Source organism: Malania oleifera, chromosome 7 (genome assembly GCF_029873635.1).
Source record: "Malania oleifera isolate guangnan ecotype guangnan chromosome 7, ASM2987363v1, whole genome shotgun sequence".
NCBI lineage: Eukaryota > Viridiplantae > Streptophyta > Magnoliopsida > Santalales > Ximeniaceae > Malania > Malania oleifera.
The window spans coordinates 22,270,337-22,558,694 of NC_080423.1; the positions used below are offsets into that span (position 1 = coordinate 22,270,337).

A 288,358-nucleotide genomic window follows, 5' to 3' on the forward strand; every position below is an offset into this window, starting at 1 on the left:
CACTTCGAACTCTAACTCACGACGACAAACATCTGCATAACACTTCTGCTAACTCTGAGCTGGTCTAATCCTTTCTCGGATCAAACACACCTTCTCAGACGCCTGCTGCACGAGTTCAGGTCCTAACACCTGACATTCACCAACCTTATCCCAACACAAAGGAGATCGACACCTCCGACCATACAAAGCCTCGAATGGTGCCATCCCGATACTAGACTAGAAGCTATTGTTATAAGAGAACTCTACAAGTGTCATCAATTGTATCTAGCTACCACCGAAGTCTAACACACAAGCTCGCAACATATCTTCCAAAATCTGTATCGTCCTCTCCAACTGTCCATCAGTCTGGGGGTAGAACGCTATACTGAAAGTAAGCTTCGTCCCCAGTGCCTCTTGTAAACTCGTCCAGAATCGAGAAGTAAACCTCGTATCTCGATCTAACACAATGGATACCGATACCCTATGCATCCTCACAATCTCAAGTATATACAACGCCGCCAGCCTACTTAAAGGATAACCAACTTTCATCAGTATGAAATGAGCAGATTTCACCAATCTATCCACAATCACCCAGATAACATTCTGCCCGTGAAGCGCTGGCGGCAATCCGGTTACAAAGTCCATGGAATATACTCCCATTTCCACAATGGAATAGGCAAAGGCTGCAATGGCCCTGCCGACCTCTGATGATCAGCTTTCACATGCTGACACATCAGACACTGGTTCATGAACTGAGCAATCTTCCTCTTTATACCAGACCACCAGAAGGTCTCGCGCAGGTCCCGATACATCTTTGTACTACCAGGATGTACCGTATACAAAGAACGATGTGCCTCCTCTAGAATCGTCCTTTTGATCTCATCATCATTCGGAACACACAACCTGGTCCCAAACCTCAGCACACTTCCCTCAAAGATGTTAAACTCTGTAGCCAGTCCCTACTGTACCTTTTTCATAACCTCTGCCAACTCTACATCACTAGCTTGTGCGGCTTTTATACTCTCAAATAAGCTCGGTTGGACCACCAAACCAGCAAGATAAGCCTGATGATTACCAACCACCAACTTTATACCTGAGCTCTCCAAATACCATTCAATGTGACACTGGGTTACAACCGCAGATACAGCCGTAGGCCCTGACTTCCGACTTAACGTATCAGCCACCACATTAGCCTTCAACGGGTGATAACTGATCGTGCAATTATAGTCCTTAATCAACTTTAGCCACCGCCTCTACCTCATATTCAACTCCTTCTGCGTGAAGAAATACCTGAGGCTCTTATGGTCAGTGAAGATCTCACACTACACCCCGTACAGATAGTGTCACCAGATCTTCAGTGCATATATCACAGCAGCCAATTCCAGATCATGCGTAGGGTAGTTCTTCTCATATTCCTTCAGTTGCTGAGAGGCATAAGCTACTACCTTACCCTGCTGCATGAGCACACATCCCAGACCCTTCAAAGACGTGTCACTATAAATCACAAATCCACCATCCCCCGAAGGAGTGGTCAACACTGGAGTAGTAACCAGCCGGTGCTTTAACTCCTAAAGGCACTGCTCGCAATCACTGGTCCACTCAAACTGGACTTCCTTCTAGTTAATTGTGTCAGAGGTCCAAATATTTTAGAGAAACCCTCCACGAACTGACGATAGTAACCCGCCAGTCCTAGGAAACTCCGAACCTCTTACACATTCTTCGGCTTTACCAAGTCAACCATAACTTCAATCTTGCTAGGATCAATTGATATACCATACCCAGTAACCACATGGCCTAAGAACACAATCTAACTCAACCAGAATTCACACTTGGCACTAACCTCAAATGTTCCACGTGCTCTTCGTACTCCTCGAGTATACCAGAATGTCATCAATGAATACCACTACGAATCGATCTAGGTACTCATGGAAAATCCTGTTCATCAGTACCATGTACATCGCCGGAGCATTCGTCAACCCAAACGGCATGACCAAGAACTCGTAGTGGCCACTATATCCTCCGCTCTAACCCTCACCTGATGATATCTTGACCACAAGTTGATCTTTGAAAAGACCCGCGTTCCTTGCAACAGGTCAAAGAGATCATCTATACGAGGTAAAGGATAGCAATTTCTCATAGTCGCCTTGTTAATCTCACGGTAATCAATTCACATCCTCATCGACCCGTCCTTCTTCTTCATAAAAAATACTGGAGCTCCCCAGGGTGAAACACTAGGTTGAATGAATCCCCTGTCTAGTAATTCCTGTAACTACTTCTTCAACTCCCGAAGTTCTGCTGGAGCCATCCGGTACAGAGCTTTAGAGATCGGTGCCTTACCGAGCAGCAACTCTATCACAAACTCCACCTCACGATCTAAAGATAAACCAGGTAAATCATCTGGAAACACATCTAGGAACTTGCTGACTAGTCGAATGTCCTCGAGTCTCAACTCATCCCGCGGTAGTTCCTTCATACAAGTTAGGTGCCCCTGACATTCTTCCAAGAAGGCCTCCTCGCCTATAGTGCAGACAGAATCTGTAGTGCTGAATGCACACACGATCCCACGAATTCGTACTCCTGTTCCCTAGGAGGTCTGAAAACTACCACCTTCCTACGACGGTCGATCACAGCATAACTGGAGAACAACCAATCCATTCCCAGAATGACATCGAACCCCAACATGTCATATATAACAAGATTTATCGGTAGCAGCTTTCTTTGAATTTCCATTAGGCAGTCTACCAACATCTTCCTACAAAAAGATACACTCCCAGATGACGTAGTAAAAGATAACACCTCATTCATGTCTTGGGTCTCAACCCCACACCGTCCCACAAAATTCACACATACAAAGGAATGGGTTGCACCCGAATCAACCAAAACAAAAGCTTTATTTGAAAGCAATAATATGGTACCTGTCACCACATTCCCTGCCTGCTTAGCGTCCGCTGGAGTAAAAGAGTGTACTTTGGCCAGAGCTGTATTCGTCTGAGCGGTTCCCTAAGACATCTGGTTGCTCCCTTGGTTCCCACTAAATGCAGGCACATCTCGCTTATGTGCACGACAATCATGAAATATGTGGCCTGGCTAACCACAGTTGTAGCATTTACCCCCAAATAATCGGCACTCACCCTCGTGCCACTTGTGGCATCTTGTACAACGACCACTAGTCTGGCTCATCTGAGAATCCTGGCGCTCAGTATTTTGACGGTAACCCGAGCCCTTGCTCCTTTTCTTCCACGATCCCTGACGAGATCCTATCTGAGAACTAGAAGGTAATGTCCTCTTCTTCGATTCTTGATCCACCTTGTCCTCTCGAATACCAGTCTCAATCACCTTGGCTTTATCCACCAACACCGAGAACTCGCAGATCTGAAGCATACCCACCAGTCTGCGGATATCCTTCCTCAGGCCCTTCTCGAACCTCTGAGTCTTCTCACACTCACTCGAGATCAAACATGGTGCAAAGTGGGACAACTCTATGTATCGAGCCGCATACCCTTGCATCGTCAAACTCCCCTGAGTTAGAGCAGAAAACTCATCCGCCTTCGCATTATGTACTGAAGCCGAGAAGTATCTATCGAAGAACACCTCCTTGAAACGGCTCCATGTCATCTCCTCAGGACTGGCTCTTTGCTTTTCCAGCTGACTCACCGCAGTCCACCATCGACCCGCCTCCCCAGATAGCCGGAAGGTGGCATATAGGACTCACTGCCTATCCGTGCAGTTTAGGACCTCCAAGATCCTGTCAGTCTTCTCCACCCAATCCTATGTTATCGTTGGGTTAGGTCCTCCCGAGAACGTCGGAAGATGCATGTGTGTGAACCTCTCAATGGTGCACCCTGTAGCAATAGGAGAGTGCTAGCGTCTCCTCACACTCTGCCCGACCTCCTGTAATACCTGCCTTGTCAAACCTCGAGGCACAGAGGGAGACTCATCACTCGCAGTCTCCTCGGAGCCACTTCCCAGGTTATTATCCTTGGGCTCCATTCTGCAGCATAATAGGAATCTATCAGTATCCCTATGACACATGCGGTTAACACAATGATCTTCACTAATCATGTTAACTACTCCCGGCCAGGTCTAGGTCTGTCCTATCACACCGACACGAAAGTCATCAATGATCTGCTATGCTTTTACTGGAATCATCATGCTAGGAAAAACACGGAATACCATTGACAAATCCCAGTCAAGCAACGGAACAACCCTTAACCAACTCTACCCATATCCACATCCTATATGCTGGTATGTACTCACAACTAAGCCTAACCAAGTCTATAAGATCTAGTAACCTGGTTAGCTCTGATACCAAGCTGTCACGCCCTGAACTCAAAAATAGGACCTGGGGGTGAGAATGTAATCTAACCTATCTTTGTATCTGACAAAACAACCAAAGATACAGTACAAAGGATGAGGATCCGACCCCGTGGGGTTCTCAGGCACCCTAAACACATCCAAACACAAACATATACGCAATGGCAAAAAGGTTGTTCTATATATACATATGCAGTACCATACCAGAGTCTATACAAGAGCCGAAACAGACTCTAACAAAACGTACAAACGGGTGCCCAAATACATCTCAAAATGGCAACCCACCAAAATACAGTCCTAGCACTTACCCAAGTGGTAACCGCAGTACACCGGTCACTACGCTCCCTACGCCAGGACGCTAGTTCTGGTTACTCGAAGGACCTGTAAAAATGTATGTTCAGTAGGGGTGAGACACCTCTCAGTAAGGAAGAGCACATGTTATATCGGTGTGTGACATTTGAGTGTTATCATGATGCAACATACACGCAGTTAAATGTAGTCTAGTACTAGTTTACACAGTGCATACACACACACATACACATGATCAGCAATCCCGGTGTCGTCACACTTATAGGCCCGAAGCCCCCCTGTAACATATGGCGTTGGCCCGTAGCCAACCCGTGAACACAGCGCCACCGGCACATGGCTAGTCCCCGACTCCCATGGCATCGTATCAGCGCTAACTGTTTGATCCACACCCTTCGACCTGATCTGCCGGAATAGGCTCACGCCCTCGGATATAGCGCCAGACTTCTGCCATTCTATAGCCAGCGATTTCATACGCCCTCGGATATAGTGCCGGACACTCTCAGTGCCTAGAACAATTTTGGAACCACGTTCCTACTAGCATTTCAACATATCACACACACATGCATGCTCATATAACCAAACAAACGATGCCCATTTGGTAATCTAAATCATGGTTTTCCAAACAAATACAGTTTAAACAAATCAAGGCATGACCATCCCAATAATACAGTATAAATCAACATATACCCTCGGTTTTCAACAAAACTAGGGATGCAGCCCGTCGCCCCCTTTTTCCCAAAACTGTAGTTTTTTCCTGTTAGATCCCCCCAAATGAGTAGCCAAAACACACATAGGACCGTGAAGCACAATTCCACCGAGTCCGATTTCAAAAATAACCAATATAGACACAGTTCCCCTTACCTTTTCCCCGAATAGCCAATCCCAAACTCTAAGGTCCTTAAACAGCGAACCGAGTTCCAAAACCTATATATCACAGTACAAAATATGTTCACAAGATAGTTTCCTACAAAATTATCGGATCAGAAATGAAAACCGAGCCTTACCTCGATTTTATGCTAAAACCTAAAAATCTCCGAAACGGGATTTCGATCCGTAGAACTTGTAGAGAATCCGTCATGATTCTCTTGGTAACCTCAGATTCAAGATTCCAGCAACGATTGATGAAGAAATCTAGAGAGATAGAAAGTAGGGAGAGTTCTAGAGAGAGAGAGAGATAGAATTTGAGTTTCTTAATGAGGAAGTAATGAAAAATGATATTTATAGCCCTTTGACCCAAGAAAACTTGTCGATGAAATGGTGCCCTTGTCGACAAGGCCCTATAGTCTTCTTGTTGACGAGACGGGGGATTCGTCGACGAATCCTGATATCCTCGGTTTCTGAAACTCCTTGGCTTCTCCTCGTCGACGAGTCTCTGAATTTCGTCGATGAGAAGAATGAAGACTTCGTCGACGAAATATGGCTTCGTCGACGAGGCCTGCTCTTTTACCAAAATGCCCCTTTCTTTATTAAACCCACTTATCACAGTTTGGGTTTTTACAATTGTACTTGCTCGTGCCTGCTTATCTTGTGCACTTGAGATGTGTTTCCATCATATGAATACTAGTGTATTATTATTTTTCAAAGATAGTTTTTTCCAAGGATAAAAAGCAGAGTATGAATCCTCAGTCATATTGATGTTTTCTAGTGCTAGAGTGAGAATCACATAGAAAGATCTTTAGGGGAGGGTGGGTGTTCATCAACTTGAAAAATTCACTGGCTATTGTAAATGCATTTAGCCTACTTGCCTCCCTCGCTAGACACACATTGTTAACGGAGGTGTTTACAATGAATTACGTTGCTTCAATGTTTATTACTTAAGTGTCATTACTTTCATAAGTTGCTTATTGCTTTCCCTTATATTTGCTTGAATGACAACGAAAGTGCTTTGCTGGTGAATTGTAGTAAATGCTAGGCTACATAATGAATGCTGCATGCTTTGTTATGTTAACACTATGAGGAAAGGGTAATGGTTTACGTCAAGTGCCCAAGAGAGTATGCAGGGCGTCACGCCAAGTGCCCAAAATGGGTAGGCAAGGTGTCACGCCAAGCGCCAAAGGGTAGGGTGAACGTTGAACGCTCTAGTAAGTTAACACTGCAGAGAAAGGGCAATGGTTTACACAAAGTGCCCAAGAGAGTGTGCAAGGTGTGACACAAGTGCCCAGGCGGGGTAAGCATGGTGTCATGCCAAGTTCCAAAGGGTAGGCATGGTGAACGTTGCATGCTCTGGTAAGTTAATCTTGAAGAGAAATGGGAGGGTGAGTGTTCATCAACTTGTAAAACTCACTAGCTATTGTAAACATATTTAGCCTATTTGCCTCCCTTGTTAGACACAAGTTGTTAACAGAGGTGTTAATAATGAATTAAGTTGCTTTGATGTTTATTGATTAAGTGTCATTGCTTTCATAAGCTGCTAATTGCTTCTACTTATATTTGCTTGAATGACAATGAAAGTGTTTTGTTGGTGAATTGTGGTAAACACTATCCTAGCTAGTTAAACAAGAGTGCTTTAACTAGCGTCACATGAACCTTTCATAAATATGTGAAATATTCACCCTACATGGCACCTAACAACCTATGCTATTAGGCTCGATTGCACTACCTTGAAGTTGTGTTGTGTTTGCACATGGTATATGTGCACAAAGCGTATCAAGTCATCCTTTATATAAAAAAATCATGCCCTTAAAAAAAATTTTGAAACACCATCCCATCAAGTGCCCTCAAGGGAACTCTTAAATTGGTTTTTGATATCACCAGCTTTGACGTCGATAATGTATGTTAATGGTGCCACGTCGCATACCCATCTATCTCCCAAAATTTTCTCAGAAGACATGACGACTTCTTCATGCTCAACCTCATAATCATTTGGTCCACCCACCTCATTTACCTTGCCTTCTACCTCTTCAAAATCCTCCTCTAAATCATCTTCTTCTTTGAATTTAGGGTCACATTCTATAATGCCCTGGAAAATGATATGTTTGAGAATGTTATAAATAAATAAAATAAATAATAATAAAAAATAAATAAATAAAAAATGAAAAAAATATATATATAATAAAATAAAATTATTAGTAATTGATTTATTAATTAAATGTTATTAATTGGAATTAATTAAATTAGATCACATGATGGTTATATATATGAATAAGTATATAAGTATAAGTAATGTGTTTAAATATATATATGTATATAATAAAGTAAAAAAAAAAAGAAAAAAAAAAAGAAATGAATGGCATCACGAAGCTTCTGCTTCTTGATTTTAACCAAAATTTAGAGAGGCCTGCGCACGCCCCCTCTTCTTTCTCTCTTACGCTCTCTCTGCCTCACCTCTGTCTCTCTCGCACTTCCTTCAATTTCTCGACTGATTTTTACTCGATCAAAAATCAGAAAATACCGCTAGACTCTATTCTCCACCACTGACATTTCTACTGGAGTGGATTTTTCATAGGAGCGGCGTAGACATATCTCCTAGGATAAGCTCAATTCTCACTTTTACCTTAAGTTCTCGTAAATCTTAAGCCCAATTGACGATCGGACACCACCACGAGAATCTAAAGATGATTCTTTTCAGGTCTAGCGGAGCGGATTTCTCGTGGGGTCGTCGTAGGCAAAACCCCAAAATTAGGCTAAGGGGGTTATTAAGAGGCTAATTATTATTTAATTATTGTATATTTAGAAATGTTAAATATTGGGCATTCTGAGGTTGAATTAGGGTCATTGAATTCAGAACTCGGGTAAGCGTTGCGGGTGTAATTTCGGGACCCTGTGGGCATAGTTCAGGAAAACCGAGGTAATTTAATTATTTTGGAGTTTAACAATTTATTTAGGTTATTGGGAGCCTAGGAAATGTTTTATGGAATTATGTTGGAATTCTGTTGAATGTTTTGGGGAAATGGAAATTGTAGGTTTTATACTGGAAATGCCACAAGCTCAGGATTGAACTATGTGGGCATCTCAGTAAGTCAGGTAAGGAGATAAACTAATTCAGTATTTTTTTTCATAAAATTAATCATTATTTTATAGCATTTAATTTCAGGCAAATATGTATACTGTATAATTATGTTTGGAAAATAATGCAGTTGAACAAAGATATGATTTTAATGGGTTACTGGAAAATATGATTTTAGAATAGGTTTTATTTTTCGGATATTACCTATTTCTGTGTGGCATGAGTATTTTTTATCATGAAAATTATGTTAATGGAATATCACATTTTCCAAGAATTATTATGTATTTTCAGTTTTGAGGAAAATTATTGAACAATGTAGGATCTATGAATTTCTGAATACTACGTAAACTAGTGTAAGAAATTCCTATTCAGTATATTACGATATGCTTGCGCAGATGCTGAGATTACATGCTATGTTATACCAGCGTATATGTTGTGATTCATGTTGGCACATATGCCATATTCATGTATTATATTACAGAATTCATGAAATATTATCATGTCAGATATTATTATGAAACATGAAACAGTTATGTTCAGTATATGAAGCACATTATATGTTATCAAAACCCGAATGGTATGGTATAGTTTAGTTTTCAAGAGCATGGTATCGTAGCTATATGTTCAGAATTATGATAGTGCTACCACACGACCAGTAGTGTGGGAGATGGCAGTCGATGTGGCTTTAGTGTGGAGTTGTGATGTCCCCCTGGCAGTTTGGGACCAGGTGGGGCAAGTCCATCATACTTACAGACTCATATTTTGATCTAGCGTGGTTGGCCAGCCATTGCTAGGTCCTGCTTTCAGGCCGCACAACCCAGTCATGTGGGGGTAAGACATGACATCAGTTAGCTTTCCATCTTGAGTGTTATTTTAGTATAGTACAGTTATATAAGATGTTTTCCATGTACAATATGCAGTATGTTATATTATGAATTGACAAATCATGTTTTACTCAGTTTAGTATAGTCAAACTTTTCCAGTTATGTTTTATGTATTATTTATATGTACAATATGAAAATAGTCATGTTGCCACACACTGATACTAGTTTATTTCCCTTACTAAGAGGAGTGTCACCCCAACATTAAAACATTTTAGGAAATCCGGGTAGAGGAGTAGATAGAGCTCCACGATAGTAGAGTTGGACTGTGCTACCCTGCCAGAAGGGTGAGTTGTTGTGCTAGGGTTAGATTTATTTTGGGAATTGGCCCTAGGATACTTTCAGTCTTTTGGTGGATGATTGTATATATATAATTAGAGGATTTAATAAAACTCTGGTATTGTGATTGATTGGATGGTTGTATGTAAATCACGTTTCTTGCTGCTTAGGTGTCAAAGTTGTTTAATAGGTATGTCCCTAGTACCCACGGGTTTGGGTGGACCATGTTTATATTAGTATAATAGGGAAACAAGGTAATTATGAATGATGTTATGTTTTTATGTTAAAAAAAAATATATATGGTAAAATAAGTAGGTCCTTATACATTCAATGCCAGGTTGCATTAGCTCGATCATGTATGCCTCCATCTCATTCATTACAATTAATGGAACCATTTCAAAGTCTAGTATGGACAGAGTAGCACCTAAACTTTGGTCACACCTATATTCAGTTGATGGTCGTCGTTCGTTATGAAAATTGGGCCCTATATTGAATTTGTGTAAAATTTTCTCCTTACGTGCAAACTATGTTGACATAAATTCTAGCTAAAATGATGTACAGGGCACGTCATTCAAATCCAAAGTTGCCATCACTTGTTAAAGGTGATTACATAGCCTATCAATCCTAGTAGCATTGAATTTATTGTATGATTGATGATGAAAAAATGTCTCCCTCTACACAATTGAAGCTACACCTATACTTCTACTTCGAGGGATGTGTTAAATAAAAATTTCAGCTATATAAATATTAGAACAAAAGCTCTATGAGTCCAATGCAATTAGCACATCTGAATAATCTTTTATCGGCACATTGACACACACACTACACTTTGACCACCCTATCATTGCGGATATCTCGAACCCAATTCTGATATATAATTATTCTTATCGATACCTAAATAGCAAGTGTTAATAGCACATTGACACACACACTACACTTCAACCACCCTGTTGGTGGTGCCACATGCTTCGACTATTTCCAAGTGTTAAATAGCAAATGAGGGTGTTGATAGTTTGAAGAAATTCAAAGTCTAGAAATTCATAGAGGGAAGACAAAGAGAGAAGGAGAATTGAAAATTGTATATTTCTCGGTGTGAAGATTACACTATACAGAGGCTCCTATTTAACACATTCTCAATAGACAAATCACACCAATTTAGCCTAATCAATTACCTACAATCAAGCCAAATCAATCAATAATATCAATCTCAACAAATTAGCCCTTATTTGCTTCTTTGACCAATCTCAAGAGTGATTCTCTCTCATCAATCTTTAATGCCAAATCTTCCATATAATTAACACTCCTCCTCAAGTTGGAGCTTTGGTAAATAGATCTGCTAGCTGTTGACTTTTAGGTATGTGACACTACAAAAAGACTGGTTTTTTGTGATGAAAGTATTAGTGACGGTTCCAATTTTGTCACTAAAAGAGACATATTAGTGATGATTTTTAAAAACTATCACTACTAGTGTAAGTATTAGTGATGATTTTGATAACCGTCACTAATAAGTCACCTTTAGTGATGAAATTGGAATCATCACTAATACTTTCATCACTAAAAACCATTTTCCTGCTAAAACCATCCTGGAAAAATTATTGGTGATGTTTCTTACGGTATTAGTGACAATTTCAAGGTGTCACTAAAGGCCATTATTAGTGACAGTTTATTATTCGTCACTAATGGTATTATATTAGTCATGGTTCCCTAAACCGTTACTAATAATGCATGTTGACTAAGAAAAAGTCAACAATATTAGTGACAGTTCTTATAAACTATGACTAATAATACATTATTAGTCATGACTTTTTTAAACCGTCACTATTTGTGTTGTATTAGTAACGGTATATTAAACCATCACAAATAATAAATTTATTGACTAGAAAAAGTCAAATGTATTAGTGGCGATTTATGCCAACCATCAATATTAGTCTATTATTAGGGATGAATTTATTAAACCGTGACTAAAATAGTTATTTAATTAAAAAATATAAAAAAATTTATTTAAGTATATTAGTGACGATTTAAAAAAATCGTCACTAATAGTCTATTATTAGAGACGAATTTATTAAACCATCACTAATAGGCTTCCCTGTTCTATTTCCTCACCAATATCAGCAACTATTCTTATCTGTCATCTACTATGAAGATAGTCTCCTATTGGTCGATCTGAATTGTAATCATCTTCACGAGCAACATACCCACCCATGTATAGATATTTTAACCAAATTGTTTCTTTTGCATGCATCCCATTCCTTTTTAGTACCGTGATCGATAATGAACAACTTCAAAAGATAGCTTAAACTCTATATATATGACATTTAAATTAAGAGAATCTTGGAAAAATACTTCAAAATTGACCTAGCTAATAAGTCGTATGTAACGCCCCGAACCCTTAAATTTGGTTCGGTGCATTATACCTAATAAAATCCTGATAGTCTGTAATTAAATACGCAGTGGAAAACATAAATATAACATCCAATTATATAATACCAGATTTTACTATTCCTATCCATAATCCAAATTAACTATTCACCACTTGTACTCACATGTCTCCAAAACATTATCCACAAATACCAATTTTCACAGTTATTCATCTATTTGAAGACTTCAATACGTAAAACATAAAACATAAAATATACATATCAAAATTAACATAAAATTATACCTTTTTCTCTTTCTATTTCCCAAAAATGCTGTAAAACCTCGAGCTCGCTAAGCTCGATCTCGAAGAAATTCTAAAAAAGATAAATTCATATTTGGGTGAGACACATCTTAGTAAGGGAAGAAATAATATATTAAAACGTGTGGCTAACATGAATTTATATAACATAATATTTAACATTTGAAAATCATTAACATAATTTCTAAAATCATTCTCTGAACCTAATCAATCACATACAAAAGATTTAACCCACGAGATTACTCAAGGATAGGGGTGATTACTTGCCCACACAAGTAGCACTCCTCTGCTCTAATACATTTAGCAACCTGAAGGTCACTACTGAAGCATATCAGGGCACTCACCTTACTCAGTAAGCCCTTTAGTGTTAGATTGATCTCGTACTCATACAGTTCAAACAAAGGTTTACTTCCTTTAAGAGATTTCGTCATCGAAATTTTTACCAACTAATCAATCATTTCCTTATTTCAGGAATTCATAACTCAACACATTTCACATATCCCAATATCTATTTAATGAATTGCAACATTATCCACAATGAAATAAAATCGTCATATAAACTTCTCAATCATCCATAGCCAAATTAAATCATTATTACCTTAATCATAAACTTATACCTGCCCCCTTGGCAATATCTGCCTCAGTCGGGATCAACAAGTACACTCGTCTTGGTCCACCTCTACCTAGAGGTACTTGCTGGTTTCCCCCCGATACCATAACCTCTGAAATCAACTAACCTACCAAGTGTCACGGTTTGACTATTTTCACACCCTTGTGAAGGGCTGTGCGGTGCTAGCTAAAACACTCTTGCTTAACTAGCCAGCCTATCGTTTACCAACATTCATCCATGAAACACTTTCATTAGCATTCATTCAAATAGCAGCGGAAATAGTAATCAATTCATGAAAGTCGTGGCAAACAAGCAATAAACATTAAAGCAAACGTAACTCATTAACAACACCTCCATTGACATCGTGTGCTTAGCGACCATATACTCCAATTTAAATATCAAATACCCAAGTTTACAACAAACCGTTTAACCACAACACCTAAATTATTCTTCTTCAAAGATTTTTCTCCCTAAATTAACCAACCTAACCTTCGAGTTCAAATTCCAAGTTCTAATTTATCTGCTTGGAAATATCACCATCGATGGATTTACCATGATTTTTTTGAAGCTAGCTACTTTTTCAGAAAAACACAGAAGACCATCAAGGGATTTCTGCCCCCAACCTTACAAAACACAACTCAAAATTCCTAACGGTATCTTAATCTACCCATCCCTATCCTTATCGCAACTCAATCCTATACTCTGGTATAAATCATCCCTAACATAATACTCTAATATTTCCATATCCAGGTGATGTGAATTTTGTTCACACTTCCGGCTAGACATTGCTCTGATACCATATGTAATGCCCCGAATCCTTAAATTTGGTCTAGTGCGTTATACCTTGATAAAATCCTGATAGTCCATAATTAAATACGCAGTGGAAAACATAAATATAATCTCCAATTATATAATACTAGAGTTTACTATTCCTATCTATAATCCAAAATAACTATTCACCACCTGTACTCACATATCTCCAAAACATTATCCACAAATACCAATTTTCACAACTATTCATTTATCTGAAGACTTCAATACGTAAAACATAAAACATAAAATATACATCTCAAAATTAACATAAAAATATATCATTTTCTCTTTCTATTTCCCAAAAATGCTATAAAACCTCGAGATCTCTAAGCTTGATCTCGAAGAAATCCTGAAAAAGATAAATTCATATTCGGGTGAGACACATCTTAGTAAGGGAAGAAATAATATATTAAAACAGCGTGTGGCTAACTTGAGTTTATATAACAACATAATATTTAACATTTGAAAATCATTAACATAATTACTGAAATTATTCTCTGAACCTAATCAATCACATGCAAAAGATTTAACCCACGAGATTATCCAAGGATAGGGGTGATTACTCGCCTATACAAGTAGCACCCCTTTGGTCTGATACATTTGGCAACCCAATGGTCACTACTGAAGGATATCAGGGTACTCACTGACTTAGTAAGCCCTCTAGTGTTAGATTGATCTCGTATTCACACAGTTCAAACAATGGTTTACCAGGGAAGGCCCGGAGGATAGGGAAATCTACCCGCCCATACAAATAGGTTCCCTCTACCTTAGTTTGTGATGCAACTACTACTACATCTGAAGTTATTTGAGCACTCATCTTTCTCAACAAGCACTCAAGCGAAGAGTATACCCCACCCAATCGTAACATGATCTATGAGCATAAATACTTCTAATATAATAATACATTATTCTTTCTATCATTATTCAACCATTCACATCTGTTCATGTTCATAGCTTAAATATTGCATTACATTTCACTTTCAGTGACTCTTTTCCATTTACATCGTTCACATTTCACATTTCATTCCATTGTCATTTCATTCCATTTTCATTTCATTCATTTGTACTACAGTTGCTCTTTAGCCGTCATGAGTTAGTTCACATAAAAATGCGCTAGAATATGCTAACACAGCTCCTTTAGTTGTCATCAGTTAGTCCATATAGAAATGCGCTAGAATCTGTTAACACGACTTTCAGCTGTTATTCATTTACATGGTTGTATCAATATACACAAGTAGCATGGTTCATATCATATTTCATTCTTAATGCTTTACTTACTTAGCCTGCATCTCATACATTTAACATATATTTGCACAGAACTTACATTTACTCATGCCACACAATTTAGCAATAAAATTCATACATTACCTGTAAAATAAGCCAACAAACATTTAACGTTTATATACTGAAAAGACCTTTCATTTCTTACATAATTATCCTGAAAATATTTTCTACTTTCATTAGTTCATTTTCACATATATGTATATAATAAATAGCCCTAAACTCGAAAAAACATAATTTAAATGGTTGACATTTTAAACCCATACCGAAACATATACACGTATATATAACATAATTCATTTTCCATTAAATTCATAAAAATTCTAGTTTAATATATATTTTTTCCCTTGGTTTCTTGAATTACACTAATAGGGACCCCGAAAAATACCTGCGGCGCTCACCTGAGCCCTGAATCAAAAATCCTAATTCCATTAAATTAACCCTAAATAAAAATATTATAATATTTCCTAGGCCCATAAATTTTAAATAAATAATTATTCTCTCAAATATAACCAATTTACCTAATTTCCCAAATCTCACTCTCGCTTTGGAGTGGGGCTTAGAAAACCTCAATTGAAAATTTACTCACGCCAAAATGACGACGATCACGACTAGGACCCCATAGTGGTGCTTGATCGTCAATTTAACGACAGATTTAAGAAGAAATTAAGGATTTAGATGAAATATACCTTTCCCTAGGAGTGGTGCCTATACCGCTCCTACGACAAATCCGCTCCAGTAGAAATGTCGGTGATGAAATTAGGAACCCAACAGTACCTTCCGTTTCCCGATCAGTCGAATATTTGCTGAGAAATTGAGAAGAGAGAGAAAGAAGACGAAGGAGTGAGACAAAAGAGATTGGGAGACTGAAGAGAGACGCTAGAGAAATCTTTGAAAGAAAGCTTCTCAGCTTTCTTAACTTTTTTTTTTTACTTACTTTATCATATATGATAATAATATTATATATATATATATATATATATATATATATCACATTATTTATTCAACAAATCAAATTTAACGATACTTAATTAATTAATTGATTAATAATAAATAATTTTAATTTAATTTAATTAATTTTTTTATTATTCTTTTTATTTGTTTATTTAATACATTAATTTAATAATGTTTAATTAATTAATTAATTGATAATTTTATTTAATTAATAATGTTTGTTTATTTAATAACTCTTTTTTCCCTGGGTTATTACATCATACCTCTCAAACTCGAAAGCGGAATGATCTATATTTGGCCAATTTGGAACTAGGATTGTTTTTTAACATAGTGGACGAAAAAGAAGAAAGAGCTGTCATTTATATACTAGTGAATATTAGTTGAAAAGATTCTCCAAATTTAAACCTTTTAAAGTTTATACCTTTTGGAATGACCGTGTACAAACTAAGGAAGATCGATGTGGGGTGAGGTTCTGCAATGATTGGACTAGTTTTTGAAATGCAATAGAGTTTGAGAGATGAGATGCATGAAATTAAGAACAGTTGCTAATATTGTCCAGTAAGCAACTTGACACCACATGCAAATGAGAATCTGGATGAGTTGAAGATAAAATACAACAAGAAGAGGATGTCTTAGGTTTAATGGGACTAGAGCTGTTATACATCATATGATATAGCCTTTCCCCCAAGGAAGTTCCACTTTCATCATCTGCGAAAGATTTTTCCAACTTCTTTAAGATAGACTTTGTAGTATTAATTATTGTGCAAATGAAGGCTTCACGGAAGCATTACTCATTCTTAGCTTCTTGAATGAATCAGGTCCTGAATATCTTTTCTCACTTTTCCTAATAGAAGCAACCTCTTTCAAATATGAAGGAAAGATCTATATGTCTGGCCATGGGCTGAGATTATTGTTCTTAACATAATAGACGAAAAATAATGGAAGAGTTGTCATTGATAGTGAATATTAGTTGAAAAGATTCTCTAAGTTTAAACCTTTTCAAGTTCATACCTTTTGGAATGACTATGTACAGACCAAGGTTGAATTAAGGTGTGGTGAAGGTATGCAATGACTGGACTAATTTTTTAAATATGCAATAGAGCTAGTTTGAAAGATCTTTTAAAAATGTTCATCACGTACAATAACAAGGAATGAGATGCATGAAAGAGAAACAACACACTTTCTTCAAATGGCTATGCATGGGTGGGTTACTCGTGGAATTAAAATGATTACAATTTAGAGCTTGTTCTAGGTTTATGGGACCAGAGCTCTTGAACATCTTATTATATAGCTTTTCCCCCAAGGAAGTTCCACTTTCACCATTAATTGAGGAAGATTTTTCTAGCTTCTTTGAGACAAACTTTGTAGTGTATATTGTGCAAAGGTTTCACAGAAGCATTACTCATTTTGAGTTTTAGCTTCTTAAATGAATCAGGTCCTGAAGATCTTTTCTCACTTTTCCTAATAGAAGTAACCTTTTTCAAATATGAAGGAAAGAGCTATATGTTTGGCCAAGGACTGAGATTATTGTTCTTAATGTACTGGACAGAAAAAAATTAGGACAGATAGGAACTGTTGTTGATATATATTGTCTAGGAAGAAAGATCGTCAGTAATAGTCTTTATATTAGTCCAAAACTAGGATAAAGGTACATGTAGACATCTTCAACTAGTCTCCATGCAGGAAGGCATTGTTGACATCAAGTTGATGGAGATGCCAATTTTGTGTAGTAGTAAGGGTGAGAATAGTGCAAATAGTGTTCATTTTTGCAATAGGAGCAAAGGTTTCAGAGTAATCAATATCTTCCTTCTGATTATAGCCTTTAGCCTTATAACGTTCCAAAGAGCCATATGGATTGTGTTTGATTTTGTATACCCATTTGCAACCAATGGGTTTCTTGTGGGGTGTAAAAAGAGTTAAAGTCCAAGTATGTTTGGCTTCCAAGGCATCAATCTTAGCATGCATGACATCACGCCACTTAAGATTTTGCATAGCCTGCAAGAATGACTTAGGTTCTTGTGCAAAGGAGATGGCAGTGGTGAAGTCACGGTGTGTAAGAGAAAGAAAATAAGAGAGAGGATAAATAGTACCTAAGGAGAGGACCGATGCCGAATCAGATGGTGGGATAGGTCGAGACGGGAGTGCTTGTTCAACATAAAAATTCTGTAAGTAGGCATGTGGCTAAATCTGAAATTTGGATCACCAAACTTGGACAAGTGGGGTAGGAGAAAGGGGAACATCATTAGGTGGGGAAGAAAGTGGATGGGTAGAGGGGTCATAAAGAAGATCATGAGAGTCAATGGGATGAGGTAAAATAGTAAAGGGTGACTCTTAGGTAGTTTGGCTAAAAGGAAATTGATCCTTGTAAAAGACTACATCACGGGGGTACAAAGGTTTGGTGAGCTACAAGATCGTACAACTTATAACCTTTTTGGCCATATGGATAGCCAAGGAAGACACAACGAGTCGCACGGGGATCAAATTTGGAGGAATGACTGAAGTGAGTGGAGGCATAACATAGACATCCAAAGACTCGAAGATGGTCATATTTAGGTGGGGTACTGTATAGCTTCTTATAAGGAGATTTCCCATCCAAAAGAGGAGTGGGTGTTCTATTAATCAAATAAGCTGCAGTGAGAAGAGCATGACCCCAAAAATGTTTAGGCATATTGGCCTGAAAAAGAAGGGCTTGAGAAACATTTAAAAAATGATGATGTTTATGTTCCACAACTCGATTTTTTTGAGGAGTGGATACGCAACTCGTTTGGTGAATGATCAGTTTCTAGCCCATTATCACTATGGACAATTTTGATTATAATGGAATGTTGGTTTTCAATGAGCCAAATAAAAGAAAGAAGAAGGTGCCAGGTATCTAACTTATGACGCATTAAGTATACCCAAGTACATCTGGTGTAATCATCGACAATGGTCAGAAAATATTGAGCCCCAGTGAGCGATGAGACACGATAACCCCTCCAAATGTCTACATGTATTAAATGAAAAGGTGTAGGAGAAGAAATTGAATTAGAAGGAAATTCAAGACGAGTTTGTTTAGCCAAACATGGTTTGGATTTGAAACAAATTCCAAAAACATTATTGGAAAGTAAAGAAAAAACTTTATTGGATAAATGGCCAAGTCAACGATGCCAAAGTTGGGAATTTGATGTAGCCACCTGACAATGAGCATGATCCATTATGGTGAAGGAGTGCAAGCCATCCTGCTCAGTGTCCAGTCCAATCATCCTCATTAAGTGTAGGTCTTGAATTAGGCACATATAAGCATAAAAAATGATTAGACAATTAAGAGTGTGGCATAGCATATAAATGGAAATAAGGTTAAAATGAAAGGAAGGGACACAAAGGACATTCTTCAAAATGAGGGAGGAAGAGAAAACGATAGAACTAATATGAGTTATCACAACATGAAAGCCATTAGGGAGTCATACAATACGACCATGAACAAGAATAGAGTAGGTTAAATTAGAGGGAGAACACACCATATGATAGGTGGCTCCACTATCAAGGATCCAAAGTGTTTTAGGAGAGAGGAGGGGTGGTTTACCTGATCAGGATGATGCAATATTACCTATGTGACTGACCATAGATGATGACTGAGTAGCAGTGTTGAGCATGGATAGAAGCTGTTGGCATTGATTAAGGGTAAATGGGAAACTGCTAGTGGATGGGTTGTTGTAAGTGAAGGAGACTTGGTGTGCACTTGGTTTCAAACCCAAGCTAGGCTTGCGGGAGCTAGGTGGGAACCCATGGATGAAGTAACAATGCTTAATGGTATGGCCTTCCTTGTGGCAGTGTGTGCATTTCGGTCGAGGCTTGAAAAAATTATACTCATCTTTTGGAGTGAGGAGGATACCTTTGGCGGCTAAGGCAATGCCATCAATGGGCAAAGGAGTCTTAATGTTTCTTTGGCATTCCTCTTAAAGAAACAAGTCATAGATGTGACTGATTGTGGGGAGAGGTTCTATCAACAAAATCTGGGCACGGATGGCACCAAAATACTTATTATGGCCCATGAGGAACTTCATGGTGTCCTGGTACTGCTAGTATTGATCGATGTCTTCTTGGAACAAATGGGATTGAAGTGATGCAAGATCATCCCATAATAGCTTCATCTTGGTAAAATATGTAGCCACCGATGTATTGCCTTGAACAAGATTATGAATTTCTTGTTCAAGGTGATACATGTGAGGTCCACTGACTTGGGAAAAATGATCCTTCAAATTTACCCAAATATATTGAGCAAGATCATAGAAAATAATGCTAGCAGAAATTTCTTGAGAAAGAGAATTGATTAACCAAGCTTTTACCATGTTGTTGTAGCGAGACCACTGGCGGTATTCTGCAGGGGAAGATTTGGAAGGCTTGGGAACAATACCATCGATGAAGCCAATCTTGTTTTTGGTGTCAAGGGCAATGATCATAGATTGACTCCATGTGGTGTAATTGGTTTATGTCAATGGTTGAGAAACCAAAACAGCACTAGGATTTTCAGTGCTGCTAAGAAATAGGTGGTGACTAGGATCATCAAATTTTTGGGAAGGTTGGCTGCTTTCAACATTGGAAGCCATAATGTAGGAAGTGGTGCAAACAGTAATCTCGAAAAGACAATTAGGTAACCTACTAAGAAAGTGAGGGGAGTCACAATGGACTGCTTAAAACCTAAGACTTTCCTTAGCCAGAGCTTGCCTAGGCATTGTATTTGTTGAGAATACTATAAATCCCACTAACAAAAGTGGTAGCCTTTGTAGAAAGGAAAAAAAAAAAAAAAAATTAGAGAGTTTTTTTTTTTGCAAACTTGCAACAATTGAAATATACTGTAACTTACTAGCAATTTGTTGCAAAGAAATAGTAGAGAATATATGGCTGAACAACGTGCGATAATCACGTTGAGGAGCTTGGAAAAGAGAAATAGAGAGTGCTATGTTTTGTAACCAAGAAGAAGAAATTGAGAAGAGAAGATTATGCCCTTCGAAATCCTAAAGCTTTGATACCATGAAGAAATTCAGAGTCTAGAAATTCATAGAGGGAAGACAAAGAGAGAAGGAGAATTGAGAATTGTATATTTCTCGGTGTGAAGATTACACTATACAGAGACTCCTATTTATACACATTCTCTATAGACAAAATACACTAATTTAGCCTAATCAAGTGCCTACAATCAAGCCAAATCAATTAATAATATCAATCTCAACAAATATGCCCTTATTTGCTTCTTTGACCAATCTCAAGAGTGATTCTCTCTCATCAATCTTTAATGCCAAATCTCCTATATCCTTAACATAGTTAGTAGTTATTTTAATTTGAATTTAAATTTTCAAAAAATTAAAAATTCAAATTTGTTTCCTTCCATTTTGCTTGACCTATAAATAAACCATGTAGGATTCATTTTGCAGCAAACCTATAGAGGGTGGGGGGGGGGGGGGGGGGGGTGGGGGGGGGGGAAGAATTGTAAGACATAAAATTTTTCATGCTTGCTTGGAGGAGGTCTTTCATTCTTAAGTTTCTATCATTTTTCCATTTCTTTCATACTTCCATTCATTCCATATTTCCTCCTATGATCTACATTCAAAAATAATCTTCAAGTCAGTCCCACATCATTTGATTTGAATTCAATAGCATGCCATTTTTCCTTTATTTTATATTTGAAAATGTGAGTTAGTATAATTGAAGTTGCTTAATTTTTATGTATGGATGTTGATTTTAAGTGATAAAATGTCATTCAAGATCAATTTAGAGAATGACCAGATTTTGGATTTATTAAAAATTGTACAAAAAATTGAATAAGGTAGAGCATGCATGCAAGCGGTCGACCGCCCCATTGGGGATAATCAACCAAGCTGGTTAGAATTTGAAATATGCATTTTTTGCATTCCCCTCCAAAATTTCTTGAAATGTTGCAATATTTATATCTTATATCTAGTAATGATTAATGTAATTTTTATGACTTTTCTCTTCAAAAATTCAAAAATGATCATTTTTCAAATTTTATGATTTTTCCACTTCAAAATGTCAAAAATTATTCTTAGAAAATTTACCATTTTAATAAACTATCCATGATGTGGTTGTTAGCTAAATTCAAAAGTCTCTTTTCTAATAACAAAATCATGGATTTCAAGTTGAGTTTTATAGGTTTTCTTCCACAAAAACTAAAATATCTTTTATATATATAAAATTTACCATTTTAATGAACTATCCGTGTACCTGATGCCATAATCATTATATAATAGTAGTGAAAATAAAAAAAATAGTCTCCATGATTAATTACCAGAGTTCCATATTACTAATATACATCAGAGTCTCTCGATGCTCAAAATATAAACCGTAGTACAATACCAAAAACTAACTTAGTCCATACTCCCATATTACATACTTAGGGGCTTCAAACCCAACTTAAATACAATATAGTTCTTACTAACACTCAAAAAAACTAATGGTTATCACCTCGCCTCGGAGTTCGCTAAACTCGACTTCCAAATAGTCTTGAAAAGATAATTTGTATATTGGGGTGAGACACCTCTCAGTAAGGCAGATTAAGTTAACATCAGTGTCTGGTTAGCATACATTTAGTGTTTACAGAAAACATACATCCTCCATATAACCTAAAATAGCTATTTTACATTGTACTCACTTTACTCAGTTGAAAAATACTCATTTCATTTCCATAGTATAAACAATTCAGTAAATAAGTAACATCATATACATAAATTTACAGATATGCATAAAAGACACTCCTTGGGACTAAACACCATTTACTTCCCCCATGGTACGAGTTATGTGACGACCTTCTCAATTTCCACATTTTTTTTTTCAAAATATAATAAAATAAATATCACAAATCCCAGCTCAGCAAATCATAATCCACCTGGACCCGTGGGTACCAGGGATACATCAGAACACATAACGGAAGCCTAAGCAACAGGAAACATACAATCATATACATCTCACTATACCATACATCACAATACTAGAGTTACTACAATCACTGTATATATATATATATATATATATATATATATATATATATGTACACAATACATAGCCCAAAAGATATCCAGGGCCATCCCACAAAATAAATCTGACCCTATCAAAATACTTACCCTTCTGGAAGGGCAGATCTACCATACTAGATCAGCGGGGCTTTACCAGCTCTCCTATCATGGGCTCTTGAAATATTTATGAAATTCGGGGTGAGACACTTCTCAGTAAGGGAAATAAACTAGTACTAGTGTGTGGCAACATGAATATTCCGTGTTATATATATATATCATACAGAACATATTCAGTAACTGTTATGTCAAATCTGGGAAAACATATATATCATTAAAACATAGCAGAACATACTACATTTTCATAAACATATTTCATCTCATATAATAATAATAAAAAAAAATCCTGGTAGGTTAGCTGGCTATTGTCATGTATTACCCTCACATGACTGGGTTGTGTGGCCCGAAGGCGGGACCTGACAATGGTTGGCCGACCACTGCCAAGTCAAAAGTACAGTCTGTAAGTCTGATGGCTCTGCCAGACCTGATCCGTACACCAGGGGCGCTCACACACTTCTTATAAACCACATCGACCATCCAATCTCACACCACTCCGTACAGCGGCGTTAACACAGATATCATGATCATGATGACCATGGACACATAGCAACGGTGCTGTGCAAGTGCTAGCCTAGACCAAGCCAACCAGGTTCTGATACCATATAACATATATTGAAACTGTGATACATGGATATTTAATATCGTTAATTATCAAATTAATGATATCATTTTGCATATTTACATATATTGTGAAAAATCATCGGCCCATACGCCGATATTTCACATTTTATCATAGTTCGGTCCATACGCCGGCAAATCATAGCACAGCCCGTACGCTGGCAAATCACATCCATAGCTCGGCCCGTACGCCGGCAAATCATATCATAGCACAACCCGTACGCTAGCAAATCACATCCATAGTTCGGCCTGTTCGCCGGCAAATCATATCATAGCACAGCCCGTACGCTGGCAAATCACATCCATAACTTAGCTCGTATACTGGCAAATCATATACATAGCTCAGCTTGTACGCTGGCAAATCATACACATAGCACGGCTCATACGCCAGCAAAACATATAAAAATCTCGGCCCATACGCCGGTTTTCCATTATAAAATTTCGTATCATTAACACATTCCTAGAAACAGTATTTCATATTAATTTCTACTAATGCCACACTAAACAGGTTTTTCATATATTTAACATATCATCACTTTCAACAGCATTTTCCCAAATATAAATCATATATAAATATATTTATTTTCCTCAAATCAAATGCTATAACAATATACATATTTTTCATAAAATACTAGTTTAGTTTATCCCCTTACCTGATTCCTGAAAAGTCCCTACGAAAACCTATCCTGCACCCGAAGGGTTCCCCGTTCAACACCCTGAAAACGAAATTTTTCAAAACTAAAGTTCAGTATTCCAAGCGTATAACACTTTCTACAACTGCCAAAAATCCAAATATTGAGTAGAAAACCTTACTCTGAATTTGGGATGGTTTCCACTTCAACCCCACCAACGATCCGCTCCTGTAGACTTGCAGAGAACTTTCCCAGAAGTGTCGTGGTGACTTTAGATCATCGAACAGGTAGAAATTCGGTTCGAAATCGAAGAGAGAAGGAAGAGAAACCGTGTGAGGAGAGAGAGAGAGAGATTCGGCGCAGGAAAAATATCTAAAAATTCACTTTTAACCCTATTTATACTGCGGGATTCGTCGACGAGCCACGTCATCTTGTTGATGAGTCCTTTAATAATTTCGTCGATGAAACCCACTCCTCGTCGACGAAATTCAGGCTGCCCAGAACCCCTCTCGGCATTTCCTCATCGACGAGACGCGTCACCTCGTCGATGAGTCCTGTTGAAAGTCTATCAACGAATCCTATCCTTGTCGACGAGCTCCTGTTATACCCTTGTCGAATAGTCCCCTGTATTCGTCGACGAGGAGCTAAAAAATTCCTCGGGATTTATCCTTCCAAAATGCAACATCGTCAACTGCCTCCTTCTGTTTCCGGTTTCCATTTCCCTTTCTTTTTATTATTTAAATACCATTATTCTTCGGGTCGTTACAGGTTGTGTAACGCCCCAACCCCTTACGTGGGCCCGGAGTGCTACTAATCCATTCATTTACCTGATAATCTACATTCTAATATCATGTACACAATAGAAAATATTAATACAATCTCCACAAATATAATACTAGAGTTTACTATCTCTATCTACCAACCATAATAAATTATTCATCCACCTGTATTCAACATATATAAATATCCCCAAAAACATTCAGTATTCACAATCATTCTTATCTTAGAAAACTAAAAAAATAGAACAAAAAAACATAAATTTATACATCTAAAAATTAACGTAAAAATATATACCCTTCTCTCTTTCTATTTCCCTAAAATGCTACAAAACCTCGAGCTCTCTAAGCTCGATCTTGAGAAAATCCTGAAAAAGATACATTTATATTTGGGTGAGACACATCTCAGTAAGGAAAGAAACAAAATATTAAAATAGCGTGTGGCTATTATGAGGTATATAAATATCATTTTAATATCATTTGCAAACCATTAATATAATACTGAAATCATTCTTTGAACCAACCAATCACGTGCAAAGGTTTAACCCATGAGATTACCCAAGGATAGGGATGATTATCCACCCATACAAGTAGCACTCCTCTGCTTTGATACTAGGTAACCCTAAGGTCACAATTAAAGCATACCAGAGCACTCACCTTTCTCAGTAAGCCCTCAAGTGTTAGATTGATCTTGCACTCACACAATTTAGCAATAGCTTACCAGCAAAGGCTCTAAGGATAGGGAAATCTACCTGCCTATACAAGTATGTTCCCTTTACCCTAGTACGTTATGCAACTACTGCTACATCTAAAGTTACTAGTGCGCTCGCCTTTCTCAGTAAGCCCTCAAGCGAAAAGTACGCCTAGCCCAATCATAACGTGTTCTACGTACATAGGTACTTCTAATATCATTATACATTATTCTCTTTGTCATTAATCAATCATACTTTTTTGTTCATGTTCATAGGTTAAACATTGCATTGCATTTCTCTTTACGTGATCTTTTACATTACATCGTTCACATTTGTCATTTTCATTCCATTGTTATTTCATTGTCATTGCATAACATTTTCATTTCATTTCCTTCGTACTGCAGTTGGTCTTTAGCCATCATCAATTAGTCTACAGCTCCTTTCAGCTGTCATCAGTTAGTCTACACAGAAGTGTGCTAGAATCTGCTAACATGACTGTCTTTCAGCTATCTTACATTTACATGGTTGCATATAACATACACAGGCAACATTATCCATATCATATTTTATTCTTAATATTTTACTTACTTAGCCTGCATCTTATACATTTAACATATATTTGCATAAAATCTCATGCCACACAATTTAACAATAAAAATTCATACATATTCTTGTAAAATAAGTCAACCCACATTTAGCATTTAATTACTGAAAATACAATTTTCATTTCTTACATAATTATCTAGAAAATTCCTTCCACTTTCTTCTATTTATTTCCATAAATACATAACTAAATAAGTGGTCCTAGGTTCAGAATTCATAGTTTTACATGGTTGGCATTTTAATAATTCACACCAGAGCATACATATAATATAACATAAATTATTACCTTTAATTCATAAAATCTGATTTAATATATAATTTCCCCTTACTTGATTTCTTGAACTACGCCAATAGGGACCCCGAAAAATACATGCGGCACTTATCCAGACCCTAAATAAAAAAAATCCTAATTCCATTAAATTAATCCTAAATAAAATACTATTTTAATATTTCCTATGCCCTTAAATACCAAATAAACAGTTATACCCTCAAATATAACCAATTTGCCAAAATTTTCAAATCCCATTCTCGCTTTGGAGTGGGGCCTAAAAAACCTCAATTGGAAATTTACTCTGGCCAAAATGACGACGACCACGACTAGGACCCCATGGTGGTGCCTGGTCGTCAATTTAACAACAGATTTAACGAGAAATTGAGAAATTAGGGGAAAGTTACCTTACCCAAGAAATGGTGCCTCCACCGCTCCCACGACAAATCCGCTCCAATAAAAATGTCGATGGCGAAACTAGGAATCCAACGGCACCTTCTGTTTTTCGATCGGTGCTCGTTAGGCTGACGAAATTAAGGAAAGAGAAAGAGAGGCAGAGATGAAGACGGTGAGAGAGAGAAGGAGACTGGGAGCTTTATGGAGAGACGCAAGAAGACGTCTTCCCAGGTAAGCTTCTTTATCTTTTTTTTTTCCTTCACTTACTTTAAGAAGATATCATATACTTTTATATATATATACTTTAACCATTACATATACAAATATATTTATATATCATATTATTTCTTCAATAAATTAAACTTAACAATACTTAATTAATTAATTGATTAATAATAAATAATTTTAATTTAATTTAATTTTTTTATTCCTTTTATTTGTTTATTTAATACATTAATTTAATAATGTTTAACTAATAAATTGATTAATTATTTTAATTAATTAATTTTTATCATGTTATTACAGGTTGTGCGACCTGAAGGCTAGACTAAGCCTTGGGGGGATCAACTCAGGCAAAGTTAAAATCATACATCTGCTGCTAACTATGATTGCAGGCATCCACAACTCAGTTCTGGGTCTGATTGCCTTGCCACTTCCTAGCCCTTGAACGTCATATAAAACCCAGCTCATAGCTATTATATATCAAATCCTGGACCTTGGCCGTTATATAAAACTTGGCTCACAACCGCTATATCAAATCTCGGCCTTTGGCCTTCATATTAAACTCGACTTATAGCTGCTATATCAAATCTCGGCCCCCGACCGTCATATGAAACTCGGCTCGCAACCATTATATCAAATCCCTGTATTTTTCACAAATAGTTCCAGTATTTCACAAACATTCCCAAACTCGGTTATACAATAACCTCAAAATATTATTCATCTGCCACAATTTCAGTATACAATATATCCGATTTATATTGTCAAACCAAACTTTCAACCATTCATTTTTACTCAAAATACTACATCATATATCCTAGGTTTGAAAAGTCCATTTTGAACGGTTGGTTTTCGAAATAACAACTGAAAACATAAATATACATATATAACATTTTAATTGGTTTAATTTTCATAAAATCCCGACTTAACTTATTCCCCTTACCTGTTTACTGAGAGAGTTCCTACAACGCTCCTAAAGCCCACCCTACGACGATACGAAGCCCATTTCTACCCTTACCTCAACTTTGGGGTGATGTTTGGAAGACCCCATTCAAAAATCCACTCCGCTAGACTTGTAGAGAATTTCCCCTAGATTCTAGTGGTAACTTCCAATCATTAATTCGAGCAACGTACAACGAGAAATCATAGAGAGAGAGTGAGGGGCGTGGTTTTTAGAGGGAGAAAGAGAGGTTTTCGATTTCTTAATCAAGAAGTAAAGTTAGAATTCTATTTATAAGCCGTTGACCCAGTCACATTCGTTGAAAAAATGGTGCTTTCGTCTACGAATTGTAGAAGAACGTTTGTCGACGAAAGAAGGGGTTCGTTAACGAACCTTAAGCCTAAAATTCCTATCATTCAGGATTTCTTCGTCGATAATGCCTGAACTTTGTCAAAGAAACATAGAAGGGCATTCGTCGACGAAAACAGGGGATTCATCGATGAACCCTACTACTTTGCCCTTTTTAAATCCCCTTTCTTCTTTTCTTATTTATTTATTTTATTTTTTGGGTTCGGGTTTCTACAATCTCCCCTCCTTAAAAGAATTTTTTCCTCGAAATTGCTAACTAATATCGATCACATCCTTATCTCACAATCCATCTCTACCGAAGAGTTAGTAGCCACCCACATAGCGGCCCCGTCCCAAGTTTATTAAATACCCTCACTCATGGTAGAAGAATACCGTGGTTACACACAATGTCTTGGGAGATTACAATATCATACCAAACTCTCCCAAAGATCATTCATATACGGAAACCATAAAAGACTAACAAACTAAACAAACCTCCCTTACATGACCTGCAATTAAAACTAACACTTACCTGTGTTGCCTAATAATCTGTCTGGGGTTAAACCTCTCTGAAAAGCTGTGGGTATTTCTGGTGTATTTCTATCTCTAACTCGAAAGAAGCCTCCTCAACTGCATGATTATGCCATAGCACCTTCACTAACGGTATATCCTTAGTACGCAGTTCTTGTATTTTTCGATCCAGAATCTAAACTGACACCTCCTTGTATGCCAAAGCATCCCCAATCTCCAAAGGCTCATAACTTATCACATGCAAAGGATTTGGAATGTACTTCATCAGTACTGATACGTAAAAAACATTATGAACTCTAGACAACGCTAGGGGTAACACCATTCGATAGGCAACTGGACCAATCCTTTCCAGGATCTCGAATTGCCCAATGTACCTAGGACTTAAGTTGCTTTTCTTCCTAAACCTCATCACCCCTTTCATCAGAGCAATCCTTAAAAATATCATATCACCAATCTCAAACTCTAGCTCGTGTTGGCGAGTATTCGCATAACTCTTTTGTTGACTTTGTGCTGCTTTAATCCTTTCCCTAATAAGCCCGATCTTTGTAGAGGTCTGGTGAACTAATTTTGACCCCAAAATTTGCCGCTCGCCTACCTCATCCCAATACAACGGAGATCGACACTGGCGACTATACAAAGCCTCATATGGTGCCATCTCGATACTGGTCTAATAATTGTTATTATATGCAAACTCAATGAGTGGTAGACACTGGATTCAACTATCCCCGAAATCTGTACACATGTTCGCAACATATCCTCTAGAATCTAAATGGTCTTCTCTGACTGCCCAGCTATCTGCGGGTGAAATGCAGTACTGAAAGTGAGTTGAGATCCCAAAGCATTTTGCAAACTCTTCCAAAACTGAGAAGTGAACTGTGGATCTTGATCTGAAACAATAGAAACCGGGACGCCATGAACTGGTACAATCTCCTGCACATAAAGCTCTGCCATCCTATTCATAGAGTAATTGACTATAATTGGGACAAAGTGCGCAGTCTTCGTTAGTTGATCCACAATAACCTAGATAGCATTCTGCCCATGCACTGCCGAAGGCCACTCTGATACAAAGTCCATCCAGATATGCCCTCATCCACTTAGGGATATCAAGTGGCTGAAGTGGTCCCTCTAGCCTTTGGTGCTCTGCTTTTACCTGTTAACATGTCAGGTACTGTTACACAAATCTGGCGATCTCCCTCTTCATTTTACTCCACCAAAATGATTCTCGCAGATTTTTCTACATCTTCGTACTTCCCGGATGAACAGTATATAGAGAGAGATGAGCCTCCTCCAGAATCGTTCTCTTAATCCCCGTGTCGTTAGGCACACACAATCTGGCATGAAATCTGAGAACTTCATCCTTAGAAACATTGAAGTCTGGTTGTTGCTCACTCTGTACTTTCTCCACAATTTCAATTAACTCTGCGTTTTTCGTATGAGCGGCTTTAATTTTATCCTAAAAAGTTGGTTGAATTATCAAACTAGCCATGATTGCATGTGGATCCTCGTCTACTAACCTAAACCCAATCTCTCCAGGTCCATTCTGATATGATGCTATACCACAACCGCTGAAACTGACGAACCCATCGACTTCCAATTCAAAGCATCAACTACCACATTTGTCTTTCTTGGGTGGTAACTAATGGTACAGTCGTAGTCCTTAATCAACTCAAGCCATCTCTTCTACCTCATATTCAATTCCTTCTAGGTGAAAAAGTATTTAAGACTCTCATGATCCGTAAAGATCTCACACTTTTCACCATATAGGTAGTGCTTCCAGATATTTAACGCAAACACCACTGCTGCCAGCTCCAAGTCGTACGTCGGATAATTCTTCTCATACTCCTTGAGTTGGCAAGAAATGTACGCGATAACCTTTCCCTGTTTCATCAAGACACACCCGAGTCCTTTCTGAAATGCGTCACTATAAATCACAAAACCACCATTCCCTAATGGAATGGTTAACACTGGGGCTATGACTAATCACTGCTTCAATACTTGAAAACTCTGCTCGCACTCTCCAGTCCACTCAAACTTACTATTCTTCCTCATAAGCTGCGTTAGGGGACCCTACAATCTGGAGAAACCCTCGATGAACTGGTGATAGTATCCTGCCAAACCCAAGAAACTTCTAATCTCATGCACGTTCTTCAGTCTCACCCAATCAACTACTACCTCTACTTTGCTCGGGTCCACTGAAATCCTTTTCTTGGACACTACATGTCCTAGAAATGCAACTTGTTCTAGCTAGAACTCACATGTCTTAAATTTAGCAAATAACCTCTTCTCTCTGAGTACCTGAAGTACCAACCTCAAATGAGCTTCATGCTCTGCAAGACTCCTCGAATAAATCAGGATATTATCAATGAATACAACCACAAACTTATCTAAGTACTTGTGGAACACCCGATTCACCAGGTCCATAAATGCTACAGGCGCATTCGTCAAACCGAATGACATAACTATAAATTTGTAATGGCTATATCGGGTTCGGAAAGCTGTTTTCAATACATCCTCTAATTTCACCTTCAACTGATGATACCCAAATCGCAGATCGACCTTAGAGAAAACTTGAGTGCCATTTAGTTGGTCAAATAGATTGTCAATATGAGGTAATGGGTACTTATTCTTCACTGTCACCTTATTAATCACCCTGTAGACGATGTACATCCTCATTGACCCATCCTTTTTCTTCACGAACAACACCAGCACTCCCTAAGGTGATACGCTTGGTCTAATAAAACCCTTATCTAGAAGTTTCTGTAACTGCTCTTTTAGCTCCTTTAATTTAGTTGGAGCCATTTGGTATGGAGCCTTGGAAATTGGCACCGTCCCTGGAGTTAATTCAATGGTGACTTCCACCTCACGATCCAGAGGAAATCCCGGTAAGTCCCCAAGAAACACATCTGAGAACTCCCTTATCACTGGGATATTCTTTAGTTTCAGTCCTTCCTTTGGTGCTTCTTTCACACATGCTAGGTACCCTTGGCAACCCTCTAAAAGTAACCTTTTTGCCTACATAGCCGAAAGGATCTGTGGTGCAGAGCGCACACACGACCCAACAAATTTGAATTCCTGCTCCCTTGGGGGTCTGAACACTACTTCCTTCCTATGGTAGTTGATACTCGCATAGCCGGATGCTAGCTAATCCATCCCCAAAATAATGTCAAATCCGTGCATATCAAAGACAATTAAACTAGCATGCCGCCATCTCCCCTATATCTCCACCGGGTGATCCCTGATAATCTTGTTACATACCATCACTGACCCTATCCGTGTGATCATAGCTAACTCGGCATCTAACGGTTGTGTTTCTACCCCGCATAGTTTAATGAATCATCATGACACAAAAAGAGTGCATCGCATCTGAATCAAAGAGCACAACAACTTTATTTGAAAGCACATAAATGTTACCTATAACTACATCTCTTGCATGCTCGGTATCATCCAGAGTCATAGAATACACCCGCGCCTGGGCGGTGCCCCTTTAGTGACCACCTTAGGGTGCTTGGTTACCTCCCCCATACTACTGCCGTGGAGGTGCATAATTCAATGTCGTGTGACAGTCCCACGATAGATATCTTGCCCCACCGCATTGGTAACAACTAGCTGATCTAGCCTTACACTCGCCCCAATGCCTCTTATGGCATCTAGGATAGGTAGAATGCTGAGAATTCCCCTGAGGGGCTCGAGATCCCATCTCCTATTGCTGACTCGTAAAATTACCAGGCCGCCTCCATAAACCCTACTGGTGCTAGACTAAAAACCTCGAGACAAGGGCTTCTTTTTCTGATTTGTTGCTATCTCCCCCTCTTGAATACCGGCCTTGACTGCCATGGCCCTGTCCACCAGATCAGAGAAACTCTAAGTCAATAATGCCACTCTCTATGATCGTATACCTTGCCTCAGACCTCTCTCAAACATCCGAGCCTTCTTTGGCTCATCTAGGACCATGTGCAGAGCGAAACAAGATAGCTCCACAAACTTGGCAGCATATTGCTGCACAGTTCTGGGCCCCTAGGTCAGATGCAGGAACTCCATTGCCTTCGCCTCTCGGTTGCAACATGGAAGTATCTACCGAAGAAAACCTCCTTGAAATGACTCTAAGTAATAGATGCATGTACTGGGCACTGTTCCTCCACCAACTTTGCCGATCTCCACCACCTTTACACTCCCCCCCCCCCCCCAATTTAAAGGTGGCAAACTGCAACTTCTGTTCTTCCATGCACTCTAGCACACTTAGCAGCTCCTCAATCTCCTTAACCTAGTCTTTAACTGCAATCGGGTTCGCACCTCCTTAAAATGCCGATGGATTTGCCCGAGTAAACTACTGGAACATGCAGCCCCTATCAGCCGATAGCTGATCCTGCTCTCGGGAATCCCCCTGGGTTTCCTTCCTAACCTGTCGTGCTATACTGCACAACACTACTGAGGCATCGACGTTATCTTCACTAGAGGTATCCACATGATTATTCCCTCCAGCCATGATATCCTTTCCCTTGGGATCCATCTTGTAGATAAGATAGAAACCGAATTAGAAATTCCACATCTATCATGATTGATGTAAGTATGTAATGACTAGTAATAAAACATATAAGTTAAAAGAAGTCATTTACACCATTATGCTACAAAGCCGTCAAGGTACCGACCTCTATCCATAACACTGACATTACACACATACTCGATTGTCCTAACATCCTAACCTAAATTTCTGAACTCTAGTCTCTCAACCTAGAAATGAAACCATCGATGGATTTACCATGATTTTCCTGAAATCGTCATTCCAGGAAAAGCACAGAAGACTGTCAACGAATTTTCGCCTCTAAGCTTCCAGACTAAAACCCAACCTAGCCTACCCATTCCTATCCTTAACTTATTTCAACCTATACTTTGGTAATTTTCAACTATCAAAAGTTTGCAGAACCTAACAAGGCCAGGCTCTGATACCACTTGTAACGCCTCGACCAGCCACGTGGGCCCGGGATGCTACTTTAGTGACGTCTGTGTACTTGATACCATAATCATTATATAATAGTAGGGGAAATAAACAAAATAGTCTCCATGATCCATTAATAGAGTTCTATGTTACTAATATACATCAAAGTCTCTCGATACTCATAATACAAACCGTAGTACAATAATTAAAAACTAACTCAGTCCATACTTCCATATTACATACTTAGGCACTTCAAACCCAACTTAAATATAGTAGAGTTCTTACTGACACTCACAAAACTACTGGTTATCACCCCGCCTCACAGTTCGCTAAACTCGACCTCGAGATGGACCTGAAAAGATAATTTGTACATTGGGGTGAGACACTTCTCAGTAAGGTAAATTAAGTTAACATCAGTGTGTGGTCAGTATGCATTTAGTGTTTACTGAAAACGACCATCTTCCATATAACCAAAAATTGCTATTTTACATTGTACTCACTTTACTAAATTGAAAAATACTCGTTTCGTTTCCACAATATAAACAGTTTAGTAAATAAGTAATATCATATACATAAATCTACAGATATGCATAAAACATACTCCTTGGGACTAAACGCTAGTTACTTCCCTAATGGTACGCGTTGTGCGGCCCGAAGACTGGACTAAGCCCTGGGGGACAAATTCAAAATCATACATTTGCTGCTAACTACAACTGCAGGCATCCACAACTCAGTTGCGGGTCCGATTTCCTTACCACTTCTTGGTCCGGACTTTCAGGGAAGGTACACCCTCTATAGAGGCTAATCGGCTGAGACCACCATACACTTCTATCCAGAACAGTGTGGGTGCACATGGTCAATTACTAAATCTCTAGCAATGATATTGTGCTCATAACATAACTGGTCCTTAGGGTTCTTAAAGCATATCATGCAATTTAAGTAATAAAAAATGTATTTCAAACTCATTTCGTATAAAACCCGTCATATTATAAAATTCGGACCCTCTGACGTCATAAAAAACCCAGCTCACAGCCACTATATATCAAATCCTGGCCCTTGGCCGTCATATAAAACTTAGCTCATAGCCGCTATATCAAATTTTGGCCCCCAGTCATCATATAAAACTCGACTTGTAGCCATTATATCAAATCCCTGTATTTTTAACAAACTATTCTAGTATTTCACAAACATTCCCAAACTTAGTTATACAATAACCTCAAAATATTATTCGTTTGCCACACCATTTCAGTATACAATATATCTTGTTTATATCATCAAACCAAGCTTTCCATCGTTCATTTTTACTCAAAATACCATATCATATATCCTAGATTTGAAAAGTCCATTTTGAACATTTGGTTTTTGAAATAACAATTGAAAACATAATTATACATATATAGCATTTTAATCTATTTAATTTTTGTGAAATCCTGACTTAACTTAATCCCCTTACCTGTTTACTGAGAGAGTTCCTACGACACTCCAAAAGCCCACCCTATGGCGATATGGAGCCCATTTCTACCTTTACCTAAACTTTGGGGTGATGCCTGAAAATGCCCCATTTAAAAATCCGCTCCGCTAGACTTGTATAGAATTTCCCCCAGATCCTCGTGGTAACTTCCGATCATTGATTCGGGTAACGAATGGCTAGATATCGTAAAGAGTGTGTGAGGGGCATGGTTTTTAGCAAGGGAGAGAGAGGTTTTCTATTTCTTAATCATGAAGTAAAATTAGAATTCTATTTATGAGTTGTTGACCTTGTATAAACTGGTAGAATTATGGTAATTAAATAATAAAAAAAAGGAGGAAGTAAAGGAAAATTTTTAAGAAGGTCAGTAGGGTCTCGTCGATGAATAGGCTTCTTGGGATCATGTACATAGACACGTGTCTTGTCGATGAGAAAATACCGAGAGAACGATTTTTAGGAACTGGATTTCGTTGACGAGGAGTAAGGGTTCACCGACGAAACTCCTCTTGGACTCATCGACGAGGTGACGTGGCTCGTCGACAAGGCTACGTGTCAAGACATCTATAAATATATAGGAAACAGGTTTTCAGCGAAGGAAATTCTCTCTCTCTCTCTCTCTCTCTCTCTCTCTCTCTATCTCTCTCTCTTTTTCTCATTTTCTCTATCTAAAACGGGATTCTCTCACTTCTCTGTAAGTTTTTGGCTCCATCTCTCCCTGGTTTGATGATCAGAAGCTACCACGGTGATCTTGGAGAGATTCTCTACAACATACTAGGAGTGAAATGTCGATTTAAGAAGTTTGGGAACCATCTCAAAACCAGGGTGAGTGGATTGTTAGAGCATTTTCAGTATTACCTAGTTCATTTAAGGCCAGATTTAGTATTATATGCGAATATATTGGAGTTTTGTGAAGTAAAATTTGAGTTTTATATTTTCAGGAATAGGGTGTTTTGGGACCGTGCAGGTAAGGGTTGAGGACCGTAGTGGGTGGTATTATAAGAACCTAGGTAAAATGATGTACGGATTATAGTTTAGGATTTGTGCATATGTGGATTTGGGGAATATGTAAATGATAATTATCTAGGTGAATTCAATTGTTTGATAGGGAAATATACTTGTATTATTTCAGGATGTTTAAATTATGTATGGCGCACATGTGGGATTATAAATAGTAGTTAGTGCTTAGATAGTCAGGTAAGGGAAATATGTTATGCTACGATTTTTAGTATGATTATCAATAGAAATTATATGTTTTACTAGATTATTATTATTCAAATTATAAAATATATGTTTAGCAGAAAATACAGATTTTAAAGCATGTGAAATTATTTATTTAAAACATGTCACATGAGCTTATAGCATATAAGTTCAGTATCTTATGCAGCTACAAATACCATGTTTTACAGAATATTTAGAAACATGATTTACAGTGTATATATAGACAGATATATTTACCAGATAAATATATTATAGATTATTCAGTCAGATATGACAGCCAGTTAATTTAGTAAGATATTGTAGTATTTTCATGTCAAATTTATAGTGTTATGGTTGTTTTGGAATCATGATGAAAACAATAGGATATTTATAGAAATAGTATATACAATATCAGACCTTGATGAATCAAGTTTTATTCAGCTAGCAGAGCACGATACTGTTGCTATTTTCATATCAGAGTGCAACCATATATCTCAGATAGTATGTGGATTTCATCAAATCGTATCTGTGGAGAGATTGCAGTCTCCTAGTATTTTGGGTTGAGGAGGCCGGTTTGATGAGGTAGTTTCTAGTTCCGTGCCTATGAGAGGACGTAGTTTGGCTAGGCTAAGGATTGATAGAGTTACAGTTGACTTACCTGGTAGACCAAACAAGATTAAGTCCTGCCTACGGGCCACACAACCCTGTCATGAGGGGTTAAATCATAACGTACAGTTTTCCAGGGTAAACATCTCAGTTTTATATATTGATTTATAGAATATCAGCAATATAATATGATACTAGAAGTATAAAAAATAGAAAATTTAGATATTACAATTATACTTTAAATTACGTAAATGCAAGTTATACCATATATATATATATATATATATATATATATTGATACCAGTTACAAATATTATCAATTTAGGATTTATGAAACTTAGTCACCACACACTAGTAATAACATATTTTCTCTTACTGAGCGTTGTTTCATCCCAGTGGTTTAACATTTTTCAGGTGATCTAGCTAGGCGAGCAGATCAAGCTCACGGATAGAGAAATCTTTTGTACTGCCCTACCTTAAGGGTGAGTGTGTTCTAGGGATTATATTTTTAGAGTAGATAAAACTAGGGTGATGTGTAATTATGTATATATGGTTTGGAAACATTGAATTCTGGTATTATGAATATAGATGGATGACTTTATGTTTTTCGCTACATAGGTGTGTCGGTTTATGTATATGGATACCTCAGTGCCAACTAGGCCATGAGTTGGTATAGCCAGTAATACAGGGGTATCAGAGTAAATTATATTTTATAAAAAAAAAGGTATAATTTTTGGGTCTTTACAGTTTGGTATCAGAGCCTATGTTTCTATGTTCTGCAGACTCTAGAGTACAGCGAAAAACAATACCAGAATGTAGCAATGGAATCATAAGAAGAGTGGAATAGGATGACAATGAGTTAAGTTTGGGAATTAGGATGAGAATTTAGGGTTCTGTTCTACGGTTTGGAGGTAGTGTCTCAGGGTGGTTTCTATGATTTTCTAGGGGTGACGATTCCAAGAAAACCATAGTAAACTATCGACGATTTCTGTTTCCATATAGTAGGGCCAGACCTTAAATCAGTGATAATAAGTAAGAGGTATTTTAGTTAGTATAGTATTGTAAGGTTCGAATTCTCAAAATAATTTGGTAATATTGTAGGATGGACCCAAGAGGTAGTAGCGCTCACACTAGTGGCGATGACGGAGCAAGGTCTTTTGGTGCAGTAGGTACAGATTCAGATGCTGTGTTACGTAGTGTGGCTCAGCAGGTCATGGCTGAGATTTCCTGGAGCTCCAGGGAGTAGGGAGGTCCATCTACAGCACATGGATGCACGATAGAAAAATTTATGAAGATGAATCCACTAGCATTTTTAGGAGTGGCCAATCCTACAATTGCGGGTCCAACCGAGGCCATTGGAGAGGAGGTAGATCCGGTGGGGGTTAGAGGCAGACGACAGAGTACAATGAATTTCAGAGTGGGCAGTCTTATTCCACCTGCCTCATATGTGGACGGAGACATCTAGGTGAGTGCCGGCTATGGAATAATGTCTTCTACCGTTGTGGGAGACTCGGTCTTATGGCTTGATTATGTCGGGTGTCGCCGAATTATGCACCAGCTCCCAGACCAAACCGGAGTGGTCATCAGGCGCCCCGTGGAGGCTAGCAGAGGAATACAGCACCGGCGAAGGTCTATGCATTGATGCCGAGAGATGCCGAGACTGCTAGAGACGTTGTCTTAGGTACTCTTACTGTATTATCATATAAAGTTATTATTTTATTTGACACAGGTGCCACCCATTCCTTTATATCGGTGGGGTTTGTTAAAGTAACTAGGGCAGAGGTACAGTTATTAGATGTTAAGCTGTTTATAGTCACACCGACAGGGTCTATGGTGAGGTGTAAGAAGATACTTTAGAACTTTCTAGTAAGCATTCAGGAGAAAGTACTACCAGTTGATCTCGTGGTACTAGATATGTAGGGATTTGATGTAATACTGGGTACGGATTGGCTGGCGGCAAATCACGCCAGCATAGATTGCCATAAAAAAGAAGTGATTTTCAGACCCTCGGGTGAGCAAGAATATAGATTTATGGGTTCACGTGTGCATGCCTCGCCACAGCTAGTGTCAGCTATTCAGGTGAGGAGATTGCTACAGGGTGGTTTCCAGGGATATGTTGCCTACATAAACGAATTTCCAAAAGAAGAACTAAAACAAGATGATATTTCAATAGTTAGAGAATTTCTAGATGTTTTTCCAGAAGAATTGCCTGGCTTACCACTAGACCGAGTGTAACGACCTGCTTAATTAAATGGGGTTTTTTTTTTCCATACTATAATATTTTACATGCTCTGATACCATACTGGGGAAAAACCCAATCATAAACCTAAGCAGCGAAAAGCATAAACTGAATTAACATGTCCATATCATACAATATCAATACCAGAGTGCTACCATGTTTTTCCCAAAATATACACATATATCTGTTTTCCCAAAAATTCCCTCAACTATACTGGGATGTACAAAAACACTCCCAAAAACATACCCACTCTCTGGCAGGGCACTACTGAAGCCCCTATATTTGCGAGCCTAGTTTGCTCGCCTACCTTGATCACCTGAAAAAAAATATCAACACTGGGATGAGCCAATGCTCAGTAAGGAGAAATATGCTATTGCTAGTGTGTGGCAAATGAGCTACTATATATCATGAAATCTGTTTTCATATACACATGAACAATTGAGTACAAAAGTACAGTACAAATAATTGAATACACCACCCCTTTTCCCTATTGCTTAACATAACAGTATTATGGTTATAATTCAAATACTTCTAGTGTACATAAGTATAGTCCCTATACTGTAAATCCGTACGTATGTAATAGTAATTGAAACTATTCCCTATAGCTATCTGTGTGTCATGACTTGCCCCCCTCATGACAAGGTTGTGCGGCCCGTAGGCTGGATTTACCCTGGCTGGCCAACCAGGAATAAACCACTGAACTCCGTCAGTCGACCTGCCCACCTCAACCTATATCTAGATGGGGAGCCTAACCTCTTCAAGGGCCTAGGTGGTCGACCTTACCACGTATTATCTGAATAGATGGTTGCACTAAATAAGTAACATAGTATCTGTAGCAACGGTACCGTGCTCTGTAACTGCAAGTCCCACAGGGTCTGATATCATATAATATATTTCTATATATATATATATAACTATCTGATTTACCATGATTCTGAAGTACTGAATTAACTATGATGCTGCATAACTGCACTGTAATTCATATATTGTAATACTGAGAACTGAATAATCATAACACTAAAACAGTATAATCATAATACTGAAATTCATGTAATCATGGTACTGAGATTCGTCTAATCATGATACTAAAATCCATAAAATCATGGTACTGAAATTCGCATAATCATAATACTGAAATTCATAAAATCATGAAACTAAATTCGTAAAACATATCCCCGTACCATATACATATTCACAAGCCACACCATACTAAATACATAATTTTCGTAATTAAATAAATTGTATCATATTTTAAGAAATGCCTAGCATAGCATATTTCCCTTACCTGACTACTAGAAAGCCCCTAGGGAATACAAGCCTAACACCCGCAGTGCCTCCTATAAAACACCCTGCAAACAACATATGTCGGAGCAAAATATTAGTATTTTTCCATTTATATCATTTCCGATAACTGCTAGAAAGCCAAAAACTAGCTAAAAGGTCTTATCCTAAATTTGGGATGAAATCCAACTCTGTTTTCCCGACAATCCGCTCCGGCAAATGTGCAGAGAACTCCGCCAGGAGTGTCATGGTAGCTTCGGATCATCGATCCGGTGACTGGTGGGGCCGGAATCGAAGAGAGAAGGGAGAGGGAGACGTAGAGAGAGAGAGAGAGAGAGAGAGAGAGAGAGAGAGAGAGAGAGAGAGAGAGAGAGAGAGAGAGGCACGGTGAAAATGACAAAATATCCCGATTTCCCTCTTTTTATACTGCCAGATTCATCGACGAGACACGTCACTTCGTCAACAAGTCTTTGATAAAATTCGTCGACGAAGCCCTGTATTCGTCGATGAAATTCAGAGCAGCCGAAAACCTCTCTCGGTATTTTCTCGTTGACGAAGCCCTGTGTTCGTCAACGAAATTCTGAGGACCTTCATCGACGAGACCCTGTGTTCGTCAATGAAGTCTATAGCCTCCTTCTGTTTCTGTATCTATTTCTCTCTCACTTATTATTTAAATACTATTATTTTTCGGGTCACTACACCGAGAGATTGAATTTACCGTGGATCTACTACCAGGGTCGGCACCAGTATCTAAAGCACCATACCATATGACTCCAGTCGAATTGAAGGAGTTAAAAGATTAGTTGCATGAGTTGCTAGATAAACGATTTATAAGGCCCAGTGTGTCGCCGTTGGGGGCCCTAGTCATGTTCGTGAAAAATAAAGATGGGACCATGAAGATGTGCATAGATTATAGGGAGATAAACAAATTGACGATCAAGAATAAATATCCTCTTCCCAGGATTGACGACTTATTTGATCAGCTCCAAGGGACCCATGTCTACTTTAAGATTAACCTGCGGTCAGGTTATCATCAGGTGAAAGTTAGAGCAGAGGATATTTTGAAAACAACATTATGCACTAGATATGGGCATTACGAATTTTTGGTGATGCCGTTTGGGTTGACTAATGCACCAGTAGTATTTATGGATTTAATGAATTGGGTGTTCCATTAGTATTTGGACCAGTTTGTTATGGTTTTCATTGATAATATACTGGTCTACTCGAGAAATTTTGAGGAGCATGAGCATCATTTGAGAATGTTGTTATAGATATTGAAAGAAAGAAAATTGTATGCAAAATTCAAGAAATGTGAATTCTGGTTAAGGCAGGTTACTTTTCTCGAGCATGTGATCTCCGAAGACGGTATATCGGTTGACCTGAGTAACATAGAGATAGTGGTGAGTTGGGAAAGGTCAGGAAATGTCCAGGAGGTTAGGAGTTTTCTGGGTTTGGCAGGCTACTACTGACGCTTCGTTGATGGTTTCTCCAAATTATCTAGTCCACTAACACGATTCACGAGGAAAAAATGTGAAGTTTTATTGGATCGATGATTGTGAGCAGAGCTTTCAAGAGTTAAAGCAACGGTTAGTTTCAGCATCGGTATTGACTATTCCATCAAGGGAGGATGGATTTGTGATATATCGTGATGCATCTTTGAAGGGTCTTGGATGTGTGTTAATGCAGCATGGAAAAGTCATTGCCTACGCATCTAGACAACTTAAAGAATATGAGAACAACTATCCCATGCATGATTTAGAATTAGTTGCAGTGGTTTATGCTTTAAAAATCTAGAGGCATTATCTATATAGTGGGAAATGTGAAATCTTCACAGACCACAAAAGTTTAAAGTATTTTTTTACCCAGAAAGAATTGAATATGAGGCAAAGAAGGTGGCTAGAACTCATTAAAGATTATGATTGCACTATTTGTTACCACCCAAGGAAAGCGAATGTGGAAGCCGATGCTCTGAGGAGAAAATCAGTGGGGCCAGCACTGACAGCTATGAAGGTTTAGCATCCGATCCAGATGGATCTGGAGAGATTCGGTGTAGAGTTGGTAGAAAGTGATCCTCAGGTATTTATTGCTAGCCTGATAGTGCAACCTACTCTACAGGAAAGGATTAAGACAGCTCAGAGAGATGACATAGAATTAGTGGAGCTGATAACTAAGGTGCAAGATGGACAAGAGGAGGAGTTCAGTATTTTTTATGATGGGATTTTGAGGTTCCATTCCATGTTATGCGTGCCTACAAATAGAGACATCAAGAGGACAATCTTGGAGGAGGCTCATAGGTCCTTGTACATGATTCATCCAAGAAGTACTAAAATGTATAGGGATCTACAAGAGTTTTACTAGCAGAGCGGCATGAACAGGGAAATTGTAGAGTTCATATAGCAGTGTCTGATGTGCCAGCAGGTAAAGGCTGAGCACTAGAGGCCGGCAGGCTAATTGCAGCCACTTTACATCCCAGAGTGGAAGTGGGATCATGTATTTATGGATTTTGTGATGGGTTTGCCACGGGCACTGCATGGTCAGAATGCTATTTGGGTGGTCGTTGATAGATTGATGAAGACCGCTCACTTTATTCCTATTAAAGTCAACTACTCCATGAATAGACTGACAGAGATTTATGTTCAGGAGATAGTCTGTTCTCATGGTGTGCTAGTGTCTATAGTGTTAGACCGAGACCCACGTTTCACGTCATGGTTTTGGAGAAGCTTTCAGGAGGCTCTAGGGTCTCAGATATCTTTCAGCATGACATTTTACCCTCATACGGACGACCAAACTAAGATGGTGATTCAGATATTAGAAGATATCTTGTGGGCGTGTGTGTTGGATTTTAGGGGTAATTGGATCCAGTATATGCCACTGGTAGAGTTTGCATATAATAACAGCTATCAGGCCAGCATTGGTATGACACTTTATGAAGTGCTTTATGGTAGGAGTTTTCGTTCTCCTCTATAATGGGATGAACTAGGTGAGAGGCGAGTTTTGGGGCCAGAAATAGTGCAGTAGGCGTTCGATAAAATCCAACTTATTCAAGATAAAATCAGTGTAGCACAGAGTCGGCATAAAAGCTATGTAGATACTCGCCATCGGGAATTGGAATTTAAAGTAGGTGACCATGTGTTTTTGAAAATAACACCACTGAAGGGAGTTATGAGGTTTGGGAGGAAGGGTAAGTTGAGCCCTAGGTTTATTGGCCCGTTTGAAATACTTGAGAAGATTGGGTCAGTTGCCTATCGGCTAACTTTACCACCAGCTTTATACAGAATACATGATGTATTTCATATTTCTATGTTAAGGAAATACATCCCAGATCCTTCTTATGTCATCAATTATGCAGAATTAGAATTCAGTGATGCTCTAGCATATGAGGAAGCTCAAATACAAATCTTAAACAGAAAAGAACAGGAGCTGCGTAGTAAGAAAATACCATTAGTAAAGGTCTTGTGGAGGAATCACACGGTAGAGAAAGTTTCTTGGGAGCTTGAAGAAGAAATCAGGCAGAAATACCCACATCAGTTAGTGAGGTACAATAGTGAGTTGTAAATTAAATAATAAAAGTTTTATTTTGTTTAGTACAGTGTAATGAATGTGTAATTGTAATATAGAGGATAGGATAGGTAGAGTTTTTAGTTTTGGGAGAAATTTATTTTATGAGTATGTTTGTGATCTCTTAGAACTGCTTATGTAACTAAGGTATTCCTTCACCATAAGTAAGGGTTAGTAATAAAATAAGTAGCCCATTTATGTTAAGAGTGGTGTTCAATATAAATAGTAAATTTTGAGGACAAAATTTTATAAGAAGGGGAGAATGCAGAGACCTATAGAATAATGGTAATTAAATAATAAAAGGAAGGAGGAAGTAAAGGAAAAATTTTAAGGAAGGTCAGCAGGGTCTCGTCGACGAACAGGCTTCTTGGGATCATCGACGTGGACACGTGTCTCGTCTACGAGAAGATACCGAGAAGACGATTTTTAGGACTTGAATTTCATCGATGAGGAGTAAGAGTTCATCGACGAAACTCCTCTAGGACTCGTCGACGAGCTGACGTGGCTTGTCGACGCTCGTCGACGAGGCCACATGTCAAGACATCTATATGCAGGAAACGGGTTTTTAACGAAGGAAATTCTCTCTCTAAAATGGGATTCTCTCACTTCTCTCTAAGTTTTTGAATCCATTTCTCCCCAGTTTGACGATCAGAAGCTACCACGGTGATCCTGGGGAGATTCTCTACAACATAACCGAAGTGAAATGTCGATTTGAGAAGTTTGTGAACCATCCGAAAATCAGGGTGAGTGGATTGTTGGAGTATTTTTAGTATTACCCAGTTCATTTGAGGTCAGATTTAGTATTATATGCGAATATACTGGAGTTTTTTGAAGTAAAATTTAAGTATTATATTTTCAGGAATAGGGTATTTTGGGACCCTGCAGGTAAGGGTTGAGGACCGCAGTGGGTGGTATTGCAAGAAACTAGGCAAAATGATGTATAAATTATAGTTTAGGATTTGTGCATATGTGGATTTGGGGAATATGTAAATGATAATTATCTAGGTGAATTCAGTTGTTTGATTGCTAGGAATTTTAGTATGATTATTAGCAGAAATTATATGTTTTACCAGATTATTATTATTCAGATTATAAAATATATGTTTAGCAGAAAATACATATTTTAGAGCATGTGAAATTATTTATTTAAAACGTATGACATGAGCTTATAGCATATTGGTTCAGCATCTTATGCAGCTACAAATACCATGTTTTACAAAATATTTAGAAACGCGATTTACAGTGTATATATAGATAGATATATTGACCAGACAGATATATTACAAATTATTCAGTCAGATATGACAACCAGTTAATTTAGTTAGATATTGTAGTATTTTTAGATTAGATTTATAGTGTTATGGTTATTTTAGAATTATGATGAAAACAGTAGGATATTTATAGAAATAGTATATACAGTATCAGACCCTGATGAATCAAATTATGTTTAGTTAGCAGAGTACGATACCGTTGCTATTTTCAAATCAGAGTGCAACCACATATCTCAGATAGTATGTGGATTCCGTTAAACCATGTTTGTGGAGAGATTGCAGTCTCCCCAGTATTTTGGGTTAGGGACGCTGATTTGACAAGGTAGTTTCCAGTTCCGTGCTTAGGAGAGGACGCAGTTTGACTGAGCTGAGGATTGGTAGATTTACAGTTGACTTACTTGGTAGGACAACCAGGATTAAGTCTTGCCTATGGGCCACACAACCCTGTCATAAGGGGTTAAATCATGACGTACAGTTTTCTAGGGTAAACATCTCAGTTATACATATATATACAAATTTATAGAATATCAGCAATATAGTATGATATTAGAAGTATGAAAAGTAAAAAATTTAGATATTACAGTTATACTTTAAATTATGATAAATGCAAGTCATACCAAATATATATATTGATTACTAGCTTTTACAGTTACAAATATTATCATTTTAGTATTTATGAAACTCAGTCGCCACAAACTAGTAATAACATATTTCTTCTTACTGAACGTTGTCACATCCTAGTGGTTAAATATTTTTCAGGTGATCCAGTTAGGCGAGCAGAACAGGCTTGCAGATAGAGAGATCTTTTGTACTGCCCTACCTTAAAGGGTAAGTGTGTTCTGGGGATTATATTTTTGGAGTAGATGAAACTGGGGTGATGTGTAATTATGTATATATGGTTTGGAAACACTGAATTCTGGTATTGTTAATATGGATGGATGACTTTATGTTTTCCGCTACATAGGTGTGTCGGTTTATGTACAGGGATACCTTAGTGCCAATTAGACCCTGAGTTGGTATAGTAGGTAATACAAGGGTATCAGAGTAAATTATATTTTATAAAAAAATGGTGTAATTTTTGGGTTGTTACAGACTCGGTCACATTCGTCGACGAAATGGTGCCTCTGTCGACGGATTGCAGCAGAACGTTTGTTGACAAAAGGAGGGGTTCATCGACAAACCTTAAGCTTGAAATTCCTATCGTTTGGGATTTCTTTGTCAATGACTTTTGAATTTCATCAACGAAACACAAAAGGGCATTCATCGACGAAAACAGGGGATTCATCAACGAGCCCTATTGCTTTGCCCTTTTTAAATCCCCTTTTTACTTTTCTTATTTATTTCTTTTATTTCTGGGTTCGGGTTTCTACATGCATACTCATAACCAATGGGTCCTTGCTTATATTTGAAGTTTCCTGAAAAAAATAAGGTGTTAGAGTGGTAAAGCAAGAAATATAATAGAATCCTGAGGTCAATATTGTGCACCATAAGTCAATTCTGCATCCTTATAACACTAGATGGAAAGCCAAAATCATGGGAGAGCAGTTGGAAAGCCATATGAGGGGTCTAGAACAAAGCCATAAGGAGGTGAGCCAAGATGTTCGGGAAATTAAGGAACAAATGAATAAGCTAATGGATATGCTAACCACAATAAACAAGGGGAAACTAGTGCAAACTCCTGAGCCTATGGTTGAGGAAGAACCTTTATTTCCAGACCCTTTTTCTCTCTAAGGCCTTAGCTAATGGATTTGCAAGATTCTCATAAGACTTTATATAACTCACATTAATGATGCTACTATATATATGATTTTGTAGTACTGTATTTTCCTCTTATGGGTCTAGATTTACTGTTATAATAACATTTATTCACTCTACCAATTACAGCAGTACCATCGCAATTAATTAGGATATGTGGTAATGGTTTTTCCCAAAATGAAATTTCATACAACATATCTCTCAACCAACTTGCTGCCTCACTAGTTAATGCTAAAACAATAAGCACAACTTCAATAGTTAAGTTAGCAATTATTGTTTGTTTTTTAAATTTCCAGCAAATAGCACCACCACCTAAAGTAAAAATATAACTAGTAGTAGAGAGAGAATCACCTAATAAAGTATTCCAATCGACATCACAAAAACCTTCAAATACAACAAGATAATTAGTAAAAAATAAGCCATAATTGTTAGTACCAACTAAATATTTCATTACATGTTCAAGAGCATTCCAATGTTCTCTATCCGACTTGCTCAAAAATCTACTATGTTTTCCCATGGCATATGCAATGTTAGGTCTAATTAAATCAATTGAATATCTTAGGCTACCAATAATGCTATTATATTCGTTTTGATTAACCACTCCATTTTCATTCTCAACAGGAAATAAGTGATTACTTGAATCAAAAGGAGCAGTAACATGTTCGCACTTATCATGACCATAAAAGTTTGTTCAATGTAATGCGAATGATCAAGAAATATACCATCACATGTCTTGTAATTGTCATGCCTAAAATAACATTAATGAGATTTAAATCTTTCATCTCAAAATGTTTTTTGAGCATAGTTCTTTATTTATTTATGACATGCAAATTTGAACAAAAAAATGAGCAAGTTATCCACATAGAGACTAATAATAACATGTGAATCTCCAAGTATAATAGTTGTGAGTTCCTTAAAAGGAGTGTATACCTGAACCAAGATTTTTCGTAACAGACATGCCTATTAGCACCTGACTCTACCCACCACCCCTCAATATTATGGACTATATTTATTTCAATAAGCATCGCCACAAATGGTTCCTCAACTATATTAGATTGAAGAATAGGTCCACGTTTTTCGAAATTTGTAAATTTGAGCAATATGCCCACTTTTGCCACAAACATTATTGTTTTGCTTGTTTTTATTGTAAGGGAGTCCTTGGTTCAATTTTTTTTTATTTGGGTTGCCCCTATTTATTTTGTGAGGTCTACTATTATTTTTTATATTTCTCCTTTTAGGCTTTAATTGAGAGTTTTAAAACCTTTAGTAAAGTATTATGTTCAGAAATAATTAAATTTACCTTTGTGGTATTACTTGTTGTTGGTATTACCATTTTTTTTTTTGTAGGATTGCATCTTGCCCTCTTGCCTCCTTGAAACCTTACTTGTTCTGCAAAGCCTTCAAGATTTTCTTTGCAAAAGAGTAATTAGTGTCATAATAAATCATAAAAATGATCAACTAGAAAATTTAAAATGTAATACCGACATTTATACTCATCTTTTTCATATTGTTCCAATTTTTTGTGGTGATCGACCAACTCATCTTTATTTATTTTTTCAGTATCGATTTTTTTTGGATCCTTCCCTGTGAGAACATAAGCAACTTTAAGGAGATTAAGGTAGAAGAGTACCTTACCTTTCCGTCTCTTGAAGTGGGCTCTTTTAAACCGAAAAGGCTTGTTGAGATCTACAACATTTTCATTTGGTTTGTCAACTGTAGGTTCCATATTTTAATCCTCTTTAAAAATTGTTAGGAAATTTAATAAAATAAAAACAATAAAACTTAAACACAAATAAAAATACAAATATAAACACGAACCACAAATAGGCTGAAGTACGGATATCTCGCTCTTTTTAAGGAAATTCAAATCATTTGCAATTTTTTGGGCTTAACCCATGAATAGGTGTAGCAGAACTCCTCGAGACTTATCTTTCCCAACATACAACAACCCGATTTAGATTATATGACTCTCTCCAATTATGCACAAACGGAGGAGTCCAAAGTTTTACAAAAAAAAAAATCTTTTTTTGCTTGTCAAACTCTCTAATTTGAAAGAAAGATGACATGATGAATGATGTGAAAGGATTGGTGTGTAGTGCCAATCCCTTCGATTTATAGGCACAAAATAACTTTTCATTCTCCATGCACTTAATAAACATGATGTATATATATATATCAAATAGGTACACACCTAATTTTAAGATACACTCACATAATTAATCATATGAATTTATGAGATACATGAATGAATGACCTAATTAAATGTAGATTCATAACTCTTTCCAAGATACATGCTCTTTTTCCAAATAATAAATAAAATAACTAACACTTTCATTATTCTCTTAATTACCATGCCACAAACTACTACGTATGGGGGAGTAGGTCATTGTGCATGGCAAAGTTGTCCCTTTAATTTCCCTATTATTGAATTTTTATGTCAAAATTAGAAAGGTCAGATATTAAGTTGTTTTCTTCTTTTTTTTTTTCATTATGATTTTCTTAAAATAATAAAAAAATAAACAAACTCCATGGTTTCTTTGATTTGTTAAAATATATTTTATTTTAGGAAATATAACTTGGGACAATTATTAAACATGACACTTGTAATACTTCTTATTTGGTAAAATAATCTTCTTGCACCCTTGTCGAGTAAGAGCTCTTTTTTATGGATCTCTACATGGTTCAAAACTATAGTACCACTTATTATCAACTAGATAAAAGATAACGTACGTCCTCACACAATCCACATTGTTTAACATTACTATCTACTGTATAAGAATTCAACCAACATTACTATCCATTGCTTAAGAATTCAACCAACTCTTCACTTGCTGAAGTTCCACCAACAAAATTATGCGAACAAAATATTGTACAAAGTATCAGTTAGCTTACTCAATTTTGGAGATATAGAACTTCACATATTCTCTAAAATAAATATCTCGAGAATATCAACATGAGATCATTTTAAATCAGACACTAACTGTAATGACTAATAATTTTAAATATCTATTCTACATTTCAACAGTAAACTTATAACATTGCTTCACGTTATTTAGTTCAGTGTTACATACATCCTTATATGCCCATTTAAAAATAATGGCTGGGAGCCTGAGACCTACAAATTTTTTTTAAAAATAAAATGGAAATAGGTATCCATATGCCCATTTTTGAAATGTTGCCCTCTAGTCTCTTTGACAAGCCACAACAAAGCTAGTGCTGAAGCTAGAACAATCTTGTTTAATGTTCTTCTCCGGTTTTCGGTTCATCACACTCTCGGATTAATGCTGCAAATTTGTTACTCCACCCCTCAGATCTCATCCCATAAAATAATAGGATGCAAAAATTATCTTAAAAAAAAGATGGAAAATTTTTGTTGACGATACAGCTGAACGGATGGGACTGTCAGCTCGGTGGTGCCTCCTTGCTTGCCACATGAAAGTGTCGAGGGTTCAAATACACCCTGGCTGGATGAGGGTTATGAAGGGATTATGATTCGAGTACAGACCAACGTTGTCCTGGATATTTTTCTTTCGGAAAGAAGACAATTTTATTAAAATGGAGAAACGGAGAACAAGGTTTACAAGCTAGGAAAGTTGAAGAAAAATCATTAACAACGAGGAAAATACCAAAAATGGGAAAAAAAATAAAATAATGAAATTCAAAAGACCATTACAAGTGTCACCTTTCAATCTCTAACAAGGTCAGACAGTAAAAGATTGCTAAAGATCACAAAGGCGCTAGGAAGGTTGCTCCATCCCACAAAAGATGAGAGCAGCATGATCAACTTTGGAAAATCCAAGCGTCTCTCTCCATCCACAAGGTCTACAGGACGGAGAAAACAGCCGCACACCATAAGCCCTGACATTCCTGTTCTTACCAAAACAGTTGAAATTAACCAAAAACAAGTCCCAAAGCCCTGACTAGTAGTCGTCTTAAAATAAAAATAAAAATAAAAACAAAACTAGAACACAATAAACCAAAATGAAAAGGCATTCAGAACCATAAGCCGTGGTGGCGCCTCTTATCTGTTTGGAAATGTTGGCCCTGAGCCCCCCTGACCGGAGGGTGGGGAGGGAGTATACTGCATCTACAAATTTTCATAACTAAGCAAACACTACAAATGATCAATGCACCACAATCACAGATAACGTGAAAATTAAATAGGATGTGGAAGAGAATTCAAAAGGAATTTAAAATAGTTTAAGGAAAACTGGACATAGAGAGATCGCTGCAAACTCATCCCTACCAACAGTGTCAATTACAACGTGCACCATATGCATTAAAAAGACAACTTCAATTAATACTAAATCACATGCTCAAATTGAATGATACAAGCCAGCAATAATCACCGATCACATCATTGCCAAGGTCCCAATATCGCCGCTTGAGTGTGGGAAGACCATCCTGTCAAAGTCAGTCCATATAGAGTTTCCTGGATACAGCTAGGAGGGAAACATAGAAACATATGGATTAATAGTTGAGAAAAACCAAACCACGGGAGAGGTAAAGACATTACAAACTATCTCAATCTGAATCTGTCAACTACCCAACCAATATAGTAGTTGAAGTCGCACATTACGAAGGCAGGGACTGGGACTTGAGGCTAAACAATGGATCAAATTAAAAATATAAAAAAGGCAAAAGGACAAGTAGCTATTGATTTATTTTTCTCATCATCAAATGATTTACATGAAATTTTATAATTGTCTAAGCTTGTGAACACATTTTACTAGTAGACCAGCCAAGGTATTTTCAATTACAATATGCAAGTAGACCTGAACTCCATGGCCCTCCCTGCACAACTGCTATGTTTCTATTTCAAATATCAATTTAGAGAGAGAGAGCCGAGCCACAAGGCACCATCAAGAAGGCGCCATTTCAATGCTGTGCAGCACCAACAATTCCAGGTAAATGTACGGATGTTCTTTGCCGCTGTCCAATGATTTAATTTCTTGTTAGCCAACAAGGATTGGTTCATAGTGTGCCACTGTCCAATGATTTAATTATCGTACGGCGCCACATTGCAGCATCAAGATCAAACCTTAGCTCCCAAGTAGGCCAGTAATGCAAGTCCTGTTTTAATGTCAGTACCCGGGGCTTTCCATTCAAGTGGACTGTTCGCACACGGACAAACTCCCCATGTTCCAATTCCTGTCAATTTATTAGTAGGATTATTATAAATGAGGCAAAAACTAAAAAAAGAAATAATATAGTGCAAAAATTATGATTTAAGATTCAAAATGTGCAGCCCAAGCACTAAAAAGTAATAAATTGGCAATATTAGAACTCCTTAAGAGATTGACTTTAAAATGTAAATACATTGCAGCAATTCAGTGAAAGGTTAGTTACGCAAGAAAGAAGAGGTTAGTTAAAACTTTTCAACAAATTATTGAAAAATGACCAATGAGATAGTATCTAGCAGACTAGCAGTTGCAAATCAGCTAATCAGAACATTAGATATATTACATAATGAAAGTATGAAACTGCCGAGCAATGTCACAAATATCAATTCAGAAATGTAAACAGATGCAATTACGCACGACTTTGGAATATAAATATAGTTTAAAAAAAAAAAGAACATGGCGAACATGTATCACGTAGCCAGTACAAAGAGAGGTGCTAAATGCACATTGAATATACATCGGATATCATCCATAAATTAACTTAACATCCACAAGATCATAACTACTATCTAGCATAAGAATGAAATCAATCAACATCATCACTGGTACCATGCACTGAGCTCATTACAGCAATTTCAGTGTTTCCGAATACAATTTACTAAGAGACTGGAGTATAAACCTACCAATTATACAAAATAAAGTGTAAGGTACTTCATGAAATTTTTTCAGATAAGAAAGAAAAACGCATTGTTAGCTGAACAGAGAAGAAAGAGAACCTTGTGAAGTGAAAGGGGGCAAGATTGTTAAAGTATCAAGAACAAGGGCTTAGTCTGGGAAATGGTGTCTAGGTACTCTCCTGACATATTGTTTCCATAAGAGATGCGGCTACAATGGGTTGGTGAGGGGAATTATCAAGGATTTTTGGTCAGGTAGAGGCAAGGATTCAGCAACTTTTTCTTAAAAGGGGGTAGCAGGGGGTAGTTTGATGGTGTGGGACATTCGGATGGTAACTAGGGTTGATTGTCTTAGGATTATTTTCCCTTTATCTGTGTTGCTTGAAATTAGCGGGAGAGGGCAGTTGTGGTTTACCAGGGTCTACATTCTGAAATGGGGGTGTGAGATTTCTTCAAGTACAAATAATTTTGATAGATTTGTTAGGGATTGTGAGTTGCAAGATATTCCTTTGCAAAATGCTTTGATTACTCGGTCAGTAGGGAATGCTAACTGGTTAGATACATTCTTGTATGGTGAGGGGTGGGAGGATGAGTTTCCAGATCTTACCCAAGAAGTTCTAGCTGGAACAATTTTTTATTATTTTCCTGTTTTGTAAGAGTTTAGAAATCCTATTCCTTTTCAGTTTGAGAACACATGGATGGATCATCATTCTTTTTGCCTTTTACTTGAGGAGACTAGGGTGATTATCCTGTGGAGGGTGGGAAAATTTGGGTTTATGAAGAAGCTTAAGGGGACACTAGAGGTGTTAAAGAAGTGCAATTCACAAGCACTGGGGATATTAGATTGACATAGATGAGTTTTTTGAGTAATTTGAGTGTTTTGAATAGAAAAGGGGAAGATAAGGGGCTTCTGGTAGAGGAAGCCAAGTAAGTGTGTATGCAAAATGAGCTTAAGAGTATGATTTGAACGAGATTAGGAGTTGAAGGCAGAAAACTAAGTTTAAGCGGGCATCGGAAGGTGATTATAATTCAAAGCTTTTCCATATGGTGGTTAATGGTCAAATGAGATGTAATCATAGTAGAGAAATAGATTTAGAGGAATGAGTAGGTTGTGAGTGATGTCTGAATGATTGCAGTAGAGGTAGCTGATATTTTAGAAATCTTTACACGGAGGGGAAAACTTAGAAAGGTTGATGATTAAAAGGGTTGAATAAATTTCAAGGTCAAATTTGACTTGGTTGGAGAGGCCATCTCAGGTGGAGGTCAGCACCAGTGATGTTTAGTTTAGAGTGGGACAAGGCTCCAGGTCCAAATGGTTATAAAAATAGCTTTCTTTCAAGGGTTGAGATGTGGTGAGAGAGGATTCAGTGAGGGTCTTTCATGACTTCCATCAAAAAGGAAAATCAGGGGAGAGTGTTGATTCTACCTTTATCGCCTTTGAGCCAATGAAGAGTAGGTCGATTAAGCATCAGATTTTCAGCCTAGTAGCTAAGCAATTAACGTGTATAAGATCATTGCTAAATTTCCTGCTAATAAAAGCTTTTGTGTTCATGTTGGACTTCAGGAAGATGTGACAGGTTTAGAAGCTTTTGGACAAGATGTTAAGCATAAAAGGATTTGGAGATAGGTGGAGAAATTGGATGGGAGTTGTTGATCTAATGCAGATTTTCAGTGTTTATTTATTGGGAGCCAAGAGATTAATTTAGGTCTTCTGAGGGGGGTAGGGCAAGAAATCCTTTGTTCCTGTTCTTGTTTGTCCATGTGATGGATGTGCAGAGTAGGATGATACATAGGGCGCAGTAAGAGGTATTGAAGTCAGAAGGGAGTGGTGATTGTTTCTCATTCACAGTTATGACACGATTATTTCCTAGATCATGTTGAGTCTTTTCTAATATTCTCACTATCTTACAGACTTTTGAGAGGGTCTCTAGTCTTAGAATTAATCTGAGAAGGAATGGAATTGGGACTGTAACCTGTTAATATTAAAAACTAGAGCTAATGGGGTTTTGGAGTTGACATCCTTAGCTTGGTGTGCTTCCCAAGATTGGCCTTTTGACTTATTTGGAGTCCCTTTGGGAGGGAAACCTAGTTCCATAGCATTCTGGTATCCAGTGGTAGTTAAGGTAGCCAAGCAGTTGGATGAGAAAAAGCTTTATTTTCTTTTGATGGCCATATTAACTCCATACAGGCTAGTTTGTCCACCATTCCTTTGTATTTTTGTCTTTACTTAGGATTTCAAGAAGGGTGGTTCAAAAGCTTGAAAGGATAATGAAAAATTTTCTTTGGTTAGGGATAGAGGGGAGGAGGATCATGGGTTAAGTGGGTTAAGAAAGACTGAAAGAGGGAGGTTTTGATCTCAGTAATCAGTCTCTAAAAACTCTACTTTTGGATAAATGGTTGTTGCAGGTCCCTTGGAGGTTAAAGTCCGTTTTGCGTAGAGTTATAAGTTTGGCTTGTGGGAAAATGGGTGGGATGCTAATTTGGATCTTAGATGCTTGTCTGAGAGTCCTTGGACGGTTCATTTCTCAGGTTTCCCTGTTGTTTCATATCTTTCACAAAATTTCACATAGGGAAAGGTAACCATTTTCGAGTTAGGGAAGATGTTTGGGTGCGTGATTCTACATTCTAATGTTTGCTAGTTGTATCATCCTTCCTTCTCCCAATGATGTGATTTCAACCTACTAATTCCAAACAATGACACGCTTTCCTAAGGATTTTCAGTATAGAAGGAACATGGATGATGGGGAGTCAAACGAACTTTTTTTTCTTCATGTTGTTTTGGAGGGTTGTTATATCTCTAGCAGCAGTGATGGTAGGAAGTGGGTTTTTAGGATTCTTTAGGGCATTATTCGTGCCAGCCCTTTTTTCTCACCTTGTTAAGGCTGGCATCTTTTCCTTTTCACCAGTCTATAGGGGAGGCTAAAGTCCCCTCTATGATAAAGGCATTTGTTTGGCTAGTGGCCCTCAATGGAGTTAACAACAACCTCATGCAGAGTAGTATTTCTGAAGTTTTGTCCAGCTGTGTGCTCGGCAATTGTGGAGTAGATTACTTGCAGTTCTTGGTGAAGTGTCGGCGTGTGCAAAGTCAGGGGAGGAGTTTTTGGGGGTTTCTTTTGTTGGTTTTGGGAATGGTAAGGATGTTGAAAGGTTATGGAAGTGTGCTCTGTTTGCTGTTGGTTAGGTTAGTTTTATGCATAACTTCTTGCTTTACTCTAAGAAAGGTTGTAATATTTATAATCTCCTGGGGCCTTAATTGCAGGTTGTTTCAAAGGCTGTTGTTTCAAGAATGTCAACTGTGACTTGGTGGCATTGTTGAGCTGATTATTTAATAATTTTCTTCTCTATGCTTGAGGATTCCTTGTTTACTAAATTTGCTCTTGGTAACAAGCCTCGTAGTCATTTTTTGGGAAGATATTTGGGTGGGCAATTCTGCTCTGTTCATTTCTAGATCATTAATGGGGAAAACTTTTCTTGAGATTTCCATTTTCATAGGTCTCAATGACAGGGAGGTAGATAAACTCTCAGGTTTGTAGGGTTTGCTCAAGGGTTTCTGTCCTTCTAATACGAAGAATGCTCAGTTGTGCTCTATTCATTCTTCAGGGGAGTTCCTTACTAAGCCTTTTTTTTTTTTTGAAAATTTGGTTCAGATAAATCTGTGGCTTGCACTTTATAGTTGTATTTGGAAGCCAAAGTTCCCTCGAAAATTAAAGCTTTTATTTGGTTGGTTGTTCTTAATAGAGTTGACACGAACAACATGTTGCAGTGTAGAAGGCCTTCTAAGGTTTTATTTGTTGATGTATGCGCTCTTTATTTTGATAGTTCAGAAGCTTTTCTTAACTCTTTTTCACTTCTTGGAAGATCTGGAATACATTTTTTAGTATGTAGGGGGAGAGTTGGGTTTGTTGTTATTCGGTTGAGGATTTGGTAGGAGAGGAATGCTCAAATCTTTAAGGGGAAAAAGATGTCATCTTCTCTTTGGGGTAAGATTCAGTATTTGGCATTGACTTGGGCTTTTAGCAGATGGGTCTTTTAAGAAGGTGTGCTTTTCAGATTCACAGCATGGTTGGAAGGCTGTGTTATTTTAATTGTAGTTTTCTCTTTTTTGTTCTTTTTCTTTCTTAGGAAGATTTCTTATGCTCCTTTTCTTCTTTAATAACATTTCTAACCAATAATATTTTCTCCCAAAATGACCAAAAGAAAGAGCCAAAATATCTTCCACCAACTCTGGACAAACCCACGTTTCAACAAGCACCCCAAAAGGAGTATTCAACAAGTTCCAGCAAAAGAGCGATGAATAAAAAAATTTGACACATCCCTTGAACCATTTCCAAACATGAGACACATAACTAGTGACAAAGCATTAGAAGACCTCTTACCTCCAACAGACCGTTCATGTTAGCACTATTAAGGGCCACCAGCCAAACAAACGCCTTCATCTTAGAAGGAACTTTAGCCTCCCAAATACCCAGATGAAAAGCCTCAACCTTGTTAAGACAAGAAATAATTACACAAGTAATCCCCCAATGACTCAGACCAAACTCTACCCTCGCTCCTCCTGTAGATATGGTAACCCTCCAGTAAAATAAGTAGAGAGACAGCTCCTCCACCTCTATCATTCAAAACCCTCCCAAAATTAAAAATCCTAAGAAAAGAAATCCCTTGGGAATTTTTTTTTTAAAAGGAAATGACATCATTATGACACCACCCCCCCCTAACAAAAAAAAAAAAAAAATTCTAAAACCTAATAGGATTACCTCCCCAATTGAAGTTTTGCAAGAGGAAAAAAAAATGTGGATCAACCTTTGAAATGAACCTCCAAAGACTGTCTGAAGAGCTCCTTAGCGCTCAAACTAACCCCCCCCCCAAAAAAAAAAATTTGTAAGCCATATTTACTTTTTATTACGACATGCCAAAGAGAATTCATCCCCAAAGGGAGCCTTCGCAACCATTTAGCCAACAATAAATTGTTTCTAGAGACCAACTTACCAAGACCCAATCCACTTCTTCCTTCAACCTCCCATATTAGCAAATGATCTCTCCTCTTAAAGAAAATCCCTCACAATCCTCTATAATTCTTGAACTAGCTCTCAAGGAATTCTAAAGAGAGATAAAATACAGCAGAATAGTAGAAAGGCTGTTCTAAATGAGAGTAATTCCACCATATAGAGACAATAGAGCTACTTTCCAGCCATCAAACTGCTTAGTAACCTTAGGAACCACCAAATCTCAAGAGGAGAGCCTCGACAAATGAGACCTACCTTCCAAAGGAGCTCCCAAATAGATCAAACACCACCCTAAAACATTATCCAGCCCAAAACCACTCTTCTCTAAATTAATTCTAAGACCAGAGACCATCTCAAAGAACTGCAGAATAGTGAGAATGTCAACAAAAGAATCAACATGGTCATCTGAGAAAATAATGGTGTCACCTGCAACCTGCAAGACATTACAACTTCCACCTTACCCACTCGACACCCCTCACAACTTCTATCAACAGCCCTATCTAGTACTGTACTCAACACATACACAACAAGGACAAATAGAAAAAGGGATAACAGATCCTCTTGCCTAACTCCCCTAGAAGGAAACCTCTTAGGATGCCCATTAATAATTACTCAAAAATATGCATTAGACAGACACCTTGTAATCAAATTCTTCCACCTAACTCTGAAAGCTTTTCTCCTAACGAGGCAATCCAAGAATCCCAACCAACTCCATCACAAGCCTTCTCAAAGAATAATAACACAATGCTGTTCTTATTCATAACTCTTATTACTTCGTGCAAACATTATAAAAATATTTTATATTGTATGCACATATATATATATATATATATATATATATATATATATGAATCCTTGTACATGTATGGGCACACATACTCATGTACCTGTGGATGGATATGTTATGCATATGTATGTAAATGCATGTGTGTGTGTATATGCATATAGGGTAAGGCAAGTAAGATTGCAATTTAAAAATCTTCTATGATTCCAAATCCAGGCCAAGGGGGTGGAACTAAAAATTGGGTTAATGGGGAGATTTGATTCATGTATAGAATGGGAATTAGAATGAAAATCCAACAAACTGATTCTAAGAGATTCCCAATTACCAAACAGACTTTAAAATGAATATGGTTTTGCGGATAAGGTCCACAGATGCTAGGTTCAAGTCTAATCACAGTTAATCTCTGCTTTTTACATGACATAATTTTCTATTTATATATTTGAGCATCCACTCAAGTTAAATTTCTCCAACTGAAAGAGTCGCACCATTTTTATGTGCTTCTTTTTTACCCGTCCCAGAGGCGAGGATGGGGTCGGGTGGGGAGGTGGATGTGTTGGCTTCAAGTATATTGCTGGTGCCAGTTCCCAACAACTCCAAGGCTTTGAAATAATTGTTGTTCAAACATTTGCAATCTTTAATGAACTTCTGTGCAAAATTTTGAGTTTACAGATTTCGCTTATGCTAGTCAGTTGACTTGGTACTTGGTTACGTTTAGAATTTCACCAACTCGATAGGCATAACGAGACTTTGATAGTCTTGTGCAGCTAGTGTCCCAAGCTGATGCTCAAGCATAAATCCCACAATCCCATGCATCCCAAAGTGAGGCATCAGTAAAGCACATGCTTAACATGTTAAAGATTGTTTACAAAGTCTATCATCTATACATAGCTCACATGCAACATTTTTTTCTCATCATAAATTCAAGCCTGTATCATTCCTTTTCCCTCAATGTTACCATCAATGTTTTCAGTGACTACATGTCTCACATGCCTAGTACTTTACTTTGAGCAACTATTAACATAAGATATTTCAAAAGAAAATTATTTAATTTTCTACGAAATTAATGGTTGAGTGCCATACCTTCGTCACATCAACAAATGCATCTAAATTGGGAGTAGGCTTTCCATTAACTTCAACTATCCATTGAAGAGCATACAACCCATATCTGTGTACGGGACTCCCATGACACCACCTGGTAATTTTTAAGATAATTGTAAAACATCTCAATATAAATAACTTTAAAAATGTCTAATAAATAATTATAGCAAATTATTGAAGTTCAAACAGTGATCTTATTAGGATAATTATAAAACAAGCATTCTTCTTCAAAAATACATACAACTATTGATGATGTATTGCCTTGATTTTTAGGCAATCTCAAAATTTATCTGTTCTATAATTCTCCCTCAGAAAAATCAATATAAAACCTTTACTCCAAGTGCCGAAGGCAGAAGTCCGACATGATTAGGGGCCAGAGTGATATTAGAGGAAAAGAATAGCAGCTCAAATCAGAATGTATTGGTACTGCAAAACACTTACCTCTGAACAGCTCAAGTTTATCCAAGAATATTCTCTGTAATGGGGCCTCTAGGATAATGGATATCCACACTTGGGAACAGGGAAATCCCATGTTGTAGTTATGTTGAATTCCCTCGGAATTCAAGATTGCCCTAGGGATTTTTGAAACCTCAAGGGATGTCTTTTTGCCAAACCTTAGGGGAGGTCAGTGTCTTTCACCCTAAATTTTACTACATTTTATTCCATCAGATTCCACCACCTATGGTTCTCTTACATTGATTTATGTTACTTTTTCTCTTCCATCTTTAGTACATATATCCAATGCTGAAATTCTATGTTCCGTGGTCAAACTTTTCCAGGGATAACTTTACAATTACTACATGATAAATGATCTACCCTCATAGTTCTCTTACAATTCTTAACAAAGAAGATGCCAAATATTAATCTTATATCCTAAAAATCCTAATGGATGAACCAACGAAAAATATTCCATGAGATACTAATCTGATTTCTGAGCATAAGATAACCAAAAGCCCCTGAGAAACATAACCATCATGACCCGTAATATTTTAAGAACTGAAATGCAGGACCATTAGCAAGTTGCTTACACTTTGTCATGTTTGACATGAATGGGCCCACTAAAATGTTACATTTAACTTCTAAAATTATGGACAGTCCTAATGAGGTAAATGTAAATGATACTCCATCATGTTGCTTCCAACATTTAATGCCTTCAAATCATAAAAAACAGAGTCCAAATCATTGCTTTAGAAGCATAACCCTCACCTTACCACATACACACCATGTCCTTCTTCAGGAAGAAATCCGAGAGCTCGCACAGCTGGGTGAGGATCCTGAACAATACATCCACACCAGTTTATCATGCGCGTCGTGCCATTACCATCCCTAACATCTGTTCCCACAAAAAGTTCAATTTCACATCCCTGCCAGACCACAAATCAAATCAAGCATGAGCTATGAAAAATACTTCCATGTAAAAAAGGATCTCCAAATATACTAAAAACCTTGAAACATTATTTACCTTCAGCTTTTTCCCCACTACCCAAAAAAATAAAAAAGGAAAGAAAAATAGAAAAAGGATCTACTAGTTCACCTGCCGGAAAATAGTCAGGTTGAGCTTTCCATCTTTGCCGTCATTTTTGTCTAATGCTTGACAAGCACTTTCTATGTCATGGAAGCATGTAATAGGGTCTTTGTTTATTGCCAAGACCATGTCACCTTGTTCTAATAAATTCTCAGCTTTTGATCCAGCCAAACAACCTTTAACACGCAAAACTTGACGCCTAATTGGATCTTTCTTGACAAGGGCCTTGAAAAGGACAAATAAATGCAATTAGGACATATACTCCCATATATTTTAGAAAAGAAAGGCTAAACAAAGTCAATAGAACAATTATCCAATTCAAAAAGCAAATAGTAAGGATGATGTCATCATAGCATAATAGATATTGAATGCACAGAATAAAATACAAACTTCCCCCAGTGAATTAATGATAACAAATCAAAAAATTCAAAAAATTCAAAAAAAAAAAAAAAAAAACCCAATATATTGCGATTTATATTGCCCCTTTTCATTATCTAAGTCTCTCTGGAATGGATCCATCATCATTCATATCTATATATGCCCCCATAAGCATCTGCATCCTCCCACCATCATAATGCTCAGGTCTAGTATAAATTGATTTACAATTCGAAGAATGGATCTCATTTTGACAATTGGCAGCGGGGCCATATGTATTTTATTAGTTCAACAGTTCAACCAATACTTGCATCTGTGTCTTGACTAACCCAATGTCCAGGAAAAGCTCTCCACTGCACCCAAATGCCATTTTTTTTTTCCTGGTGCAGGGAGTGAGTGGCTGTATGAACGGTCATAAGATGACCACATCACCGCCACTGCCCCTCTATTTTCTACCTCACCCATCAAACAGTTTACACTGATACACGCATCTAACATTTGCATCAAGGGAATCTTTAAACTTTACACAAACTGTTTCAGATTCCCAACTACAGTGATCAGAATATTTTTAATGAATATGGGATCAGATGAAAAATGTAACAAAAATTTCTCTCCTTTCTTTTGTCCTTTCCTTTTTTCTCTTTTGCTTTCTGTTCCTGTTTTTGTTTAGAATTATTTTTTCCCAGTATTTTCTGGTTGCCGACTAAGATCCCGCAGCCCTATCAAACACAGCTATTCCGAGATGAAGTTAAAATTCTGAGAGTAAGAGGTTGCAAAACCATAAAGTGTAAGTGCAATGAATATCCTCAAATGTAAGTCAACAATTAACTAAATTCATTTTGCATTTAAATGGAATCCATCTAAAAGCAAGATGCCCAATGAAGACTGTTGTTAGCCAACAAAGTTAATATTGCAGAAATGTTCAAAAGGTTTACAACTATCATTTTTCAAAATTATAATTGATGCATCCCACAAGGTAATTCGTGGTGAATCCATTCACAAAAGGAGCACATATACACTTTAAATGAATTAAACAAATGCCAATTTATAAGTTTAAACTAACTGGTGTGTTTATAATTATGACAATTTTTTTTTTTAAAGAAATCAGCAATATACATTTTATTCGATAGAGTGACAGACCAATCATGGTTGTTTCATAAATACTTTAGATCTTGAAAATTATTAAAATACTAAAAAATGGGTTGAGAAATTATGAATTAAAATTAAAAATACAAGTGTACACGTATTCAAATGGGATGCAAAATTATAACCGGGCATGTGCAAATTTGTTTAAAAAATGAAAATTTTTTAAATAACACATAAAGAACATATTTTATCTTAAAAAAAAATTTTAGATGGTTTACAAAGTAGTCAAAAATTTACTAGATCTCTCAAAGATTTTGTGAAATTCCTTAAATTATACCTCAGTGAAGTTGGATACTATAAAATTTCCATGTACATTTTAGGAACAATATTATAAGTTCAGCTGTCATATTGGACAGGTCTGAAACCATAAAAATTATACTTTTAATGAAATTTTATTCTATGGAAATTTTCAACAAAATAATGATTTCCATTGATATTTTGAGATGTCTATAAATCTTGAACAAATTGCAGAAATTTGAAAAGGAAGTTCAAAAAGATAATTAAACCTTATTTTTATTTATAAGGTGTTAAAATCCCAAGTTTCTTTGTGAATAATGAGTAAATTAGGAAAGTGGGTAAATGTAGAAGATTATATATTATTCTGTAGGGGGATTATTTCCTTGTTTAGAATAGTTGATTGTCTTATATAATGTAAGATTGAGATGTACATAAAGAGAAGAAGAATTCAAGAAGTATTGAATTGAATTCCACTCACATGGTATCAGAGCTAGGGTTTCTCAACCTTAGCTAACGATGGCCAGCATCACCAGCAGAGGGTCGACCTCTTCTGGAAAACCCTACGGGGATTCAGAGGCTACATTTGCTGGGGGTTTGAATGGGCTGGACAATATAGCCTTTCCACTCTCAGTGGAAAAATTGAACGGAAAATACTTCCGCGAATGGGCTCAATCTATAAAATTGGTGATTGAAGGAAAAGAGAAACTGGGTTACCTTACTGGCGAACGGAGGAGACCAGACCCTACCAATGCTGTCGCCTTGCAAACATGGAGGTCTGAAAACTCCATGGTCACGGCTTGACTCGTCAACTCGATGAAGCTGGCGATTGGAAAAATATGCATGTTCTTGCCTACGGCGAAGGATGTTTGAACGCCGTTTGTGAAACCTACTCTGATGTCGAGAGTTATTCGCAAATCTTCGAAATCAAAACCCGGTTGTGAGAGATGAGGCAAGGTGATAGAGATGTCACGGAGTATTTTATAGAGATGACCCAGGAACTTGATTTGAGCACAAAGAGGAATGGGAGTGCTTCGGCGACAGCACACGATATAGGAGGAGGCTCGAAAACGAACGGGTCTTCGAGTTCTTGGCCGCCCTCAACCGAGATCTGGATGACGTGCGGGGGCGATTCTTCGGCCGGTGACCTCTACCTTCAACCCGAGAAGTATTCGTAGAGGTAAGGAGGGAGAAGAGTAGGAGACGAGTGATGCTAAGGCCCCAAGGAGATTGTATCGGGCTGGACCTATCCGTCCAAAATTTGAGTGCAAATCTTAATGGGCTGGATGTCTCGGCCCTTATATCAAAAGGTCTGGCAGGATCCAAGCAAAGATCATGAAAAGGTAAATTATGGTGCGAGCACTGTCGAAAGCCAGGTCATTCAAAAGATACCTGCTGGGAGATTCATGGAAAGCCTGCAGATTGGAAGCCGAGACAATATAAAAAAAATTGAGGGTATCAGGCTATCACTGACAGTTCAACTAAAAAATCACAAGGCAAAAAAACTAATAATACCACTCCAAGTAGTGCATTCAGCCCTGAGCAGTTGGATCAGCTATATAAAATGTTTTCCTCAATTCAAACATCGGGTTAGTCTTCCACTGGTTCTCTGGCTCACCAAGGTAATTATTTGTTAGCCTTAAATAATATATCTTGTTACAAATCACCATGAATAATTGACTCGGGTGCATCTAATCATATGACTGGTTCTTATGGAATGTTTTCATCCTATTCACCATATGCTAGAAATCTGAGAGTCAAAATTGCAGATGGCTCTCTCTCACCGGTTGCCACTAAAGGAAGTATTTGCATATCTGACTCTGTAACTTTAAAATCTGTCCTACATGTTCCCAAGTTATCTTGCAACTTGTTATCCATCAGCCAGTTAACAAAATACTCCAATTGCTCTGCTAAATTTGTTTCATCTTATTGTGTTTTTCAGGACCTATCATCGGGGAAGACGATTGGCACTGCTAAGGTGTATGAGGGACTCTACTACTTCGAGGAGGCAAGCTTGAGTGAACAATGTAATACTGCAATTTGTGATTCTGCATCTATTTCTAGAGATAGTTAACTTTTGTTATGGCTTTCTAGGATGGGTCACCCGAGTTTTCAATATTTTAAACATTCCGTCTATCTGTTCAAATAAAATGTCTTCTAAGTTTCAATGTGAAGTGTGTGAGCTTGCAAAACACCAGCGTGCTTCTTTCCCAACATCCATATACAAACCATCCCGCCCATTTACTATGATTCACAGTTTTTTGTGGGGACCCTCAAGATCCCTCAATCGCACCCATACAAAATGGTTTGTTACTTTTATTGATGGTCATGCTCGTCTTTGTTGGCTTTACTTGTTGAAAGATAAAATTGAAGTCCGTTCCATTTTTTTCAGTTTTCATTCCATGATTCAAACTCAATTCCAGACTCACATTCAAATTTTACGTACTGATAATGGTACAGAATATTTTAATGATATTCTAGGAACTTATCTTCAAGAAAATGGGATTGTTCATCAGAGTTCTTGTGTGGATACCCCTCAACAAAATGGGGTAGCTGAACGAAAAAACATACATATACTTGAAGTAGCTCGGGCATTAATGTTCACTACAAACATGAAAAACTATTTTTGGGGAGATGCCATCTTAACAGCTACACATCTCATTAATCGAATGCCAAGTCGAGTACTTTCCTTTGTCACTCCTCTCCAGAAATTCTAGGAATATTTTCCTACCTCTTGACTCCCCTCCAATCTTCCGCTGAAAATCTTTGGCTGTACTGCATTTGTTCATGTTCATGCTCACCATCGGAATAAATGCATCCTCGTGCCGTCAAATGTGTCTTCATTGGTTACTCCCCTACCCATAAAGGCTACAAATTCTATGACCCTGTCTCAAAAAGGATGTTTGTTAGCCTTGATGTCACATTCTTTGAAACCACTCCTTATTTCCCAAAGACCTCTCTTCAGGGGGAGAAATGTAGTGAAGATCAGTTCTTTGACTTCTTTACAACTGAATTGCCATCTATTGAGTCTCCCATTGCTTCATTCCCTGACCTATCTACTGAGCCTCTCGTTGCATCACTTCCTGACCTGTCAAACACAAAAGAACACTTAACTTCAGGAAGAGATGCATGAAAGCAAAACAACACAGACATACTTGTTTATTCAAGAAAGTCTAACACAAAGAACAAGGAGAATCTCATACTTGAGGCACCAAGAGCATTGGAACCGGTGATGGCTCCGAACAACCATGAGTCCACGCCCAATCCCGATTTGGTAATAGATAGTCATGAGCTTTCTTCTGATAATCCTATACCTGATGACATCAATTTACCTATTGCAGTCAGAAAACAAACTAGGTCATGTACTCAATATCCTTGGTCTAAATACATGTCGTATAAAAGCTTGTCTACAGGATATCGTGCTTTTGCCTCTAACCTTGACAGGATGAGAATTCCAAAGAATATTCAGGAAGCTCTGGAAATACCAAAATGGAGGGAGGCTATCATGGAGGAAATGTGGGCCTTGGAGAAAAGTGAAACTTGGGATGTAATGAATTTACCGAGAGGGTAGAAGCCAGTTGGTTGTAAATGGGTCTTCACAGCAAAATATAAATCTGATGGGACAATTGAACGATATAAAGCTAGACTCCTTACAAAAGGATTTACACAGACTTACGACATTGACTATATGGAGACATTTGCACCGGTGGCAAACTTGAATACAGATCGGGTCCTCTTGTCCTTGGCAGCCAACTTAGATTGGCCACTAAAAAAACTTGACATTAAGAATCCATTTCTAAATGGCAAGTTAGAAAAAGAAGTCTACATGACAATACCACCAAGCTTCAGTAAGAAAGGGGAAGAAAACAATGTGTAAGCTCAAGAAGTCCTTCTATGGACTCAAGCAATCTCCCAGAGCATGGTTAGACAGATTTGCAAAAGTGATAAAGAACCAAGGATATCGACAAAGGCAATTAGATCACACCCTGTTCTTCCAACAGTCTGAAAGGGGTAAAAGAACAATTCTAATAGTGTATGTTGATGATATAATCTTAACTAGGGATGATACAATAGAGATGGAAAGATTGAAGAAAATTCTAGCTACTAAATTTGAAGTTAAAGACTTGGGACAAATGCGGTACTTCTTGGGCATGGAAGTTGCTAGAACGAAAAAGGGTATTAGTGTCACTCAGCAAAAGTATATCACTAATCTCCTAATTGAAACTAGTATGCTTGGATGCAAACCTAGTGAAACCTCGATTGAAGCAGTAAAAAGGGTCGAAGGCTGTGGAATACCAGTTGAAAAGGAGAGGTATCAGAGATTGGTTGGTAAGCTAATCTACCTATCACATACCAGACCAGATATTGCATTTGCGGTTAGTGTGGTAAGCCAACACATGCATTCACCAAAAGAAGCTCATTTAGATGTTGTGTACAAGATCCTTCAATATCTCAAGGGCTCCTCGGGCAAAGGACTCTTCAAGAAATGTGAAAGCAAGGAAGTAGAGATCTTTAAAGATGTAAATTGGGCAAGATCAGTGGAAGATAGAAGGTCCACCACCGGTTATTGCACATTCGTCTGGGGAAATCTGGTAACTTGGAGAAGAAAAAAGCATAATGTAGCGTTTCGTAGTAGTGCTGAAGCCGAGTTCAGGGCAATTGCTCAAGGAATATGTGAAGGACCATGATTACGGAAACTCTTGGAAGAACTACAGGTCATGGTGAAATTTCCTATCAAACTCTATTATGACAACAAAGCAGCCATCAGTATCTCTCTCAATCCGGTTCAACATGGCAGAACTAAACATGTGGAAGTGGACCGACATTTTATCAAAGAGAAAGTCAAAGAAGGAACCATCTGTATGACTTATGTACCTACCAAGGAACAAACTGCAAATCTTTACTAAAGGGTTGGCATGACAGAACTTTGATAATCTCATTAGCAAGTTGGAGATGATTAATATCTATGATCCAACTTGAGGGGGAGTGTTAAAATCTCAAGTATCTTTGTGAATAATGAGTAAATTAGGAAAGTGGGTAAATGTAGAAGATTATATATTATTCTGTAAGAGGATTATTTCCTTGTTTAGAATAGTTGATTGTATTATATGATATAAGATTGAGATGTACATAAAGAGAAGAAGAATTCAAGAAGTATTGAATTGAATTCCGCTCACATAAGGCAGTGGGAAAATTTTGAGATGGAAATTGTAACAATTTTATGGAACTTTATGACTATAAATCTAAAAAGAAATTTTGACAATGATGAATTTTAACAAAAGATCAACGAACTTTGTGTGCCACTAATACGACTAATGCCTTTAGCCTAGTGAAGAAATGAGTTTCAAGTGTAAAAAAATCTAGGATATGGGACAACAGATTATAGCCAATAGTATGTTACTAAACCTACCTTAATCCTCATATCTAGTAACCGAAGGAAACTTAAGAACATAAAAAGGTAAGAAACCCTTACTAAAATCACCTCTAAAGTCTAAAGTGCTCTTCTACAAGCCTCACGTCATGTCTGATGAGAGACATGCCTTTGTAGCAAATTAATGTTGAATAAGAAAGATGGTCAAACTGAAATTTTCATTAAAGCAAACAAAAAAGTACAAAATTTTGAAAACCATTTCAGAAAATAAACAGTGCTTACAATACCGAGACAGCCCCAGAACTTATGAATAGAATGCCAAGGGCCCAAAGAATAAAAAATAGTAAATTATTATTGCAGTTCTAGGAAACTAGTGATGATAATCAAATAGAACGTGCTTAAATACAAAAGAACTCAATAATATCTTAAGGATAGCTTTCATCCAAATACAGACTAAAAAGTCTTTTAATGAAAATCGTAAAAATATTAAAAATCACAAATTTTGAAGTAATAACTAATAAATATAGATACATGCCCCCACATGCATCCACACCTTCATATATGTCAAAATAAATTTAGTAGCCTGAACCTCTAAAACTATAAACCTGAACTACTGTTTGCTTTATTTTCCCTGATTTAATCATTGAACTCTAGTATAGTGCATACTGTTAATGATGACTTGTGTTCAAAAAATTGTTAAAAATTTACAGATGCAAGACCTCCTTTTGATGCTGCGTCATAAGATACGATATTTGTTCTAGTTTGAACCTATGCAACACCTTAATTTTTTTATTTTATTTTATTGGTAACAAAAGAAATTCATGGATAGATTACAAAGAGGAGAATAAGACATCTCGTTTGCACACTCTGGGTTACTCCAGAAAAAGCAAAATGGAAAAACCAAAAAGCACAAAAATTACCCAGAGTAATCAGTACACTCTCAGCAAGGAATGCCAATCGTGCTGAAAATCCAAAAAACACACCCCATTGAAGTTCCCATTACTACACAACAAAGAGAAGCTAAATCGTGAATCTTGTCCCAAACCAACAGAAATGACAGCTTCTTCATTGAGAAATACGCGCATTTTGTTCATTCCACAGGCCCCAAAATACTGCAAAGAAAGCACATTTCCATAACTATTTTCCTTCCTTTTTCCTACCAAAACCGACAAAGTGAATTGCCAAAAACTCCTCCGCGGACAAACCCAACATTCTCCAAAATAATTAAATAACTAGTTCTGGTGAACTCTAATAGTAAGACCATTGTTGGCAAAAAAAAAGGGTAAATGTGGGGGTCAAATTTCGTAAGGTATTTGAGAAACGAAAAACATTAGAAAATTTAATCATTCCTTGAAAATTTTCAGAAATGTCATTAACAAGAAGATTCATATAATTTATCAAGTTCAGTGACTTGATCCGAAAATTAAGAATTCGTGTAAAAATAAAAAAAATTTTCCCCAGGTTTTGGCCCCTAGGAACGACAAACTCTTCAACATATGATAAAATAATACAATTACTATTCTAACAATATATATATATATATGTATATATATATATATATATATAGAGAGAGAGAGAGAGAGAGGGAGGGAGGGAGAGAGAGAGAGCTCAAATTGCATAACAAAGGTAAGTAGTCAACAAAAAATTTTTCAAGGCTCCACTGCCAGACTGAAAGTTTGCTCCAGATCCTATTCATTATCAAATTCTGGTCCCATCAGGGGTAACAAAAAAGTCAAAATATAGGATGCTTTTGGGAAATTTACGCCACTTCTAAAGGAATCTAAGGATCTTAACTGATTAGACTAGATGCACCCCTTAGGTGATGGAACTAAATTGGTTAAGGCATAAGGCATGATATGAACTTCCCATTCAACAATGGAGAGCTATTTCCTTAATCCCAGGAGAAGCATACAAAACACAGTGTAACCCTAGTCAAATTTTAGATCATGTAATTAGAACATACATAAATATATTACAAGCGAACCAATCCCTCCAATACGAACAAATATTTATAAGGTCCACAAAGGACCACAAAAAGAGATCACTATAATTGGATTAGAAGCTGAACTTGTATCCTACCAGTTCATCAAATTAGAACCCCCCATCCAATCATAATTGGACTTAGTCCAAAACAATCAACAATGTCTTTTCAAAAATTTAGGTAAAAAATAGTCAAACTGCGACCACTTTGATCAGTCTCACCTTTCCTCAAAACAGGTCCAAATTCTATCTGCGAGAAGGATATAAGTCCAAAGAGACTAACATCCTCTTAGGTTTGGCGAAAAGGCACGAGCCTCCTTGAGGTTTCAAAAATTTCAAAGACCTCCCCTGAGGTTTAGCAAAAAGACTTGGATCTCCCTTGATGTTCCAAAAATTCCCCTAACCTGCCCGAAGGTTTGGCAAAAAGACACAGACTTCTCCTCTTATATGGCAAAAAATAAAAAATAAAAAATAAAAAAAGCATGGGGCGTGGCATATGTGTCCTAAAAATCAAATATCAGGAAAGGTTTGTGGAATTTATGAAACCTCATGGGAGGTTTGTGTCTTTTTGTCAAACCTCAAGGGAGGTTCTGGGATTTTAAAAAGCTTACAAGAGGTCACTGTCTTCTGCCACAGAATATATAAGTTAAGAGGCCATTTCGTATCACTATAAAAAAATTATAGATACGAAAACCAAAAATGAAAACTGGAAAGAAAAAAGTAAAAATTGAAAACTAGCAACGTTAATACTTGCAAAACTAAAACAAATTAAAATTGCAAACTAGTCAGAGACCTATATTTTTTCCCAAAGCAGAGAGCATATAGCTTTATATTTCCTCTTCTTTTCTTTGCGACTAGCAAAAAGTTCTTCCTTCGACAAAAAACTTTTCTTTTTCCTCTTTTCTTTCTCTTCCTTCTTTTTCCCCCCTTCTCCTCCTCCTCCTCCTCCTCCTCCTTGTGGTATGATGACAAAACCACAGAAGCTGAGAAATTTAAATCAGTTCATTGAATTAAGATTAGCAATTTCTTCTTCCTTTTTCTCTTCATTCTTTTTGCTTTTCTTTTTTATTATAATTATTATATAAATAAGCTAGCAACAGTCTTCCCTTTGCAGAGCACTTTCCAGTTCAGACTATTCAGATTTTGTCTTAATTATTATATAAATAAGCTTGCAACAGTCTACCCTTTGCAGAGCACTTTGCTACATTCCTGAAATTTGTCTTAATTTCTTAAACTTACTACCAAGTTTTTAGGATCATTTTATTGAGAGTTGTCATAAAATGTCAAAACATAAAATTTTAATTTATTTTATATTGTAAGTAGAATCTTACAATCCACAATCTGATCCTCTTGTCTGATCTTGCACTCCCTCCCAAGGATCCTATCTAGGATCTCGATTCTAACCACCTTGGTAAAGACATGGGGTAGGGGTAAAAGCTTTCATTGTAATGGTTATGGAAACATCCAAGCATCCAGCACAAAAAAGAGCCTCATTTCATGCAATCAAATATTGAAGCATCCATCAAAATATTTGACCCAACTTTCTCCATTCCTTGGCGACATTGGATGTGCTATTGATTTTTGCCCTATAAAATTTAAAAGAATTAAGGATGATGCAACTTCCTCTAATTTTCTAGCATTTTCACAATGCTCTTTCCATGGTTCCAAACAATTGTCTGATTGTATAGGACGGCCAAGCAGGAGACAACCACTCTTAAGCACAAAGGTACATTAATACTAACTTAAGCAGGCTTATCCTTCCTCCTCCATTTTAATGGATTTTTTTTATTGGAATAAAGATGAACACATTCAGGTCAAGCCTTGAAATAGTTGAAGCCAAATTATTAGCTCCGACCATGGGAAGCCTGAGGGAAAAGTAAGCCCATTTGTGAACTATTAGCTCCAAAAAATTTCAGAGAAAAAACTTCTTTACATAAGGAATGCAATTGATTTTAACCAATAAAAACATAGAACACTCATCCAAAATCTTTTGCAATTTTTTGCCTGCAAGGTGAGGGTCGGGATAAGCACTGAAAGTTAAATAAACAACAAAAACTCACCTGACATATACATCATATTAAGCACTAAAACAAAAGGAAAATCAATCGGTATAGCAGGCATAAGGTTAAAAGAAATGGGAAGAAATGAAGAAGACAGCAGCAGCAGCAACAACAATAATAACAAGAGAACCGTATCAAGAAGAAAGTTTACTTGGATCCAATCATCTCTAAGTCCAAAACTCCGAGCTTTCGAAAGTAAAGTAGGATAGAGCTCAACCTCCATAATTCTAACAAGCGGCATTGGCCTTTTGACACCATTTATTAATAGAGGGGGTCCATTCGCACCAGATATGATTTTATCAAGCACTTGGCTGATGGTGTAAATTGGGATGCCCCTGACAAATTGATGTTCTGAAGTACTACAACCATATTTCAGCTGCAGTTGAGAATAAGTACATCAGAACATGCTGCCACAGTGAAGCACATGACAAGAAAGGAATCTTCAGTACAAACCTGAGTTGAGAAGCTTCCCCACACAGCTTGAACCCTTCCATGTTCATCAGTCAGCACCCCCGAAAATGTACTACCAAAATCTGAAGTGCAATATCAAATGACACAATGAAAAAGTAGCTTTAGAAAGGAAAGGAAAATAACATGCGCCAATTTGACTCCTGGACAATTATAAGCCACTTCAGGCAGTTGAAACTGAGACACAATATACCTGTATCCAGCTCAATAACTTCCATATTCGTTGCTCTGTAACGTGGACAATCAGCAGAGCCAATATTCAGAGCAGCACATGGGTTGGTGACAATGGATTTCCTTGATGTTGCCTGTAAGCTTTGACTCAACCCCACAAGATAGACAGAATCCCCACGACGCAATGCAGGCTCTGTATCAGTGTATTGAACAGATATAAGCAAGAATAATCAAGAAATAACATCATTTCAACAAAGTCGATCGATGAAGTAACATATCACTTTTAATGCTCAGGGTCCTGTGAAGTGTTGAGAAGGCCTGCACTCAAAGTGTGGAACAGGTGAATTCTGAGAAGCACAGAGAAAACAGCCGTAGACAGTAATAGCATCCAGTGACATTATGTGCACAAAGAGCACATAGCCACTTACACATAATTTCTTAAGGTGTATGCTATGAGCCATTTGCGCATACATGCTACCAACCACATTACAAAGGCACATGATGGGCTATCGCACATAAGAAAGTTTTCATGTCTACCACTGGCATATGTGTAATTAAAGATTCAGTTTTCTGGATTTTATTCTGTAATTTTTAGTTTAGGGATCTGAATTAGTCACCTTATTTGAATTTCAGTGAAAGGGTCCACCATAACATAATGTTTAAGATAGCTTGCACGATTGAGAATGTAAAGTTTTAATAGGGTTTTTGATTTTTTCCCTTCAATTTTATGTTTACTTCCCATTTGATTTTGCTTATTTTCCATCATTTTGCTACTGTTTCTCTCTTAGCCAATTGGTCTTGCATCAATTGGTACCAGAGCCTCACTTTAATAAAGTGGTTCTGCACTGCTTCCATAGTCTATAATCATTGCTTTCCATTTAAACCATCACCGATCCACTCTAATCTTCTCCTACAGCTGTAACAGTAACATCCTGTCATCCACAGATGCAATCATTATCCTCTGACCCTCGACTTGATTATCTACAGCAGCTGCAACCCAAACCCTTGCTAAAAAAAAAAGCATCCCTGGGAGACAAGGCTCCTTACTTTGAGGGTAGGGAGAGGATCGTCACAGATTATGCAGCATTACCCCTGTTTTTATGCAGAAATGCTGTTTCCTTGGACTCAACCTGTGGCCAACCTGTCACAAAGGAGCAACCTTACTGCTGATCCCCACAGCCACAGTATTCAAGCTTTCAACCACAGCTCAATCCAACCCAAAAAAAATGAAAAAGAATTCGTTAAAGCAGTAACAAGAGATAGAGGACACTGCAACAGCTGGGAACAGCAGAGAAGAAGATGAAGACATCACGGCCATTCACTGAAAACTTGAAGCAGAGAAAAAAATAATTGTTTCCAGAACAGAAAACTAGTAGGTGAGCAGAAGAGAAAAGAAAAGAGAGAGAGAGAGAGAGAGAGAGAGAGAGAGAGAGAGAGAGAGAGGCCATGTAGTCCATATAGAGTAGGAAGAAGAATCAGAAAAGATTCAAAGAAAGAAGTGCTGGAACATGTAGCACTTGCCTTCGGCAAAAGAACACCATCATAGACCAAACCATCAATGGAATTCAATCTCTCATCATCATCAACGATTGCCTAGCTGGAAGTACGAGAGCTGCTGGCAGAATTACAGGAAGCCCCTCACCTCCCCATTAACTAGCTGCAGCCTCTGTCCAATGAAATGAGATCCTTAAATCCTTTTCTCCCCATTTTCTCCTTCTGCCCTTTTCTCTTCCATCTTAAAGCCTAATTTTTAAACTTCCCATTATTCCTCTCTTAACCTATTCATCAAGTTCAGTTTTAGCAGGACAAAAAAGTAGGAAAAAAAGAAGCAAAAGAGAAGTAGCTACTTTAGCATAAATGTTTTCTCATTTAGCACATTTCTAATCCTTGGAATTATATCTTCTTTGCAACTTCACGGCATGCTGGTTCATGTTAGCTGCCTAATCAGTTCCTTTGTGACCTCAAAAATTAATTGTCAAATTTCTGCGCTTCGCCAGCTTGATCATTTTTGATATTATAGAAATTCACTCTATAAACTTTGGAACTTTGGGAAAAAGCACAAAATCAATTTGAGATTTTTTACGACTGCTCAATTTATTTTTTTAGACAGCCCATTCTCATTCAAATTTTCCCTACTTTGCAATTCCTTCTTACCAAAAAAAACTTGTGCATTGTTGAGCTCATCAGAACTACATCTAAACCAACAACAAAAACACTTAATCCAACATCATGGATTCAACATTGAGAGGTGGAATGCCATAAGGTCATTCAAATAGACTATATAACCCAAATTATGAAAGAGGGTAAGCCCATTACAAACACCTCAAGTAGGTGTAACATTTCGAAGAGCATGGTAAGAAATTCATAATACCATCCAAAGGAACTGTGAACAGAACCTTAGTGGTAAGTGAATCACAATCTAGTAGTGTCATTAAGAGTCGAAACCTGGGATAAGACATTGTTGGTAGGCTGTTTTAGACTGGGTCACTCAGTAGGAGCATTGCATGGCAACCCAAACAAGCCACAGCGAGTCTAACTACAGGGATAAAACATTGCACAATAGCCCAAACAATGTTTTTTGATCTTCATGACGTGATCCTCCCATACTAGGTGCCACCCACCTAGGTACCTTAATTTACTGTGAACCTTGGCAGATACCAGTTCAATCAGGATAGGATCTCACTTCCAACATTAAAAACCTCAAAATAAAAAATAGGTGAAAGATGCCCTGGCATTATTAGTTTCCATATTTATTTTTTGTCAGAAAGGGCTACTGAAGTGGGATGTGGCATTCTGGATTGGCCTATGACATGCTTAGGGGTCCCCTTGGGGGATAACCCTAGAGCAGCGGATTTTTGGAATCCGGTAGTGGAAGGGATGACTAAGAGTTAGACAAATGGAAAAGGCTACCATTCTCTTTAAGGGGTAGAGTAACCTTGATCCAGGCCTGTCTTTCTAGCATTCTGTTATATTTCCTATCTGTATTTAGGATTCGATGGGGATTGCTAGCAAGCTCGAGAGAATCATGAGAGACTTTCTGTGGTCTAGTAGGGGGGGGAGATCACAAGGACCACTTAGTCAGTTGGCGATGAGGTTGTAGGTCAAAAAAGGAGGGAGGGTTGGGTCTAGGAAAGTTGGGTCCTGTTCTTTGGATCAGTCGGGTGTGTTTTCTTGTAAATCATTTTTTGAATTCTTGACTCACTCCAATTCTTCTTTCCCACTCTATCGTTCCATCTGGAAGACTAAGGCGCCTCCAAAAAGGCTTTTACTTGGTTATGCTCAATAAAATTAATACTAATAACTTACTGCAAATTAGGAGACCTTTGAAGGCTCTCTCTTCTGACGTGTGTGTGTTCGCTCTGTTACAAAAATTCAGATATGGCTTCTCATTTTTTTTTTTTTGCACCATGAATATTCTTGGAGGATTTGGAATATGCTTTTTGGTATTTCTGGAGAGAACTGGGTTTGCCCTTCTTCAGTTTGTGAATTGTTAGTTATTTCTTTCAAAGGATTTGGTAGGAGAAAAGACAAGGCAGTCCTTTGAAGTGTAGAATATTCGCATTTTTATGGGGGTTATGGTTGGAGCATAATGCACGGATATTCAATGGGAAGAAATTAAACGGGGTTCTGATTTAGCTAATTCAGTATTTGGCCTCACAGTGGTGCACTAGTTTGGGTTTTTTCGGAGGAATTAGTTTCCACGAGTTACATAGAGATTGGACGAACATTTTGGAATGCTGGTTTATTATTTGTTTAGAATTTTTTTAGCTGGTTTGACTGGATAATTCCAGGCCTTTTTTGGGCCGATGTCTCATTCTCCTTTCTGTAAATTTTCTTCCTACGAATAACACTTTCTATCACTATCGGAAAAAGGAAAAAATATTTTTTGTCAAGTTTTGTAACTACATTTGATTTATACAAAAAAAAAAAAAGGTATTACATAATTCATTAGCAAAATTGGATTGTGAATTGAAGTGGGTTTGTGTATTTTCCCTACAGCTGTATCTTTCTCCCCTCTCTCATCTGCCTCTTTTACCTCTTCTTCTGGTCCTATGCCCAATAAAAGGGAATATAAACAAGATTCCTTGATCATATTTTCATAAAAGCAATCAACATTGTAATCAAATATGTTTTTCTTCCCTGCTGCACGTGACAAACCAAGTTTTCGAGATAACATATGACAATACCCATGCAAAAGCCAAACTTACCAGGAAGAAGTTCAGCAGCACGAACAACTGAGGCACCAACAGCTCCCAAAGCAGAAGGGTCATATGCAACAATCGCAAAATTATGAACAGGATGAAGAAAAACTACCTGCAATGAAAAAGTTGGGAACTTTATAAAACAAAAATACCTATGTATCAATAAAATAATTTATTTATAAAACTATAGTTGAAACTGACCTCTCCAGGTATCTCAACCGGAAAAGCAGCGAAGGATAGCATGACATCTGACACAGATACTGCAACTGTGTTTTTGTCAACAGCAACCAATCCCATGCTCAAAGAATGATATACAATGACACCAGTCCCAAAGAAATGCTGAGAATGGACGCCATCAAGCATAGATAGTGGAGGAACATGAACCTGCAAATTTGGACAATTAAAATTGCTAGGTAATTTTATCCAAATTTATTACTCTAAAACAAATTTTATTCTAAACATGCTTTTCCATTCAATGACAACCATTCATATAATTATGATTTGAGGTATTTAACTACGCAGTGGGGACACTTCGAACAAGAACACATGCTAGTCTTTGATGAAGGCACATTAACGCCACTCAAGACAGTTCCAAAATGCAACAAAATTTTCCAGTATCATTTTAAAAAATTCATATAATTCACCCATTTTGTGGACACTTCTACAATGTTCTTTTTGAAACACACATAAAATATTATAACTGAGAAAAAGAAGGAAAAAACACACAACAATGGTTTACCTAACAAAGAGAAGAAGATAAAAATAACCACAGCTAGTTTACAATAGAATAACAAGATTTATGTGGATTACATGTTTTGGCCATATCACCATCATACAAACCAATAAAAAGATAATGCAAGTATGAGTACACACACATATTACATATATTATTCTGCTATTAGGATCGAACCTAACCTAACCTAACTAATTTCAAAGGTGTTAGATTGGGTGACAGTCCATAAATGTTTCAGTATCCATGCTTCAAAACACCCAAAATAATTAGTAAAATTATTTAGAAGGATACACCATCAAACTTGAATACAGTGATATTATAACTGAGAATAATACAATATAAAGATAAAATGAAAAAACTTTCATACTATTAAACATCTCCCATCTCACTAAAGCTTATGCTTTTGGGACTACTGGTTTTGCAACGTGACACCAGAGCAGAATAAGATGGTCAAAACCTAGTCCTATCATCCTTCATTTTCTTGCCTTCTCTTTCTTCCTCTCTTTTTACTTATTCCTTTGCATCTAAATGATGATCAAAACTCAAAGAACACACATCTCAAGGAACATAGACAAAAAATATAACCATTACACCCGCTGGCTGTGGGATCAACAAAATATAGGCTTCTTTCACCATGTGATGGGGTCATCAAAAAGCCCAATGCAGAGCAACCGCATGGGGTGAATATGAATCTGTAGTTTGTTAGAGATTTTGCTTCTGATTAGCACGTCATATACTGATTTTGTTTCTGATTAGCATGTCACATACTCCATTTTTGGCAGTATTCCTTTTCCGTGTATTTTTAAGTATTGACAAATCTGAATCAGGCCAGAGGTTTTGGGACTAACGTCATTTAATTACAAGAGGAAATTTGTGTAGAATAGTTGCTTCTCACTTAATACTTAGCAGTATTATTGTCTGATTGATATGGTCAAGTTTTGTTGTGATTTGATCATATGAAGTAGAATATTTCCCAAGAAATTGAACAATTTGTACTTCATGGTAGCTATTGGTGGTGTTTTGGGTGTGGACTAGCTGCCCTGTGATGAAGAACAGTTAGCATTGTTGTTGGATTGAGATTTTTGAGGATGTAGGCAGCCTATTTATGGAACTGTCTGGTAGCAGTGTACTTTGGATTGCCTGCACTGTCATCTGGATGTTAGCAGCTGTCCTTGAAATGGTTATGGGACCATAAGTCCGCTGCTTTGGCAGTATGTTGCCGTTTTTTCTACAGTAAGTATCATTCTGTCATGCAGGTTTTTGTTTGACAGCTATAGAATCTAAACCTACTGTGTCTTCTTTGTTGCCTGCAAGACTTCACTACTCATAAGATGAAAGATAGAAGATGAAAGGTAGAAAGTAAGTGGAGGGGGCAAAAGAGTGCAAGCGTTTGTATTTTTATGGTAAAAAATATTACCTTATTGACAATCCTCGTGATGTTGATAAAGATCTGAATGGAGTGTTACCTATTTCTTCAAATGTTAAGGAAATGCAAAAATAACAAGAGCAACTTGATGTTCTTAAAATTCTAAAGCCTAAATTTGAACCCATCAAACCTCAGATTTTACGGGATGAAAAAAAAAATGACCCTGGCTGAAACATGATGTCGTGTTTATGTACCCTAGGACAATTCCTCTGGTGATAGTGTTACTGCTAATTGAACAACTAGGGTGCTGCACGGTCTGAGTTTGGTCATTGTCAATGGAAAATTCCCAACCACATGGACCGTGTGGGGTTGACATAAATCAGACCATATCATCTTTGGTTTGATTGATTGAGGTTATGAATAATTTGGATTGGTTTAGATGGATTCATTGGGTTTGGAACCTCTGAGGCTCAAATGAGGGTTAAGGCTGCAGGTGAGAGGCTTTAGACTTCATTCAAGGGTGCTGGAAGGCATCGTTGCAGCTAAGGTTGGTGATTGTCGCTTGCAATGCAAGAAGTAGTTTTAACTGAGTACAATTTGCAGGTTGATGGCTGAAGGAAGTGTGATGGTGACAAGGGTGAACTGATTCATCAGGAAACAAGTGACCGCAGCCTCATGGACAGTGACAATAGTTAACAAGGAGAGGATAGTTGCTGAGGTAATTGGAGGCTAATGACTGGAATTGTCGACAGGAGGGAGAGGGTGGATTGGAAGCCATTAGTCACAAAAGGGACTTTGAAATTGCAAACTATGGCAGCAGATTGCGTTGTGGCAGTTGTGCGAAGGTGGTGGTTGAGCAAATAAGAAGAATCCAATTCAACAAACATGGAGTTCGAATATATTAGTGTTAGGAAAAATGCAAAAGGGGCTCAAATTGGACTGTAAGCAATTAACCTATAATGCAACCAACTTGTTAGGGTATAGATATTCAACCTCACTCCCAACTGCCTTTCTTTAAAGATGAGATAGCAAATTTAAGGCCAACAATCCAGGGAAATTGCTAGTGCATAATTGTTCTGTGGGTTTCTCATCCCTCCACTCAACCTCTCCTTTTCATAGTGAGACACGTTGCAGAATCTTATTGTTCTGCAGGTTTCTCATCCCTCCACTCAACCTCTCTTTTGATAGAGAGACTCGTTGCTTCCTAAGATTCTGATATCAACAGCAGTTTTCCACCACAATAAAAATTTTAACAAAGACAAAAGACAACAATGGAAATAAAAACTAAAGTTTCTCAAATTATGTGCAGAAAGCAGCTAAAGCTTTGAGCCAACAAAGCAGTTGACCATAAGAGCTATTACCTCAAACATAACAAGAGTGGGCTCTATCACACGTTCAGCTATGGAAGCGTTAGCTGCTGCTGCTGCTGCTGCTGCACCCTGATAATCTCTTAAATATGCGTGGTCCATGGCTCTCATATCCTGCAACCTTTTTTCCCTTGGCTCATCTAAGGAACAAGTAGATATAACAATCCCATCTGCAGATGAATCCTCTTCCACTTGTCTTTTTTTTGTTCCAGCATCAAAATCATCCCGAGGATGTGGTTCCCCAGAAACATGTTCACAGTTTGATTCCATACTAGTAACACCTTCAGCCAACTCCTGGTTGTTATCTTGATGTGCATATTCCATTAGAATAGCCTCAGTAGTGCCTGATATAACTGTTTGGCTTGTTAAACATTCACCAGTATAATCAGCAACAGGTGCTGGTAGTAGGGAGTCATGTGGAAAAGCTGGCTTTGCTGTCCATAAACCAGTACTGTCATCACGAGTGTATATTTGAGGAGGTGCATACCACTCATGGCGATCAATCGTGACTAGAACAGACTACAGTAAAACTGGTGTCAGTCGCAATTTTTTCTCGATTTCATAAAAAATAAGATAAAAAGGCAGGAAAATCGTCATATGTGTATGCATATTTTGTGTGTGAGTGTGTGCGCGCGCGTGTGAAGAGAGAGAGAGAGAACTAAGAATGGACATCAATATAACAACTCTACTCATACAGAGCCTTGATCCCATCTTCAATGAGGTAAAAAAAAAAATAATGATAATGAAGGGAATTTATATTTTTTTTTTAAAATAAACCCAGCTTGCAACATTAACACCAACAAATGACAATTGATTAAATATAATTTCATAGATCAAAACCCTTTGGGACCAAATTTTCAGAAGAGAAGCAACGCTCATCCACTAAGAAAGAAGAACACACAAAAGGTATAATCCATCAGACTAAACAATCTTTATTGCTAGATTCACTGTCACTTTCCTATCAAATGTTTTCAGGAAATGCAGGTAAATGGGTATATAGGTTTAATATGCCCCGCTGAATGCTCTAGAGAGTATTTCACAGGTATCTTTCTTTATTACCAATCCCAAATTTGCTCTGGGCAATGACTTTTGCACTTGTTTCTAGGAAGACATTTTGGTGGGTGATTCTGAACTTTTTATTTCTCTTCCTCATCCATGCCAACCTTCCTCTTGGCATAATGGAGTTATTTCTTCTTTTTTTATTTCAAGTGTGACTGAACTACAATGGGATTTCCATTTTCCTAGGTCTCTTAATGATAGGTAGGTGTTCATGCTCTCTTCATTGCTGCATTTGTTAGAGGGTGGTTGTCCTATTAGGAGGGATTTTTGGTTCTGGGTTCAAGGTTCGTCAGGGGAGTATTCTTTTAAATCTTTCTTTGAGCATCTAATCTGGAAAACAGGTCCTTTCCGCTTCACTGTACTATTTGTAAGGCCAAAGTCCCTCTAAGATAAGGCTTTCATTTTGTTGGCTACCCATACAGTTAACACTAAGTCTCTGTTGCAGAGTAAGAGGCCTTCTAAGGCTTTATCTCCAGATGTGTATACTCTGTTCTGCTTCCCCTTTTTGTTATGTTGCTCCTTTTCTTGGAGGAATTGGATTTTTTTTGAATCTTTGGAGTTGGGTTGGCCTGGAACTTGGTGGAGGAATTGTTGGCTATTTCTTTTACAGGATTCAGGAGTAGAAATGATCCAGCTTTATGGAGGTGTGGTTTTTTCTCTGTTTTTTGAGGTATACGGTCAGACTGGATACCTATGTTTTTACAGGGAATAAGATGTCTTGGTCTATGCTCTGGGATAGGATTCATAAAACGGTTTCATTGTGGGCTTTTGCAGCTGGCTGTTTGAGGGATGTGTTTTTCATCCTGACTGGCAGACTCTGCTGTTTTGGATTTGATTTTTTTCCTCTATGTTCGCTCATAGGAGGATTTCTTATGCTCCTTTTTACATTCTTTATTCTGTTAAATCTTGATATACATTGTTGGCCCACAACCTAATAGCTTAAGCTTTTAGGTAAAGTGGTAATCTAACACGGTATTAGAGCTGGTTACCAAGAGGTCCTGGGTTCTAGTCTTGTTGTCCGCGTTTATTGTAAGGTTTTTTAAAAAATTAGTGTTCCCTATCATGGTGTTATTTATCACATGTTTATCTCTACACGTGCGGGGGAGTGTTAAAGCTTGATATACATTGTTGGTCCACAACCTTATAGATTAAGCTTTTAGGTAAAGTGGTAATCTAACATTCATCAATGAAATCTCTTCTATTTTTATTATTAAAAAAAGGGGCAATGGATGAACATTTTCAATGCTAAACCACATGGATAAAAATTGCCACAAATACTCGAAACATATCAAAAAGCGAGTGAATTTCTTGCAGAGAATTACCCAGCTGTACAGCCTGTACTTATGCTCTTAGTTGAACTTCAACACTCAATGGTGTTATAAGCATTGGGAATGCGACAAGGATATTTTGGTCATTTCTCAGGAACTCAATTGTTATTTTAATCCTTATATTAAGCTCTCACCATGCCTCTTCACTTTCTCATCCTCCAATTCTCTTTCTTATCAATAAAAAGGGAAACAAGAAAACAAAAACAGCATGCATCAATGCATGGAATAAAGACATTGTAGCACACGATTTGACAAATGATTGCCATATAAATAGTTAAACACTGAATTTCATAGAGTGAACCCAAACATTTAGGACTCAAGGCCAGCTTGACTCAATCGTCATCATAACCCTCCTCCTCATCCACCTTTGACTTCTTGTACTACTACTACTACCACTGCTACTACTAGTCTACTACTCATTAATCATCATCGTCACATCATTTTTAACTTCATCTTGTATTACTACTACACAGGAAGCAAGGAATAAAGATCAAATAAGCAATAAAGATTTTTTTATTTGGATCAGCAAAGAGAAGTGTTATTAAAAAGAGGCATCAAGGAGATGCCACCCAACTACAAAGGAAACAACAGGATAGATACATCCCTTACTGAAAATATCGAGGAAATCAAGGATTACAAAGGAGTCCCTCCTAACCAGATCAGTACGCCAGCTAGAGATCATTGCAACCCAACAATCCATGACAACCTGAATGGGAGAAGCAGTTCCTTTAAAAGCTCTTTTGTTTCTTTCCCTCCACACCACCCAAAAAAATAAAGCAAGGGGACTGAGGGGAAAAGACTCTTTTCCTTCCTTGCCTGATCTGATAAATTTCCAAGCGCACAGTTTGCCCTCCACTGTAGCTGCAGTGACCCACTTCTGTTAGACCAGTTGACTATGGAAATGACCAGGTTCCATTTTCGTGGTCTAGGACCAATGTAAAAAATGTGATTAACCATTTCCGCCTGCTCCATGGTGAAAGGATCCTCCCAAGAGTTGCTTCTCAATTGGAAAAAAAAAAAAGCTTTTGTAGGGACTGAAATTGGATCTTATAGAGACTGCTGTAAAATTTTTTTAGATTATCAAGCTCCCAATCAAAAGCATTTCTTTAAAAGGGAATATTCCAAGTGATCCCCTGATTGGTGAACTCCAGGTGTTGGTTAATGAGGGCATCCTTGTTGCAAGCTAGCTTGAAGATGGAAGGAAAGAAGTGTTGAGCCATTGCCACCCCAAATATCATGCCAGAAAAATCCATCCTCTCCATTCCCCACATGAAAGTAAATGTGAGAGAAGAATTTCTTCCATCCTCTCCTAATATATCTCCAAACACCTTTGCCATGAGCTTCCTTCGATTCTTTAGAGGTACAACCATTATAATGGAGTGCTGGACACCATACTTGGTGGATATGACATCCCTCTAAAAGTGTTTTTCCTGTCATAAACCTCCAAGGCCATTTCCCCATGAGGGACTTATTAAAGATGAGGCAGGATCTGAGGCCAAGATTGCACTTCTACAAAGGTTGATTTGCCAGCCCCAATTTAACAAGACTTTTTTTAACGTCACCCATGTCCCCCAAAGGAAATTTGTTTGAATACCTTCCAATACGAGAGAAAGAACTAATGTCCTGCTCAGGTATTTCGATTGAAATAACCTTGCATGGTAGTATTTTCCGGAGAAAAAGTATTCTTGTTTATTTCGACAATCCTCGATATAACAGAAGAAAGAGTTCAGGAATTACTAAATATGGGACTATAGAGGCGCATTCAAACATCAAAAACAAAAAATAGGATGGCTACCGCACTTGGGACAGGGAAAAGAGACATGTAATAAGCCGAGAGGTTGGATAGTTCCCCGAGCGTGAGTCTACCACCTCTGGAAAAAAGTTCGTTTTTCCCAACCAGCAAGTTTCTTTTCAAACCTTCCAACAATGGGGTCCCAAACACCCTTATCCTTGAAATTGGATCCTATGGGGAGACCAAGGTAGGCAATAGGAAAGGCTCCAAGCTTGCCTAAAAGACCTACAAACAAATGTTCGTGATTGCAAGTCCCCATCACTTCAAAACTAAGAAGAATGCATCTAAGATTTACGAATTTGCTCTAGCACATCCTCACAAAAAATGATAGTGCCATCTGCAAAGAGAAGATGGGAGGTTTCCATATTGTTCCTTTCGATGCTAGGCCCCTTGAGTGAGCCACCTTCATTGGCATTAGTTATCATAAGACTCAAAACTTCCATCACCATGATAAACAAAATGGGAGAGTGGGGGTCACATTGCCTCATATCATAAGAGAATTTGAAGAAATCAAGCCATTTAATAGGCACCAAGAAGGATGGGATAGAGATACACTGTTGGATCCAACTGCACCAAGATTTTCCAAGACCCATTTTCTTGAGTAAATAGAGTAGAAAATTACAATTCACATGATCAAATGCCTTCTCCATATCCAGCTTGCACACCAATCCTCTTTTCCCACCCTTAATGCAGGCATTCACAACTTCATTGGCAATCAAAGCAGCATCCGTGATTTGCCTAATTGAAATGAAGGAATGTCTGTGTTTTCTGACAACTTCTGAAATTGCATATTTAAGACTAGTTGCAAGGGCTTTGAAAAGGATTGTGCACAAACTACCAACTGAGGTAATTGTATGAAATTCTTTGATATTACAAGACCTAGATTTTTTAGGAATCAAGGAGATAAAAAGTTAAGTTGATACTAGACACAAAATTGCTAGTTCTATGGAAATCTTCAAAAACTCCAACAATTTCCTGCTTGAGAAGATCCTAGATCCTTTGGAATAAAGCCATGTTAAAGCCATCAAGACTAGGAGCTTCATCCTCGTTGCAACCCTAGATTTTTGCCTCCAAGCAACTTTGAGGTGGTGAATTAAGTGCAACCTTTATTTCGATCAAGCCTTCAAAACTTGCTATCCATGTTTAGTCCCTCTATGATTTCCTTATCATCCAACTGCATAGTGTTATCAAGAAACTCCTTTTTCCTCACCATGATGTTCCCAAACACATTTTTGTTCCTCCATTTCAGTCTTTATTTCAGCAATTTTAGTTTTGAGATCACCATAGAGCTGGCCTTCCCTTCAAGTTGTAGCTCAAGCCACTAGTTCTTGACCAAATCATCAAAACCCTTCACATTTAAACCACATGTTCTCAAAGCAAAAAGGTGTTGGCCCACATTTGATTCCACATTTATCAATGAGGATAGGAAAGTGATTTGAGAGGGGACGAGGGACTAAGGACTGGGTAACCCTCAGGAAGTGTTCCTCCCAATCAGATGAAATTTAAAATCAGCCAATCCTTGAGTGTGGGGGGAGTGTCCCTCGATTTTGACCAAGTGAAAGGGCCATCAATAAGGGGCCGGTTAATGAGAACAAAGGCATTCATGAAATCATGAGACTCCTACATGCCAATAGACTCAATGCATCTCCCTGTCCTTTTGTGGGGATATAAGATCATGTCGAAGTCACCCCCAATCACCCATAGGTTGTCCAACTTGTCTTTATCCGCCAAAGCTCATTCTACAAGGTGTCGGTAAAGCCCTTCACCTAGACCATAAACCCCACAAAATTCCAAAAATAATTGTCTTCCAAACTCTTGAACAAATAGGAGCTAAGAAGGTTTCAATGGAATGGCCTAGCAATTCCACTGATGGTTTTTAATAACGGTAACAACCCACATAACAGTAACAGTCACGACCATCGCTGACATTAAGTAACAAGAAACGTTCACCGCGTCTTTGAATTCATTTTTTGCATTAGCAATCTTCTTAAAATCATATATATTAACATGTTTGGATACTAAAATCATACATACTAATGCTTAAAATGATTTTTAGTAAATTTTAATCAATTTAAATGTAACATATACTACAAGCATTGGATGTCATCTTGGTAGTTATAGTTGTTATTGGCAAGAAGAAGCATGCATTTGCTAATTTTCACTACTTTATGATTATTAGTGAAATTCAAACTAAGAAGTCATAAATATAAAGAAAACAGAAAATATAGAATACCATCTTTTGTACTATTTTGGCCTTTAATGGACTTTTTGTTATTCAAAAATAAAATATAAATGTTCATATGTTAAACAAAAACAAAAATGCATACAATAGAATGTATTTTTAGTCCCCAAACTAGGTGTAAGAAAAACAATAAAAAAATAAAATAAAATTGAAAGAACTTAGAGTATGAACATATGTAGTTTAATAAAGAAAAAAGTGGGTTTATTTTAAGGGTAGTTCTTAAAAAAATGCGTACTAAATGTCAAGGAAAATAAACCCAAAAAATGAATTTAATTTTATAAAGAAATCACCAACTAAATAAACCAACTTAAAATTGAGTTTCTAAGCTTCAATATGGGGAAAAAATTGGGGGGGGGGGGGGGGGGGGGGGGGAGGTGGGATGCAAAAATGGACTAAAGAACTTGTTTAAGCCATCCATAGCCACTCTAGCATTGTTACAACCTATAACGTTCCATACTGGCCCTTATGGTACCACAACAAACCGTAATAGTTGTTATGGTTGTGAATCAACATATCTCCGAGATATCGCCTCGTAACGGTCTTGAAAACCACTAATACCATGACATAACTTTTGTAATGGCTGTCACACACTAATTTTAATACTACATTCCACTAACTGATCATTCCTTATAAAGAGATACCTCTTGCATTATCTGCCACATTCAAAACAACCCGTTTAACATTCTTAATTCCATATAAATTGATGACTAACCAGCTATCAATGGAATTCAAAGGGGACAAAAAGGATTTCTCTAAAGAATGAATTGGAAGAGGTGGTTTGTAAAGAAATGAGGAGTTGGAGGCAAAAAACCAAATTTAAATGGCTCAAAGAAGGTGATTGAAATGCTAGTTTCTTCCACAGGCCAGCTAATGGGAGACGAGAAAGAATATGATTAGGGAGTTGGATGTGGGAGAGGGAAAATTATCAATTACCCCAATCAGATTGCCTCTGAGATCATTAATTTCTTTGATGATCCATATTTTTCTAAAGATGTTTGTGGACCAATGGTTGAGGGGTTAGAGAATCCCATTTCTAGATATCAAATGCGTTGGTTAGAGATATATTTTGATGAGGAGAAGAGGGGGTTAGTTTTAGGGGTGGAGAGGGATAAAGTTTTGGGTCTTTGATGGTTTTAAGTTAGCTCTATTTCAAGACTGTTGAGATGTCATTCAGGATGATAAGCTTAAAGTCTTTGCTTAATTTTATGGGAATGGAATTTGGAGAGAGTATTAATTCCACTTTTACTACCCTATTGCCTAAGAAATTAGATTTGTTAAGGTAGAGCACTTCAAATCTAGTGGTCTAGTCTCTAATCTTTATAAGATTATCACCAAAGTACTAGCTAATAGGCTGAGTGCGGTGCATGATAAGACTATATCTACTGCTCAAAGTGCACTTATGGGGAATAGACAAATAGTGGATGCTATTTCACCGGCTAATAAGGTGGTGAAAAATATTCATAGGAGAGAGAAGAGGGGTTCATCTTTGAATTGGATTTTGAAGAAAAACTATGACGAAATTAGTTGGGAGTTTCTCAGATAAAATCTTTGTGAGGAAAGGGTTTTGGTGAGCATTAGCAATCGTGGCTAAGGAGTCGCTTTTCTAATGTGTGGCTCTCGGTAGTTGTGAACAAGGAAGCTAAGTTTTAGTTTAGGACTTGAAGAGGTATTAGACAAGGAGATCCACTTCCCCCCTTTTGTTTGTCCTAGTAGCTAATATTTTAAGGAGGATGGTGGATAGGGTTGTGGATCAACAGTTGGTGAAAGGGTTAGTAGTGCATAGAGAGAGTGGTGATTTCTTATCTTCATTTTGCAGGGAACACCATCTTCTTTTTAGATGATCATGACCCCTTATTTAGAAGTATTTCGGGTATCCTCCAACTTTTTAAAAGGGCATGTGGCATAAAATTAACATAGGGAAAAATAGTTTCGTAGCTATAAATGTGCCTATTGAGCAAGCCAGTGAGTGGCCTTTTGATGCAAGACGTGGTCTTCTAAATTGGCCTTTCACTTATTTAGGGGTCCCTTTGGTGTGGGGTGGGGGGTATAATCCAAGATTTGTATGTTTTGGAATTCAATAGTAGAAAGGGTCACCAAGTGGCTGGAAGGAGGCTCCGTTTCCCTTGTGGATAGAATCACTTTTATTCAAGCTTGTTTGTCTAGTATCCCATTGTACTATTTGTCTATTTTAAGATTCCAGTGGGTACTGCTAATAGGATAGAGAAAATTGCAAGAGATTTCTTGTGGTCTGGAGCCTAGTAAGTTGGGAAGAGGTTTGCAGGTCTAAATTGGAGGGAGGACTAGGTCATGGAAAGTTTGTGTCTAAAGCATCACTCTTTTAGCTAAATGGTAATGGCATTTTACCCTAGAAGATTATTCCCTTTGGCAGAGAGTCATTAGGAGCAAGTTTGGGTTGGATAAGAATTCGTGGGATACCAATGCTAGTTAAGCAATGTTATTCAAAGAGACCATTGAGATCTATCTCTCAGATTTATCCCTTATTAACTCCTCACACTAAATTTGTGGTGGGGAAGGTTCCCAAATTTTTTTATTGGAAATACCCGCGATTGAGGAATGATGTTTTATCCACATCTTTTATGCATATCTTCCATTGAGCTCAAGGCTGAATAATGTGATATCCTTCATTGTGGTTGATTTCGTTATCCCTTTGGTCTCTTAGAACTTTCATATCAATAGAACTCTAACAATAAAGAGCTAGTGGAACTAACTTGTTGTCTATATTGAATAATTTTCATCTTTCTTCAAATAGGGATATTCAGTCTTGGCCTTTTGTTGTCTATACCTTGATATGTTTGCCTAGTTAGCTATTTGAATTCTTAAACATCTCATCATTTTTTTATACTCTGACTTTGCTTGGAGGATCTGAAATAAGTTATTTGGAATTTTAGGAGAAACTAGGGTTTGCCCAACATTGGTGCAGGAACTGTTGGCCACTTCATTTGAGGGTTTTGGTCCTTTGGCAAGAGGGAAGGATAGTGTTCTACTATAGAAATGTAGTATTTTCATAGTGTTGTCGGGATTATGGATGGAACCTAATGCACGGATCTTGTCGGGGAAAAAATTGAATTGACAGCTGGTTTGGAAAAAGTCCAGTACTTGACCTTTTTATGGTGCATTTGTTTTAGGTGTTATAAACGAGTTAGCTTTATGGAAGTTCAGCAAAAGTAGAGGAATCTTTTGAATTGATTTTTCCTCTTCTTCCCTTTTATTTTCAGATTTTTTTTTGTTCTGGTTTGTTCCAGAATTTTGACGGTAGATGTCTTATTCCCTTCTTTCTAAATTCTTCACCTACTAATGAAATGTCTTCTTTTGCTATCAAAAAAATCAAGGGAACTCACTTTGTTTCCTAAAAACAGTGGCATTTCCCTTCCAGTCATTGAGAAATGGCATGATTACAGATTTTTTTTTTTTTTGTTAATTCCCCTCACATTCCATGAGATTAGTTTCCTCAATGTAGGATTAAATCACCAACCTGGCAGCTTCAAGCCTCTCCCAAATATAAGAACCCTCCCGATTTCCCATAATTCACCAAACAGTCTAATCTCTTCAACTCCCTACTTGTGCCTTTCTTTCAAATGTTTCCTTGAGACTCTTTTTTCCAGAAGTTACGCCTTCTTCCCTTCTTTTCTTCACAATTTCCTCAAATAATAACATCGCTCTATCCACAAAGCCTTTGAAAGAGAACCCAATAACCTTACTAATCAAATTCCTTTTGCAAAGCACCCTATTTCCTGCAGTCTTGAGAGGGGGCAGTCTTCAAGTTCCAGCTCAGTGTGTCTATTACTGCAGCAGGGATAATTGCCATATTTTCCACCACTGAATCTGGTTTCAGAGGCTCCCCAAGAGGATGCTCATCAGCCAAGACAGAGTTAGCTTGCTCAATGTGGGCTTGCTGGAGACCTGCTATAACAAAGAAGTTCCAAAATGGACCTGTGTGTCCAAGAAAAGTGATGGGCCACAGCTGTAAGGAAATGGGGTGAAAGCAACAGGCTCTCCAGATGGTGGGGGGGAAAACTCAGAATTGCGAGAGGCTGGAGACGAAAGGACTGGGTAGCTGGGCTTGAATTTGAGGGACTTGCAGAAAATGCAGCCCACGAGTCCTTTGAACTCACACAAAAAGGTTGGGCAGATGACGGCTAGGCCCAGGAAATCCAAAAAGGCAGTTGGTAGTGCTCTGCTACCATTGGCTGCTTCTAGGATGAGTTGGAACACATGCGAAGGATCGTGTGCCCTCACGCACCTTCTCCACAACCTTCATCTGCAACTTGGCAAAGGAGAGCATGATGCAGCCACCACAATGAGGGCAAGCAAAACCGACCTCCTAGAGAGACCAAGTTGCAGCTCCTTTGAGGTTAAGTGAGATCTTTGACTGGTACAGTTCAATCATTGACTTCAACTACACCTTGGAGTGATCTGGTAAGCTAGTGATCACTCTACTACCCAGATCTTTCATAACACTGAAGAACATGGCCCAACCTTTCACATCGAGGCCTTCTAAGATGGCAATGACCCTCCAGCCGCCTTCGTTGATTTCTGTTAGGGCAAGGAACTTGCCAAAGCTGTTTTCCTCGAGTCGGAGCAGCAAGGTCTTCTCCTTCAATCTCAAATGCGCAGCTAAGAGAGGGGAAAGAATGTTATCGCCGAGAGAGGTCCAGAAATCTTTCAAAGCTGCCAGGAGCAACTCGATTTTCCCCAACTCGAGGAAGATAGAGACCATCCTGCCTTTTCAATTTTCAATAATCATGAGGAGGTCGACCTTCTCACAGTCGAGTGTCAAGTCAAACGAATTGCCCCCGACAATGATGGCCAACCTGCCATTGCATTGCATTGCATGGTGGAGAGAGGAGAGATAGTTTTTCCTCACTCACACATACGACTAATGAGGTTAAGGAATAAGATGTACAGTAGACAATAACAAAATCCCAAAATCATCATACACCACAAGCCATCACCCAAAAGTGATAGCTTGAGCTGCCTGTGGGATCCTTGGAACTCATTTATGCACCAAGATCTCCCTATTACACTACCAATGAGGGAAGTGGATCATTACAAACAATCACCATTAATTCCCTATGCCCTCATCTTGCTCAGCATGGAAAGAATCAAACGGAGCACAACAATCAACTGCTGATCAATCAAAACCCACCACTAGCTCACGGTCAACCCCAAAATGACAACGTAGCCACCTAGTAATGGGCCTTGGTCAGCTCTGATATCATAATGCCACAAGTTAAAGCAATTAGCCCAAAAACTTTAGGGCTAGCCAACTGGTCCAAAATGTTCTAGCCAAGTAGATTGTAAGCTAGCTCAAACTTGACAAAGAGAGCTTCCACGCACAACTGTCACATGATGTGGAAGTACAGTATCACAATCTCCCCCACTTAAACATGACATCCCCACTTTTTCTTTTTAAGGAAAAAAAAAAATCTTTGTTGAAACTAGCAAGGAACAGATGAAAAAAAAAAAAAAAAGTGGGCAAGAAATCCTCACCAATGAAAAAGAAAAAATAAAAATAAAAAACCAGCATTAACTTAATAAAGTCCCCAAGTCTCAGCTGGTAACCTGAAAACACCAGCCCTTGAAACAGCCTGCACTATACGACCAGAGAGAAGCCAAGTACCACTCTGTCCCAGAACACCTCAACAGCCAATTAACATTATTTCCCTTTCCAAAACCACAAAAAAGAAACAGTCAAGAGCTCCTCCACCAACTTCAGACAAACCCAAAATTCACCAAGGACTCCAAATAGTGCATTCCACACACACCACATGCAAATGAATAGTGCATATAAAAAGGAGACTTGCATCTTGAGAGCAACCCCCACGCATAAGACACATCTCGAGAAAAGGCTTTAGAAGGCCTCGTACTCTGTTGGTGTTAACTCCATTAAGGGCCACCAGCAAACCATCGCTTTTATCTTAGAACTTTAGTGCCCTAGACTCCCATATACCTCTCCCTGTTTTTATTATTTCAGTGACGGAAGTTCTTAGTGGCATGCTGTCCAAAGCTACATTAGCTGACATCTTGACAAGCTCAAGGTGGCTACAAGAGCGACAAAAGTTATTATTTTGTTCCTCTTCTTTGTTATTAGGGTAAAAGACACTCACCTCCCCTGAGGTTTGGAAAAAAATACAAAGACATTCCCTAAGGTTTCAAAAATGTCACATACCTCCCCTGAGGTTTCAAAAATGCCACAGACCTACCCTGAGGTTTCAAAAATACCACATACCTCCCTCAAGGTTTGCCCAAAAGACACAGACCTCCCCTAAAAAAACTTGTCTTTTGCAAAATACAAGAGAATGTTTGTATCTTTTTGGCAAACCTCAGGAGAGGTCCCTAAAATTCTTGAAACCTCAGGGGAGGTCATTGTATTTTTGTCAAACCTCAGGTAAGGTCATTGTCTTTTACCTTTGTTATTATGTGGCCCCAAAAAAATGTCAAATAAAAGAGAATATAATGTGCAAAGTAAACAATAAGACTTCCTCAAAAAATAGATAAATAAAAATTATAGTTAAATATGGAAAGAAAAAAAGTATATCAAAGTAGTCTTCTAATCACACCAAAAATTTCCCAAAAAAATCCCCCAAAAATTATCAAAAGAAAAGGCTGAAATTAATGCCAAAACAGGTTATACACCAAACAATGATAAAGACATACCCCTTCCATTAAAAGAATCATGCATTCCTCTCCAAATAAATTCCCCAGAAAAAACTGCACACCCCCATAACCTACAATGAAAGAAGCATGCATAAAGCCTTCAGCCGGTGCCAGACAAACTCAACGCTCTCCAAACAAACCAGCTATAAAACAATCTACTCAAGCAAGTGAGCAACTGAACAATGCCCAAAAAAGTGCAGCATTCCCAGAATTCTCAAGGACATAAAGAACCATGTACAAGGATAAGGTCTTATAGGGCATCCTATTTGGCAAGTTAATAGATATCTGGTGAAATATGTTGTAATAACTGATCATATTCACCGTTAAAAGGCAAACCTTAAGAGCTAATAAAATGACATTTTATTAAAGAAAGAAATATCAATTTATAAGCTTTATTTCTATTCAATTTGTTTTTAAATTGTTAAAATGTATAACTTCATTCAATTTCTAATATTCATGACTTAACATGTATTTACCTCTCAACCCCACTTTTCTCCCTTACTTAGCTATCATATATGCAATCACATGTGCAAAAGCACACGTGTGCATGCACATACATACACACACACACACACACACACACACATACATATATACAAAGTGTAATGAAGGTAATAAGGGATCATGATCCACCTTCCTTCTATGCCGATCCATGTAGCTTATATATTCCAATGGCACTCGAGCACCTCTAGGCAACTTGCATAAAATAGAGACTAGTTCTTCAAGCCGGGATATCTCTTCACCAGCAAACTTCTTGATGATAGCATGCCGAGGAACTCCCGCTCTAAAAAGCATATATCTGAATTGCAAAAAAAAAAAAAAAAAAGAGGCAGCATCATGATTAAAAACATATTTTAGAGAAAAATGACCAACTACCCATGGGAACTCATTTCTAGAAGGCTTTCCTTTCCAAAGTACCATGATCTGTAAACTTTTGTAAGAAATTCAATCAGAAAAAGTCAGATCATAAATAGCACCAGTCAAAAGGGGAATGCGAAAATTCTTGTAGGAATGGAATAGCCTACCCCTGAAAACTAAAAACTGGCCAATAAATTTAAATCCTATGTTTAACGAAAGGATGAAACGTATCAAAAATTACTATCACATTTTAAATGAGAAAACTTTAAGTGGAGATAATTGTACTTATATTTCTTCAGATAAGCAACCTGTTGATTTATTCACTAAAGTATTATTTTCACACAGATGGCCTTAAATTTCTGCAAAAACGGCAGAATTATCAAAATTTCCGCTTTCTGCTACCCTTGAAATTGAAATTTCAGTCAATGTCCATTTTACAAAATTTCCATGCAGAGAAGCTTTAGAGTCTAGAGGCTTTAGGATAAGTAGAAATAAGATAGAATATATAAAATGTAATTTCAATAATAGTAGGAGGAATATTGGAGACAAAGCTAAACTTGATGATGTAGAAATAAATAGCAATTGTAGATTTTGATACCTTGGATCTATTATGCAAACTAAAGGAGAAATTGAAGAGGATGTAATGCATACGGTCAATGCAGTTTGGATAAAATGGAGAAATGCTTCAAGTGTGCTTTGTGATCAAAGAATACCCTTAAAATTAAAAAAGAAAGTTTTATGGGATGGCTATAAGACCAGTTATGCTATATGGATAAGAATGTTGACAACTATGAAACAACATATCCAAAAAGTGAAAGTTGTCGAGATAAGAATGCTCAGATGGATGAATGGTATAACAATGAAAGATGAATTAAAAAACGAACATATTCGTACTAATTTAGGCGTAGCTCATGTAGAAGATAACATAAGAGATGACTCAAATGGTTTGGGCACTTGTAACGTAGGCCACATGGCTCCCTAGTGAGGAAGAGTGAGTGAGTAGTTGGGAGGGGTAGTAGAAGGGGTAGAGATAGACCTAAAATAACTTGCAATGAGATATTGAGTAAGGACTTTTAATAGCCCTGAATTTGTTGAAAGAAATAGTCCATGATCGCATAAATTGGTGGAAAAGGATTCATGTAGCCGCCCTCGCCTAGTGGGACGTAAGGCTTGGTTTTGTTGTTGTTGTTGCTGTCTAGCTTGAAGGAGAGAGTTATGCAGGTAACAGAAGCATATTTGTAATTATGTTGTCATCAAGGACTTAAATTTTAATTTTGATGGAAATTTCGATGGTCTCAATTTACAGAAATTTCGATCAAATTTTTTATTTCAATTTAAAGAAATGACAGAAATTTATAGTAAATTATGGATATTTACAATGAAATGTTGGGAAATATTAAAATGGACGATTATGCATAATTTGGAATCAAAATAAACATAAAAAAGAATACATGAAAAGTTTTTAGTATGCAGGGTATATAAATTGCATTACGAGCAAGCAAGGCAGTAAAGAGCATTTAAAAGTAAACCAAGGGCAGCCCAGTGCACAATGCTCCCACATATGTGGGATCTAGGGAAGGGGTGGACCACAATGGGTATATAGTACGCAACCTTACCTTACATTTTTGCAAAAGGCTGTTTCCATGCCTCGAACCTGTGACCTCCAATGTTTTAATAATGAGGATGATAGGGCCATAGTTAAATAGAAGGGTAAGTGGGTACTGGCTAAAGGCCTAAGGGGTTGTTGGGAATTAGGAGGGAGAAAGTAGTAAAACAAGGGGGAGTGGGCATTTTAACATCATATAATTCTTACAAATTTAAATCACGGGGTAACTGTCATAAAACTTATATGTTCATAACTAATAACTGAGTAGTTGCTGTATATACACGAGTCTAAGGGTATATGGAAAGGGTAACTGGGAATTTGGGATCACGCAAGGACCAAAAAGAGAGTGGCATGGGGCTTTAATTAGGTGCTGGAGAGTTGCACAGTAACATAAGTACACAAGGACAAGGACCATGAACAGTCCAGAGACCGGGTCCAAGAGAGGCAGCAAGCCTACGACAATGCCCCTTCTCCAGTTCGCCACCTGCTGCAGCTGTGCAAGAGACAAAGAGCAACGAGCTGCAGTGTTTGAAGTTTGAAGAGTCAACTATATCTTGAAGAGAGCAAGGAGCTGTAGGGCTTGCTAGGGTTTCTGTGCAGTTTTGTGGAAGAGGGAGAAGATGAAGTGATGAGGAATGCTTATTTCAGGGCTTCAAAAAAAAATTTTCAATTTTTTCCATCAATATTTGAGCTACAGTTTGGAATTTACCAAAATCCCAAAATTTTAGTCAAAAATTTTTGAAAAGAAAATCTGAAAGTGCACTTCCATTCAATATCCTCCAGAAGTCAAAATTTCGACTTTTCAACCAAAATTTAAGTCTTTGGTTGTCATTAATAATATAAATAGTGGATAGAAGCATGGTCTTAAATTCCACGAAATTGTCAAATTTTCTATCAAAATTTCTGATTTCCATAACCCTCAAAATCAAAATCGGAGTCGATTTCTGTTTTACATTATTTCCATCGAAATTTCAAAAAATCATCTGAAATTTGCCAAAATCCTGAAATTTGAGCGAAACTTGTTGAAATTTTAACTGTAGAACAGAATTTCCTTGGAATTCAAATGAGAGATTTAGGAGCAGCCGAGCAAAGTGAAACTTCTCTCTTAATTTATTTTATTTTTTTATTGAAACAAAAAATTATTACAAGGACTTTTGAAATTATATGAAAAAGAAAACTTAAAATGCTGTTTATCTAACCATTCATGTCTAAATTATCATTATTTGTATAATAACTAATATTTAAACAATTTAGGAATTTCATTGTGTTCACTAAATATGTTTAATGCACATTATCTTACAATTTGTTTGACATACAAATTATATTATAACTTTTCCACCTCATACACAACATAGATGTATTTAACTTGTAATATATTTGTCCTAAAAGTTATATCATTACGTCTATAAACCATTGCTACGAATGCAATTGATTATTCTGCCTCTCTTCGTTTCTCTCACATAAAGATTTCTCCCCTCTTTCTCTCACTTCTTTCTCTCTTTACCATATAATACATATAATATGTTAGTTTAATATAATAAAACAAAGTAATAAAAACATTTGGAAACATGTGTATAGCAGAAAATACATGAACATGAAAAAAAATTCAACTGACAATTTAGATTTAGGCCAAAATATACATACCCAGGCTCCGTAACATATACAAGACCACAGTTGAAACGGAAATTTCTGGCCTGCACAACATGGCAACAATAACGAGAGGAATAAGTTCATTTTGCACAGGAAGATTCAATAGAAAAGTAACAATATTTACAACAGATAATAAATAAAGCTAATGTAAACAAGTTTTTTCTTTGTATTAAATGAGAAAGATAATTAAAGTTATAATATCCAATTTCAACGGGAGAGAAAAACTAATGTAAAATACGAAAACCAATAGCATTCATAATTAGTTAAGAGTATTCTAGGAAACTTAAATAGGCATACATAGTAATCCAAAAAAAAAAAATCTGGTTGTGAAACAAGGTGGTTCAACAGACTTAACATTATAATTATAATGCCAAGCAAAGGTGTGAGGCCAAAATTTTAACACAAGAACATGTGCTTGCAACAAACAACATGATCTCTCCTTATCTCCCCTGAACTCGACCAAAGAAATTCACGCATCAGCATCATCCTCTCTAGAATCCTAGGCATGCTCTTGGGCATCTTGAAAAGATACAGAAAGTAAACCAGAACATTTGAGAGAGATGCACTAGTGAGTGTGGTAAGACCCCCTGAGGAAAAGTACCCCCTTTTCCACCCTTCCAACCTCCACTCAACTCTCTCAATCACAGGATCCCAAAAGGCCACAGAATTAGGATTTCCTCCAAGAGGGAGGCCAAGATTGGAAAGTGGCCACCCATAATAGCTCATCCCACCATGACCTTAAACCCTCCAAATCCTGCTTCCTGCATTGAGACCTGCCTACCAAACTCATAGATAAGTTAACCTTCAGACATGAAATCCTTTCCAAAATTTTAACAAGATGAGGGCATTCCAGAATTCCTCAGCATTGACCTCAGAACATCATAGTATCATTGGCAAATTGGAGATGAGACACCTCCACCTCTTCCCAGCTTACAAAAATACTCCTAATCACTCCCAGTCTTGTGTGTGTGTGTGCTTGTGCATCCTGCCGAGGATATCTGCTGCAAGGGTAAACAAAAAAGGAGACAGAGGTTCTCCTTGCCTAATCCCTCAAGAGGCTCTAAACCACTCTTTGAACTGCCTATTGACGACAATAGAAATGCTGGCCGAGCTCAGGCACCTTCTTATCAATCTTTGCCACATGCCTCCAGATCCTTCCCTGCAGATCACATAATCGAGAAAATCCAGTTCACCGTATTATACACATTATCAAAATCCAACTTGAAGATAAGACTGCTTTTGCCCCTGCTCACATCCTTCACTACCTTATGAGCCACCAAAATTGCATCCAGGATCTATCAATCTTTAATGAAGGTGGGCTGAGCCACGGAAACCATTGCTTCCAAAACCTCTCTAAGCCTCTTAGATAAGACTTTAGACAAAATCTTACGAGGGCTGGTAACCAGGCTGATGGGTCTAAAATCCCTCACCCTCGTGGATCTTTCCTTCTTAGGGATGAGAGATACAAAAGTAGAGTTCACATTCTAACCCACCACCCTTTTTTGTAGAACTCCTCAACAAATATCATAATATCCTCCTGCAGTCCCCCAATTTTCCTCAAGAAAGACTATCATGAAACCCTCGGTCAGGGGCTGGGGCTCTCACCCTACTAATGTCAAACATCGTATTTTAACTCTTCAACTTGAAAGGGCCTCTCCAGAAACCGAGGTAGAATCAATGGGACTCCAGTCCAGGCCCTCCATCCCCATTCTATTGTGGCATTCCTCAGTGAAGAGGCGCTTTTAAGGACATAATCTCTGCCCCAATCTGATCATTACCCACCACCCTAACCCCGGAATCTAATTTAAGATTCTTAATAAGATTTTTTTTCCTCCTATTAGCCACTCTATGAAAGAACCCCATATAACAATTCAATGACTCACTTCAACCTCGATTTTTTGTGCCAACTCATATCCTTGCTTAACACCAGCACCTCCAAATAGGAGACCACACTTGTCCAACATACCCAAACCAGCAATTTCCCCAAAAAAGTACTTCAGTTTTTTCATGACTTTAAACACCCCCACCCTGGTGGCACTGAACACTCCCCCAACTAGACCCTCATGCACTCCCTGAGGAGGGGTGCGTCAACCACATGTTTAGTGTAAAAAAAAAAAAAAAAAAGCTGAAAGGGATTCTGGTGTGACAGAATCTGGTTCCAGGTTCAGGTTAAGAAAATTTGTTCTGCTCAAAGCAATGTTTGTAGTGAAGAAAGGCAGAAAGAGAGAACCTAAGAGGTTGGTTCAGAATTATAGAAATGGGCAAGGTAGCAAAGAGTTGACATCGTTCTTTCACCAGAGAAAACATCACCATTGAAGCAATCCACAGAAATTCTTTTTATAAGTATCCGATACTATCTTTATTGTGCATTTTGTAATGAAGGACAATACATATAATGTATCCATGGTTCGAAATCGCGGTCGCGGGTAACGTTGCGTAACTCGCGAGTCGCGGGAGACATGGGTGTTACGTAACAGGAAGTGGGCGTAACGGTCGTGAATTTTTTTTCACGCATGCACAACCATGCCAAAATCGAAAAATAAGCATGAAATCCGTTAATACATGATTTTTAATGAATTTTGAAGGCTCTCATTCAACCTACAAATGCTTTTTAATAGGCATTATGATTTTTATATTAATTTTAGTGTGCTCTTTACAAAAAAAAAAAAAACATATTTTTTTATAGTTTACATTACTTTAATGAGTAAAAAGATGTAGAAATGTAAGAATCAATTAATTAAAGTCATAAAGTTACTAAAAATGAATCAATAGACTCAATACTCAATATACACGTTACACATACGTGAATTTAAAAAGTGATTAATATAAAATATCAATAAATAGTTGAAAAAACATGAAAACAATATTACAAATTTATAACATAACATATGTCACTACCAAAAAGAATGACGTGGAGGGTCTTCATAATTTGCATCTGTATCTTGAGATTGGGATTGGAAATTATCTCCCCATCCTGGTCGAAATACATAGCTGAATAAACCCAAGTTTGCGTCATTTCGTTGTTACTCTTGAAAATGTACTGGTGGTGAAAATCCAACTGATATAGGGGATGCATAATCTCCTCTTTGACCATATCCTGAATAATGTCCATAAGTTGGGGCTGGGGCTGGGGCTAGCTCTGGGTAGTGTGTAGAAGAAGACTCACTAGATCCTGAGATTCCTGATCCACTAGGATAAAAATACGAGTCACGAGATGCATAATGTGAATATGCTGGATGAGATCCATATGATAGTGATGATGAACCATCTAAACCAAAGTCGCCAAAACTACGAACCACACCATATGAATCTTCAGCAAAATCACTAGGGTCACCACGAGCACTCCTTCTCCTAGGTTGTGAAGATTGGTTCCCTGGAGGAATACCCAAGTCATAATTTTCAGGTATGTCATGTTGTCCATAACGATCAGAAGGATGTATATCCCTTACAAATGATGTCCCTATGTCATATCCATAATTATATTCTACACCGCCGCCTCCACCACTACCACTACCACCCCCCCAACCCCAACTCCAGCGCCACTATTACCATCATCATCACTTGGTGGGCTCAAATCAAAATTATCATCACTTTGTGTACGTTCAGGGCTTGAACTTGAATCATCATGCGCGTTTATTGGTGGTTGATCATCTCCTTCTATAGTACCACCAACTTCTTCATTTAACCAATTTGAATTGTCTTGACCATTAAGTAGTGGTGTCTCTCTCTCCTCTAACCATTGACTTAAAGGATCATCTTCTTCGAAAATGTAGTCCAAATTGATAGGATTGAAACCCTCTTCAATTTCTCGTTGGCTTCTTCTCATTGTACGTCTTAACTTTAACCTCATGTTGTAATGTACGAAAACAAGTTTTTGTAGTCTCATGTACTTTAATCTATTTCTTGTTTTCGTATGAACGAGGCTAAAGGTGCTCCAATTACGCTCACAGTTCGAAGCTGATGTGGTCTGGCTAAGAACTCTGATTGCTATTCTTTGGAGCTCAAGAGCACACAAGCCATAATGAATTCACCATTCGGCTGCATGAATAATTAAAAGAGTTTTATGTCAGTATAGCGTATATTTCAAAAGTCAAATTTGAACATAAAGAGAGAAAATAGAGCCATTCATCCATTATTTAGCTATATAGCCTACATTTACTAGGATTTGTTTGTTTCACTGCCCTTTGAGCCAACGGGATTCCAAAAGTCTCCTGCCTATCTCGATATAGCAAGTAAAAAATGATGATTGTGAAATATAATTAATTAATTAGATGTATTAATAATTATTCTTACAGAATATTAGAACAATTCATTATTCAAATTAATGGAACCAATACTTACTTGATTAATAGCCCGAATTTGAGTATCTATATCGGGTACCAACTTGGTTATCACTTTTTTAACCCCATCGATGACTTCTCTAGCAACTTCAGGAGAGGGTGGGGCACCATAAAGAAATTGTGGGTTCAAAAAATATCCTACAATTAAATTTAGAAATCAATAGTTTTGTAATGCAACTATGCATAATTTAAAAGTTAAAATAATAAGAAATTATATTTGATTTACACTTACCAGCAGCGTGCAAATCATTGTGCAACTGAAAACTCCACCGATTGTCAATAATTTTCCACTAGTCTTTGTAAAACCGACAATCTTTTTGAATGGCCAACTTTACCCTATCAATTGCCTCGTATATGAAGTCCATGGTTGGTTTTTCATCACCATCAACCAATTTAAGAACTTTCACTAAGGGTTCTTGCACTTTAATTATATCAGAAGCCTTTTGCCAAAACTCTTTGCCTAAGATAATATTCTTCGAATCATATGCTTGACCTAATTTTGCCATCCCAAACCTTGAGTTTTTCCAAGCATCAAATGTAAACATTTCCCTTAATGCTTGTTTATACCTAACAATAGTCTCCAAAGCAATGAAGTTTATGGCAAATCGAGTGATGGCAGGGCGAAGTAACTCTCTATTATTTGTGAATTTTTTCATGAAATTAACTGTCCATGTGTGGTTGTAAATAAATGAGGTTATTGTTTTTACATCTTCTAAGACCTTCTTTACGTTACTTTTCTTACCAATATCTTCAAGAATAAGGTCTATGCAATGAGCTGCGCATGCTGTCCAATAGAAATTGGGTCTCTTCTGCATTTATAATTTTCCTTCTGCCTTTATTGCAGCTTCATTATCAGTCACTACTTGGACAACATTTTCCTCTCCAATTTTTTCAACCACCTCGTCCATTAATCTAAAATGAAATTATAGATTCAATAATTACTATTTAATTAAAAATATGCTAGTCCAAAATACTATTTGCATATACAATTAACATTAGAAAACTACCTAAAATAATATTCAGCTGTTCTGCTTGGCACATCAGAGACATCAATTGATTTATGAAACACGGTGCCTCTATCGCAATAAACTAAAAAGTTTATAATGTGTTTTCTAGTTGGTCCTGACCAACCATCACACATAAGGGTTACACCTCACTCCTTCCAAATTCACCCCCTTTCCAACCTCTGCAACAATATCAAGCATAGGCTGCATAAATGGAGAGTCAGCTACATTCGCCGGATTCCGATTATAAATTACAAATTTTCCAACTACTTTTCCTTATTTACTTCTTAAACCTTTCAATACCTTAGTGTTAATTTTTGGTTATTTCGCACTCTTGCTTCTTTCTAAAATAGGATTCATTGTCTTTAGTTTAGCTTCAGGGGCATCAGGATTGATTCATTGTCGTCTACTACCTCCAGCTTCTCGACCACTATAAGATCGAGCTCCTGCTTTATCGAAACCACTAGTAGCACCACTACCAGAGCCACCTCCCTCTTCATAAATATCACCCTCTCCAGTTGTTCTTGCTCGAAATCTTTGTCTCTCTTCCCATTGTTGCTGTGATCGTATGCTTTCTTGTCGAGCAAATCTCATACCTTCTTCTTCCAAGTCTTCTTCATCGCTCAAATTCTCAAAATCTCCTCTAATTTGGATTTCTGCTTCTTCTTGCCTTTTTTGTTTCTCTTTTCTTCTCAGCATACTGTTGTAGATGTTTCATCATTTGTTCTCTTACTTGTGTGGTCACATTTGAGCATCCAGCTACTTGACTCTTTTTATATGTCAAGTATTGTATCAAGCGTGTAATGCCCCCTTTAATTATCTTCTCACATAACTTACACATAATAACATATCTATTACCGTCCACCGCAGTATCAAAATGCCATCCAATATCCTCGCTAGGTAAGTTCTCATTTCCTCTATCATGTGACATATTGATAGACTTAATTTGATGATCTCTACACAAATAATAGAGAAAATACAAAGTTACAACCTTTCTACAAAAATGACAGGAATAATATAATTAGTAATTTAGTAAATATTAAATAATAAGTACTAAATAGTCCTTCTAATTTTAAATATTTATTACGTAAAAATAAAATATAACATTTGATTAAAAATAATAAGTAATGTTTATTATTTTTATATTTAAATAAACAAAATTATAAAATATTAGATATTTTATTACAAAAAAATATATTCCTTTATCTTTAAAAAGATATTTTCATTATTTTTTATAACTTGATTTTATTTTCATTTATAACTATAAGAAATTAACATTGTAATTTTAAAGGTGAAAAAGACTTTTGCTCTACTTTCATATACATCACAGCATCACTAATAGAGATCCATACAGTACAAATTGACTATTTAACTTTTTAAGCATTTTCTCAGTATATGGATTAAAATAAATTTTTTCTACAAATTCCAGTAGTAATTAGTAAAAATCAAAATTATTAATGTATTAACTATTAGGTTAAAAAAAAATTTTATTAAGTTATCATTTTTTACTTTACTTGATAACTAAACACAAAAAAAAATAGATCATGTAAAGATTTATTTTACCTAATTTTAAATTTAAGGTCAAAATAATGTTTTAAAACTTAAAAAATATTAATAAACAGGAAATATGTGATGGAACTAGATTTTCATAATTACCTTTCAAAAAATATAAGACAACTAAAATATTTATAAATTAAGAAAATTTTATTTTACATATTTATTATTGATTTCTAATTTTTTACTCTATTAAATTACTCTTTTTTTAAATTCAATTTAACAAACATAATTTACAACAAAATATAATTGAAAAAAAAAAAAACATAATGAAAAGTTTAAGACTTAAGTGCTGTGGGTGTTGAGTGTTGAGTGAATTTTTAAAGCTTATCTCATGCGCTGGGGAGTCAAAGTGAGATCAAGAGAGGGGAGGGGACTCGGAGGAGCCTCGAAGCCTCAAAGGAGCGAAGGCTGCGAAGCACGAATGGCCAATGAGCGATGACTCCAAGCTACGAAGCCGAAATCAAAGGGCTGGCTAGTGGTGAGTGCGACGACTGGCGGAGGAAGCTGCCGATGGGCTATCGGCGACTTGCAGAGGCGGTGGAGCTGCTGCAAACCTGTCGCCGGTGACTCGCCAAGCTGCTGCAAGTCTACAATTCCTGAGTCCTCGAAGGCTGCGAAAATGAGTAGATCTGCTCACTCCTAGGCTTCGAAGAAGTGAAGCCTTCTTATTGCTTCGGCCAACAAAATTTCAAGGTAAGTTTTTTACTTTCCAGTTTGCTCTTTGAATGTTAGACTTAGATAGTTAGATTGAATGGCAAATGGGTGGTTGGGAGAGGGGGAAAGCAACGAAGTGTAACGTTGGGGTAACAGCCATTACGGGCCGTTACGGAAACGTAACGGCTGTTACAGCTATGAATTTTTTCCGAACCACATTATTGGCCCGTATCGGTTTCGGAGCCTTCGATTTCCGTTACATATCGGCCGTTACGCTACATAACGGCCGTTATTTAAAACCATGAATTTATCACATCTCAAAAATTCCTTTGAGGTACACATTATATTGGTGCATTGGTACATAAGATAAATGCATGCTTCAATTCCATTTGACAGGTTTTGAGTAAATTCTATTCTAAACCTGCTTTTAAAAAAAAAAAATCTTGTCTAAAGCCCTTTGAGAAGCACATTAAAATAAGTTCAAAGAGTGTTCATCTTTCATTTGCTTGCTACACTGAGTTTTAATTCCATGATGCACAATGACTATCATCAAAGTTGAACTTGTGTGACTGAACGTCAATTTAATTATGTGTTTCTTTGAAGGGAAATATTGGAAAGACTATAATTTTCCAATATTGTCGAGTCATATAAAACCTTTATTTTAAATGCAAAGCAATAAGTTTGCCTATGGCAAAGGACTAGAGAATAATTAATTTAATATGTAAAGGGAATAATTAATTTAATATGTAAAAAAATCGCTAGTATATGCTCAAATTTCTAACTATTTGACAACTTTTTCTATTTATCATAACTATTTTAAAAAACTAAATAAAATGCAAGATACCATACAAAATTCAACAAAAATATATATAATTACATAGAAAATTGATGCCAATATGACTAGATAACTATGCATGCAACAATGTATTGTAAGCATATGACAATTTTCTTAATTACTTTAAACAGCACACCAGGTTCATAATGCACACTCCAATGCACATAACAAGCACTTCCATTGATTAAGAGAGAATGTCATGTTGTGGTACTCCATTGCTAGGATCAAGGCAATATTAAAAAATATACAAAATATTTAATAAAAAAAAATGAATTCAGACGAGCCTTGATCCAATACGGATGGTGTACCACCAAAATTATAATCCTATTGAAAGAAGTATTTCTTTAAAAATCTAAATCAAATCAAAACTCTTAAGGAAGATCAGCCAAAGAAAATGCACCTGCTGATAGGAAAGAGGGTGTATCACCGCACCACCTACTTCCAAGAAATACTCCGGAGTTATTGAGTGTAAATCCTGAACCTGAAACATCATCATGAAAATTAGTTAAATGTACAATATCAAAAAACAGAGAACAAAAGGGAAAACTATTTTATATTTCCATGGAAAACTACTTAATTTGTTAATTCCATACTTGGAACGCATCATATAAATACTTCTTTTTCCCAGTCAATGTTATTTCCTCATAAGATTCCATATATTCCATCCTTAGTGTCAATTTTGGTCGGAATGGCCTTTCCATCAGGTTTGCTTTCATTATATAGAAGAGATTTACATTGTTGTTGCCAGATTTTCAGCAAATAAATGCTGCCAGATTTTCAGCACATAAATGCTACCAGATTTTCAGCATTATTTACAGCCTAATTTTCTGCTATATACAATCTAAATATAAACTAAAATATTTCAACTAAATTATTTACAGGCTAATTATCCTAAACTATCTCTATTAACATTCCCCCTCAAATTGATGCTGGTAGATCAAGAAGCATCAATCTGTCAACCAAGAACTGATGTCGGTGCCGAGAAAGAGCTTTAGTGAATATGTTTGCAGTTTGACGTTCAGTGGAAATGTGAGGAAGAGTAATCACTCATTTTTCAAAGGATTCACGTAAGGAATAGCAATCGACTTCGATATGTTTCATATGCTCATGGAAGACAGGATTAGCGGTGATCTGAATAGCACTGGTATTATCAACATGAAGAGGAGTGGAATGAAGCTGAGAAAAACCAAGTTCACCTAATAACCCACAAAGCCATGTGATCTCAAAACATGCGGAAGACATAGCACGATACTCAGATTCAATGGAGGACTTGGAAACTCTGTTTTGCTTCTTACTCTTCCATGAAATGAGTGCATTGCTTAAGAACATGCACCGGCCAGTAACAGAGCAACAAGTACTCGCACATCTGACACAATCAGCATCACTATACCCCACCAACTGTAAGGAAGATTCCTTAGGAAAGAACAACCCATGTGTAGAGGTGCCCTTCAGATATCGGATAATGCGGCGGAAATCTGTGTGTGGGAAAAACCTTATAGCTAAGTGAGTCTTTGCATTATTATTGCAAGACTCATTGAGCTTGTATTTTTATGTGTGCAAAAACATTTTTACAAGCCTATTTTTAAATATCTCTTTGTGCTTTGATATTGAGAAAATATTTTTGAGATATTCTGATTATTCTTGGTACAAATCTTTGAAACCCTAAACTGTGATTGAGATTTTTATCTATACATAGTTTCAAAGATTAGCTTGTAGATACACTCTTGTGCTTAAGTTGAGATAGTCATTACTTTGAGTGTTGATTGCACACATACACCATTGAACTTATTGTTCTTACATTCTTGGTGTGCTTTGATTATTACTAGTGCAAATCTGCTTGATTGAGAAGCATAATATTTGTACGCAAATTGTATTGTGATTTTGTTGTATCCTAGGCATGGCCTGAGGGGGTATTAATCTAGCCCAGAAGGATTGGTTGTAAAGGTTGAGGTCAGCCCTGTGCTAATTGACCCGATTGTATTTAGGTGCCGCCCCACCCGTTAAGTGAGCTTTAGTGTAATCCTTGTGCTTGTGAGCCAAGATAGGGACGTAGGCAATTTGTCGAACCTTGATAACATATCTGGTGTGTAATATACATTGATTTATTTTATCTGCACTAGATTGACCTTAGTTTTGTGTAATACTAGTGCTAGTTGATTGACCTAGGGAATTAATTTTTAAAATACCAATTCACCCCCCTCTTGGGATTACAATAAAGCTAACAATTGGTATCAGAGTCTAGTAGCTTAGACTTAATAGTTATTTTGCAAAAGATCTAGATGACTTATAACACTGTAACCCCTTTCCCTGAGGGACCCTCTTCCACACGCCCTCCGATTTTCAGTGGTGTCAATTACACCTTCTGGAAATAGAGGATGCACATTTATCTTCAGAATATTGATTGAAAGGTGTGGAAAGTTGTCTCTAAGGGAAACTATGTTCCTATGAAAACTAAAGGTGAAACTAGAGTTCCTAAGACTGAAGAGGAGTATACTAATGATGATATGAAAGTTCTTAGTATAAATTCTACTGCCATGAATAATTTGTATCATGGTCTTGATGTTAATGAATTTAATAGAGTTATGACATGTTCTTCTGCTAAAGAAATATGGGATAAGTTAGAGGTCACCTATGAGGGTACTAGAGATGTAAGAGATAGTAAGATTGATATGTTTACCAGTGAATATGAAGCATTTAGGATGAACACTAGTGAGTCCATTCAGAGCATGTACACTAGATTCACACACATCATTAATTCACTGTATGCATTAGGTAAGACTTATCCTAGGTATAAGATGATTAGGAAAGTCCTTAGGGGTTTGCCTCCTGTTTGGGAAGTAAAGGCTATGACCATATCTGAGGGTATAGACCTTAAGGCTACGTCACTAAATGAATTGATAGGTTCACTTATCATCTATGAGTTAGCTATTAATGAGAGACTAAATAAGCACAATAGGATGAGAAAAGTGACTGCATTAAAAACGTCTGCTAATACATCTAGTGACTATAGTGAACCTGAATCTGGAGATGACATGGCTATGCTTACTAGGAAGTTCAGTAAGTTCTTCAGGAAGAACAATAGGCCATACAAAAAGTTTAGAGATTTAGTATCTGAGAAGGGAGAGTCTACTAAAAGAAAAGAAAAATTGAACGCTCCCACGTGCTACAATTGCAACAAAGTCAGGAATATCAAACTTGATTGCTTGTTGCTGAAAAAGGAGTCTAAGAAAAAGAAGAAAGCCATGAAAGCAGGTACCTCATAGGATAGACAAAATAGCAACGATTCATATTCAGATTGCAATGACTCTAAGATTGCTAACTTGTGCCTGATGGCACGGGATGATGGGGTATTGTCTTCTTGTTCCTTATCTTCATATTATTCTGATGATGATTGTGATTCTGATAAAATGCCTACTTTTAAAGAATTGCAATATGAATATATTCGTGTATCTAAATTGTTAAACAAAATGACCAAGGAGAATGATGTTTTGAAAAAGAAATGTGAAATTGGTCAAAACTTTTTGAAATTGCAAAGAACTCTCATGCCTTGATTCTTAAAGAAAAAGATTTGAAAATTGCCAAACTTGAGAGAAAATTGGAGGATAGCTCCAAATTTTTTTTTAATATTACTAAGGGCCAATGCAATTTTGAAAAACTACTTGGAGCCCAAAGAAACTCTCTTAGCAAAGAAGGTCTTGGATTTAATGGTGTTGAAAATGTAAGACTACCTAATCTTTATTTGGGACATTTTACTTGAGAATCAAAATCCCAAATTCCACCTAAAGATCCTCAGAGTCGAATGATATGTTTTAAATGTAAACAAATTGGTCATATTTAGTTTGACTGTCTACTTAGAAATAGACATGTAAAAATTAAAAGGGTGTGGAGAGTCGAAGGTGATTTAGGCACTAACCCCTGTGGACCCAACATAATTTGGAGACCAGCATCAGTTACTTAGATTTTCTTGCAGGTGTGCTTAATATCGTCCTCTTCCAAGGACAAGTGGTACCTAGACAGCGGCACCAGCGACAAGGCTAAGTTGCATCCATCACTCCTAAAGATGGAGGATACATGACATTCGGAGATAATGCAAGGGGGCGAATCATCGGCGTAGGTAAGGTTGGTAAGGAACCTTCCCTGGTTATTGAAAATGTACTGCTTGTTGATGGTTTGAAACATAATTTGTTGAGTATTAGCTAGTTTTGTGATAAATGATATAAAGTATCTTTTGAAAATGATAAATGCATTGTTGAGAGTAAAGTACTTTTTACTGTTGAACGTCATGAAAATGTGTATACAACTAGTTTTAATAATTTAGCCTCTCAACAAGTTACATGTTTTTCTATAATAAATGAAGCTAGCTGGTTATGGCATAGACGTTGAGGACATGCAAGCATGGATTTTTTGTCAAAATTTGTGAAAAAGGATTTGGTTAAAGGCTTACCTAAAACACATTTTGTGAAAGATAAGATTTGTGATGCATGTCAAATGGGTAAGTTAAAAAAATCAAGTTTTAAGAAAAAGAAATTCATATCTACCACTAGACCACTTGAAATGTCACACTTGGATTTATTTGGCCCTAATCAAGTCAAAATCTAGGTGGAAAATTGTATGCCTTTGTTATTGTGGATGATTATTATAGGTTCACATGGGTGCTGTTTCTCTCTCAAAAAAATGAATCATGTGAACAATTCACTAAACTATGTAGAAGAATTTAGAATGAAAAAGGCTACAAAATCACACACATAAGAAGTGATAGGGGAACTGAATTAAAAAATGATGGCAAAGATAACCGTTAGTTTTGGTGCAACCCCAAAAGGGGGAGTGAATTGGGAATTTAAAAATTTATCCCCTAGGTCCATTGGTTTTAACAATAGTATAACACAGCCTAGGGGGTCAGTCTATGCAATCAACAAATAAACATACACGTGCAGTAAAAGTAAAGTGCGAAAAGTAAACAATACACGCAATATGTTATCAAGGTTCGGCCAAATTGCCTACGTCCCCACCTTGGCTACACCAGCACAAGGATTCCACTAAAGCTCACTTAACGGGTGGAGCGGCAGCGATTACAACTAGGTCAATTCAAGGGGCTGACCTCAACCAACACGCCTTACGAGGATGGCGCACTTAACTTTCCTAACCGAGTCTAAGTCAATCCGGGACAATTCAACAAGGTTAGTCTCCCTCTTCAGGCCCGTGCCTGGAATACAACCAATGTGTATAAAATTTGTACACAAAAATACGCTTCTACATAAGCAGATATGTGCACCAGTATAACTCAATCAATATTGCAAGCATGAATGATATGTAAATATGCTCAGTGCTCTAATATGTACTAAATTCTCAATCAAGTATAAATTATCAATCCAGATCTAGAGTGTATATCCAAGAAAGATTTGAAACACAACACATGAATGATATAAAATCATATCAGGATTTCAAATATGCTAAGCAAGTTGATTCAAACAAACTCAATAAGATATTTCAATATACAAAGCACAATGGAGTTATTTGAAAAACTAGCTTTTGAAAAGGATTTTTGCACATAAAAAATATAGGTTTAGGTGTCTTGCAATGACAATACAAGAACCACAACCTTCTAAGTCTTCCCACACAAGATTTATCAAGTAAAATCTGTGGAAGACCTTAAGGCTATACTCTCAAATAAAATCAATCAAACAATGCACCAAATGAAAGTATTAGCTAGTAAGACTAAGCACAATCAGTTTAGAAATACTCACAACACTTGAAAGATCAAGAAATATAGAGTGTATGAGTGTTTGGGAGTAGTATAGGCAAAAATAGGGTTTTGGAAGTTGAAAGAATTTTGGCCTTAATCAAAATGCTAATCCTTGCTAATTATAACAAATGAAAAGGTATTTATAGGCAAGGAGGATTTTTTGACCGTTGGGGACACAATGGGAATAATTAAATTTGTTTCAAAAGCCATTAAGAAAATTAACCCAGTTTACCCCATTTATAAAAAAGGTAAAAAATATTTAAATCCGCGAGGTTCGGGTGCCCAGCCTGAGGTTCGGGTCCCTAAATAGACTCACTTAAAAAATCACTTTTTAAAGGTTCGGGTGCCCGAAATCTAAGTCGATTGGCTGAACCAAAGTCAGTAGCATTCTATACGAGGTTCGAGTGCCCGAATCTAAGTTCGATTAACCGAACTAACCAATTTGGTTGCCCGAGCCTAATTTGAACATGAAGATTCCGCCGCCCGGGTAGTTGAAAAGGCAAGTTGTTCTGTTTTCTTGAGGGTTTGAAACCATGGGCAAGGACCAAACTTTATAGACAAAAAGTTCAAGACTTGTCCACCGCACAAGCTGCCACAGAATGCTTGACTAACTCGATTGGGGATAGTTCTACTTCGTCCAAAGAGAGTGGCATGGGTGGAAACTACGAAAATCCTTTCAAGAAGGGCAACCCCAAAAGTGGGGGGCTAACAGTAAGGCGCAAACTTCAAGGGAAGCATCGTCATCTTGAGGTCCAACATACCCAATGGTAAGGGTAAGATTTCATGCTACTATGTCAAGGACCTCACATGTTGTTGAATGCCCTCCCAAGTCATCGCTGAATGCCTTACAAGCTTCCATTGCAGATGGGGCAATAGAGGATGATGAGGATGAGGAAGATACCCCGAAGATGGGTACAATGTGGCTAGTAAACACATTGGAGATGCGAGCGAAAGGACGGAAAGTTATACGGATGAAAGGGTTGATGTTTGTGGACTTGAGGATTAATAGGAAGAGTACTTGTGCTATGGTTGATACCGGAGCTACCCATAGGCAGAGGCAGGGAGACTTATCCTAGGAGAAGGATTCAGGACGCATGAAAGCAGTGAATTCTGTAGCCTAGCCTACCATGGGAGCAGCCAAGCAAGTCTTTCTGAAGCTTGTATAGTGGGCAAGACATGTGAATTTCACAGTGGTGTTGTTAGAAGACTTCCAAGTCATTTTGGGAACGGAATTCCAAAGGGAGACTAAAGCAGTGTCAATGCCTTTTGCTGGTTCCCTATGTCTGATGGGAGATCACCCTTGCATGGTGCAAGCAATTGTGAAGGCGACGATGAGAAGTTCCTTCAGCCAAGCAACTCAAGAAAGGATTGAGAAGGGGTGAACAGACATATCTTGCCACAATGGTGGTAGATGAAGAAGTAGGCAAAGAGCTAGTGCCTACGACCATCCAAGCAGTGTTGGATGAGTACAAGGAGTTGATGCTGAATAAGCTACCTCATAACTTGCCTCCACAATGGGGTGTGAAGCATGAGATCGAGTTGCTCTCAAAGTCCCAGGAGTGAAGCCACCTGCTAAAGGGCCATATCGGGTGGTGCCCCCAAAGCTAGCAGAGCTAAGAAAGCAACTTGATGGGAGCATGCGAATGTGTGTAGACTACCGCGCACTCATTGTGTCTACAATATACCATCTGGAACTATCCTTATCATACTTCAAAAATCCTCAACCTGCTTCACCATCAACCCTTGACCCCAACATCACCAACACCTCAACGAATACCTCCTCATTACCATTCACCTAAGTCTTGATTTCACAGCCAGTGAAAAAAAAAAAAAAAAACCCTCTTCGTGTCACTGTTCACAGTGATGAAAGTAACTCTTCTTGTCTTGTTTTACTTAAACCTTATAGCCCATCCAATTCTAATCCTTTTCTGGTCCATAAAACCAACAACTTTCCAGCATTTTCATATGACCAAGGTATTCCTCAGACCCAATAAACCAAATAAATAATTTCCAAAGAGCATTATTCACTATTCAGTCTCAGATGCTGTCCTCCATTAGTTGGTGTAGAAATGCATTCCATATTCAAAGTTCCCTATAACCCTCAAGCAAGCTCAGTATTCATCACAAGTAAGCCACAAAAAAAGAATCAAAGAAACGAAAAATAACATCAAATTGCCATTTACTCCAAGGAAAACCAAAAAAATCAATCTATGGTGAAATTTTTTCCATTCCTGTAGCGTACAGCATGCAAAAGAAGACTCACCACAAAGGTTACAGTCAACAATGTGCCACCCCTTTCAATCTGTAATTCAATCTCTTGGCCAACTCTGTCATCAAGGAGTGTCTCAAATTTCAGGAACTGAGTTACTACCTGCATTAGAATTTAATACATTAAACAAACCTGAATATTTAATTATTTGACAAATGCCAGCACCACATATATACTTATCATGAAAATAGAATGCTAAAAATATCAAGGTAAGACTGCAACAATCATATACAAGATAGAAATCAATAGAAAATGATTAAACATTTATGAATAACTCAAGTTCCGATGCTATAAGAGGAACAACTGCAGATAACAACAATGCCAAATGCTTATCAAAACTTGTTATGTAAACAACCTCTCCAGATAGGGATGTAAGGCTGCTACTAACATGCCATTCCTAGGCCCACTTATTCTATCAACACTGTTTAACCAATACCACAAATTAAAAAAGAAAAAAAGAAAAAGAAATTATAGGCAGGGGGAATAATGTAACAGGTTGCACATTTGTTTTTGCCTTTGATTTCAATCCAACTTATCCAATTAGGGCCCCTGCTAAGTGCAGCCACCATAACTATTGTACAATGTTTCTTTTATTCGTAACAACTGCCACATAATATATCCACCCATCATTTAACAAAGGCATCAACTCATTGTTTTCTCATTACTATGTTTACATTTATTGCACCACACAATTTAAAACATTACACTAGACCCATTTATTTCTGCACTTTTCAATTTTATACATTTCTATGTATCTTATGTAGCTTTGATCACAATTAGAAAAGAAAGCAATTAAAATTAGTCTAGTAAACATGGTACAAAACAAAAATATAAAATCTCCAAGAAAAAATATCTCAACCCATAATTGGAGTTCTACATATACTTTGTTTTCCCCCTGGTTGGAAAATCTAAAAGTTAACTTACTTCCCCATTAACACGAACAAGCACATCACCAGGCTCCAAGTGCTTATAAGCTGGTCCACCTGGCACCTTGAAAATGCCCATAATTATTGTAGTAGTTAAAATACGCACAAATTTCTGTTCAAAAAATCTTTAACCACAGAATATAATCATCATAGATTACCAACAATACTATACTCACCACAGAATCAACAACAAGCATTCCGGTTTCCCCGACTGGAGATGCATGTCGTACAACCTAACAAAGTCCAAAGCATAAAAAATGAAAAAAGCAATCAACATATGGAAGCAAGCAAATGCAGGGGTTTACAGCAGCAAAAAGAAAAAGAAAGAGGAAAAATAAGTACCTGTTCTGTTTCACTTTGGAGACCAAGGCGCCGTGTCTCATCAAATCCTTTATGGAGAAATGTTGCCTATAACAAAAATAACTTCAGATCATGCAACAATAATCCTCAAACACGCCACAAATAAGGTCAGACAAAAAGAAATGAAAGTGTCATCTTGCTTAGTGGCATTTAAAAGGAAAATCATATGCCTTATATTTTACAGACTTAATCTCTCGAACGGCTATTACCTACCCTTAGATATTGAACTTTCGTGCAGCATATCAAATATGACTGAGAAATACTATTGTACAAAGCAAAAGCATATGTGAGTATCAGAAAAGAAAAGGGTTTATGGTCACTTTGTTAGAAAGAAAAAAGACACTGTTCAAAGAAAAATGATTCTCACATCATTGAGTGTGATTTGTATTATACATAGAAAAAGAATAGAAGATGAGAAACTTTGCAAGTGAGTGCAGAGTGCCAAGTTCGAAGCAACTGAACTGTTTGAGTTCAATGCATGAGCAACCTCATTAGTCATTAATTGACTTCTCCTATGCTTTTACAGCCTCATAACCCAACTCATGCAAAAACTCATGAGATATGAAGCCACTGCATCTGATTTCTCATCAATCATATTTCAGAAAGGCTGTGACATTTAATCTCCTAAGCTTCAATTGTCTTATTATCTTGTTTTGGGTCAAGTATCCACAGGATTGAATATCAGTTTGTTGTAATAGATCCAGGATTGGTGTGCCAAATGCATATGCACTAGTTGATTTACGCGTCAGATACGCAAGCGAGTTTTTCTGGGGAGAGGACAGAGGCCACGTGGGACCAAACTGCTATAAATCTTATGTATTTTATGGTCTTTGATATTTTGTTTACTCACCTGATGTGATAGCTCCCAGGTGTCATTTTTAAAGTTTGTTGTTTGAGGAAGCTGTAACTTTGTTGAAGTGTGCACTCTTTCCTGTTATGAGAACGATTCGGTCAAAGTGGCATGCACGAATTTTCCCCGGAAATAAGAAATTTTCAACTTTTCTTTCAAACAGGATTCAGTATTTTGCATCCCCTCCGGCTTTTAGTGCAGGATGTTGGGAGGATTTTCAACGGACTTTAAAGCTTTCATTAATATGATTGTATTTTATTTTTTCTCTCTTTGTGAGGGTTTCTTGTCCCTTTCATTGCAATATTCCCCTTTTTTCTACTGTTACCACATTCTTTTCAATTTAAAAAAAAAAAAAGGTTTAAATTGTTTGAAATGTTGATTCCACCCAATTCACACACCCCCTCTGTTTTTATTGAAACGAGCCCACAATACCTTTTGGCACTATAATCCAAAAAAACATCCTCAATAACTTATCCAAATACTTGTCCTCAATGCAAGCAGATTAACAAAGAAAATGCACCCAAAGATATAAGGGCATAATGGAAAGAGAGGATTGCATTGGAATAGAAAAGAACGTGGTTCATTTCACACAAAAACAGATATGGACATAAAATTAATCAAGCGACAGGAAATAAGAACTGCATCACCCCAAAAAAGTTAAGGAAGAATCTTATGGACAACAAGATGGAGACTAACACTACTATTTTTTAACACAAAAATGGCCACAGGCCAAATATAAAACACCTTCTCTCCTGTTTAAAAAAGAAATCCAATGTGCAATATCTACACCAACAATGGTCACTTGCGGGAAAAATCTCCGCCCCTTTTTTTCATCTTGCATCAACACAAAACAACATTAGATCCCCACAAACACCTTTTCAAACCATTTCAAACCCACAAAAGCCCTCCTCAAGTGATGGGGCTCTTTGAGCCCATCATTGTGGGATTACCGATGGTAATATGATGAATAAGGTTTCGATTCGGTGAAGGTCCTTAGTCATTGATTTCATTAAAGCAATATTTGATGTTTAGCCAACGATGGTTTTGGATCTGTCGGTTATAGTCCCAAATGGGGGTTCAGCTGAAGGTGAGCACGTGTTTAAGTTCTGGGATTTTAAATATATTAGTACCAAGGATGCATCGACCAACTACACATCAATGGTTGCCAATAGTCTCTCAAGATATTTTATTTTTTGTTTGCTAAGAACTTCAAACTTTGAAGAAATTGAAATTTATTTTGTAAAGCTATTAGCTAATTTTATTTTTAAACTAAATTATATTAAAGTTTTTTCTACAATAACAAATGTTTGATTTAATGAAGTTTAATTATTGTATATAATATAATTTTTGTTTAGGTATCTAGGAGTATTTTTCAAAAAAGATCTGTTCTCCATCATTTCTGTTCACTATTCTGCATGTGTAACCAAACATATTTAGAGTATTCCAACATAATTCCATTCCTCACTCAATTTCAGTCATGTTTCAATTAATTGATCAGTACCAAAGCAACTGTTTCAACTGTAAAATCTTCCAAAACCATTCCACAAACTTTCCCTAAACATTCAAAAATGATATCTTTGTCTTAATCATATTATCACTCCCCATCAGTAAGGTTGCTCCTTTGTGACCGGTAAATCACAGGTTTGAGTCCAAGGAAATAGCCTCTTTGCATAAAAGCAGGGGTAAGGCTGTGTACACTATGACAACCCTCCCCCTACCCTCACAAAGCAGGGAGACTTGTGTGGCCTGGGGACACCCTTCTACACTACAACCCTTTGTCAGTTTAGGGAAGAGTGATTAAATATTGTACTCCCACTATCTATCAAATGAAACCTCCAAACAGCATATGACCCAAAGTTTCCTAGAAACTGTCCATTTAAGGCACGTTTGAACTTTCAACCAACCCAAAGGAAAAAAGTAGTTCCACGAGTGAGGCGTTAACTATGCATAATAATGTAAAGAGCAAAAGACCACCAAATTCAACGTATTAGGACCCAAAAGAGCTCTTCTAAATTCATCAATTATTGAAGATAGCATTAAAATAGGAAAGAACATTCATTCCCACACCAATACATGAAAGGACATATATTTTGAAGTGCAAAAATACGCAAATAATTTGCACAATAGCAAGACTGGCAGTAACAATACACATGTTAATCATGGAAAAAAATATTTCGATACAAGGTCCCCACTAAAGTTCTAATTTCATCAGCATTCAGTTCAACACTGGATAACAAAAAACTTCGATAAAAGTTAATTTTTATTACATAGACAAAGATTAACAAACCTGAAGCGTACCACGAGGTATGGTAACCACCTCCCATTTATTTACGAATGAATCTTTGCCCTTCTGCAGAAATCTTAAAGCTCGTACAACCTTCAAAGAATATAGTTATATTTAAATCCAGAGAAATCATTCAGTTTTTTTAATTGTATCAGACACTTAAAAATGATAAAGAACTTACAAAAAATAAGCTGAGTTTCAACACTTGGACATGAAAAAAAAATATATTTTCAAAAAAATAACCACCAACGTAATTGTCAAACTGGGGCTACAATATTCCCATCAAAGGGCATACTTTATGTATGGCCACCATATCTGTTGATCTCACACCCTCATATTTGCGAGATTTGGAGTTAAAAGAATTAAAATATGGACCATACAAGCTTCAAATACAGATTTGGAGTTAAAAGTATCGAAATCCTTTTTCTAGTCCCCCCTAGCCCTCTAACATTCCAATTAACAATCTTGCAATTGTTCAAGATGGCTCTTGGTTTACACCCACATTCAATGATCTTACAAATACCTTCAAATCACAACAAAAAAAATAAAATATGCTTACTATCTTGCAATTTTTCAAGATAGCTTTTTGTTTATAAATAAAAAATTAAAAAAATAAAATAAATAAAATAAAAATTTGGGGAAGAGTAGGATAGCTTGTATAAATTTGAGTGTTTCTAGACTTTTGGAGTTGTCTGCTTTAGTTGGTTGTGGTATTCTTATAGGCCTCTAAGTTATCTAGGAATGCATCAAGTGGCAACCTTAGAAAAGTAAAGTTTTGGGATCCTATGGTGGAGAAGGTGTCCAAAAGGTTGAATGGGTGGAAAGGTGCTTTATTTTCACTAGGTGGGCGTATCACACTTAGTTAGGCTTAACTTGCTAGTATCCCTCTCTATTTCTTATCTAGTTATATAATTCCTGCAAGGATAACTACAAATATTGAGAAAATCATGAGAGATTTCCTCTGGTTCGAGGTTTTCTTTTTCTTTTTTTTTTTTGGGAGGGGGGTGTTGGGTTGGGAGAATAGGGGTTATTTGGTTAGTTGGTAGGTTGCTTGTAGGTCAAAAAAGGAGGGGGCTTGGGGTCTTGGAAAGTTGGTGTTTAAGAACAATACTTTAACAGGTAAATGGTTGTGGCGTTTTCCTTTATAGGACTCTTCCCTTTGGCAAAAGTGACTAAAGCAAATTTGGCTTGAAGGGTAATGGGTGGGATGTTAATTTGGGGTGTATATGTTCTGGTGACAGTCCTCGGAAGGGTATCCATATTTCACATTTAAATCCTCTTTTTATGTTGTATACTAAATTTTTTGTGGGTGATGGGTTTCGCATTTGGTTATGGCAAGACATTTAGATAGGGAGTTCTTCACGTTGCACTTTTTCCCCTGGTCTATATAGACTGCCATCTTTGCACAACAAACCTATTTCTAAATTTTTTTTATATCAAATAGGGAGAATTTCTCATTAGATTTCCATTTTCGTAAGGAACTCAATGATAGAGAGGAGTTGGAGCCCACCTCCTTATTTTGTTCATTGGGGGTTAGTGTTCCATCTGACAGGAGGGACTATCATTCATGGATTTTTTTATTCTTTGGGAAAGAACTCTTGCAAGTCTTCTTTTGAGCAGTTGACCTATAAAAACTTGTCCTCCCCCCTCCATAATTCTAATTGGAAGGCCAAAGTCCCCTCAATAATTAAGCCCTTTATTTGTTTAGTAGTTCTTAATAGAGTAAAACTAACAATCTGTTGCAGTAGGAGACTTTTTAAGGCTTCGTCTCCAGACATTTGTTTTCTTTGTTTTGATAGTTTAGAATCCGTCCCACTTGCGTCTCCATTGCTCCTTTTCTTGGAGGGTGTGGAATAATCTTTTCGGATTATTTGAAGAGAGTTGAATGTAACCAGATTTCGTGGAGGACTTCTTGGCTTTCTCATCTTCAGTTTCACAGGTCAGCTTTGTGGAGGTGCGCAATTTTTTATGTTTAGTTATGGTTATGACTGGAAAGGAATACTCACATTTTCATGGAAAAGAGGATGTCTTTGTCTTTGCTTTGGGATAGGATTCAGTATTTGGCCTCATTATGGGCTATTGCAGCAGGCTGTCGCAGAGAAGTCTCTTTTTCAGATTTAGAACATGATTGGTGCAGTGTTATTTTGATTTTCTTTGTTTATGTTTGCTCATCTTCAGACTGGTGAAAACACAACAAATATTTTTATTTTTCAGATTAGTTCCAAACATGTATCTTTATTTCTATCATTGTTGCCAATCATAACTCCAAAGTCAAAATCTGTGCTAAATAATAGATGGTTAAATTTTTCGAGCTCATTACTCTAAGTTCATTTTACATAACAACAAATTAAAAGGGCATCCCTGGGCCAAAAAGCTCCCTGCTCTGTAAGGGTAAGGGGGAGAATCGTCACATTATATGCAGCCTTACCCCTGCTTTTACGCAGACTGACTGTCTCCTTGAAGTCAAACCTATGACCAACAATCAAAGGAGCAACCTTACTAAGGGCCCTCCCCTTTATTAATTTTAAATTGACATTTTTTCAAGAATTTTTTTTTTAAAATGAAATTTTTTTTAAAGAGCCTGTTAGCCGTGGAAAACAGTTTTCACTTTTCATCTTAGTTTTCTAAATATTACAAAAAGTTCACTGATTTTTCGTTTCTACAACATCTGGATAAAATAAATGAACAAAAACAAACAGTTTTGGCACTATTTTCTTGTGGAAAAAGTTTAATTTTTCATTTATAATTTTTCAAATAATTAAAAAATGCCACCTTGTTTTCCAATTTTCCAAATTTATATAGAATAGTTGAAACACATCTTTTCATTATTTTTTTAGATTCGTAACTCTTACTTTGCATATGGGAGCATGGAATTCGGATCTGGGATTTTAATTTATGTGATTATGTGTGGAGTTTCTTCTAGATCCACACGTCCAAATTCAAGACCCAATCCATGAACTAAATATTACCTTGGACAAATTTTGGAAACATGGAAAAAAGTAGTCCTTTTGTGGTTATTTTGAAATCTAGAAATAAAAAGTCAAAAATTGTTTTGCACATTTAAACAAACTCTTTATTTTCTACCTTTGTAATACGAATTTCAAAAAATTAAAAAATAAGCTAAATTTTTTAATTTTTTGGTAAACTAAATTGAAAAACAGAAAATGTTCTCCACAACTAAACACACCCTAATTTTTATTTCTTTGAAAAAGAGTTATTGTTAGTTGTAGATGTTCAGTCTTTTATCATTGCTTCCTCACTCTCTCTGTAAATCCATCATGAGCAATTTTTATGGTGTTTTTTTTTTTTTGCTTTATGGCAAAAGAAGAGATTTCATACTAAGAGAAGAATTTACAAAGAGGAGGAATAAGACATATCCCATTAAAATTATGGAAAATCCAGAAAAAAAAAAAAAAAAAAAACTAGAAACACAAATAAATACTTCGAAATATCAAAGCAAAAAATTCCTCCAATCTTGCTGAATCTACAAAAGCTCGCTACTTAGAACATCCAAAGCCAACACACCACAAAGAGGCCAAGTAATGAATCTTTTCCCAAATCAGCGCCTCTTCAAATTTTTCCCTGAAAAAATATGCGCATGCACTCGAACCATAAATCCCACAGTGCTGCAAGTATACGACTTTCCAAAGAACAGACCTATCCTTCTTTCCTCCAAAACCCTCAAAAGAAATAACTAACAGTCCTTCCACCAATGCTGGACAAACCCAAGCTTCTCCCAACACGCCAAATAATTTATTCCATATGCTCCAAGCAAAATCACAGTATAAGAATAAATGAGATGCCAATTCATAATTCAAATAATCTGAAGATAATGCCTTTAAAGTCTCCTGATTTACAACAGTTTATTAGTATTGATTCTATTAAGCAAAGTCAGTCAAATGAAAGCCTTAATCGTTGGGGGAGCTTTGGCCTTCCAATACATGAGAATATAGGAAAACAAAAGTTGGAACAGGTCAAAAACTCAAAAAATAAAAAATAAAAAATAAAAAAATAAAAAAAAAATTTACTGCCTGCAGTTAATTAAAGCATATAACCACAAACAAACCCCAACATAACAGAAACTACACCAAGAAAAAAAAAAATTCCAATGCATATTGTCCTAAATCTACACCACAAATAAGTATGCTGAATAGGCAGGCTAAATGATGAAGGCAGCCCTCCATCAGTAAATTAAACTACTGGTAGAAGATTGAGTGAGGTAAAACAGCAAAAAGCTAGCAAACACTTGAGAGCTGAGAACGATAAGAATTAAAACAGATGGATAACAAGCCATCATCCAACCACAACTTACAAATACCCTCAGATTTTTGGAGTTCCCTGTTCCAGCATTCCAAGAATAGGGTTGACCCTAACAAGTAGAAGAGCCAATTGTTTTACTTCTGTTACCAGATTTGAAAAGATCAGTCAGATGGCAATCATCCACTTAAATGCAATAGCTCAAAACTAAACCCCTTGCTGTTAGTGCGCACTCACCTGCATTAGTAACTTTACTAATTTACAAGAATATACCCCAAAATGATCCAAAGCCTAAGACCGAGTATCCCTAGCTGAAGAAAGATGATAAATGTTATATAAGGGCAACAAGGAGAAGAGTTCCAGCAACTCTCTAACATTTAGAGATATTCTGAAATGAAAGTTCCAAGAAACTAGAGGCCTAACTGAATCAACCACAGATAAGGAAATCATAATATCTTGCCCTGATCTCAATCGAAAGAGGCAAGGATAATCATTCCCCAACCACAGATCCTTCAAAAACGAGCCCGAGAACCCCTCACCCACACATTAATGTGAGGAGTGAACAAGAGATAAATCTGAGAATTAGATCTCCATGGACTATCCAAAGAACATCACAAACTAACAATGATATCCCACCCATTCACACACAACCCAAGCATACTTCTAATCACTTTATGCCAAAGGAATGGTCTTCTAAGGGAAAATGTCATAACCATTTAGCTAGGAAAATGATGTTTTTTGACATCAAATTCCAAGACCCTACCCTCCCTCCATTTTAGACCTGCAAACCTCCTCCCACCAAACTAGGTGATCTCAGAAACTCCAAAATCCAGACCATAAGAAATCTCTCATTATTTTCTCAATCTTATTTGCAATTCCTAGGGGAAATTTTAAAAATTGAAAAATAATATAAGGATATACTAGATAAACAGATCTGAATAAGGGTGATTCTAACCCTAAGGGAAAAGAGTGCCCCCTTCCAACCATCCACCTTCTTGGCCACTCTTTCAACCACTAGGTTCAAAAATTCCATGGATCTTAAGTTAGTCAAAGCCACTAAGTAGGTTGATTGATAGGGTGGTGGATAGAGATTTAGTAAAAGGCATGGTTTTAAAAAACGACTCAAACTAACGCCGTTACGTAACGGTTTTTTGGGTTTCTGATACCATTACACACTATGAAATCAATGGGAAGAAAAATTAGTCGTAGAGGTCATTATGGATCGCAACAGTTACGTAAAGGTCACTACGGCCATTACGTAACCACTAAAGGACTGTTATGCCAAAAAAATTTATTTATTTTTACTTTTTCTTCTCACTTCCCCCCCCCCCCCCCTCTTCATAAATCAATCTCAATATACTAAGTGGCGAGAGGGGAAAAGATTATAATGAGGATGATGAAACAAAATTTACTATTTTTTAAGTTCTCATAAGAGATGCATTAATTAACAATTCGAAAATACTAACTTGTTAAGAAAATATTCTATTTTGATAATATTAGCAATTTGATATTTATGTTCTATATTGTTCAACTTCAACCTTCTTTTCTTTTCTAGTTATTGTATATTTGTATTATTCATATGTCTTACGTGTCAAATAGATTAATAGAGTGTATAATGTACTTTTTTTTATTAAGTAATTTAGCGCACACAAAAATTTATCAAGCATAAGAAAAATGAGAAAGTATAAATAAGCACAAAAACACAATTTTTCTATCAATGGTGGTTTAAAATGTAAACTTCTTTCCCATAGCAAACAACTTAGTTAGTTGAACTAAAAGATCCAAAATACACTAAAACTCTTTCTAAGAAGGGTCAAAAGCTTAAAACATGCAAATACAGTAATATACACAAGGTTGTGCATGCTTAAAACAATTCACGGCGTTACACCCGCTTCCCATTATGTAACATCCGCTACTCCCGTTTCCCGTTACACCAATTACCGTTACATTACGCTACCTACCACCACAATTTAAAACCATGGTGAAAGGTCTCAAAGTGGGCAGGGAGGAGACTATGGTCTCTCACCTTCAGTTTTGCGAATGATACTATTTTTTTCCTAGAGAACCATAAGTCTCCTATCCTAAATATAGTGGGGTTCCTTCGAATTTTTGAAAGGGTATCAAGGTTAAAGATTACGATGGGAAAGAGTGGAATTACCACTATTAACGTGCCTATAAAGAGTGTTAGGGAATTAGCCTTTGAAGTTGGGTGTGCAGAGTTGGGGTCGCCGATGTCCTATTTAGGGGTTCCTTTGGGAGTCAATCCAAGAGTAACTAGTTTTTAGGATCAAGTGGAGGAGAGAACGTCCAAGCGGTTAAACGGTTGGAAGGGAGCCCTTTTTTTTCTGAGAGGGAGGATTACTCTAATTCAAGCTTGTCTTTATGCGAGATTTTTGTCGTCAGGGGGTAGGTGGTTTTAAGGATCACTTAGTGAACTGGGAAGTGGTGTGTAGGACTAAGAGAGGGGATGGTTTGGGTCTTGGAAATTTGGTGTTCAAGAACACGGCTCTTTTGGCTAAATGACTTCCGCGTTCCCATTAGATGTTTCCTCCTTATGGCATAAAGTTATCAAAAGTAAATTTGGACTTGATGGGAATGGGTGAGATTCTAATTTAGGCTCTAGATGTTCTTCCGAAAGCCTGTGGAAAGCTATTTCCCAGATATATCCTCTTTTATTCGCCGTACCAAATTTGTGGCGGTAAGGGTTTCAACATTCATTTTTGGAAAGATATATGGTTGGGGAATATTGTTTTGGCCACCTCTTATCCTCACTAATTTCATTTGAGACTAGGCAAAATGATCCCATTTCTTCTTTTATTGTAGATTTGGGCGATCCTCTACCTTCTTGGCATTTTCAATTTAGGATAGCCTTGTATGATAAGGAAACTATTAAATTATTTTCTTTTTTGGTTATGTTGAACAATTGTAGGATGTTTTCCTAGGATGATAGTCGATCTTGGTTGTTGGATTCCTCGAGTGTTTTTTCTTGTAAATATTTCTTTGATTTCTTGGTTGATACCAATCATTCCTTTCCACTCTGCAAAATAATTTGGAAGTTCAAAATCCCCCATAAAATTAAACCATTTCTTTGCTTCTTTGTGCTTAATAGAATAAATACTAATGACTTGCAGCAGATAAGGAGATCTTTAAAGGCTCTATCCTTTGATATATGTATGCTTGGTTTGGATTGTTCAGAATTTGAATCTCATTTTTCTTGCACTGCGATTTTGCATGGAAGATTTGGATTAAGTTATTAAATTATTTTGGAGAAAGCTAGGTCTGTCCGAGACCAATGGAGGTGTTATTGGCAATATCTTTTGTGGGATTTGTAAGGGAGGAAGGAAGGAAGGCATTGCTTTATGGATTTGTGCTTTATTTGCAGTGCTATGGAGCTTGTGAAAGGAACACAATCTACGCAATTTTTCAGTGAAGAAGATTCCATATTGGTTGGTGTGGGAGAAAGTGCATTTTATGACTTCTTTTCTGTGTGGGCAATGGAAATTTTAAGGGGATGTGTTCGACAGATGTTCTAAGGGTGTGCTGGTTTGAGTTTGCTGTATCTTTTGTGTTTTCCTTTTTCTGATTTTGTTCTTCTGGGGATTCCCAAACTTCATTAAGGAGATACCTTCTCTCTTGATTGTACATCCTTTCTTTATCTAATGAATTTCTTTTTCTACATATATATAAAAAAAAAAAAACCACATCCCACCTCAAGAGCATGTTCCCTAGCACGCTCAAGAGGCACACTAGTATTTGCCAAACCACTTCTCGACAAATTTATTTTAAGCCCCGACACCCTCTCAAAGACATGAAGGATACCCAAAATACATCTGAAATAAGACCTATGATCGTCTAGAATAAAAAATAGTATCATCTGCAAACTGAATATGAGAAACCACCACACCCTCTCCCCACTTCCAAACCTTTCACCAACCCCTGATCCACATCCCTATCCACCATTCTGCTCAACACATCAGCTACTAGGACAAACAAAAAAGGGGAGAGTGGGTCCCCTTGTCTAATGCCTCTAAGCCCTAAACCAAGACTTGGTTCCCCATTCACAACAACCTAGAACCATATTAAATAAGCAACTCCTTAAGAACCTATGCCAATGCTCACCAAAACCCTTTCTTGCAAAACTTTTGTCTAAACAATTTAAACTAACTCCGTCATAAGCCTTCACAAAATCCAATTTGAATATAAATCCCCTCTTCTTCCTCCTATTAATATCATCCACCATCTCATTTGCCACCAAAATGGCATCCACTATTTGTCTACCCCCCACAAAAGCACTTTTGAGCAATAGAAATAGTCTTATCAAACACCACATTCAAACTATTAGCTAGAACTTTGGTGATTATAGTACACTAGATACTAGATCAGTGTTTTAAAAGGCTCAATCGAGGCTCGCCTTGAAGCTCGCCTCAAGGCAAGGCATGCCTAAAACACCTTGAAGCTTAATCTACGATACCAAATTCCAATAAAAGGTCGATGCATTACATGTTAAGGCTCACGCATTTTTACAAAGAGCATGTCTTTTGCGCATTTTGGGTGTGTGATTCTCAATTTAAAATTAATTAGAAAATTTTAACTACATGTTTGCATAAAAGGAATGTCATAATATGAGTTGATTTTTAAAACTCTTGAACCTCAACCTTTCCAAAATAACTGAGAGTTGAATTTACATCATTAAAATAGTTTGAACTTTGTAATGTTATAGCTATCTCTTATCATGATTTATGTCATGTATTCAATTTAGACATTTTTGAATGGCAACAAGTTAGCAAAAGTATATCTAGTTTTTTTTTTTTTTTACATTATATTTGTGATTTTATTAATTTTTACTTATTTTAAATATATATATATATATTATTTAACATATTTTTATGTTAAAAACAAATTCTCAAAAGGCTTACACCCCAATGCCTTAAGCCTTACGCCTTGCCTCTTAAGGGTCAAAATGCCTCGCCTCACGCCTTCGCTTTTAAAACAGTGGACTAGATTAATACGTTTGAAGTCCCCTATCTTAATGGACCTTGATTTTTAGGCACAATGGTAATAAAAGTGGAGTTAATGCTCTTGCTTAAAATCCCATTCCGATAAACTTCATCAAAGACTTTAAGCAAGTCATCCTTAATAGTATCCCAGCAGTCTTGGAAAAAAGCTAGATTAAAACCAACTCTCTAATCATATCCTATCAAGATCATTAGTAATTCTCCCTCCCCCCATCTCCAACTCTCTAATCATATTTTTCCTCATCTTTCCATTTGCTAGCCTACGGAAGAAGCCTAGTACTATCTCCTTTTCTGATCCATTTAAATTTGATCTTTTGTCTCCAACTCCTCATTTCCTTAAAAATCACCTCTTCCAATTCATTCTTTGAAGTGATCCTTTTTGCCTCCTCTCTCTGAAAAAATTAGTCTCCTCTTTCTTACTATCCAAAAAGTCCAGCTCACCTAAGATTCTGGATTTTCTATTTCTAACATCCCCAAACACCTCTTTATTCCAAATTTTTATATTGTCCTTCAAACATTTCAACTTCGTCATATACCTAAACCCTTCCCAACCCCTCCCTATGTCCTCTTCCCAAGAGCCTCTCGCTAAGGAGTTAAAAGAAGCATAGTCCAGCCACATATTCTCAAACCTCAAAAGGAGTGAGACCCCATGAAACCCTACTTGATTCCAGCATAATAGGGAAGTGATCAAGAGTAGGTCTCGGGAGTACAACTTGGGAGAGGTTAAGGAATTCATCCTCCCAATCACTACAAAACAGATATCTATCCAACATACTAGCCACCACTCTAGCACCATCTCCTCTCCCCCACATATAGACCAAGTAAAAGTAGTGCTACTCAAAGGAAGATCTTTCAGGCCATACTCCGTTGCCACCCCCCTTTTTCTTCTCCCCCACAAACCTAACTGCATTAAATCCTTTCCCACTACCCACACCTAGGTGAGCAAAACCCAAAACTACAATAAAGCTTATTGCCTCATCCCATAAAGTACTCCTAAGAGTTGGACTAGGAGGACCATACACAGAGGATACCTACCATTGGCCCCTCCTTTACACTTCGATAAGAACAGAGAGAGAAAAGATCCCCACTAAATTATCTACTTTAGAGATAGTTCGAGAGTCCCACATAACTATAACTCCGCCAAAGGCACCTCCACAGGGTAAGAAGTCCCATTCCCTACAACGACCGCTCCAAATGCTCCTAATAATCCCTTGGTCGATCATCTCTATTTTAGTTTCCTGAATCAAAATGATGTCTAGGGAGTACTTAGACAGCACTTCCATGATCAAGCTCCTTTTCCTCATGCCCCCTAGACCTCTCACATTCCAATTGATAATCTTCATATCTTAGGTCGCTTTCCACCCTTCCCAATCCCCTTATCCCCTCATAATTAATAGAAGAGACCAAATCTCTAAGTTCTTTCTAATCCTTCTTCTTCCTTCTCTTGTAGGTTCTAGAACTCAAACCCAACCTCACCTTCTTCCTAGGGGTCTACTAGTTTCAGGCCTAGGTCTTCTAGGAGCTTGTACAAGTCTATCAAGTCTCTCACCACCCACCCGCCACCCCCCACCCCCCAAAAAGAGCTAAACTCAGCCCTCTGCCCCTTCAAGAATCCTCCCTCTATCATAAAGTATCAGAGACAAGACGATGCTGAGTAGGAAGGGGAAGGATACACATTACTAGTTATAGAAGAACCTGGATCCCCCAAAGAAGCATCTTCTCGTCATGATCACCCCCAGTGCACAACAAAGAAACATCCAACTTATCGACACGAAGGAGATTAAGCTCAGGGTTAGAAGATAAAGACCCTCTACCATTCAAGGGATTCAATTGATCTAAAAAATGGTCAATAGAGTCCTTACCAGTCTGTGTACACACAGGATACCGACATTGGCGAGCATTCTTCATTTGTTGTGAGGTGTTACCAGCTAATGCATTCTGCCCCTAGCCATACAGATCTTCATCTTCATTTACTCCTTCAAAATAATAGAAATAACCCTTTATCTTCAGCAAGTTCAAACTCAGCTCTCATCTGATCAACTAACAGTTCCTTCTCAAATTTGCTAGTGCTGCTCATATCGTCCTCCGTATCAATCCGTTCCCTCTGCAGGAATAGGCTTCCAATTCTCCTTTAAACATCTGACTGTAAAGGAGAAAATTGGTTTGTCAAATTTAAGTTCATCCCATAAGACAATCAAAGAGTTCCTGATAGAGTTGGAGCTTTCCGCCCTTCTGTGAGAAGGATCATTTTGCACTGAAAATTGCCATCTGTTCTGTTCCTTATTACCGGCCGCAGCTCTCTGTTCAGCCCTTCGTGAGCATGACTACTCTTCTCTCCTCCCTCAATAGAAGGAGAGACTCTCCTATTCTGAACAAACACTAGTTTAGTCTTCTTTGACCCAGTAAACTTCGCCCCCTGCACCAAGTTTAACCTGTTTGCAGCCCTTCAAACCCATCGCGAATAGCAGGCTTTGACCAACAACCATCAGCTGTACTGTGCTTAATTGTAGGGACTGATTTTGGACCCCGCCTCTGTTTTAGCCATCTTTGTCACCAGAGTGCCCCTGATAATGTCAGCACGGTAGTGACTCAACGAAGGTTTCTGGGTAGCATTTGGCTTTTCACCAACCTCCCCTACCCTATGGATATTGACAACCCACAAAGGACGCACCTTAGCCTGCCCTTAAGGATGTCTGCTTCAGTCTTGCTAAGCCTTGAAAATTCCAGCAAGGCTAACAGGAAAGACCACTCCACATGCTGTATCCACTCTGGTATTCGGATGTCCGACCACCTCCCTCCACTGTTTTCCTCTTTCAAGAGGAGGAAACTGTCCCTCTCATTCAAGAGAGGCCTACAACTGACTGATCCTCCCTTGTCTAGGATGATGTATGCCCCTCAACCCACCCCTTTACCTCCATTCCCTTCACATAGCACCCCATCATCTTCGTCACCCAAACAAAGTCTTCCTTTTTTAGCTAAAACAAGGAAATGCGCCAACATGTGAACAATGTGATGCAAAATGTTGTGGAGTCTAAATGGGTCATGCTGAACATCTTTCTTCCCATTTTGATGTTATAATGACCTCCCAAGTTTGATACCCTAGGTGAAAGTGTGAGTATAAAAGGTGTCGCTTCAGACACCCCTTCCCTTAATGAAAAGCCCCCATTCGAGTAGGCTCAAATGTCGTATAATAATAAGCAGTAACAGGCAGACAGGCGCCGTATCACATGGGGTGGGGCCATTCTATTACACAGTCACCCAGAAAGCAAAATAAAATCAGTCCTTGTTCCAGGAGTTCAAATAACTCAAGTCAATTCCCACTTAGCCACTACAGCAAATGCTGATAGACCTGCAACCCCCAATCTGAGTCGCCCCCACCTTAGTCTAATTCTCAAGGAAAAGGCAATGCCGCTGACAATGGGAGGTTGGCTATGGCAGGGTCCAAGAAAAAATCTGCATAGGAAGTCTCTGAGGCAATATCGATAACAGGGAAAGGGAATGAGAATAACAGAGACAGGAACCTCTGCATGAAGAGGGGACACGCTTCGCCATGCTCAAGTTCTCAGAGGAATGGGTCGCCAGGAAGATATTAGCCTGATGACAGTCGACGAAGGGCTCATTGTCACCCTCAGATAGTTGTCCAAGGGCTCATCATGTCTGTATTTGTCAGAGAATTTGTCCTGTCAAAAGGCTCGCGGAATCATAGGGTTTGAGGTCAGCAATTTTTTTGTTTTCCCCTTCTGTTTATTTTAATGTATATTCACATACACACAAACACATACATTGATGTCATGCTTCAAAGGCCAAAGAACCCACATTAATGCAAGTTAAAAAGCAAAATTCAGACCACTCACACAGAATAATTTAACTCAGACACCAAAACTAGAAGCACAGCAATAATATTTTGTTTTAAAAAAAAACACGCACTCTCTCTAAAGGTAGGAAAAAAGCTGAGGCACTTGATGATTTGCTTCCAGCATTCAAGGCCACTGCCCTGCCTTGCCAGTCAATTACAGGGGAACCACTTGAACCACCTTTCGTCCCAGATGCAGCCTGAATCAAGAATTGAATCAAATTGTAAAATTGGGCACGAATTTTCAAAATCGATTACAAAAAACATGCATACAATGAAATACATACAATGACCAAAATAGTAAAATGCAAATAAATTTTAACAATAAAAAAATCATATTTCATTTGTATGCTTTTGCTAAATGATAAAAAGTAAAGGGAATGAGTCAAGACTATTATTTAAAAAATAAGTAAATAAACTTTATGTTGTTCAAGGATAGGAATCAAGAAAAAATAATTTTAAAAAAAAACTGAACTGTTAGTTTGTCAACAAAAAACAAAAAAAAACATATTTCATGCATAATCAAATTAAAAAAGTAAAAATAACTTAAACAATCTAAGAAATAATTTTACATGCTACTGACACAATGATGGTTTATATTTTAACAACACGGTGACGTGAGAGTACCGTCTACCCTGACCAGTTTTCTTCCCCTTATTCCAATCCCAAAACACCGTACTCCTTCAAGTGTGCAAAATGGTGTTGTGAGGCAACAGAAGACCTTGAGTTCTGTTTTCTCCTCATTTTCAGCACAGGACTGATGTAAAGAAGGAAAAGAAGGCAATCGTGTGAAAAAGTTCAAAGCAATAAGAGAACCTGTTTTAGGGGGGCTTTAGACCAATCAGGTCTCACTAGATCTGATAGGTTTAGAATCGTGTGAATTAATCAATTCGTATCAATTTCTATGATTTGGAGGGTGAATCAATAGATTCAACAATGTTTTGGTTGTTTTCTGATTCGCTAGTACGATTCAAATTGATTTGATGTGGAATTTACAAAAATGGTGAGACTCAAATCGCATATCTTAAGATTCTAACAACTATGTAATTTACAAAAGAAAAAACCAACAAAAATAGTCAATAACATAGGCAATTACCTCAATCACTATTTTTCACCTGTCCTACACCATTCCCTTATAACCTTCTCCAAGTCAAATAATTTTTAGATACAAAGACTTCTATTTGATAAGGATTTTTTTTGGGTTAAACCATAGCCTTGAGTTCAATGATTTTTCTGAAACAGCATCAAAAAAGGCAAAGTTGATCTACAAAGTCAACCAAAAAAAAAATCTCAACTTGAAAATATACAACTAAATTTGAATACTGCTGCCAATATTGAACCAGAAAAGTTACAAATTTGAAATAATGCTGTCTAATAACAAAATAAGAATAATGAAGAATATTTCATTAGAGAAAAAGAAATAATAAATTAAACTCTTAGTTTTGAATTTGAAAAAAATATAATAATGATTAAACGATAACGCATGGATTCAAAAACCAAAAAAACTTCCTGAATTATAACAATACAGCAAAAAACTAATCAATGGTTCCTTAGCAGTAGGAAAAAATAAAAAATAGTTATTTGTCTCCAATTCAGCAACAAAATTGATCAAAATGATGGTAAAAAAGACTAAAACTGCATGTCAAGAATGATAGCAACACAAATTGTATTCAGCAACAAAATTGGCCAAAATAACTCTTAACAAACAGAAATTATCAATATTTATTTGACTTCAAAGCACATCATTAAGTATTCAGCTACTTACTTGCATGTAAAATGTATTGAAGTCGTTGTAACCATCCCTGCATGCAATAAGACAGCTTATAAATGGCAACATAGGCGTAATAACATGTGCATAATTAGATGCAGAAAAAGAATTTTCAACCCAAACCTAGTAAATTCATGCTGCATACATCTACATTAAAATGTTATAAGAGCAAGGGGAAATGGAAGGTTGCATAGCTCAAGCTAATTGATCCTTCCCCAACCATCACTGAATCACCAGATGACATTGTTAATGCAGCAAATTGTCCAAATGCATAAGCAAGGTGAGTTCTAGATTTAACACTCATACCTTTTTAGCCTTTTCTTCTTCTAAAGCTGTTTTGGTCAGGTTAGCTCATAGTGGGCCTGCCCAAGCTTATATACCACTTACTAGTTAACTACTAGGATCTATAAGTGATGTTGGATGATAGACTAGCACTGCATCTTTAGTAAAATTTTTATGCAGCAAAGGAGATCCATTAAGCGCATAGGGTTTCCACCATAGTTTCATACACCTAGAGCTAGGGGCTTGGTATTAAATAGCCTATTACAAGTAACTTATGCTTGAACTTTGGGGGCCAGTTGGCAAGCCTGCTTCCCACAAGCTACCAGCTCAGTACTCAGTAGGAAACTTGTGTCATTACAACTCGTAGACCTGGCAAAGCGGATCGGGTTAGATAATCCGTGGTGGATTAGGCAGATTATCAAGTGAAGAAATCACAAAAAGAAGATGATTTCACCCAAGAAGAAAACGCTAAGGCATCCGACTCACCTAACCAATCCAATCCCAAATACTAAACATGCAATCAATCAATTATCATCCTATTTGACAGCAAAATATTCTAACTTATCTAAAACCCTCTCTCGAGTAGAATTAGAATTACCCAAAATACAATAACCCGTGATATGTCTATGCGAATTTAAAAGCATTTGAGTATATTAAGATTAATAATATTTCACATAAAAGCCGCACAAATCACGTTAGCACATTCCTATCTTTCGTTCAATTCATGGCATACATCATGCGAAGCTAAACTACATGCATCATTTCTCGAATTAACATGCACAACAAATCATTCAACTATTGGCCAAATAATTGAAAGCATGTATACTCAAAAGGTATGATAAAATTTTGATCACATAGAAATAAGATTCAGAATTGTCATGGAGAGGTTACATCGTAGCCTTAGCAATAGCAATTAGCCCATAATAGAATCATAATGAAAATTGTACAAAGAGAAGATGAAAGAAGTAAGACGAAAATTGTACGTAGATCAAGAATCTCGATCGTCAACAACTCCAATTCGACCTCTCTCTTCTTCTTCTTCTTCTAAGCTTTGAATTCCTCTCTAATGGTGAAACAAATCCTCCTCCTTTTTCCAAGCTTTGAATCCCTTCCTTTTATAAAGCTCTGGTCGTCCTCCCTTATTATCTCCCCAAAACAAGATCATTCAAATTCCCTCCTTTTCTGCAACTGCCTTGATGCGTGATTTTCTATATCAAGATCATCCCATCTACAAAAATATTCAACACGAAAGTTGTGGGGTTTTTTTCTTAGCTTTCCGTAGATACCAAAATCGCCCCTTTTGGAGTTTTGTAGCAAAAGTTACGCTCCAAATACTGAAGGGTGTTTTCAGGAAATTCAAGAGAGAAATTTCAGTTTGAGAAGGACTCTTGATGAAAGGAATTTGAATTTGAAAAGGAAAGTTTCCTCCTTATCCCATGACACCTTTAATTTATTTATTCCTAAAAAAAAGTAAACAAAATAAATCAAAACTCTAATAAATAATAAAATTAAACACAAACTAGCATAAAAATAAGAGTGAAAGTATTACAAAACTTGAATAGAAATTAAACACATCACTTTTCACTTGAAAAACAGCCACAAACCCTGCGTTTTCATTTGAAGAACCCATTGATGTGTAGGTTTGTGACTTCTTAAAAAAAGGACGTTATTAGAAGTCATGCTCAAAATGCATTTCTCTCAAGAGCCAAGTCGAGCTCGAGCTTGAACTGCACTTTTGAACTATACTCATGCTCAGCATGCTTATTAATTAGAAATGAGCTTCAGTCAAGTCAAGATACTGCTCTTTCTAGCTATACTCATGCTCACCTCGTTTATTAATGTGAAGTGAGCTTCAGTCGAGTCAAGCTCAAGTTGCATTTATGTTAAATGATCTAAGCTCAAACAAGACACTTTAATCTTGGTTTGAGCTCCAGCAGAGCTTAGGCTATTTTTCAAGCTTTTGACCCGAGCTCAAGCAGGCTAATGATCTGATCGGCTCAGCTTTTTTTTGCAGCCCTATCCAAAAGTTAACCTACACACACTGCCACTGCCTCAAGGAACCAACATGGCCACATTAATAGTACCCAACAACAATTAACATCGCCACGAGTGAATGGTCAAAAAAGGTTGGATCTTTGAACAAAATACACAACCAACCAGTTGATATTATCATCTATGGAAGGTTTTAAGTCATTCTGGAGGAAATCTGAGCAAAAACAGGCCAGGAAGAGCTCTCCCACACCAACACACGGGAACAGACCTGCCAGCAGTTGGCCAGTGCGAGGGGGTGCATGGCTGCTCCTCCAATGATGAAATTTCACCCACTTTCAGATCTGAGGGTTCTGTGACAGGTATGGTGTTGGTTTTGAGAAATATAGAAAGGTTCTCGAGATTTTTAAAAGGGCAGCCCTGTCCAAGAAGTTTCCCGTGACTGCTGTGTTTTTTGGCAACCTCTGGACTTGCTTCTAATCTCTAGAGTACAGTTCATCCTACTATAATGGCAAATTTGCAAAGGACAATCAGGTTTACAATTTGATTTGCCAGTAGGGTTTAGGTTGGATCTGGTACCACGTTCAAGTAATGTGTAAAACAGGAGACCTAATCACAATGATACGTCTCTTGCTCTATTTATAACATATATATGTCAAGTACAAACCAGACACCATAATACCCTTACATAACACTAGCACACACTAATAATGCTAAAATAACCATTGACAAGTTCGAACTGCAAAAGATCTTTGCATTTATTCCAGGAGGTTCTCATGGTGATGGATGGAGGAATTTCGCAAAAGAACTTAAATCAATCGTTGAGATAACAGGCAAGGAAGCTCCTTGCATGGTGAAGAGCACTAATTCTGCATTGCACCAGGGATATCAGTCATGGAAGGGAAGTTGTGAGCCTCCAAATTGAACATCTTTATTCAAAGAGCGGCAAAGTGCTGAAATGCGTACCAGCAAAAAAGGGTAAAAAATAAAGAAATTTTCCAGAAAACAGAAATCACCGCAAAACAAAGGAAGCTAGGGTTTCATATGAAGCAAGTCAGGGTTTGAAGATGGATTGGTCTGGCCCTGGATCCATCACAACTGTATTAGATTTAGGCCATTTATTGATTAATATAGTTTAATTCCAGTTCAGGCCAAGTTTTCAATTCAGAGCAAACCAAAGGTTCAGCCCATTTGGGAATTTATGAGGTTCATTGTCCGGAGACTAAACTGAGAGCAAAAGCTGAAGCTAATATGGCCAAGGCCCATCATGGTGTTCTGAAAGATTAACCAAACTTTTTTAGAGTCTAAGCCACAGCAATAAAAGGGACTAGATTTGGTTTTATTGGGGCCATAAACTGAGTAGAACCACCACTGCTGACTGCCCCTTCACTCTTGGAGGTCGTATCACTCTTATTCATGTGTTTCTTTCTTCTATTCCCCTGTACTGCTTGCCCTTCTTAAAATTCCTGTGAGTGGCTCGAATATTAGAGAAATTGTTGAGGGATTTACTGTGATCAGAGCAAGTGAGTTGGAAAGAGACCATCTTGTAGGTTGAGCAACTGTGAGTAGGTTCAAAAGGTAGGGTGACTTGGGTAGGCAATTTGGTTCCCAAAAACATCTCCTTAGCGGGGAAGTGGTTATTCCTTCTCTCCCACTTCACATCTCGGAGGGCACCATTCTTATAGAGAGAAAAGCACTTTCACATCCTCTTAACCCAAAATGGCTAGGAAGAGGATAGGTTCTTTTTTTAAGGGTACTCCCGAGAACAAATCCAGTGGTGATGGGATTGGGGCCTGTAGCTCAGAGGATTAGAGCACGTGGCTGCGAACCATGTTGTCGGGGGTTCGAATCCCTCCTTGCCCACAACCAGCCTAAAGAGGACGGATCTTTCCCTCTGAGGATAGGAAAATCATGATGGTTTTAAATAACAGTCGTTACATAACGTAATTTTTAGCCACCGAAACTGTTATAGGCCAATATTGCAGGGGAAAAAAAACTCACGGCCATAATGGGGAAGAAATCGATTTAGGAGGCTTTGATCTTGCCCCTCGAGCACTTCGAGCCCTTGTTTGAGCCTCCTTGGCTGTTCAGCAGTGGCAGGCAGCCCTGCAGCAGCTCGCACAGCTCCCTTTGCCCTCCGATCCTCAACTCTTCAAGACTCCAACTGACCTCCAGGAGAGTCCACTCCTTTAGTCCTTCCCTCTTCACTCTTCAGGTATGCTTCCTTTTTTTTTTTTTCTCTTTTGTTCTATTGTTTAGTTACTTCTAGTATTTATTTATATATTATGTTAGGTTTAGGGATAGGGATTAGGGACTCGGGTAGTTTAGCTAGGCTGAGTGTGTGTGTGTGTGAACTGAACTTCTAATTTCTGAGTTTGAGAAATAAATTTAAGCGTCTTAAAATAAATATATTCTATATATATAATTAACATTTTTTCTTATTTTTATGACACTTATTTTATTAATAGATGAAATATCTAGCATTTTAAATTTTTAATTATTCAAAGATTTTGAATCTTTTATTTTACTTAAGTATAAAATTTAAATATTTAAAAGACTAAGTAATATACTAGTTGTAAATTAGTTATTCTCTTTAACCAAAAATTATACAATTAAAATCTATATCTTATGTCTAGTAGTAAATTATTTATTCTTTTTAACCAAAAATTATAGAAGTATATTTTATAACTTACGTAAAAAATAATTAAACTTAAAAAGCATTAAAAAACCTTATCTATTTATTTAGTCATTAAGGGGTCGTTTGGTATCATTGTCAAAAATTAGAGAAACAAAAACCAAAAACTAGAAATAGAAACTAAAAACTAGAACAAGCAACCTTTTTCGTTAACATTTATAAAAACTAATACAAATTAAAAACTTAATTAAAAAATGCTCATTTTCATCTTTAAATCAAATAATATTATAAAAATATGATTAAAATAACAAAATTACAAATAATACACATTAAAAAATTACTATAATAAAAATAAATTTATTATAGTTATTTTATTTAATTGTTCTACTTTCAAATTTTACTTAACAATAAAAATTTAATTGGACATGACAATTGAAAATAATAAAAGTATTTTGTAATTGGCTTTATTATTATTTTTTGAAAGTTATATATATTTTTTATTTAATTATATTTAAACTTATATGATCATTTAATTTTGATTATTATTTAAAAGTGTATAAAATGAATTATTTAATCCCAAAAAAACTATTTCTGGATATTGAAATTTATGGCAACAAATTGCCAAAACAACTAAAAACCATAAAATCTTATTTTCAGTTTTTTAGCAAACAGCTGAAAACCAAGAATGGAAACAGTAAACTGACAACATAAACAAATAGATTTTTATAATCCATTTCTTCACTATGGAGAAACAGAAACAAAAAAAATAGAAAACAACAAAGATACCAAACAGGCCCTAAGTTGTTTTATTTTATTTAAATAAGTTAAGAAATGCTATGAGTAATTGAGTATTATTTTATTTAGGCATGTTAAAAATTATTAAATATTTAGTTAGTAAGTTGATTTATTTTAAAAGAAAGGCAAAAAAAAAAAAAATAGTATTAAGTAATTGAGTACTACTAGGCTAGACTATACTATAAATTATTTTTAACCAAAGATTATATTTTATTTTTATGTCATAAATATTAAAATTAAAAGGACAATTTAGTATTTACTATTTCTGTTATATCTCATCTTCATTCTTCTATAAGGACTATAACCTTGTATTTCCCACGTGATTTGTGTAGAGATCATCAAATCAAGTCTATCAAGATGCCAAGTGAGAAGAAAGGAAATGAGGACTTACCTAGTGAGGACATTGGACGGCATTTTGGTACTCTAGTGGACGGTAACAAACATATTATTATGTGTAAGCTGCGCAGGAAGACAATTAAAGAGGTATTACATGCTTGAAACAACAGTTGACATATAAAAAAGGTCAAGTGGTTGGATGTCTGAATGTAACCACACAAGTAAGAGAACAAATGATGAAAGATTTGCAACAATATGTTAAGAAGAAGAGAGAGAAACAAAAAAGGCACGAAGAAGAAGAAGCTCAAATTAGAGGAAATTTTGAGAATTTAAGCGATGAAGAAGACTCAAAAGAAGAAAGAATGAGACGTGCTTGACAAGAAGGCATAAGGCCAAAGCAACAATTGGAAAAGAGACAAAGATTTCAAGCAAGGACAATTGGAAGAGGTAATATTTATGAAGAGGGAGGTGCTCTAGTAGTGGTGGTCCCAGTGCTTTCAGTAGAGCACAATCACATGACTACAACAACATCAAACATAGGCTACATAAATGGAGAATTAGCTACATTCACTGGAATCAAGTTATAAATTTGGAATTTTCCAACTATTTTTCCTATTTACTTCTTGAACATTTCAGCATCTTAGTGTTTATTTATGGTTGCTTCGCACTCTTTCTTCTTTCTAAAATAGGATCTATTGCCCTTTGTCCAGCTTCAGGGGCATCGAGATTAATCCATTGATGTCCACCTCCAACTTCTTGGACACTGTGTGAGTAGGAGTAAGCATAATTTTGTAAAAACCGAATTAACTGAGTAAATTTGGTCGGTTCAGTTTGATTAAAAATTTATTTAGTTCAGTTCAGTTTTCATTTTCGTTGAATTTTGATTTTCGGTTTTCGGTTTGGTTCTTGAGCATAATATATTCAATTAACCGAATGGTATAAATTGAATAATTAATATACATATATATGTATGTATTAAATATTTTATATATTATATATATACTAAGATTTTATACATTTTTTTATATAGTTTATATATTAAAATTATATATTATATATATTAAAATGTTAAATTGATTAACCGATTTAACCAAAATTTAGTTTGATCAGTTTTGAGATATTAATATGGAATTTCGGTTCGGTTCGGTTAATGAGATTTTTTACTCAAAATTGTTCAATTATTTCGGTTAATCAACCGAATTAAGCTTACCGACCAAATGCTCATCCCTAGTTGCAAAGGTTGGAAAGTAGATGAAGGGCCCCATCACCCTATGAGGTCTCTAAAATTTATTTGGAGCAAGAGTATTCGGAAATGAAAGATTATATATCTTCTCTTGCTGGCATTTTAAAGGAGAGAGGAGTAATCATTATATGTGATGGTTCGTTAGAACCAACCAGAAAACACATAATAAAAGTTTACTACAATAGAGGCACCATGTTTCATAAGTTAGTTGATGTCTCTGATGTGTCAAGTTGAACAGCTAAATATTATTTCATGTAATTTTCTAATTTTGATCGTGTATGTAAATAGTTTTATAGACTTGTATATTTTTAATTAGGTAGTAATAACAATAATTATTAAATGCATAACTTCCTTTCAAATTAATGGACGAGATTGTTGAAGAAATTGGAGAGGAAAATGTTGTCCAAATAATGACTGATAATGAAGTTGTAATGAAGGCAGGAAGAAAATAGTCTCTACTAGACAGCATGCAAAGCTCATTGGATAGACCTATCCTTGAAGACATTGGAAAGTCTTAGAATATGCAAAAGCAATAACCTCATTTATTTGCAATCACACATAGACAATGAATTTCATGAAGAAATTCACAATTAATAAAGAATTGCTTCATCTTGCAATCACTCGATTTGCCACCAACTTTATTGCCTTGGAGACTATTGTTAGACATAAACAAACATTTGAGAGAAATGTTCACATGTGATGCTTAAAAAAAGTCAAGGTTTGGGATGGCAAAATCAGGTATAGCATATGATGCCAAGAAAATTATCTTAGGAAAAGAGTTTTGGCAAAAGGCCTATGACATAATTAAAGTACAGGAACCCTTAGTGAGTGTTCTTAAATTGATTGATGATGATGAAAAACCAACTATGGGTTTCATATACGAAGCAATTGATAGGGCAAAACTGGCCATTCAAAAAGATTGACGGTTCTACAATGATTATTGGAAAAAAATAATGACTACAGGTGGAGTTCTCAATTGCATTAAGAATTGCCGCTGGTAAGTGTAAATAAAATACACTTTCTTATTATTTCAACTTTTAATTATGCAAAATATTATATTGTTATGATCTTGCATAGTTGCATTAAAACACTCTTATTGATTAATATGTTTATCAATTTAACTTTAGTATATTCTTTGAACCCCCAATTTCTTTATGGTCCCCCACCCTCTCCTGAAGTTGCTAGAGAAGTCATGGATGGCTTAAAAAAAGTGATAACCAAGCTGGTACATGACATAGATACTCAAATTTGGGCTATTAATCAAATAAGTATAGGTTCTATTGAATAATGAATTATTTGAGCATTTTGTAATATTTTTTATAATATATATCTAATTAATTAATTATACTTCACAATCATCTTTTTCTAGTTATTGCTATATCAAGGTACACAAGATACATTTGGAACCTCGTTGGCTCAAAGGGCGGTCAAAGAAACAAATCCTTGTAACTGTAGCTAAATAGTGGATGAATGGATCTGTCTTGTCATTTTTAATATGACTTTTCGAAAAATACACTATATTGACATGTTTTTCTTCAATTATTCAATGTAGTTGAATGGTGGATCCACGATGGCATATGTGCTCCTAAGCTCTAAAGAATGGTAATCAGAGTTCTTAGCTAGACCATATTAACTTCGAACGATGAGCATAATTGCAGCACCTTTAGCCTCATCCACACAAAAACAAGAAATAGACTAAAGTACATGAGACTACAAAACTTGTGTTCATACATTACAACATGAGGTTAAAGCTAATTCAAACAATGAGGAGAAGCCAATAGGAAATTGAAGATAGTTTCAATATTTATTGGATTTTCACCACCAGTAGATTTTCAAGAGCAACAACAAAATGACGTGAACATGAGTTTATTTAGCTATGTATTTCCACAAGGGTGAGGAGATAATTCCCAATCCTTACAATGATGACAAGCCAATATGAAATTGAAGATAGTTTCAATATTTGTTGAATTTTCGCCACCAATTGATTTTCAAGAGCAAAAATGAAATGACGTGAACATGGGTTTATTCAACTATGTATTTCCACAAGGGTGGCAAGATAATTCCCAATCCCAATCTCAAAAAAGAGATGTAAATTATGAAAAGGCTCCACGTCATTCTTTTTGCTGGTGACGTGTTGTTTTGTAATATTGTATTCTTGAATTGAACTATTGATACTAATCATTTTTCAAATTTTTGTATGTAAATATTGACTCATTTTTAGAAATTTTATATCTCTAATTAACTGATTCTACATTCCAATTACATTTCTACATTTTTTACCCATTAAAGTAGCGCAAACTACCCAAAAAAAAATGACCTTTTCTAAAAACAAGGCACTAAAATTAATATAAAAATCATATTTCTATTAAAAAATATTTTTAGGTTGCATAAAAGCAATAAAAATTCATTGAAAAACATGCATTAATGGAATTCATGCTTATTCTTCAATTTTGGCATGGTTATGCATGCGTTAAAAAAATTTACGGTCGTTACGCCCACTTCCCATTACATAACACCTACATCTTCCACATCCCACGACACCGCAACCGTTATGCGATGTTACCTGCTACCGATTTAAAACCATGATCGAGATAGCAGACCCGAAGCTATGGAACTTGGGTATGGGTCTTTTTTCAAAATTGGAAATGAAGTGGCACGGGGTAATCCGTAGTAAATTTGGTCTTATATAAAACAGGTGGGATGCTCTAGTTGGGGTTGATACTACTAAGTTGAATCATTGGAAATTTGTTGTTACTTGTTAGATTATCATTTTATCGAAAAGCTTAAGTTGTTAGGTTGTGGGCCAACAATGTATATCAAGACTTTTTAACACTCCCCCGCACATGCAACCCAACAGCACATGGAGAGATAAACAAACAAAAATTAACACTCATTACAAGAAGTATAATAAATTTTAAGCTTCACACAATATATGCAGGCAACAAGACTACAACCCACGATCTCCTCGTAACCAGCTTTGATACCATGTTAGATTACCATTTTACCTAAAAGCTTAAGCTATTAGGTTGTGGGCTAACAACGTATATCAAGCCTTTAACATTTGTGTCTTGGAATTCTCACTACTTTTTCCCTAAGGTCCGTTATAGCTTCGGTCATAGGAAGAGAATCCATTTTAAGGAGGATCATTTGATTGGAGATGCTCCTTTGGCTCTTATGCATCCTCGTCTTTTCACTTATCTTCTTCCCAAGATACCCCATCTCTGTTTCTTTCTCTCACAAGAGTAGGTGTTCTAAGATTTTCATTTTGTGAGGTGAGAGACCCACAAGCTTGCCCCTTTGATAAATGTGCTTATTCTTTACGACTTTAGTTGGGGAATGGAAAAAGAGTTCAGGCTTTAGAATCTTCTAAGGAATTTTCTTGCAATTCCTTCTCTCATTTGATTCATAATGACAATGCTACTTCTTTGGCCCTTCAATCTTTCATTTTTCTTGTTTTCTGTTTCATTTCTATGTAGTGAAGAAACAAATTATGAAAGTGTGTTTTTTTATGCTGCTAGCTTTTTTTCATGGGGGGATAATAAAAGAAGTTATATTATATACAGAAAGAGAAATTACAACGAAAGAGGATAATAAATCCACTCCGTAAAAATAAAATTAAATAAAATAAAAAGACGACAAATTAACAAATACCAAGGAACCCCCTTTTCAATCCTTTTCCTTCATAATTCATAAAATACTTCAAATTATTGCTAACTCCCTTTCACCCTTTTTAGCTCTGTTTTTACACCCATCAAAACGCACTTCATTTCCTCCAGGATCACAAAACTTTAAATCCAGTTTATCCATAAGATCCTGAACATTTAAATCCTTCCTTGAAATCTCCTGCACGAGTGTTGGTAAAATTTCGTCCTTGCACAATAAATAATTAACCAAACCATAGCTATCAACTATGGAAACCCCGTTCAAACCTTCCAAAGGGGATGGATATACATAGTATAAATCCCCTAGAATGTCACTGAATCAGAAACATAACCATATTGCTCCCTAATTTCATCCTACAGTAAACCCCCACTGCAATCAAACTCACTAAGACCGTCACTTTCATCATCTGATAAACACCCCCCCCCCCCCCTAAAAAAAAAAAAGAGTTGTAACCTCCTTTCTTTTGCTAACCCCATCATAGGAATTGCGCATCTTGTTAGCATATACGTCTTCCAGAATACTTAACTCTCCTTTTAAATTCCTCTTTAAAATATTTGGAACAACTCCGTCAGAGTGCTTTCTCTTTTCTTTGGACAATTTTTTTCATTTCCACACACATCAACACAATCTTCCGACGAATATGAACCTTGGGACCCTTAGATTCCTCTACCTTAAGGTCTAAGCATCAAATTTCCTTCCCAAAAAACCATCACCATTGCAAACTTTTACTGCAGCACCCTCTTGCCCCTCTGCAAAACCAAAATCTTCAACCACTACTTTTAATTATTTCCTCTTTATCGTCAAGAGACTCTTCCAAAACCGAGCTATCAACATCCTGTAATTGCTCCACGATATGATCTGTTCCACATTAATCTTGGGGGATAGAGATGTTGACCTTCGTTTACATATGGATGAATATCCTTCATCCTTATATCCTCCACTACCGTATTGGGTCTTGAGTGTTGGACATGCTCACTATAATCGGCCCAATCACCCTTTCCTTTTTGATGGGCATCCAAAATTGGGCCCTGAACACAATGAGCATGTTCAAATAATAAGCCCATTTTATATAAAAATGAGGATCCTCCTTTTTCCATTAACTTGCCCAAGTCCAATACAATAACTAATTGACCCAACCCACACTTTTATCCTCCTCTTCCTCTACCATAATCTTCATCACTCCTTTGTCCAAGCAAGCAGCCCTAGCCGCCTCTAGACTCAGCCCCTCAGTCAGAATCCTTGTCAGAATACTCAAGCCCTTAGCCACCTCTGAACTCAGCTACTCTTGCATCTCCCCACACACAACAAACACACACCTCCTCCGGCTTAGCCTTAGAAACCGCATGGGCACCAGCATCAACTCTATTACCTGAAACTACCTAACTCCATGAATGATTCTTAAAGATATCATTACTCCCTACACCACTAGTGGCAGGATGAAGAGAGCTTACCAGAGCACTAAATTCTTTCCCAAATCGAAGCCACCCATCGCTTTTGGATCCTTCAAGAACAAATATAAAGTATCTTTTGCCTCTACAACCATGCCCTCATTCCAAGAACTTACCTGCCTTTGTCGCACGTATCACCATTCAATATTCAGCAAAACCTACCTGAGATCTTCAAACACCCTTGCTTAACCTTCCATCAAGGGATGGAAATCCCTGCAAGAACCATGTTGCAGCAGCTGATTGTGTAGCTGATTCTTCTCAAGAATGAACAGAGCTACCACCTTACCCACTTTATCCAATCTCAGATCGAAGGGAATCCTTCAATCTGAACTAAATGAACCCCCACCATTGAAACCTACCAGCACCATGCCAGAGCAGGACACCAATATGACAGAAAAAAGGAATTTTTTTTCATGGGAGAAAACCATTGCGAACTAGTGTTAGCGTTGGAGCATTGCTCAGGCAGCATCGAAACAACGCTGGCTACATTCGAAACCCTAGGGAGATTTGTGAGAGAGAGAGAGAGAGAGAGGGGAAATCATTTTGCATGAGAGTCACTAGTTTACGTTTTCGGTTTTCGACTGTTTGCCAACAAACTGAAAACCAAATTTTATGCTTTTCAGTTGTTTTTGCAACCTATTCGTAGAATATTATGATATCCAAATTAACTTTTTTGGATTAAATCATTCAATTTATGCATACTTCTTAATTGAAATAAAACAAATGATCATATGAATTTAAAATATAATTAAAATAAAAATCTCCATAAATTTTCAGAAAATGAAAATTGCTAGAATAATTTTTGTTTTTGTTGTGCAAACCAATGCGCAGCGGAAACAATCTCACAATGCAGCACTTAACAGTGAAATATATAGAAAACACAATCACCCAGATTATAATGAAAGCAATAAAACAATGACACGAACAATTACGTGGATCGGCAATGCCTACAGCCACGGGAGCAAACGGCAATGAATTTTTACCATCTTGTGTCCAAAGACACAAAGTTACATCATACAAAATGTATACATAACCTCCCGGAGGTTTTCCCCTCGAAACCCAACCTATCCAACTTCCCAACTCAAAATTTGAAAACCAATGCTGAGTAATCGAGCAAAACCGTCGACGGTTTCAGACATACCGTCGACAGTTTAAAGCCGAGACCAAACAATCGATGTAACAGGACCAAAACAGTCGACTATTTCTTCACATCCTGAAAAAACAGTCTTCAGTTTCAGGGAAACCCTCAACGGTTTCCTCCTACAAGTCAGCATTCCTATTTTCTACCATGTTTTCTCTTTGTACATGCATTCCACTCAACATATGAGCCACATATTACAACAATTTTTATTATGGTATTTTAATTTGTATTATTCTGTAATTTTATTATTATAAATTTTTAATCATATTTTTAAAATTGCTACTTGATTCAAAGACAAAAATAAGAATTTGTTCAATCAATTTTTTTATTTTTTTTATTTTTAGAAATATAAACCAAACAGGTCATTGGTTTTCAATTGTAGTTTTTGTTTCTAGTTTTTAATTTTTATTTCTAGTTTCATAACATTTGACAATGATACCAAATGACTGCTAAAGTTCCTTCAAAAATTATGGCCATTATGTGGATAGTGATACTAAGAAAATTAATGCTAATGACTTCCTTCAGAAACAAAGACCTAGTAAGTCTTTATTGCCCAATCCCCAATGTATGTGTCCTATGTTTTAAGGGTGGGGAGAGTTGTTCGCATTTGTTCTTACATGGTCACTTGTCTTGGAAACTCCAGAGCAAATTGTTTCATATTCTTGGAGAGAACTAGGTTTGTTCTTCCTATTTCGAGGGATTTTGTATTTTGAACTTTTGATGTTTAGGGGTTCGGGAACAAAAAGGAGAGAGGCCTTCTGGCATTGCTCGATTATGTCTATCTTTTGATGCATACTTATTCTTCTTCTTCTTCTTCTACTATTGTTTGGTATTCTTGGAGAGAACTGGGTTTGTTCTTCCTTTTTTGAGGGGTATTGTATTTTGAAGTTTTGATGTTTAGGGGCTCGGGAAGGATAAAGAGAGAAAAGCTTATGGCATTGCTCGATTATGCCTACCTTTTGGTGAATGCCCAAATTTTCTTCTTCTTCTCTAATAAATTTCTTTGTTTATGAAAAAAAAAATAGTCATGATAGAAGTATTCACCTATTAAAAACCACAAAAAAAATAAAATAAAATAAAATAAAATAAAAGTATACATACTTCTTATAATGAGGAGCATCTCTATCCAAACGAGCAAGTGTACCAGCTAGAATAGAGACCTGTAAATTCATATTTAAATCAACAAGAGAGTACTTGACCATGGAATGCCAAATCATATAACAAAAAATCAGTCTTAAAGCAACCACTAGCCACCAAGAAACACCCACAATAAGGAACAAACGAAATCCATGCCATTCCATGAGCAAATAGGAATATTGTTCACAGCAGCAATTTTTTGTCTACCCAAAAAAAAAAAACAGAGAGAAACTCTACCAACTTTTACTTCTTCTTGAGAAAAAACAAGTACCTATTCTCTTTTTTGAACTTTTTTTTTTATCAGTAAAAAGAATATTATTTTTTTGAATTTTCTTTATTTGTTAAAAAATCCATTGATTCTTAGTGCAAAAAAAAAAAATTAAAACCGCCAATAGCTCTAGCATACCTGATAATGATAACTAGCACCATTCAAAAAAAGCATGCAAAAGCTAAATCATAGAAAAGATTACTCGTCTATAAACAATCAAAATGCAGAATTTTATGAATCTTAGCAGCATCCAGAGGCACACAAAGTGAAGTGCAAATACAATATGATGTCGTTACCTTTTCCCCGCTATCATTACCGACCACCCTGATTTCTAGTCCAACGCAAGCAGCCTCAGGGGCAAGAGGTATCTCCTCATAACTCAGAAATTGTATTGCATCAGGATCATAACGAAAAAATCCAAAATCATGAACCTAGAAAGAGCACATTCATTATTGCTTGTTTAAGAATTTAAACATGTAAACAAAAACTAATCTGACAACAACAACAACAACAATAAACCAAGCCTTAAGTCTCACTAGGTACGGCCGGCCGAAACTTATCTAACAATGTACAAAAATGTATCATGTCCCATGCCTGCAAGCACTCGCTAATAAAAAGAAACAACAGTAGTTATAAACTTCTAAAGCAAGTGAAGTAGCAAAACAAATTATTCTTCAACAAGTCTATGTGCCCAAAATATTTTTAAATAAAAGCATAATTGAGCCAAATACACCCTCTCCCCCCCCCCCCTAAAAAAAAACCCACCTGAAGGAAGAATAAAAGGCCTTAAGGACCTCTTTTATAAATAGCTTTTCATTGTATTTTAACTTGAATAATTTTGAACTATATTAAATTTTCAAAACCTTTACTTTGATGAAATATCTTCAAACTTGAGATTGGGAGAATTGGACTGTCATGGAACTTTTTTAAAAAAAATTTGTCCTCAAAAGGGAGAAAAGGCATTTTTTTTATAAATTTTAGGGCCCACTAGTTATGGAAAGCATTTCCCCGTTTCCATTTTTTAGTTTTCTAAAGAATTATAAAAATTTTAGCTTATTTTTTAGTTTTTCTTTTTCAAGGTTCTATTAAAAAGGTAGAAACAAAAGAGTTAATTAAATGTGCAAAACAATTTTATTTTTTTATTTCTAGATTTCAAAATGATTACAAAAAAGACAACTTGTTTTTCAATTTTCCAAAAATTATATAAGGTAATATTTGGGATCATGGATTTTGGGGCTTGAATTTGGATTTGTGTCGACTTAGAATAAGCTCTTTACATAATCCACACAAATTAAAGTCCAAGATCCGAATTTCATGCTCCCATACGCAAAGTAAGAATTAGAAATCTAGAAAATAATAAAAAAGATGCTTTCCAACTTTTTTTATAAACATTTGAAAAATTGTAAAACAATGTGGCATTCTTGTAATTATATAAAAAAAATTTTAAAGGAAAAGAATACTATTTCCACAAACAAATAGTACCAAACCATTTTATTCTAGTTCATTTATTTCAGACAAATATTGTAAAAATGAAAAATTAGCCAATTTTTTAAATAATTTTTTGGAAAAAAAATAATGGAAAATGAAAATAGTTTTCCACAACTAAATGAGCCCTTAACGTTTAAGTATTTTTTATAAAAAAAATAAGATATATTAAAGAAAAGGATAAGGAATTATAGCAAAAGGAGGGTAAGAAATCCTTCTAAACAAAGCAAAAAAACAAAATAAATGTAAACATTACATCAAAGCTCCTCTCTTATCCCTTTGCATTCCTCGGGAAAAAAAAACACCCAAACGAATGAGCCCAAAATGAAGCCCTGAAAGTGACTCTATCCAAAAGGAAATGCACAGAATTTAATTTGCCATTGAAGATCCTTGCATTCCTTTCAATCCACAATGCCCAGAAAATTTAAAACATCTCTACAAAATTTCCTTTCCTACTCTTTCCAAAACCATTGCACCGTACTGTTAGGAAAACATCCACCGTCATGGGAAGCACCAAGGCCTCCTCAAAGACCAAGAGAAGAAAAACCCAAAGCTGCCTACCCACCCTGCAATGTAGAAATAAATGATCACTAGTCTCGCTGGCTTCCAAACACATAACACAAATCACAAATATTCTGACTAATGGCCTTGTAAGATCTCCTTAGTTGCAACAAATCATTGGAATTAAGTCTATTGAGAGTAAGAGTCCACATAAAATCCCTGATCTTATAAGGAACCTGAACCTTCAAATAAATTGGTACAAGAGGAAACAGACAGATTTGGCCCTTCCAGCAACTGCACAAAAAAAAGATGAAGTGCAAAATAACAAAAAGAATCCTAAATCCAAATCCTTGAATCACCATCCATTCAAGGAACAAAAGAATTCAACATATTCAACAAAAAATCCATATTCTCAAACCCTCGCTCTTTGATATTTCCAAAGAAATGAAAATCCTAAGAAAGCGATTCCCCCCTCCCCCCCCCCCCCCCCCCCTCCTTCACTTTGAACAAATAAAAAGCATTGATCAAAGCATTATGCGAGAGACAACCCAGAAAGATGAGGGAACAGATATTCCAGAGGCACCTCACCCACCCAAACATCTTCCCAGAATCGAATATGACTCCCAATCCCAATATGATAATAGGTAAGAGGAACAAAGAACTAAGCTACCTAAGAAATAAATTCCAAGGTCTAGCATAAGAACACATACCACTACCCCTAGTATCCCAACCATTCCCATGCACACCATACTTGCTTTTACTAACCATGTGCCATAAAAGTCAACCTCCAGAGGGAATCTCCAAAGCCATTTACCCACTAAGGATTAGACAACAAATTCCCAAGGCCCAAACCCCCTTACGACTTAGGTCTTCTCACCTTCTCCCACAAAATAAAATGATCTCTCTCCTCATCCCCAACACCTGACCACAAGAAATCTCTTGCAATTTTCTCCAAGGTTAGACCCACCCCTATTGGAATTCTAAAATGAGAGAAAATATATGGGAATGCTGGAAAGAACAGCACTAATAAGAGTAATAGAGATCAGTAAGTCCTCTTCCAATCTACTACCCACTCTCTCCACCGAAAAAGGGCATCCCTGGGCCAAAAGGATCCCCACTTTGCAAGGATAGGGGGAGGGTTGTCACAGTGTATGCAGCCTTACCCCTGTTTTTATGCAGAGAGACTGTTTCCTTGGACTCAAACTCGAGAACAACCGGTCATAGAGGAGCAATCTTACCATTGATCCAAGGCCCGCCCCCTGCCACTCTCTCCACCACTGGTTCTCAAAAAGCAAGGTTAGGATTGCCACCTAGAGGAAGCCCCAAGTAAGTTAAATGCCAATCCAAAGTACTACAACATTGCTTTGGTGGCCTCATTAGGAGCCATGGTGATAACGTTAATTGGGCTCATTTCATTTGGTGGGATGTGCTGTGCAAGACAATTTTGTTCTATGATAGCAGCAAGGATAGATTGCATACTATGGAGAAGCTTTTTCATATGAGTACTAGGGATCATTTATTCTTTAGCTATCCTTTCTCTAGCAATGTTTTAGAGGAATTGAAAAATTCTTAGGACTTAATTGCAAATCTAAATGTTCAACGATCACGAAAGTCATGGTACAAGTCCTGATTACCAGACATTATGGTCAGCAACCTGACAAAATTCCTCCACATAAAGAATTCTAGGGCAGATTAAGTACTTGTTCTTGCTCAGATACCAAATGAATTCAATCACTCTTTTTACTTGTTTACAGTTATTGCCTTTTTTTTTCCAGGGTACCCTAACTCTCCTGTTGAGCTGTATTACAGTTTCCAAGTGTCCTTTCTGCCAGTTTTGCGCAGTTAGTTTTAATTCTTCCATAGGTATTCTAGGGTTTTCAGTTGTTCATTTAGTCTCTCCATTTTAGGGGCTTTTTGTTGCAGATACTGGCAAATAGCTGCAACCTCTGCAAGAAGTCAGAGGGATCAACTAATTAGCTCCTTCTGCCTAGACCTTTTACTAGGTATCTTTCTAAGTTGGTATAGGCTTTGTCGGCATATTGTGCCCGCAAGCCAGCTCAACCATGGATGAGCTGAACACATGCAGAGGGCAATGATGTGATAGCAAAGCAAATTTTGGGATACAGTTCCTTGTGCTACTATATGACCTATTTGGCAGGAGAGAAACATTAGAGCTTTCTGACAAGGTGGAAAGATTAGATCTTTAAAAGGGTTTATTTTTCACTACTTATTAGTCAATCACCAGATCAAATTGGTTAGTTGCCGCCTTGTTGCAGTTCCTGCAACATCATGATAAAATGTTGCTCAGGACTTTGTAAAAGAGAGTGTAATTTTCATAACTAGGTTGTGTAAGCGGGGTTCTTTTTGCTATTAATTCTTTTTTAAAGGAGGGCAGATCTAGACTGTACATAAAGCTTGAGGAAACTGCTGCCTCTCTTTTTCTTCTTTCTTCTTTTCTTCTCTTTCTCTTCTCCACTTCTTCTCTGCTCCATCTCTAATTATATAATATGGTATCAAAGCACTAATCTCCTCTAAATCTGATTTATCTTAGCTGCTTTTTAGTTTTTGTTTCTTATCTTCCCCTTATTAGTTCTCAAATCTAATTTTCTGCTTGGTTTGAGAGTCGTTTGGTGATACTTTCCATCTTGGTTTTGCTATGCAGGACCAAGGATGCTGCATGTGTTTGTAGTGGTTTGCGGATGTGAAGCAAATATACTCTGTTTCAGGTATACTGCTGGTGCTGTTCTGCTGTTCAGTGGCTGGTCGTTGCATGATGATACTGTTTTAATGCTGTGTGTGCATGATTGCTTGCTTCTCTTGCAATCTGGTATCAGTTACCAGTGGTTTCATTTGGTGTTCAATGACTTTATTTCCTGTCATTGCCTACATTTGCTTCTAGTTGCTTCCAGCAATAACGCCTGCAGCTGTGCACTGCCATGTTTTTGTTAAGTGCCTGTGGTGCTTCTTGTGATCGGCATTTCTCTGCACAGTCAAGTAATTCCTCATAGGATTGTAACTTCAGTTTTGTGGTCAGAGCTGCCTCTTGAAGTTTGCCTCTTGAAGTTCTGGATCTTTGAAGTTCTAAAGCTCTGTGCCTCTGTGTGCTGCCTGATTCTACATAGCTGCTGTGTTATTCATTCCCAATGTTGGTGTGGCTGATTGTATTGTATAAGGAGTGGTTTAGATGGCCTCCAAAGAGAGAGCTTTGGCTGATGCTATTGACATAGAGATGTCATCAAATTGGTTGGATCCTCCAGCTACCTTTTGTGGTCTCAAGCAATGTGTGTGTATAATAAAGGGAAGTCCAAGTATTTGTTGCATTCTCCTTGACTCTGGACTCCAAGGACTATGAAGATTGGATAAAAGACAATGAAATATTGCTTGTGCGGTTATGGTATGGCATGGAACCATGAATTGCTGCGAACATGATGTTTCATAGAACAGCAAAGGCCATATTGGATGATCTCCATGATGTTTCATAAGATAAAAATCAAACTCTTGTTTTTGACCTATATGATAAGTTTTTCAAGTTTGACCAAGAAGGTAGATCCATAGTCAGTATAATAGTGCTTTGAAGGATATGTGGCAAGAACTCAACATCCATTACCAAATCAGCTCCGACGTTGAGAAGGTTAAGAGGCAAAGTGCAGAGTTTTTGACTGCCAAGTTTAAGCCCTAAGCTTCAACCCATCTACAATAAGATTTTTGCCCATGAACCTATACCACCCAAGAATGAAGCATATGCTAGAATTCAAGAGATCGACAATGCCTCTTAATCTTCTACTCAAGCTTCTTCTAGTGATGATTCAACCATGGTCAGCACTGCCTCCGCCCATGGCCAGGGAAGTGTTGGATGGACAGGGTTTGAAAAGAAGTTGTGGTGGAGGGCGTGTACCAGCCTCCTGGGACAAGGAGTTCATCGTGGCAATTCTTGCATTTGCGAACATGTGGCAAGGAAAACCATATTGTTTATCACTTTTGGGATCTCCATGGAAACCAATTTGGGCCAATAAGTCTTGCCTATGGTGATTCCACTGTCGAAACTTCAGTGACATGGCCACTCTACTGGGGAGTTTGAGTACATCATCTACCATGTCCCAAGAAAAGTATAACAATCTTATCTGCATGTTTCAATTACTCCAAGTTGAATCCTCTACATCTAATGCTTGTTTGGCCCATTCAAATTAGCTGGTCTTCTTGCCTCATCCTCTTCACCTTGGGTTAACGATTCTGGTGCCTCATCCCATATAACAGGTAGTCTTAATTTATTTCAGTCCTTGAAGCCCAATACTTTACAATCTAAGGTTTTCTAGTTGTGGCAATATTCTTTTATTTGCTTCTATGCCACTTTCTTCTATATTATATGTGCCTAAATTTCCCTTGAACCTGTTATCAAAATTAGTCAATTAACTACTATATGGTTTTCTCTCTTGAGGGAAGAATAACTCCAGTTTAGGATTTTCTTTCTAGCTTTCTCTCTTAGAGGGAAGAATGACTCTAGTTTAGGATTTTCTTTCTACCATTTCATTGTATTTCTAATTTGTTTTTAGGATTCCAATGGGGATTGCTAGCAAGATTAAGAGAATTATGAAAGACTTTTTGTGGTTTGGTGCAGGGGGCCATAGGGACCACTTAGTGAGATGGGAATAGGTTTGTAGGTCTAAAAAGGAGGGGGGCTGGGTCTTGCTAAGTTGGTGTTTAAAAACACTGCTCTTTTAACTAATTGGTTATGGAGATTCCCTCTACAAGATTCTTCCCTTTGGCATTGAGTAATAGAAGTAAGCTTGGGTTAGATGGGAATGGGTGGGATACCCATGCTAATTTACGATGTTCTTCATGGAGTTCGTGGAGGCCCATTCCCCAGATTTATCCTCACACTAAACTTGATAAGGAGGAGTTCATGAACCCATTTTTGGAAAGAACCATGGCTTGAGAATGCTTCTTTTTCCACTTCTTTCCCTCGTTTATTTCATTTTGAGTTCTTAATAGAGCCATATCTTTCTTTGAGGGTGATTTGACCAGTCCTTTGGTTTCCTAGAATCTCCAGTTCAGGAGATCTCTTGAAGATAGAGAGATGTATTGTCATCTATGTCAAGTGCACATGGCCACTCTGCCCAAAATTGAGGCCTTCACTTGGTTGGTTGTGCTTATAAATAAATACTAATAACTCGCTGCAAAATAGGAGGCCTTCAAAGGCTCTCTCTCCAGATGTACATGTGCTCTGTTATAAGAACTTCAAGACAGCTTCTCATCTTCTTTAGCATTTTGAATTTGCTCGGAGAATTTGGAACCAGCTTTTTGGCATTATGGGCGAGAGTTGGGTATGCCCTTTGTTCGAAGTCTCACTAGCCACTTCTTCCTTTGCAAGCTTTGGAAGAAGGAAAGATAGGACAGCAGTAATGGGGAATATGATTGGAACATAATGCATGGATTTTTTTCTGGGAAAAAATAAAATTGGGTGCTAGTGTGGAATAAGACTCAGTATTTGACCTACATAGTGTGTCAGTTTTGGATTTCTCAGAGGAGCTAGCTTTTAGTAGTCACTAAGATTGGAGGAACATGATTACTTGTTGACCTTTTCATTCTTCATTGTTCTTAGCTGTTTATTTCTGGTTTGTCCCAGATCTTTCTCAGGAGATGTCTTATTCTCCCTCTTGTAAATTATTTTCTTATTAATGAAACCTTCTTTTGCTGTAAAAAAAATTAACAAAATCTCAGAACTGTTTTATGACCTTCTTTCCTTCTTATTGTGTTATTCAAGATCTCCAGATAAAGAATAGTGTTGTAAAGTTAGTGATGGAGGAGAGAAGAAGAGAAGGATAAAAGAGAAGAGGAGAAGAGAAAAACCGGGAGGAAAAAACTGAGCAGCATTTTCCTGGAGTCCATGTACAGCTCCAGGCCTGCCCTCTTATATATTATTAATAATAAAGTCTAAAGGGCAAAAATACCCAATTAATACAAGCTAATTATTAAAATAACATTCTCTTCTAACACTCCCCCTCAAGCTAAGGGAGTTGTATAAATATTACCTAACCCCTGGTTTGTAACAAACATTAGACAAGGTGGGCTTAAATAAAGGCTTCGTAAAAACATCGAAAACTGATTGACAAATTCACAAAGGGAGTCCTCATGACCTTCTTCAACACAACATCCCTCACAAAAAGACAGTCAACTTCTATGTGCTTTGTCCTCCCAAGAAAACACTGGATTGCTAGCAATATAAATGGCAGTTCGACTATCACAAAAACACATCTATTGGCTTCCTTACCAAGAATCCCATCTCTGACATAAGAAACTTCAGCCACATAAGCTCATTCATAGTATGAGCCATAGCTTGATATTCCGCTTTAACACTAGCTCTTGCTACCATCATGGTTTTAAATAATGGCTGTTACGCTACCTGCTATGTAGCATAACAGTCATTATGTAACAGAAAATCAAGGCATCAATACTATTTTGGACCGCTATAGCAGTGTGGAGAAAATTCACAACGTTAGGCTTTTGTTACTGGCCAGAACAGGCATTATGCATCTGTTACAGGCTATAACAGGCCGTTGCCCCATTACACCAGATGCACCTTCCTATAGCCTTTATACTCAAAAAAATACTTCGTTTCTTTACAATTTTTCTGCCCTCTACTGCATTTCTCCCTTTATCCGTTATTATCAACAACAAAAATTCTACCTTTACCCAAGCTCATCCAGCTTACATCTAGTGATAAACAGCTGCAAAAATAGAAGTTTGTACTTGAAATTGCCATCCAAAGGTTGAGGGCGTGCTTCCCCTTTCTTTTTGCAGATATTTTATCCATTTGAGAGGAAATTTTTTGTTGCTTGGAAGTGATTTGGGTAAATCTAAGTAGGAAATCAAATTGGAAGCTTGGGATTTGGGTAGATCCAAAGTAAGTTTGAAGAGGTGGTCAAAATCCTCCTTTTTTTGGCTGTTGCAAGTGCGGCCGCTGTTCTTCGACAGTTCATGGCTTTGTCCAGTATCCACTGGCAGCAAGTATATTTATTTAACCCAACAAACACCCCCCAACCCCCCTCCCTTTTCCTTTTTTCATTTGCTTAAGCAAGTTAAGCAACTGAAAGCTGAAGTCTAATACCAAAGATTAATTTTTATCTATTTTAGATAATTATGTTTTTACGATAATTTATATAAAATTTTAGATAATTAAGTCTTAAAATTTACTTAGCTAACTTATTACCTGTATTTTTACTTTTAAAATATTTTAACTTCTTAATAGTTGACACTTAATTGCTAATTTACTATGATTCATACTGCTTATCGTTTAAGTAATTAATTTGTGTAATGGGCCTAAATTTCATAGTCCCTAATGGCCAAAATTGCTATCCTCAGTTATTGTTATTTTGAATATTAAAATTTCAAAATTAGATTTTCTAAAAAATACAAAATAATATGTAACTACTAAATACAATGTAGGAAGACTACTATCTATTTTGTATTAATTTGTTCAATGGGCTTAAACTCCCTACTTGTATTGTAATATTATATTGATATTGATGAATATTCATCTTATGTCTCTTATTAATTGGTTGTCGATTTCAATTACATTTCTTTATTTTTTTTTTGGTCACTAAGGTAGTGGATAATATAAAGAGTATAACTTTTTTATGTAAACACTGCACTTAAATTAATATAAAAATCATATTGTGTATTAAAACATGTTGTAGAACAAAACAAGTCAAAATTCTTTAAAAATCATTTTTTAAAGGATGCCATCATTATTCTTCAATTTTGACATGGCTGTGCTTGCATAAAAAAAATTCAAAAGACCACTATGACCGCTTCCTGTAACATAATGTCCACTCCTCTTGTGTCCTACTACACCAACGACTATTACAAGATGTTACTTGCAAAACACAATTAAAAACCATGGCTACAATAGTTGGATTCTTGCTACGCCAAGTAAAATATTACCTCCCACAAATGTACAATATCCAATAGTAGACCTTCAATCTTCAACAGAACCATCCCAATCTGCATCAAAGTATCCCACAATCTCACAATTTCTATTACATTTATTTATTTTCCTTTGCCTAAAGAACCTTCGAGATACCACTAAATCCTACAAACAACATCCTGATGTGATTGTTTGGGATTGTCCATAAACTGACACACCACCCCCACTACAAAAGATATGTCAGGTCTAGTGATAATCAAGTAGATAAACTTGCCAACCAACTTCTTATATCAATGTTTATCTTCAAAGTCCAATCAAACATCCCTAGACAACTTCACATTGGGATCTGTAAGAGTATCAACTAGTTTAGCTCCCAACAAACTAGCCTCACTTAGCAAGTCCAACGTATATTTTCACTAAGATAGTTTCAACCCTTTCCTACACCATACAATCTCAATACCAGAAAAGAACTTAGAACACCCAAGTCCTTGATTTGAAATTTTGCTTGAAGCCACTACTTAACATCTACAATCCCACTATGATCGCTACTAGATATAATGATATCATCAACATAAACTACTAAAAAGTACCACACTTGTCTCCGTTTTGCAGACACAAACGAAATGATCAAAGTAGCATTGGATAAAGCCAAATGCTAAGACTACATTACTAGATTTACCAAACCGGACTCACCTAAAAGTTTAAGTTGTTAGATTGCGGACCAACAATGTATATCAAGCTTTAACAATCCCATGCATGTGCAGCCTAATAGCACGTGGAGAGATAAACACAAGATAATAGGGAATACAATAATATTAAAACACCACACAATAAATGCGGCCAACAAGACTAGAACCCAAGACCTCTTGGTAACTATCTTTGATACCATGTTGTATGGTTAGAGATAGAGGAGAGAAGAGAAGAGTAGAAGAAGGGAAAAGGAAAGGAAAAAGTTGATTAGTAGTTTCCCAGAAACTATGTATAGCTTCAGGTCTACTTGCTTATACATTACCAATAATAATAAGTTTGAGGGACATAAATACTCCCATTAACGCAACCTAACTATTAAAAAGAACATATTCTCTTCTAATAAAGAGGATTGATGGAGGGCTTTAGAAGGATGGATTTTACCATTTCAACGGTGGTGGTGGTGATAGATCTAGTACTTGTCATACCATTTCCTCAATTTCTACTTCTCGTGTTTTGTTTATCAATGGCCCATTTGTTTGGGTCATCCATCCTTCAAAACTTACAAGAAGTTTTTCCAATGGTCAAGTATGTTTCTCATTTTGAGAGTTCTTGTATGTTAAAGCTTGATATACATTGTTGGCCCACAACCGAACAGCTTAAGCTTTTAGGTAAAGTGGTAATCTAACATGGTATTAGAGCTGGTTACCAGGAGGTCCTAGGTTCTAGTCTTGTTGCCCACGTTTATTGTGTGACATTTAAAAAATTATTGTATTCCCTATAATGGGTGATATTTCGTGTGTTTATCTCTCAATGTGCTGTCGGGCTGCACATGTGGGGGAATGTTATAGCTTGATATACATTGTTGGCCCACAATTGAACAGCTTAAGCTTTTAGATAAAGTGGTAATCTAACAATATCAATAGGGAAAGCATGTTAGGAAATTTTTCCTATATAGAATTGAGTCTTATGGTGAATCATTGTTTTCTCTTAAAAAATCAAAATTTGGGGTCCATGTAGAGTCAAGAACTTGTGTAGTCCTCAATATTTTGTGTCCTTCGTGGATGATCTTTTGCATATGAACAGGATCTATTTGTTAAAAGACAAGCTTGACTATTTGAATCATTTAGTGTTCAAATTTTTGGATCTAACAATGCACTAGAATTTGTTCATATAAGCTTCACTTTTTTGCTTGGCCAAAGGAATTATTCATCAAGTATCATGTATACATACCAACATTAAAGCATTTGAAAGAAAAAGTAGACATCTACTTGAGATAGCATGGTCTAACTCCTTTATATAAGCTCCTAAAACCTTTTGGATTAATAACAAACAATGCTCATTCTGTGAGTGAGCCTATGTGACTGAAGTCTCTTGTCTCAGAAAATGGAATTCCTAGTAACAAAGCCAATAGATATGTTTTGTGATAATCAAGCTGCCATTTATATCATTAGCAATCCAGTATTTCGTGACAGGACAACGCACATTAAAGTCAACTGTCATTTTGTTAAGGATACTGTGTTGAAGAAGGTCATGAGGACTCCCTTTTTGGAATCTGTGATTAGTTAGGCGATGTTTCCACAAAGCCGCCTTGTCTTATGATTGTAACAAGTTGAGATTAGGTAATATTTATACACCTCCAACTTGACTGGGGTGTTAGAAGAGAATATGTTATTTTAGCAATTAAGTTTAGTGTTACTTTAGTCCTTAATTTTTTTTTTATTATTAATATATATATTAGGGCAGACGGGGAGTTGTATGTAAGGCTCCTGGAAATTGCTGCCTCTTTTCTTTTTCTCTAGCTTTCTTCTCTTTTTCTCTTCTTCTTTGCTCTGTCTCTAACTTTACAACAAATTCAAGCATTTATATAAGTTAAGGCAAGTAGCACTTTCAGGGGTGGAAGGAAGCTTTGGTGTTTAATATTAATGAAACAAGTAAAAAATATCTTGAATATCATAAGATTTTTTTTAATTATCATAAGATTTTTTTTAGTTAAAAAAAAAAGTTATATTGGATAGAAAGAAGGGAAGATAAATTGTATGAGGACAAGGAATCCATCAAAGAAAACGGAAAAAAACAATAATTGGAATGAGCACTCCAACATATGGGAACATCATCAAAAAATTTAATTACATTCTTATCCTAAAATCGAATTGAATAATACTTGTGCGTGCCATGCAGGGCACTCCATCATTGTAATCATGGGAGGCCTTAGGTTCAAAAGTTGAAATGAGCTACTCCCACTGAATAGCCCAAGCACAAGAAGCCTCTCAATGGACCATGGTTTTAAATAAAGGCCACGACCGTTACGTAACGCCGTTACGTAACAATTTTTTGGGTTACCAATACCGTTACACACCGCGAAATCGGTGGGAATAAAAATCACGGCCGTAGTGGCCGTTACGAACCACGACCGTTACGTAAAGGCCGCTATGGCTGTTACATAACCTCTACAGGACTGTTACACCAAAAAATTATTTTATTTTTTACTTTTTCTTCTCACATTTTCCCTCTCTTTCATATATCATTCTCAAAATACCTAATGGCAAGAGGGGGAAAAGATTATAATGAGGATGGCAATGATACAAAATTTACTATTTCTTTAAATACTCACAAGAGATGCATTAATTAACAATTTGAAAATACTAACTTGTTAAGAAAATATTTTATTTTGATAATATTAGTAATGTGATATTTATATTCTATATTTTTCAACTTCAACCTTTTTTCTTTTCTAGTTATTTTATATTTGTATTATTCGTATGTCTTATGTGTCTAATAGATTAATGGAGTGTATTGTATTTTGTTTTATTAATTAATTGAGTACACATAAGAATTTATCACAAATAAGAACAATGAAAAGTATAAATACGCACACACACGTAATTTTTCTATTAATGGTGGTTTAAAACAAATGTAAACTTGTTGCCCTTACCAAATAACTTAGTTACACGAACTAAAGGATCCAAAATACACTAACACTCTTTCTAACAAGAGCTAAAAGCTTAAAACATGCAAGTACGCCAATATGCACAAGGTTGTGCGCGCTTCAAAAAAATTTACGGTTGTTACACCCGCTTCCCGTTATGTAATGTCCGCTACTCCCACTTCCCATTACACCCGTTACCGTTACATTATGCTACCCGCTACTGCAATTTAAAACCATGCAATGGACCTGCCCCCCATGGAGGGAGGGGGTTGGTGGAGATTAAAGGAGGCAATGCTCTAATATTGGTGGGGAAGTCTTGAAATTATAATATTGTATCATTAAGAGACTTTTGGAACCTTTGCGTCCATGGTTATCAAAATCTCGATCCTAGTCCTACAGTCTTACTATACAAACTTGCCTAATCAATCCAAGTCATGCAAAGAATTGAAATCAAATAGGATCCTAGAAGCATCGTTAGGATCATAAGATTGTGACCCTACTTAGGATCATACCAATATTTAGGAACATAACACAGATTTTTTCTCTTTAGGATTTTAACATGGTTTTAAATAGTGGCCGCAACCATTATGTAACACTGTTATGTAATGATTTTTTGGGTCCCCAACACTATTACACCTTGCCAAATTAGTGAGAAGAAAAATTGTAGTCGTAACAGATGTTACAGATGGCTATTGTTACATAATGATCATAGCAACTGTTACATAACTGCGACGAGACTGTTACAGCGAAAAAATATTTATTTATTTATTTATTTACTTTTTTATTTTATCTTCTCATTTTAATTTTCTTTTTTCATAAATTATTCTCAACGAACTATGTGGAAGGGAGGATTATAATGAGGATGATGATGATACAAAAATTATTCTTTTAATATTCACAAGAGATGCATTAATTAATAATTTGATATGCACACTATTTTGTTAAAAAAATTATTTTGATAACACTTTGATATTTCTTTTCTACATTTTCAGCTTCAATCTTCTTCTTTTTTTTCCCTAGTTTTTAACTTGTTCAAGTTGTTAGTATATTATCTATTTAATTGCAAATTTTATGATTATATTTTATAGTGTGAAAGCATAGGTTATAGTTACACAATATAACTTGTTCTAAAATTATTACTTTAAGAAATAAAATAATAAAATTCATCATAGCAACTGTTAAATAACTGCAACGGGACTGTTACAGTGAAAAAATATTTATTTATTTACTTTTTTACTTTATCTTCTCATTTTAATTTTCTTTTTTCATAAATTATTCTCAATGAACTATGAGAAAGGGAGGATTATAATGAGGATGATGATGATACAAAAATTATCCTTTTAATATTCACAAGAGATGCATTAATTAATAATTTGATATGCACACTATTTTGCTAAAAAAATTATTTTGATACCACTTTGATATTTCTTTTCTACATTTTCAGCTTCAATCTTCTTCTTTTTTTTCCCTAGTTTTGTAACTTGTTCAAGTTGTTAGTATATTATCTATTTAATCGCAAATTTTATGATTATATTTTATAGTGTTAAAGCATAGGTTATAGTTACACAATATAACTTGTTAGTCTAAAATTATTACTTTAACAAATAAAATAATAAAATTCATTTAGTTTATTGTACTATTTGTATGTCTTATGTGTCTAATAGATTAGCAGAGTCTATAATGAATTTTGTTTTATTAATTAAATTATCAAGCATGAGATTATATATATACAATTTTTTTTTTTTTGTTAATAACGGTTTAAAACAAATGTAAAATTTGTAATTCTATCAATATACATAAGGTTGTGAGTGCTTGAAAATAATTCACGGCAGTTACACCCACTTCCCGTTATGTAAGATCTGCTACTCCCATGTCCGCTACACTCATTACCTTTACATTACATTACCCACAACCACTTTTTAAAACGCTATTTAAAACCTTGGATTCTAAAGAAAATGGCTCAATCTATACTTTTATTAGCCCAAACACTTTGCTTTTGCAATAGACACAAATTTTGGCCCAGTAGGCCCAAATGCAAAATTAAGGCAAATTAGTAAGCATCTTAGTTCTGATGTAACCTAATCCCCTCTCCTTTTTTGCTTTTCTTATACAGAATTGTGAGCCTCTCTAAGCTCCAAGTCCTTAATCTAATTTTATATTATATTTCTGAACCATTTATCCTAATTTTCAATTGGAAAAAAGTTGATAAATCATATTTTCATTTACTGCAAACCCCATTTCGCATGTATTAAGAAAGAAGGAAATGTTCAAGGAGAATAGATAGGAAGACATACCCATAAAATTTCAAATATTGCATTAGTTTTGCCTATTGCATAACATTAGCAAAGAACACAAATTAACCAGCAAGTGAAACTCACCGGATCCCTATATATAGGATACACAGGAATTTCTTCACGATTCACAAACATAGCCTCTGCAACTACCGGTCCTGCAAACCACATGGAACAGATTAGAATAGTTAAAAGTTCAAATAATCAAAACAGACATTCAAATATTTAGAATAGTTAAAAGTTCCTGCAAACCATATCGAACAGATTAGAGTAGTTAAAAAGTTCAAATAATCAAAACAGACATTTAAATATTTACAAGAAGCCTTTTGGTTGGTAAGAAGAAAGAAACAAAATTCCTGAATCCCGGATTCATAGTCACTGAGCTCAATTCAACCGCTTAATAGAATTAAATTTGGAACCAAATAGGGGCAAATTAATTGGAAATACTTCGCAAGAGCAGCTAGTAGTTACCAGGCTTAACCACATGGCGATTGGTGAGGATGAGACCGCGGCGCTTATCTATCACAAACCCAGTGGCATAACTCGCACCTGCGGCTTCAGTATCAAATGCTCGACAAGCGGTAGTCCGCAGCACAACCACGGCGGGTACCACCCTGTTCAAAGCCTTCCTCCAATCCTCAGCAGTCGCAGCATTTTCCCGGAACGGCGGATCGATCTCCATGCAAAGCTCCTCTTTCATGCTCGATTCCAGCCCTGCAGCTCCCTCTGATCCCAACCTCTCCAGTGGTTCTCCCATTCTCTCTCTGTATCTCCAGATCACTGTCCAAAACGCAAGATTTTATCAATCATTGAAGATTTCTCTAGGGTTTTACGACGGATATGGGCAGGAAAATGAGATCTCAGAGAGCAGTATACAGTATTACGTACGCTTCGAACTTTCGGCGACGGAAAAATTGTGGGGGAACGGTGGGCGATCGCCACTAGTAGTGAGAGCTAACAGGGAAGGGGGTTACTTGGGGAGAGACTGATAACGCAACAACGCCTCAAGCTTTGAGTGCTGTGAGGTATTCATATTTGTAAAAGTTACAAAAGAATAACAAATTTAGTACTCAAAATTTAAAAAATTACTATAGAAGTGAAGAATCCTGTTATCGTCTCCAGTTTCTCCTCTAATACTCTCCCTCAAAGTTGACATAGTGAAATGTGAAAACATATATAACTTTGCACGATCCAATAGAAACTGTAGTTTAACAACCCCTTTAGTGAAAACATCTACTAACGGTGGTTGAGGGTGGACAAACGCCAAACTGAGAACCCATTGAGTAGCAAGCTCCCTAACAAAATGATAGTCGACATTGATTGCTTAGAGTAAGATTTGGTGACAGGATTTGATGTTATAAATATGGCACTGTTGTAGTCACATAGCAGTTTTGGAGGAGAGAGGAGTTTAATATGTAGTTCGCGTAATAGTTGAAGTGTCTAGGAGAGTTCGGTTGCTAAAAAAGCAAGAGTCTGGTATTTTGCCTCAGTGTTGAAACGTGCGATGGTGATTTGCTTCTTAGAATACCACAAAATTAAATTTCGACCAAAATAAACAGCAAAACCTGTAGTAAACCATCGAGTATCAAGGCAACACGCCCAAACGGCATCATGGTAACCAACAAGAGTTGAACAAGGATCCCATGATAGCTGAAAACCATAGTGATATGTGCCTTTAACGTATCGTAAAATATGCTTCAAGGCACGAAAGTGATAAATAGTAAGAGCATGCATATATTGACAGATGAAATTAACACCGTAAAACAAATCTGGACGTGTGAGAGTCAAATATTGCAAGGCTCCAGCCAATGAGCGAAATTGTGTTGCATCGGAATATGGTGTACTAGTTTCTGAAAGATGAGAACCAACCACAAAATGTCAAGCCCTCAACCCGAAAATGGGCCCTAGGGTGTGATTTAGTAACCTAACATGTCTCTATATCATACAACAATCCATAATACTACACAATATAAGGGTCCAACCTCTTAGGGTTCATGTATAGCCTATCCACAATCACATACACAATATACAATATACGCAACAAAATAATTCAACCTATTACATCATAATACCATACTAGAGAGTAGAGTCCATACAAAATCACGATCTAATCCCATAATACAACACATACACCCGGGTGCCTACATAACCCAAAAATGACAATCCGACCAAAGATCGGTACTTACACTAGTACTTAGGCTATGCTAACCAACAACCACGCTCCTGAAACACTACGACGCTAGTGTCGGCTACTTAAAGGACCTGAAAAATATTTGTATGATAGAGGTGAGACACTTCTTAGTAAGGGAGAATCAGGTTATATCAGTATGTGGCACATGAGTGTTATTTCAACAGTAAAACATAAACATTTCACAATTCCAATATTTTCACAACACAGTTCTAGTATATCTTACAAAACATGATCGATATATCCAGTGTCATCACACTCTTTAGCCTAAGCCGACAGCATTACATGGCGCCCTCGGTAACCTAGCATAGCATAAGCTCCCACAGCGTTGTACTGGCGTTAACATGGTGAACCCACACCCTTCGGTGATCAACCGGTATAGAAAGTGATATTTCACACTCTCCGCCTATGGTATTATTCCAACCCGCCTCCACATCTCAACCTTCAGGGATAAGTCAACGCGCTTCGATTATCCTTGGAGTTCGGGCTGATTCCGACTCGACATTTTCACAAAACCCGGAACAATTTGAAACTCCCATTCCTATAACTCATTTCAATAGCTCACAACCTACGGTAGTTAATCGGCGTGCTTTTTCACAAAACACATCATTCAATACATCAACTCATCCCACACTTATTTGGGTATACAAATAATTTTATAACAAATAATTCGAAAATAAAGTTTAACATAATCAAAGGTTCAGTCATCTCTATATTACCATTTAACCAAATATACAATTTTCCAACAGAAATGGAGCCGATACTCGAAACCCCCAATTTTCTCAAAAACTGTAACCCAAAAATCCCATAATTTCACCCGATACATTTTTCCAAATAAGTAACCAAAACATTTGCATAATCGTAAACCATAGTTTTATCGATTCAGATTACAAAATAACTGATATAAATAGAAACCACTTACCTTATCCCGAAAATAAAAACACAAACTTAATTGGTCCAAAACAACGAAACAGGATCCCCAACCACTACAGATCTACCGAACCGAAAACGAATTCAGACCCTTACCTCGATTTTGGAACAAAACCCAAAAATCCTCAGAACGAAGATCTGATTCACTATAATTGTAGAGATTCTCCTCCTCATCCACGTAGTAATGTCGAATAATTGATTTGGGTAACAAACGACCCGAAACCTTAGAGAGAGAGTCTTCGTCGAATTCTAGAAAGAGAAAGAGAGATGATTTTTGATTTCTTAAAAACTAAGCAAGTGAATAAAATATTTATAAACCTTTGACTTGGCTAGACTCGTCGACGAAGTGGAGCGCTCGTCGATGAGCAGAAGAAGGGTGTTCGTCAACAACGGCATGGCCTCGTTGACAAGCCTAAGATTTCAGAATTCCCAAAATCTCTCGGTATTCACTCGTCAACGAACCTTTGAATTTCGTCGTCGATCTATAAAAGGGACTTCGTCGACGAGAGAAGGAGCCTCGTTGGCGAGCCCTGCTGATTTCACCTTTCAAATTCCCTTCTCCTTTTCTTTTTTATTTAATCCAAATTTTTCGAGTTGAGTTCTTACAACCTCCCCTCCTTACAAAAATTTTGTCCTCAAAATTTGCAATCTCTCGTTCGCTAACTCATCACTATACCAAAACGCATACTCGACTCTAGAAAGAGCTGGCGGCCACCCACATAGAAACCCCGTGCCAAATTTATTACATACCCTCACTTATAGCGGAGGAATACCGTGGTTACATACACAGTGTCTCGGGAGTTCACATTATCACAAAACCCTCCAAGAGACTAACCACACATTATCACTCTGAACAATAGAAGTATCGCATACCTATCTAATCAACTTTGCAACTCCATTCCTTATAACAATTGTAGATATTTCCAGCGTATCTCCGTCTTTAATTCCCAAGAAGCCTCCTCAACCGCGTGATTTCGCCACAGCACTTTCACCAACAGTATCTCCTTGGTACGCAGCTTCTGAATTTTCTAGTCCAGAATTTGAACGGGTATCTCCTTATATGCCAAAGCATCCCCAATCTCCAAGGATTTGTAACTAATCACATGTGATGGATCCGGCATGTACCTCCTTAACATAGATACGTGGAACACATCGTGGATTTGAGAGAGCGCTAGGGGTAGTGCAATCTTGGAGGCTACAGGACCCACTTGTTCAAGTACCTCAAATGGTCCAATATACCTCAAGCTCAGCTTTACCTTCTTCCTGAATCTCATCACTTCTTTCATCGGAGTGATCCTCAGGAATATCTTACCCCCCACCTCAAATTCCAATTCTCGATGGCGCACATCTGCGTAACTTCTCTACCGACTCTGAGCTGATTTAATTCTATCTTCGATCAACCTAACCTTCTCAAAAGCCTGTGTTACGAGTTTGGAACCCAATATTTGTCGTTCACCGACCTTGTCCCAGTATAGAGGAGACCGAAACCTCCGACCATACAATGCCTCGAACGGTGCCATCCTAATACTAGCTTTGAAGCTATTGTTATAGGGGAACTCCACTAACGGTAGAAATTGAATCCAACTACCGCCGAAGTCTAACACATATGCCTGTAACACATCCTCCAAGATCTGGATCATCCTTTTTTACTGTTCATCAGTCTGGGGGTAGAACGTTGTACTGAAAGTAAGTTTCGTCCCCAGTGCCTCCTGTAAGCTCTTCCAGAATTGAGAAGTGAATCTTGGGTCTCGATCTAAAATAATGGACACCGGTACCCCATGCATTCTGACTATATCCTGCATGTATAGGTATGCTAACCTACTCAAGGAGTAGCTAACCTTCATCGGTACAAAGTGAGCAGATTTAGTTAACCTGACGATCACCCAGATTGCATTTTGCCCTTGAATTGCTAGTGGCAACCTAATGACAAAGTCCATAGAGATATGCTCTCATTTCCACTCCGGGATACTCAATGGCTGCAACGGCCCTACCGTCCTCTGATGCTCAGCCTTTACCTGCTGACACGTTAGACATTGCTCCACAAATCGAGCAATCTCCATTTTCATGTCACTCCACCAGAAAGATTCGTGCAAATCTTGATACATCTTTGTGCTACTTGGATGTACGGTATACAAAGAACAATATGCCTCCTTCAGAATCGTCCTCATTATTCCCTTGTCGTTTGGAACACATAGTCTATTTCCAAACCTCAATACACCTCCCTCGAAGATGTTAAAATCTGTAGCCAACCCCTGTTGCACTTTCTCTACAACCTCGACTAACTTTTCATCATTAGCCTGCACGACCTTAATTCTCTCAAATAATGTCGGCTGGATCACCAAGCTAGCAATGAAAGTCGGGTGATTACCATCCACAAATTCCACGCCAAGACTCTCTAGATCCCGTCTGATATGATGTTGCCTTACTACTGCAGATACTAACGCATACTCTGACTTCTAACTCAACACATCAACTACTACGTTAGTTTTTCTCGGATGATAGCTAATGGTGCAATCATAGTCGTTGATCAGTTTCAACCACCTCCTCTGCCTCATGTTCAACTCCTTCTGCATGAAAAAAGTATTTGAGGCTCTTATGGTCCATGAAGATCTCACATTGTTCACCGTACAAGTAGTGTCTCCAAATCTTCAGCGCATATACTATTGCCGCCAACTTTAGATCATGCATGGAGTAATTCTTCTCGTACTCCTTGAGTTTCCGAGAAGCATAAGCAATTGCTTTCCCCTGTTGCATCAGCACACATCCCAAAACCTTCAGAGATGTCTTGCTATAAATCACAAAACCATTATCCCCAAATGGGATGGTTAAAACCGGAGCAATGACCAGTTGGTGTTTCAACTCCTGAAAACTCTACTCGCACTTGTTGGTTCAATCAAGTTTCACATCCTTCCTAGTCAACCGTGTCAAAGGGCCATATAATCTAGAGAATCTCTCCACGAACCGCTGGTAGTACCTAGCTAGTCCTAGGAAACTCTAAACTTCTTGCACGCTCTTCGGTTTCACCCAGTCAACCACTGCTTCAATCTTACCTGGATCAACTGAGATACCACCTCCCGACATGACGTGGCCTAGAAATGCAACCTGGTTCAACCAGAACTCACATTTCTTCATCTTAGCATACAATTTCCTTTCCCGCAGTACTTGAAGTACTAACCTCAGCTAGTTTTTATGCTCTTCCAAACTCCTAGAATATACCAGAATATCATCGATGAATACCATTACAAACTCATCCAGGTATCTATGGAAAACCCTATTTATCAAGTCCATAAATACTGTCGGAGCGTTAGTCAACCCAAATGGCATGACCAGAAACTTGTAGTGACCATATCTGGTTCAAAAAGCAGTCTTCACAACATCCTCAGTCTTAAATTTCACCTGATGATGCCCTAACCATAGATCAATATTTAAAAATGTTGACCTGATATGTCACACCCAGTTTTGATCATGACAAATACTCTTGGTACTGATGGTTTGTACTAAGGCTTGCATGTAAGTTCACCTTACGCATGTACTCAAACTGAAAGACATATCATGATGGCGTGCGGTGCCCGTGCCAATGAATGAAGAAGTTTTGTGTTGTATTTGTAATTCCTTTTCACTTTCTTCATTTTGGGATGTAATGTTATTATGGATTGTACACTTCTACGGCTTGTAATATTTTGCATCATGCATGGTAGGTAGGTATGCTCATACAAACCTTAGTTGGACTTTAGGTACCTACTTTTAGCACACAAAGTCCCAGCCATAACTCTTCATATTAAGGGAATTAAATCTAGCTAAAATAGACTAAATTGAAAATGTTGAGAGTGTTTGGGCGACTGAACCCATTGTGTTTAAAACGCTTTGGGTGACTGAACCCTGGACAAGTCAAACTTGTTGACTTTTGTTCGGGCACCCGAACCTTTTTGAACTTATCTTCCTTGGGCACCCGAACGTGTGTCAGAATGCTTTTCAACTACCCGGGCACCCGAACCTTCACATTCATTAAGGGTTCAGATGACCGAATTGCTTGGTTTGGTTAACCGAATGTAGCCTCAAGCACCCGAACCTCGGACATTTGGCTACTGACTTTGGTTCAGCCAATCGATCCTCAATTCGGGCACCCGAACAGTTAAAAATTAGATTTTTGACTGAGTCTATTTAGTCACCCGAACCTCAGGTCGGGCACCCGAACCTCGCGGGTTAAAATATTTTTATTGATTATTTTAAAGGGGTAAATGGGGTTAATTTTTTTAAACTTGTTTTAAACTTTTTTAATTATTCCCATTGGGTCTCCAACGGTCAAAAATCCTTCCTTACCTCTAAATACCTGTTCATTTGTCATAATTAGCAAGGATTAGCAAACTTGATTAGAGAAAAATTCTCTTAACATCCAAAATTCTATATTAGTCCATACTACTTCCAAACACTCACATACTCCACTCTCTTTAATCTTTTTAAGTGTTGTGAGTATCTCTAAAGCTATTGTACTTAATCTTACTAGCTAGAACTCTCACTTGCATTATTGCTTGATTGATTTTTTTTTTTTTTTTTTATAGTTTAGCATTAAAGTTCTTTCATTGATTTCATTTGATAAATTGTGTGTGGGAAGGCTTTGAGGGTTGTGGTTCTTGCATTGTCATTGCAAGATACCTAAGCCTATATTTTTATGTGCAAAATCCTTTTCAAAAGCTAATTTTCAAACACTTTGTTATGCTTTGTATATTGAAATATCCTATTGAGTTTGTTTGAATCAACTTGCTTAACATATTTGAAACTGTTGACTCTACGAGTCCAATCCTGTTTTGATAATGACAAATCACTTGATATATGATCTGTGCATTGAGTTTGTGAACAAGACTTACATTTAGCACGCACGGAAAGATAACGAGTCATGAAAGCCATAGAGTAAAGCTTATATATTTTAGAAAGCACCATGGAACTCAAAGAGTTCGAGAATCAAGATGCAAGCGGCAAAGTTCAAGAATATCTTGAGAATGGGTATTTATAACTCATGTACTTACATTTTCGTATGATTTAATTTGAGGCTCATAATTTAGAATGATTTTTAGGATTCATGCATTTCATGTACATCATTAAGAAACTCTCATGGACTTAGAAATGTTTTCAAAATCATGAAAAATATGTTTTAAAAAATACCCAAGAAAAGGAGCTGAGCAGATTTTTAATTAGAAATGAAAATTTGAGAAAATGGGGACTTCGGTCACCTGAAGTCAAACCTCAGGCACCTGAAGAATTTCTTCGGTTGCCTGAAGATTAAGTTCAGTAGCCTGAAGAATTAAATGAAGAAGACAGAACCTGGCTAAGACTCTTCGGTCGCCTGACCTTGGAACCTCAGGCATCTAAAGTCACTTCAGGAGCCTGAAGTCACTACTTCGGTCTCCTGACCTTGTATTCCAACGTGATTTTTTAAGGCTTAAGGAACTTCGGTCGCTTGGACCTTTACCCTCAGGCGCCTGAAGTCACGGGAAAGTTAAAAAACGTGTTTTTTATTAAGAGAACTCGCGAGCTATCTTATTGATCCAATGGCTGAGATCAATCCTAAGGGTTATATACTATATATACTAAATGTCTAAACCCTAAAACGTAGCTAAGACACACCACAAGAGAAGAACACATCTCATTGCAAGATTTGAGAAAAACCTTGAGCTGATTGCCTACACTTCAATCTTCTTCCATCTTCTTTGGGCAAATCTCTTCTGAAATCAAAGGGCATTCATTCATTCAACTGAACTTCAATCCAGTATTGAGGTTTGATCTTTCAAGTTATTACTTTTCAAGAACCTCTCATCTCATTACGTGTTTATCATTAGAAAGAGGTTTTGATTTTGAGTGTGTATACACATATAAAAACTGATTTTTGAAAAGATCATTTCTTGAGAAAGTCTTCTTAGCTCGGTTGATTGATTTGTGATTCAAGAGTATATAAACATACATATATATTGCTCATAGGGCTTCTTATTGAAAAACCTATTTTGATTAAAATATTGAAACTTAAATAAAAACTTTGTGATTTTTATTGAGTTGTATTCAAGTCAAAGTTTTGTTAAATAGCTCACTTCAAACATACTTGTGTATCTTTACAAAGTAAATCAAAAACCCTAGTTAACTCCAAGGCATTTCAAATATCTCTTTATTTGGGAGTTTTTGATTAAATAAGAATTTGTGTGTTGAAGCATATCATACATCAAACGATTGTATAGTTTTTCATGCATTCTTGAGCTTCAAGTTATATCATATGTTAATGTGCTAGGAATTTGAATTGTACTCACAAGCTATTGTTAGAAGCATTGTTTTGAGTTGTTTTTTTCAGATTTTATTGTATACACGGTTCGGGTTGTGAACCGGTGTGTGAGGAGAGAGTTGTATCTCTTGTAAGCAACAGAGTAGGAGGAAACTGTGCCTCTTGTAAGGAGCGGATTGTAAGGGAAGCTCCGTCCCACTTTAAGGAGCAGGGTTTTAGTGAATCCTTGAGTGGTTGCCCAAGGCGAGGACGTAGGCCAAGTCGGCTGAACCTTGTAAAACTGCGTTTGTCCTCTCTCTTCCCTTCACTCCTTATTTTCAGCATTGCATTTAAATTGTGTATATTGCATGCATAGATTGAATAGCCGTACACATACATAATTGAGTAATAAGAAATTGTTGGTAAATTTATAAGAAGAGTTTAAGAGGTAACTAAGTGCCTTAGAATTTTTTAAATACCCAATTCACCCCCCTCTTAGGATTACACCTGAATCAACAGAAACCCTGATATGATCTTGTGTTATTCACATATTGTGTTTCAAATCTTGCTTTGATATACACTCTAGATATGGACTAATAATCTATACTTATTTTAGTGCTTAGTACACATTAGAGCACTGAGCATATTTACATATCATTCGTGTTTGCAATATTGCTTAAGTTATACTGGTGTACATATCTTCTTGTGAAGAAGCGTAATTCTATGTACAAAAAATTTCATATCATTTGTTGTATTCTAGGCATGGGCTTGAAGAGGGAGACTAGCCCTATGGAATAGTTCCGGACTGGCTTAGACTCGGTTAGGAAAGTTAGGTGCGCCATCCTGGTAAGACATGTTGGTTGAGGTCAACTCCTTGAATTGACCTGGTTGTAATCGGTGCCGCTCTACTCGTTAAGTGAGCAGTAGTGGAATCCTTCTGTTGGTGTGGCCAAGGCAAAGACGTAGGCAGTATTGGCCTAACCTTGATAACACATCGCGTGTATTGTTTACTTTTCCACACCTTACTTTTCTGTACGTGTATGTTTATTTCTAAATTGCATAGATTGACCCTAGTGTTATACTGTTGTTAAAACTAGTAGACCTAAGCGATAAATTTTAAATACCTAATTCACCCCCTTCTTGGGGTTGCACCAAAACTAATAGAAAAGACCTACGTTCCATGCAAATGGTCAAATAAATCATCTATACGAGGCAACAAGTATCGTTTCTTCACTACTACCTTGTTGATCTCATGGTAATCAATGCACATTCTCATTGACTCGTCCTTCTTCTTCACGAACAATACTGGAGCTCCCCAAGGAGAAACACTAGGTTTGATAAAGTCCTTATCCAATAGTTCCTATAACTGCTCCTTCAGCTCCTTAAGTTTAGTTGGAGTCATTCGGTATGGAGCTTTCGATATCGGTGCCTTGCCTGGCAGCAATTCAATAGCAAACTCCACCTCCCGATCAAGAGGTAAACTGGGTAAGTCTTCCGGGAATACATTTGAAAATTCATTAACCACTCGGATATCTTCAAGTTTCAAATCATCCCGAGGTGGTTCCTTCATATAAGCTAGGTAACCCTGACACCCATCCAAGAGTAACCTTCTTGCCTGCATTGCCAACAGGATCTATGGCGTTGAACGCACACACGATCCTACGAACTTATACTCCTGTTCTCCAGGAGGTCTAAACACCACCACTTTCTTACGATAGTTAATCACAGCAAAACTGGAGGATAACTAATCCATCCCCACTATAACATAAAAACCAAACATGTCATACACTACCAGATTCACCGGTAGCGACCTTCCCTAAATTACCATTGGGCAGTTCCCTAACACATCTTCCACCAGATCACTACACTCCCAGATGGTGTAACCACAAACAACCCTCAACCATCACTTGGGTTTCAACCCCACACAGTTTCACAAAGTTTGCAGATATAAAGAAGTGGGTTGCTCCTAAATCAAATAAGACAACAATTTTATTTAAAAGCAGCAACATGGTACCTGTTACCACATTTCCAGAATGCTCTACATTAGCTTAAGTAAGTGGTACACCCTCGCCTAAGCTGTGTTTCCCTGAAAGTTTCCCTGAGGTACTTGATCCTTTCCGTGGTTCTGACTCGGTGCAGGCGAATCATTCATCTGCATACGACAATCCCAGATCCTATAGCCCAATTTGCCACAGCGGTAATAGTTACCCCCAAACGGCTGACATTCACCATCATGCCATCTGTAGCACCTAGTACAATGCTCGCGAGATTGGTCCCCCTGTGGACCTCGCGATTCTGTACCCTCACGATTACCCGAACCATAGTTCCTATTCTTCCACTGCCTCTGATGAGAACCAGTCTGGGAACCAAAAGGCATTGTCCTCTTCTTCTGTTCCTGTACCACCTCATCCTCTAGGAAACCAGCCTTAACCATGGTGGTTTTATCCACTAGAACAGGAAACTCCCGAATCTATAGCATTCCCACTAGCCTACGGATGTCCTTCCTCAATCCCTTCTCGAACCTGTAAGTCCTTCTGTACTTATTTGAGATCATACACGATACAAACTGAGATAGCTCGATGTATCTAGTTGTGTAACTCTACACTATCAGGGTCCCTTGGGTCAGACTCGAGAATTCGTCTGCCTTTGCATCACGGGCAGAAGCCGAGAAGTATCTCTTGAAGAATACCTCCTTAAAACGGCCCCACATCATCCTTGAAGAATTAGTTCTCTACTCCTTAAGCAAGCTTACATCCATCCACCATTTCTCATCTTCTCCTGCCAGCTGAAACATAGCATAGAGAACTTTCTGCTTGTCTGTGCAATGCAAAACATTTAGTATCTTTTCTTTCTTCTGCTCCCAGTTCTTCATCACAATAGGGTCGGATCCTCTAGTAAATGTCGGAGGATGCATGCGGGTGAACTTCTCAATGGTGCAACCTACAGCCGTAGGTGGACGCTCCTGTTCCCTAACACTTCGCCTAATCTCTCGCATAATCTGCCTAGTCAAACCCCGAGGCACGGAAAGAGACCCTTCACTCACTGTCCCCTCAGAGCTACTATCCCAGTTACTATCCTTGGGCTATATTCTTAAAATAGGATAGGAATTAGAATAGTATTCCTCTATCATATCACAATTAACACAATCATTGCAAAATAATCATATTAACTTCTAGACTCTCAGGTTTAGGTCTGCCCTACCACACAAACACGAAACCATCAATGGTTTTCCGTGGATTTACTGAAATCGTCATTCCAGGAAAAACATAAAACACCGTTAATGAATCTCTATCTAACTACAAGACAACCCTCGACCTACTCTACCCATTCCCTACATTCATATACTCTAGTATGTTCACCTAATCAAGCCTAACCAAGTCTACAAGACCTAACAACCTGGTTAGCCCTGATACCAAGTTGTCACGCCCCCCAACCCGAAAATGGGTCCCATAGTGTGATTTAGTAACCTAACCTGTCTCTGTATTATACAACCATCCATGATACTACACAATATAAGGGTCCGACCTCGTAGGTTTCACGTATACTATATCCATAATCACATACACAATATACAATATACGCAGCGGAATAATTCAACCTATTACATCATAATACCATACCAAAGTCTATACAAAACCAAGATCTAGTCCCATAATACAGCACATACCCTCGGGTGCCTACATAACCCAAAAATGACAACCTAGCCAAATATCAGTACTTGCACTAGTACTTAGGCTATGCTAACCAACAACCACGCTTTTGAAACGCTATGACACTAGTGTTGGCTACTTGAAAGACCTGAAAAACATTTGTATGATAGGGGTGAGACACCTCGTAGTAAAGGAGAATCAGGTTATATTAGTGTGAGGAACACGAGTGTTATTTCAACAGTAAAACAAAAACATTTCACAATTCTAGTATTTTCACAATACAGTTCCCGTATATCTCACAAAACATGGTCGATCTATCCAGTGTCGTCACACTCTTCGGCCTAAGCCAACCGCATTACACGGTGCCCTTGGTAACCTGGCATAGCATAAGCTCCCACAACTTTGTACCGATGCTAACATGGTGAACCCACACCCTTTGGTGATCAATCGGTATAGAAAGTGTTATTTCACACTCTCCGCCTATGATATTATTCTGACCTGCCTCCACATCTCAACCTTCGGGGATAAGCCAATGTGCTTCGATTATCCTCGGAGTTCGAGCTGCTTTCGACTCGACATTTTCACAAAACCTGGAACAATTTGGAACTCCCGTACCTATAACTTATTTCAACAACTCACAGCCTATGGTGGTTAACTGACACACTTTTTCACAAAACACATCATTCAATACATCAGCTCATTCCACGCTTATTTGGGTATACAAATAATCTTGTAACAGATAATTCGAAAATAAAGTTTAACATAATCAAAGGTACGGTCATCTCTATATTACCATTTAACCAAATATATAATTTTCCTACAGAAACGGAGACAATACCCGAAATCCCCAATTTTCCCAAAAACTCTGACCCAAAAATCCCGTAATTTCACCAGATAAATTTTCCCAAATAAGTAACTAAAACATTTGTATAATCGTAAACCACAATTTTACCGATTCAGATTACAAAATAACTAATATAAAAAAAACCCCTTACCTTATCCCAAAAACTGAAACACGAACTTAATTGGTCCAAAACAATGACACGGGATCCCCAAAACCTAAAAATCGAAGAACAATATTTCAATACAATCCCAGCCACTACAGATCTACCAAGCCGAAAACGAATTCAAACCCTTACCTCGATTTTGGAAAAAAAACCCAAAAATCCTCGGAACGAAGATTTGATCTACTATAATTGTAGAGATTCTCCTCCTAATCCACGTAGTAACGTTGAATCATTGATTCAGGTAACAGACTGCCTAAAACCTTAGAAAGAGAGAGTCTACATCGAATTCTAGAGATAGAGAGAGAGGATTTTTGATTTCTTAACAACTAAGCAAGTGAATAGGATATTTATAAATCTCTAACTCGGCCAGACTCATCGACGAAGTGGAGCACTCATCGACGAGCAGAAGAAGGGTGTTCATTAACGATGGCGTGGCCTCGTCGATGAGCCTGAGATTTCAGAATTCTCAAAATCTCTCGGTATTCACTCATCGACGAACCTATGAATTTCATCGCTGATCTATAGAAGGGACTTCTTCAATGAGAGAAAGAGCCTCATCGATGAGCCCTGCTGATTTCACCTTTCAAATTTCCTTCTCCTTTTCTTATTTATTTAATCCATATTTCTCGAGTCAGGTTCTTACACAAAAGGTGTGGAAATTAGTTTGTAATCCACCATTTCAGCGTGAGTCAAAAGATCTCGAGCATATTTTGTTTGACTAAAAAAAAATGCCTTTGTCATTGCGAATAACCTCAACACCAAGAAAATAGTGAAGATCACCCAGATCTTTCATAGAGAATTATGTGGCAAGAGGGCCAATAAGAGTATGAAGCATGGTTGGACTGTTGCCAGTAATAACCATATTGTTAATGTACAAAAGTGATAAATGGCACCATGTTGATTGTGATAGATAAAGAGAGACGAATACACATTACTTGCAAGAAAACCAAGACCAAGCAAAAAAGTGCTGAAACGTTGAAGCTAAGCCCTTGGAGCCTGTTTAAGGCCATAAAGGGCACGCTGCAAATGACAAACATGATTTGATAATTTTGGATCAATATAACTCAGAGGTTATTCCATATAGATTTCCCCTAAAAGAAAGCCATGGAGAAACACATTTTTAACGTCAAGCTGATGAAGCACCAACCATGCATGGTGCCAAGAGATATGATAATCCAAACAATAGTAGGGTGAACAATTGGACTAAAAGTCTCTTCAAAATCAATGCCATGCTTAGGAGAAAATCCTTGTGCAACAAGGCGAGCTTTGTGATGCTCGATAGTTCCATTTGCTCGAACTTTTGTTTTGAATATCCACCAGCAACCTACAACTTTATAATCAGAAGGACAAGGTACCAAGCGCCAAGTGTTATTTTTCTTAAGTGTGGTAATTTCATCATCTTTAATGGCAAGATGTACCTAAAACCATTGAGGAGCTGACAAAGCAATTAACGAAAGAATAGTGCAAGGCTTAAGAATATCGTCCTTTGCACGAGTAATCATTGGGTGTGTAGAGGAAGTCGGTTGAGAGGTTGAAGGAGGTGTTGAAGGTGTGACTTCCAATGCCATCACGAGTGAAGGTGGCTGAGAAGAGGTAGCAAATGTGGAAGGCATTGCTACTGTTGAAGGAAACACAAGTGGCAGCAAATTGTTATTATTGTCTACATAAGGAGCACAAAAAATGGGAGCCTCGCAATGGGTGGAAGTCACACTTGTAGAAGATTTATTTTCACACAACAAAGAGTTTTCAAGAGGATCAATAAAAGTGATGAAATTTGTAGAAACCAAAGTTGGTAAACTTGATGTGACATAAGGGAAATTATCCTAAAAAAATTGCACATGACGAGAGACATATACTTTGTTAGTGTTTTTATCCAAACATCGAAAACCTTTATGGAGATGACTATAGCCTAAGAAAACACTAGGAATTGAATGAGGAGACAATTTTTAAGGCATATAGTCACTCAAAAAAGGAAATCAAAGGCAACCAAAAGTGCAAAGTGACAAGTGAGAAGGAGCTTTACCATATAAAATCACATAAGGGGTTTTCCCTGCAAGAACTGATGATGAGAGGCGATTGATAAGATAACAAGCCGTTGAAAAGGACTCCACCCAAAGATGTAATGAAACGCTAGAATGAAACATGAGGGTGAGACCAGTTCAATGATAGGATGATGTTTTCTCTCAGCAATATTGTTTTGACTAGGAGTGTAAGGACAAGCAATACGTTGAACTATACCACACTCATGAAGAAAATAGGTAAAGAGGTTATTGGTTAAACTCTATGCCACCATCACATTGGAAGGATTTAATGTTTCTATCTAATTGAATAGTGACATTCTTATAAAAACGGATAAAAATATTGAGGAAATATGACTTAAGCTTTGAAGGAAAAATCCAACTAAAATGATAAAAGTCATCAAGAAATTAACAGTAATATCTATATTCGGATGGAGAAGTGATGGGTGAAGGCCCCCATAAATTGCAATGTATTCTTTTAAATAATGAGGATCAACATCGATCTAAATTGGAGAAAGGTAAACGATGATTTTGTCCTAATTGGCAACCAAAACAAGGTGCAAAATCGAACTTGCTTTTATTAGAAATGGTAATATCCCCATGCTTATTCAAATAAGAAACAATGCAAGAAGAAGCATGTCCCAATCGGACATGCCAAATATCAGATGTAGTACGAGAAGTACATAAAGGAAAAGTAGATAAAAAATTGGCATGGGCACGGTCAAGAATGTAGAGCCCTCTCTCACATCGGCCAACTCCCACCACCACTATTGTTGCTAGATTTTGTATAGTAAAGTTAGTAGAAGAAAAGGTTACTGAGTTGTTGTTCTTATGAGTAAGCTTTTTTATAGACAAAATACTTTTAGTAATGCCAGTAACAAGGAGAACATCAAATAATGATAATGATTTGGGAGCAACAATGGATGAGATGGAGCCAATTCAAGAGATAGGCAATGAGTTACTGTTACCAATAAACACTCGTTGATTACCATTATAAGGAACCGAATTATCAAGAGACGCAACATTATTTGTCGTATACGAAGTTGCTTCTATATATGTGTACCATTCGGAATCAGTGGGATTATCAAGAGAGGTGGCAGCAAAAGCCACTAGCCTTGGCCTTTTTTCATAATTTTCCAAGTTTATAACACTTTTTGGTAGTGTGATTTTCTTTATCGCACCATTGGCAAGCAACAATAGACCCTTTAGTGGAATTAGTTGAACCTTATGTAGAATTTTCCTGCTTACTATGACTAGTAGAGTTGGTAGAAGAATGACATTGTGCAATGAAAGCCAACTACTGAGAGGGATCACCAAGAATGGATCGAGAGAAAAGCTCATGACTCAGAGCTTTGGGAACCAAACTAGCGAAGGAAGGCAATGACATCTTAGACAACATAGATGACGAAAATCTTTTGAAATCTGATCCAAGGCCACGAAAAAACCAATGTACCTTATCAGTGTCATCAACCTATTTGCCAATAGCACTAAGTTGATCACAAAGAGAGTGAAAAAAATGAGCATATTCAGCCACACTGCGAGAGCCACGTTGCATTAACTGAAGTTCGTCTTTCAATTGATATTCTCTTGTCTTGGAGCTGTGAGAAAATGATGCTTCGAGAGTCAACCAAGCATCATGAGCAGTTGAGGAATTAACAACCTTGGCCATACATTCCTTTATAAGAGAAGCGTAAATGAGGCTGGGCAACATCCTATCTTGCGTATGCCATTTCTTGTAAGCAGGATTAGGAACTTGATTGAAACCTATTGGCCTAACATGACTTTCGAATCTTATTTTGATGCTAACAAATAAAGTTAAATTTAACATGTTGTGGTTTAAGTGATGATGTTTTAGGAAATCAAGTATATGAAGTTCAAAAGTTCAAGTATCATGAGTTCAAGATCACAAGTGTCATTAAATGTTCACACTCCAAACAACAAGTGAAAAAAAGGGAAGCTTAAAGGGAAAAAGACAAACAAACCTTATGAAATCTTAAAGGATGTTGAATCTTAAGACAAAATGGACTCAAAGCAAAGATATAAAAGAAGACTTCAAGTTTAGAAAGTTTTAAAGTCTTAAGGAAGTCTTGTGTAAGTACTTCATTTAAATATTAAAATGAATGCTTTGAAGCTCATTAAGGTTATTCATGGACTCAGAGACCTTATTTTGAAAACCCTTGAAAATATCTTTCTAAAGTATCAAAACAAGTTGGCAATAGTTTTTGGAAATAAAGTTTAAAAGCAGTGTTTTAATTGTTCGGGCGACTGACCCTTGTCTGGTAAGGCGATTGACAATTTTGCTGAATTAAATTTGGAAGAAATTATAGGCTCAGGAGACTAACTCCTGTGAGATTAGGTGACTGACCCTGTTCTGTCCTTGAAATTACGCTATATTTAAAGATCAGGCGACTGACCCCGATGAGTTCAGGTGACTGACCTTTGTAACAACTAGTTTAAAACAACGTTTAAATGTTTTCAAAATGAGTTGCTTGTGCCCCAAATTTTGTCCAAACTTGGGAAACACTCCAAGTAACTTGGGCAACACGAAAATATGACTTTTTAGCTCTATAAATACATGATTTCTCACATCAAATTGAATACCAAGAATTGAAAATTTGATTTCAAGCCTATATTGCTCATACTCTCTCAAAGCCTTCTTGCACACATCTACTTACTGAGATTTTTTTAGAATTACTGAGTTATTGTTCATTGATCTCTGAACACAACTTTTGAGTTTTGAATCAATCAAAGAAAGATTCTAATGATATACTCTTTGAGCTTCAATTATATTCTTCATTGATATTTACATTGAAGTATTGATTAGCTGTACTATATCATGTACTAATCTGCTCTATTTGAGAGTAATTCTTGTACACAAGAAATTGTTCTTGTTTTCTTCTATTCTTGATGGTTCAGGGCTGTTGAATTGTTGTACTGATCGTGGGGTATCGCTTGGAGATAAGGGCTCCAACCTATTGAAAGAGTGTTGTAACGGTTTGCTTCATCCGAAAATGAGTGTTATAGTGGAATCCTTAGGTGGTGTGCCTAAGGCGAGGACGTAGGCGAGTATTGCCGAACCTCGTAAAAAATCGGTCTCACTTTCTTCCCTTACTCTTTAATTTTATGCATATATAAATTGCATGGTTGTTTATTTAAGTACAGGAAACTAAATTGATATTGAGATTGAGGAAACTTTAATTAAAGGGAGCACGTTGATTAATCTTTTGAGAAAACCTTCAAGGGAGTACATTGATTAATTGTTTGTGGAAACCTTGATTAAAGGAAATGCATTGATCAAGGAACCTAATTGACAACAAAGATTGATTCTTCGAAGTATTGCTGTAATTCATATATTGTTTTAGTAACTAGTGGATTGTGTTGATTTATTGATTGATTGATTGGGTGTTGGTTTAAATTGCTGCAAGATCAAGTTGATACACTTTCCAATTAAGATTTAAAAGTGAATTTGATTTTCAGCTAAATATTGTAATTGAAATTCAAAACCATCCTTGTGATTGCTAAGAATAAAATAAGTTGGAAAAGAATTTATTAAAAGAATTCAAAGAAATTTTTATAAACCCAATTCACCCCCCTCTTGGGACTACACCTTACTTTTCAAAACCATCTCGAACCAAGGTTGTGGGTGCAAGTGAAAACCCATCCAAGAAGCCCATGAGATCTTGACTTTCAAGCAATGAAACGAATTGGCTACGCCACGAGAGGTAATTGGTAGAAGTGAGTTTGATGGTCACCATGTGAACCATCTTATTGAGCGGAAGCTGATTGGAGCTTGAATCGGCCATGGAAAATTTTTTTAAGGTATTAACCAAAAGTAGTTTTGATACCAAGAGAAGGTAATGCCTCAAGCATAACTGTTGTGAGGATGCTCATATTTATAGAAATATTTATAGCTGTATATGTTAACGTTACAACATAATAACAAATTTACTATTTGAAAATTTTAAAACTGCTATACAAGTGTAGAATCTTCTTGATTGTCTCTGGATTCTCCTTTAATAGAGACCATGGATTTGAGGTCAAATGATGGCCGGCAAGCAGCCTCCAAATTCATTCACCATCTAACGTTTTGTGTTGCGATGATGTTGTGCGTGTGTGTGTTCCTCATTTTGAGTAGATTTTTTAGGCTGTGCTTTTTAGGGGTTTTTTTTTTTTTTTTTACCAAAAATAGTAATAAAAAGAAAAAGAAAAAACACAAATATGTACGAGTTGGAGAAAATTTACAGAAATAAACCCGATTGATTTTTGGAAAGTTGAGAGAGTATTTAAAAAATAATTAAAATACAAAAAAGTTGGTTTTTAGTCGGACAAGACCCTATGTTGATAACATGCCGGTGACTCTAGAAAATAAAAAAAATAAAAAAAAAAAGAAGTGAGAGAACCGACTTTTGAAAAAAACCTATAAATGACCAAACGAATTTTGGAAAGTTGAAGGAGTCGTCGTTGGCCTAAGCGAACTCACCGTACACGTAGCAAATGATTTCTTGCCAAAGATGGGAGTTGAGGGGGTTGAGGAGGCCTTCCCAGTCATTGCATCCCGCGATTTCTCTTCAGATCTCGCGCAATGGCCTCTCATTTTCCTTTATTTCTTCTTCTTCTTCTTCTTATATCGGTTACTATAGGCTGGTTTTTTTTAAAAAAATAGGCTTCTTTATCTTCTTAGCATAGGAGCAGAGCGGTGGCGACACCGTTAGTACTAGTGAAACGAGAAGAGCTTGAGGGAGGAACGAAGGAGGAGCATTTCACTTGAAGGGTTTTGAGGGGCATCCGAGAATTCTGATTATTGTAAGTTGGGGAGAAAGGTTTTTTTATTCATAATGACGGCGGTGGAGGAGGTGGAGTGAGGAGGGAGGCAGTGGGGTGTAATTGGGGTTGTAACATAGCACCAGAGAGGCCATAAGAAGAAGGAAAGCAAAGGATTGAAAGGAAAGGCTTCTTCTTCTTCTTCTTCTTCTTCAAGTAGAGAGAGAGAGAGAGAACTAGAAATCAAATGGAGTTGACAAGCAATGAGTCTGTAAGAGGAAAGTGAAGATAAATTAGATAGATGATGATGAAGGATGGGGGTGTAGCCTTGCACCGTGCTCTACCAAAACTAAGCAGAAACTGATCAGCGGTAGTACTACTATTGGACGCCAAGCTTCTGTAGCTCCCCTACAGATTGCATGGGGATAGGAAGGGGCATTGATGAGCGATGTGTGAGAGAGAAAGAGAGAGAGAATTGAAGTAGGCCAGGCTAAGCTCGACGTGAGAACCGACTTTTGGAAAATCAATTCCCTCACTTCTTATTTTTATTTTTTTGTTTTTCCATGCGTGTCTCATCTGCCTCATAACCTACTTTTCAAAAATCGATTGTGTATTTTAATTTTTTTTTTAAATAATCAATTAAATTTTTGAAATTTGATTGGGTTTATTTTTGTAAATTTTTCCCCACCCGTACATATTTGTATTTTTATTTTTTTCTTAATAATTTTGTAAAAAACTCACAGTTTTTAGACATTTACAGTTTGGCTTTTTTTTTTTTGATAAAATGCATAAAACACACATACATTAGAAGTTAGTTGTACAATACTCTTCAAAACTAAAACAATGGAGTTCTTTACAAAAATATTTAAATTAAAATATAATAAACACAATTTAGGATAGGTAATTAAGTATTTACGCAAATAAATTCAACTGATTTTCTAGTAGTCAGTTGAAGCCAAAACCAACTATTGAAAAGTTAGTCTTAGTTCAATCTGCCCGTGTCACTAACAAATGCGATGTTAACAAAAAAGTTGGTTATCATTAAAAACGATTTTTCTTCATTTTCAATATAATTGATTTTCTAAAAGTCGGTTATGTTCCATGTATGCATCTACGTACTTCTATTTTATGTTCTTTTTTATTTTCCTTAAAATTTTTGTTTTAATTTTGTTCCTATTATTTTGGATATTTTTAAGAAATATAAAATTTGAAAAATATTGTAAAAATGGATTGAAAGAAAATTAAAATAGATGAATTAATTTTTTATTTTTATAACATTTCTAAGAAATAGAAAAATCATAATAAATAGTTTTGATACTATTGTTTTTGCATAAAATTTTTAATTTTTCAAATAATTACAAAAAATGGCACTTATATAGACATATATATATATATATATATATATTTATATATAAATGAAAATTGAAAAGCAGAGAGAGAGAGAGAGAGAGAGAGAGAGAGATAAGAGGAGTGGGAATTTACAGTATGAAGTTTATAAAAACTTTATTATGCGCCAAATTAATAATTTGTAAGTTAGGAAAAATGATGGATATTATATTTGTAAGGTAGGAAAAATGCGTCAAATCAATAAATTTTAATCAAACAAAGTAATGATAATTTGTAGTTATGCTAAATATAAATACTACTTCTCCACAACTTTCAAGTTAAATAGAACAAACTTTCTTAAAAGACAGAATATTTTAATTCAACCAAAAAAATAAGACAACAATTGTATGTTGAGTCTTATAATATTACTTTGCATATATATATATATGTGTGTGTGTGTGTGTGTGTGTGTGTGTGTGTGTGTGTGTGTGTGTGAAGGGTATGAAATGTTAATGTCGATCTTGGTGCATTGAGAGCATTAATAATTTCTTGCTAATGTCCAATGGGCTCTTGGAAAGATTATAAGTCTAAGAGTACACGATTTTCAGTATTTTCCTGTACTTCTGAAATCTCGAAAGAATACCCTAGCATCTTGAATTCATATCACTCCCAATAAATCCCCTTATTTAAATTTTCTAAAGTTCTGATGACAAAAACTTTGTCAGCTTTTTATTCTGCAATGTTTTGTTATTGTATATTATATTCTGAAGTATAAATGTAAGTTTGCTAAATGCTTACAAGTATATGTAATGAAGTTAAAATGAAGAAATAAATGAACCGCTTCTCTTTTATTAATGCGGAATAAAAGTACATACACACTGTAAGAAAAAATATAAATACATATACAATAATGTTTTGAAAAAATATACAATCATGCCCTACAATCATATCCCACAAGGTGAGCATCTTCTTTGTCTTTGCAGCCGCACACGTGGTTGTTGCTTCTCTGTGGGCACACCATCTGTGTGTTGTTGTCTCCCATGCCCATCTGTATCCTTGTTAACATAGGATATCCCCCGGATCTGCTGTTGCAAGATGACATCATCTTCCAACATCTGACCTTACATATCGAACAGGATCGATGATGAAATGGAGAAGTACTGGTATCGCTCATGGCCTGGGTAGATTGGGGTTGGGTGTGACAAAATGAACTGTATTGGTTTCGATACGTACGATATACTAATGAATGCCTTATATGGATCCTAAGATGTTTGCATGGAGGTATATAGCCTTTGCAATTGTAAAGTAGAAGCCTCAACATGCTAGGGGGAGGTTTGTGTCGGTATAAATTGCTCTGTCGTCTATACTATATAATCATCAACCCCCTGGTTTAATTATGGTGCCTATACCAGTGCTTCCCTATGTCCTCAAGCGCAACCCCTCACACCTCAGGTAAGATCTAGCACAAACTTTCCTATGTGGTGCTTGCTCAGCAGCTACCGCATCATTGTCGAATGCAACATCATCTGCGTCATCATCGTTGACATGGGCAACCCTATAAACTCACTGTTCAGCCTCCACCGCTACGATATGTATACAAGTCATTGCCCTTGGTATGATTAGATAGTCTAGGATACAATCAAATAGTTGAATATCTCCCATCATCTGCTCCTATAACAAAATGTTATAAGAATAACATTACTGATTTATTGAAATCAATTATATGTTAATCATATGCATTTAATAATTTCTTCACTCACCACTCTCATATGCAACAAATAGTGATTGTATCCATCCTTGTCCCCATTAATAGGTAGGCCTAAGGAGGGGAATCTTAGTCAGTATAAGTACGACATGATCTAGTCGTCGCTGCCACATCTCTAAGGAACGATTGTAGTTTATAGGTCAGCCGGTGTAATAATGGTAGCGCCGATCAAGGTCATGGAGATCCATGTAATTACCATTTGGGTCATACCTTGTGTGAGGTGGATGGGAGATTCGCTCCTTAACCATAAATAGCACAGTACTCTCTCCGAAAAGTGCCACTCAAGAATTTGAAAGTAGATAAGAGAGTGCAAATGAGCCAAACTGCCACTCCACTGAAGCATATACATGATAGTGTCGCAAATAAATCCGCTGTATAGAGTATATATTGTTGGCCTAGCATGACTTTCGAATCTCATTTTGATGATAAAAAATGAAGGTCGATTAAACATGTGTTGTTAAGTGATGATGTTTCAGGAATTCGTAAATGATAAATTTCAAAATATCAAAGGAAATGCAAGTTCAAAGATCACCAAGGACCACAAAGTCATGCTCATTCTCAATGTGATCCAAAGGAAGCTCAAGTGGACTAAAAAGATTCAAAGCATTTGGAAACCTAAATTTGACTCAAGCTTCAAGTCAAGAGGACTCAAAGCAAAGACACCTATAAAGACTTCAAGTTTAGAGTACTTAAGGTTTTGGGATGAATCAATTTAAGTACTTCATATTCAAATATCATGTGAAATGGATTGACACTTATTAGGGTTTATCTTAGACTTAGAGACCTTGTTTTTAAAATCCTAGAAAATGATTTTGTAAAGTAACAAAAGAAGAGAGCTAAGTATTTTTGAAAACTAAACAAAAAAATAGGAAATTTATCTATTCAGGTGACTTAAGTCAAAGCTCAGGCGCTTGAAGAATTTTGTCGGGCGACTGAAGAATAAGTTCAGGTGCCTAAATATTTTCCTAATGAATTTCTGTAAAGGTAGTGTAACCTCAGGTGACTGACCCTTGTTACCCTAGGCGCCTGACCTTGTTTTCAGTTAAAAAATTTCAGTTTTAAAGAACTTCAGGTGATTGACCGTGAAACTTTAGGTGCCTAAACACTGTTAACGACTATATTTTTTAAAAGTTTTAAAATTTAAAATTAAGTTTTTTGTGCCCCAAATTTTTTAAAAACTTGAGAAATACTTTAAGTAAACTTAGGCAACGCGAATTAAGCTTTATAAGCCTATAAATACATGTTTTCATTAATTAAACATACACCAAGCAATTGAAAAATCTGCTCTTAAGCTGAAAGCTCACTTACTCTCTCAAAGCTCTCTCTTGCTTAATCAATCATTCTGAATTGCTGAGATTTTATGAAGCACTGATCACTCTTCTCTGAGCTATACACAATCTGAAATACTAATTTCCATCTGGAGAAGTATTTTGGTGGTATTGTTCTTGAACTTCAACTCTATTTCATTCGGTATTTGTTATTGAAGTATATAGATTTCAATTGTACTAACCAGCTCTATTTGAGAGCATTCTTTGTACAAAAGAAGTTGTTTTTTTGTTTCTTGTTTCTTTACGATTCAAGTATTTAAATCATGGTAACCAAGCATGGGGTATCACTTGGAGAAGGGGCTCTACTCTAAAGGAGGATTGTAATTGGTGTGTTTAGCCCGGAAAGGAACGAGTTAGTAGAATCCTTAGGTGGTCTTGCCTAAGGTAAGGACGTAGACTGGGGATAAGCCGAACCTCATAAAAAATCTCAGTCTCACTCTCTCTACCCTTTGTTATTTAAATTTTAGCATATATACAAATTATGTTTCAAAGTGCGGGCTTGCTGAAACCAAGATTATAGAAAACCTTTTTAAATCTAAGAAAGTACATTGGTTAATATTTTGCAAAAACCTTTAAGGGAGTACGTTGATTAACCACTTGCGGAAATCTTGTTTAAAAGGAGTGCATAAAAATCATACATACAGGACTATAAGCTGAAAATTGGTAAACACTGAAAGTAAAGAAAGTGCAACAAGCTTTCTCAAATCTTGGTTAAGTATTGTGGTTGATTGTTTATTAGTTGGTTTGTGATTGGTATTTGGTTTGTGTTTGGATTGTGGTTGATTTAAACTTAAGTCATTCTTGTGTGTTTGTTTAAATATATAAAAGCTAAAAATTTGTAAAAACACTTAAAGGAATATTTATAAACCCAATTCACCCCCCTCTTGGGATAACCCCTTATCTTTCATCTATATAAACTGAAAAAAGTGATACATGTGAAAAATAAAATGCTTAATATTAACTAATGACATCATAAAATAAAAATGTTAATACAAATGTTGTGACAACCCAAAGAATAATAGTATTATAATAATAAAGATGAAGGAAAATGGAAACAGGAACAGAATGAGGCAGTAGACTTCGTCAACGAATACAAGGATTCGTCGACGAGAAAATACCGAGAGAAGGATTTGGGCTACTCTAAATTTCTTCGACGAAGGGTAAGGTTCGTCGATGAATTTATGTAAGGACTCGTCGACGAGGTGACGTGTCTCGTCGACGAATCTGACCCTATAAATAATGAAAACTCGGATTTTTAACCAAATGCAGCGCCTCTCTCTCCTTTCTCTCTCCTACGGTCTCTCTCCCTTCTCTCTTCGATTTTGGTCCCTCCAGTCACTGGATCGATGATCCGAAGTCACCACGACGCTCTTGGCAAAGTTCTCTACAAGTCTGCTGGAGCGGATCGTTGGTGAAACGAAGTTGGATTTCATCCCAAATTCAGGGTCAGGCCTTTTAGTCCATTTTTGGCTTTCTGACAGTTATAGGAAATGATATAGACAATGAAATATTGATATTCTGTTTTGAAAAATGTTGTTTTCAGGGTGTTATGTATTAGGCCCTGCGAGTGTTAAGCCTGTATACCATAGGAGCTTTCCAATAGTCAGCTAAGGGAAATATGCTATGCTAGGTAATTTTAAAATATTATACAGTTTATTAAATTATGAATATTATGTATTAAAGTGTGGTGTGGCATGAGAATATGAATATAGTACGAAGATATGTTTTACGAATTTCAGTACCATGATTATACGAATTCTAGTACCATAATTATACGAATCTCAGTACCATGATTATACGAATTTCAATACTATGATTATGCAGTTTTCAATATTATGACTATACAGTTCTCAGTATCATGACGTATGAATTACAGTTACAGTTTATTCAGTATCATGGTTATTACGGTTATTTTAGAATCATGGTAAATCATATAGTTGTATATAGAGATATATTATATAATATCAGACCCTGTTGGACCATACAGCAGAGCACGGTACCGTTGCTTCAGATATTTATGTTATGAGTGCAACCACCTATTTAGATAATATGTGGTAGTAGGTCGATCACCTAGGCCCTTGACGTGGACAGGCTCCCCATCAGATATGGGTTGAGGTGGGCAGATCAGACCAATGGAGTATAGTGATTTACCTTGGTCGGCCAACCAGTGTAGATCTCGCCTACGGGCCGCACAACCCTGTCATGAGGGGTTAAATCATGACACACAGTTATCTACCGGGGAAGTTTTCAATTACTATTACGTATATACAGATTTACAAAAACAGGGAATATACTTATGTACATTAGAAGTATTTTGAATAGTAACCTACAATACTGTTATGTTAAGCAACATGGTAAGGGTGATGTATTTTATTACTTGTACTGTAATTACATATCTAGTTATACATGATTATGTAGAAACAGATTTTCATAATATTGTAGCTCATATGCCACACACTAGTAATAACATATTTCGTTTTACTGAGCGTTGGCTTATCCCAGTGTTGAATCATTTTTCAGGTGATCCAGGTAGGCGAGCAAACCAGGCTCGCAGATAGAGGGGCCACAGTACTACCCTGTCTGTAGAGAGTGAGTATATTTTTGGGAGTGTTTCTATATAGCCCTCACCAGTTAAGGATATTTTGGGAACAGTGACATGTAAATTTTGGGAAACCTGTTAGCAGTCTGGTACTGTATATATTTATATATGGATATGTTTATTTGATTTCTGCTTCTCGCTGCTTAGGCTAATGGTTGGGTTTACCCCAGCATGGTATCAGAGCATGTAGAATGTCATAGTATAAAAAAAAAAAAAAAAACCATGGAAATTAAGTAGGTCGCTACAGATGTATTGCCTGATCCTCATGCATCTATCAATATCATAACAATATGACCGTAGAGTATAGATGGGGACATGTGTAGCATGAAATGAATCTCATCAGCTGTAATATATTACATTCACATAAAATTGGACATAACTAATTGTTATATAATGATATAAAAAGATAAAAAAAAATTTCAATGTATGGAAAGTAAAACACATACTAACCTCACGACAAGTGGGTTTGGTCTAGCGCCAACATTAGGAAGAAGATGTGATTAGCCATGTCTAATGGGAGCAATGAAGGGCATCCGCTCCTAATACCCAAACTTGCAGAAGGAACAATGGTCTTCCAACTGATTGTGTCTACCCACAACCAACTTGACACATCTCTATGTATAGCTACACAAGTGCGAAGCTTCCCCAATTTTAACTAGACTTCCTCTCCAAGTTGCTGAGAAGAGGCAGGAACGTCAATGAGGCATAATACTGTGACTTGTTGATGAACAACAAGCCTCAGATAAGGCGCAATATGTACATTCAAGCTTACTACGTCACTCACTCCTTTGATGCATCATCATTGACTCCTGATAAGTCATTTTTCATCCATACCATCGACAGCGAGGAGCCAATCCATCAGTTACAGCTAGAGGGGTCGCATCCGAGGAGTGTACAACAAAATGGAGGCCACTCCTTCTTCATGGTGGTCATAACAGCGTCATCATCTACTGGTAGTCCTATAATCATGGTGACATCTTGTAGCGTCACTGTCGCCTCACCACAGGGGAAGAAAAACATGTGAGTCTTATGCCTTGTGTGCTCCATCAGTGCACTAATCATATGGTGGTCAAGTTGCATGTACCGAATTTGATACAGTGCGTCGAAAGCCACTTATTGGATCAGCGAAATGATCTTAGGATCAACTTCTTGTGATTTTTGGTGTAATCCTAAAAAGGGGGAGGGGTGAATTGGGGATTTTGAAAATTCTTGGTCAATCTAAAATAGAGATCAATATTTCTCAAACTAGAGTCTTTCTAATCCAATCACAAAACCAACAGTTATATGAATGTCAAAATAATCTAAGCAAATATAACAATATCAGTATTTCCCAAACAAACTCAAATTAACAGTTAAGTGCACAAGGAATAATATCAATAAGTAAAATAAGCAAGTAGATGCAGATATGTAAAGAGTATAAGGAAAGAGTGACACTCGATTTTTTTCGAGGTTCGGCAATCGTGCCCATGTCCCCGCCTCAAGCCAACCCACTTGAGTATTCACTAAATGCTCACTTAACCGGGCGGAGCAACACCGTTTACACTACCCCTTAGGAGGCAGAGTCTCCTCGGATCACTTGCAGGTGAAGCCAAACCTACACCTTACAGGGCAGTGCTTCCTAACTCACCTAACCGGGCTAGAGCCAAACTGGTGCACCTTATAGATTAGTGCCTTCCTCTTCCGGCCACATGTTAGGAATACAAAGATGAAAGTTTTTGTGTACAAATGTAATGCTTCTACAACAAGAAAATGATGTAAAAAATGAAGCTTAATACACTCTTATATGATGGGAGATTAAACTCAATCGAGTTTATATGACAACTCTTAAAAGTAAGATATTGTGTGAGAGTATTTATAAAATGATCTTTGATTCAAGACGTATAATGTTCACTAAGTGTATTATCAAAAGATCTTAAGAACCCAAATAATATTTCAACAAATATTTTTTAAATAAGAAGTGTAAGAGATGTTAGGGTTTTAGCTTGCCAAAAATATTTTTCTAATAAAACACAATAAAAACCCTTGAGTCTTGCAATGAATATGCAAAGATTCACAAGCTGTAAAAGAGTTCTCCCAAGAAATATTTATGAATAAAATACTATGGGAAGGACTGAAGCTTACTCTCCAAAAATCGATTTTCAATAATGAATGAATGAGTGAGAGTATTAGCTTTGAAATGAATGTAAGAATGCTCACAAGAATGAGTACTCAATCTACCTTCAAGTTGCAATCAATATGCAAACGAAAAAGATGAGTTTAATGTTCTCTTTCTAAAAAGATTTTGCAAACAAAATATGAGAGAGAAAAAGTGAAAATGGTATGTGAGAGTATAGCAAGAATAGCACAAAATATTTTGAGAGAATTTCTTTGCTAATCAAAAGTGCTAATCAAGCTTTGTAATGGGGTATATATAGAATTCCCAAAAATTATGACCATTAGGGACACGGTGGGAATTTTAGAAATGTTTAATTGTGAAAATAATTGTGTTTAGTGCTGAAAAAATCGTGCAACTCGAGAGGGTCAGTCGATTGACGAAGGCGTCGGTTGGCTGACATAAGCAGAATATTTTCCTACCCGAGAGGGTCGGTCGACCATGCAAGCCACCGATTGGCTAACCTATGCAAATTTCAAAATTTTCAGTGAGGCTCAGTCGACTGGGGCAAGGTGTCAGTCGGCTAAGCCAAAGGCAATTTTCAAGCCTTCATGGTTTGGTTGACTAAGGTTCAATTCAGATCATTCTGGTTGGTCAGCTTAGCATTTAAAATTGCTAAGAGTTCATAGCCAATCGACTGGGCATTTTAAGAGTAAATCTACTCGATCGACTGAGGCTATATAAAATTACAAATTTGCTCTCAGGGCAAGGTCAGTTGATTGAGCTTATTTGAAGTTGAAGTGTTTGTTTGACCGAGCTAAGTGAAAGCCTAAGATTTTTCCTTAAAAAATTTACCCATATATGTGTGAGTATATTATTTTAGTTAGGAGATTTTTCCTAAAAGGTTTTGGGACCTAAGGTCAATCTATGGTCTCTGTTGAGCTGTCAATTCCATCATGCATAAATGCATTATTACAAACCAATACTTAAATACAAATTACAATAAAAAAAATAGAAATGTCTTCAACTTTTGCTCTTTATTTTGCCAAGTCATACGCTAGGTGAAGTGATCTTTTAGTTCCACATAGCTTTGATCGTACCTTGACTCTACGTGCCTTCTAATAGGAAATCTGTTCAAGCCCTAGATGCATAAGTGAGATACTTTGGATTTGTCATAATTAAAACAGAATAGGACTCATAAAGCCAACAATCTCCCTTTTTTGGTTATGAGAAATATAAGAGCAAAAATGGGTACAACCTTATAAGGCTCCCCCTAAAAATATGCATAAAATAAATTTGTAGAACAGTTTAAGCATATTCACTACAAAAAAAACTTTAAAATAATATGCATTTAAGTTTGTTATTGAAGCTCAGATACTAAGAGTAAAGAACAAATATACAGGAGAATATGGTATAAAGAGTTATGCTTAGTTAAATTCTCCCTTGTAATCAGTTGTGCCCAAATTTACCCAATTTTTTGATATAATAGTATTTCTCCCCTTTTTGGCATCAACAAAAAGGGCTAAGGTAGAAATGTAAGCATTTAAATGCATTCTTAGTTTTAGAGAAACTCCCCAAATCAAACAACTAGGTAGCATGAATCTCTAGATATAATCATTCAAGTTCATTATGCAGTAACCTAGTCCACTATCATCATGCATACACAAATTAAATAAACGTAGGCAACCAATACATAATGAATGGTAATTGCGTTTTTCACAAGTCATAAGATATATGTGCAAGGCAAAATAAGATTGTGAGAGAATCTTAATTTTCAAAGTCGTAGTGATCCTAAGTTAAGTTGCTCCCCCTCAGTTTATGCATTTCATCATATCCCTAGGCAACTTCTCTACTGTGCATTAGACCTAATTCATGTCTGATTTGGATATATCTATCCTCCTAAAGTGGTTTTGTGAATATATCAACCCATTGTTCATCAGTGCACACGAATTCCAGTGCCACATCCCCTTTTTGCACATGGTCATGAATAAAATGATGTCTAATTTCTATATGCTTAGTTCATGAATGTGATATGGGGTTCTTAGAGATATTTATTGCACTAGTGTTATCGCATTTTAGAGGAATTGTGCCATTGTGTAATTCATAGTCTATGAGTTGTTGTTACATATAAAGTGTTTGAGCACAACAACTCCTAGCCGCGATGTATTCAGCCTCGGCTGTGGATAATGCAACTGAGTTCTATTTTTTGGAGAACCAAGAAACCAGAGATTGTCCTAAACAATGACAAGTGTAGCTTGGGGTTTTTAGATCTACTTCACTACCGGCAAAGTCAGCATCTGAATAATTGACAATCTCAAATAAGGTATGCTTAGGGTACCATAATCCTAATTCAACAATCCTAATAAGGTATCTAAGTATCCTCTTAATTGCTAAAAAGCGAGACTCTTTAGGTGCAACTTGAAATCTAACACATATACAAACATTAAACATAATATTAGACCTACTAGCAGTTAGGTACAATAGGCTACCAATCATGCCACGGTAGAGCTTGACATCAACAAGTATACTTTGCTCATCTTTGTCTAACTTTGTGGAGGAGATCATAGGTGTTCCTAAAATTTTATCATCCTCCATATTAAATTTCTTGAGCAAGTCTCCAACATATTTTAATTGGCATATAAATGTTCAATGTTTGGCCTGTTTGATCTAAAGTCCTAGAAAGAAGTTAAGTTCACCCATCATGCTCATTTCAAACCCATTTTGCATGCATTTGGCAAACTCATTACACAAATCATCATTTGTAGCTCCAAAAATGATGTCATCTATATATATTTGTACTAGAAGCATATGATCATTTTTAACTTTTATAAAGAGTGTTTTTGTCTATCTTCCCTCTAGTAAATCCATTATCTAGTAGAAAACCACTAAACCTCTCATACCAAGCTCTAGGAGCTTGTTTCAATCCATGCAAGGCTTTTGTAAATTGATAAACATGATTAAGGAATTTGTGGTTTTCAAATCTTAGAGGTTGTTTCATATATACTGCCTCATTGATGTAGTCATTTAGAAATGCGCTTTTAATATCCTTAAAAGTAGCATACGCAAGTAACATTCGAATGACTTCCATCCTACCTACAAGAGCATATGTTTCCTCAAAATCTATACCTTCCTCCTGGTTATACCCTTGGGCCACTAGTCTTGCTTTGTTTCTAATTACTATTCCATTTTCATCATTCTTGTTCTTATAAACCCATTTAGTTCCAATAATAGTATGATCATCGGGTCTAAGAACCAAGGTCCAAACTTTGTTTCTTTAAAATTGATTAAGCTCTTCTTGCGTGGACATCACCCATAAATCATCCACAATAACCTTATTCACATTCTTGGGCTCCTCTTGAGACAAGAATGCAAAGTGGCTACACAAGTTTCGAAGGGATGATTGGGTAGCGACACTATGTGATGTTTCACCTATTATTTGATCTTTGGGGTGGTTCTTAGTAAATTTCCCCTCTCTAGGTAGGTCATGTACCTCACTCACTACCTGATTATCCTCAGTAGGTGGTTCTTTAATTTCTATGCTCTCATCTTTATTATTTTCAATTGATAATTTTTCTAGTCCCTTTCTTATTTAAATATCATCCTCATCAAGACTTTTTAGAGAAGGGATTGGACTCATCAAACACTACATGGATGAACTCTATAACAGTGAAAGTTCTCTTATTATACACCCTGTAGGCTTTACTATCTAATGCATAACCTAGAAAGATTCCCTTATCAGATTTCGAATCAAATTTTTCTACGTTCTCATTATCCCTTAGAACAAAACATTTACAGCCAAAAATGTGGAAGTAGGAAATATTAGGTCTATGACCATTCCACAATTCGTAAGAGGTTTTGTTGAGAGTGTGTGTGATCAAAACTTTATTCATTACGTAATAAGCAGTGTTCACTGTTTCAGCCCAAAAATATTTGAATAATTTATGTTCATTAAGGGTTGTTCTATCCATCTTCTGTAAAGCTCTATTCTTTCTCTCAACTACTCCATTATGTTGGGGAGTCCTAGGTGTAGAGAAGTTATGGGAAATACCATGATAATTACAAAATTCTTCCATAACCCTATTTTTAAATTTTCCTCCTCTATCATTCCGAATATGTGAGATTTTATACCCTTTATCATTTGGGATTTTTCTACACAATCTAGCAAGATATTCACATGCTTCATCTTGGTACTCTTGGCTACCCTCCAAAATTAACCTCTTTGCCTAAATTGCTGAAAGGATTATTGGTTCGGAATGCACACACGACCCGAAGAATTTAAAATCCTACTCCCCCGGAGGTCTGAACACTACCTCCTTCCTGTGATAGTCAATACTCACATAACTGGATGCTATCAAAGTCTGCAAAACCTAGCAAACCTAGGCTCCAATACAACTTGTAACACCCTGACGTGCCACATGGGTCTTGGGGTGCTACTCTAGTAACCTCTGTGTTCTTGATACCATATTCATTATATAAAAGCAACGAACATAAATGATACATCCTCCAAATACATTACTAGAGTTCTAAACTGCTAGCATATATAGAAGTCTCCCAATATCCATATTACATCCCAACTAAAAGAAAGAAAACTAACTCATTCCATACATCCATATTACATATCCAGGGACTTCAAACATAACTTAAATACATTAGAGTTCTTACAAACACTCACAAATAGAATCTAGCTATCACCCCGCCCCGGAGCTTGCTAAGCTCGATCTTGAGATGGTCTTGAAAAATGATTTGTATATTGGGGTGAGACACTTTTCAGTAAGACATATTATATTATTATCAGTGTGTGGCTAGCGTGAGTTCCCGTGTGAATATAAAACTTCCATTATTTAACTATATATGAAATGACATTTAAACCATACTAATATGTAATACTGAAAATGCATAAGTTCTGAATAAAGGACTGTCAGCTCAATATAGCCCATAAATAGTAAATTTGACCATATATGCATAAAAGATACAACCCGGATTGCTAAACTAGCATCGTCATACTTTCATATACTCATATGACATGCTTCCCCCTATGATAGGTTGTGCGGCCCGAAGGCTGGACTAAGCATATGGTCGATTGACCATAGCTGAATCAAAAAAGGTAGTAAGTACGATGTGCCTACCCTTAACCCAGAATTGCATCGGGAAGGGTCACCCAGAACTACTTTGGATGGGGCCCGCGAAACGGCCTCGACGTAATACTGTACCTAGGTCTCCAATCGACTATCCTGTATCACACTTCCATCCCCGTGTGATTGCACCACCTCCTAAATCTAGCTACAATACCGTGCTCATAATACAACATCTCATATCAACAGGGTTCTAAAATCATATATGGCAATTTACATAATAATACTGAAATCATAATTCATTTTTCATAACACTGTATAAAACATAAGTTGTTCTTAATTCTGAAAATATCTGTCATATTCTGTTTCGGTATAAAATCGGCATATCACGATATCTAGCCATCATATCAAATCTCGGCTTATAGTCGTCACATCACATCTCTGCTTATAGCCAGCACATTGTCACACGGCTTATAGCCGACACATCATACTGTATAAATATTCCGTTTATTTGTGCTGTTTTGACCCGTTCTCATGCCACACACTTTTCATCTGATAAATCATAATTATATTATCTACTGAAGCATGTCATATCATATTAAATATCTGCTTTGTTAAAAATACAAGTTTAATCATCTCCACTGTCTTTGTTTAACTAAGAATATATATAAAGGAAAAACGGAGATCATCAACCTTACTCACTTTGATTCTTTATAAAACACGCATAACAATTCGGAATCAATAATTTCAATCAGTCAAAACATTCAGAAAATCTAGTACTTTAATCTAGTAATCTCATATTCAAATTTAATTGGTTGGTTTCGAAAATAATATCTATTAACCGAACCCTAGGCTCGTAAACCTCAGTTTGGACAGTTGGATTGGAAAGTAAAAGTCGAAATCATATGTACATAAACATATACTGCATTTTAATCGGTGAAACTTACAAAATTAACTAACTTAATATAATCCCCTTACCAGTTTCTGAAGAAAAATGCCTAAACCTTCGAAATCACTAAAGCCTAATCGCACGAATCCGCCGAAGATCGGTGGCCTACGTTCTGGGAGAAGGGAAAGAAAATCAAAAAGCACTCGAAGATGATCTAAGAGGCTTAGGAGAGAGAGAGAGAGAGAGAGAGAGAGAGGATTTGCGAGTTATGAGAAATTAAAACATAACTTAGCCCTTAAGTGAATAGTCCCGCGGGAAAACCATCAACGGTTTTCCTAAGCTTGACAAAACTGTTGACGGTTTGGCACTTACTCGTCTTCCTAAAGTCATAACTATCGACGATTTTTATGAGCCTTTTTCTGAAACCGTCAACGGTTTGGTCCTACGCCAAACCTGTTTCCCTCTTTTATTTTTCTTTCCCTTTTCTTTTATTTATTTTTATATTTTCTTGGTTTGGGTTACTACACAAGATCTTTTATCTCACCCACGCTTCCACTGCGCACTTTGATTACTGCTATACTTCTCATGGTATCTGAAAAATGATATGATAATGATGGGGTGAGACACCTCTTGGTAAGAATGGAATAAATTATTATTAGTGTGTGACAACATGAGTTTTAGTGTATACAAAATATAATCATTTGTTAAACGACAACAACTATTAAAACACTTATAGACTGTATTCACACAAGCAACATCTTTTATAAGCTAGAGTTCCCGAGGATTGGGGATATTACACGTCCATACGTGTAACGCTCCTATGCTTTGATACCTTTTGAAACCTTACCCATTTAGCTTGGGTGTGACTACAACTGATACCTATCATGACACTCGCCTTACTCAGCAAAACCTCGGGCGAAGAGTTTACTTTGCCTTAATCACACGTAATGCCACAGTATAAAATATATTTAATACTTTACTATAAATAACTTTCACATGAAAACTATAACTCACACCTATACAAATACTATAAACTGTAAGTTGTTAATACTTTTGCAACTATAAGATGTATACTGTAAATACTTTGTAACTATACTCTGTGAACTATAATCTCTAGAATACTCAGCTTTGTTATACTCTGTTAAATATGCTCTGTTTTCATATACTCTACTCTGTCATACTCTGGTTAAATCTACAAATATGAATATAAGAACTCACCCTCGAATGGATAAACGACATGCTTCCTCTTATGACGGGTTGTGCAGCCCGTAGGCTGGATTTAACCCTGGCTAGCATGCCACCAGGTTAAGTCAACTATACTCCATCTCTACTAGTACAACTGGCCTTCCCATGCTGGTCTAGACTCTAGGGGGAACTCTACACTTTATTGGCCCAATTGACTAATCAATACCAACACTCTCTTTTAGAGATGTGTGGTTGTTCTAAGCTCTTCACTACTGTAGCTGCAGTACCAAGCATTTTATGGTCCATCGGAGTTCTTAAACCATACTTTGCAATTTATTAAAACTACCCATGGTCTATACGCCACTATAAATAGTTCCTATACATACATTGTTTGTAACCATTCCAGAAAATAATATAACACCAACACAATTCCAGTATACCATTATATCAAACTATAAACTCATAATTTTAATTAAACAATAATATTTTTCCTCATACCACACAATTTGAGTGTTTCTCATAATTATATAAACTACTGGAAAATCGTTTATTCTATACTCAATATCTGTTTTATCGAAAACAAAGGTTTAATCATCTCCACAATTTATCTAACTCAAAATGTATATTTAAAGGAAAAATAGAGATAACCAACACTACTCACTTTAATTCTTTACAAAATACACATAATAAACCAAACCAATAATTTTAACTAATCTAATCATTCAGAGAATCTACTACAATAATTTAGAAATCAAATACTTCAATTAAGTCTGTTAAACTTTGAAATTCAATTACTATAAAAATCCCTAGGCTCACAAACGCCAGTTTAATGAACTAATAATAATAATAATAATAATAATAATAATAATCCAAAATCCAATTTCTATATGCCAGAATATTCAGAAAAACATGTATATAATTCCTATAATCTCATATTACAATTTAATCGGTTAATTTATAAAAATTCTTGACACAATTTATTCCCCTTAACTTAACCTTGGAGTGGTGCCTAGGATCCCCAAACCTAAAATCTGCTCCGATTAACTTACTAAGGATCGAAATCGGAACCTCGTGGTGGTGTTCTTTTTTTGATTTGGCTTACAGATGGAGGAAAAATGAAGAGAGAGAATGGGAGGGTGTGAAGAGAGAGAGAGAGAGGGCGTGGAGGGAGAGAGAGAGAGAGAGTTGTAAGTGTAGGGGGGATGATTTCTCTGGATTGCAAAGGAAATCTTTAGAAAGTTTCAATCTTAAGCTTTCATAAGATATAATATTTATATTATATATATATATATATACACACACACACACACATTACTTTTACCCTTATATATATATATATAATATTGTTTATTTATTTAATTCACTTTAATAATAATTAACTAATTAATTAATTAATTAATATCTTTTTTTTGGGTATCATTCCACTAATCTTGTATCTGTATTTTTGGGGTTGTTATAATTTCCATCCTCCATCTCATTCCATTCATCCTTATACTTTGGAATCATATCATCGTTCTTCAATTTCATGGAAATCTTAGGTCCCTTGAGAATGTTTTTCCACACTTCTTCATCAACCAATTGAATGTAGGTTTTCATCCGAGAATTCCGACATGTTTAGTTGGACCCATCAAACAATGGTGGCCAATTTGTGGATTGTCCTTCAACAAGTCCTTGACCTCTCATGGATGTCTATAGGTCTTTAATTTAAGGCCACGGAAGTACTAGAGCCCTACTTTAATACCGATTGTTGGTTTGGGTAGGCATCCAAGGGGGATGACTTCAGTGATAAATTTTTTTTTCTTTTTGATATTGTAGACTTTATATTCAATTTGATTTACTTAATGATTAGATTGTATGCAATAATTATAAAACAAAATATCTAGTTGGATGGGTAGGATTAGTCAACAGCAGCTTCCTCTGACGTTCATTGCCTTTAATTTCCCCATTATATGTCTTGAAAAATAAGGTTTATGTTTGCAACTTCGAAGATGATATATCACAATACACACATGCGTGACACATTGTGGTGGGTTGTAGTTATTTGTGCACGATTGAGTGAAAATTTCTATAAAACTACCGTATTATTACCTTTCTAGTGTTATATATGTTTACACTTCCAAAGTTGTTAATATAAGGTTTTATATGATAATGTAGCGTGATCCCGTCACTGGACAAGCGGAGCTGAGGTCTTCCCTTTCTCAGAGAACACATCAAAGGCCATCGAGGGAGTGGTGCCAAGATGCTCAAAGCAAACATGTTAATCAATTATAGTATTTATTTAATTATTGAATTCAAAATGCCATTATTGCATTGTTATTTAATCATTTTCTACTTTTTTATAATTGAAAATAGGAGAGGATTGTCCAGATGAGGGATGTAGATGTTCTTGAGGGTAGTCACAGATGATGTGATATGCGATCAGGTGCTTAAGCATTGACTAGAGGGTTACGTGAAAGGTCTTGGGAGTGGATACGTAGCCCCAACAACATGTTCGAGTGCAAATGCGGCTTCTCATGCTGAGATGGAGCGAGCACATCAAGCCGCTAAGTCTCGGGTGGACGTTGTGGCTATAAGGCTTGACACACTTACCTCTCATAACCAGATATTGGAAGTGTAAGTGCAAGAGATGATGGGTTGGAAAGCGGAGCTGAAGACATAAGAAACCTGAAAGCACAGATGGAAGAAATACTGCACCAACATCGTGGAGATGCTGCGGGTGGCTCCTCCTCTCATTTGTGCTTCTATGTTATATATTAGTAGACAACATATTATGAATGAATATTCTAATAAATTAAGTACTTTATTTTTTTATTATTAATTTTACTTAATTTTGAGTCAAGATAAGACCTTGGATATGTCTAAGAATACACATAATGAATATTTTATAAGTTCATAATAAGGAATAGATAAGGAATGATTATTTCTAAATTTTATCATGGAGGTTCAAACCGAGTGGGGTCGGTCCTGACATGTCCATCACATTGAGCTGGATGTGAAAATTATGCGCTTAGAGGTGAGTTTAGTAAACTTAATTGATTTTAAGCACTCAGGTATCCAATTCGGGCATACGAGGTCCAAACAGAGTGAATTTTAGCCCTTAGGTGTCAAAGTAGGGCATACGAGGTCCAAATGCAGTGGATTTTAGCACTCAGGTGTCCAAGTCGGGCATATGAGGTCCAAACGGAGTGGGGTTAGTCTCGATACATCCATGATATTGAGCTGGACGTGCTAGAGCTGATGGTGCCCAAAAACTTCTCTCCAATTGAAAATTATGAGCTTAGATGCGAACTTAGTAAAATTAGTTAATTTTAAACACTCAGGTATCCAATTCAAGCATACAAGGTCCAAACCGAGTGGGTTTAGTCCCAACACGTTCATCATATTGATTTGGACATGTCAGAGCTGACAGTACCCAAAAATTCCTCCCCAGGAGCTTTTTACGCACTTAGAAGCAAAGTTAGAATACAAAGTAACTTAGCAAACATAATGGATTTTAGTACTTAGGTATCCAAGTCGAGCATACAAGATCCAAACCTAGTGGGGTCAGCCTTAACATGTCTGTAACACTGAGCTCGATGTGCTAGAGTTGATGTTACCCAAAAACTCCTCCTTGATTGAAAATTATGCTCTTAAAGTGCAAACTTAGTAAACTTAATTGGTTTTAAGTACTCAGGTATCCAATTAGAGCATACGAGGTCCAAAATGAGTGGGGTCAATCCCCATACATCCATCACATTGAGATGGATGTGCCAGAGTTGATGGTGCCCAAAAACTCCTCCCTAGGAGCTTTTTGCGTGCTTAGAAGTAAAGTTAAAATACAAACATTAGCAAATTTAGTAGATTTTAGCACTCATGTGTCCAAGTCGGGTTAATTTTGACTAATCAAACTTGGCTATTTAAAATTGTATCATTTTTTGCTTAGTTATGTACGATCATTTTGCTATCAAATCATTTTTACTTATAGGACATACATATATATTCAAAAATCATATACTAATTTTTTGTATAATTATTACTTTGTAGGGCTTGCAGGCTATCACAACAAAATCAAGATGATGCCAAACACTACAGTCAGATGCAAATTTTTATTTTTTCTGTATTTTTTGTTGTCTAAATAGAATGGAGTTTATTATTTGTATTTGTATTTGAATTTTGAACAATTTATGAATTTTGAACAATTTTTATTTGAATTTTGAACAATTTGTATTTGAATTTTGAAGTAATTCTGGTTCAATATTATGTATGTTTCAATATAATTATAGGTTTTTACAAGAATTAATGAATGATTTAAAAAAAATTAATTATTTTAAAGTATTAGTGACAGTTTGAAAATTGTCACTAATAGTACAACAGGTAAGTATTAGTGACAGTTTTCAAACTGTCACTAAAAGTAGCTCGTTAGATTAGTAGTGAGAGATATACAAACTTTCACTAAAAGTCCAACTATTAGTGACGATTTTCAAACCATCACTAATAGTACCACTACAAAGTATTAGTGACGATTTTTATAATCGTTACTAATAGTACCACTTTTTGTGACGGTTTGAAAATTATCACTAATAATTGGACTTTTAGTGACGGCTTTCAGCTGAGAAAATGTAGAATTTATAGTGACGGTTTTAGGCTTTTAGTGATGGAATAAAACCGTCACTAATACTCCATTATTAGTGATATTTTTAAATTCGTCACTAATAAGTAGTTGTCACCGCCATTTTAGTGACGAATTTGAAATCGTCACTAATACTTATTAGTGTATTTTTTTTTCAGAGATAGTTTTTTCTTAAGATAAAATGGGGAGTATGACTCCTCGGTCATATTGATGTTTTCTAGTGCTATAGTGAGAATAGCATAGAAAGCTCTTTAGAGAGGGTGAATGTTCATCAACTTGCAAAATTCACTAGCTATTGTAAACGTATTTAGCCTACTTGCCTCCCTCGCTAGACACACATTGTTAACGGAGGTGTTGATAATGAATTATGTTGCTTCAATGTTTACTGCTTAAGTGTCATTGCTTTCATAAGTTGCTTATTGCTTTTGCTTATATTTGCTTGAATGACAATGAAAGTGTTATGTTGGTGAATTGTGGTAAACGCTAGGCCGGATAGTAAACGTTGCACGCTTTGGTAAGTTAACACTATGAAGAAAGGGTAATGGTTTATGCCAAGTGCCTAGGAGAGTATGTAGGGTGTCACGCCAAGCGGCAAAGGGTAGGGTGAACACTGCATGCTCTAGTAAGTTAACACTGCCGAGAAAGCGTAATGGTTCACGCCAAGCCTTTGAGTTAACGACTTGCCTCTAGACTTGTTCTTGCTTTTTAAAACATTGTCTTTACCACTAATTAGCTCACTAGCTAGTAAATGGTTTCATGGAGTTTGGAGCTAAGGTTTGTTAAGGGTGCACTTGGTTTGAGGGTTTGGCTTGGCTATGTTAGGCTAGCAACTCCGAGCCTATGTTTGGGGTAATAAACCAAAAAAGATTGGACTAGCCTAAAATCAAGACTTAACCTTTTTACGTATGATAAGAATGACTAGTTTCCCCACCAGCTAGGCCCAGCTAAGCCACAAAGAAATTGAAAATTAGGATAACCCAACAACCCCATGTTCCGTGGTGGTAGGTTGACATAAATTGGTCTCCATCAACAGTCAAAATTTCACCATTTTGTTTTCAAAAGTTGCCTCCATTTATTAGAGCGACTAGCATCTTTAGAATTTGGTTTGCGTCCTTGACAAGGCATCGAAATTAAGATACTATACAAAAGTTCAAAATAAAATTTCAAAACCCTAGGCCAATCTTTAGGACTATGGTAGCTTAGCACCGGATCTGCTATCATTGCAAAGTGTAATGGTCAAGGGCCTAACTTTGGTGTGGTATTATCCACTTTGGCCCACTAGCCTCACGGGTTTATCCTATAAAATGTGCTCACTTATTTGGAGCCCAAACCCTCCTCATAAGCCCAAGATCTCCCTAATACATATCCGATGTGGGACTGTGACACAAAGTCACAATTTTTGTAGAATCGCCACCGATACTCCTCCTATTTGAAGCATCATGGAACTATAACTGGTGTTCCTATTATTAGGCATCAGTAGGGAATTGCCTTTGGTGCTTTGTCATTTGAGACATTGTCATGAAATCGCCTTTAGTGCTCCTTTGATTTTAAGCATGCTTTCTCTACGGATGCTGAAAGTCCTGTTGCAATGTCCTAGAGAAGGGCCAAAGGACTGCTAAGTGATAATAATATTGAAAGTTGAATGGAGTCACCACTAACCCATTATTTTCTTAGGTGCGGATAAAACACTTAATTACTACTCATTTGATTAGTCACTAGACGAAACCTAGGCCAGGGAACAAGTAATCTCAGTCTTCTTTTACTAGAATCAGGATCGAAAGTTCAGTTATGCAAGGGAAAGGTATTCGTACCCCCTACACACCCGTTCTATGAATGGTACTTAATTAATTATGAATTATCCCCAAATTTAATTAAATAACATTTAATTAACTCCTTTTTAAGATAAGCAAAAAAATAACTATATAAATAAATAAATAAAAGAACAAAATTAATAGGAGGTTAAAAATCTCAGTGTGATTTAGGAATGTCTAATAAGACCTCCAAATGATGGGATCTTATTAGATAAACCTCCTTCAGAGCTAATATAGGTGAGGTGTAAAATACCTCATTACCATTTTTTAGATCATAAGAACACACACAGGCAAAAACTGGGGGAAAAATGTCACATTATAAGCAAAAGAATATTTAAAAACATCCCTGGATTTTTCAAAATTTTTGTAGAAATTTTATGAAAATTTTCAACAATTTTTTAAAATTTTTAAAGATTTTAATAGACTTTTCCTCATTTTTTATGGCATAAAACAACCCTAAATATTTTTTTTTCTATTTTTATAACCCTCAAAATATTTCTCCTGATTTTCCCCAAATTTTCTTAATTTTTCCTATTTTTAGAATTCTTTTATTTTTAAAATTAAAAAATAATTTAAAATCAAATAAATAAATAGAATACAAAAAATGGTTCAGGAAACAGACCGATTTGAACTGTCTGCACCGAGTCAATCGGTTCAGGACAGAGGGGGCCATGTGTTAATACAAAATGGTGACACGTGGCAGCTTTTGTTTTTGTTTTTTGTTTTTTATTTTTTTAAATCACTATAGTAGGGGGACGTCAGCATTACGTCATTTTGCCATGTGGTAGCTTCTGAATGGCTCTAGATAGATGATAAGGATTGCTGACATGGCAGTAATCCAACCGTCCAAAGAAAATATGAATCCGACGACTGAATTTATGCTAGGTGTCACCGTACGGATGGCGACGCATGTCCCACTTAATATTATTTTTTTTATTTTTTTGCGAGAGGGTAACGTTAGGATGACGCCACCTTACCACGTGACATTGTCTGATTTGCTTAGGAAAAGTGATATGGATTGTTAACGTGGCAGCAATCCGATCATCCAAAGAAATATAGATTGGACAGTCCATATTGTGCCACATCACTCCTTTAAAGCTTGACCGAGATCCTGCCACATGTCAACTTGCGGTGGTGACATGTGGCCCACTATCCCCCCATGTAAATCCTAATTTTCTCTCTCATCTCATTTTTCCCAAAATCTTTTTCTCTCTCCTCTCCCTTCTCTCGCCGTCTCTTGTTCTTCTTTTTGTTCTGCGAATCACCCTTTCTCCTTTCTTTTTTCTCTTTTCTTTGGCTCTCTCTCTCTCTCTCTCATCTATTTCTCTCTCTCTCTCTCTCTCTCTCTCTCTCTCTCTTATGTGATCTTTCTTTCTCTTCTCTCTTCTCCCCTTTTTTTTTTTTTTCTCTTTTTTGCGATCTTTTTCTCTCTCTCTTTTGTGATCTCTATGTTCTCTTCTTCTTTTTCTGTAGTGATTTTCTATTTTTTATTTTTTTGCCTTATTTTCTAATTTGCACATTCACAATCAGCTGCGGGGGAATTCAAAGGCTTTTGCAAAGATAATTTTATTCCCCCCCTCAAATTTTATTTTTGTTTTGATCAGTTGAATTTGATCATGTTCTGTGTTTTTGGATTAAGTTGTGGTCTGTTTTGGGTGAGTCCACTCACCAAACTAGGTGAGTTTGGGTTGACTTGGAGTGAGTCACCCATCGAGTTGGATTAAGGTTTCAGGCCGTTTGTGGGCCTTGTAGGGCTTAAAATATTTGAGCCACGTTGTTTTCAAATATGGGTCTTGAGCCATGTTAAAATATTAGTGGGTTTTAAAAATTTTTGGGCCTTGGGCCATTTTTTAAGAAATTAATGGGTCTTAAAAAAATGGGCCCTATTTTTTAAAATTAATGGTTTTTAAAAAATGGGCCCCAGACTCTGTTTTAAAAATTAAGGAATTAAAAAAAAATTTGGGCCCTAGGCCCTATTTTTTAAAATTAATGGGTTTAAAAAATTGAATTTGGGCCCGTGGGCCTCTGTTTTAAAAATCAGTGGGTTAAAAAATTTGGGCACTGGACTCTGTTACTTTAAAAAAAATTGGTTTTGTTTTGAATTGGGCCCAAGACCCCTCCTTTTAAAAATGTAGGTTTTAAAAAAAAGTTTTAGGCCTTAGGTAGTTTGGGATTGAATGGGTCTTGGATAAAACTAGATAAAAACAAATGGACCCACGTCAAAATTGGACATGAGTCCTGGGTCTCTGGGTCAACAAGTCTGGGTTCACGAGTCGGGTCAACCCATGAGTCAAGTCAACGGGTTTGTCAATGGGTCAGATACGAACCTACGGGTTAGATCCAATTGATTTCAGAGTGCCTTTAAAAAAAATTCATGTTTTGAATAAATATTGAATATAAAACCAAGAACGATAAAAAAAAAAAAAAAAAACCTAATTGTGGTCTTGTACGCCTCCAATCTTTAAAATGACTGAATTCTGATGCCTTCTTGATTGTATGCTTTCTGAATATCAAAACATTTCCGTTGTTGAATTATTCTATACTGTGGATTGCCATGCTTTGATGAATTGCTTCACTTTGATGAATTGCTCTGCTCTTTTTCTTTGATATTATCTTTCTAACTATATTGTTATTACTTTATGGTAATCTCTCTAATTTTTGCTCTTACTTCATGTTTTTTCTTTGCTCTCCATTTGCTTTCCCTGAATCTCAATTTATAGGCTCAAGGATGCATTTAATTTTAAACCCCTAACCAATCTATTAACTGCAATTTCCTCACCTGCCTATTCAATTTTAACCTCCCTTTTTTATTCCTTGGGCAGGTGTGCAGGTGTGCAAGAGCTAGCAAAGTTCCAAGACACTTATATTTATTTCTATTTTTTTGTATTTGTATTTCAATTTTTTTTTTATATTTTTCCTTGTTGTATCTATTTTTTGCTGTAAATATATACATAGTATAGTAAAAATAATAAAAAAAATTCTTTTAGTTATAATTGGCACAGGACAAAATGGGGTGTCTACAAGTCCCTCTCTCTATTTGTTGGAATTGGTGTGATCCCGAGAGGGGGGGGGGGAGTGAATTGGATATTTAAAAAACTTTTCGGCTAATTAAAACATTTCGATTCACCACAGTTTATATCCCATTCAATATTAAAAATGTGTATGTAAAATAATTAAGCTATCAGTGCAAACATACACGTGTGCAACATATTTCATTTAAATTAAATGTGTGCATGCAAATAATTATAGCAGTGAACAAGCAAGCATACACATATGGAAATTAGAATGCAATAATTAAATGAGATAGAGAGAGAGAGAGAGAGAGAGAGAGAGAGAGAGAGAGAGAGAGAGAGAGAGAGAGAGAGAGAGACACGATATTTGTTATTGAGGTTCAGCCAAACCAGTCTACGTTCCTGCCTTGGGCATACCCCCTAAGGATTACACTATCCCTGCTCACTTAAATGAGTGGAGTAGAAGCCGTTACAACCTCTCCTTATGGGGCAAGGTAAATCCCAGTTCAATTATAAGGCTGAGCTCAACTTGTCTCTCTTACGGGGCGGAGATTCCCTAGTTCAATTTATCGGGCTGAACCCAACCGGTCTCACTTACAGAGCTGAGACTTCTCAGTTCAATTAAAAGGTTGAACCCAACTGGTCTCACTTACGGGGCTGAATCCGACCGGTACAATAAAAATATTTTTTGTACATATAAACATGCTTCTAAATACAAGTAGAGATGTACACATTAAAAACTCAAGTACATGCTCTCTTTTATAATATGAGTTATGCTCAGTAGAGAAAGAGTGTTTTCTCAAAACAATATTTTCAATCTTTGAGAAATGATGTGTATGATAAAATACTCTAAAATATGACCCTAATTAAATTTTCTCTCAAAAATATATTTCAATATAGGAGAACCTAGGGTTTTGCTCTTCAAATAAATTTTTACACAAATAATAAATATGAATATATATAAATGAGAAATATGCTCTCCAACAAAGATTTTTGCTAATGAAAAATATTTGGAATGAAAAATATTTGGAGAATCTGAAGTTTAAGTTCAAGAAAATATTTGTGCAATAAATAACTTCTCCCAAAAATATTTATCATGAAATAATCGGGAGAAACTCAAGCAATACTCTCAAAATTGATTTTAAGAAAATAAAGTATGTGTGAGAGTGAGTGCTCTAAAAAGAAATGCTCAAACAAAAATATATGCTCTCTTTTAAAAAATTTTCTAAGGAATAATAAAGAGAGTTTGGAGAGTATAAACATTTACTCCAAAAATGATTTTGCAATAAAAATATAAGTGGGGGAACTTTGATTAAGAAAACAATTTGAGAGGTTTTTAAAATAATCAAAGTAACTAATTTTGGCAAATGAAGGGTTATATATAGATTTCTTGAAAATATGACCGTTTAGTGACACGCTTGGTATTTTTCAGATTGTTTAATGAAAAAATTAAGCTTAATTAGCGTTGAAAAATAACTCAACCCGAGAGGTTCGGTCAACCACATTCAAGGTTCGGTCGACCACTTTACTAAGTTCGGTCGATAGTGACAATTTTGAACTAAGGATATTGTCGACCGTCTCAGGGCGATTTTGAATTCTTCGTGGGTTCGGTCGACCAAAGTAAAAGGCCGATTGACCATTTTTGAGGTTCGGTCCACCAAGGCTATTTTGAACTATGAGTTCGGTCGACCAAGTTGGTAGAAAAGTGAAATTCTTAGGGGATGGTCGACTGAGGAAGGTTATGTAACGCCTCGAACCCGCCAAGTGGGGCTCGGAGGTCATGTATTACATTCACCTGTATTTGACACCATAAATCACAATCATGCAGTGGAAATAAAACATACATCCTCAATTTAAATACCAAAGTCTACCTAAATACATATATTGACCCCATAAACAACTACCACTACTTGTTTATATTACATGCTAGTATTTAAAAACATACATAAACTATACATAAGTTGTTTATACAAACTTTCCAAAATACTCAGAACTTTACCTTGTCAGAGTCCTAAACACGATCTCCTGATGGACTTGAAAATATGATCGTCCACTAGGATGAGACACATCTCAATAAGGAAGAACAAATCATAGCAGTGTGTGACAGAGTGTTTAAATATTACAAAATATACAATCTTTTGCCAATCATCATCAACCCCCAGCTAAGAAAACATGTCATTAATATCAACATAAATCTCTGAATCCATACTCACATCTAATATGCATAAATACTAGCTTCTGATTTCATCTCACATTCATAATTATTTTAAATAATAAAATCCGAGAATAGGAAAGATTACCCGCTCATACAAGTAACTTCTCTCTACTCTAATACCAAGATTAGGACACTCACCTTACTCAGTAAGCCCTTGGGTTATGTATATAGACAAAGTCTCCAAGAATAGGGAAGGTTATCCGCCTATACAAGTAGCTTCCTTCTGCTTTGGCATCAACTAAAAATAGGCAGAAAGTTTTACTTTACCATATATATACATATAATTAAATTAATATATCATTCATCTTATCAGATCACATTCCACATAAACGATACATGGTCCACACAGGACTGGTCCACACAAGACAGACATCATCACATGGTCCACACAGGACTGGTCCACACAAGACAAACATCATCACATGGTTCACACAAGACTGGTCCAAATAAGACAAACATCATCACATGGTCCACACAGGACTGGTCCACACAGGACAAATATCATCACATGGTCCACACAAGACTGGTCCACATAGGACAAACATCATCACCCGAACACAACGTGGCCCACTCAGGAACCACTAACCACTAGTACAAATCCCCATGACCTACCCATAGTATATCAGTAGAACAACCTTCTCAGGCCTGCCAATGCTCTACCCCAATATATAATGACAATATACAAACTCCTCAGGCATGCAAACATATATCGTGATTACATCTAGGCAATATAACGAACTCCTCAGACCTGCCAACATTATATTGTGATGCACACGAATAACCACACAAAAATCCACACACATAACACATTATTTGTCACGTAGCAAACTCAAGCAACAGTATTCACAATCAATCATCATTCTTCACCAATCTATATTCACAACATGCCAGAATCCACAATTAACCATTGTTCTTAATCCAACAATATATTTCATCATCCTATTCTTACAACAGCCAATTAAATTGCAAAAAGTTATATTCCTGCCACACAATTTCTTTTCCATATATATATATATATGAAGTTAATATTTTCCCAAATGTTCAACTGTTCAAATAAATCATACTTAATTATATATATTTTATATTCTCAAAGTAACTAGTTTAAACTTTAATAAAAATCCTACTATAATTAATTTCCCTTACCTGTTCTTCTAAATTATGCATGCGAAAACTCTGAAATGACGCCGACGGTACTCACCCGGATCCTAATTCAAAAATCCGAGTTTATCAACCCAAACTTTGACAAAATGTTATTTTATCACTCCTTAGGTCCTATACATTCCATATTAATAATATAACTTAAAATATCATACTTACCATGATTTTGAGATGATTCCCAAACTCCTTAAACTGAAATTCTGTTCTAGCTAAGTTGTAGAGAATCTCCCTAGAATCAACGAGGTAGCTCCTAATCTTCAAACCGAGGAGAAACGGGGCCAGAATCATACCGAAAAGGCAGAGGGACCGAATTTTAGAGGGAGAAATAGAAAAGAAATGAATTCCTTTGTTGAAATTTTGATTTTTGCCTATTTATAGGCAACTTGCCACGTGACCTCGTCGATGAGACATCTGGACTCGTCGACGAACCCAAACACACCGTTCATGGACAAAACTAGGAGCTCGTTGATGAAATTCAGAATATGAAAACCTCTATTGGTAAGTCCTCGTCGACGAGACATGCATACTCGGCGACGAGGCTCAGAAAATCGCTCGTCAACAAGAAAAATCGGGTTCATCGATGAGTGCTTCTTATTATCCTTTTTAAATTCCTTTTCCCTTTCTTCAATTTCCCCTTTTTCTTTTATTTTTCTAAATTCGGGTTATTACAGGTTAGTTCAAAAGTGGGTCGGTCAACCGAACAAGTCAAACTTTTGACCCAAGGCTGGTTCGGTCGACCAAACTGATTTGAACTAAAAGGGTTCGGTTGACCGGGCAAGTCAAACTTTTGACTCAGGGCTGGTTCAGTCGACCAAGTTGATTTGAACTAAAAAGGTTCGGTCCACCATGGTTTTTGAATTAAGCCTAAAAACCCAACGTCGGTCAACCGTTTTTGCCTAAAAAATGACCATAAATTATTTCTAAACCTTTTGGTTCCCTATGGTCAAATTACGATCGTTCTGAGCTTTCATCCATATCATACAAATGTATGCATTATTACAGACTAAATAATAAAAATTAAATGCAATATAACTAAAATCAAAATGTTTTCTTCTTTTGCTCTTCACTCCATGGAATGCGCCAGTTGAAGTAAGCTTTAAGTCTTCAGGCTTTTATTTCCCTTTTACCTTATGTGTGTGTTGAATAGTAAACCTGTTCAAGCACTTAAAAACACACGTAAATAACTTGTACTTTGTCAGCATCAAAATAGAGATCAGACTCAAAAAGTCAACACTATTGATGTAAGAATGGGAACGAAACCACCATCATTGCAGAGTTGCTGTTGGTGCTCCTCTTGTTTTAGGCATGCTCTCCTTGCAAATTTGACAAATCCTCCTCTCTTGCATCCATGGTTTGGAATATTGCTTTCTGTTGAGGGTAGTTTGGTCTTGATAAGCACATATTTGTCTTGATCTTGATTGATGACAAACCAAACTAAATAGGATAACTTTTGTAGCATAACCAATCCTGTTTAGCCCACTCCATCCCTTTGTAAACCTTAGCCCGCAAACCAAATACATTCTTAGAAACTTGGAGAATTAGAAAAATCAAAGAAAATTTGAAGGAGTTCACTTTTTTGTGTTTGATTATCCAAGAAAACAAGAAAGAAAATTAAAATATGAAAGAAAAATAATAAAAAATTTTAATAATTATTTTATTTTTAATAATATTTGATATAAAGAAAAAATAAAATAGAATATTTTTTTTTTATTGTTTCTTTCCTTTACTTTCTTCAAACAAAATCATAGATCCAAACAATGCCTCCATGTTCCACGTGCCTAATTCAAGTATCCCTTCAATAATTTTTACCATCCTTAATCACATTTAATTTTCTCAAACATTTAACTAGTAATGAAACTATATCTTGAGAAATTTTGATGGTGGTATTTCAAATATTTGATCTTTGAAAACAAGGTCATGTTTAATTCATGGAAAGTCTATTTATGGGAATGGAATCATTATAATTTAAAATTTTAATAATTCATATAAGAAATATATTATTACCATAAAAAATAATAATATAAATTTTTTTATAAATTCATGAATGTTCAGTGGACAAGGTATGACTATTTTAAAATTTTAATATAGGAATGTTTAGTCCTGTCTAATTTTGTGTTGAATGAAATAATGCAAGTTTTTGTATGAATGAATTTTTTTTAAAAAAAATATTATATTTTTGCATAAATTTTATTGTATTCTCATTATTTCATCCTATTCCAAAAAATAGGTTTTTTGTGAACAAAAAAGAATTTAAAGGTTCAAATAGTAATATTTTTAATTATAAAAATATCACTTATTACCTAAATACAAGCTTTTATTAAAAGCAAATGGCATATTCGTATTAACCTGGGCTTTTTATTTAAAGATACCAAATGAATGATGTATATTAACACTAAAAGAATTTTGCTCAAAAATATTCTTGAAGAAAAATCATTTTAGGGGTTGTCCCTTATCGCTAAAAAATCACACCCAAAGCCATTAGGGACAATAAAAGTCATCCTCAAAATCATCCCTACAAACGCCGTCTCCAAATGTACAAGGGTTAATATAAGATAATTTGTCCCAATATTATGGATGACAAGTTGGCTCTAGGTGTAGGATTACAATTGTCCCCTAAAATATGAATTATAGAGTTTTGCTCAAAAACATTCTTGAAGAAAGATGATTTTAGGGGTCGTCCCTTATGGCTCAAAAATCGTGCCCAAAACCTTTAGGGACAACAAAAGTCATCCTCAAGATTGTCTCTAGAAACGCCGTCTCCAAAAGTATAAGGAATAATGTTAGATAAGTTGTCCCAATATTAGGGATGATCGACAAATTGTCACTAGGCGGAGGACGACAATTGTTTTACTTTCTTTAGATTATTTTTGAATTTAAACAATGCGTGAAATTATTGGCTTTTCTCGAGAGTAGACGCTTTAAATTGAACTGTTTTTTTTTGGGTGAAATGTCAATATATTAAAATTGAACTGTTTTTCTTATAACTCCATATAGGAAAATGAAAGAAAACGTCTCTTACTCATATCCCTTGCAAAGTGTAACTAATGAGTTTTTTTTAATAGTGGGCTAGATTGGGCTAACCCATAGCACACATCACACATGCCCTACCTTGCACACACAAATCTAGAAGGAGTATTGGGGGTTCAATTCCAGGTGGATATACTCACGGAGCTAGTGGTACCTGTGGATGGTGAGAATTTATTCTGTGAGCCAACGGGGACTGTGGATGGTGAAAGTTCGCTCTATGAGCCAGCGAGAACTGTGGATGGTGAGAGTTCTCTGTGAGCCAGCGGGGACCGTGGATAGTAATGGAGATGTGTCCTGGGGGTCGGGTTGGCCAAACATCCAACTAATGCACGGAAGCCGTGTCCGCATTGTGAACTTTACCTGATCAGCGAGACCTAGGGGGAGGATGCTGATCCGTAAGTTTGGTACCACACCAGGGGGTTCGAAGGGTTTGTTGGTGGCTAGAGTTCCTATGTAATCAAAAAATTAAAATAAAAATTCAAAGTAGCTTACTTACCATTTTTAGTCTGAACTCAATTTATGGAGATAATGTCTTTCTTTTATTTTGATTCTATTTTCATTTTGCAGTCTTTCATCATTTAAACAAATTGGAAGAATTAGAAATTTTTTTTACTATCTTAATTAGAATCATTTAAAATGGTTTAGAATTACTCCTCTAAATAATCTCAGAAACAAATGTCGATCTATACTAAAAGATATTATCTATAATCATGAATTCAATTTTTAGAGTAGTGAACCTTCTATATGACAAGACTATTGCCCTCAATTTTATTTGTTAGTTATTTTTGTCGTGCATTAATTTTCAACATATGTCACATTTGATTTTTTAGTAAATGGAATTGATATCTTGAGATATTTCGATGATAATATTTTGATTTTTAAAAATATGATCACTTCAATTTATGAAATGTTTATTCATAGGAATATAATACGAGTAATTGTATTTAAATTCTAACATAAACATGTCTATTGATTCTATTCATATTTTATTTTATGTTGAACAAATAACCAAATTTTTGAATGAAAGTTTTTTCCTAATGATTATATTTTTATAAAATTTTTATTACATTCCCACTATATTCATCGTATTTTCAAGAATAGACATTCATGACCTAAAGGTTTGGACAGTGCAAACTTTCAAGGTATGTTTGGAGTTTGAAAAACATTAGGGGAAGGAAAGGGATCTCCTCTTTCGTGTTTGATGTTATCAAGGAAAGCCGGAATGAAAATAAAACAAATAATAAATAAATGATAAAAAATTAATTTTGTACATTATTAACATTTGACATTTATCACATTTCTTAAATTTTAATGTTGTTGCATAGAGCATAAATTTATTTTTAATAGTATTTGATACGGAGAGATAATATTATCAAAAATAAATTTTCATCTTCTTTTCCTTTTCTTTCCTTAAACAAATTCCTAATCCAAACAGAGCCTAAAAGTATATAAAACAATGATTTTACAAAAATATTCCCTTAACCTAGCTGAAAACTAAGTAGAATATGTAAATACTAAACAGATGTCACATTGCTCTATGCGAACTCGATCAAATTACATTGTTCCCAAAAAGCAAAAAAACTTATACCAGCACGTCACGACATAACATTAACAAAGTTAATATTTGTGCTCGGATCGGACCGGAGCATGAATATTTATTGTTTGTTTTGAATTTGTGTTGATTTGGATAGAGTTCGATAATACATTTTATCCAAATTCGCACGACAAATTCAACTCTAAATTCAAAATCTAAGCTTAAACTCCGAACTCCCAAACATAAAATAATTAAAAAGATAAAAAGTGAACACATTTGCTTCCAAATTACAGCCATGGAAGGGCAGCAATACTGGTGCAAGATGGGCATGCATGCATGGAGCTACCTAGAATTACTACAGGCCTCTGTAATTTCATGCAGAGGTGTTGAAGAGGGAAGTGCTCTTGGTCAGCTGATGAAGGGGCTTGTCTGTCTTCCTCATTAAATTGTACACGAACCCTCCTGCTATGGTTCCAACAATTGGACCTACTACATAGACCCAAAGCCCCTTGTATACATGGTTAACCACAGCTGGTCCAATGCTCCTAGCAGGGTTCATGGATGCTCCAGAAACAGGCCTGCATGTCGAGTTCAATCTTCTCATTAATTAATAATACAAAAATCAAGTAGAATTTTCTTTATTTTTAAATAAAATTTTATGCTCTGTTTATTGAATTTTTCGATGTATAATATTATATTAAAACGGTAAAACTCAATAGAAGTCCTGTGTTCCGAACGAGAGAAAATAATTTTTTTTTTTATTTTTAAAAAATTCTTAATGTGCATTTTTAGCGCATTAATTGAGATAAAATAAGTTTTAAAAATTAGAATGTCATATAAAATTATAATATTAGTGATTTAATAGGATGACAAGAGTGAAATTAAGAAGAAAGTTAGAACAAAATATTTGTAAGCAAGAAATTAAGAGAGAGAAAACATTGATTATTTGTTATTTGTTTTTTTTTTTGAAGTAAAGGGTTATTATTATTATTTTAAGAAAAAAAAAAAAAAACTAGAGACAAACAAACAAAAATTAATATTTAGAGTGGAAATTACCCAGCCACAAAGACATTCAGCATAATTGTCATTCCAACAGCAATCCCTGCCAATTCTCCAGTCTGAAAAAAAAAAAAAAAATGATGGCACAAAAAAGAGAGAGACATTACAGTAATGCCCCAAACCCGAAAATGAGGTCTAGAGTGTTATTTAAAAACCCATTTCCTTGTTTTCTTTCCTTTTTATTTATTTATTTTCCTTTTCTTTTATTTAGTTTTCTTTTCTTTTCTAGGTTTGGGTCCTTACAATTACTATGTTTAAAAAAAAAATTTTTTTTTGATATAATATTAATCTTTGAGGGTCTGTTAATATTAAGGATTTTCTTTGAGGAAAGAAAATTTCTCTCTATAATAAATGCTATCAAGAATAAAACTTTATTTCGATACGATTGAAAATTCAAAAAAAATTAAATGCCGATATTGCTTTAAAATTGAATTTTTTTTTTTGATTTGATATAGATATATTATTTTTTTTCTCATTTTATTTGATAACTAAGCATGAAAAAATAGATTCCTTCAAATTTTTCTTTCATTTTTCAAATGTTTTGCATATTCTAAATGGGTCTCTAAAAAACTCAATGTAAAAAAATATTTATGAATCAAAGTTGTGAATTGTCATATTCTAAACTGATAAACACCTAAAGATTAAAGATGTCGGGTTGTGGATCACATTAAATGAAAGTAGATATTGTTCATGGGGATATTAATGATGATAATGAGATAATTATAATTTTTTAAAATTTTCATTATTTTGTTAAGTTATTTATGCATTTGTAAATTTCATAAATAAATGATAATTATAAAGTTGAGGGCATATTAAGAATAAAGAGGAGGAAAAGTTTTAATTGAAAACTAACTCCTTTTTATTTAATTATTACATATTAATTAGAGACTATAGACATACAAATACATGTAGGAAGAAAATCTCATAGGGCCCAAAAAATTAAGATAGACAAATATATGAAGTTTTACACTAACTCTTACAATGCTCGTTAAGGGATTAAATTTCTTATTGAAACAAATATAATTGAAGGTCGCCTAGCAATCTAATCATAAGCATAGTTTAATATAAATATTAACATATATTATTTAATTTTTAAAATTATTTTATGATAGATAGAAGTAAGATTAAGAACGCATACTGCTCTGTTGTCCGTAGCAACTCCAGAGATCACGAACATTAAAAGGAAGGAGATGATTATTTCCAGGACTAAAGATTGTGCATTAGATCCAACTGGTACTGTTCCATAATAAGTTTTAGGAGTTATGTCAAACACCAGATATAATGTGGCACTCGCAAGAATGGATCCCGTTACTTGAGCTACAATGTATAAAGGAACCTGCATTCCACACGAAAAAATAAGTAAATAAATAAAATAAAATAATTCCCTTTCTATATTTTTCCAAAAAAAACAAAAAAAAGATTTAGATATGCATGATGAGTCGTTCCAATGTATCCTTCTTTTAATACACTTTTTGGGTATTTTTTTTAAAGAATAATAATAATAATAATAATAATACTCCAAACATAATTGTATCACAAGATTATAAAATAGGAGTAAGGGGAGCTAAAATAACTTTTGATGGTGATCCTCTAATAATAATTTTCCAAAAATAAGAAAATTTCCCATGATTCGTTCTAAGATTTAATAAAAACAAATAAAGATACAATTTTTTTTTCAAATATTTTGAAAATCACAAGCATATAAATATATACATTTATATATATATATATATATATGTATAAACTGATTTAATAAAAACAAATAAAGATACAATTTTTTTTTCAAATATTTTGAAAATCACAAGCATATAAATATATACATATATATATATATATATATATATATATATATATATTAACTGATTATTTAAAAAACAAATAGTTGTTACGAGAATGAAGGAGTGAGACCTGCCAAAGCGGAAACCGGCGGAAGATGGTGAAGGCGATGGTGACGGCGGGATTGAAGTGGGCGCCGGAAATGTGGCCGACGGTGTAAATCATGACCATGACGATGAGGCCCCACGTGACGCATATCCCCGGGAACGTCACTACTCCGTCGTATATCTTGTTCACCGCCACCGACCCGCATCCCGCGAATATCACGAAGTACGTTCCGATCACCTCCGCGATCAACTGCACCACACACACACACATGCATTCTCCCCCCGTGTTAGTCATTAAATTCCGATCAAACACCAAAATGATAAACTAATCATAAGAAGAAACGTAAAAGCTCATAATTAAGATTTTCAGTACTCGTCAAGCAAGCGGACTGACCTTCTGCGCGATGCTCACGACTACGGGGGAGGAACAAAACCCAACGTCGCGACAGGCCTCCGTCGGCGGCAGAGCGGGGGCGGCGGCGCGGCCCTCTTCGATCTTCGCGACGTCCTGTTCGATTGCGTTCGCAGCCATTGTTACTCGACAAATAGAGGATGAGACTAAAACTGGAAGCCGATGGGGAGGAGGAAGGGAATTAAGATGGAGTTTACAATGTTCTTGGTTGAAGTGAAGAAATGAAGTGATGGAATGGATAGTTAAGGATCGGAGGGGGTTTTAATGGCGGGGAGAGGGAGGGAAATGGAGCTTTCGGATCTAAATTGGATAGGAATGGAGTTGGGATTGAATCGATGCAGTTGGGCGTTGAGCGGGCGAAATGGAATGACAGGGAGGATGGCGTTCGACGAACTTTTCAAGTTTGGATAATGAGAACAGCTAAATATTAATCACCACAATGTTGACTTCATATGGTAAAATTTGAATCCCCAATTTGTCGTCGTATTCCAGTTTTGGTTCCTTCTAATCCTCCATTACTATTTTTGCTTGTCCACCTGTAAACTCTATCTCGTATTTAATGTATCAAATATCTTTCCCTTCTAATGAATATAATCAATAAATAAATACAAATTTAAATAAAGAAGTATTAATAATTAATCTCTTTGATTCTCTCGCGGTTCCAATTTGTTATATAATCGGGAAGGTTTTCATAAGGTGGGACCCGCCATATAATACAATTTAGGATTATAATAATAAGGGCCGAAGTTTTAAAATCATAAAATAGAATTTCTATATATATAGATGATAGGTGTAGACTATTTCATTCTTCATTAAGACATTTTGTAGTCATAAAAAAAATAAAAAAATAAAAAAATAGATAAAATAAATAAAATTAAAAAATTAATTTAAAAAATATTAGATATTAAATTAATCAAATTATTATTATTATTTAAATTATATAATATAATATATGAAACGACCTGTTAATAAAATAAAATCTTTTTCTCTAGTTTTAAGCTAAACAGTAGAAGGTCAATTATATCAAATAAGTCCACACATAATACAATACCAAAGTATCAAATCATTCCATGATATACAAACATCACTGTTTCTTAAAACTACCCTTACTGATATTAAGGGTTTACAAAAACATGTCACTTCAAAACTATAATATTCACTCTAAAAAAGGGCAGGACAACAGCCCCTTTACTTGCGAGCTTGCTCCGCTCGCTTAGCTGGTTCACCTGAAAAATAATTCAACACTGGGATGAGCCAACGCTCTGTAAGACGAAACATGCTATTACTAGTGTGTGACCGTTAAGCTATAGTTTGGTAAAAATAATCTGATTTAGGAATAGTATGAATAACTAAATCTGAAAATACTGATATTACATAACGTATAATAAAACTATTAACTATATTATTTAACATGCCAATCTGTATGAAACTACTTTTCATATTAATACTACTATTCCTGAAAGTCTGATAGTACTCATAATATCTGAGAAATTTCCCTAGATGGCTGTATGTCATGATTTAACCCCTCATGACAGGGTTGTGCGGCTTGAAGGTGGGACCTACCTTGGCTGGCCGACCAGGGTAAGTCAACTGAACTCCGACAGTCTGATCGGCCCCCTCAATCCATATTTGATGGAGAGCCTGTCTTGACGTGGGCACGATTGACCTCATACCACTTACTATCTGTGTAAAGTGGTTGCACTCTGAGCTGAATATCTATAACTATGGTACCGTACTCTGCTGTCTAATCTATCAGGGTCTAATACTATATAGGTAACTGTTATCTATAATATACTATTTTTTACTGTAATTTCTGAAATAACCATAACCCCATAGAATTTATCTGAAATTCTAAATAAACTGACTAAAAATCTGATTTCTGTATAACTGAACTACTATCTGTATAACTAAATATTGGGGCGTTATGGTACTGAAAAACTGATTATTTTGAAATTATTGAAAATATATTTTTCTGAGTATACTGCATACTAAAAGTCCTTTATTCTATAAGCATGTAAATATCATGGTATTTCTGTTCATAAACTGTAAACATGGTATTCATAGTTTGTATAAATACGATAATGTACTCTAATCAACTCAAGCCACACTAATAAATATTATAAATATTATCATAATCAGGCTCTGAAAACCGTATATATAATTTAAATAATAATTTGATAACAACCTATATTTTGTACTGAAATCGTAAAGAAATTTCCAAGCATAGCATGTTTCCCTTACCTAACTACTAGAAAGCCCCTATGGTATACTGGTCTAACACCCGCAGGGCTTTCTACTCAACACCTTGAAAACAACATTTGCCAGAACAGAATATCATTATTTCTTTGCCTCTATCATTTCTTACAACTTCCAGAAGGCCAAAAATTGAATAAAAGGCCTTACTTTGGTTCTGCGAAGAAATTCAACTCGATCCTACCAACGATTTGCCTTGGTAAACTTGGAGAGAACTTCATTAGGAGCATCGTGGTGGCCTTAGATCATCGATTCGGCGACTGACTGGGCCAAAATCGAAGAGAGATGGAGGAGAGGTCGTAGGAGAGAGAGAGAGAGAGAGAGAGAGAGAGAGAGAGAGAGAGAGAGAGAGAGAGAGAGAGAGAGAGAGAGAGGAAAGTTGCGTTGATTTTTCTGCAATTAAACTGAGTTTAGGACTATTTATACTGCTGATTATGCGTCAAAACTGCGTAATTGGGCATCTTAACCCGGGCTTTACGATTTATATATTTAATTAAATGTATACAATTGTCCAATATTTTAATAAAGTGTCAAAATTATCATTCTTGAACTTTATTGCACTATTTATAAAGTTTTGGTAATTTTTTGTCATAGGAAAATTCCCGGGAACCAAAACCGATACCTGTTCGTATTTTATGCATAACTTTTCCGTCTGAGCTCTGATCGAGACGATTCAAATTTTTGAAAAAAGAGGAAAGGATTATCTACAACTTTTGTGTTTTGAGTTTTGTGAGAAACGGGCTCCAGCAGAGTCAGATTTACGATAAACAGAGAATGAAAAAAATGAAAAAATATAGCAATTCGAGTCGGGTTGGACAATTCGGGTCAAGGCTTCACGGATCCTAGGGCAGCGCATCCCCCTCCCCTTTATATTTTATTCTTCTTCTCCTTTCCTCAGACCAGCCCCCGGAGGCCCCCTCTCTTTCCCTTAGCTCCCCATTCTCTTCTTCTCCTTCTTCTTCTTCTTTAGTTTGTTTTTTTTTCTTTTCAATTCTGCTTGCTCTTTCTCTGATCTCTCTTCTTTGTTCTCTTTCCCTCTTTTCCTTTTTCTTCCTCTGGTTTTTCCCTTTCTCCTGTGTTGTTTTCCTCTGCTCCCGTGTGTGCCCCCGCACCCTCTCTTGCTCTGTTTTTGTTTTCTTTCTCTCCTTGCTCTCTCTCTTTTGTTTGGCTCTCCTTCCTTCTTCCATATATTTTTTCTTCTCTTTTTCTCTCCCTCGAACTCTTTTCCTCTCCCCCTCATTTTTTCTCTTAGTCTCCCTGTATCTGCTTCCTTGTTGCTCTCCTGCTCCACCCCTCTGCAACCGAGCACAGTAGCCTCCACAGACTGCTCCCCATAGCAGAAGCACCCAAGCTCCACACCACCATCCTCTGCTTCCCACCAGCAACTCCACCGAACAGCAACCCCCTGGAGTACCTCGGCCAACCCAGCAATTCTGCAACCAACCGCAACAACCTGTGAGCATCCAGCCACACCCGGCACCCTAGCCAGACCACACTCCAGCCTGCAGCAGAATCCACAGCAGAACCCACGACCACTGCCCATACCAGCAGCTTGCCGAGGACCTGCCTACAACTGAGCACCAGAACTACAGCAGCAGAGGCCATCCTCTGTTCCTCAGGCTCTTGAAGAACAAACCGAGCCAACTTCTCTCTCTCTCTCTCTCTCTCTTCCTTTTTCTTTTCTTTTCTTTTCTTTCCTCTTCTTTTTAATTTGCAATTGAATGTTTTATTTTTTTATTAAGATTCATTGTGTAGTTTAGGGTTTGAATATTGGGTTATGTGATTTTAATATATTTTTTTTCTTTCTTCTGAAGTTGAAGTTTAATCATTATTTATTTATCTTGCTTTTAATTAACATTCTTATTAGCTTTAAAGAATTTAAATTGATTGTTTTTAGTTGTCATTCTCTTAAAATATATAATAAATAAATAAGGGAAAATATAAAAAAAAAGGAAGAAAAAAAAGGTTTTTTTTTTAAGTTAGGGTTTATCTGATTGAAGTTTGAGTCTTTATTGTGTTTTGTTATCGGTTACGTCGATTGGTAGCTTAATTTTAATTCGCATTCTTGATTCGTGTTAAAGATCCGATTTTTATTGCGCACGTATGTGTTGATTAAGTTTCCATTCCTGGATGTTTAATTACGTGTTCAAAATTGCCATCTTTAATTAGCGCATGTCCCAATGTTTCTTTGAGTAGATTAGGGTTTCCATCTTAGTTCGTTAATTTAGTACTTGTTAGTTTTAAGTTTTTAAATTGTCTGTTATTTTAATTGGTCAGAATAAATCTCAGCAATCTTGAATTCCCCGAATCTGAACTGAATTCAGTACATTTTTATTTTCGATTGGGAGAACGTGAAATTGAGATTAAAACGCATTCCCTGAGGAGACGATCTAGCCCTTGTGTTTAATATTACACGATGTAACTCCTATACTTGGGATAGCTTTCGAGCTGCTCATTTTTCGAGTGAGTCAAGTTTTTGGCGCCGTTGCTGGGGAATTGTCAGTTTTAATTTCGAATTTTGTGTTTTCCCAATTATTTTTTTTGATTTTCTTTTATTAAATTGAAAAATGAAAAAAATTGAAAATTGAAAAATTGAAAATTTTTTTTTTGTCTGTTGCCGTGTTAGTGGATTTCTGCTGGCAATTGTGATGTTTGATGCCCTGGGTTCGAGATAATTCGAATCGATTGTGTAGACTTTCACCTAGCACCAGTAGGTATACACATAGCACCGAGTCTGACTGTTTACCTGTTAGTCCTACGGGTGATTCTGAATTTGAGTTGAATAATCTGTTTGGCCATTATTTTGAAGAAGCTATGGCTGCACACGCACCACGTACACTTGAAGATTTTCTACAGCCTACGCACATCTACACCTTCATGCATTGTGTTGCCACAAGATGCACCGAATTTCACTCTTAAGCATGGCATGTTATCTGTGATTCCCCAATTTCACGGGATGGACTTTGAGAGTTCGTACCAACACTTGACAGACTTTGAGATGGTTTGCACCACTTTCATTAATAGGGATGGGACTGATGAATACATTAAATTGCGTTTGTTTCCCTTTTCTCTGAAAGACAGGGCGAAAATCTGGTTTAATTCTTTGCGCCCTAACTCTATTACTAGCTGGGCTGAAATGCAGCGTGAGTTCTTACATAAGTTCTTTCCTCTTTAGAGAACTCAGTACCTGTAGGAGTAGATCAGTCAGTTCATGCAAAAAGATGGCGAGACATTCCAGGCATGTTGGGAGAGATTCAAGGACTTGATGAACATATACCCGCACCATGGTTTCGAATCATGGAGGTTAGTGAACTATTTTTTTACTGTTTTAACCCCTGTGTGTAAACAATTTGTCCAGTCTATGTGCAATGGGATGTTCTTCCGTAAGGAACCAGACGAGGGCTTATCATTTTTAGATTATCTCGCTGAGAGTGCCTAGCAGTGGAACGCACGACCTGAACGGGTGCCGATAGCTGCCCAACCTATCCGAGCAATCAGTGGCGGGGGTAGATATGAGGTTAAAGAGGACAATAGCTTACAGGCCCTTCTAGCTGCGTTATCTAAAAAATTGGAAGTCATGGAATCCGAAAAGTCAAAAGCTGAGATTTGCACGATTTGTGAGACTTCAGACCACAGACCTCAGGATTGTCAATTCTTACTTGTGTTGCAAGAAAGCAGATCTGATCAAGTGTCATCGGCAAATTGGGTTAACAAGACGCAGAATCAGCCGCTCTCAAACACTTACAACCCGGGGTGACGGAATCATCCAAACCTCCAATGGAGAAATGATCAGCCTGGTCCATCATCTTCACGATATCAGCAGGCACCTCAATCATATGCACCGCCTCCGCAACCGACATACAATCCAGTCATAGCTCCTCAACCGTAGTATCAACCGCAACAGTTTTCTCGGAGCTACGCACCACCAGGATTCCAACCAGCGTTAGTCCCCATTCCAGTAAAGAAAGCTTCAGATGATAGTGTAGCGCAGATGGCAACCATGCTCCAGCAATTCATGCAAATGCAAGTTACGACCAATGGAGAATTGAAAGATGCCGTAAGCAAGATGAGTACACAGCTTAATACCCTGGAAAAAGGAAAATTCCCTGCACAGCCTTAGCCTAATCCCCAGGTATATAGACAGCCACAACAGTCAGTGCACAATGTTTCAAAGGATACGTTTGAGTCAGCAAAAGTAGTTATTACTTTGCGAAGTGGAAAGGAAGTTCCCCGTCCTGAAATGGCCACTGACCAATAAACAACCACGCCGACACCTGAGGTGACAAATGAGACAGATAAAGGAAAAGAAAAATCAGATGAGGCCAGCTCAAGTTTAACAAAGTTAGATAATAAAGAGGATGAGCCAGTTAAGGAATACCAACCTGTGGTACCATACCCTCAGCATTTGACATCTAGACAAAAGAACAAGTATCATACGGAGATTCAAGAGATATTCAAGCAGGTAAAAATCAATATTCCACTCTTAGATGCCGTACAACATATCCCTGCATATGCAAAATTTCTAAAAGACCTATGCACCGTAAAAAAGAAACTGAACGTGAAGAAAAAGGCATTCTTAACTGAGCAGGTCAGTGCATTGATTCTTAGTCAGACTCCACAGAAACTTAGAGATCTTGGCTCCCCCACAATACCTATTATGATTGGTGAATCTCGTATCAGGAGAGCTCTACTTGACCTAGGGAGTAGTGTGAATCTGCTTCCGTCTTCATTATATGACCAACTGGGTTTAGGTGAATTGAAGAGAACTATTATGATGCTACAGTTGGCAGACAGATCTGTAAAGGCTCCACGAGGTATTGTTGAGGATGTTTTGGTTCAGGTTGACAAATTTTACTATCCCGTGGATTTCGTTGTCTTAGATATGTAGCAGCCTGTTTCCACCATTTATCAGGCTCCTGTCATTTTGGGGCGACCATTCCTTGCTACTTCAAATGCCCTGATTAACTGTCGGAGCGGAGTCCTGAAGCTCACATTTGGGAACATGACACTGGAAATGAATGTTTTAATGCTTATAGGATGTCAAGTGGGTGTGATGACGCAGATACTCATGCAGTTGATGTGATAGATGACTTAGACACTTCAGAGCTACTGTCGGTACTCGATGTCCATGCCGCACTTGAAAATGACTCTTTTGCGCAGTTTGAAGGGATTGATGAATTATTGCTAGAATCAGAGGAGCAGATCCCAGATAATGGTCCTCATATGTTTGATGCGAGTTATACAAGTAGTTGGCGTAAGCTTACATTTGAGGCCATTGACCTACCAGAAATTCTGAAGTCGTCCGTAGAAGAAATTCCAACACTTGAGTTGAAACCATTGCCCGCCGAGCTGAAATATGCTTTCTTGGGTCCAGTAGATGGCACATTCCCTGTGGTAATTTCTTCATACCTTACTCTTGAACAGGAAACTAAATTATTGCAGGTACTTCGAGAGCATCGAGGAGCGATTGGATGGACTATCGCTGACATCGAGGGTATCGACCCTTCCATTTGCACTCATAACATCTTCCTCGAAGGAGACACTAAACCAGTTTAAGATGCACAAAGGAGGCTGAATCCAGCCATGAAAGAGGTGGTAAAAAACGAAGTGCTGAAATTATTAGCTGCTGACATCATATATCCAATCTCCGACAGCAAATGGGTAAGCCCAACACAGGTAGTTCCAAAAAAATCTGGTTTGACTGTCATTGAAAATGCTAATGGAGAATTGATCCTATCTAGGAAAGTAATGGGTTGGAGAATGTGCATTGATTATCGTAAATTGAATTCGGCTAGCCGAAAAGATCATTTTCCGTTACCTTTCATAGATCAGATATTAGAGAAAGTAGCTGGTAATTCTTTTTATTATTTCTTGAATGGATTTTCTGGTTACTACCAAATTGCCGTAGCACCTGAGGACCAAGAGAAGACTACCTTCACTTGTCCCTTTGACACCTTTGCTTTCCGCAGAATGCCATTCGGTCTATGCAATGCCCCTGCTACTTTCCAACGCTGTATGATGAGTATTTTCTCTGATATGTTAGATGATATGTGTGAAATTTTTATGGATGACTTTTCTGTGTTCGGTAAGTCTTTTGATAATTGTTTGACACATTTAATTGCGATTTTTAAAATGTGAGGAAAATAATTTACTTCTAAACTAGGAAAAATGTCAATTTATGGTACGTAGTGGTTTAGTACTTGGACATTTGGTTTCTGAGCGTGGTATAGAAGTTGACAGGGCCAAGGTAGAGCTGATTTCTTAGTTACCTATCCCTAAGACAGTTCGGGATATTCGCTCCTTCCTTGGTGATGCCGATTTCTATAGACATTTTATTGAGGGTTTCAGTAGTATTGCTAAACCATTATGTACCTTGTTGCAAAATGAAACTGAATTTTTGTGGACTGATGATTGTCAACAGGCCTTTGAAACACTAAAGCGACATTTAACTATTGCGCCCATCATGCAACCTCCTCGGTGGGACTTGCCATTTGAGATCATGACTGATGCTAGCGACTACGCTCTTGGTGTGGTTCTAGGTCAACGAATTGATAACAAGCCGTCGGTTATTTATTATGCCAGTCGAACTTTGAATGATGCTCAGAGAAATTATACTACCACTGAGAAGGAATTGCTAGTTGTTGTTTTTGCTTTAGAAAAATTTCGCTCTTATGTCATTGGTGCACCTGTCATTATCTTTACTGACCACTCTGCTTTGAAATATTTCTTAGCAAAGAAGGATGCCAAGCCCAGGTTGATCAGGTGGATTCTACTCCTCCAGGAATTCGATATCACCATACGCGATAAAAAGGGCGTGGAAAACGTTGTAGCTGACCATCTTTCTCGGTTGCAGCTACCCGAGGTACTGGTGTCCCCTCCCTTGAATGATGACTTTCCTGATGAACGTCTCTTTGCTGTGTCACACGCTCCATGGTTCGCTGACATTGTGAATTATCTCGTCACCGACCGGATGCTAGACCATTGGCTCACTCAGGACAAGCGTAAGTTCCTAACTGAGGTAAGACATTATTATTTTGATAATCCATACTTGTTCAAATATTGTTCCGACCAATTGGTGCGTAGATGTGTTCCAGATGATGAATTTAGTTCCGTGATGCATTTTTGCCATGGTGGGATATGTGGAGGCCACTTTGCTGCTAAGAAAACTGTTTCAAAAATATTACAAAGTGGACTCTATTGGTCCACCATGTTTAAAGATGTTGAAAATTTTTGTAAAGCATGTGAGGCCTGCCAAAAATTAGGAAAAATTACTGCCAAGAATGAAATGCCTATGTCCCCTATATTGACTCTTGAGATTTTTGATTGTTGGGGTATTGATTTTATGGGACCTTTCCTTATTTCTTTTGGGCATTCTTACATTCTGGTCGTTGTGGACTATGTTTCTAAATGGGTGGAGGCAATACCTTGTCGAACCAATGACCACAAGGTTGTCATACTTTTTCTCAAAGAGTTATTTGCACGCTTTGGCATGCCCAAGGCAATCATTAGTGATGGAGGGTCCCATTTCTGTAACAAACATTTTGAAAAACTCATGCAAAAATATGGTGTAACCCACAAAGTCTCCGCCCCTTACCACCCTCAGACCAATGGTCAAGCTGAATTGGCCAATAGAGAGATCAAAACGATCCTTGAGAAAACCGTGCGCCCTAATCGTAAGGACTGGTCAGAAAAACTTGTTGACGCACTGCGGGCCTACCGAACAGCTTTCAAGACAAACTTAGGGATGTCTCCCTACAGGTTAGTATACGGTAAGGCATGTCATTTACCTGTTGAAATTCAGTATCGTGCGTTATGGGCTATCAAACAGATTAACCTTTCATTTGATGATGCCATAGGTTTAAGAAAATTGCAGGTATGCGAGCTTGAAGAATCTCGAAGGGACGCTTATGATAATGCTCGTTTGGCTAAGGAGCGGATAAAGTTGCTACATGATAGGAACATCAAAGAAAAACAACTTTTCCCTTCTCAACAAGTGCTACTCTATAACTCCCGACTGCATGTGTTTCCTGGGAAATTGAAATCCCGGTGGGGTGGTCCGTATATTGTTGCAAAAGCTCATTCTCATGGTGCGGTAGAGATTGTAGATCCGAAGAATGGCAACCGTTTCACAGTCAATGGACAGCGCCTAAAGCCTTTCATGACCCCATTCGATGTCGACAAAGAGGTCTTGCTTTTGCAAGACCTTAGGGGAGTCCTCTGACCTTTCTATGCTACTGTTTTATTTTTATTTTTATTTTTATCTTTTTCGTTTATTTGTTTTAGTTGCGTTTTTTTCCTTTTCCTTCTTGTTACATTAGTCAGTAGTACTTTTCTATTAGTTGTTTACCATGCACAATTTTATTTCCCCTGCGCTTTCACATTGAGGACAATGTTCCACTTTAGTTGGGGGGGGGTGAGCATTCGCATGTAACACTGTGCACGTATACGTACCGAATTTTTTTAAAAAAAAACACCAAAAAAAAATCATCAAAAAAAAAAAAAAAATCAAAAAATCAAAAAGAGAGAGAAAGAAAGGACGAGCACTAAGGAATTACATTGCACTATGCCATGCTTAACACTGTGTATACCTTTCACATACTTGCGTATAACTTAAGAATGACACACTTGAGTCAATCATGCGTAGTTTCTCTTTATATGACGTTATGACTCCATGAAAAATCGATTGGTAGTACATTCGTGTTAGTTTGACTATATAATTTCCTGTATTTACACGGCATCTCACGAGGCTGAATAAACACATTCACGTGATTCATTACACTTAGGGTTTCATGTGAGCACTGAGAGAGCACCCGTGGCGACTATGACACCTTTGTGAGATATTCTTGAGCTATTATCGTCCTTTTGAGCGTTAATATCAAATCAGAATTCATAGAACTCAATTCTCTTTTTCTGGATGATTCCTTGTACACTAGTCTTTATTTTTGATTTGCTAGCCTAGAGGTGACACCTATTGGGAAGATAGAAACCTAGGTCTTGTAGCCTACTCAAGATGTGAAGACTGAGCCACCCTTAGAAATAGACTTAGTTTATGGACCAGTATTCAAGCTCAATTCCCATTGATGGTATGAAGATTACAAAAAAAGTGTTATGATTGTTCTAATTGATCAAGAAAAGACAAAAAATGAAGAATGAGCAGAAGAAAGAATAAGCAATACACATGCGCATGAAATGAAATGTCAATGCCGGCCCAAATACATATCACAAAAAGTCAAGGATGACACATATTTTCCACGTATGAAGATTCTTCAACCGATTAATGCCTCAGATGTATTCACGACGAGTTTGTGAATGAGTTGATCTAGGGTGGTCTCAGTTGGATATGGCGAGTAGGTGAGAAGATGCTAGGGTGAAGGACTCGACACCTCATAGATAGGCCAGATCCTTTCCAAACTAGTCCACTCCATATACTTAGCGTTGTTCCTTTTAATATGTCGGATGTTTGATCGCGACACTCCTCCTCACATATGATGAGTGAACCCATTTTCTTTGAGTGTTCTTGAGGGTATACTAGTTAGGCCGAGTCAAAGCGACCGTTCTGTAGGTGTCCACTGGCGTCCTAGGTGTACTAAGTCACACACATCTCGAGAGTTTACCTGTTTATACTCGAACTTATATACTTGCATTAACTCTGAATGTGCCACTAATTAACTTCATGTGAGTATAATGTTCTTAAATGACATATAAACGATGAAACTTGCCTGGGTGACGTGTTTTGGAGTCATGTGCATTGAATATAAACGAGCTTATGTGAAATTCAGTTATGTTCTTGTATGTGAAGTGATATAGTTATATCGCATGTGCATTGATTTCATAATCACCGGAGTATGCAGTTGTAAACACCGCCTTGAAATTCATTCACGTCATTTGCTAGAGACTAGCAAAACGTTAGTTAGGGGGTGTGATTACGCGTCAAAACTGCGTAATTGGACATCTTAACCCGAGCTTTACGGTTTATATATTTAATAAAATGTCTAAAATTATCCAATATTTTAATAAAGTGCCAAAATTATCATTCTTGAACTTTATTGCACTATTTATAAAGTTTTGGTAATTTTTTGTCGCAGGAAATTTCCCGGGAACCAAAACCGACACTTGTTCGTATTTTGTATATAACTTTTCCGTCCGAGCTCTGATCGAGACGATTCAAATTTCTAAAAAAAGAGGAAAGGATTATCTACAACTTTTGTGTTTTGAGTTTTGTGAGAAACGGGCTCCAAAAGAGTTAGATTTATGATGAACAGAGAATAAAAAAAATAAAAAAATATAACAATTCGGGTCGGGTTGGACAATTCGGGTCGGGTTGGACAATTAGGGTCGTGGCTTCACGGATCCTAAGGCAGCTCATCCCCCTCCCCTTTATATTTTATTCTTCTTCTCCTTTCCTCAGACCAGCCCCCGGAGGCCCCCTCTCTTTCCCTTGGCTCCCCATTCTCTTCTTCTCCTTCTTCTTCTTCTTTAGTTTGTTTTTTTTTTCTTTTCAATTCTGCTTGCTCTTTCTTTGATCTCTCTTCTTTGTTCTCTTTCCCTCTTTTCCTTTTTCTTCCTCTGGTTTTTCCCTTTCTCCTGTTTTGTTTTCCTTTGCTCCCGTGTGTGCCCCCGTACCCTCTCTTGCTCTGTTTTTGTTTTCTTTCTCTCCTTGCTCTCTCTTTTTTTGTTTGGCTCTCCTTCCTTCTTCCATATACTTTTTCTTCTCTTTTTCTCTCCCCCTCAGTTTTTCTCTTAGTCTCCCTGTATCTGCTACCTTGTTGCTCTCCTGCTCCACCCCTCTGCAATCGAGCACAGTAGCCTCCACAGACTGCTCCCCACAATAGAAGCACTCGAGCTCCACACCACCATCCTCTGCTTCCCACCAGCAACTCCACCGAACAGCAACCCCCTGGAGTACCTCGGCCAACCCAGCAGTTCTGCAACCAACCGCAACAACCTATGAGCATCCAGCCACACCTGGCACCCTAGCCAGACCACACTCTAGCCTGCAGCAGAATCCACAGCAGAACCCATGACCACTGCCCATACCAGCAGCTTGCCGAGGACCTGCCTGCAACTGAGCACCAGAACTACAACAGCAGAGGCCATCCTCTGTTCCTCAGGCTCTTCAAGAACAAACCGAGCCAACTTCTCTCTCTCTCTCTCTCTCTCTCTCTCTCTCTCTCTCTTCCTTTTCTTTTATTTCCTCTTCTTTTTAATTTGCAATTGAATGTTTTACTTTTTTATTAAGGTTCATTGTGTAGTTTAGGATTTGAATATTGGGTTATGTGATTTTAATATTTTTTTTTCTTTCTTCTGAAGTTGAAGTTTAATCATTATTTATTTATCTTGCTTTTAATTAACATTCTCATTAGCTTTGAAGAATTTAAATTGATTGTTTTTATTTATCATTCTCTTAAAATATATAATAAATAAAAAAGGGAAAATATAAAAAAAAGGAAGAAAAAAAAGGTTTTTTTTTTTAGTTAGGGTTTATCTGATTGAAGTTTGAGTCTTTATTGTGTTTTGTTATCGGTTACGTCGATTGGTAGCTTAATTTTAATTCGCATTCTTGATTTGTGTTAAAGATCTGATTTTTATTGTGCACGTATGTGTTGATTGAGTTTCCATTCCTGCATGTTTAATTACGTGTTCAAAGTTGCCATCTTTAATTAGCGCATGTCCCAATGTTTCTTTGAGTAGATTAGGGTTTCCATCTTAGTTCGTTAATTTAGTACTTGTTAGTTTTAAGTTTTTAAATTGTCTGTTATTTTAATTGGTCAGAATAAATCTCAGCAATCTTGAATTCCCCGAATCTGAACTGAGTTTAGTACAATTTTATTTTCAATTGGGAGAACGTGAAATTGAGATTAAAACGCATTCCCTGAGGAGACGATCTAGCCCTTGGGCTTAATATTACACGACGTAACTCCTATACTTGGGATAGCTTTCGAGCTGCTCATTTTTCGAGTGAGTCAACTGCGGGATTCGTCGATGAGCCACGTCACCTCGTCGACAAGTCCTGTAGAAAATTCGTCGATGAATCTGCACCCTTGTCGATGAATTTCAGACTTCTCGAAAATCCTCTCTCGGTATCTTTTCGTCAACGAGATGGGACCTCATCGACAAGATCCTGAAGAACCTTCACCGACAAAACCCCTTTGTTCGTCGACGAGTGCTTGGAAAATTTCTTGGGTTATTATATCCAAAATGCAATGACTTTGACAAACGCGAAGCGTTCGTCAACGAAGTCTGCTGCCTCCTTCTGTTTTTGTTCTCATTTCCCTCCCTCTTTATTATTTAAATATCATTATTCTTCGGGTCATTACATTCTCCCCTTCTTATAAAATTTCGTTCTTGAAATTTATTGTTTATATATCTCATTATCCTTTAAAGGAAAAACGGTCTACTTATTTTATTACCTGCCCTCACTTATGGCGGAGGAATACCATGGTTACATGGGTAGTTCTGGGAGATTATAATTATGAAAGAAAATTCCCCCAAAACCAAAATACTACCTATCCTATACACTACATTACAATTACACTGTGCTAAACAAAATAAAATTACTACTACCCTAATCTATACATCACCACTGTGTTTACTAAATAGGTGGGGATATTTTTGTCTTATCTCATCTTCAAGCACCCACGAGGCTTCTTCTACCGCATGATTCATCCACAAAACTTTCACTAACGGAATCCTTTTGCTGTGCAATACCTGCTTTTTCTATCTAGGATCCGCACTAGAGCTTCTTCGTATGCTAGATCACCATTGAGTTCAAATTCTGCATAGTTAATGATATGGGAAGGATCTGGGGGCGTATTTACTTAGCATAAAGACATGAAATACGTCGTGAATCCTGAATAAAAATGGTGGTAGAGCTAGCCGATAAGCCACTGACTCAATCCTCTCCAGTATCTCAAAGGGGCCAATGAACTTAGGGCTCAACTTACCCTTCTTCCCAAACCTCATGATCCCCTTTAATGGTGCAATTTTCAGAAATACATGATCACCTACTTCAAATTCCAGTTCCTGACGGCGAGTATCCGCATAGCTCTTCTGCCGACTCTGTGCTGCACTGATTCTATCTCGAATGAGTCAAACTTTTTCGCACACCTGCTGAACCATCTCTGGACCCAAAACTCGCCTCTCACCAACTTCATCCTAGAAAAGAGGGGATCGACATCTTCTACCATATAACGCCTCGTATAGTGCCATGTCGATGTTAGCCGGATAACTATTATTATAAGCAAATTCAACTAGTGGCAAAAATTGAGTCCAGCTACCCCTAAAATCCAGTACACACACTCGCAACATATCCTTAAGTATCTGAATTGTTCTCTCTGTCTGAGGATGGAAAGCAGTGCTGAATGTTAGTGTAGTCCACCGTGCCTCCTGCAAGGTCTTCTAGAACCGTGATGTAAAACGTGGATCACGGTCCGAAACTATGATACCAGCACTCCATAGGGTTGAACAATCTCTTGTATGTAAATCTTCGCTAATCTGTTCATAGGGTAGCTAACTTTAATAGGCAGAAAATGAGTCATCTTTGTCAGCCTATCAACAATCACCCAAATGGCATTCTGACGTTGCGGCGCCAGCTGTAGCCCAGTAACAAAGTCCATGGATACGTGGTCCTATTTCCACTCAGGAATGAAAAGTGGCTGCAATTGACCAACCGGCCTCTGGTGTTCAGCTTTAACCTACTGGCACGTCAAACACTATTGCACAAATTCTGTTATTTCCCTCTTTATGCTACTCCACCAGAAATACTCCCCCAGATCCCTACACATTTTTGTATTGCCTAGATGAACAGTGTATAGAGATCTATGTGCCTCTTCTAGAATCGTCCTTCAGATACAGTCATCTGCAGGCACACACAATCTGGTACGAAATCTCAGAGCTTCATCATTGGAAATGCTGAATTCCTCTCCCTGACCATCTTGAACTCTGGCTAGCACCTCCACTAATTTGGGATAATTTCTTTAAGCAGCTTTAATTCTTTCATACAATGTAGGCTGTACAACCAAATTGGTCATGAACGCCTGAGGATCATTTGCTACAAGTTCCACGCCGAGCCTTTCCAAGTCCATTCAAATCGGGTGTTGAACTACTGCTGTTAGCTGAGCTGTACCCTCTGATTTACGACTCAAAGCATCAGCCACCACATTTGCTTTACTTGGGTGGTAACTGATGGTACAATCATAATCCTTGATAAGTTCTAATCACCTTCTCTGACGCATATTCAACTCTTTCTGTGTAAAGAAATATTTTAGACTCTTGTGGTCTAGAAAATATCTCACACCTCTCACCATATAGGTAATGTCTCCAGATCTTCAGTGCATGTACAATCGTAGCCAATTCCAGATCGTGAGTAGGGTAGTTCTTTTCATATTCTTTCAACTGTCTGGAAGCATACGCCACCACCTTACCATTCTGCATCAGCACACAACTGAGCCCTTTCAAAGATGTGTCACTGTAAATCACATACCCATCATCTCTTGATGGAATTGTCAAAATTGGTGCAGTGACGAGCCGCTGCTTTAATTCCTGAAAACTCTGCTTGCATTCTTTATCCCACACAAATCTGGCATTTTTCCTAGTCAAATGCGTGAGAGGTTCTGATAAAGCTGAAAACCCCTCAACGAATCAATGGTAATAACCTGCCAGCCCCAAGAAACTCTTGACTTCCTGCACATTCCTTGGCCTGGCCCAATTCACCACCGCTTCAATCTTGCTGGGATCTACTGATATACTGTCTCCTGAGATCACATGGCCTAAAAATGCAACATTCTTAAGCCAGAAATCACACTTACTAAACTTGGCGTAAAGCTTCCCCTCCCTGAGTGTCTGTAGTACCTGCCTTAAATGCCCCTCATGATCCTCAGAATTCTTCAAATATACTAGTATATTATTAATAAAAACTACTAAAAATTGGTCTAGATACTGGTGAAAAACTCTATTCATCAAGTCCATGAACACAGCTGGGGCATTTGTCACACCAAACGGCATAACGAGAAATTCATATTTAGACTAGTTTAAATTTTATAGGATAAACTCGTGTTAGTTTTGGTGAATTCCTAAGATGGGGGGTGAATTGGAAATTTAAAACTTTCTTAGGTCAAATTCAAATCACAATCAGTATTTCCCAACCTAGGGTCCTTCTAAGCATTAATCAATTCTACAGAAATCAAATTGAGTAAGAATGTAAAGCAATTGAAGCAATCTTAGTATTTTTGAACCATTCACCATAATTAAAATGACAACATTCAAGTGTGTAAATTTAAATGCAAAAATTAAATACGACACAAGAAATGTTATCAGGGTTCGGCCAATACTGCCTATGTCCCCGCCTTGGCTCACAAGCACAAGGATTCCACTAAGGCTCACTTAATGAGTGGAGTGACACCTAATACAACCAGGTCAATTAGCACAGGGCTGACCTTAACCTTTACAAATTCTCCTTGCGGGGCGGTGAAGGCCCTACTGATTCTTAAGGGCTAGATCACCGCCCCCTCAGGCCGTGCTTGGAATACAACCGAATTATAATACAAACTGTGTACAATATAATACTTCTATGATAAGCAGATATGTACCAATACAAATCAATCAATGCACATCAATAATATAGGAACTATAAGCTCAGTGCTCTATGTGTGCAATCAACACTCATAATAATGACTTTATTTAATCAAGCACAATAGTGTATTCTAGAACTATCTTTGAAACTATGTATCAATTTATCTCAATCACAAGCTTAGGGTTTCAAAGATTTCTACTAAGGGTATTCTAAATATCTCTAAACAATATTTTCTCAATATTCAAGCACAAGAAGATATTTAAAAAATAAGCTTGTAAAAAGATTTTTGCACACACAAAAATACAAGTTCAATAAGTCTTGCAATGACAATGCAAAGACTCACTTAACTATAAGATTTTTCTCACACAAAGATTTATTAAATAAAATTGGGGGAAAAATCTTTTGCTTAACCCTCAAATAAAAATCACAAGCATACAAGCAAGTGAGGGTTTCTAGCAATATAGGATAATGAATAAAACACTCACAATGTATGATTTCTCAAAGGAATAAAGGTATTTGAGTGTTATGAGCTTAGTATGAAAGAATAGGATTTGAAAATTTTCAGAGGATTTCTCACTAATCAATTTGCTAATGTCTTACTAATCCTCACAAATGAATCCATATATATAGAAGTAGAGCAAATTATGACTTTTTAGGACATGTAGGGTATTATTAGAATTGTTTTAAAATAATTTAGAAATTTTAACCCTGTTTAAGCATTTTAACCTCGGTAAAAAAATAAGCCACTTGAGAGTTTTCGGGTGGCTGAACCTTGTTTGGGTCACCTGAATAGACTCAATCAAAAAAGCAGCTTTTGAACGTTTGGGTGCTTGAGTCTGGGTTCGGTTGGCTAAATTGAGGCGATTCCATTCTGTTCGTGTTTTGGTCGCTCGATCTATGATTCGGTTAACTAAAATCATGTGTTCGGTCACTTGAGACCCAATTTGAACGGAGACCCAATTTGAATGTAAACGTTCAGTTGGCTGAGTTGGTGGAAAAAGCCAGTTCAGGGGTTCGGTCGCTCGAAACCAAGTTAACCCACTGACTTCTTAACCGTTTGGGCGCCCAAAGTGTTTTAAACACAATGGGTTCGGTCGCCTGACCTCTCACATTTTTTCTTATTAAGTCCATTTACACTTCAATTTGTTCCCCTGATATTATAAGTGATTATGGGGACTATTTTGTGCATTTGTGTAAGGACCTAAGGTCTATGAGGACACCAAAAAATCCAGCATCGATCAACCGAAGGTTGATCGAAGGGTGATCCCTAAGGCCAATCTACAATCTTTGAGCTTATAATCCTACATGTATGATATGCATTAATATTACAGACCTGAATTGACCAATAATATAAATTTCAACAAAAGAAAACTTCAGGGTCTTTATACTTTGAGTCTTTATGTGCCATCAATTTATCTACTAATATATACCTGCACACAAACTCAAAAGTCATCAAATATCAAGAGTATTTGTCATTATCAAAACCGGGCATGACCTATAAGGTCAACAACTTGTGAAGCCAGTGGGCCAAAGCAAACAATAATTTAATGGAGTTAGACCCAAGACTATTACATTCGATATTAGAACAACCCTGGTAGTACTATCATGTGGGTGGCTTCACCTTGGGGGTACTATCATATGAGTGGATCCTACATAAAGGTGTAACCTACTTTGATGAGGATGTCAGAGATTGGACGGAAGAGCCTGTCATAGTCTCATATTGGATGTGTAGTAAGGAGATCACTTTTACGAGGACGTCAAAAATTAGACGAAAGTGCCTATCATGATTCCACATCAGATGTGTGCTAGGGAGATCTTGGGCTTATAAGGAGAGTTTGGGATTTAACTATGTGAGACACTTTTTATAAGACAAACCTGTGAGGCTAGTGGGTCAAAGTGGACAATACCTCACTGAAGTTAGACCCAATACTGTTACACTTATTAAGGTGTTATCAATGAATTACATTACTTTAACATTTACCATGTGCTTGTCATTTGTTGTCATGAACTACTTATTTACTTTTTATTTAACTATTGTGAATGTGTTCTTGTGGGAAGTCATGGTAATCTTTAGTTGACTAGTTAACTAAGGGTGCTTTAACTAGTATCACATGACTTTTCAAAAGGTGTGAAATATTTGTTCAGTGACAATTGGTATCAAAGATTGGTTAGTTTCCATATAAATTCAATTGCCTTCATTACGGGTATGCTAAGAATTGGTAAGAGATCATGCCAACCAATATTGAGAGAATTGAAGTGCTAGCGGCGTAGGTTGATACAACCAATAATGTGGCTATGGAGATGGTCAAATTGATGCTTTAGATTGAGGGATAAAAAAAGTATCAATAGAGTTTTATGGTGGAGATGCAAGAGGACCTCTATGCAATGGTAGAAGCTTTACAGGCTTAGATGGCGGATCTGACTACAAAGATGAACATGTGCCAAATCATGCACTTTGACTATTCAAAGGGATTACACAAGATGATGGTTCATATGAGAATGGAAATTGACTTTGTTTCTTAAATTGATGGGAAAATTACGCTTCAAAAGCTTGACAATTCTCTTTTGGGAGTTTTGATTATTGATTTACAGTGGCTAAGCCTTTCCTTGATCTACTAAGGGTTCTTCATTATAACTTGTAGAACTTTGGCTAATGGTACTTGATGTTTAAAAGGGTTCTTCATAGGCTTTTTAGGGCAGAATAATGGTAGTAAAATATTTTTGGTCTTGAGGAGAAAGACCACTGCACACGAACACTGTTGCCACATGGTGACGCAAATGGTGTTAGTGTGCACTGACACTATAGTGAGCTCCACTCGCTCTACGATCTTTGTAGTTTAAACATTTTTTATGCCTTTCCCCCCTTATTTTGTGCAACTCTTGAAACCTCAACAAGATATGGTTGGGTTGTTCCTTTAAAAGTTCTATTTAGATCTCTTACAGAGCGTTAATATTTCCTTCAAAATTTCTAGCTCTTGCCAATGGGCATGGTTTAGGAAATCTTGTTTAGCCTATCCTATGCTTCCCATTTGACTCACCAAATATCAAATAAAAGTGACTTAGTCAATCCTAATCACTTCAAGCCTATGAAACGAAGATACCCATATATAACAAGTTCTCTGACTTATTTGGGGAGTGTTCAGTTTACTCTATTTATTTGGAGGCTTTATTGTTGATTGATGTAGAAGTTTCAAGAGGTGTGAGGATGTTGGGACATTTTTGTGGTGGTGTATAGTTTATAGGTACTTTAGGTGGATACAATCTCTCTCTCTCTCTCTCTCTCTCTAGTAGGTGACCCTTCATTTATTGATTTGGCTTGAGACAAGATTATTTTCTTCACATAAATATGGATTTTCTCATAAAATTGTTATGGAAGTTTTGTTTTCTTTATTATTCAATGCAATGGGATGGTTTTGTTAGCTTAATTCCTATTTCTTTTTCTATTAGTTTTCTTTTGGTTAGCTGTATTTTGTTTTAGAGGATCTCCTAGCATATTCTTCCTTCCTAAAATTTCCTTTGATTTTTTTACTAAAAGAAAAAATTTAAAGAAAAAGCTTAAGGGCATAATTCCATTTTTGTGGTAGTTCAAAAGTAGTATAGGATGAAAAAATTTTATTCCTTGCAATAAGACTTTTGATACTTCACGTGTTGTCAAGCTATTCACAAAAGTTGTGAAACTACCTATTTCACCAAGAATGTTTGGTAGAAATGAAAAGTGTGTTGCTTGCTCTTGGATGACATTTTAAAGTTGAGTGACTAATTTTATTTTATTTTTTATTTTTGTTTTTTACTCTTACTCGAATGGTTAAATTAAAGTTTTTTTTTTTTTTTTTTTTCATAATTGGGGTGATTTATCTATCATTATAAGAGGAAAGCATGCACTTGGACATGATATCTCCTCTCATTAAGTTTGTTTATAATGATTCAGTGAATAAGTCTACGGGCAAGAATTCATTTGAGCTTGTTGTTTGATACACACTTAATGCCTCTGTTGATCTTTCTTCTTTTATGACTTTATGGCAATTATTATGAGCCCATTGATTCTTCTGCACATCATACTCATAATTTGCATATTGAGACTAGACTCAAACTTGTTACAAGTAATATAGATTATAAACTTCTGCTCATGTGCATCATAGGGTTAGAGATTTTAATGTAGATGATTATGTAATAATTCTCGCTTTCTTTTGGGGCAAGAAAAAATAAAAAATCGAATCAAACTGTGAAATTAAATAGAACTAAACTGAAAAATTAGTGAACCATTTTTTCGATTTGTTTCAAACTTTTTAATTTTTTCAATTCTCAATCCAGTTTCGATTCAACCCATTCAATAAAAAAAATAATTAAATCAAATCCATAAATTATATATGTCTATATATATATATAGAAAATACTACTATATATAATATTATATAAAATTTCAACAATTTAAAATTTTAAAAAGTTGTGCAGCACTAAGATTGATGCTTAAATTTTAAAGATTAGTATTTTAAATTTACATGTTGATTATTATGAAAAAAAAAAAGTATATTAAATTTTTCAGTAATTTTAAAATTTTAAATTATATTTATCGGTTCAATTTAGTTAACCATTAGGTATTGGTCTAAAAACCGATTAGCTAAATTTTAATTAACCATTTTTAAAATTTCACCCTAATCAACTTGGTCAATTGGATGAAAAGAAAAGCCAACCCTAAATCATACTATTGAGAATATGGTTTGGTTTTGCTTGGGTTGATTTGGTATTTGGGTGGAATGGATTAGTGTCATCATTATAAATGTTGTATTTTTAATTAAATAAATTTAGATCATGTTTGAAAGTATGAATTTTCAGGCTTGAATTTAGATTTATATAAATTTTTAAAAAGTTTTAATACAATTTCATACAATTTATTCCTCTGCTTCTCTCTGCTCCCCTTAATTTTTCTTCTGCTGTCCCCCCACTTTTAGTTTTCTTACCTTTCCTCAGTCTTCCAATCCTGCATCAATATGACGTAAATATATATATATATATATATATATATATATATATATATATATATATATATATTAAAAATTGGCGACCTCAGGATGCTACCAATTAGTCAAGAATGCAAATATATAAATTTATATAAATTTGATGCTCTTGGAAGCAAAGACGAATTCACCATTCACCAGACACCAGACTGATGCCGACTCCCAGCCCATCAAACTTGAACTTGAAGCTTGTAACTAAACTAAGAATTCTAACCCCCAGGAGCCTTGAGGGACTTCTAGGTCATAGCGCAGACTTCTCCAATCCTGCTTTTCAACCTAAAACCACTCGCCCATATTTTTCAGCCACGGAACTCTTACTGCTGATAGAAAATTTCAAAGTTGTAATTTAGGTATGTCTAGCCTTGAGGGACTTCTAGGTCATAGCGCAGACTTCTCCAATCCTGCTTTTCAACCTTAAACCACTCGCCCATATTTTTCAGCCACAGAACTCTTACTGCTGATAGAAAATTTCAAAGTTGTAATTTAGGTATGTCCAGCTTTCCTGCCACTGAGCAGGCCAAATTTCAGACAAAGTTCATGGACAAATCTAAACAATATTTGCATAATATAATACTAAAGGGGACAGTCCGGTGCACAAAGCTCCCGCCTATGCAGGTCCGGAATAGAGGCACACCATAATGGATTTCTACACCTCGAACCCGTGACCTCTGGATCACATGACGACAACGTTACCGTTGCACCTAAGCTCTCCTTCCATAATATAATACTACATCCTCAAATTTCTGACAAATATCCAAGAAAACCCCTAGAAAAATTTGTAAGATGCAAAATAAAGCTCAAGAGGGTTGTTTTTATTGGAGTTTGCATTGCATCTGAGGGAGTTTTTGGTATCACTCAAATGCTCAAGACGTTATCTGTTATTAGTCAGAAATTTCATATTCATCAGAAAATTCAATCAGTATTTCTAAAATTCACCCATATATAAATGGGTAAATTACACCATTTATGAGTCCCTAAGGTTTTCCCCAATTGCCTACTTCAAATTTAAACTATAATTGTTTTTAAGCATTGAAATCATATTTAGGTTAGTTCAAACTCAGCTGCAATAATTAAGACTTGAAGGGCTTGCAGTGTAATTTATCAAACAAAATCTTCATACCTGTGCAAATTTTAGGATGCCACCCAGACACATCTAACTTTCAAACACCCTTGGGTTACTACTCACCTAACATTTCCTGTTCCACAGTTTCAGAAGTGGTTAGTAACAGTCCACGTTCTAAGATTGATGATCACACAAGAAATCTCAATTCTTTCTTTGACATTCAGAATACTTCCACAGCAATCAAAGTAGGCACAAAAGAATGGGAGGGTCTTGCTCATCATATCTTCAGTCATTCCTGCAGGTTGAATATATGGCATCATGCAGAGTATGCAGCAATATAAGAGAAAAAAACCTTTACTGATTCTGTAACATTTGATACAAGAAAATTTTTTTACAGACCAACGAAAAAACTATGATTCCAACAACATACAATCTGAAGTTTATTGACCACTGACCAGTCACTCGGTACCATACATCGGCCTGGACTGGCATTCTCCACTATTTCTTATTTCTTTTCCTAATATGGAAATGTTAATCTCACAAACCCAAATAAGAGAGGGAGGGAGAAAAAAAACAGAAAACTGACAAACCAAAACTAACATGTCAAAGAAACTTAGTAGTACAACTAGAAATGGGAAGATCACTTGGGGTGCATACCAGAGCCCTTTGCTGTAGATGTCTCAAGCTTTGCTCCATACTAACCTGCACCATCTCGGCTAGCATTTTCTTTGCTTTCTCAGATTGCTCATCGCCATCAATCTGAGAGATTATGTTGCATACAATACTCTCTAGGGTGTCGGCTTGAGTTTCGGTCCTTCGGTAAGGAGAATCCCTCAATAGCTGCAACAGCAATTGTGCTTTTGACTGAGAATTAGGTGTTCCTTGAACAGTGAGCTCAAGAAGACCGGGGATTACGCCTTCTCTAAGAATCGGTTCCCTATATTTACAACGATCAATCTGACACATTGTCAGCAGTGCCCCAAGTGCATGCTCACGACTTTGGAGAGACCCACTCTCGAGCACTTCAACCACGGCAAGCACTCCGCCATCTTCAGCTGTCAATGCAGTTCTGCCCTCGTCAAATTCCACCAATGACTCTATAAGCGCACTACATTTTTCAGCTGTTTTTGAAGATTGTTTACAGGTCTTAAGCAAATTAACTAGGGGGGGTATCGGCTTTGCTTCCAGAATGATGCTGAGATTATTCAGATGTGTTGAGAGATTGTAAAGAGCCATTACAGCATCCGCCTTGGCTTGTAAACTTCCATCCCTGAGGATTCCCACAAGGATAGGAATCACCCCAGAAGCACTTATAATTGGCTTGTTAATGGCAGAAGCAGAAAGGGTGAGCAGAGCAGCAGTTGCATACTCCTGCAGGGTTGAACTTTCTGACTGAAGAAACCTGATTATTGGTTCAAGGGCCCCAGCATCCACAATGCTTATCTTATTTCTACAAGACAAAGAAAATAATAATGAAAGCTGAAAAAGCGAATTCTACAGTATATAAAATAAGTGGACAAAAATATTCATTGAAATCAGCAGAAAAAAGGAAAGCATATAAAAGCAGTAAAACATAATCCACCCTGCAAAACTGTACCGGCTTAAAAAATATTGCTATAAAATCATCATTTTAATACCTTTTGAAATTCTAGCAAAAAAGGGCAGACAAGCATTAAATCAACTCATGTACCTAAACCAAATAAAGCATTATGGCAGGTCTCAAATATGTTCGGTTACAACATGGGGTTATTTGGGCACATGAATCCTACTCCATCCAGGTATATATTCTGTTGAAGCATAAACCATCAGATCATTAATAGGCTTTGGATGCCCAATCTAGGGAAATAACTAGCAAGCAGCGATCTTCCTTTCTTATATATCTTAGCATATCCTGTCAGTCCTGCCAGTGATCAACTATTTTGTTTCATAAGATTAATAGGTACTGGGAAATAAATAGACCAAATGAAGAGGGGGAATCCTTTGAAATCATCTAAAACAATTAGCAGGAAACCAGAGGTCTAAACTTCCAATGGTCTATAAAAGTGACTAGCTTCAAATCAGCCAAAAGGCTATTAATTAGAAATGATGGTCCGAAGCAATATAAACCAAGGAGATACAAGACATCATTGGGTGAATTATAGCTTGCTGCCATGGATGAAAAAAACTGTGCTCCGTGATTTTCTAGAGTTGTCATGGATAAGAAACTATAAATCATCATGGGTGCACAAGTGGGTGAAACAGATCCAAGATCCATATTCTGATATGTGGACTACAGAATTCTCCTTTGATGTTGTTGCATAAGGTCAAAAGACAAGATTTTCAAGAACTACCATAAGTAACGGAACAGAAAAAGAATATAGCAATCGCAAATGCATAATGTTATTTATTGCCAACATCTCCGGATGAGAAAAAGGGAGGCATCTATAGCTGCTTCTGAAGTACAAAAGTGACAAGGAAGCAAATAATTCTCAAAACAACTTCCAAGTTAAATCCACCACACTATACTGTTATCAAAATTGTCCAAACAGCTGTTCTTCTGGAAATCTGTGACGCTCTAACTCGTAACCATAGAGAAGCATGTTAAATTGTCAATTAACCTAATCTGAGAAGCAAGTTAAATAGTTGACTAACCTAATCTAAAAAGCATATAGATTTTGACTCTTAAGCTATGCCATCCAATAAAATAGAACAACAATAACTCTAGTAAAAGATAACCTTAAGAGGAAGTGAGGATCCTTATCTCATCGTGGAAGAATAGAATCTCTCTCACGAAACAAACACAATATAATAATTTCAAATAGAAAATAAAAAGTAAAAGGAAGAAAAGAGAGAGAAGAAAGTATAGCATGCCAAGAAAATAAACAGTCACTCAAAGATAAATTGGCTTCAACCGCATGGCATCCAATTCTGTTCCAAAAAAGAGAGAAATGATTCTGAAGCCAAGAATGAAACGGGAATCATTCCACAATGCTTCTAAAAAAATTTAAGAATCTACTTTAACATATTAACAACTGCTTAAAATTTGTTTTTCTTATGTCTTTCCATTGGCAAACTGTTATACTAGAGTTCCACAAAACAATTTGGGATCACGAGCTAACAAGCACTTGATTTGTATCTTAAAATTACGTTATAGTTTGGTTGGTGAGGACACACAGGAAGGCAAATACATATGTTTTAGAGAATAGACTTGAGATTGGGTGAACTCAGAAAATTAAAGACAAAAAAAATCATATGGCTTAATTTTAATTAAGTTAATTCTTTTCCTTTTTTAAAAGAGCAACTTATTTTAAACTTAATGTTCATAGAAGGAATTTTCACCCGTTAAACTGAGTTTCTGTCGGCAAGCAAATAAAGCATAAAAAGAAAAAGAAAAAGAAAAAGAAAAAGAAAAAGAAGGGGATGAAAGAAAAGGCGAGATGGTAGCATTTTGAGTTTCCCAGAGAGACGAATCCGAAGAAAATATCTGACGAAAGGAGAACAGAAACCCTTATATCGGCTTAAAACGTTCACCGACAAAAGCATCAACTCCGTAATAATTTCAAAAGAATCAGTTCAAAAAATAAAATAACTCGCAAAGCTTAAAGCATCCAATTCTAGCAAACTAATCAGCTAAAATTGTTGAGAAATTTAGAAAAAAAGAAAAAGAAAAAAGCCCTGCAACCAATAACAAATTTTCAAGCCAATCCATTTCGAAGAAGCAGAAGATTAACTGAAAAAGCATAAAGCATCAAATTCAAATCAAACATCCAGAAACCCCTAAGATTATTAATAAACTTGAACAAACTCCATGATCTAAATCAGGGCCATTACGAGCACGCGGCTTCAAAAAGAAAAACAAAACCAAAAAAATCTTAAGGCGAAAAGTCTGCACATAACTCTCAAAACCACAAAAATCATTCCCAAATATCATCACTTACAACCAAACTAACAATAATTAATAGCAACAATTTTGAGAAGCTTACTTTTCGTCTTTGACGGCGAGGTTGAGGAGGGCAAGGAGGGCGGCCTCGTTGCAGAGGAGCGAGGAGGAGCAGAGCATGGCGACGAGTGGGTGGACGGCGGCGGATAGCTGACGGCGAGACCGTTGGGAGGTCTTGGTGAGGCGTCGGATCTCTCGGGCAGCCTGAATTTTCGAATCCAGGTCGTCCGATTGGATCAGCTGGAGGACCTGATGCACGGTGGAATTGTGGCGATGACGGAGAGGGGTCCGAGGAGTGTCTGGGTCGGAGGGCGTGCCCGGAGTATGGCTCTCGAACTCCATCTACGGAGGTAGAACTCCACTTACGAGGTAAAGCGTAGCCGCAGGGAGCGCGAGAGAGACGAGAGACAGAGTGGGAGAGTTGGAGAGAGAAAAAAATCTCAGCATTTAAAGGCCAGCGTGAGGGGAGAGAGAGAGAGAGAGAGAGAGAGAGAGAGAGAGGCGTAAGGTTGAGAGGCATAGGGGAAACGTGGGGTTGGCGTTAAGCAACGCACCTAGAACGAAATTGGGGCTGCCCCCACTACCCTCATCACCCCTCTCTCTCTCTCTCTCTCTCTCTCTTCGTTTGGATTTTTATTTTTGAATTGTTTGTCGCTTTGGGTTCGGTAAAAAGTGAAAAAGTTTGGGGACAGTTGCGGGTGGAAACCTTTTTTAACATTTTAGGAAATTTAATGTGAATATAATATTTTCTTTTTCATATTTACTTTAAAATTAAAAGAAAGACGTGTTAATTACCGAATATGATCGAAGAATAATATAAAATTATAAAAATGAAAAGTTAGATTACGATAATTTATCCGAGAATGGAGAATTCTCGTGTCACTTTTGATATATAAATTTTTTATACAAATTAGACAATTTTTTTCACTAATTTGATTGGGTGAACACTAATAGAAAAATTAATATTAATATATCAATGAATATTAAAACTAACCATCATATATTTATTGTTGAGTTGATTTTGTTTAATGTTTTTCTTCTCACAATTAGAAAAATCTTAATAAATTATTTGTCATTAGTTGCAAAATTTATTAAAATATAATTAAAATTCTAAAATATTTTCATAAAGCTCCCATTATCACCTAAAAACCATAAGCCTAGAACACTACTCATAGCTAGTATTAGTTAAAAATTAAAAAGCAATATAAAAATAATAATATTATTATGTCGTGATAATAAAATATTAAATATATTTTAGTACATAATCCAATTTGACGACACACATGCGAAATGCATACGATTTTCATACCACATTGCCCACTTTGTTTTTATTCAATTCGACTATGATGACATATTTTCATGTTGAATTTTCTTATTTATGGTGGTTGAAGTTTTTAAGACCTATATTTAATAAAAAAAACATATTTTTTAGTAAATTTTTATGTAAAAATATGATTATTATTATTAACATTTAATCACATGAGTCCAACAAAAATTTTTTTGATACCATTAATATTTAATTTTTAAGAAAAATATTTGAAAAATGTCATGGTTTGAATCTCTTGAACCAAATAGCCTCTTGGAAAACGTAAATATCTATTTGTAATATTGTAAATTCATAGACCGCTTTAATTGAATTTTAAGAACATTGCGCCATATTTTACTCTTTTATTTTTTTTTTGTGATGTTATTGTACTTTTGTCTTTTATTTATTTATTTATTTTTTCCATTTTGTTTTTCATTAAAGACAGAGTCCCGAGATGGAGGAAAAGAAGGTTCGAAACTCGTTTAAGGTGTTAATTATATACTTAATTTAAGATTTTATTTAATTATAAATAAGGCATTAAACTTTTTTGGAAACTTTTTAATTTGATAAAAATTAATGCTCAGCTTCTAAGTCCAAATCAAGCCCTGAATTAGTTAACTAATTAAATTTAAGATTAATTTAAGCCATTAAGCACTAAATAATTTGCAGTTTCATATTTATCTATTTAAACATCTTATTATGTATGTTTCCTTTTTACCATATAAACCCCTAAATATTCTGAACCCATTTAATTATTTGGATATTTAAAATATGAAAACAATAGGGAAATTACCTTTTAAAAATTGCAAAAGTTAAAAGCTATATATTACGAAAACAAAATTTAAAATAAGGAAAAATAGCATATTTTGGATTGTAAAAAGAAGCCTAGCAAAAACTCAAAAAGATTTGGAGGAAACCAGATTGTTTCTTGAAAAAACTTCAAGAAAAAAAACCCAAATCGTTCACAAACCAAAGATTGTAGATAAGGTGGAATCCCTCATTCTACTTTATTAGGCAATGCCTCGATAATCTAAAAAGATTAAAAAAATTGAGTGAAGAAATGAACATATTTTAGACACCCAATTATGTTCGGGATAATTTTTTTTCAATTACTTGGAAAATAAAAGGCAGCAATTAAATGAAATTTCTTTTTTCTTTTTCTTTTTTTTTTTTTAGTAAAAGAGGGCGGCTCCTCCATTTATTTATTAATATACCCTCACTTTTGGCCTAGAAATACTGTGGTTACAAGTTAAAACAAACCAACCAAACCTAAATATAACTAATAAAGGAGATAAAAACACAAAAACAACCAAACATAAAAAACAAATACACAAAATGAAACTCTAAAATTGAACTAACGACGAACGGCAAAGAGACACCCACCTATCCATCTGAAGGTCTTTTAAATAATGTGGTAGAATGTGTTGTTATTCGTAATTTATATTTCTTCACCCTTCTCTAGATTATGGATTGAGCAACGAAATTTAGACTCTTTATTTTGCTATTTGAGGGTTTAATTGTTTTAATTTGATCAAATAGGAAATTATCCATATTTAGATTGATGATCTTTCCTCGTCTTGAGATGAGTTAGAGTTTGCATCTAAACACTCTTATGGGATAATGAAGAGATTTCTTTATCTTTAAAGGGCATTTTTGAAAATAGACTACAAGGACAGCATGTAACCTTCCTTTTGATGATAAAAAAAGAAGTTATGGCCACTCCCAAGCACACACATGTTCAAAGAGAAGAAGTATATGTTTAGAGAGAGAGAGAGAGAGAGAGAGAGAGAGAGGAGAGAGCGAGTGGAAGTCGTGGCATTAAAGCTTGCTGCTCCCACACTAGTTCTTCTCACAAGACCCCATTGAAGAGCTTGAGCTTAAAGAAGGAGGAAGTTATGGCCACTCCCAAACACACACATGTTCAAAGAGAAGAAGTATATGTTTATAGAGAGAGAGAGAGAGAGAGAGAGAGAGAGAGAGAGAGAGAGAGAGAGAGAGAGAGAGAAAGCGAGTGGAAGTCGTGCCATTAAAGCTTGCTGCTCCCACACTAGTTCTTCTCGCAAGACCCCATTGAAGAGCTTGAGCTTGAAGAAGGAGATTAGAGAATTGAGTCCCTTGAGTTCTTGAGCCCCTTGATCTTCAACCATCAAAGAAAATAAAGTATGTTTCATTTTCATACATACATGCATGAATGCTATTTTGGATGGATTACATATTTTGAATGATTGTTGTGAGATTTCCTTGGATGCTAGAATGAAGATTGAGAGTTTTATTTCAATGTTATAACCTTGACTTTGATTATAAAGGTGCGATTTTTAATCATGGCCATGCCTCAAAGTATTTACCTTTTTTGATTAGATCATGTGTTAGTTGTGAACACTCGAGCTGAGAGTTGTTACTTAGACGAATGACAGTGTATGGGTCAAGTTTAGGAACAATTTGTAAATTCGGGAAAGGTAGATAATGGAGTTGTTTTTGTGTGATTTCCATGTACACGGAGGTTTCTAAGGGATCATAGGCATGATCTAGGGTAAGGGGAAGGCTAATGGAGGCCATAATACACTTAAAACATTGAAGATTAAGTGTATCGCCATTATCACTGGTGATGACTTATTGAGTTTGTAGGGTTAATTTCTAGTAGTTCTTGGAAGGTTTCAAGGTTCTATAAAGTTTAGAGGACCGTCTAGGGTTACAAATGATCACGACTTAAGTGTTGGAACACCCTAAGATAGTAAAAAAATGGTGTTGTTGCCATTATTGCTGGCAACAATGTGAGGATCATGCATAGGGGGACTACAATGGGTTTGAGGCCATATTTTTGGTCCTGAGAGGTTTAGAGGATGTCCTAAGGTGAAACTATAGTGAAAAATGAAGGTTTCCAGTGCCAAAGTGGCTGGGAAAGTAGCCGCCGCCGCTAGGGTTTTGGTAAGAACCCTAGGGCTTATCAAAGAATATGATTACAGGCATTCGAGGGGGGGGGGGCGCTTGTCTCGCACTCACGTGCAACACATGTGACTCTTTTTAAAATAGCTTTAGACTAGTTAGCCAGTCCATGAGGATCAGATTGACCAATTTTATTATTCTATTTTATTTTATTTCATTTCATTTCATTTTCTATTTTGTTTTAAATTTTGAAAAAGCTTTTTTTAAGTAGTTCTTATTTGTTAAGAAAAATCTCAAAAAATGAAAAAAAAAACTCATTTTTCATTGAAGGAAAATTTTCAATTTTTAAGTTTTTTTTAGTCTTTTCAATTAAAAATGGTTTGGTTGTTTCAAAATTTAGTATTTATGACTACTTTCATTTATTTTTAGTTTGTTTCATTTATTTATTGAATTTTATTTATTTTTATTTTTTATTAATTGACTAAAAATACAAAAAAAAAAAAAAAAAAATTGTAGAAAGCTTAAATAAAATGCCTAAAAGAAAATCTATTTAGTTTTCAATAGTTTATTTGAGTTTTAAGAGTGTTTAGGCATATTATTTAACAAATGATATTTAATAGGTTCAAAAAGTACAATTTTTTAAGAAAGGATTTAAAATGTACACAAAATGTTGGTTATTTGTTAGGGTTTCTAGGATTCCTTTGGTTTGCCTCTTGGGCATTAGGCTAGGTTTCCAATTTTAGTGAAAGTGGCAAGAAAAAGAAAATATTTGTTTTTTTTTTGAAAAAAGGGTGAGAAAGAAGTTTCCTTATACATAAAATAAAGAGGTTTCTTTATACATGAAAAGTTAAATTTTTCTTCTTGACTTAGGTAATTGAAAATTTCAAAATTAGAAATGTAAAATTAGTCTATATTTGGTTTGCTTTTTATAGATTATGTGAATATTGCAAGTGATTTGTTTCTTTAAATTTATTATTTACTTCTTTTAATATCTCTTATATTGGTAATTTTGAATGCATGCTTTGATTGTTTGGCTTGGTGTGTTATCCCTCACATGATTAAGTAGAGTATCCGCTAATTTTAACTTGCCTACATGTATGACATTTGTTTAACCCTAAAATACTTCAATCAATCCTACAAGAGACCTCAAGGTGGTGTCTTGTGCATACCTTTGAGCATCTCAAGGTGAATAACAGTCTGATGGGGGTTGACCCAATGCTTAATGGAGGCTAAATGTATGCCAAACACCTTCATAATGGAATTTATCATATGACGAACCTTGAGGTGGTGTCTTGTATATACCTTCCAAGATCCCGAGGTGGAAATCATCATCTTTTGTAGGTTTATCTAATATCTTAAATGTTGGTAAATGCAAAATGAAATGATTAAAGTCTTCATGGGTCAAACTCGTAGGTAAGCTTAGGTTAATTAGGTATTGTTCATAGAATGAGTGTGTGGGGGTGCGAATATATTCCCTTCACATAACCACACTCTGAACTTGGCTCTAGTGCATAGACATTTGACTATTGATTCTTTGAACCCAAGGTTAGCTAATTAATGAATCAATTAATAGTGATTAATTAGGTATTCTAACCTCACCTAAGATAATGTAGGTTGGCGATGACTCTGTTGTTATAAATTTTGACCTATATCTCCACTCCATTATAATTTCACATTTGTGTTCAGAATTTGTGTCAAGGCGGTTTGAAGATTCACCATTGTCGATCATTCTTTGACCAAACATTTCATAACCTATTTGAACAATTCAAGAATTGAGCTGAAATAAGGAGCAAAGTAAAATTGTAACATAAAATTGTCATTTTGAAAAAATATTATTCATATTCTAGACCCATTTTTTGGCACAACAGTTGACGTGCCTGCCTTTTTTTAAAAAGCATTTTTGAAAGTTTAAAACTATTTTTTTTTTTTTTTTTTGTATAAAAGGGCTCTCAAAATCAAAGTTAACAAAAAGTTCACTTGATTAGCTCTTGAGTGATTAGACGTATTTTTGGGCACCATCAGCTCCAGCATATCCAAGTTGATGTGACAGATGTATCAGGACTGACGCCATTCAGTTTGGACTTCGTATGCCTGAATTGGACACTTGAGTGCTTAAAATCAACTAAGTTTACTAAGTTCGTCTCTAAGCGCATAATTTTCAATCAGAGAGGAATTTTTCGGCACCATTAGCTCCGACACGTCCAGGTCAATGTGACGAACATGTCAAGACTAACCCCATTCAGTTTGGACCTCATATGCTTGAATTGGACACCTGTGTTTTTAAAAAAACTAAGTTTACTAAGTTCGCCTATAAGTGCATAATTTTCAATCAAAGAGGAATTTTTGGGTACCATTAGCTCTGGCATGTCTAGGTTAATGTGACGGATATGTCAAGACTGACCCCATTCAGTTTGGATCTTGTATACCTAAAGTGGACACCTGGGTGCTTAAAATCAACTAAGTTTACTAAGTTCGCCTTTAAACGCATAATTTTCAATCGGGGAGGAATTTCTTTGCACTGTTAGCTCTGACACATCCAGGTCAATGTTACGGAGATGTCGGGAGTGACTCCATTCAGTTTGGTCCTCATAATCTAAAATTAGACACCTGGGTGCTTAAAATTAACTAAGTTTACTAAGTTCGCTTTTAAGCGCATAATTTTCAATTGGGGAGGAAATTTTGGGCATCATCAACTCTGGCATGTGAAGCTCAATATCCCAGATGTGTTGGAACTAACCCAACTTGATTTGAACCTCGTATGCCCGTCTTGGACACCTTAGTGCTAAAATCCACTAAGTTTGCTAAGTTTCTTTATATTCTTACTTTGCTTCTAAGTGCGCAAAAAACACCTAGGGAGGAGTTTTCGGGCACCGTAGGCTCTGACATGTCCGGGTTAATGTGACGGACGTGTCGGGACTGACTCCACTTAGTTTGGACCTCATATGTTTGAATTGGACACCTGAGTGCTTAAAATCAACTAAGTTTACTAAGTTCGCCTATAAGCGCATAATTTTCAATCGGAGAAGAATTTTTGGGCACTGTCAGCTCTGGCATATCCAGGTCAATGTGAAAGACATATTGGGACTGATCTCATTCATCTTGGATTTTGTATTGTAATAACCCAAGAAATTAATTAGAGCCTCGTCGAAAAACACAAGGGATTCGTCGACGAGGGTACATGAGGATCTTGTCGACGAGGTCACGTCTCATCGACGAGAAGATACCGAGAGGGGGTTTTTGGAAGTCTGAAAATCGTTGACGAAGAGTTCAGGTTCATCGATGAAATTCTTCAGGGACTCGTAGACGAGGTGACGTGTCTCGTTGACGAACCCGAGGCTATAAGTACTCTTAAAAACGGATTTTCATCAGAAAAATCACGCAAAACCCTTTTCTCTCTCTAGGTTTTCGTCCCTCTCCCCTTCTCTCTAAAAATTCAGCTCCGTTCTTCGCTGGATTGATGATCCGAAGCCGCCACATCACTCCTGGGAAGATTCTCTCCAAATCTACTGGAGTGGATCGTTAGCGGGGTCAACTTGGATTCCGACCCAAATTCAGGGTAAGGTCTTTTATTTAATATTTGACTTTCCAGCAGTTGTAAAAAATGTAGTAGTCAAAGAAATAATGATATTTTATTCTGGGAGATATTGTTTTCAGGGTGTTGAGTTGGGAACCGTGTGAGTGTAGGACCAGTTACAGTAGGGGACTTTAACAGGAATCAGGTAAGGGAAATATGTTATGCTAGTTAAAATAGAGATTTTTACCAGTATAATATAGTATATGTTCATGAGTTTTTAGAGTAGGAATTTATACAACTTACAAATTATGTTTAATGAATTTTAATTGTGTGGCATGAGAATATTGATATAGTACATAATTATATACAACTTCTTACAGAATCATGTTTTACAGTATTTATGTAAAGGGATGTTTTACAGTATTTTAGGATCATGTTTTTAGTATATACAGACAGGGAAATGCTTATACAGTTTTTGATAGTGTTGATTAAGGTGTAATCCCTAGAGGGGGGGGGTGAATTGGATATTTAAAAAATTTAAGCCACTTAATTTCCTTTTACACACTTCTCATAAATTTACCAACTACTTCTTGTTGCTCAATTATGTATGTGTGTGGCAATCCTATCTATGCATGCAATATACTCAATTTAAATACAACGCGAAAAATAAAGAGTAAAGGGAAGAGAGAAGACAAACGCGATTTTACGAGGTTCAGCCGACTTGACCTACGTCCTCGCCTTGAGCAACTACTCAAGGATTCACTAAAACCCCGCTCCTTAAAGTGGGACGGAGCTTCCCTTACAAACCGCTGCTTACAAGAGGTACAGCTCCCTCCTTATCCGCTGCTCACAAGAGGTACAACTTCCTCCTCATACTCGGTTCACAACCCAAACCGTGTTTACAATGAAATCTAAAAATAACACTCAAAACAATGCTTCTAACAAAAGCTTGTGAGTACAATTCAATTTCCTAGCACATTAACTTATGATATAACTTGAAGCTCGTGAATGTATGAAAACAATAAACTCGTTTTATGTATGATATGCTTGAGCACACAAATCCCTATTTAATCAAAACTCCCAAGTGAAAATATATTTGAAATGCTTAGGAGTCAACTAGGGTTCTTGATTCACTTTGTAAAGATGCACAAGTATATTTGAAGCTAACTAGTAAAAAAAAAAAATTTTGTCTTGAATACAAACACAATAAACTCACAAAGTTTCTTTCAAAGTTCAATCTTTCCACCAAACTAGGTTTTTCAATAAAAATGCCCTATGAACAATATATATATATATATATATATATATATATATATATATGTTTATATACTCTTGAATCCAACAATCAATGAACCAAGCTAACAAGACTTTCTCACAAAATGATTTTTACAAAAATCAACTTTTGTATGTGTATGCACACTCAAGATCTAAAACTTTTTCTAAAGATACTCAAGAAAACACAAGATGTGATGAAAGGGCCTTGAGAAATAAAAACTTGAAAGATCAAACCTCACTAGACGATTTAGGTACAGTTGAAAAAGATAATGAAAGCCCTTTGATTTTCCGAAGAGATTTGCCTAATGAAGATGGAAGGAGTGCAGAAAAATCAGCTCTAAGGTTCAAGTCTTGCAATGAGATGTATATTTTTCTTGTTGTGTGTCTTAGCTTGCTTCTAGGGTTTAGACATTTAGTATATATAGTAAATGACCCTTAGGATTGATCTCAGCTGTTGGATCAATCAGATGGCTCGCGAGTTCACTTAATAAAAATTTGGTTTTTAGCAGCCCTGCGACTTCAGGCGCCTGAGGGTAGAGGTCTAGGCGACCGAAGTTCCTTAAGACTTTGAAAAAATCACGTTGGAATACAGGGTCAGGCAACCAAAGTGGTAACTTCAGGCTCTTGAAGAGACTTCAGGCACCTGAGGTTCCAAGGTCAGGCGACCGAAGAGTTTTGGCCAGGTTCTGTCTTTTCCATTTAATTCTTCAGGCTACTGAACTTAATCTTCAGGCAACCGAAGAAATTCTTCAAGCGCCTGAGGTTTGAGTTCAGGCGACCAAAGTCCCCATTTTCTCAAATTTTCATTTCTAATTAAAAATCTGTTTGGCTCCTTTTCTTGGGTCTTTCATAAAACATAACTTTCATGATTTTGAAAACATTTCAAGGTCCATGAGAGTTTCCTAATGATGTACATGAAATGCATGAATCCTAAAACCATTCTAAGTTATAATGAGCCTCAAATTAAATCATACAAAAATGTAAGTACATGAGTTCTAAATACCCTTTCCCAAGATATTCTTGAACTTTGCCGCTTGCATCTTGATTCTCGTACTCTTTGAGTTCCATGGATCTTGCCAAGATTTGTTAACTTTCCGTGCATGCTTAGTGTAAGTCCTGTTCACAAACTCAATGCACAGATCAAATATCAAGTGATTTGTCATTATCAAAATAAGATTGGACTCGTAGAGTCAACAGATAGTACCTTGATTATACAGTTTTACTGAACCATGACATACAAATTTACAGTTTATTACAGAAATATAGTTGATATAGATACAGTTTATTACAACGTCATGGTTAATATAGTTAAAATAGAATCATGGTAAAACAGATAGATTGTATATAGAAATATATTATATAGTATCAGACCCTGATGGACCATTACAGATCAGTTTACAGAGCACGATACCATAGCTATTTCCAGCTCAGAGTGTAACCACATAACTCAGATAGTATGTGGATTTATAGTAGTCAATCGTGCCTATGAAGTGGATAGGCTCCTCATCAGTTAGGGTTGAGGAGACCGATCAAACTTTTGTAGAATAGTGATTTATCCTGGTAGGCTAGCCAGTGATAAGTCCTGCCCATGGGCCATACAACCCTGTCATGAGGGGTTAAATCATGACATACAACCATCTAGGGAAGTTTCTCAGTTATTATATGTATATACAGATTTACAGAAACAGTAATGTATATACGTATATTAGAAGTATTATGAATAGAAAATTTATAAGGACAGATATGTTAAGCAACGTAGATAGAAGCTATATTACATGTATTTATACCTATATTCTGAGATTCAGTTATCCATGATATATTTAAATCAGATATTTACAGAAATGTAACTTATTTGCGACACACTAACGATAAGATATTTTGTTTTACTGAGTGTTGTCTCATCCCAGTAATTTAATATTTTTCAGGTGATCGAGTTAGGCGAGCAGATCAGGCTCATGGATAGAGGGGGCTACTGTATTTCCCATCAGTAGGGTGAGTATTTTGGGAGATTATTTTTGTATAGCCCCAGTCTCAGTTGAGGGTATTTTGGGAATAGTTGTGTATGTGCAATTGAGTCTGTTGTGAGGATTTCATTGGTTATGATTTGTTAAATAGGGAGATTATTATGTGAAATTATTCATGTCATAGGCATGTGTTTACTCATGAAGATATGGACTTTCATCCATCAATTCTTCAAAATTAAAGATTTATAAAGGAAGTAAGGGGCATGAACCATAATTTTAGTTTTGGTGGCGTGTTAAATATGATAGGAGGAGAAGAATTTGACTATGAATTTTGGGTTAATTTTTTCTTCTCTCTCCCATCCGTTTGAGAAGAATGACTTAATTAATATAGATATGCACAATCCCTTCTTCTTCTTTTTTTTCAAATTTTTAATCCTCCATCTCTTGTTAGAATGAGTTAAAGGGTATCTGTACTTAACTTCCTTACCTCATGCAGTGTTTGCAAAATAATTGACTAAACAAATTAGTGAATAATCAATATGGGCTTCGATAATTCAAAGTCAATTTGAGAAATTGAAATTAGAATGATTAGCTCCAATTCATGTTGTTTGTTCATAAGAATACAATTCTCAAATAAATCATAATGATAGCATTTAGCTCGTGATTACCATTTACTTGCATTCTAATAAGAGGAGGAGCCACTCACATCATCTCGACGAGTTTGGCATATTAGTTGTTCCATCTCTACTTTCCAGGCGATCATATAAACCATCTCCTGTTTCAACTTTTAGTTCTCAGTTTCTACCATGTCTAGCCTGACAACTAGCTCGTTCGTTAGAGACTCGGCGGCTTGACGCACTTGGTCAATCTCAACTCGAGAAGACGAACTTGCACTTGAAGATGATGTTGGGGCTACGTATCAACTCCCAATATCATTTACGTAACCCCACGCTTGATGCCTAAGCACCTGATCGCAGATCTCATCATCTGTGGGTGGCTGACTACCCTCAGGAACATCTACATCCCTCATTTGGACCTTCTTCTCCTATTTTTAGTCTTAAAAATGTAGAAAATTATTAAATAACAATACAACTTTGACGTTTTGAATTCAATAATGAACTCAATACTATGACTAACTTACATGTTTGCTTTGAGCACCCTAGCACCACTCCCCTGATGGCCTTTGATGTGTTCTCTGATAAAGGGATGACCTCGACTCTAGTTCTCCAGTGATGATATCACACTACATTATCATATAAAACATCATATTAACAACTTTGGAAGTGTAAAATTAAGTAACACTTGTAATGTATTACTCAGATAGTTTTATAGAAATTACCGCTCGATGATTCACAAATAACTTTGACCCACCATAATGTGTCGCATCTAATTTGCTGCGGTTCTCAGCATTTTGTCGACAGATAGCCTACAGAAAAGATTTAATAAGATAATAATCTACATCGATAACAAAAAGTAGTTTTAATCTAAATGCATCATGTTGACTTTTTGAGTCCGATCCCTAGTTTCGATAATGACAAACCGCATGTTACTAATGTGTGTGTCTAAGTACTTGAACAGGTTAATCATTCAAAACACACACATGTAAGTGAGGTGGAAGTCAGAAAGGACTTAAAACACATAATTTTGGCTGATTCCATGAAGAGTCAAGAGCAAAAGAAGAAGACATTTGTTTTAATTGTAAATGCATTTTGTTTCATAATTTGTTGGGCCTATAATAATTATGGTCTATAATAACTGCATTTCATGCAAGATAGGTTTATGCTCAAAGGCCATAGTCTGACCATATGGAAATTAATATACCATTCGATCGACTGATGTTGGATTCTTTTGGCTTAATTAAAAAGCCTAAGCCATAGAATGACAATAGCAACCATGACTCTTACACTTGAATCACCAGGGTTGAAATTGCACATGAGACCAAATAGGACATAAAGGACATATTTGTGATGTTTCGGGTGACCGAACCTTGGCAATATAAAATGCCTGGGTCGACCGAACTAGTTGGAGGTCAATAGTTGGCCAAGCCTCGGGCGACCGAACCAAAATGAACGTAGCTTCCACGGTTGACCAAACCCTGGTCTTGACTTTTTCCACCTTCCCCAGCCACCCAATCTCTTAGTTCAAAAACACCCCAGGCGACCGAATTGTGAGGTTCGGCAAACCGAGCAACTCACCGGGCAACTGAACCTCGATCGTTTGGGAAATCGTGTTGGCCTGGCTAACCGGACTCACTCTCGAGCACTCGAACTCAAAAATTAACCTTTTCCCTGTGTGTCTGTTCGGGCCACCGAACTTGAGCTTTGGGCGACTGAATCTCTCGAGTTGAAAATTTTTACCTCAGGTAAATCAAGGTTAAAATTAATTAAACCCAATTAAACTTTTTCTAAAATTCCCCTTGTGTCTCATACGATTATATTTTCATGAAAATCTATAAATACCTCCTCATTTTTCTTAATTAGAAAGGGATTAGGAAAATTATTAGCCAAAAAATTCTCTAAAATTCTTTTTGTTTATACTACTCATTTAATCAAATTCTTTCAATCTCTCAAAATATATTTGCTCATTCTTCTTTCACCTTGATTTGAAAAATTTTTCTTAAGAAGAATCATTTATTTATACTCCTTGTTTTCAACTTGAAAGGGAGTTTGAAATTTTTATTATTGTGCATATTTCCATTCATCTCCAAGCATACAACTCTCATCTTGCATAATCTTTTGAAAAATATTTTTGAGGGTTAGCTTAGAGAGTTTTTCCCATAGTATTTCATATTGATAAATATTAATTGGGAAAACTCTATATTTTCATAAAATCTTGCATCCTCATTGCAAGTATCTAAAGCTTGCGTATTATTATTGATATATATCATATCTTTGCAAGCTTTAATCCTAATCTCTATTGAGCATTATACTGAAAAATATTTGTTGAGAATATTTGATTAAGATTCCCAAGTTTCTTTGATTATTTGTTAATTATAATATCTTGAATCAAAGGTCTTACTCACACATACATTGACATACACAAATTGTTGTGAGTTAATATATCACTTGACCAATCTCACCTGAGGATAAACTCTATTATCTGTGACTGCATTGATTATTATTTGTGTGTATCGGTACATATTTTCTTAGTTAAGAAGCATTTGAATTGTACGCAAATTCTATATTCATTGTTGTATTTCAGGTGTGGCCTATGGGGGTGTTGATCTATCTCGTAAGAATCGGTTGTAATTCATGCATGGCCTAAGGTGGGTCTTCTCCGCCTCTTTAAGGAGGGGTTGTAAAGGTTGGGGTCAGCTCTGGTAATTTGACCCGCAAGTGAGATTTAGTGGAATCTTTTTGCTCCTGAGCTTAAGGCGGGGACGTAGGCAGTATTGGCCAAACCCTGATAACATTTCTTGTGCGTGCTTTTAATTTCTGTAATTTAAATTTTAGCACTTGAATGTTTGTGTTCAATTGTTTGAATATTTGATTGAGTTTTTGATTATATAGAAAGACCCTAAGTTTGTATAATACTGTTTGTGGAATCTAAATTGACCTATGCATAAATTTTTAAATACCCAATTCACCCCCTTTTGGGAATACACCAATTCCAACAATTTGTATCAGAGTCTCGTTGCATAGACTTAAACGTTTTTGCAAAAAGATCGCAATGACTTACATTGGTGTATCCCCATTCGGTGAGGGTCAGTCACCTTCTTGCCCTCCTGTATTTTGTGATGTAAATTACACCCACTGGAAAAGCAAAATGAGCTTATTTATAAAATCTATGAATTGGAGGGCCTGGCAGGTGATTGATAAAAGAATTTGTATGCCTGTATACGGAAATGATATTACTTTGATGCATGCAAATTCACATGTCATGGATCTACTATATTGCGCTTTGGATTCTAATATATTACTTGAGATTATGGCATGTGCAAATGCGAGTGAGATCTGAGTTGAGCTCGAAAAGAAGTATGGAGAGACCCAGGGAAAGGAGACCACTACTTTGGAAGTGTCAAGCTTAAATGATTTGGAACTGGTAAATCACAAGGACAATGCATTAACAGAACATGAGGTATATGATTCTCACTCTAGCTCGATTGAGGATTCATGTGTTGAATGCTGTGTTGCTACATGTGTTGAATCATCTATTGAATATAGTGATAATCTTGTTATTGATGCCCTTGATGATTCTCATGTAGAATACTGTAATATATTATGCGATGAATCATTTGCTAGATTGTGTAATAATCCTGTTGATAATGTTTGCAATGATTCATGCAATGATTATTGTAGTAAATTTGATGATGAATCATGTGATGTTGTCAATGGTGAAAGTATGCCCTCTAGAAAAAAACTAGAAAAGACTTTATTGAAAATGAATAAATTTCTTGTTAGTTTATCTAAGCAGAAATCATTTCTGAAAAATGAGAATAAAAGGATAGCAAAGCAGTTAGACGAATTAAAAGATTATCATGCTATTCTTAAAAAGAAAAAGATTGAGAAGATTTTGAAAATCATCTGCTTAGAGAAAGAAATAAATGATTATTCTAAAGTTATAATCAAAGCTGAAAATGAAAAGAATAATCATAACAAATCCTTCACAGTTAAAATGAAAAATATTTTCAAAAAGGGTTCCTGTTCTATTTATCAAACTCACAGTCATGTCTCACTAGGTAAAAACAGAATAAATAAGCATAAACTTTTATGTATATTCAATACCTGCTTATTTTGTAAAACAATGTGGCACGCATGATTTGATTGCTTACTTATAAGTGCCCGAGGCTCAGATAGGAAGATGAAGTGGGTAATTCTGAAGGCAAACCTTTCAGGACCTAAGGAAAAATAGATTCAAATTGAAATTAACTAATTATTTTTTCTTCCTTAGATCTTAGGACTAAGTGTAGGGTTGTGATGACTATAAGCTCGGGAATTGGTGTGTGCTTAAAATTCCAAATCTGAGTATATGCAGTCACTATACCCTATATTGAATACTAAGAATCTTAAATAATTAAGCCAATATGAGTATTCAAGTAATATATCCAACCTGAACTTAATACGAATATATATCATAATGGCTAGATAAAATGTGAAAATTGGCTAAAGCATGATCTAGAAAATTCACTTCCAATTGGACAAGGCATCTTTGCTAGGTATATATTTCTTAATGCTTAATCCATACTTGAATTTAAAAATCTAAAGTTAAGCATACTCTTGTCCATCACAAAATTGAGTTTTAGGGAATTCACATCATTCTTCCCAAAAGACATTCTTTGAACATATATGTCTGGATCAAATCTTAGTCATCACTCTAGGTATAAGCACTACTGATAATAAATTCCATACCTACTTAGTGCTAATCAAAATTAGAGGCATCGACTAAGGGATTCATGCTTTATTGATCAAATTAAATTATTCCCTTTGAGTTTAAAATATAAATCCTTTAGTTTTGATTCACCTATCCCCTTCATAGGAAATCCTTACCAAACCATGATCATATTCGATAAGGTTTCACCTATTAAACTACTTGTATCCTTACTCCAAATTATGATCATATTTAAAGGATACGTTCCAATCATCAAAGAGCCAATTGCTTTTTGCTAAAATTGTTAGGACATATTCGCTCGCATGAAAATACTTTAAACAATGTCCTACTCATTCTAAATACTCTTCTGAACATAATAGAAATTTAATCTTTAAGAGTATTTGTCCTATACCTCGCTTCACAAGCTCTCAGACTTAAAGTCAAATCATTTAGAGCTTCATATCCCTATAATGAAGTTGAATGGCTAAAAGGATTTCACTAGGTTTCAATTTAAAGAAAATTCAAATGTCTAAGAAACCTATGCACGAGTAGTTAAAATTTAAAGTCATTCAAACTTGGGTCTCGTACGTTTTGAGATTCATGAGAAAAGAGGTAAGATAGACTTAGCACATAGAAAATATATTCATTGTGACTTTTTGGTCCGATAAGCCTATGCTCAAAATGCCAAGTTTATATCATTGAATACCCTTAAGTCACTTGGCCAAGAAATTTAAAGCATATGATGGCATAAAATGAGTAGAGTACATAATTGATGGGGAGCATTTATCCTTCATATCTATATAAATTAAAATGCTCTCATATTCTTATATCGTTTATGCCTTTATGCCTATATGTGTATAGCATTGCATCACTATCCATGATTCAATAAATGGTTAAAAAAAAATTTCTTTGATGGATAGTTTATGTCTTTTCCTAACACGAACTACTACTAAACTATATTAAATATCTTGAGTTGATTATACTACTGGATTGCATGCTTAGTCTAAATGCCTCTTGCATGGCGGATGCAATGGATGTGAATTGCATGCTGGTAGTGGATTATAGGTTGTTGTATGCTTGAATTGTTTTATCTATTGAAAACAACCACATTTTTAGGTACAAGTTTTATGGGAAAATGTCCGCTTTACAGATAGCATGCTGCCGAAATTTCGACAGGATTTTTCCCAAAATAAAACCTTGTACAAAGATGATTATGTTAGAATAAATGTTAAAATATTTTTGAAAGGATGAGTAAAAACTAAATGAAAATTAAACTTCATCGTAACATAATCATCAAATATTTAAAGGAGCTAAGTACCTTTCCTATAGAAAGAATATAAAGGACCCATATGCATCATTTTTGTTTCTTTTGAAATATTGAGGCTTTTTAGAGGATCACGAACATCATATCCAGCTCTCAAAGCTTCATAATTTGATATGGATTGTTCTTGGTTATGAACATTATGGTATGCCTTAATATGTATTTTCTGATGCATTTGCGCCTATAGAAATGACTGTACTGATCATAATGTAGTTGATTAATAATCAGTATGGTTGGTTTAAAAGATTTAAAATGATGGCTTATACTACTAAGCATAATGAAATTAGTCTTTAACTGGTATAAGCAGTTTATTGCATCTAAGCTAGGATTCCAATCAAAAAGGGGAGCATCTAGAATTAAATTACTACCCTGTTATGCTCACCAACACTTTTTTAGCTTAGATATGTTTTTGAATCAAGTGTGGCAGGTGATTAAATGTAATGTTCTTATTGAAAATCATAATTTGAAAAGTGTTGGTTTGCCACAATCATTTGATTTTCCATATGATCTTGCATGTGATTGATAAATTTTTAGGATCTATATGGTTGTCCTTTCTGGTTATATTTTGGTGTGTGCTTAAATGGTGTTACTAATGTGTGTGCCTAAGTACTTGAATAGGTTAATCATTCAGAACACACACATGTAAGTGAGGTAGAAGCCAGAAAGGACTTAAAACACAATCCTGGTTGATTCCATGAAGAGTCAAGAGCTAAAAAAGAAGACATTTGTTTTAATTGTAAATGCATTTTGTTTCATATTTTGTTGGGTCTGTAATAATTATGTTCTATAATAACTGCATTTCATGCATTATAGGTTTATGCTCAAAGGCCATAGTCTGACCATAGGAAAATCAATATACCATTCAGTCGACTGACGTTGGATTCTTTGGGCTTAATTAAAAAGCCTAGGCCATGGAATTACAATAGGAACCATGACCCTTACACTTGAATGCCACATGCTCTTTCACCAAGGTTGAAATTGCACAAGAGACCAAATAGGACATAAAGGACAAATTTGTGATATTTTGGGCGACCGAACCTTGGCAATATAAAATGCCTCGGTCAACCAAATTGGTTGGAGGTCAATAGTTGACCAAGCCTCGGGTGATCGAACCAAAATGAACGTAGCTTTCACGGTCGATCGAACCCTGGTCTTGACTTTTTCCACCTTCACTGGCTGTCCGATTTCTTAGTTCAAAAACACCCCAGGCTACCAAATTTTGAGGTTTGGCAAACCGAACAATTCACTGGCGACCGAACCTCAATCGTTTGGGAAATCACCTTGGCCTAGCAAACTGGACTCACCCTTGGGCACCCAAACTCAAAAATCAACTTTTCCCCGTGTGTCTGTTCGGGCGACCAAATCTCTCGAGTTAAAAATTTTTACCTCAGGTAAATCAAGGTTAAAATTAATTACACCCAATTAAACTTTTTCTAAAATTCTCTTTGTGTCTCCAACGGTTATATTTTCATGAAAATCTATAAATACCTTCTTATTTATCTTAATTAGAAAGGGATTAGGAAAATTATTAGCCAAAAAATTCTCTAAAATTCTTTTTGTTTATACTACTCATTTTGATCAAATTCTTTCAATCTCTCAAAATATATTTGCTTATTCTCCTTTCACTTTGATTTGAAAAATGTTTCTTAAGGAGAATCATTTATTTATACTCCTTGTTTTCAACTTGAAAGGGAGTTTGGAATTTTTATTATTGTGCATATTTGCATTCATCTTCAAGCATACAACTCTCATCTTGCATAATCTTTTGAAAAATATTTTTGAGGGTTAGCTTAGAGAGTTTTTTTCCCATAGTATTTCATATTGATAAATATTAATTGGGAAAACTCTATTTTTTCTTAAGATCTTGCATCCTCATTGCATGTATTTAAAGCTTGCATATTATGATTGATATATATCATATCTTTGCAAGCTTTAATCCCAATCTCTATTGAGCATTATACTGAAAAATATTAGTTGAAAATATTTGATTAGGATTCCCAAGTTCATTTGATTATTTGTTAATTATAATATCTTGAATCAAAGGTCTTACTCACACATACATTGACATACACAAATTGTTGTGAGTTGATATATCACTTGACCAATCTCACCTGAGCATAAATTCTATTTTCTATGAGTGTATTGATTATTGTTTGTGCGTATCGGTACATATTTGCTTAATTAAGAAGCATTTGAATTGTACAAAATTCTATATTCATTGTTGTATTTCAGGCGTGGCCCGAGGGGGTGTTGATCTAACCCTTAAGGATCAGTTGTAATTCAAGCGTGGCCTAAGGTGGGTCTTCTCTGCCCCTTTAAGGAGAGGTTGTAAAAGTTGAGGCCAGCCTTGGTAAATTTGACCTGGTGTTGTATTTCCACCTACAAGTGAACTTTAGTAGAATTATCTTGCTTTTGAGCTTGAGGCGGGGACGTAGGCAGTATTGGCCGAACCTCAATAACATTTCTTGTGCCTACTTTTAATTTCTGCAATTTAAATTTTAACACTTGAATGTTTGTGTTTAATTGTTTGAATATTTAATTGGGTTTTTGATTATATAGAAAGACCATATGTTTGTGTAACACTGTTTGTGGAATCTAAATTGACATAGACTTAAATTTTTAAATACCCAATTCACCCTGCCTTTTGGGAATACACCAATTCCAAAACATCACTTGATAGAGAGTAACGGATATGGCGACACACTAGCTCCTAATCCTCGTGGGAGATCGTATCATACGAGTGTCATTCAACCTCATCTCCCATCACCTTGAAGTGCCCTTAGATTTGGCTATGATAGCTTTTAAACCGAGCGCACAAGTGTACATTCACCACCTTTTTGACATGAGGGTCGGTGAGAATGTCAATATCAAACTTATCCTGCATATGAAATACATATAAAATGTTAGACAATAAATATTGTAGTGTATTAAAAGTAAAAGAATTGGTTAGAAAATGTACCATGATGCGCTCGTAGAGAACCAAACGCTACTCCTTAGTCACCTTTGGCCAGGTGAAGCAGGTGACTAGAGCAAATTGTCGGCATATAATGCTGACGTCCCGTGTCCAGGATGCACACCAATCACCTGAGAGTGCCATGTAGCCTGGAGGAATGTTGATCCTGATCTGCTGATGCATCCTCTCTAGGTGCTTCTGGAGCATGGTGTTCTTCGCTGCACCACAGTCTGATCTCGTTGTTTGTATCGTTGAGGTTGAGGTTGGAAAAAGAGTTCAAGAATTTATTATAGATACACGTGTAAGACAATCAATATATTAACAAAATTAAATACTCATAATCTTACCAACGCTGCTCATAATGGTTGGCAACTCACATTGGGTCTCCCTAGCTAATGGATGCATGTCAGGATGGGTTCTCAAGGGCTCAGACGGTGACACATCATCACTGACGTGCTTCGTCAATTTCGAGGATGCTGCATCTTGGTGGGATGCCATAGTGGAGAGTTTAGCTTGAACTAATCAACGACCTCCTGGTGCCATGTCTGTAAAATTATACTCAAGTAAATATAAGATGATTGCATATTAAATAGTTGCATAATAAATATATTTTCAATTATTTACACATATAAGATATATGGTGACAACATAACATGATTAGCCCCTATACGTCCTCAATATCGGTATCATCCTTACTTTCTTATATGTCTTTCTCCTCACTACAGTACTCGACCATAGTTTCATCTTCCTTGTCAGTTTCATCATTGTCAATGAAGTCAACATGTACAGAAGGGTAAATTCAAATGTCAGCAGTCCCTACCTTTTCTACCCTGACTCAAACCCTATTCAATGGTATAGGATTGACTCTTTCCTCAGCAACATTGAAAGTATATTGAGTTGCTGCACTGACAGATGACTCATCTTCTTAGAAAGTATCCACACTAACACTCTTCTCCCCATCTACGACTTCTGTAATATCATACAAACTTCGGGGAGGAATTTTTTGGGTCACGTGCCATTCACCCTTCAATTTTGTGTCTTTAAGGTAGAACACTTATTTTACTTGCGTCGCTATTGCAAAAAGGTCATTTTGATACCATGTCTTACTAAAATTGATACGGGTAAAGTAGATCTTTGTTTTTATCCCACTCTTTTTATTACTAATGTCCCACTAGACACACTTGAATAAGTAGACGAGTTTGTTGTCTCTATAGTTCAGCTCAGTAATGTCATCCAAGACACCGAAGTAGTTAATATCCTCATCTCATTCTGTGCCTAGCACCGCAAACCCATAATTTTGGGTTCTTCAATGTCGTTTGAGGGACTTCGTATGAAATCTTAACCTGTTAACAATGCAACCACTGTAGTGGTTAACTCGTTGATTGGGGCCACATGCCAACGTATACAAATCTTTACTTGCCATTGGTTCTTTATTATAATACATGACTTTCATCTATTAATAAAAAAGAAGTTTAGATAAGTAAACCGTTAATATTGAAATTGTACATTGCTTAAAACTCACATAAAATTTGTTACTTACACAGCTCCCTAACCAATTGAAAAATTCCTTCTTATGCATTTCATCAACATTTATTTCATTTTGGTCCATAAGTTCAGTTTTATGTTCACTATATGCAATAATAGTACATGTTAATGTCAACTAAGTATATGTAATGTATACATATATATATATATATATATATGTATATGTATATATAATGCAAATTAAGGAGTTAGGAACCATGTACTCGATATATGACACAATTTCATCATAATTATCGAGGACTTAAAAATGCGCCTTTCATAGGTCCTCCATATCAATGAAATCATAAACCTGTCCACCGAACGGTCGAACATTTCCTCGAAATATAGAGCTCTTGGGTTCTTCATATTCAGCATTACCATGAACTTTTGCATTTCACTCCTCATGAGTGAATCTTGTGTCAATATCATGTTGATACAATGAGAAAAAGGCAAGACATTCACTATCAAGGTATGCCTCAATGATTGAACCTTTCAGTTGTGCCTTGTTGCGCACATAACCCTTTAAAGTTGATAAGAACCTGTGCATTGTACATAGTATTAGTGACTTCTATGTATAAAGAATGCGAGGAATTCATGTGAACATTGTAGAACGACCTTATAATTTACCTCTTAATAGGATACATCGAATGATATTGCACCGATCCTACAATTATGGCCTGCCTTTGTAAATGGACGACTAGGTGGACCATCCCATCGAAGAATACTGGTGGAAATATTTTCTCTAGCTTGCATAGTATGATTACGATGTCCTCCTTTAACCATTTAAGTATGTTTACGCTCAAATTCTTGGAGCAAACTGTCAGAAAAAATCCCTAACTCAATCAGCACCAAGCGAACATCTTTAGTTAAGTGTCCACAAAGGAAAACAGGTAGAACTCGTTGTAGAAGGACGTGGCAGTCATGATTTTTCATTCCTAACATCTTTCCTTCCTTTGTGTTTATGCATCGAGATATGTTGGATGCATATCCATCAGGGAACTTCACCGATTTCAACCATTTGAAGAAATTATTCTTTTCATCCTTCGAAAATGTGTAACATGCCGATGACATGAGAATCTTGTCCCCATCACAAATCAGATGCAACTCAGGCTATATTCCCATATCTTCCATAACTCGAAGAGCATTTGTGTTATACTTTGTCTTCCCATTTATATTTAGCAATGTACAAATGACATTTTTCACAAATGTTCTTCTCAATGTGTATAATATCCAAGTTATGGTGTAGTGGAAGATCTTTCTAGTATGGAAACTAGAAGAAGATGCTTGTCTTTGTCCAATTTAACTCATTCTTAGCATGTTTCATTTTTCTATTGCTCGATGCTTTCCCAAATTTCACATCTTTTATCAACTTAAGTTGATTTAATATCTCTTCCCCACTTAGTCGGTTTGGCTGCAACCTTCGTTTAGGTTTTCCATTAAAGCTTTTGGCAGCACGAGTCCTCCAAGGATGTCGAGGTCGTAGAAAAAGACGATGACACATAAAACATAACTTGCGTCCATGCTTCAAGAATAAGAACCCAACATCCTCATTACACACTGGGCATGCTAAGTAACCTTTTGTGCTCTAGCCCGATAGATTGTTGTAAGCAGGGAAATCATTAATTGTCTACAACAGTGCAGTATGCATCCGAAATGTTGTCATAGTTTCCACATCAAATGTCTCCACTCTTTTTTCCCATAGTTCTTTTAACTCATCAATTAATGGTCTCAAGTAAACATCAATATCATTACCAGGTGCTCTCAGTTTAGAAATAAGCAGAGACCTGTAAATGAAGGGTTCTTTCATATATTGCCATGACGACATATTGTATGACATCATCATAACTGGCCACTTGCTATAAGAGTTGTTCATGTTACTAAAAGAAGTGAAACCATCTGAAGCAAGGCTAAGTCTCATGTTATGAGGATCACTAGTAAACCACGGATGTGTTTTATCAAACTTGACCCAAGCTTCTAAGTTTGCTAGATGGTTAAGGGTGCTTTCCTCTTGAAGACGTTTCTCTTTATGCCATTTCATATCTACAACAGTCTTTCTACACATATATAATCTTTGCAGCATCGGTATTAATGGACAATATCGCAAAACTTTTGGGGGGGGGGGATATTTTTACCATTCTTCTTATTAGTTGTATACCTCGGTTCACCACATTCTAGACACTTGTTTGCATTTTCGATTTCACCATAAAAAAGTATGCAATCATACCTACAAGCATGTATTGGAGTGTAATCAAGACCCAATTCACGCATGTTTGTCTTCGCCTTATAAAAAGACTTTGGAAGTGTTTCACCATTAGGGAGTGCTGCCTTAATTAAGCTTAAATGCATGTTGAATGCACTCTAAGATAACCCATGTATTGTCCTTGCATGAAGCAACTTTATCAGGAACTCCAATTTTGAAAACTTTTTATAGTTTGGATATAGGGACACCCATGCATCCCTCACAAGATTAGCAAATAGTTTACCGAGTTGATTTAATGACTAGGATCATAAGGTATGGTACCTTCTGAAGTAGATTCAGCACCAGTATGTGACACATTGACATCCTCCATGTCCACTGCAATCCTCTTTTGCAAGTCACCTAACATTTCGATTAACCCTTTCAAATGTGTATCACCACCTACTATATTTGCCCCCTTATCTTCATCTTCGTCATCATCACTCTGAAGTGGGCAATCTTCACCGTGGAACACCCATATTGTGTAGCTTTTCTCCATTCCATAGTATTATAAATGTGTTTCAACAAAATTAATGTGTCGAAATGTTATGTTTTGGCATTTCTTACAAGGAAACCTTATTCTATTAGATTTGTCTGCACAAGGACATGCAAACTCTATGAAATCATGTTCTCCTTTCACGTATTCTGGAAAAAACCTACCCTAAGCCTTCATTCAACTCATATCCATGTTCATTAATTAGCCTATAACATGTTTAATTAAATGATGTTGATTGTATTCTCATAATATTGTTTATGTAGCATGTATCGTGAATCCTAAAATCAACCACCTTTTGTCTAAAGGATACGAATCCTATCCCATTTAAGAATGCTGCATTTACATTGCAGTCAATCACTCAAATTCCTTGATCAAAGTCGTTCTAAATTTTGCCAGCATCTCCCCATGGCTCTCCAACTACACGAGATGAGGGAAGTGAACATATTGCTAGTTTTTCATCACTAACAAATTGGCACGACACCCCATTATACACCCAAAGAACACAAGTAGAGGCGCTATCAAAATATGTATTGACAATGAATAAAGCGTGAACGATGACAACAATGTAAATATAACTTCCTAAACTGTCCACATTGGGCAATTTAAGAATGGTTGAAATACAAACTGTTGTTTTTTTGTCCCACATTGGTAGAATAGTTCCACATTAGTATAAAAGGTTGTTTTGAATTTTTTATATTATTTGTCCCACATTGGAGAGAAGTGTTTTTTGAACTTGAGGTTGAAGCTATATAAAGAGCTCAACTCTTCATTTGTAAAACACACCTCAAAGTTGTACTTTGTCAAGAAGTAGTGGATTGATCATCGGCGCCCAAGGACGTAGGTAATTCTATATCGAACCTCATAAATTTCTTATCTTGTTCTTTTTATTGTTTTATTATTAGCTTCTGCATTGCTTTAATTTCTTATATATTCAATAGCAATAGTTGTAGTATTGGTGTTTGGCACAAGTGGGGTGCCCGGCACAATAATTGGTATAAGAGTTAGGTTGAATAGTGTTGATATGGATGTGTTCCTATTTTAGGATCCTTGATTCCACATTTGATGCCTAAGAAAGACCTTGTCTAAGTGAGTGCTCAGAAACCATTGCGGCTTAGTCGCTCCTTAGAGGTCGGCCTGGTCAAAGTGAAATTTCATAGGATAAAACAGAGTAGACATAGTTGGTATGTACTATTCATCCTAGGCCTTTTGCTTTGTTGGTTGCTATTGAATATATAGAAGATGGAAGAAACTAGTGCAACAATAGAAGAAACACTGTCCACACAAACTCCAACCCCTTCGGCTTCGACATCATCATCGAAGACGATAGCTAATGCTCGGCTTGAGGTGGAGAAATTTGATGGTACCAATAATTTTGGTATGTGGCAATGTGGTGATGGACATCTTGTATCAACAAGAACTAGATATTGCTTTGGATGATAAACCAGTAGATATGGGTGACAGAGATTGGGAAAAGATCAATCGTCAGACATGTGATATGATTCGTCTTTGTCTCATCAAAAATCAGAAATATTGTATAATGAGGGAGACATCTGCAAAGAAATTGTGGAAGACATTGGAAGATACATTTATGACCAAGATTCTGGAAAATCGGCTCTATTTGAAAAAGAAATTGTTTCGCTTCCAGTATCAACTAGGTGTTTCGATTAATGACCACATAAATGCTTTCAATAAAATTTTGGCCCATTTGTTAAATTTGGATGAAAAGGTGAAAGATGAGGATAAAACCATATTGTCACTGAATTCTCTCCTTGATGAATATGAACATTTGACGACCACTTTATTGTATGGGAAAGATAAAGTTACTTATGATGCTGCTTGTACTACATTGATTAGTACTGAATGCAGAAAGAAGGATCAAAGGGTCCATAAGGAAACAACAGAAGCACTAACAATAAGGGGATGTTCTCAGAGTCGTATGCTTGGAAGGAAGAGTAAATCTCATGGGAGGAGTAAATCTCGTGGGAGACCTGCTAAATATGAATGTGCCTTTTTTTTGTGAGAGAAGGCATTGGAAGAAAGATTGCGCTAAATTAAAATAGAAGAATAAGGACAAAGCACATTCTAATGCCAATATAGCCAATGATGATGGAAGTGAGTCAGATTTTTCTCTTGTTGGAACATCTTCGTCACATTATTTTGGTGAGTGGATTTTGGATTCTGGTTGTTCCTATCACATGTGTCCCAATAGGGAATGGTTTTCTAATTTTGAAGAATTAGATGGTGGGGTTGTTTTTATGGGAATGATAATACTTGTAAAACAACTGGAACATGATCAATATAGTTGAAATGTCAAGATGGAACTATTAAAACCTTGACTGATGTCAGGTATGTTCCAAGCCTAAAGAAGAATCTTATTTCATTGGGTGCCTTAGAATCTAAAGGGTTCACTATCACTTGGAAAGATGGAACCTTAAATATTAAATCAGGTGCGCTGGTGGTGATGAAAGGAATAAGGAAAAATAACTTGTATTATTTACAAGGTAGTACAGTTATTGGCTCGGCAGCTATTGTTTCTAAGAAAGATACAGGTTCAGATACAACTAGGTTATGGCATATGCGATTAGCACATGCAGGAGAAAAATATTTACAACAATTAGGTAAATGAGATTTGTTAAAGGGTGCAAAGGTGAGCAAACTTGAATTTTGTGAGCATTGCATTCTGGGAAAACAAATTAGAGTGAAATTCAGCACAACAATCCACCAGACTGAAGGTATTTTAGACTACATCCATACAGATGTATGGGGGCCCACAAAAACGGTTTCATTGTTTGGTCTGCATTATTTTGTCACTTTTTTTGATGATTTTTCTAGAAGAGTTTGGGTGTATTCTATGAAGCATAAAAATAACGTGTGTGATATTTTAATTAAGTGGAAAAAATTAGTTGAAACTCAAACTAGCAAAAAGATTAAATGGCTCAAATCAGATAATGGTGGTGAATACACGAGTGACCCGTTTATAAAGGTATGTCAGGATGAAGGTATTGCTCAACACTTCACAGTTCGAAATACACCACAGCAGAATGGGGTGGCAAAGCGCATGAATCGGACTTTGCCGGAGAAAGTTCGATGTATGTTGTCTAATGCTAGGTTAGACAAAAGGTTTTGGTCTAAGGCTGTTAGATATGCGTGTCATCTCATCAATCATCTACCATCATCTACAATAGGGGGAAAAACACCCTATGAGGTATGGTCTGGAAAGCCTTCTAGTGATTATGATTCTTTACATGTATTTGGTACTATAACTTATTATCATGTTAAAGAATCTAAGTTGGATCCAAGAGCCAAGAAAGCAATATTCTTGGGGATAAGTGCAGGAGTCAAAGGATACCGTCTTTGGTGTCTAGAGACAAAAAAAATGATTTTAAGTAGAGATGTAACTTTTGATGAACTTGCAATGATGAAGAAAACAATACGCAATGAGTCACGAGTTGAAGAGAAGACCAGTGGTACTCAACAACAGGTGGAGGTTGAGACAATTTTGGGAAACCTAGTGAGAAATGAGATTACACAAGGTAACTCTCCAGTTACGGTGGGGAATAGTGTACAAGAAGAGAAGATTTCAATTCGAGAATCTTCACAGCAACAAGAATCAATTGTTTCTCAGAGGCCAAGACGAGAAATTCAAAAACCTGCTCGGTATACTAATATGGTGGCCTATGCACTTCTAGTTGTGGATGATAATGTTCCTTACACTTTCAAAGAAGCAATAAGGAACTTTGAATCAGACAAGTGGAAAAAAGCAATGGATGAAGAAATGCAGTCTCTTCATCAGAATCAAACTTGGGAGCTAGCCCAACTGTCCAAGGGTAAGAAAGCAATTGGTTGCAAATGGGTTTATGTAAAAAAAGAAGGATTTTCAGATGCAAATAATGTTCGCTTCAAAGCTAGATTGGTAGCTAAGGGCTACGCACAGAAGGAAGACATTGATTATAATGAGGTATTTTCTCCAGTTGTTAAACATTCTTCCATTCGAATTTTGTTGGCTTTGGTAGCACAATTTGATCTTGAACTAGTTCAACTCGATGTAAAAACCGCATTTTTACATGGTGATTTGGAAGAGAAAAATCTATATGACTCAGCCAGATGGATTTCAAGTTGTTGGAAAAGAAAATTGGGTATGTAAACTTAGTAAATCGTTGCATGATTTAAAATAGTCTCCAAGACAGTGGTACAAACAATTTCATCAGTTTATGATGGGTCAGAAGTACATCAGAAATAAACATGATCATTGTGTTTATTTTCGCAGACTACAAAATGGATCTTTTATATATTTACTCTTTTATGTTGATGATATGTTGATAACTTCTAAGAATAGGGAAGAAATCAACAAGTTGAAAAGTCAGTTAAATCAAGAGTTTGAGATGAAAGATCTTGGTGAGGCAAAGAAGATACTTGGCATGGAGATACGTAGAGACAGAATGAGAGGAAGAGTTAGTTTGTCTCAGAAACAGTATTTGAAGAAAGTAGTTCGGAGTTTTGGCATGTATGAGCAGCCAAAACTAGTAAGCACTCCTCTTGCTCCTCATTTCAAACTTAGTGCGGCTTTATCTCCTAAATCAGATGAGGAACGTAAGTATATGTCACAGGTTCCTTATGCAAGTGCTGTTGGTAGTCTGATGTATGCAATGGTTTGTACTAGACTTGATATTTCACAAGTTGTTAGTATGGTGAGCAGGTATATGCATGATCCGGGTAAAGGACATTGGCAAGCTGTGAAATGGATTTTGAGATATATATTATGAATACGATTGATGTTGGTATAGTATTTGAGAAAAATAATACTATTGATCAACGTGTTGTTGGATATGTGGATTCTAATTTTGCAAGTGATTTGGATAAACGTCGATCAATTACTGGATATGTTTTTACATTTGCTAATGGTCCAGTGAGTTGGAGGTCTACCTTACAGTCTACCATTGCCTTGTCTATAATAGAAGCAGAGTACACGACAGCTTCAGAGGCTATCAAGGAAGCTATTTGGTTGCAGGGTTTACTTGAAAATTTAGGAGTTGTTCAGAAGCACATTGTTGTGTTCTGTGATAGCCAGAGTGCTATTCACTTGGAAAAGAACCAAGTGTACCATGCACGAACGAAGCACGTTGACGTTCGGTTTCATTTTATGCAGGATATTATTGATGGAGGTAAGATACTTCTTCAGAAGATTGCTACAACTGAAAATCCCGCAGCTATGTTGACAAAGATTGTGACAACAATCAAGTTCAAATATTGTTTGAACTTGATCAATATCTTGCAAGTCTGACTAATTTTGGAAGACGCCGATGATGTGGAACTCCAGAAAATATTGGTGACTGAAAAATTTGTTGAATTTATCGTCAAGGTGGAGATTTGTTGTTTTTTTTTTCCCACATTGGTAGAATAGTTCCACATTAGTATAAAAGGTTGTTTTGAATTTTTTATATTATTTGTCCCACATTGGAGAGAAGTGTTTTTTGGACTCGAGGTTGAAGCTATAAAAAGAGCTCAACTCTTCATTTGTAAAACACATCTCAAAGTTGTACTTTGTCAAGAAGTAGTGAATTGATCATCGGCGCCCGAGAACGTAGGTAATTCTATACCGAATCTAGTAAATTTCTTGTCTTATTCTTTTTATTGTTTTATTATTAGTTTCTGCATTACTTTAATTTCTTATATATTCAATAGTAATAGTTGTAGTATTGGTGTTTGGCGCAAGTGGGGTGCCCGACACAACACAAACATCACTAATCGTAAATGAGACAAATAATTAACATGTTTAATTGATTATTAACATATATACAATGACTAATAATCAATTGAATATCAATTGATTTGTTTCACATTTATGATAAGGCATGAATGTATAGCAACCATTCTTGAACTGGTCTAAGCTTCAATGAACACATGCATATAATGAATGACTAAAGAGAACAATGAAATGACAGTAATTAATTAGGTGTTCTAAAAGACGCCTCATTTATTTGGAACTCAAACTATCCTTATATGCCCAAGATCTCGTACTACACACGTGATGTGGGATTGTGACACAAAAGCCCTATCCTCCACTCCATCATCATGCCACCCCTAATGATCTATTCTAGATGCTCCGATCCAAGGTTTAACTGTTCTTCAAAACATAATCTACCTATTGGACTAATGTTTCTAATGCCAAATTGGTCGTTGAACCTTGAAACTTTCATTGACACAATACATCTTGTATGATTGTTCTAGCTTTAAGTTTAGCAAGGAAGTGTACTCTTTAATGGTGGGTGCCAAGTAATTTACATTTATGTGAAGCAACTGTAGGTTAGGTTCAAATGAGTTATTATTGGGTGGATGAAATTCAAATTTACCTTGACAATTGTGAGGGCAACAATCTATACCTATGTAAGTGAAATTCACTAACATTTTCATATTTAATTAGGTTGACAAATAATTATATGAAATTAGTAAGTGGAAGTCTTCATTGAACTAGGTGAATGTATAAGGATTAAAATATATTTTACTCAATAGTACGGATACTACATTATGCTTTCACTGTTAAAAATTCTAAACCTATAATTAGGCTGAAGGGGGATATTGAGTATTATGAATACCCTTGAAGATTATACAATGCTTTTTCCTTTATAAAATAATTTTTAAAAATAGTAAAAAAGTGGGGTGTGAATATAAAGAATCAAAAATGTACAAGGGACACATGAAATTAAAAATAAAGATTTTAAAGACAACAGTTATAATATTTGCCAACTAATTTTTATCTCAAGAGTGAAACCACAAAGACTAGAATGGAATCTTATATAATTAGCTACAATTTTTGACTTTTTGTCCAACACCCACATGCTAACTTCCCTTCTAATAGCATTATGCAACCAACAGTACACTAGTTTATATAATGATCTCCAAGAAGCTAATTACAAGAATCAATAATAAACTCACTAATTAATTTGGAACGCTACTATTTGTAAGATGTGAGGTTTGCCTTTATAACTCCACTTGATCCAAAAGTTCACAAAAAAACCTTACAAGACCTATTAATTGAGTACCCTTTTGATCAGATTCCTCATCAAATTTTAATTTTTAGTACATGCTATCGCATGAAACAACTAGTTAAAAAATTAGAATATTTTTTGTTACAAAATTGTCAATTTTCTATGACTAAAGTTCAGTAGTTATCCAATTTTTACTTCTAAAGATGCACCTTACTAGACACCTATGAAATAACATTCACCTTATACTAATTTCCTCGGTGAATGGTAGGCTTGCCAAGGCTTGATTCTTTAACTACCAAAAATAATATTTATAAAATCTAACTAATCCCAAGTTCAGTAGAAAGTGGGGGAAGTCAGGTGTTGATCCTTAGGGACTTAAAGCGCAGTTAGCAAACCACTTCCAGATCATTTTATTATAGCCTTGTGTAAAAGAAAGATAAAAAGATGATATTTTTTTGAGGTGTGTTCTATCAACTACTTGAAAGCATGTAAATGAAAACATGTAAATCTAGTTTAACTCTACTCCTACAAAGTAGTGCTTAATTATGAATCAGACCTAGGATGTTGTGTTTGTAATCTAAGTTCAGCGAGTTTACCGCATTAAACTAATTGAAACTCGGCTAAACAGTCCAAGATGCCATTCGATGGCATAGAGTAGCAAGGGTGCACCAACCGTCTAGAGTACGGTCGGGAATCGAAGTATACTCTATCACAACGATCACGGAACCCCTGTGGGAGACAGTAGCCCAATACATGTACTTGACTGAAGTTGTAGAAGTGCTATTCTGTCTACCAGATATTCATCAATGTAGACACCCCATTTTGTCCGGGCCAAATATAACAAAGGCGCCATTATTATTATTATTATTATTATTATTTTTAGTTTTAGTATTATTAGCATTATTATTATTATTATTATTAATTTACTATTATTATTATTAGTTTACCACTACTATTATTAGTTTACTACTACTACTAGTATTACTATTGTTATTACAACAAAAACAAAAAAAAAAAAAAAAAAAAAAAAAAACAAAAAAAGCCGATAAAGGCTATAGCATGGGTATAGAAAACACACACGCGAGCCATCTTGGTGTTGTTTTGGCTTCGATCATTGTATCCACTGTGACTCGGATTATCACATTCGTAGCAAGCCATTCTGGTTTTGTTTTGGTTTAGATTATCGTATCCACTATGACTCAAATTATCACATTCGCAGCAAGCCATCTTGGTGTTGTTTTGGTTCGGATCATCGTATCCGCTGTGACTCAGATTATCACATTCGCAGCAAGTCATCTTGGTGTTGTTTTGGCTCGGATCATTGTATCCGCTATGGCTCGAATTATCACATTCACAGTAAGCCATCTTAGTGTTGTTTTGGCTTGGATCATCGTATCCACGGTGGCTCGGATTATCACATTCGCAGCAAGCCATCTTGGTGATATTTTGGCTCGGATAATTGTATCTGATGTGGCCCGGGTTATCACATTCACGACAAGCCATAATTATGTTATTTTGGCTCAGAGCATTGAATCCACTACAGTTCAGATTCTTACATCTAATGCACATCATTCCCTTAAATACACTAGTTCGGATTCTCACATCCAATGCAAATCATCTCCAACCCTTCGCAAGTCCATACAGGTAAGCCCTTTGCAAGTCATTTTTGTCACTTTTGTTATATTTGACCTAGTCAAAAATCGGTGTCTTTAACTTTATAGATTTATTGTTGAAAGGTAACTCTTTCGTCATCTTAAACAGTAAACCTATAAAGAGGGACAGCTGTAAACACCCCATTTTGTTCGGGCCAAATATAACAAAGGCGCCATTATTATTATTAGTACCACTATTATTATTATTATTATTATTATTATTATTATTATTATTATTATTAAGTATTATTGTTATTATTAGTTTTAGTACTATTAGCATTATTATTATTACTAGTTTACTATTATTATTATTAGTTTACTACTATTATTATTAGTTTACTAGTACTACTACTACTATTATTATTATTATTATTATTATTATTATTATTACAACAAAAACAAAAAAAATACAAAAAATACAAAAAAAAAGAAGCCTGTAAATGGTACATGAAAGGCATAGAAAACACACGCGAGGGGGTCTCCATTTTTCACTATTCATCATCACTTTCACTGCCACGCACCAGCCCGGCGATCTCCCATTTCCCCTCTCACTCACACATATAAACCCGCGATCCATGACACTTCTCTTAGCCATCGCCGCTGAACCAGCAGCTCCGGCCATCCCTCAAGGCCAACGTCCACCATCCGGCCTCACCAACTCTCCATTCTCCCGCTCACGCTCATTCTCCCACTCTCCATTTTTTTTTTGTCTTTCCTTGCTCTCTACTCTCAACAGCCGGACCGGAATCTCTCATTTCTCCATCCTCTCTCTAATTTGCCAACGCAGCTCACCCTCGACATCTCCCATCTCTCTCGGTCTCTTATCCATACACAGAACACCGCACATCATCACCCTCTTCTTTTCAATCTCCGATCTCCCTCTCTCCCTAATCTCCACTGTCCCATCTCCCTTATTCCATCCTCGATCAGACTCTCTACTCTCTGCCCAGCAACCATCACCGTCTTCTCGAACCTCTGCAACTCTAGCAGAAACACCACCGTCGCCGCCACCCCTACACCACAGCCGGCCGTCGCAGCAACCTTCGAGCACCACACCATCTTCACGGTCGCTGGGCTTCACCACGCACACCTCCTCTCTCACGACACCACCAACAGCCGAGCACCACACCATCGTTACGGCCGCTGGGCTTCACCATGCAGCTCGTCATCATCTTCTTCTACCCTCACAGCATCTCCACGGCCACCCTCTCCAGCATCCTCACCTCCGTTCCCGTCTCCTCCCGTAGCCACACGGCAATATCCCAAATCGCTCAACACCACAGAATTCCACCGTATACATTGCTGCCAGGGCTTTCTGAAATCCAGTCATGAAGTAGACGTCTGACTGAGCCATCGGAAATCCACTCCTGAAGTCATGTAATATTTTCAAGAGAATTTGAATAAGAGGAAGAATCGACCTTCAGCCCTACTGTTTCTGATTGTTATTTTGGTTTCGATTTTTTCCTCCGGTTGTTGTTATTGTGAAGTCTGATTTGCATGAAAGTTGTTTGATGAAATGCCACAAAGAGATGCAGCTTCTTGGAGCTTGATGATGGCAGGGAATTCAATGAGAAAACTCTCTAGGGGCAAGATTGCTTGAAGGTAGGCACTACAATGAAGAGGATTTGCTTGATTTTCAAGTTGCCTTCAGTTTATTGAAGCTAAGGAGGTGGTAGTAGTTGGGTTTGATATAGGCATGATTGATCATTAATTCGATCTTGTTGCTACTTGGAGTGGTTATTAAGCTAGAATCCGTGAAGACACAACACCTACTGTTACACACACAACACACACATTTGCACCCATGCTAACTCTCATGCTACCCCATGCGAACTCACACACTAACTCTTGTTAAATCTTATACTAACTTGTATACTAACTTGTATAATAACTCATTTACTAACTAGTATTCATATACTAACTTGTACACTAACTCATTTACTAACTTGTATACTTACTCATTTGCTAACTTGTATACTAACTCTTACTAACTTGTATACTAACTCATTTGCTAACTTGTATACTAATCACCTACTAACTTGTACACTAACTCATTTACTAACTTGTATACTAACTCATTTGCTAACTTGTATACTAACTCTTACTAACTTGTATACTAACTCATTTACTAACTTGTATACTAATCACCTACTAACTTGTATACTAACTCCCTCACTAATTCATATACAAACTCTCTCACTCTTAGATACACTTTACTCACACTATTTGTACACACTTCTTACACACACTTCTCACACACATTCACACATACGTTTTACACACACTTCTTGCACACATTTATCCACACACTTCTACACACACATTTTACATATACTTTTAGCACACACATCTACACACACATTTTATATATATATTGTTTACACACACTTGTCCACACACATCTACACGCACATTTTACACACTCTTACACACATTGTTAGCACACACTTTTACACACAGTTAACATACAACCACGAACACTTTCACGATTGACCCACTAAATCGATTTCACACCGGTTTTCTTATCTTCTCTATCTATTTTTGTATCATATTATTTAATTGTTTGAAAATCCAAAAATGCGGGAAAACCACAAATTTTTTTTAAAAAAAATTATAGAAAAATAAAATAAAATGTTTTGAGGTCTAGAAAATTGTTTTGCAGACTTTTCATCCTGAATGAGTTTAAAAACCTCCCAGAAAATTTGGAAAATACTATTTGATATTTTGAAAAATTCTATGGAGTTTGTGAAGCAATTTTGGGGAGATATTTTTGTACAATATTTTCTCAATTTTCATCCCAATGATTTCAAACAAAAGGCATGAACTTTTCAAGTTTCATGTGTCCGAGTTCTGAGGGAATATTTATATTATGTAAATATTTGAGTGGTTTAATATTTTGCATGTGTATGTACATTTTTTTGCAATTTTTCAAAATAAGTAATTTAAAAGACTATTAAATTTAATTTGAGGGATAGTTTTCTATTAATTAGTTACTGTTCGTAGAATAGGCATGTAGGGAGTACTAATACCTTCCCCTCATGTAACCGAACTTCTGATCCATACTTTGGTATACGCAGACCACTTATACCCTTAATTGGGTAGTAAACAAGTGTTCTAACCACACTTCAAAAGATTAGTGGTGACTCCATCACAATATGTTTTTCCCTGAAAAATACTTTCAAAATCACCTTTTCCAGTTCGCATCAACTATGGAGGCAACATTTTCCGCTCCGCGCGGGGACGTCGCAACAATCACAATCAAGCTGTAAAGGAAAGTAGTTAAAGGAAAGTAGATAAATGAAAGCAGTAAAGAGAAAACATGTAAAAAGATCACTCCTTTGTATTCAAATTGTCTATCACTAGCGACAAGAGGTACAACTGAATGATCATGTAATATACACGAAGAGCACATAAACGTCGCCGGTTGTCACAGGCCATCGAATACTTCATGCACAGATTGAAAACACGAATTGAAATCTAATCTACTCTTACTCTAACTTGGCTTTAGCTCTCAATGACGTCTTAGGTCTCTCACTAACCTAAGAGAGGCCAAAAAGGATCCCAGAGCCCATGTTCGTAGCCAATATTTATAGGCTCTAGGGTTTACAAAGTTTGTTTCACAATTTAGCAAACTTTGTAGCATATCTTATATAGAAGATCGTCGCCATCGACCAAGTCGCTCCCATGCTCCTCTTGTGCGCGCCCGGTCGAGTCTCGTGGGATATCAAGAATTTGAATCTTCACTGTCTTCTATTAAGTCGCACGTCAGGGTCTTTCTAGTCAAGTTGATGGTCGAAACTTGTAGGATCTTGATCTTCAGGAAATCTCAAAAACTTGACGCAGTCGCCCCTCAAGGTCTCTTGGTCGACCATTTGGTTGATGCTTTCTGTATTCTTGGCTCAGGAGAGTTTAGCATCTTGCCTTAGTCTCCCTTAAGGGTTACATAGTCGATCACTTGATCGTCCCTTGCAGCATTTCGATCTCAGTCTGAACTTTGAAGTCTGCAGGGGAAGACTAGGTCGCCCCTGGTGTTGCTAGTCGCACCACTTGGTCGAGCAAAACCTTCTTTTCCTTTGATGATCTAGAGCTTCAGGAGTTTGGCTGAGCATTTGATTTGAGTTTCGCATGTCCCCAACTTCTCCTTTAGCTTCTCATATGCCTAATTCCTTGGTTTTAACCTGTTTTTCCTAAAAAGACTAACAAACCTTGCATAACTCTGAACAATGATAACACTGGGTAAATATATAATAAAATAAGAATAAACAAGGGTAAATGAGGGTCTAAAATCATGCATTTTAGGGACTCATCACAACCCCCAATTTACACTTTGCTAGTCCTCAAGCAAAGTAATAACTAAGAAAACTTTAAAATCCTATCTACTTCCTCTTTTGTAGAAAACATGGTTGCATTTACCATATGCAATAAGACTTTAAACCCCTAGGTTGATCCTAGTGGACGAGTTCTAGTCTCGTGAGGGTTTCCAA

The 288,358-nt window shown here is 36.5% G+C and overlaps 3 protein-coding genes across 3 annotated transcripts; all 3 read right to left on the minus strand.

Moving 5' to 3' along the window:
• Positions 1-52,132: 52,132 nt before the first annotated feature.
• On the minus strand, positions 52,133-165,978 carry LOC131159614 (protease Do-like 7). Its single transcript, XM_058114649.1, has 25 exons — positions 165,752-165,978; positions 165,335-165,643; positions 164,951-165,021; positions 149,343-149,477; positions 148,743-148,801; positions 134,107-134,143; positions 132,416-132,541; positions 119,220-119,309; positions 116,065-116,130; positions 115,899-115,955; positions 115,721-115,786; positions 114,791-114,898; positions 107,185-107,265; positions 98,389-98,438; positions 94,914-95,079; positions 81,176-81,700; positions 77,917-78,099; positions 77,722-77,827; positions 73,536-73,706; positions 73,328-73,407; positions 73,026-73,250; positions 61,718-61,933; positions 61,390-61,547; positions 60,166-60,277; positions 52,133-52,652 (listed from the first exon to the last, which is right to left on the minus strand). Exons 2-25 carry the CDS (start codon positions 165,618-165,620, stop codon positions 52,476-52,478), a joined length of 3,351 nt encoding a protein of 1,116 aa, XP_057970632.1. The 5' UTR covers positions 165,621-165,643; positions 165,752-165,978; the 3' UTR covers positions 52,133-52,475.
• A 53,282-nt stretch (positions 165,979-219,260) lies between these two features.
• LOC131159615 (probable aquaporin NIP-type) lies at positions 219,261-222,866 on the minus strand. The gene is made up of 5 exons (XM_058114650.1): positions 222,619-222,866; positions 222,250-222,474; positions 221,480-221,677; positions 220,339-220,400; positions 219,261-219,860 (listed from the first exon to the last, which is right to left on the minus strand). The coding sequence occupies exons 1-5, from the start codon at positions 222,754-222,756 to the stop codon at positions 219,656-219,658; spliced, it is 828 nt and encodes a 275-aa protein (XP_057970633.1). The 5' UTR covers positions 222,757-222,866; the 3' UTR covers positions 219,261-219,655.
• A 24,010-nt stretch (positions 222,867-246,876) lies between these two features.
• On the minus strand, positions 246,877-251,061 carry LOC131159616 (U-box domain-containing protein 4). The gene is made up of 2 exons (XM_058114651.1): positions 250,501-251,061; positions 246,877-247,988 (listed from the first exon to the last, which is right to left on the minus strand). Exons 1-2 carry the CDS (start codon positions 250,797-250,799, stop codon positions 247,142-247,144), a joined length of 1,146 nt encoding a protein of 381 aa, XP_057970634.1. The 5' UTR covers positions 250,800-251,061; the 3' UTR covers positions 246,877-247,141.
• Positions 251,062-288,358: the final 37,297 nt, after the last annotated feature.

What these genes read in the sequence shown, in the direction of transcription:
- LOC131159614 (XM_058114649.1), bottom strand. Translation starts at nt 165,620, where the DNA reads ATGGGAGAACCACTGGAGAGGTTGGGATCAGAGGGAGCTGCAGGGCTG. An exon ending in GTAATGATAGCGGGGAAAAG is followed by an intron (nt 148,802 to 149,342) that starts GTAACGACATCA and finishes ATGAATTTACAG; the next exon opens with GTCTCTATTCTAGCTGGTAC. An exon ending in TACCTCGTGGTACGCTTCAG is followed by an intron (nt 116,131 to 119,219) that starts GTTTGTTAATCT and finishes TTTTTGTTATAG; the next exon opens with GCAACATTTCTCCATAAAGG.
- LOC131159615 (XM_058114650.1), bottom strand. Translation starts at nt 222,756, where the DNA reads ATGGCTGCGAACGCAATCGAACAGGACGTCGCGAAGATCGAAGAGGGC. An exon ending in TCGTGAGCATCGCGCAGAAG is followed by an intron (nt 222,475 to 222,618) that starts GTCAGTCCGCTT and finishes TGTGTGGTGCAG; the next exon opens with TTGATCGCGGAGGTGATCGG. An exon ending in TTGCTACGGACAACAGAGCA is followed by an intron (nt 220,401 to 221,479) that starts GTATGCGTTCTT and finishes TTTTTTTTTCAG; the next exon opens with ACTGGAGAATTGGCAGGGAT.
- LOC131159616 (XM_058114651.1), bottom strand. Translation starts at nt 250,799, where the DNA reads ATGGAGTTCGAGAGCCATACTCCGGGCACGCCCTCCGACCCAGACACT. An exon ending in CTCGCCGTCAAAGACGAAAA is followed by an intron (nt 247,989 to 250,500) that starts GTAAGCTTCTCA and finishes TTTGTCTTGTAG; the next exon opens with AAATAAGATAAGCATTGTGG.